General features: G+C 44.1%; 3 protein-coding genes and 1 long non-coding RNA gene across 4 annotated transcripts; 3 read left to right on the top strand and 1 right to left on the bottom strand.

The window, feature by feature from the left end:
* Positions 1 to 38,239: 38,239 nt before the first annotated feature.
* Positions 38,240 to 182,231, bottom strand: LOC124406910. Its single transcript, XR_006929268.1, has 3 exons — positions 182,070 to 182,231; positions 172,007 to 172,062; positions 38,240 to 38,320 (listed from the first exon to the last, which is right to left on the bottom strand). It is a non-coding gene; the product is annotated as an uncharacterized LOC124406910 (long non-coding RNA).
* On the top strand, positions 181,334 to 183,614 carry LOC124406909 (RB-associated KRAB zinc finger protein-like). Its single transcript, XM_046882588.1, has 3 exons — positions 181,334 to 181,560; positions 181,688 to 181,816; positions 182,414 to 183,614. Exons 2-3 carry the CDS (start codon positions 181,694 to 181,696, stop codon positions 183,179 to 183,181), a joined length of 891 nt encoding a protein of 296 aa, XP_046738544.1. The 5' UTR covers positions 181,334 to 181,560; positions 181,688 to 181,693; the 3' UTR covers positions 183,182 to 183,614.
* A 13,231-nt stretch (positions 183,615 to 196,845) lies between these two features.
* LOC124406512 (kinesin-like protein KIF20B) lies at positions 196,846 to 202,676 on the top strand. The gene is made up of 7 exons (XM_046881950.1): positions 196,846 to 196,853; positions 196,925 to 197,012; positions 197,152 to 200,391; positions 200,455 to 201,392; positions 201,720 to 201,834; positions 201,886 to 201,966; positions 202,482 to 202,676. The coding sequence occupies exons 1-7, from the start codon at positions 196,846 to 196,848 to the stop codon at positions 202,674 to 202,676; spliced, it is 4,665 nt and encodes a 1,554-aa protein (XP_046737906.1).
* A 3,618-nt stretch (positions 202,677 to 206,294) lies between these two features.
* LOC124406511 lies at positions 206,295 to 210,562 on the top strand. The gene is made up of 2 exons (XM_046881949.1): positions 206,295 to 209,192; positions 210,497 to 210,562. The coding sequence occupies exons 1-2, from the start codon at positions 206,295 to 206,297 to the stop codon at positions 210,560 to 210,562; spliced, it is 2,964 nt and encodes a 987-aa protein (XP_046737905.1).
* Positions 210,563 to 234,971: the final 24,409 nt, after the last annotated feature.

Genomic DNA, 234,971 nt, shown 5'->3' with positions numbered 1-234,971 from the left:
ACTCGTTTCAGTTTCCCCCAAACCCCCGTCCTCATCCACGACACCGTGGGGACAAACGCGTGACTTCAGCCTGCAGGGTCGTTAGGGAATCGTCTAAAATCTAAATGGTAGAGAAAAGCACGACTCGTGTGACACTCGGTGAAACGAGGCGGTGCCTAAGATTGCCTAAAAATAATCGTCTGTTGAACTCTATTGACATTTGTGACAAATTTTCCGCGGCTATAATTTTAGGACGGGGAAAAAGTTTTACTGGTATAAGTGAATGCGATTCAAGACTGAGGATCAGTGTTTCGTTCCCATTGAAAAACTGGCGCCGATTGTAGCTGATGTGAGATAGAAATAGAAACGATTTGAAAAACTATCACAGAGAAACGGCAAATAGAATTCAGCAGGTCATTAAAACCAGTCGTGATTGAAACTGTATTTCAGTCTTCCAATTTCGTCGGTGATCGTTACATGCCAAGATTGAATATTGATCCAAGAAACAAGTGTTTTATACGATGATAAAAAAAACGAACAGCAAAAAGCAATGATTGAATATAAGGAGATTTATGGAAGCCGCGAAGCTGGTTAGGAATTATGTATAGTTTTCGTGACTTCTCGTTTTTATTTCTCAAATTCCAAAGAGAAAAATACAAGGATTTACGAGTTCAAGACAGGAGGTTATCGATACGATAAATATTCGTATAACATACCTGGTTCGTAGGTAGGTAGGATACTGCAGCAGTCGACGTTCCTTTCTAAAAGTAATAAATAGTGAAGAATAAGAGAGCGATATATACGTATCGAACACGACACGTCGCGACGTCATTCCAAAGTCGATATCATTTTAATATACGAACTTGTACGTTTTATACGTATTATATATCGAATATATCATGTGTCGGATATTGAATCCGTCTGACACGAATCGTGCATGTTTTACTGTACTCAAATCTCGCCCGGTAAATCATCGAAACGAGCAAAAATCCTCATTATAGGTGGCTATAATGCGTCCTTCGACCCAGCGTCAGGTTCACGTTATACTCAACGAGTAATTTTCCGAATTCAATCTCGGCTATTGTCGAATTTGATTAGTCGCGAGTTGGCGAGGGAATGCTTTGATTTCAATCTCAGACGAAGGTGGTTTCTCGGATAGGTCACGAAATGTTATAAAAGCGCGTACCTACAGCAGGGAGAAGAAAAAAATGCGACAAAAACCAAGCTCATTCCGAAATTCGTTAATCGACAGAAACAGGCGGAAGGTTGCGATTCGTTGATTTCAGGACAGCTCATAAAACAAAAACTGAAGCAAACCTTGCACAAGTTATTAATTTAGGAAATTTATTGGAGGAAATTCAGTTGCCATTCGGGACGTTATAACCAATCATTTCCGCTGTCCTAAATCACCGGTAGAGTTGGCAGCAAACTTCGTTGCTTCAAGATAGACAAGAAATAACCGTCTGTGATATTCTGCCGAATGATGTATCGCCTGGGGAACAATGGCGTATACCTTGTAGATTCTGTCCGAGAGGACACAAATTTGACAAGAAATATCTCGCTCGAATTTCTGGTTAGATAACAATATTTCGACGACGAGGAGTGAGTAAAATCTATTCAACATTCAGAGTAAATTTGCTAATTAGATGATTTGGATTTTGTGACCGGTTGGAATAAATGCGCACAACTTTGGTTCGCTCTGTTGGCGAAAAACCTTTTTGCACTATATACACCCAACATATTATACATTTGTCTCTGATGCAGTAACGTGGCAAAAATATTATTACGCCAATGCACAAGTTTTTGGCAAGAACAGTAGAAACTCTGACGAGATATCATGGCAAAAAGTTTTCCGGCGTATACGCCAACGTCGAGTTTGAAGAAAGACAGTTGCAAACGGTAAGCGGAAGTCATTCGTTACATCGATGCAAGATCATTACTTCAGCCATCCACAATCGCTGTTGCTTCGGGCAGAAGTTATCCCATTCCGATGTAGACCAAACCGGAAAAGAGCGACAGACGTCAACTGGAACTCGCCGAGGGGTTACAGTGTTTCTGCAACCATAAGGGAACGATCCGCATTTACAGAGAAGACCAAAGATGAGTGATTTCCTGCTTCCATTTTTACCTCTGAACCAGAAAGTGCAGGTTTAATTATCGGGCTAATAATCACAACGATTATTTGACTTAATTCATTCATTGCGTGCGCGATGAGAGGACGGCAGATGTTTGACGCGAGGATGCTTGATGAACCGAACATCTGACACTTTGATATTAAACACTCACCCCGCAAGGATTTCGTACCTACACGATAAAATGATCAGCTGGTTAGACACGCGATGGTTCTCGGCAACGTGGTGATAAATTTAGTTCGCAAGAAAGCCGACAGCGACATACAATGCACCGAATGATAATCCCTTTTCTCGGAAAATCTATTCGCTCCGAAGCATCGCAAAGTAAGTCAGATGCCCGTGTATTAGCATACTTGCAGAATGTATAGTCAAATATCGTGAATAATGTGTAATCGTGCGGAAATCTGTGCAAGAAACGACGTCATTATGCAAGGGTATTCAATTTACCGCTGCCTGTAGAGCTAATGACGGGTAATCAATGAGCGGCAATTCTTATCGCTGAATCGAGAATATTTTAAGAACCAATTACCAGGAGAAATGATCGTTCTCATTCCCGTCATGCGGCGCGAGTAAGCCGCGAGTATTTCTTTCAAAACTCGCTGAGAGTTAGCCGGCGTTCCTTATTGATGAAATTTCTATTTCGAGCCATAGACACGCAGCCGTGGCGATAATAACGCAAAGGCGATCAAGGCTCGAGCTGTAATCACGCCTCCGCCTTTCACGACTTATGCACGAAACGGCAAAACTGTCACCGATGGCGCGCGGCCACAACGCAACGTTGTGTCCTCGACGTTAGTCCTGCAGGGGAGGTTTATCGCCATCGTCTTCCGCTTCCGGCAGCCCGATGAAAGGGTTTGATTATCGCCTGAAACTTAAAAAAAATTCAGGCCACCCAACCTCGATCGGATTGCAGTCGACGGCTCAATTCGTCCAGGTAAAATAAAACGGCGGAGACTTATAATTCCGTCAATCAAGGAAACCGAATCATTAACCGCACTTGTTCGATCGCTCGCGGGGTCAGATTAACAGAGGAAGCCGAGAGTGCGATGCTCCGGATCCGATAAGGACTCGGAATTATTAATCACAGGTATCGCCTAACCATCACTCTCCTCCTTATCTCCGCAGGGGGCATAAAACCGAGGAGTGATGTATGTAAGGTGCTCTCGACAGACGCCGCATCGCGTCGTGCAATAGCCAGTTGCCTATATCAGTGCAATACTTCACCGAGATAACAAGTAATAATCAATAGCGGTAACCAGTCCCTCTGCATGCACCGAGTGTTGTGCAGCAAGAAGGCTTGGGTCAAAGGTCGCCGGTTAACTAGCCGACGAATCGTCTCATGATACGGAGTTTCAGTATCGACTGAGCAATTTCCTACCACCTGCTTTCGGTTTAACGGTGTGTGGGCGTTGGGCCGGTTAAGTTTTACGATTTTTATCAACAATCTTGTTCCGCCTAAATTACGTTCCGCACTATATCCACCCTCCCTTGCTGAAGGATTCATTCGAACGTATTTGAGGAAAGGATTCAGGGACTTTCGAGCCCGGAGTGCACCGTGCAAGAGCTTATTTTACACACCTTTATCGATTTTCCTCGAATCCAACGCCGGACAAGTGATTCTTCAATTTCACCCTCGCATTTTTTGTCCCATAATCTCGACGGTTATATCGTTGCTGACGATATCTGATTTCGGCGCAACAACACGCTATATACTTCCTTCAACATTCGCTGTATAAACACAAACATAATTATCGTCATTATCACTTTTATGGATAGCCGAAAGACCGATCAGATCCTTCCATCGTTAACTAGACTTTCCAGATCGGACGATAGTGGTGAAAACAATCCATATCCTTTCACCCGAATCAGCAAGCAGCATTTGGATATCCTCTTTTCTTTCAGCTTTTCTCGAATATGCCATACGAAAATCCAAAAGTGATCAGGCTCTCTTTTCCGCTGTATAACAAGTGAGTATTACATGTTATACGCGTGAATAAGAGAAGCAGGTACAAACCAATACGGTTTTTGATCCTTATGGGTCGCGTGTGTACCCCATTCAGGATCCCCAGATGGTGTAAGGTGCGGGTTGTGTAAAACCGGTAAAGTGTAGAAGAGAATTCGTATCGTCGGTGCGGTGAGCCTGGGGGACGATGATCGAACGATATACAGTGCCTAAACAAAATAGGATAGGTCTGTGAGGGGAGGGGGGGTGAAATAATGTATTACAATCGAACGCACGCAATTACTCCTATCGCCGTCTGTTGATCGGCTATAAAATGTAAAATTTAAAAGAATAATTATCACGTGCCGTGTATCTAGGCGACCCTCGCCCTTCTCGTCTGAGGCCGTAGGCTGCCGACACCCGGTTCAATAATTAATATATCGACTACCGTATTGTTGCTAAGCAATTATCCAGTATAAACAAATGCCCTATCGTTCACTTCGGCCGCGATGCCAACATTGTAACACCCGCTCGATCTCACGTGCTCGTTGAATTTACATGCGTAATATTACACGATGTCAAGTCCCGCTTCCACCCCTTCGATATTCAATTTTTTATACAAGTTTTCCCGCAGACTAACGCGATTTCATTGTATACCTTGTCGGAAATCGGTGCTGCGCTACGTTTAGCTTCGGATCACACGTCGGAATCCAGGAATCGAATGATGACGAAACGCGGAGACGTTCTGGATCGATGTACCTGCATGACGGAACACACCGGTGGCGGATGTTATGAGATTTCTTATTTCGAGTGAGCGTATATTGCTGTACAGTCGTCGAATGTCGTTGAATGACTTGCATTCCAGCGAGATGAGCAGTATGGCGGGGAGGGGGGTGGAGAGGGAAATTCCAATAATGTACCTGAGCTGCGGTTCGTTGTTACGTTAGCGTAGAATCTGAAGTCCAACATTACAATATTATTCAATTTAGCATGTGCAGATCCAGCAACGCCGAGAGTCTGCACGTATATAGGGAGGGGGTTGTTTGCGGATGCGATGTTTGTGTATCTCTCATATCACATCGCAGTCTTTGTCGTGCCGCCGATGGAATGTCACCGTCGTTTCAATATTCGTTCATATCTCGAATTCCTCACGCACTACCCGAATTCTACATTTTGAGAATTACTAAATTCATGGTATATCGTATATTTGAACCAACGACGTTTGCTCTGCGTTCAATATTCCTCGCATGGAACAAAGAAACAGGTTGGCAAGAGGGAAAACTCACAATCCAACGCGGGCAAATCTGATTTTTTTTTTTTTTTTTTGTCCTTTTTTTCTCCACGGTGTAAAGTGACGAAAGTCACGATCTACACATGAGAATGGAAAATAAGTTTAATACGCGCTCTATTCTATTTTAAATAATGGCAAATGCTAATCTTGGCCATTTTTCAATAACCACAACGTTCGCGATCGCGTATAACACCTATTTGAACAACTTTCATTATTCTATATATTGACGATCGCATGGCAAGATGTCTCGCCTGGATAAGCTCTGTGGCTCCCACCCGCATTACCAAAGCACATTATCTCAACGATCACGGTGTGCCTAGATGCGCGTTGGTAATCGATACACTACAGCCGGTAACTTTAGGACGAGAAATCGACCCGAGTGTCCGGAGTATGAAACCTCATCTGGTTACTTCTGCGCGAGAGTTATAGCCAATCATTTAGCGTGTCGATACAAGCCGAATGGCCAAGATACAATTCGGAGATTCAAAATTTGATTTCAAAACGAAAAAAAAAAAAAAAAAAAATCTTCAGGTTCTCGCGCCAAAATTCAACCTCTGGTAATTTTCTGTTCGCCAACAGCTCCAACCTTCTTCGTACAACGTAACGACTGGAGATGAGAAGTAATTAAGATCTCATTATCTCCGTGATAGCTGGATTAGACTGTCTGTTTAATTTCATGGTAGAAAAGGCGATGATCGCCGTGTGTGTCGTCGTATAGAGCGAAGGGCGGGTGCCCCGAGGGAAAGTCATCGAAGTTTGAGGAAAGCAATCAATCGATCTCTCTTTCCCCCAGGGGGGCAAGGGGGAAGGGGGAGTATAGCAGAGTGGCGGGGATACGGGTGGAAGGTACATGTATAGTATATCCCTGCACAGCGGGTACCTGGAAGCCCGTATTTGATTGTTTAATTAGTAAGATGACCTCCCCATCCCCGATCCCTGGGGGCCATCGGCGAAGCAGGAGCTGCGACCGCTCGCCCATCTCCGCGTCGTCCAGGGGAGAGGGACTGACTATCTCCTCTCCTCGGAAGGATAGACTCCAACTTCGAAGACCAGCTCCTGCAGATTCCGCGCGTATAGGGGTATTAATCCACGCCCTCAATTACCCTTTGTCTTGGGCTCGGCGTCGTCCACTTGTTAAGATACCGCTACTGTTTGTCTTGAAACGAAGGGGAACGGGCTGTTTCGGGTGTTTCGGGTGTTTGGCCTGTTTCGGTGGCCGCTTTGCATACGTACGTTCGCCCGTTTGCAGTCGCCGAGACGAACTGCTCCAGGTTTGCTACTGATTGCCGCGGTTTCAGTTCCGGATTTCCAACACGCCAAACTACGGATCCCGCAGCTCGCGATTTCCTGCCCTGATTTTTTTTTTCGCTCTTGTGTTACGTTCGAGTTAATTAAGAATCAAGGATCAGGATCTTTGGTAACCTCATGAGTCGTTCTCAAAATTAGCGATATTGTAAAAATATGTTGTACCTATATATATATACACCGACAAGTGAAGTTAACTCACGAGTTATCGCTGCGAATTATAGCGTTTCGAACGAATAAATGGTCTTCCGCGTTTTATGTACATGTGCCAAAGACGCGGATTAAAACGGCGGGCACGGCGAGTCAAAGTTGGAACATGTATATGGAGAAGGAATATTGCTTATTTGCGTGCCGCCAAAAGTTTTCAGGCCACGTTGCATGTTCCCCGATTAATAATTGCTTTACAACTGATTTTATTTTATTTTCCACCAGTCGTTCGGGGAGGAGGAGAGACTCTCGGCACTTTTTAGGTACGGGAAAGAGGGGTAAAAGCTGTATGACCCAGGCCAGAACTGCCTTATTACCACCACCGGCAGACTTATTAGCATAATTAACCCACCGTGCCGATAAATCCCAACTTCTGATTATCTTTTTTCAACGGCATTTCACCTTCCGAAACTGCAGTCGTGTCGATGCCCGTTAGAGTCGGTTGTTAATAACGTTGAAAAGTTATTCGATATTATCCTCGTAGCGGGTTTTCAAACGATCCTGGTGTAAATCGTCGGCGAAAGTTTCGTTTATCGAGGCGGCTTAAATATCCCGTTTTTTTAAATATGTTACAAAGTAGTTCGTATAAAAAAATGAACCGTCAATTACCCCGGGCTTTCGGAATTCCACGGTGAAAATATACACGAAAGAACGACGTGAAAATATTTTTGACAAGTGAGAATTTGACATCGTCAAGTTGTATCAATTATCTCCTGGCAATATTTTCGGCAAACCCCGAGGCGCCGGGGAAGGCGGCAGCGGGTGAAACTTTTGGAAACTGTAACAACTCCTCGGAGAGTGCGAAGACGGCACCGCTACTCCTCACCTCAGCCGACCCTCGCGGAATGATAATACAAAACGCCGTAACTATCGCCCTAATCATACTTTATTTTAACGCGGCCCTTATAACGAGGTCGCGAAGTCCTTTGTGTCGACTCCGCGCTGCGTGCGGATAAGCGGGGGATGAATCTAAATTCTAAATTACAAAATACAAGTACGCGGTCCCGTCCCATCCCACCCCCTCCTCCTCCTCCTCCTCCTTACTCACACTCACTCCACCGTCCCCCACTCGCTCACTCGTAAAACTAACGAGACACCCTAGGAAACCACCAGCCTAGACCACCGAGACGATAAGAACTTGTACCAAGGCTTGCCAAGCGAAGCTGCGATCACTGGCCCAACTTTCGTTCACCATTTTCAGCTGCGGTAGGCAAAGGATATTGTATATACATATATTTATATGTAGGTATATATGATTACTGAGATTCAGGATAAACGCGATACGCAGAATCGAGGTATTGGCAAAATAACATATTTCCATGCATAAATTGCTCCGCGATTATTATTGGCGTCAGCAGCAACCCCGTCAGAACTCTTCTTCGTGGAGCAGACGGGGTGGTTCGATTCCTACGTCTGGCGATATTAAGAAGACGTCAAGGGAATTCGAATGTAGCGCGAGGTGCACCGCTGCAGATGATATATTTATCGCCTTATTAAACTAGCAGGCGAGCTCGCCTCTCACCTCGCACCTCGCCGTATACCTCGTGCGAGTCTGGCTCGATCCTGGATGGTATAGAAACTCGACTAAAGAGACTTCTGAATTGGAAAGAACTTTTTGAGGACACGTTTCCTGACCGGTTTTTCATTGTCTCAAGTTTCCCTTGAGCAGCTATATAAGTATAATAAAGGGGGGTAATCTCGCAGACCAAGAGGAAGGGAGCGAAACACCGATGGGGTTGGAAATTTTTGATCGCCGGATTGTTACCACGGATTCGGAAGAATCGAAACAAGAGAGAATAACGGGATGAGGTATATACAGCTACTTTGCGAATTACCACACCCGGGGGTAAAGTATTTCTTGGCTCTTCGTTCGTATTTGTTCGATACCGGTGAGGGGTGAAATCCGTTTCTTTGCACAGGGAAGAATATCAATTGTTAGAAATACAAAGGGTGAGTGCCAAAGGGGCGGCTGAGAAGAAGGGGGTGAGGAAGGTGAGGGAGGAGGGGGGAGACTCGAGGTAAGAGATTGAAAGGAGAGGCACCCCCGGCGCAAACCAAATTCTTAAGAGAATTTAGCCGTTTGAATAGCTCGCGAAATCCATTGCAAATGTTTACACGAGATTTATACAATATCCCTCAGGTATTCCTTATCCGAGCCTTGGGGATATTACACGGACCGATCGACTCCTTCTCAGGTCAACCCTGACGCCTCGGCGTTAATAACGCGTCTAAACGACTGCGAGACTTCATCGTTTGACGGTGGCTGTTCGGATTCGATCAATTTCACTCGGCCTTACCTTCCACCGCAATTGCAAATATTGCAATATCGGGGGCAAGATTCACCTGCGTGCAAAATGAAAGTTATCCTGCCGCTAAGAAGCCCGGCAATTTATAGAGAGCTCCTCGCGCTGTGGCGAACACTTGGCATCCGAAGGTGCTCCGCGCACCGCGAAGGGGTTAGCACCCCTTAGATATGGGGTTTATGCGTTTGTGGTCTAACCTCCGACATATTACTCTCCTGGCGGATCGTCGTCAATCTTATCCCGTAGCATCGGGACGTTAGCGTAACCGAGTAGGTACGCAGATATGTACGCGGTTCTGCCCCTGATTCACCCTGCAGCTGCAGGAACAGCAATTCACTTCTAGACTCGGCTTCTCGATTTATCTCCGCGTGTACCTTTCTCTCCCTCTCTCTCTCTCTCTCTCTCTCTCTTTTTGGTAATGTTACGAGGTAATTTTCGCCCTGGCTATGATTTTATTCACCTATTTATCTATTTTTAATCATTATAATTTTTTTTCTTGTTGTTCTTTTTGAGTTGTTATGCTCAAATACTTGCTATTTGTCCTAGTGTTCTACGTTTTTTGTATTAGTTTTTCTATTTTATCATACGTGAACGGCTCATGTATTAGCTTTTTTATTCATACTCATTTTTACCTATTTATTTATTTATTTATTTATATTTTAATCTTTATTTATTGACCATTTTTGCTCTATTTATTTTCATATATTTTGTCTTTCCTCTTTTATTATTCTTTTCCAATTTTAATTTCAAATTTTCTTGATGGTTTTATTGTATTTTCTACCCTCACACATTTTATGTTTATATATGTATATATATGTATGTTCTATATATCGTCTGAGGGGTCTTGTCCCAGGGCGAATGAACGCTTCTCTCTCGCTCTCTCTCTCTCTTTTTCTCTCTCTCTATCTCTCTCCGCAAAATTTTGCACCTTTCGTTACAGTGGGTAAAGCTTCTCGCCACATTAGGCGAGAAAGTTTCGTGAAAGATTGATCCGCGTCGTGGTGAATGTGTTTTTTTAATACTTTTTCACAAACTCACGGGCTATAATCGATATTAACAACAGTCGTGAAGAAAGTATAGTGATTTTAACCCGGGCACCGAGAAGTTTATAGCCCTACCTCGTCGCGGCGGGCGCGGGTTGCGTGTCGGTTTATGAAGCAGCCGTACTATTAACGACACACAATCAATGATCTTGAGATATAATACCCCGTTGGATAGGTGAGTCGGTGTATACAATATCCGGTGCGCGGAGAAAACCTTCGCAGTTCAGTACCGACGACTTCTCGACGCTTTGTCCATGCAAGGATATTCCTCTCTGATCGTACAATACGAGTCAACGAATGATGATCCTTTCAATCTTCAATCCCAATAAGATGTCTGTACGATATTCCGAATTAACTTGTCGTTAATTATTTATTTTTGAATCTGCCGAATATCAGGATCAGAGGATTATCTACGAGGAATTAATCCCACTTGGGGAGATTTATCACGTGTAGGTATGGATTTCTATTCATCCGTGGGGGAGGATACCTACTTTCGTATCGCGTGGTTGATTGATTCCTTGGATTAAGGGTGAGAAGGAGCGAGGTACTTCTATGACGCTGATGGGCATCACGTGAGGATATAGAAACTGACTGAAAGTGACGGTGTGAACGAATCGAGTATTACAGGTAGGAACACGCCCGAGGGGAGCGAGGCGGGGAGGGAAGCGGTAATCGAGGGTCGAGAGGGGAGCAGGGAACAGCCGGAAGTAGAATAAATCACGTATTTTTTTGTTGTTGCTCGAGTATTGCCGAATATCGTGACCTGCCAATCACGCTTTAATCTGATGATGTAATCACCCCCTTCGTAGGCTGCGTTCGTTCGTTCGTTCGTTCCCTCGAATTCACCCTCCTCCCATGACTGAGGCCGCGTTGCGGTGCTGGGGGGTTGAAATACGCGGGGGTGGTGGAATCGGATCACGCTATCCGAGGATCAGCGTTCAAAAATCGCCGATATCTTTCATTGGAGCCTGATACCGGGCCCTTCACTCACCCCTTGAACCACCGTAGCCATGTAATTCCCTCATTCTGCCCATAATCCGCGTTGCTCGGAAAAGAATCCATGCATAGCGGATACGTGCCGGTTTTTGTTTGACTCGCTGGGCACCGATCCATTAGCGGGATCCGGTCGGACTTCTTAGCTGGATGATCGTCGTCGCTGCTGAAGCAGCACGCAAGTCGCCGATAACGCTTACGTCGGTATCATCCATGCCTGACAATAATAGGTTATCACAACACCTCCCATCCTGCAATCAATCCGTTTTATCCATCCATCCCCGCACCTATATTTGCCGTAGCTATTCCGACGCTGAATTAGATTCACTTTGGAAAATAAAGCAGAAACGCCGACAAGGAGCAGCCAGATGAATGCCGTGACTGGTGGCCGGGGAACCTTGATCCGGAAACTGAACCAGCATCGATCTGACGAAATGATTGAATGGCATGCGGATAATTGACGCGGCACCGTCGGCCTATGGCGAAAGTGATCGAACGATTCTCTCGACGGAAATGAAGACGGAATTAATGATATTCTAGAATCGGTGAGTGGCTGCGTAGGCGCGTGTGCATCATGGTCAGCATCACGTCCACGTGTCCTCGCGTGTTATGACTGATATATCGGAGCGCTTCCTACTCGTGGGTGAGGAAATCGACGTAACTCGAGCACTTCATACCCGCGGAAGATGAATGATTCAGAATTTTGCACTGCGAGGTGTACCTGTGTTCGAAATAACGGTTTCAGTAGCGATTGCGAGCTTTCTTCAATTCCCATTTTCTAAAATTTCAACAAATTAAGCCTCTTTATTCCACCGGATCAGTCATTCATTCATCAAAATAAAAAAATAAAACTGAAAAATTTAAATCCTGAAGCATCAATCGTATTTAGAAAATTCTTCTCGGAATGCAGAACAACAGATTGTTCAGCCTCCACTAGTTGAACAGTAAAACACCGTGTTTTACATTTCGTTGAAAAAATGTACTCATAAACGATCGTTTTGCAGGTAAGTACGGGATAATTACAACTCTGTGGATTCGTTGAGAACTGTAGAACAATACGGAATGCATTAAAGTAGGCGTGCATATCACGATGTGCAATTATAATCGACATAAAGTTCTATTACCGCTGTGCAGATAGTTGGCAGATTATTTTACACCGGTTCAAATCAGTAAACATCAGTAAAATGGTTGTAAAATCTTTAGTCATTTTATTCCACTGCAATGATTCGCCTGCATTATAGTTACATCAAATTGCATTAAGATCTTCAAGATAAATTTTCACATGATTCAGACGTGCAAAAATTATCAAGTATTTTCGACTGTCTTAATCGATGATCGAAATCGACAATCTTCTGACGTGAGTCTGAAGAATTGAGTGATCAAATATTTTGTTCACGGTATCTAAGTTACAACAAAAATGATCAGTGATTGACCCTAGCTAAAGTGAATTCGTCGCGTTGCATCGCGTATTCGAGACCTGCATACTTGTATGATAAATAAATACCTATGGGGATAATAATAATAATAATAACAACAACAGTACCATGGCGATAAAGCTCAACGGAGAGCCATTCGGTCAAGTGCGTCTTTAATCGAGCGTATACAGCGATGAGAATGGTGCGAGCTTTCAGCGTTTAAGCTCGTCGGTGGAAAACGCATTCGCAGTGAATATAAAATTGAAGCCTATGTTGTAGTGGCAAAATGAAAAGTGAAGAGAGAAAAAAAAAGAAAAACGTTCGCTGATGGGATATTTTTGCTTGGAATAAAGGTGTAGCGGGAAGAAGAAACGCGCTCGCCTTTACCGTACGGTGGCGTCGCGACGCGGCGAAATCGCGAGGCTCCTCAGGGGTTGCGACGAGGTGTTCCGGGGGTGGGAAAAGCGGTGGCGGGAAAAGAGGGCTGCAGGAGGGACGGCGCGACGCGACGCTACGGCAGAACGCTCCAGCACTTTGCGATACGTCGAATGACTAATACGCTGAAACAATAGACTGTCGTTAGCCGGGGGATGGGGGATGCCAATGCCACCACTTAACCATTTCTGTATTCGTCCTGCCTTCGAATGCGAATCTGCATGCTGCGCGCACGTGTGTATGTGTGTGTCTGTGTCTGTGTCTGTGTGCGTTACTTTATAATGCCGAACAATACACACCTACGTGTGCTAAGCTTTTATTGAGCCGGCTATAGCGTTATACAGTGGCGATATTAAATTATGAATTATTACCCGTTGCATTGAGCGTTAAATCTATATAATAATTATATTTTAGCCCGGGCTTCGGTTTCGCGGAATTCATTTCTGCGCCGCCTGCAAACTTCGTTAAAATAATATATATCCTGAAAATAACCATCGCAAAGATAAGGTTTTAACGATTGGCTACACAGCCTTTGAATTTCAGAAAAAGTGTGTTGATTTTCTAATATTCAGAAGCTGTTTCAGACGGTGACTTGGGACATTTGGTATTTCAGATTGGGATGCAAGAAAATACATTGCGGTGGTAGTTGGAACATCCGATACACAAGTTTCTGCTGCAATTAATGTTGAATTGAACCATAACTGCAGGATTAACATTTATTTCTTATTCTTTGAATTCGTTCAAAGTCTGGATAGATTTGACAATTACTGTCACGAACAAGTATCGCAAAAATATTGAGTACCTAGTTACAAGGATCCGAAAAAGTTGAAAAGGATAAGTAAATTTGATCGCCATTCAATTATTCACAAGCCCGAATTAAAAAAAATTAGATGGGTCCGTTTTAGGATTATTTCTTCGACGACGTATGCATAACGACGTCTTTTACAAAACACAGATTATATAGGTGGTGAAACAAGTTGAATGTCCGCGGTAAGTTTTCGCCGGGCAGTGAAAGAGCCGGGTGGAGGACGGACAACCCTGCAGCACGATGGCGAGCACCGTCGTTGATTGCGATTTCCCCTCACAGCCTTAAAATTGACGTGATATTCGTTATCCTTTCAGCCCTTCTTCCGTCGTCTCGTTTGCCGCACCGGACCTCAGCGGCGGCCAGGCAGAAGCCACCCCCTACGGGGTTGAATATCTCTTTCTCTATGCATATGAGGCTCCTTCCCCTCGTCTCCCGAGGGGGCGGGGGGCCACACCCTGTCCCTATTTGCGCATACGTGCACCCCACCATCGGCCACGGATCTCCGTTCTCGGTTCGCGCTGACCACTTTGCCTAAGACAGCCTCTGCGCGTGTAGAAATTTAATTTCGGATTTCCCCCACTCGCCATGCTTAGATCTGGCTTCATTCCACCTCAGCGATGTTCCGCACCTGGATCTACGAAACCCCTGATACTCTTTGAGGAGAGAATCGGACCGCGGATTGATCCCGCACTCCCTCCACGGGATCAAGAATACCTACCCTGAATCACGTGGCGCGTACGGAGATCCGGGGAAGAATGACACCGCGGGGACTTAGCCGGCTCTGTTGTGGTCAATTCTTGATCGTGGGCATCGTTGATACGGCGGCTCTGAGGGGGCCGGTTTTGGGGGGAGGCAGGGTGTGGGATCCCCTCCTTGCCGCGGCGAACCGCCCTCCGAAAGAGCTTCTATCCCGGGAGAGAGCTTCCATTACTAATCCATGCAAAAACCGGAATATCTTTATCCCTCCACGTGCTGGAGACGTATTTCCGGAATAAACTCTGTAATTTACTGCTCCTATACCCTCTACTCTGCACCCCGTATAACTCGCGCTCTGGGGCTTGCGGCCAATAGTTGCTCGGCTTTGCTTTCCCGAGTACATTTTTTCTGATGGCATAGCCCAATTTCCGCCGCGGGTGTCGAATTTCAGGGGGGGAGGGGGCACACACTCAAAATCAGCTGTCACTTTTGTCAGCAGAAAAATCAGAGGTAAACAGATACCGACGCAAGAGAATAAAGATTGCGAAGTTTCCGGACATGGAATATGGAAGACAGTCTGAACCGATGAAAAGCAAACGAGCAGCTAGGGGTGAGTTTGTTTTGGAAATGCGTGCATCGTCCGAGCCGCAGTGGGTACGAGATGACGGTGAAGTGGCGAGGGGAGGAACACCCTCAGGTGGGGAAGTAGAATACGAATATGAGAATTAGAGCCGACGAAGGAATTAAAGCGTACAGCCGTGCAGGCGCGGATCTCCGAGTTCTGTCTGTCTGTCTGTCTGTCTGTGCGAATGCTTATACACAGCGCGGATATTGAGGTTCAGATCCGCGATTCCTCCTCCCGCCGATCCCCAGCTCGCCCTTCATTCTAGCCGTAGGTCCGAGGCTTTAACCCCCCAAAGAGAGCCCACGGCTTTTCATATTTTATTAAGGCGGTAGACGGCCGTTTGTATTTGCATGCAAAATATCCGAGGAACCAATGACTTTCTACTCCACTCCATTCGTATCGTTCACATTCAGTTTGTTCCCTGTTATGCGGATTTTTACAAATTCGCAGGTGATGTTAGTATGCGGTCAAATGAAAAATTCTCTCCGAAAACATGTACCTACTTACAGGGTACAAAAGTGAATATTGATAATGTATAAATAAATTATTAAATATAGGATACAGGAAATACTTCGTCAAATTGACGAAGAACCGGTTCTCGAACAATTGGCTGCGCTTTTTTTCATACTTCATGGAAATTGAAAAGATATCTTTGTTTTTTGCAGGACTTTTGGGGAGAGTAAATTTGGTGGCACACGCGTGCATCGGTGCATCGCCGCTGGCCTGCGGACGTCAGCAGCAACGGTAGGAAAGGCCAACTCTGGCATAGCGCGTCTCTATATCAATCACAGCTTTGGACAACTCTGGTTTCAGTTTTGGTATCCGCAACTCTACCGGAGCCGGGTTTTCACCCTTGGCTTAGCGTGTCCCCCAGGCCCGTTCCGCCGCGGTCGCAACTGTCTGTGCGTCAGGTCGCGAGAATTGCTGAACGCCAACGGATGTTTAGATTTATAATTTATGAACGTTAATTATTTCGATATAGCCTAGGTACATCCCGCTACGAAATTGGTCTGCAATCACCGGCAGACACGGCCCGAAACTTGCGCAACAGCGTAATATGTGTGTAAACTAAGGTGGGCCTTAAGAACGTCATTTTAGAATTTCGATCAGCACGTCCCCAAATCGGTTCCAGATTATTCAAAAATAATTCTCCAATTTTTTCAGATTTTTATCTCTACTGTAACCTGTGCCCCAAAGAGGGTGGATTTTCAGATCAAATCTACTTAACAGACTGAGATGAAATTTGGTATCGGGGGTTGTTTTGGATCATGGATTACGAATCTGAACTCAAAATTTGGAAATTCTAAGTGACGGATCCAATATGGTGATCCAAAATCCCAAAAATCACGTGATATGGCCATATCGGATCTACTATTTTGAATTTTGTAATTTCGAGTTCAGATTCGTAATCAGCGGTCTAGAAAGCCTCCGATTTCACTCCACCATATTGGATCTGCCATTTTGAATTTTCAAATTTTGAGTTCAGATTTCAAGTCAGTGACCCAAGAAACCCCCTTACACCAAATTTAATCTAAAATCGTTCGACATCGACGTGCCCCGTAAAGGGTCGAATGGAGTCCACTCTCTTTGCGGCACGGGTTAGAGTTGAGACGAAAATATGAAAACAATGATGGAATTATTTTTGTATTATCTGGAACCGATTTCAGGGGCGCTCCGGTTGAAGTTCAAAATCGACCTTTTTAAGGACCACCCTAGACTATATATGTAGATATACATATAGGTAGATATAGTTGCGAGGAAGCAAAATTTTGCGATGTATCCGTAGACCAAGGGCGTGATTTAATTGAACGGATTATTTAAAATATTAATTGTAAGATTTATTCGATCCGCCGGCTGCACGACGGCGGCGGTGCATTCAGTTATAGGAAATGGGCTTGCGTCATTAAGCCAAGCATTGTTCGACGCGAGATGATTGTCTTGGTTTCTCGCTCCAGTCGTAGTCAGAGACAATTGTTCAATATTCCCATTGATTTGTGAGGCGTTAACCCTCGAGGCGTTGCCTTCGCGGTCCTTTTGTCAATATCTCTATTTTAATGATATGAAACCCTTTGTCAGACGTCAAGCTCAGGTGTTATTATATTCTTGGTGTATTTTGAAAAAATAACACCGCGCGAACTCGGTGCCTCGTCGTACCGACGCGAAGAGATTATACTTCCGCTGCGAAAACTCCAATGGGGCCAGTGCGAGACTCGCGAACGTCACGGATCATTATTTCTTTCCAACATTTTGCAAAAAAAAGAGAGATAGAGAAAAAAGACAGAAGAACAAATATCCACGTACATACAGGTACGTATGTAAATTGTATGTATCAAACAACGATAAAGCAAGTCAACATGTAGATCATACGCGACGTTGGACGAATTTCCTCTTTTTCGTTTGCTTCAAATCATCGAGTCTTTTGAGTTGATCGAGACTTTGATCACTCGCGTAATTATTAAACCGAAACCGAATGTAAAATTTTTTTCGATAGTTGGAAAAATTCTGTACCTTGACTTTATCTTGATTCAGAAGAATAGAAAGAAAAAAATTATATATCTTTTCGTCGGAGAGTTGAACGGAAGAAAAAATTTCGATGAATCAAACTTGAGTCTTACTTTCCGACGTATTATAATCGAAGGAGAAGGGAAATTATAAGGGTATGCCAAGAGTCGATACCATAGTCTGAACTTTCTTATCCTCGGCGGCGATGACATTGGCAGATAGTCTGCTTCATAGAGATCAATAATTTATGTAAATGTGTACACGACGAGGGCGCAACCGTGTGCCGGTGAGTTAGAGGAGTGAAACGACGGCTGAGGCGGATGTGGGGCTGGAAGAGGAGTGGGAAGATCACGACACCAAGGGCCGGGTTTGATGTCCAACCCTCAACCCTTTCATCGATTCTATTTCGGCTCCCTTTTATCCCTCTCCCTCTTTTTCTCCCCGCCTGCCTTAAAATCTCCGGCACCGCGGTGGGTATACACGTGGGTACTTCAGCATTGACTAATGCCTGATAATTTTCCTCATTTGTTTTAGGATATTCGTTAATTCTAAAAGGTCGGCTTATAGCGCGGCCCGTCGCCCGACTAATGCATCGACGCTTCGCTTCGCTTCGAGTCGGATATACCATAGATAATCTTATTTTATTGGATATCCCGGTTCAGAATTTACGAAAGGGTGCGGTTCTGATTTATCTAATGTTTGTACGGTCCTTTACCCGGCAAGTGCCGCGTTATTCTAGAATTAATTTCAGACATCTCGAATGGTTAGGACAAAGTTTACACGAGGGAAAGGTAAAAAAAGAGCAATCGCGATGCATGAAACAGCCACGAAGAGATAAAGCTGGCTCGGTGGGATCCGTCGGAATAATGCTTCCAGTGTATGTCAACTAGACATTAGAAACTTCGATCCCAGAGTTTAATTGAAGCACGAAACGATTTGTATGGCGGTGCAATCGATAAATCGATACAACCATAGTTCAAACTATTTCACTAGAGTTGTATATTTTCTAAACTAGGGCAAGCAGAATTGGTAAATTACTTTTCTCTTATCGACAGAAGACGTGCGTTTCCGCGATGAACGGGCTGAGTTCCATTTCCATGAACTAATTACAGCTGGCTAGGTAATTGTCCGTCTCATTTGCAGGATTCCATATCGCATTTATATTATTTAGCAGGCCAACGCAGCGGTTGGTCAAATATTTACTAAGGTTCGAAGATTTTCGTCTGAAGGTTCTAACAGCGCTTACAATATATAGTTTCGGGATCGTCGAGCGAAGAAGGGAATATTTTAGGTGATTGGCATCCTCGAGTAAGGCTCCGCCGCACCAGATACCCAACAGTCGCGAGGGTTTCCGTTGTATTCAAATGGGGTGGCCATTAGAGTTATGTTAGAATATATTGATTATTGGGGGGATCAAAGGGTAGGGGATGACGCCACCACGAACGAGAGGGAGAAAATATGGAGGAAATATGGAGGGTTGAACAGCCGATATCTCATTCTATCATCCCGTCGTGTTTCACCGCCACCTCAGACCGAAAACTCTCTCTCTCTCTCTCTCTCTCTCTCTCTCCCTTGTTTTTAGCGAGCACACCGAGCTTGAAAGCTTCCCCGAATTACAATCCCATCGAGGGAATGAAAATTCCAGTGAAAATCGCGTAAAATCATCTTCAAACGACGTATGTGACGTGGGTACAATCAAAGGCAGACTTCGACGAAATAAAAACACTAAAAAAGGATCTTCCATGTGTGTAAAAATTATCGAACTGATTCAGAATTCCGGTTAAACATCTCACCACGGATGGATGTCGTCGTAAAGCCGGTAATTCGAAAGAGGATATGAGAGGCCGAGTGGTTGAGAGGATCTACGCTCGGAGTGGCTGGATCAAGACGTCTAAAGTGAATGTCTAATCCGGTGGGTAATGCGTTGATTCAGTTATTGTACTGCAGGTTGAACGAATATACTCGCATGTTTTCCTTCAGTGCGAAACTTGCAGGTCACTTTCGATGTGGCGACGCTTATTCAGTCGTCGGGAAATGATTTGTCGTAACGAACAGTAAATTAACGAATGAATTAGTTTATTTTATGCGATGAATCTTATCTCACAATTAGTCAGCGTATTGAATAATCACGAAACAACCGCGAAACCGTCGACGTACAAGCTACGTCTCTTCGTGACGACGCGACGCCGCGACGCGGCGAGGCGAACAGATCACATCGACGATACCGTCACGCTATCGTAACTGATTGTCCGTTGAAAGCTAAGGTGACGCGGTCACCCGCGAACGATATCGTAAGAAGTGAACGCACCCAAGTTTGATTGATTCGTCGTGTTAGTTTGTATGGAAAACTTTTCCACGTTTTTATTTCAACCGCCGATTGCTATCAATTAGATGGACAGATTTTTTTTCTAGGTTAATAACAGCATGTCAATTCTACTGGAAATTAATCGTCTCGTTGTCATCATAGATTTGTGCATGATTCTCTTATTCTACATATTCTGACTATTTTTTTCTACCAATTCTTGTGATCGCTAAAATAAGCTGAGAAACAGTATCAAATCAGGTATTTAACGTGACATTCGTGTCTTTTTTCGATATATACGTACCTATTCAAGATGTGGATATTTTTGAAAAAGTCAATGTATCGGCTGGGTTTTATCAAATGGCTGTAATTAGCATAGTAAAAATTGATAATAGAGTGATCCACCGTATCGCGAAGGATATTTTTCTCCACGTATACCTTGCAACTTTTCATACACGACGGTGTTTCAATTCCGTGAACAATTTAGCCGAAGGACGTCTGAAAAATTGCTCCGCCTCTTATCTACCCGTCGAGTAAAAGTCTGGAGTGGGTGGATACAAGGTTGGAATAAAACTTGAATGAGGCTATCCCGTGCCGCCCTCTCGATAAGTGTTCAACTTCCAGGTCCGAGGCGCGTACTGAGCATTGATGGATTAATATGCGATCCATTGACAGGCAAATCCCCCCCTCCTCTCCCCTTTCATCCCCTTCTCGGAGAGTAATAGCTCTGCGGTATAACTCCGCGCGACATACAGGCATACACATTATCGACAGCATTAGCGGCACGGTAAAGGGTGTATTGAGTGTTCGCGAGGGTTTCGACCGGGGTGCGGGGGTTTTATCGGCTGCAGAGTATTGGTGCGATTAATGTATTTTCACGTCTACACGTTACCCTCGCTTTCATCCCCCCCGGCGCGGTTCTCTTAGGTGAGGAAAAGCCAGCAACTAAAAGGGTGAAACCCGCTCAGCAACTGCAGCCCCGAGTTTCAGAGCTACCTGAGACTGAGACTGCACCTATGAAATACTTTCTCAAGCGGAATTTTCGCATTTCTGTTTCTGAAGGACTTTCCGTAAAGAATTTCGAATTTTAGCCTGTAACCGAGATTCTTCCAAACAAGGAATTTGATGCGCTAATTTTGATAGTTGAGATTCCAATTCTTCACTTTCGGAGTAGGTATAAACCATTAATGAATTATTTTCTTGCCATCGAATTAATGTGCAAAACGGCGCGGGGCGAATCGGATGAGCCCTTGAGGCTGGAAAGGCTGGAAAAGCCAAGTGAAGCGATGAGAGAATATCGAATGTCTCGGGTGAAAGTAGGTATGGAATACTCGTTCGAAACACGGGTGGATGTGAACTGCTTTAGGCGAGTGGGTAGGTGGGTAGGAACTAGGCGCCTATATAATACCGAGGGCTAATAAATCAATTTCTCGTTGCGGGATGAGTTAGGAGGGTAACGCGCGCGGAGCGATTCGGTTCTCCAGGTTGGTTTTTGGTTTCGAGTGCATTCAATCCGAAAATAAGGATTTACATATTCATGCAAGGATCTCACCAGAGAATCGGAGCGGATGTGGTGGTGGTACTCATCGCGGGAAGAGAACATGATGGGGTGTAGGGAAAAGACAATGCTGTACCAAGAGAACTGGGGCCCTCGAATAATCCAAACAACTCCACTTCAAGGAAACTGGCTGCAACCCGAAAACAAGATTCGTGGAACCACGTCTAGATTATTTTGCTTACTCTTATCCTGTCATCGTTATCTCATGCATCGATATGTGATAATCTTTATACGAGCTGAGATCGTATACTTTTTTTATTCAACGAAATGTTTAAAAAACGAGACCGAACTGACATTCATGTGATCGGTGACTAGATGAATGCATACACAGAACTGAAACTTTTTCGGGAATTTTTTGGTTCAACCTGCATCGTTACGTCACTGGTGTAGGGGTGACGGGGTCTGATACTTGTAATAGGATTTTATCCCGGTACCAAGTCGAAGTAATATATTGGTGCATTTATATCGGTCGAGGATATATATGTATACTCGAAGTAGTGTATTGGATTAAGAACTTTTCATTCCCCTTATCTGAGAACGGTCGGTGTGAGGTGAAATTCACAGCCGCGTTTCCTCCCCCCGCCACAATTTGACGTTGAGGAAATTGAGAGTTACTACTATTATGATTATTATCAGAGACGTTATTGTATGGAAATTTGTTGCGAAACTTTCCGCATTTGTAATAAGCTCTGTAAAAGTCGGTAAATTTAAATGGATTCTCCCGCTGATATTCGCGGGTGACAGACAATTCATCGTGAAATGCAGGGCAGGTACTCAACCGAGGGAGAAGACTGCGAAGCTGCAGAAGACGCGAAGAAAAAGTCAAACGTGCTTCAAGTTTATTTTGTACCGATTCGATTGCAGAACACTTGCCATATAGCAGATCAAACCATGGTTCATGAAGTACGACAATTGTGTTTGCTGATTTTTCGTAATAGATTGAAAACAAAAAGGCCCAATAATAAGAAGGTGAAAACGTCCATTCTTAGTGGAATTCAGGAGTTGACCCAGTGTACCACACGAAAAGTGTCGGAAAAATTATTTTTCTGCGGTACGGTGTTGCGACGTCTTGATCGCGAAGAACCACTTTAACGTCAGAAACTCACAATTAGATGTCGCGGAGTCTAGGGTGTCTCCGAGAATAGAAGTACGGAAAGAGAGGAAGGAGACTGAGAGGATAGTGCCGAAGAAATGAGGGAACACTACACATGCACACACAGACACACACACGAAAGCAAGAAAGCTCGGAAAGCGTTCGTGGCTCGTACGAAAGCCGATCCCCAGTCGAGCCACGTACAATTTATTTAAAGTTTTCTTTTATTGTGGCGCTCGCGATTACCTATACTCTTTGGTAACTCCTCGAGCGGTTGGTATACGTGTGGAATCCCATTCCATCTCGTTCGTCTCCGCACCGTTGTCGTGGCAGCCAATAGCAGCAGGGTTGTAAGCTTTCCTATATCTATATCGGAGACGTTGTAAAAAGAATGACAATTCCAGAAGTGGCGGTGGCGGCTGTGGGACCGGAATGAAAAGGACCAAAAGATACGGATGACGACTGTGAGACACGGGATTGAAGGGGGAGGGGAAGAGGGTCGAAAAAGAGGTTCCACTCGTTATTCGGTGATGCAAGTGTATAAAGCAATAATCGAGATACCGGGGGCTTCGTTTATAACAAACTAATAAAATGGTGTACAGTGTACACTCATATTTGTCGGGGATGAAAGCAGCAATCGCAGGGACCGATAACACGTGATTAAAAAATGACAGTAATCCCGTCTCACGTGACTAATTACGAAATGGTTTCCTAGCTACTCTGTAAAGAATCTCCTCCCGCGGTGTAGTTTTAAGTGGGTTGTACAAAACCGAAGCAGCACTACCCAGCTTCCCTTCTTCGCTTCGCCGCCGTACCGCCACCCCAACATGGTTATCCGGTAATATATCGATGCGGAGCAGAGAGCGATTCCCACGTCGGATCTACGGAGCCAATCTTTCGGAAACTAACCCCAAGTCCGAGGAGGCAGCCGATATTTATAGGGCGGATTTAAAGTATAAAGGACTTGGTTGACGAGGACGAGGGTGTGTTGTTGTATTCCGAAGACAATAAGACCGCGGCTACAAATTTCACGGACAAACAATATCACTCGACAGTTTATGGCGTCGATTATTCCTTGATTCTTGATTTGAATGATTCTTCAGAAACGACATCGACACCCTGCAATAAAGTACCTCCGCGCGATTCACATGGGTAGTATAGTTTCAATTTCATCGGTAATCCATAACCAAAAGTTCTTGTATCCCGCGGCTGCCGGGGCAGAAGTAGGACGCGAAGCATCCCAAAACCAAGTTGGCAGCAATCGAAGATAGAATGCTAAGCAGTTGAAGGGTTGAACACCGAACACTGTCGTCGACTCGGCCGCGCAGAGCTTGCGACGTAGCGCCACCCTTCAGTACTCACCCCTTTTCTCCTCGTTCCATTCCCGCCCATCCATCCCCGACCACCATACCAAGGGCTGCGCGCATTTAGATAAGTTGAACTATAAATTAGACGGATCACTGGTACCCACTCGAGGAAATGTTGTCACCGCCTGAATATGCATGATTTATACGACCTGACTAGTTCACCGATGTAATTCCTGCCAAGGTGCCCATGTGCCGGCCGCCTGCTTCCTGTTTGCAGCCTCGACGTATCCGAGGGGTCGAGGAACAGGTGTCTCGGTTTGGGATGGCGGAGGCATCTTCACGAGACTGATAAAACCTGCAGAGACAGATTAGATCCAAGAGTTTCACGTGTCGATAGTATGAATACGTTTAGAGTGGTCCAGGGAAATTGATACGAGATAATATTAAGATGCACTTGCCGCAGAGATGAGGGAAAAGCAAGGTGCACGCGGTTTCGGGGTACTCCGGTAAATAAATTGGAAGTGGGATCGGTAGGAGTGAAACAAGCAGCACTCAGGGCCGAAAGGGGGAGGAAGGCAGGCAGGCAGGCAAAGACACGCGAGTTGGTTTAGGATTTGGAGTTGCGATTGAGCGAGCGAATGCTCGAACGGAATACTAATCAAAGATACACAAATTCAGAGGCTAATACTTGAATCCCCTTCAGTCAGAATCCCGAAATTAAATTATTGGATTAGATGGCAGCGTCGCCTGTGCAACCCTTCTATATACTTGTGGAACTCGACTCGGCGTACGAAATAGATAGTCTGCATTTAGACCGAGGATCATCGCCTTACAACTTGCCTTTCTATCAACTAAACTCTACAACATTTTATAGCTAAATTAAGGGTGAGACTTGAGCTTGGCTTTGAATTGATCTTCCTCCGAGCTCCTTGCATGTCACGACTCCCTGTCCCTTATATACATACCTATATCCGTGCAGCCTAATTCTATATCAAGTTTCCAAAACTGCTGTTCGTGCTTTCCCCACCCTCTGCACGAATTGTCGGTTTGACATTTGTGTCGACGTCGTGTCATCGATTATTATTTGTCGAAATTCGTTATTCCGACGGCTCAGCCGGTTGACTGAAAACTTTTTCCCGTCTTCGGATTGAACTTTGCAGCACCGTGTGGGGAATGCGGTGAAGGGGGGAGGGGAGGGGGGCGCAGGAAATAAGAATATTTTGTTAACTCGACTATAGTAAATCCATGAATAAGGTGACTTTATAAAGTTGACAAGCGGGAAAAAAGTAGAAGACATTTGGCGGTGGTGGGGGTGGGGGTGGGTCGAGATCGCGAAACAAAAGAAGACCGTTTTGGCGTATCCTCGGGAAAACCCGGGATCCCAGAGCAGCCATGGTACGATATACCTAACCAGTATTTCTACCTCTCGGCGAGCTCTATATTTTCATATCAATGGTTTTATGAGCGCATCGCGCTCCCCTCGTCGCGGGCAACCCGAGGAAATCTATATTTTATTGCGCGTGAAATTTTTGCTATTTATTCGCGTATAAGAATTTAAATGTTTCCAAAATATACGCATCCGACAAGCCCCCCCCTCCGCCCATCGGTAATCCTTATATGATTTAGGGACGGGGGTTGTTTAGAGTAAGGACAGAGAGCCGGGGCCGGGCTGGAGTTTTAAAAAGGGGGGAAAAGCGGGGGGGAGGGGGGGGTTGGGACAAAGCACCGCGTAGATTAAGTTCGATTCCCCGGCATATTCTTGGTGCGCTACCGGCGCAAAAATATGATCGCGGTATTTTAAAATAACGACGCCATTAGCGAAACTCGTACAAGATGAATGAAGTAATGCCTCATTTTTGTATAGCCAGCGGCAGCTTAAAAAGGGAAATTTGTTTTTGATATTATACTTACGTTGTTTCCATTACGCTTTCTTATTCTTCATTAAATTTTACAGATTTATCTTTAATTTGGCTATTCCAAACATTCCATGCCTCCACTTAAAAATTCAATTACGAATTTGTCCCTCACCTCCTCCCTTGTTATTCAACCAGACAAATCTCCGCCAGTCCATCATCTACAGCATTTTTACAACTGATACGTGATGCATACTTCAATATATTAACCACCTCGATTGCTTTTATCAGTTAGAAATTTCAAAAATATTGTTATCGTCCGTCAGCCATAATCTCACCAATTTTTTTTTTCTGTCAAATACAATTAGCCTTAACATTTTTTTCAAAATGACACTATTATGCAACCAAGGCCTGCAAAGCTGTGGTACTAAATTGTTCACATACAACGGCGGTCTGATGTGGGTCAGAAGACGAGGCTCGGTGCAGCCACCCTTCGAGAGATGGCGCCACGGAGTCAGTGCCGGGGGTGCAATTCACCCTCCAGTGACACCAATAATGGCTCGCTCCACCTCCCCCTGCCCCGCTGGGTGGGTGACTACTACTCGTGCCCACGTGTACACGAGCCATACCCTGAGGCTATAAACTTTGAGTTTACAGCGCGAAATGGAGTGGAAAGCAAAAAAATAAAAAAACATTCCGCGAGGATGAACTTTAATTGGAATATGGATTCGTTCCAGTGTGCTCTGATTCAGCAATAAATTACGATATTTCCCACCGCGCAAACTTTCTGAATAGATTACAATGGAAGTACACATATATTTTTATCGGACAATCAATTACTCTCGGTGCATCGGTTTTACACAATTCCTGACATCAAGTAACGAACTTCTTCCTTTTTCCTATGAACTCTTCGAAAAATAGTGAAGTCAAGGTGTGGAATTGTGGAACGACGTTTGGCACAGGCTTGGTAAATTCTTTCAAATCATGGAAGGTAGCTACGAAGTGATGCCATCGTACTCAAAGACTGCTGGATCCACTTGCCACTAAGATGTTTCAGATGCTGATCTAAGTAAAAAGCATCATGGCGCACTCAATATCAAAGTGGATTTGCATTTTGTTTATGAAAATTCTATAGTTTATGGGGCTATTTGTATGTATTATCGTATATTAGCATATTTCAGAATACAGCAATCTCAATATTGGATACGCCGCGATTCCGTTCCCCGCTGGTTTTTCTTTTTCCATTTCTCTTTTACCGCATTCTACATGCTTGTGTCATTCCCCCATTTTCGTTTGCTCTCCATTCCCTTGCAAGCTCAGAGACCTGGTCGCCACAGCCGTGGGAAGAAAAATGACGCATAATGGTCTGCATCTAGAAATCCAGGACATCGACGCGTTTGAGGAAAGAGAAAGTAAGTGAGAAAGTAAGAAGTAGCGAGCATGAAAAAAAAACCATGTAAACAAACGGAAAAAGCCGTAGCTAATGGAATTACTCGCACCAGTGCAGCCATAAACGAATTCCCTCGGCCGATCGCCATTTTTTTTCGGTCAAGCGGTGAACTTCTGGCCTGCAAGCCAGAGAGGCATTCGTTCAAAGACAAATCGCGCAATAACGCACGATATTTTATAGTTCGCCAAGATTCAAACTACCACGATTTTCTCCTCGAAATCACATTGACTAAAAGAAACGAATGAATGAATTTCAAATGAAAAAAAAAACACATCTAAATAAATAAATTTAAAAATTAGAAAAAATGAAGAAATAACACGAAATATGGAATAAATTATCAAGGCAGCGGAAATTGAGGGAGAGGTCGTCCTGAAATCCCGAGTCGGGGCTCGCTGGGGTGGCACGGCAGCTACGGACCCGAGCCTTTGGAGAGAAATGCCGGACGTTAGCCTTCGGATGGTGGGCAATGACGGAAGTTGATACGCGCCGATGCGCAGGGAGTCCCTGGCCGCCCGAGTTGTGATCTATAGTGGGTGTGCACGGAGACTGTCCGGGGGAGGGTATCCCCAGAGGATCTCCTTGACGTATGTGGCTATCTGACGAGAGAAAACAATCTTCGGAAATATATCGCTTTTACCTGCCGCGAGAGACGCCTTCGTCTCTGAGGACGACGACGAACGCCACGCGGAGAAATTGAAATAGGAATAGGAATAACAATTGGAATGGGAGTGGAATAGAATCGGGTCTTTTCTATCATCAGTTCTTTAGTCCGTCGGTGCTATTTGCACCCTGGTTTATTCCTGTGTTCTATGTCAAGTGCTTGTGTCCGGGAATTGATTAGTTGCTTTTCCACACGAAGCACGTATTCTTCCAAGAACCTACGATTTCAACCACTTTTCCATAACCCTCGAAAACTATCAATTTTTATATGTTTTCCCTTCGTCACACTTTCGAAGCCTTTACGACTGCCCGGTCCTCGCATCGGTCGCGATTTTGCTCGTCAGTTGCTAGCAAATCCGAACAGTTTTTTCTGCCGTGGAAATGAACGAAAACAAATTTGATCAATTGTAAAACTTGTGGCGAGAGCGAGTTCGAAAAACGGTAATATTTTCCGCTTCGCAATCTCTCTTCAATGGTTGAAGTGAAAGATTTTGAATTTGATGTGGTTACGGGAACGGGATGCTGGCTGGTGTTGTGGGGGATAATCGAGGTGGCAGACACGGAGTGATTGGGGGTGGCTGTGGCGGAGGTGAATCAGTATGAGGAGAAGGGGAAGTGTTATACCGCAACTATGCCGTATGAAAGCCCCGCGGCTGATGTTATCGAGTTAGCGGATTGAAAGACGGTATTTACATATCGTCGAAAACGTGCTTCTGCGATCGGCACTCGAGCCACAGCAAAGAGAACGCGCGCTGGAAACGTGGCGCAGACACCACGTATCTAACTAAAAGCAACACATGCACGGTGATGTTTCCTTGGAAGATGAATCGCAGGCTTTGCGAAGAGAGATTTTTGAAAAGAAAAAAAAATATTAAAATTCCAATGAAAGAGAGTAATTGATGTGAGCGTGATTGTAGAGATTAAAAAGTAGACGAAATATAGGGGGTAAAACAGAGTAAAGCGTGAAGAAACGGCGGTTTTCTCATAGCATTGGTAACGCGGTGAAGGGTAAAGCATTGACCGAAATTTTCCACCACGTCGGAAATATACGAAGGCATCCTCAGCTCAGTGTTTTATTTACGTGAGAAATGATCCTCACCCCTGATACACCGAAGTATGAAAGCGGACGTGTGTGTTGCCAAGCAACGCACGTCGGGGGACTCATCTCGTCCGTAAAGTCCGCAGGGGTTTCGGCTACTTTACTCATTTAACTAATTATTCATCGTCGAAGAATGATAGGAAATCAATAGCCACTGAGAGAACGGAGCGCGAAACCTCTTCCAGTATTGTACCTCTGTTCGTCTAAACAAGACTCTGAGTTCCTCAAGAATTCATTTCCGTTTAAAAAATCCGAGATTGGATTCTCGCGTGTCTTGAACGTGTTGAACAAAAATTTGTCCAATTTCGCAATCAACGATCTAGGCGATCTGCTCGGAGAATTATATACGCAACATCTAAGCCAGGTTCTGATACACTGCGAAGCATTTGATACGGACAAGTTGCTAACGACCTGACCAACACACTATACATTCCCGATAAGCAACAACTCGAAACAAGAAACATTCCCCAATACCGTAGAGGGTGCAGAGCGCCATGCCGGTGTCGCCCTGGCGTTAGAAAGCGTCGGGGTTGACTCGAGGAACGTGTACGTACAGGGAGCCCGATGCCCGGGCCGAAAGCCGGTGTGGGTGGCATTAGCTGAACTCTATCTCTAAGCGTTGCCCGTCCCGTAAACAGGGTGGTATTCTCCAGTCGATGATTTTCGGATACGATAGTTTTGGGAAGTGCGATTCGCGAGCGCCGGAGCAAACGGGGTCCAGGAAGGCAGAACTGAGTGGAGACTTGCGATTCAATTCAAAGTTGCAGAGACGAGTCTGGCGCATGCGCTGATTTCGACATTAAATCGTCCGTGATTAATACGAGTTATTAGTTCGCCGTTCGGCCCAATAATTAGAAGCAATTGCACGGAAAGTCAGTGCAGCGTAGAAATTGTGCCGCGATGTTTATCAAGAAACGGTTATCAGCCGTTTCATTGAACCCTGCAGGATCGTGGAAAACCTGGCGCACGTAGGTATTTATGCGACGTAAAAAGCAGACGTCGTTTGTCAATCCCGTCCTACGACTTATTCGTGCTCCGGTGTGGCTCACCCCCTGCTTGCGTTGCAGGATATATCGTATCGGTCCTGCGAAAAAAAACTTCTCAATTTCACGTATGGGATTCACCGGGTTAACCGCAGCTTGGGGGCAAGCGAGCTGCCGCCGTACTGATAGCGTGTCTTTTCACCGTTTCGTAATTATGACCATAACACGTCCCATCAGTCAGACGTCGTAATTGTCCGAGAAGAATCTCCGGCACTTTGTCAGCTCGAAGGGTATGGAAAGTATTTGAAATTTTTGGGCAGCCAAAGCCGTTGTGAAGCGGTCGTCTTTCACCCCCCGTGTGCCACAAACAACCTGCAAAAGAGTGCAAACGTTGTACCGTAGTAAAGGCGAAGGCACGCGTGCACAGTTTGCGAGGAACTGACTTTGTTAACTTTAGCCACTGTATTGAACCGGGGATGTCGTAAGATATTAATAATAATAACAACAGTACACATCCAAGGGGTGAGTTTGAGAACGAGAGGGAGAAGCCCACTTTGCATAGACATGCCGAGTCGACATATGATTTGTGGTAGCTGAATGTCATTCCGAGATACTGGGAGCATTTTTTTCTCCCGGAATTTTATATGTATCATATACAACGCCGCCCGCACAGCACAAAGACCAGCCTTAGTCGAGAGACGGTATCAAGAATATCGCGTTTGCGCGCCCAGCTCCCTCTCATCTCGTATCACCGATTCTCGCGAGCATTATTTTTTATTTCACCAAACAGAGAAGTGGACACGTTCAGAATACCGTGCCACCGAACGCAGAGACGTGAAAACGATTATTAACGAGGATCTCGGATTCTCGAGGAAAAAAAAGAGAGGCAAAAACGGGAAAGAACACGAGGAAGATAATCTCGGCTCGAAAGTTCGTTTTTTTTTTTTCTACAGCAACATTTCTAGCGAAGAACGTTGATGCAGTTTCGAATATTTGTAATAACTCTTCGAATCAGTGACGTGCACGTGAAAGACGAAAATAAATACACATACTTGTGAAATAAACGATCATTGGCAATCGCTTCTCGTGATATACGGAATACAGCTGAGGATAGATTTGGGACAAGGAGTGACAAACGACGTTATATTTCGTCGATATTGAGACGAAGCCGATTTAACGGGCATATCTGACATATTTTCTTTCCGATGTGGCGTGTCTCTGATCTTGACTTCGGTACGGTAGTACCAGCTCTCTTCCATTCACCCTAGCTGCTTTATGTCAGCGTCTGCTTATAATTCAGATAATACATTTTTTTTATAGGAATTCTTTGCTTGCTTACAACGCTCGGCTTATCTCCGCAGCGAGTCTTGATTGCTCCATGCTTTTATGACGAGAATCATTAGTCGTTACGTTAGCGTCGTTGGCCGATCCCATTGTGCAGCTTTTATTTAGGCCTTTCCCCGTTATTCTATACGCGTAAAGAAATCAACATTTCAGGAATGATCCAGGCGTGAGCTTCGAAGTCTGCGACGAAGAGAGTGTCTAATTATTATTTGTACAGAACTGCTTTTTTCGTCGTATTTCGAGCGTTGTAAAACCTCAACGACAATCCTCGACTTGGTTATAATATTTCTCGCATCGATGGGACAATACGCAGCATTAAATATCGTAGGAAAATCGATAGGTTATACGAGGCTGACGTCTACACCCTGCACATCGATGGATGGGCGCATAGCACTCTGTAACCCCACACCGCCAAAGCGAGTTCAGAAGCTCACTCAGTCTTATTACAATGGCGGTTTGATGAATACCGATAAATCAGACTGCGATATGAATAACACCGCGAGAGAGGTATAGGGATAACGGAGGGAGAAAGAGAGAGAGAGTGAAAGAGAGTGCGAGGAGCGAAGGAGGAGACGAGGAGAGGCTAGAAACATCCCCTGAGAACCGAACCCCAGAGCCAAATGGCTCTCTCACCCCGACTCATTAAATACCATACCCTTATGTAGACGAGGCGAGGCGAAGGGGATGGAGGTAGTATATGCAGATACGTATTTTAAAACATCAATATCGCCTATATGCTGACGCTTTGTTATGCGTGCCGTATATTGTATTACTTCGAAGCTCACAATGGCCGCCTTTATTACCGCAGAGATTCGCGTGATTCAACCCCTCCTCCTCCCCCCGCCGATGAAAGCAATGAATCACTCGAATGTTGTAATCAATAACGAAGTGCGATCTCAAAAGCGATACGGACTAGGTGTAGTGGTTCTAGTTTTCATATTCCGCAATTCTACTGCAGGAACAAATTACTGGGTATTATGCATTTACGACAAGGACGGTGATCACCCCCCTCAACCCCGTTTCTATCTCCGCGTGTAAGCTACTCGAGTCTCGCGATAACAATATTGCGCTTCCCGGCGCGTTTCAACTTTTCGAGCATGAAGCCGGAGTCCTTGTTGCGCTAATAATTTCCGTGCGGGCGTACAAACGCTACTCGGGACTTCTGTGAATTTCGTTCAGTTCGTTTCTACGGATAATCGTGTAAAATGAGGCGAACCCAGAGACCCGAGTTGTATCTCCCCTTTGACCTCACAACTCTCAACGAGAGTTCATCCCTTCCTTCGCGTGTGTGTATACGCGCCGCATTTATTATGCACTTCCGCACGAAACATATTCAAATAAGCAATAACGCATTATGATTTATTTACCGATACTTTATGCCGGGTCCTTGGCTCTCTCACGTGGGCTGTGTGCGTGGATGCGTGCTTCATGGCGTATGAATATTAACGCGTAACCCACCCCACATCCCCCGCAGCCGTGCCGTTTCAAAATGCGTACACGCATGCAAATATCAAGCTAAGTGTATTGCAGTTTGGAATACTCCGTGAGGCTTCGGTTAGAATTTCCCGCGACTCGCGTCCGACGCAGCCGCACGCAAATCGAGCCAATACTCCGAATACGTAATACGCAGTTTTGTTTTCCCCAGAGGGTTGAGGACGTTGTTTTCGAGTATTGGCGAAGCGGGATGATCACCCTGAAAAATAAATTATCTACCCCACGTACTTTCTCGTGATAATTCAACTTGAGGTATTGGAAGTGGTTACTTCTTTGGAATGAAGTTCATATTCAGGCTGCACAGGACCACGACAAACGGAGCAGACATCACATATCCGTAAAAATAAAAAGAGATAAATCAGAAATCGTCCGGAATTAGAGGTAGAATCGTGTAAACTATGACCTTTGGCAGCTTTTTGAAGAGCTTGCGAATGAAAGCTGGCTTCGAAACATTCAGAAAAACCTTTTTTGACCTACACAAAACAGTAGCAATAAGGAATCACAAGATAACGCGTCGACATTCTTCAAGAAAAAATAAAGGGGACGTCACTTACCTGAATAAACTAATAATAGAACCTCATGCTATTCTTGTTATTTGCAAAAATTAAGGTATCCTATTTTTACTGTCTCAGGTATTTTAACGAAATCGGTCTCTCAGTTTTGGTATCTCCGTCAAATACCAAATTTGCCATAAAAAAAATACACACGTGCAAAGATTCTTCCATAAATAATCGAAAACAGTTTTTAAATTTTTCAAAACGTGACTATACGCGATAGAAGCTGCATGTTTTTTTTTTTTGAACGAATACAATAACCACCCCTCCTCTCTACCTGAAGTTGAGAAATATATTTCGCACAGCATAATACTCATTGTGTTGAATAATTTTCTCCCTGAAGTACAACGAAGGTACCGAACTTTTATTCGACGAGAAATTGTGTTCTAACCGAAGTGAACGTGTTTCGGGTGTTTCCACGGCAACGTAAGAAATGTTGTGCTTTACGAAGAGATGCCGTGACGGAGGCGGGGGGGGGGGGGGGGGGAGGATTTGGGGAGCGGATTGAGTGGGTGTTGGCCGCGATATAGCCGGGGTGGGCAGCGCGAGAGGTGAAAATGTAAGAGATAAAGCCAATCCATCCATAAAAGGGTTAACTCGCTTCCAGCCCAGGAATCCTCCAGACCATCCTCAACCCCCCGCTTAAGTCGTTGGAGGATAAGCCGGGAGTCATTTCATTTGCATCGATAATTTTGAAGGAAATTTCTGAACAGCGCCGGTCGGTTTCTTTTTCCCATTGTTCGGCACTCAGCTGCAGAGAGGAATAATGAAATCCGAACTGGCGTTTGAAAAATAAAGGTGTTTTTTTTTTTTCTAAATCACATCCCTTTTGCTGTGTATGAATTTTCTATCTTCCACTCTTCCGACGCATGAATCTGATGAAGCTCCTCTTAATCTACCCTACTTTCGCACGTACATACGCTATTCATGTATGCCAGCCGGTATGAACCATCAGGCGAGAAGTTTACATCGGTCAACGAGTCGCCATCGAGCAGGTTTGTATTAATGACGCTGAACTGCTTAGAAATGCAATTCAAGTGTAATAGAATTTTTAATTGAAACCGGCCCTGCCATTAACGCGATTCGCAACAATCGTCGAGGCGGTGGCCGAAGTCGGCGGTTACACGTGAAAAATAATCCTTTCGCTTTCCCTTCTGCCGGTAGAATTTTTGAACAGCTCACAGGCTTCTTTATTTTTCTCCTCTAACCAGCCGCCTCCGTCCGTTCGTTCGGGTTCCTCCTCACTGACTGCGAGAGACGAAGTGAGATGAGACCGGAGAACGGTGGTGAAAGTGGAAATGGGACACGCAGAGAGTTATTATTTATACCCTTTCTGACCAGCTCTGAGTCCCGGGTCTGGAGAACTGAGTCCCGAGCCACCGGGCGACGGCCAGATTACATTTATGTCACACACGGGCATATTTTTTGCCCCGTCAAAGCGCTCTCCCGTCTCAAAGTATAATTATTTTAGTTGAATTAAAAATGTATCTCGGCTCTCTCTAAGGTCACTAGACACGGTCACCGTTGGGTATCCAAAAGGGAATCGAGGAAATTATACGCCGACCGAGTCACGTGCCCTGCAGCAGGATTCGAAATTCAGGTGACGCGATTCTTCCGTTAATGTAAAAGTTCGGAACAGAGTTTACGGATTCAGCGACGTATGCCGATAAGATTAATCTTTGTTCAGAGAAATTTCATCGCTAGGATATTCGCGTCGGAAAGGAGCCATCTGCCAATCTTGAAGGTACAGACGCGATACCGTGGAGTGGGTGTGGGAGGACGGAGTGTGGAGGGAGGAGGGGGGGGGGATGCCAGAGGATGGAAACTTGATCAAGTGGAGGCACGGAGTAGACTTCGTAAACAATAAATTAAATGCCGGGGATCAAACTAATTCTGCCTCAGACCGAGTCTCGAGGAATCTGCGAATAAATTATTCGTTCTCTGTGACGAGGATCGCCCGATGAGCCGGGGAAGAGGGCCCGGGTAAAATAGAGGGAAGTGGGGAAAGTGCGGGAGGGGGAGGGGGGAGGAGAAAATCAGGAGATGACGTCGAACGTCAGAAACCGGAGACGTCGGGCATCGTATTAGAATCCAAATGATCACATTACGAAAACAACAATAAAACTAACAAAGATAAAGGAAGAAGCAGTATTCACTGGAGGAGTATCAAGAAAGTTGGAATTAAAGGGGGCGAGAATCCAAGCGAAAAGTAGAAACCAGAGAGTGTTGATGGCGTAAGAAAGACCTCCGCCTTTCATCAATTCCGGAGTCTCCTTTCGTTTCAACATAACTTCATGGATTTGTTATTTATTCGAAGTAATGGAAAAAGAAAGAACGCACGTATTATCTACTGGTCAGCGAACCATAGATTTTTATTCTCAATCTTATTCCGAACGGAAGTTCCATTATCAAAGTTAAAGTCTCACTTGCGTGGTGAAATTTAACCAAAGTAATAGAAAATTATTGCCACTTCTTGACCCCAAGAGCAGCGTACTCCCTAATGATGTGTGGGATAATTAAAAAATTAACTTTGTACTTAGAGGAGCTAGCAGTTAACAGAAAGTTGAAGTGAAAATTCATGTTTTTGAGGTCGTCGGAAGTGGATTATTACGTGGTGCTATCCTCGTACGACTCGAGCACAAAGCTGATGAGGTGGCAAAAAGGTCTAAATGCCCTTTCGTACGCCAGGGTCTCGTTCTCAGGCAGACACGGTGGAGAATGAGATTTTCTACGTTTCGCCCGCCTACCTACTTTACCCACACCGCAATGTCCTTCGTTAAGCAAGCTTTTCCGATGTAATAGCACCGCGTCTACTTACCCTCCGGATGTGAATCAACCGGGCTTTTTTGTACCTGGACATCCGAGATGCGAGTATCTATATCTGTTATTTGGTTGAAAAAAATTCATTCATAAATAAACGAATTGCGACAATAACGATACCGGAGTACCACCAGTGGGTGACTATTTACATCACAGGAATGAGGTGAACTCAATAATGCTTTTATGAAATTCAAAGTTCGTACTTTCGAAACCCAAACTACTATTTGAGTTCGTTTCGAAGTATTCAGATCTACTACCCCTGTAATATGATGCCCGTTGTTCCATTCCCAACAAATCGGATCATGCAACTCTTGCAGAAAGACTTTCGAACGACGATCGATCAGATATTTTTGCACACAGATAGATTTGAAATTGAAAAGCTGTATATGCAATTAGGTACGGTATTTCGGTTACTTTAGACCCAAGACGAGGCCATTAGTAAGTAGCCGGTGGCATTTATTTTTGATGGTGTTGAAAAGTGATGTTGATTCTTAAGAGTTCTCCGAGACTTGGTGTGATTCTCTGTAAACGTATAATTTGCGAGGAGCGAAACGGCGGGACTAGCTGAACCACTTGAAGTCGGTGGTGGACGAGAAAGCCAGCGCGCCTCACTCGAGGAACACCATGAGGAGGAGCAAGTACCGAGCCGACGGTGGACGTCGCGACGACTTGTAATATTTGTTTAAATTAGAGAGTGGGTGGCCTGCGGTGTGGCGCGTCACCCTTTCATAACGTTGTTTCATGTTTACGTCAGCGTGCTCGTCGTCTGTACACCTCAACCTCCACCCTGAAGTAGGTGCCCCTTATCCGTACCACGGACTCGAATGTGAAGGTAGCGCAGAGTAGGCAGCGCACGTGTCGTAGTCAACGACAAAGTGGTGTGGTAGGAGGAATCAGAAGAGGAGACGAGAGACCGAGATAGAGAGTCGGTCTCTATGTGCCACTGACAGCGGCCGGGTTCTGCACCGGAGGCAAAAAGGAGGTGCGTTAAATGCGAGCATTTAGACGACCACATGACGGCTTGTACGCGTAGCGGAGAATGAGGTAGCTGAGGTTGGGGGCATCGCCGAGGGGACAACGGGCACGGGGGTGAGATTTCGTGGGATGTTTGCGGGATTGAATGCGGAGGAGAGACACGTCGCATTACCTCCAAAAGCGTTTATGCACCGTGTGCTTACCTGCCTGCCAGCCTACCACCTTTCGTCGTACCCTGATTATGTGCAGCGGATGGTCCAAAGGATGCTGCGCGATGCAGGGCGTGTTGGTGGCATCCGGCGTCCCTGTGGTAGCTCGACTCTGTAATTAAATACGGTCTTCACACCGAACGAGTCAAGTGACACGCAGTGATGTGATCGACGGAACGGTGATAACACCAAGTTGGCAAGACGTTACCGCGTGTACACTGAAGACGAGATATCAGCGGGAGTTGGCTTCTCGGGGAGAATGGATAACCCCGCACGTTTCTTTGGCGACTGGCGTAAATCTTGAGGCACCGGTTTGAGGCGTGGGAGATGACGAGATACGAGACGGGGGCAGGTGTCGCGGTAAACTCCGTTAATTAGACAAGAACCAACCACCACCACCCACCCTCAGGCTTGTTAATAACGCTTAATTACCATTATACGTAGCGATACACTCTTCCAACACACCGAGCAAACCCAACCCAACCCTATAAGATAAGATGACACCTTATTATACGCGTGCTCCAACGCCTGATATCGTAAACATACGAAACTCGGAAACTGGATTCTTGCGGATACCAGAGACCATTCTGAAGAGGATACCGCTAGGCACCACGGCCCATGTTATGAATTAGAACAATGCCGTTATGCTCAACGTTCCTCCCAAAGAAATTTCACCAACGAAATCGCCAGCGGAGGGAGGATTCTCCTCAAATGAAAACCATCTTATCACTGTTTATGTATATATACGTCTACTGAACCCAACCTCTGAGTCATTAATAAATCAATCAATACCAGAAAGAGCTGTTCTCCCTTCCCATTCTCTGAAGCATTAGATAAAAATAATAGTGGCAACTGAAATTCACTCACGAATTGGTGTCAAGATCTTCGGTATGTCGCATGCATTTGGGACGGACTCGATGATAACTGCTGTAAGGAGTGGTATCTGCAAAGTAATATAAACACGAGTTAATTAGGTGAGTAGAATTTTAGGTCTGCGTATCGTATATAATTTTCATGATGAATCGTGGAAGGTGCAGCTTGATTTGTTACGTTCACGGTCAGCGGGGTGTTTTTGCGAATAGTTGGAGTTTCCAATTCAGGTAAGAGAAGCTTGCAAACCATGCATACGTACTTATACGCAGTTATGCTACGTTACAACATCGAGTAGCTGCATAGAGTTTGAAATGCCCGAAAGAGTTTTGTGTTTTCGTCTCAAGTTTAGCGCCCTGGCACTTCTATACGTACTAACAGCTGCTCTCCAGTTTCCCGACCCATGAAAGACCATAGAACGTGCATAACGTTACTTACCTTATATGCCTATACTATCTACGTGTAACGCTTGCACGTGTAGTCAGGCACGCGGAATGTAAAACGTGGTTGAGTTGAGAATAGAGACAGAGGGGGTTGAAAACTAAATTACGAACGAAAAACCTTTCTTTTCAATAGTCTTCCTTGCCTTTGGCCTCTTCGTGTGCGGTACTTCAGAAAACTCAAATGAGTGGTAAAGTGCAAATGCATATCTTTGTGAATATTTGCTTGAAAGGCTTGCGAGGGAAATGAAAATGAGATGACGGTAGTCCAGTAGTTCCGGCGAACTTGTAAGTGCTGCCGAGAACATCGATGTAGATACCTAATCCAACGCCAAACACGCGGAAATCTTTCTTTCAGCGCTACAGTAGATTCTCTCAATAAGGCCTCTCGTAATAGGGCCGGCAAGAAAAGTAAAATGTTGGAAGAAAATTGCGTAGCTGTTATGGACTTCGAGCGGCCTTAATGCGAGAGTCTCAGTTCAAAACACTATAAGTGCACATCGAGCTCGTTGATGGGGGTGCGTAATTCTTAAAAATAATCCCCCCTACACCCCCATGACCAGCCCTATTGAGAGTGTCGACTGTACTTGTCTAGGACCGACGTATAGCTGCGGTTTGTAATATCACAATTATCACGAAATGAAAATGAACGGCCGGACGAGACTCGCCATATTTTAATTTTTCAGACAACTCGCAGTTCCCGGTCCCGGTTACCTCATCTTCCCCCGCCGCGCCTCTGCGACCAACCCCTTCACCACGCTTCCCACCGCTAGCCACCCTCGTCCATGGCCCTTCTCGCGTTCCTCTTCCTTCCGTTGTTCGTCCTCAGCGTCGCGTTGACATTATAGCGCATAATATTTAATAATTATTTTGATTAAAGTTGTAATAAAGTTTAAAATGCTTTATTAATTTATAGAGGAAGGAACAAGTTAAAGGGTAGCTCACCACCGCATCGTGACTACTGCAAGGATTTACCGTTTCTACCTGGGTCATTTATTGTTACACATTACACCATTGGATCAAAAATATCCTTACTGCACAGTAATCCTTTTGGATTTGCACTACCGAATGGAAATAAGAATTAATTTTTGCTTCACTTTTACTTCTTACTTCACAAGCTATAGGTACTCGGAATAACTATTGTCCAATCGTTTCACAAAATTCTCAACGAACAACAATCATTCGAGAATTAACAAATTGTCGGATGACAGCCGATATTTATTGCTTCGTTTTTACCGGACTTTTCTCCTACTCCGAGGATGGGTATATTCATTATTTACGGATGAATGGAGTCGCGGGTCGAGCCGGGCGTCGCGGGTCGTCAGGACGCTAACTTAATTATGGCACAATGAAAGAATGGTCGGGGAAATGTAAAATAAAGAGGTCCGTGTGTTTTTTACCCTTCCCCGCCGCCTGCCGTCGCCTGTCACCCCTAACCACTTCGCGTTTCCTCGTTCCTCGAGTTCTCGTTTCTCGTCGTCTGCTCCTTTTCCACCTCCTATGCCCCAACCCCGAGGACCACCCAGCCATTGTCAGTCTCAAAGGGCAACCGCGACCCTCTTGAAAAAAGGGTTAACTTTCCACAATTAATAGTGACTAATGTTCATTAAAAACTAATTCTTTTATTTATACGACGGTCCGACCCTTTGAATCCTCTCTTGTCTCCGATCCGGCCTCTTTCCGGCCCCCCTTTCCTCCGCGAAACGGAGCTTTTTATTTACTTTCTCCCACGACGCTTTGCTCTGTAACGAAACAGAAGTTTTTGCACGGTTCAAATGATGGATTAAAATTGGAAAAGTTTTTGTGCCTACAATATTTTCAGCCACAAAATAATGAAGATTCGAAGGAGGTGGACGTGCCTACAACGGCTTTGCATTCTTGTTAGTGTTGAAAATAATCCTCCTCCGCGCTGGAATAAACCTACAGTTGGAAATTAGGGTCAAGTTGGTTATTTTAACTTCGTCATGTATGTGTTAACACAGGCCCGAGAATTTATATCAATTCATCGATCACGTTGATGATATGACACGACTCATTTACGGTCTACTACAAAGACGGTTATTACAATCTATTACTACAATAGTACCTACGTCACTAAAGGTAAAAAACAATTCCATGTTATGAAGTTTCAAATCCAGTCAGTTATCGGATCCGTGTAAGCATACCAAGAAACCGAGCCATTAGAGACGGTGAAGGGTAAGACTTTACACGACTTCACCTTATATTACAATTAGGTTCGTTATAATAACGCATGGCGGCATGTATCTAATTAGTCGGATTCCAAGGTACAGAAAGTTTTGATGCTACGGTGAAGTAAGACACGGGATAGGGTGAGAAAATCAAAAACATACTGGAGCACGATCTCTGCAGTAATGGGTGCAAGGCTTTCACCATCGCTTATGTTTAGGCGTTGAAAAAGTTGTCACAGCTGATCAGAATTGTGTGCGATTTATATAATTTCCATTCTTCCTAATGAAAATCATGCAAGATTCTACGCGTTGTTATGGAGCCCAGCCACCGGCTGAGAAAATTACTTTTCGTCGTACCTGCGTCGGTTACTGAAAATTGTTTAATGTGTAAGTTACACGCAATCAGCGAACCAAATGGCGATATACATAGTCACCTATACGTGTCTTCAGATGTCAAACGGCATTTGGCTCGGAAACGGCAAAGCAGAGTTTATCGGGCCCCGTAGAATTAATTAAACAAGGATTGTTTGACGTGTAAGCAGTACAACAAACCCCCGACCCTCTAAAATTCCCTTTCCCAACCTTTCCTCCTTCTGTCTTACGTGAAGTCACAGATAGGTAAGTATGCAGAGATCCAAGTGACAGAAGCGAGCTACTCGCGAAGTCGTTTCCTTGATCGTCTCGCGGAAACTGTAGTGTACATCCTTGGAAAGAAATTATCAGATAAACTGCGAGCGTGTAAACGAAGAATGATCGACGGCTTCTAAAACAAGAGTATCCGCGGAATACACTCGATGCCTCAGCCTGTTCCTGGCAAAAACTTACGCAATCGATCGTTTTAATCAGAATCTCTTATAACACGGGTTCGTACTCATCGCTACGTAAAGTCGAGCTCGAAGTCGTGCGTTCCCAGTACGAAGGGATGTGTGGGTTCGGTGGATGTGTAGTAGTTATAACGAGAAGCAAGTAATTTAACCCTTCTTAGAGTCACGCCTTGTCTTCGCTGCCCCCCTTCGCCTACCCGCCACCTTATCGCCACCACCGCCACCCTCTGTAGGCTAAAATCTGCGACCCCCATCGTTCAACGTTGGTTTATTTAGACGCTGCCGTGGTGATCCCTTGATTAAATACTTCTGCCTCATCGCACAACTTTCCTGGGTACCTTAACTTGGCGTAGTCTCCGTCGTTCCTGCCGCGCCGTCAGCCTCCGCCGTTTCCGTCGACGTTTGCCCTTTCATTTCATGCAGCTAAGCAGCCCCGCTTAGGTCTGTCACGTTGTTGCGTTTTTGACGGGCTTCTGTCTATTCGGAGCTGGAGGTCTAAGCGCCTAATTATTCCGTTTATTTGAAACGCTGAAACTTGAGCTATAGTTATTCGCCAAGTCAGTCAGGAGTGTGCGAGTAATTTTAATACGATTATTAATTTCCTTTGATGAATAAAACGTTGCTGGGCTAACACGCCCGGCTCTTATCCGAAAAGATTAGCCATTTTTCGAAGCATCGTGTTGTCGCTTGCTTTATACAAAAGAAACAAAACTGGCTATACCTTTTAATCACGTTTCCTCGAAGCTTGTACGTCGGCGGAGATTTTTATGCCACAAGTTCATCCAAACAGACGTAAAGTATAACTGACTGAGGACCCGGGGGTCGGTCGGCGGTCGTTGGGGGAGGTGGAGAGGTAATGCAATGCCGGAATATGTCACAAATTAAGCAGGAGAGACCGAAGTGCTCTCTGGGCGTCGTCGCTTTTATTAGAATTATCTTTGTCACTTTCCCAAGTTTATATTTACCACTCCTGTGAACCTCTTAAAGCCTCCCTCCCGCCCCTCTCTCGCCTCCTACCCTCTTCCTCCTCCCCGCCTGCTGCCCGTATAGCGTGGCAGGAGCAGCCACCACTTGCTTATTATCTTTACGACTGGGAAGATGGAATTAAACTGAGTGTGCCCGAAATGTAATAATATTCATTACTATGCTAATGTCTCTCGGCTTGCGCGTTCCCTGGTTATGGTGCAAACTTGCTTCATATTTTTCTTATCTGGGACACCTGAGGCCTACTCAGATCATCCAGAACCGTGGATTTCGTGATTTGACTTACTCGCTCGCTCACGCGTTCACTTAAAATTTCGTCTGGTAATCCGAACCCACCTCAGCTTTAAAAAACTTGTCGCCAAAAACGAATCTGTTCACCATCGAGTGGATAACTTGTACAGTTCTTAGTATATCTCTTCGATGAGTTTTAAAATTTTGGCGATCCTTCAGCCGGCTGGATGCACGTTTTTCTGATAACCATACTCTGGTTTGGTACTGTTTTTTTGTTTTGCAGAGTCAAAGGCCGGTGTCATTTTCTTGGGGGAAATCATATCCCGGCAAATCATGCTTCCTAGTCTAGTGATACCGGCTCGAGTGCCTGAGAGCTTGCTTATCTGGGTCGTCAAAATTATAAGCTTCATAGAGAAACTTGCCTTTAGAAACGGGGGAAGCAGGGAGTTGTAAATTTTCTGCTTTTGTCGAGAACAATTACTTAGCATAAACTATACAGCTGAACTTACCATAACTGAAGCTGGCGTCTCTCAAAGATAACGTAAAAATCTTTGAAAGATGGAAGATTGCGATTCCAAGCTCCCTTCTCCAAATCCACCTTCCGTCTCGGGGTTACGTATTACAAGTTCAACTAGAACGAACGAAATTTTACCCAAAATCTCACGTACCACAAGGCTTGGTTTGATATTCGTAATCACTCTCAGTATCACAGTTCCATTCCAGCTACGAGACTTAATGATCACGGAAATACCATGACGTTACGTGGCATTTCGGTGAATAAAATTTTCTGAAAATTCGCACTTCGTTGCATCGATCGGTCGGCGCAGATTCCGCAGGCAAAAAGATGTGTGATAATTTTGCGTTTTTACGAGCAGCCAGAAGTTAAACGTGAATTATAATAACATAGGAATTTCGTAACACATTAAGGTAGGCAGAGCAAAAAAAAAAAAGAAAAATTCATAAAAATGAGAAGTAAAAAAAAATAGAAAGCAGAGATAAAAATGTAGTGGGAGGTATTTTAATTATCGTCATTAACAAGACACCCGTATAACTCAGAATTACGCTTTCGTACATATGCAGCAGGCACACGTAATAATGTACATAATACGTGCCAGCGAATGTGAACCACGCGTGGATTCGCCAAAACATAGCTGTACGTTTAGGTGTGTTTATATCACGCGTGCGTACGACACGCGTAGGAAGAGGCGAAGCCGTGTGTATAGGGAATACACACGTGCACGTACGCACGGATGGATGGATGGATGGACGGACGAGGTAACATTTGCGCCGCGTCGACTGTACCACCGTCAAATGAGATGCGGGGGCTGAATTCCCACCTTACCAATCCTATTATTAACAATTAGCTCTAAACTACTCTTTGCATATGAAATGATCCTCCGCCCGTCTCTCCTCGCCCTGTCCCTTTCCCTCGACTCGTAAAACGGAATGGAAATATACATTCTACATGTCCGTCTGTCTCTCGGCCTCTCCGTCCGTCCATCCGTTAGTTGGAAATGGCTGGAAATATAACGAAGGTCGTTTCACCTATTCCAGAATTCTGAAAATAGGTGTCACCGTTCAATTCGACATGATTTTTTATCGAAATCCTTGCCTCCCGCAAATCAATGTAGGGAATGAATGTCTGACGATTATGACATTTTTAAAAAAATTTCGTTTCGATTTCAGTCAAAGGTGTTTGTTTCTCATAACTTCCATCCTCTTTGAAGATTTATTTTCAATGTGATAGAATTTTTCAGTAAGAAGGGCAATTCCACTCGTGATTGGGTGATATTTAAATCCAGCTTCACGTAGTATAACTTCCACTAGTTTTTATCCGACTTGTAAAGCACGCGGGAATCTATAGGGTGCGATGGGGCATATTGCTCAATGTACCGCTCACTTCGTGCCGTTGGACCCGTAGGATTGTAGTCGAAGTTAATATATTCCGGGGCAGGCCGTTGCCGATACTAATAAACATATTAATTGTTTGATTATTCCGATGAGGCATTATAGATACTGCTGTTTTATGCTTTACGCCTCAACTGGTGCTCATCCCCCAGCCCCGGACCCTCTTCTATATTACTTATACCGCCGAAGTTTATGAACTTATTGTTCACCGCCGCAATGTGGCAAATTCACGTGCGAGGGAGAGGGATCGTCCATATATTTCATTCGTAAGTCCGTCGGATACGCAAGATCGAGAATTATAAAAAAGCTTCGGATGGCCTGCACCAAGCATAAGAAAAATCACGCTGAGTCATGTTCCGTGAAAAGTCAGTGCGTGGCGATTCAGAAAGTGGAATGTTATTCACATTCCTAATACCGTTTGATCGACAAGCCCATTGGGCACCAATTTTCCGGCCACTCAGTCCCTTCGGCGCCCTCCAAGAATCCCCCGGTCGTCCCTATTGCTATATACATATATACATGTTTTCGTTTTTCCGTTTGGCCCAATGCCGATTCACGTTCGTGTTTCCGTTCGGCTCGTATTTATAGGCAAATCACTCCCACGCCACAGCTCTGCTACACAAGGACTCCTCTCGACCGAAGAATAATAAAAAAACACAATGAATCCTCGGGGCATCTCCATATCGCTTTCACTATGCACATCGGCTCTTGGAGCCAGAGAGATATGGAGGAAGGGGACGACATTCAAAGTATCAATAGATAGATATCTTTACGAGGCAAAAGCTACGTCGCTCTCACTCCCGGGGAAAGCATCATAAAGCCATTTGTCACGTATTAAACGATGCAAAAGGCTCGGGAGGCTCGATCCCTCTCGCCGTTTCCTTTCTCTTTTTCTCTTACTTTCCATTTTCTTATTATTTATTCACCCGTCTTCTCTCGTCAAAGAAACTCCTAGGCTCACGCTTAGTGCCGTGCCGGTTTACGCGAGGAATGGAAAAAGTGAGCCGGGCACGTTCACAAAGGTGAACAAATGTTAAGAATATGAGTAGAATACGTGAAAATAGCAAAGTCCGATTTTTTTAATAATCTAAAAAAAAGTTCTCACGGGTGAAGAAGTAAGAAACTTTCTTCCAAACCAAAGGGGTGTGCCTGAGCTTTAATTCATCCCTCAATGGGTTTATTTTATGATGACACCTGAGGTCTCATGAAAAAATTCAAGCTAACCAACTAAATCCATGCTTGGTGGCTAAATTCGTTACTAAAATTATTACACTGATGTTGTGACAAACGTATCATGCCTGACCTTAATCAGTTATGTCGATCGTTTCTTTTTAAACTGGTCATTCCAGAAAGCCGTTATTATTATTTCCGAATGTTTATCCCTCATTATACATATTAGATACACAATCATTTTATATTTTTTTATTCGCCGTTGAGATCAGTATTATATCTGAAATAAAAAGCTTGTTTAATTCACTTTCAAATGTCAAATAATTTGTATCCTTAGATTGCATATCATCATTATTTGTCAGAAGAGTTTTATTCGTAATATATATAAATTTACGGGATTCTGAAACGTATTAACGTATTTGTGCATTTCACTCCCGGTATTTCCCTTTGGTTTTTGGTTTCTTAAATTTGTCAGTTGAAAAATACCGAGAGGTCGTGGCGTGGCTTCGGTGTGTGGATAAATGTGTGTAATTTTCAGATTTGTTTCTGCGAAAGTGTGTAAAATTGGCAGGTCTGTACACCTACACCCTTGCAAGTGGTAGGCGAAGCGAAGACTGTGCACGAAATACATAAATGTATGTAGGTAACGTGAGAATGAATTAAGCCAACGACACCAAAAATTGAAGCTTATTTCGAGGGACAAATAATATTCAAACGGTGGCATACATGAATTTTAAATTGGGCAAACAACGAGGCTATTCAAAAGCGAAACTGACAGCATCGAAACCACGGAAATAAAATCTAAAACCCTTTTATGCGGCAGGAATTGAGACTGTGCCGTCTACCACGCATACATAAAATATTTTTCTATATAAAATCACGATATATGAGGTAAAATCCTTTCCACCTACCGCCCCCACCACCCCTTTTCACCGTACCCCTCGCCCCTTCCGCCCTCCCGGTATTAGCCTATAAAATCTCGAGTTTTGTTCCAGTTTTATCGTCGACGCTCGCGTAAAGGCAAACCTGCCACAGAAGCATCCCTTGCTCGAAGATATTTGTGTGCGCGAGTATAAAAACGCCTGCACATAACCAGGTACCTTATACGCGCCGTGAAAATATTCATGGTTACCTATAGTGCGAAATTTCCATCTCTTTTCAATCCACAATCAGCCCTCCAAAAATCAGCAAAATTCTCCAATACTTAGGGGATGCGAGGAACAGATCGTTTCGATTCAACCAACGAACAGCGACTTCCAGATGAATTAGCTCGATCCGGTTGAGATGAAATCTTTCTCGTTGCGGAGACGCGAGAGGCGCGTGACTCACCGCGAAGGATTGAAACAATCGGTTAAGTGACAGAGCACACAAGAGAGGTTCGTAACTTCGCACCTAGACACCCCTCCAGTCCTTTCTTAGCCCGGTTCATTAAGCATTGTGTACAGTACCCTAAGCCTAACGAGCCTCTTACCCGCGACTAATTTATATTTATATCTGCCGTTATATATAATACATTTTTATAATGTGTCCTCCGGGCGAAGGGCGGTTTTACGACGCGAGGGGCTAGAAGGGTTGTCTTCGCTCGCCCCCGTCACCTCCTGCAGCCTTCCTTTTACCCATTATAACTGTAATTAGATACGTGATGCGTAGACAGAGAGCTCGACAATGTGTTCTAAAGCTTCGCACCACCGTCACCTACACGCACACCCCTTTTCACCCTTATGCCTCTCGCCACGTGACATACTCACAGCCCAGCTGAGGACTCGCGGCGATGCAGAACCCGGTATTTTTCAATTAAACGCGAACCATCGGGTGATAAATCTGTCAGTTTGAAAAGAGTGTGAAATGTCAATTTCTTCCCGGTCAAATTATGACTCATGTCGTTTTTTCGTGAGAAATAAACAGACGGACTCGTAAATATGAAATCCGTGTATAAAAATACGTTCGGATATCGAAAAATGTGCGAGAGTTGAAAAAATCTGCATACACAAAGCAAAATCCTTTTTCTGTTTCCAATTTTCCCTAAATTACCCCGATAAAGCCGCAAATGAAATGTGTAGGTGACAAATTCTTCACAAACGAAAATAAATAAAGGTTATAAGGGTGTTTGATAAAAAAAAATCTATCGGCCACTTGCGTGGGAGAGCAAAGCACAGTTTGAGTAGCCGAAGAGAATGTGGATGTATATAAAGGGGTTCGGGTAGTTTGGGGGTGGAGTGGGAGAATACATCAGGCAAAATATGGCGTCCAATGCGATTCTCCATGGAGCAACTTTACAGCCCTAGCTCCCTTCCATCTCGTGCTTCTCTCGGATGCGACTCATCGGCATGAATATTCATTATTCGATGATATTTCTCAACCTCCTACCAGCACAGCGGCTCCCGGTGGTGGTCCTACGTATTCCGGGTGGCGTTAATTTGTAACTGCGATTGGCAGCCGTGAGCCATGGCTTGGTTGCTGCTGGCGTCGTAACGTCACCGCTCACAGAATGTACAAGTAGGATCCTCGTAAACCTCGAAGATCATTACGATCCGCGGAATAAACCAGTACCACTTCTGCCCAGTGACCGATATCGTACAACACTTTCCAATTCACGTTTATATCGACTGTAAAAGTACCGTCTGTACCGAATATTTACCCGGCTTCTATCCATATCTCGCGTGATTTCGGAATGAAAATTTTTTTATGCTCAACAGAAAAAGCAAAGCAATAAGCGATCAGTGGATGTCGAAACAGCGCAAGAGCATCCGGAAGTAATTTCTTCTCTGGCCGGTTCGTCAATACCCCTTCTGCGTTTGCCTCTGAAAGCACCTCTGGGGAGTGCCGGATTTACGAGGCCGTCGACAAACGGGTTGGTATTAGAAAATTAACAGGGAAATAGCATTTGAAATATGAATCAGCTTATTTATAGTTTGGTCGGCGGTGGTGGGGGGTTAATAGGCAGCGTAAGAAGGGTAGCTTTAATGCGCGGGCACGCTGAAATATTCAAGTCTAAGGCCTTCTCTCTCCCTGCCTCTCCATATCTTTCTCCCTTACCCTCTCCCTCTCGCTCTCTCACTCACTTTCACTTTCTCCCTCCAACTCTCACCCTCTGTACACCCCCGTGTAGAATCTGCGTGTGGTATACAGTACGCATCCGACTATAGTGCCGAGTATATTACAATTTATAATATATACAGCCATGGAGGAGATAGGGTTACCGGATTAATGAAAGTCAATCCACGCGAGGCAACCCTCTCCAAACTAGCTCAACCGACTACACAACGCGCTATAAACAAGCCGCCTCAATCTCGATCAGAAATGTTTCAAGTCTCCGACTGTCGACAGCTGATACTACCGCTCAGACGTGTGTGTAATTCACCTCCTCCTCCTCCTCAAGCCAAGGCAGGGGAAATCGCAACACGAAGTCGAGATTAATCCCATTCAGAACAAATCTCCAATGCATCCTCATAGTATTGTGCAAATTGTCTCAAATTTCCAAGTATTAATTTGATGCTTGATTTGGCGAGAAATAAGATAAAATCTTGGTCAGAAAAAGAAACTTCTTTACTTTGATGTATAAAGAGTGATGAGTAGAGGAGAACTTACGACATGCACTTGTACAGTTGGTGATGCGAAATTTAAGTTTTTTAAGTACACAGAGATCATTAATCCCGTGGTTAAGTAGCCAGAAAATATTCACCCATCGGTTACAAGCTTGGTTATATAGAGAATGGCGAGCGAGGAGTGGAAGGTGACATGAGGGTGGTGGTCTTGGTGCGCAGGCTTTTGCAGTGGTGGAGGAATTTAAATCTCAAAAAAAGGCATCGTTCGCGTTTAGCATATCGTAAAAGTGTGTTGTCGAGTTATATATATATAGCATACATATTCTCCCGTTGTGTATCACACCATAAAGATTACTACTCGCTCTACTTTATTGTCACGTGTTATAAATGACACCGGCGACATATACGCGATGTATTCAAATGATATTTTTATCCAAGACTTCGCTCGCCTGGAAGGAAAATATACTCGGTTGTGCTAATGCTACGATATTGGCGAGACCATTACGCCATCTTCCTACACGAGAAATCACAGTTGACACGAACCAACGACTCGGTATTCTTGACAAAGTTTTCGACGGTATAAATGGAACCGTAACACGCTTAGGTCTCGCCTGGGAAAAGACATGACGCGTGGCTTTGACACCACGGATTTTATTGATTCGTTTTGTAAATCTGTAGGGTTGAAATTGCACCGATAATTATTGCTAGTATCGATAATGATGCAAAAAAGCTCGAATGAATATCCGGAAAAGAAATCTACTTTCTCGACTTATATATCGTATTCGATGTTTAGTGAAATTTTATGTAAAACGGCTTTCGTCAAGGACTTAAGCTCGGTACGATGGGCAAAGCATCCAGTTTACATGGTTTCGTCGTTGATGGGGTACTTTTTCACCCCTAAGACATATCCGCAGTGATACGGAAGTCCGCCGATTTTTCAACGTATTAATGTACTCGCGATCTTTAATAATAATAACACCGAAGACGACTACGATAATGATAACAATAACAACGTCGACGTCGAGGTTGACGATGATGATGATAACAATAACAACAACAATAACAATCACAATCATAATAATAATAATAACACGCAAGGCAGGGACGAGCCGCGAATCCAGATATAAATTACACCTCATTTTTATGCCGTTTTAATATCGCCACGCGACATTAGATATCTCTACCTCCGGCACCCAGAATCTCTCGCGAGGTTGAAGAAATTTGTACCAAACCATATATTAGCCCCTTTTTATTTTTACTTTACAATCTTAGCCGCTTCGTGCGCTCTGTTATGAATCTTGCGCGTTGAATTTACATACATGATTGTGAATCTGGAGAGTACGGAAGTGGCTTTATCGCAGATTATCTCTAATGTCTTGACACAGGTGTTGCCGATCGTGCAACGCAAAGTACTACGAAAAGGGTCAGAACAATATACTAACAATATGGAGGCTGTGTGTAAGATATCAGATATCCAGGGGTGAAAGGTTGAATTACGGATTATAATAAGGGAGATAGCGGGGTGGGGAATGCGTTTGGATGTTTTTAAGAAAAGTCCCGGTTTGGAAAAACAGGAGGAAACGGGGGGTGGGACTTTTTCTATATTATTCTTCGTGAATAACGGAGCCACTCAGTCATTCCTTCCAATTTCAGTGTAACGAGGCGCACCGATACATTTCTTCTTATTCTTTCGCCCGGCCCCCAACTCCGGTTCGCCCCATTCAACCCCCTCCGCGGTCCCGCGCTCTTACCTCAACATAATCCCATACAATCCAGATATTTTTCACCATTACACGAGCGGCTGTGATGGCGGGCAAATAATTAATTTCTCACGGAGCTAACGAGCAGCACTTTTTCAACCAAGCGCCGCTACGGTATGGACAATACACGATGACATCTGAAATATAAAAAAACCCACGAACCGCGGCTATAAGGAAGACGACTGGAATGGCGGGAGCGAGCGAACGAGAGAGCGAGTGGCGGGCCGAACTGAGCCAGAAAAAGGGGACGAGGGGGGGTGAGGGGTGGCCGAAATAGAGGCGCCGAGATAAATAGCGGAGCCACGACTGATGATTATTGCATGTCAAATGTAATCGCGATATTAAAAAATATCACAAAGGACCCCGCCACCCTCTTATTCCCCGAAACGATGGGCGACATGTCACCTATTGTGGTTTTAAGCTCCGATCATTTTCGATGCTCGAATGAACGTTGCATTCCTCGATTTTCAACCATCGTTGTTATTTATTGCCCTTGTTATACCTACATTTACTGCCAAACTTTCGTGCACGGTACCTGTACGTGCTGCATATTGTATAATGGATGAGATTGTATATCGTTCGTAGCGCTGGGTATTACGGTGAAAGGGTATAAGTACCAACAGTAAGCAATTGACGAAGTATAAAGTACCTTGCACTGATCAGGTCGTTACCGGCTAAATGCTGCACAGTTGTACCTGATATACGATCAATGAATCACCGTTTGTCGGTGGAGAATTAATCCACCAGCCAAGCTTTCGCCGAGTAATTGTTAATTATACAATTATATGTGATTTCAAGGATTTATTCCTCTAATAACAGGTTTCAAGGCCACTTTTGCCAAGATGCCTTTTACCAGTTTCAATATAAAGGGTGGAGAAACGGTGAAACAACGCTCAGAGTGTAAGGGAAAAAGTGACCCACTTGAAGAGAAAAGCTCTGAAGACCAGCTCGTACCTCATCTCGTTGCAGCTGAAGCAGTTCTTCCGTACCGAGGTTATCCGGGCTGAATCCACCGAAAGTTTCCAAGCAATTCTAAGGCCATTTGAAACCCATCAACATAGTTGAATCTTGGCAAAGTGAAGAACGGTTGTAGCAGTCGAGTCAACCGGCGACCAGCGATGGAGCACGATGGTCAGAGTGTATAGGCGGGGTTCGTTGGGTGATAGTTGAGCGATCTATGACCAGAGTTACCCAAGAGTGAGAGAGCGAGGGCAACAGGAAGAGGTCAGGGAGAGAGAGAGAGCTGAAGCAGGTCGGAGAGACGGGTCTCCAAGCCAGCCAAGTAGGCGGAGGGCGTGAGGAGGGGATTAAGGATTTACTAGTCACCCCCGCGTTCACACCACACAAATCCAAGTGACCGTCTCTCCTCATCCCCTCGGTTTCACCCAGCGGCCGACGATCCCCACGCGGTCTCGCGCCAGCCGGGTGAACTTACGACGTTCAAACTATTTCCCTATCAGAGACAACGCTGGTTCCTTAGCTGAGGCATTAATGGCTGCCCCTCTGACGACGCTGTACCGGATGCCACGTCGCATCTCAGGACGACGCGACGTTGTTCCCGCTGGAAGGAAAGATTGATCGAACTTTGCGCGAGAAGACGAGTTGTCCGGGTATTATATGTATAACGGGGGACGTTTTGTCACTCTGTTTGAAAAAAGTAATACAGAACAAAAAAATTGTCACTTTCACTGCGTTCGCCTACTTCCTTTTCGCTCCGAAATACCGGGGCCCCTGAGCTTCCTCGTTGGCGAGTTTTGTAAAAAGTAAAGTTATCGCTTACCATGCAGTAAATGCTGGAGTTATGAATACGTTAGACGCAGCAGCGGAAAGAGGAGGCAGCTCACCGTCCAAGCTATCATCTTAAAGTCACGTACCTATACATACGACTTATGCGAAGAGAATTAGCATAACTTTAAATACAATACGGGCATAAAAGTGTATACACGTTACTTGGCAATAAAATTGGCCCTCGTGATATCACCGAAGCTCACGGAATAGAGACCGTATGGGTACACATTTTTACGATCGGGACGAGCGTCTGTGCTTGCGTGAAATTAGCCACATTTTCGTCAATCCACCTAAAATTCAACGATGATATAACCAATAGCTTTTGCGGTGTCTCCAGTTTATATTACATTTGGAAAGAAATTGCTTCGCAACGTGGACATCTTATCAATCGATACAAATATCGTAAAGGATCACGTTTTTCCGACGTGGAATCCTGTAGCGAAACATTCAAATTCATCCCACCGAGCCTGTTTCCGAACCTTAGTCCGGGAGTTTGCTCGTCTATCGACTGTATAGTGGAAGCGGAGAGTAGCTTGATAGGTTTATGTACGGGACGGAGGCTGTGGGGAACGGGAATGGTGGTCAGGGGATGCTTGATCTCTTCTATCCAATTACCCCCAACCTCTTCAGCCCCGGCGGGAACTTCCGGCGACAATACTCTTGCCTTGGCTTGACCCACTGCCTGCCTCTTTCGCGAAATATCACGCCAAGTGGTTCTCATCGTCAGCCGACATTTAAACTGTCGGAAAAATAGCTGTATGGTATATATTTTCATTTTGAAAATTTTTCGACAGATTCATTATTCTGTAGATAGAGCTACAAAATGGACTAGGACTCGAGGCTGTTCTACGTCTTTATCGCAAATGTAGACGTTGATGACGATTGAAGAAAATCCTCTAAAGACAAAAAAATAATGTCAAGCTATCGACGGATCGTATTCTTTGACAGGGATTGTGCATTTGTAAACAGGGCAAGGATATTCGACGGGCCAAGTGAGGATCACTGATCCGTAGGGCAGGCGAGTGGACGGCCGCAAGAATTTCGGCGGTCAGGGCTGGTTTATCAATCCACCGCGCCCCTCCGAGGGACCGGTCAGGGTAGCGAGCTTAAGCTTAAGGGTGGTCGGCACTTGATCTTACAGGCGACCACCGCTGTGGGCAGCTCGAACTCCACAACCCCCGGCGGTTTCAGTTGTGTATAAGGGACGTCCGCCAACGAGAGGGCTAAATGCCGTTTAATAGATGACGTAGCGTCATGTCGTAATTCGTGACAATCGGGAGAAACGGAATTACGGTCTTTACCTCGACAACGGCCTGGATTTTCTTTCGCTCCTTTCCGATTTCGGAACAGCGTCAAACTCCTAGAGCTGCGCAGCCGAGAATTGGATATTAACGAATGGCTGCGAGGCTCTTCAACGCTCGGCCGCATGCTCACCGCGATCTTCGCGACTAGACGTCGAGGTGAGACGATGCAGGGCACGAGATGGCTCCCTGGGGCTCCGAGTTCGAATCCCATTACCGGACGCGCACCCGTTAAATAGGTCTCGCATCGTCAACCAGAAAATATACACCCCCTTCCGGTGCCGCCCCCGCCGCTGCCCTCCTTGGCACATGTGTCGCGCCCTGCTCCACCCTGTTTCCTACCTAATGTATATCGATGTCTTCCATTAAGATGCACGGATTGCAATGTTGCTACGGGATTACCTTCTGGCTTTATAGGTGTCTATGAGTAGTGCCGGCGTACGCAAGAGTCGTCACGTCGTTGAACACCAGCTTCTGCCGAGGCAGAATAATGCAGCAGTGATAGCTAAATTTTGCGGTTGAAGAGTAGATTTGGAAAATCGTCGAAAAACTCGGCATTCTAAGTATTAGAAAGTGATCTTCAGCAGCAATTGAACTCTTGCGACTTCCGGAGCAATAAAATATATATACGTTATATAGAACCTGGTATAAGGTAACTGAAATTTCGTTGTGCTAATTAATTTGCGTTTAGCAATAACTTTGCGGTCGAGGGAAGGTCCAATTCTAAATTGGCTAATGATTGTTACCGGTGTAAAACGGTCGCCGTTAACTAGCAAGTGGGTGTATATAATATTTACTGTAATTCCGATAACGCGAATACAAGAGGTGTAGCACGTGCCTATAATGTCCTGAAGTATAATTTGAATAATCTAACCAAAGAGCAAAGTCGGGCTAATTCGGCGTCGGGAAGAAAATTTATTTGGCTTAGGCGAGAAAACTTCACGCAGCGTTCTCGTTTCGCGTAATGTCGGTGACTTGATTCGTTATAAGGAAGAATATCACAGTCGATTAGATACGCGAGTGCAGAACATTATGCAAATTTGATAGAGAAGCTGCATAATTTATAATCCACGAGGCAAGCCGTACGTACATATGCATGTATTGTATACCGAAACTCATCTTTTTTTGTCAGCTTCTGTCAACACGCAAAATAATTGAAATTTTCGCAAGCCATTCGCGAAATGGAGAATTAGTTTCCATCCATAGGATAGTACCATTGCGGTCGGAAGGTAGACTAATGCCGGAGCTGTGGTTTTATAAGATACACAAAACAATATCTAGCGTTCAAATATGGACGTTGACTCGTTCAAAGGGTTCGGGTCTTTGGTTTGCGGTCGTTTAGCAGAGGAAAAGGAGGCCATCCTGGCTTTTCTACGTGACCATTGAGGTTGTAGCCAAGGTACAATGTCGCCGAGTGTCCCGCACATCGTAGGAAGCTGCAAGCACTTGCGCCACGTCACATTCAGTCGTGTAAATCGAGAGGCGCTTCTTCCTCGAAGCCGCGTCGCTGCTTGTTTGGAACAATTTGAAAAATTGATACCTCTTTCATTCGGCATTGGGACAAAGACAAGGGAGGAAAACGTTACTGCTCGCTGACCCGGGTGATCCGGGATTTAAAACGACGCCCGGACGCTTCGCGTCGGCGTCCTCTTCTCTCGCTTCGCTGAGATTGGCAGAGGCATCTCGTGATTGCGAGAAAAAAAAAAAAAAAAAAAAAAAACAAGACAAGGGAGGAAAAACAGAGTAAAATATTAATAATAACAATAATGAATAACTTCCCCCTGTTACTGTTTCGCCCACAGCTGTATACCCTCAGTATCCTTTCGTTGTACTCGTACACACTTTGAGAGCATTGCTGCAGGTCAACCCGTTGCGAACCCATCGTTGAGCCCTCAACCCCCTCGTTCACTCAAGGCGTCTTCCTCTGTGTCGCGCTTCACTCTTTTTCCGCCTTGCCGTTATGGTACGCGTTTTCTTCGGCAAACGAGTTGAAGCGAGACGAGACGAGACGAAACGAAACGAAAGAAACGTAAAATGTAAGTGGAAATTTATCGCCCTCGGCGATAGGAGACGTTTCCGTACTTTTAAATATTTTATAAACTTTTCTCCCTGCCCGCCTTGAAAGACCCTGGCCAATTCTTCCTGCGGGAACTGCGAGTCTTTCGTCTCTTACTCCGCAGTCTTCTGTCGATTTTTTCCCTTTGAGATATATTGTAACGTTATTAAAACTTCTAAATGGCCATAGATTGCTCCCCGAGTTACAACCTTATACCAACTCTTCCACGGTATTTGTTCACTCTTGCGCCTGCGCTATGGCAATAAGAAATGCTTCGGAGGATCGACTAAGGCTGAACGTAAGGAGATCGTCGGCTCAGAAAATACGTGATGCTGTTCCTGGAATTTTGTTACACTCTCTATAATATATGATTCAAGAAATTTTTATCATTGGCGGTTACCGGGAAATCTGCATATCACATACCTCAGCCACATTGCCAGCCAGTTTAGTGTTTTCCCAGAGAATATCCATCCCCCAGAAACTTGCATGCGGTGCAGAAGGTTTGACGATCAATTGAATAAATAATGCATGCGACCTGTTGTAAGCGAAGTCAAGAATCAATTATTGGTATACATGTACAAAAGCCGCGCCTATAATACGTGGTAACATCCCCGTACAACGTCGGCTCGATCACCCACGATAACCTGGTAACACGCGACAGTGGTTCGTGTACCGGGTGGAAAAGATACTGCTAACTCTGAAAGTGAGAAAAATTGGTTCACTCTTCACTTCTCACGCTTTGAATCGGATTGAAAATGAAAGAAGAATGATAATCAATTAATTAAAAAGAATTCGTAGTAACGATCTCGCGAACAAAATTCTTCGGTTGCAATGATTAATCGATTAAACGGGAAACAGCGAAAGTCCTCGAGGACCAAGGGTGATAAATTATTTCACGACTCGAATCAGTATCTTACAATTGGACAGGTTGTAGAAGGGAAAGAAAAGTGCAGTTATTAGCGTGGTTCGTCTGATTCCCTTTTCACCACCCGTTACCCAAAGTACAATGTTGTATAATAGAGGCGGGTGGATCGCCTGTTGAAAGTCGTGAATACTTGATGCCAGGCTATCAGCACCTTTCAATATGGTCGGCTCGATATTGACAGCAGCCTCCTCTTTCACGACGAGACGGGACGAGAGAACCCCAAAGAATATACCTTTGGGCTGAATGGCCTAGAGCGGGAGGGAAAGTAATAAGTTTTTTATCGCTCTTCCAAACTAATAAGGCGCCGCAGGCAAACCGCTGAATTATTTATTATATCGGGGCAAGCTATTGCGGCTATCACACGACTTCCGGTCCTACGCCATCCGTCCAGTTTTCTTATCTGCAAAGGATGGCCGAAGAAGGTACGATTTTTTTGCAAAAATATCTGGCCGACGGCTGATTAAATGAATAAAAAACTGCTCGCCTCGCCATCAGTTTTGCACATTTTCACCAATCGAGGAAGACTATACAGTGCCTGAGACTATCGCTGCATGACCAGCGTCGTAGCTCGAGGGTGGTGGGTACAAATTCCCATAGCCAAAACTAATGTAGTGATAATAGACTATAAATGGGGGTCGCGGGCCGAGGTCAGCTGTCTTACGCCCCAAAACCGTCGCGTTTCCGCCACCTTCGCCCTCGCCGAGGACCGGCCAGGACCTAACCGTACCGGCCGGGACCTCAAACTCATATCGGACTCGACCAATTAAAACGGATCTGCGGTGTACAGTAATTCCAGGCCACAGATATCCGGACCGAGAAATGACAACGCGATTCACAGTTTCTCCGATACCTTTGGGGTAATACAAAGGATCTACGTCTTCGTCTCAAATAAGTACAATCGTGTCTCGTTACCCATTGATCTCAAAATCCGAAAGAATTTTTTTGCAATAGTAATTACATGTCTTGCGTTTCTTAAGAGTTATTCTTGATTTTCAATGAAAAGCTTGTCTTCGGTCGGTTCGTTCGAGCCATCGGTTACTTATAAGCAGAATTAGACTTTTTCGTAATGTGGCGTCTTACCCTACGATATTTGTAGATTTTCATACTAAATGAATAAATATCGACTGTATTTATACCCCATAGGTGTGAAAAAATAGCTATTCGTACATCTTAATTATCACAGCTTCGTTATTTTTTAACTATACACGTGATATTTTCGATCGTATTAATTTTGGGACTTTTACATCCGTCTCAGATTGCATTCTACAATATCACCGACTCTTGCCCGCTTGCTGTCTCCAAGAGATTTCCTGTCATCTCTGGCACTGTAACTGCCTGTAGTAATATTTAATTACAGTTATCTCGTTCCTTGCGTTGAAATATTACATATCTCGCGGTTGGAGTTCGCTCCGGAATCAGAAGCCGATGTAAATTACTGGGCGCAGCCGCCAACCCGTGAAACTTCAAGCTTTATCTTTTTTTATCTTCAAATATTTTAGCGGTTATTTTTTCCGGTTTCGCCCATTCCCCTCACCACCTCGCCTGTCGCACCGGAGAACCGCCTCGAGGCGATGCAGAAACGAAATTAACTACTTTAAACGAGAAAAATTTTAATTATTTCTTATCGAAAAGTAATCTTCTCCAGTTCGAGGAGGGGGGGATGATATCTAATCCAACCGGAGGTCGTACCCGATTTACAATTCACGTTACATTTATGCCTCCTGTACTCAAGTAAGTATTTCGTTCTTCGTTAACGGAATATGAAGTATTATTAACAAAAAAAAAAAAAAAAAAATTCACCATAACACCAAACAAAAACAAACTTTAATCTTTAGGGACTTGATGTTTCGATAACTTGAACCTAATCTCCAGAATTCACGAACAAATTTCATGCAGGATCTCCAAAATTTGTTCATCGGATGTAAGTGCGTTTGTAATAATTTTAATTTTGTGGAGAATCCATTATATCCAATATTGAATTACATTTCACGTCGTGCAGACATCTTCCCAGAGTTCAACAAGAATTCATATGAAACAGGGAAGCTGGATGCAGCTGCCATCGCGTGGTGGTTGCTGGAACTACACCAGCGAGACGAAACTTTTCCGGCATCAGTACAATTTTGTTCGGTTGCGTACATGGTTATTTAATGATAATGAGACGAAACGATTTCAATTTGCAAAATTTTTCATTTTTGAATACTTACATTTTTTTCAAATATTCTGATCATCCGCGTTATAGCGGTTCAATTCATAATCTGCGAAGGAAAAATAATCCAGAAACAGAGAAGAACTGTAAAATGATGTGTCAGAGTTTGTATGAAAATCTAAAATGACGTCAGACTATCATTCGTTGTATGAAAAGCTTTCGAAAGTATAGTAAAATTCACAAGAAGGTGTGTGTACTGATCGTGAGGCGGTAAAAAAAATTCGCTGAACTAGCAAAATTCTTGCTGACTAACGCAGAGACATTCAGCTGTCTATAGATCGAAACTTTGTTGCTGGTGTTGCATATTAGTTGAGCAACCGGGAAAAAGGGGTTTGCCTTTCAATATCGAATCCCACATCTTACATGAGAGGCTGTGTTCACCTCAGCGTCACTAGTCGTGTACATCTTGGTCGAAGTAACAAGAGCAAAATCAAATAACTGTATTGTAATATCTGTAACGCCGTTAGTTATATTATATTATGTTCATATATGTATATAACTAACGGCGTTATACATATTATAATATATATATAGTATATATATATATATATATATATATATATATATATATATATAGTATAGCAATGTATATATCTAACGGCGTTATACATATTATAATATATATAGTATGTATATATATATATATATAGTATAGCAATGTATATATGGTAACAGCGAGTTGAGACGACAGAAGAGAATTGAATAGGCCTAGTCGAGTACCGGGGTAGGCATGGTCAGCGTAGGGTGGCAGCCCGTCAACCGTATCTTTGAGTGGTCAACGGGCAGTGGGCAGTGACTGGCGGTCACTGCTACTCTATACTCGGTACTCGGTATAACGCTTTTCGCTCCATATAACTGCAAGCAAACGAGAAATAGCGAAGGGGGTACGATACGTCTATTGTCCCGAGACTTTGAAACAACTTTGTGCGAAAGGGTGACCGCGTAACTTTCCGCCCATTGTTTCGAACGGCTTTCCAAGCTCGAGTACTGAAATTCCTGAATTTTGATTCCGATTACTTCTCACCGTCTCACTGGGTTAGTTTATTTACTCGCCAAGCCTCGTCGGCACTTGTCGTAAAACGAATACGAATCCGCCAACCATCAAGGGTCCTTGATCGATAACGCCACGATCGAGTTATCGTGTACCCACATCACCGGTCAAAAAAGTAACGATATTTTTCGGGAGCTGCGGCGGGGCTTTAAAGCGCCGAGTCACCCTGTTGGGAAAGGTTAATCACCCGGAAGGGGGCGCTCCTTGTTTAGCTCGAAGAAAGGATTAACAGGGTTGCAGTCGTGAGACGAGTAGGTTCGATTCGATGCGGCCTGCTTTCTTTCACGACTGCTGTTCCCGCGGCATTAGGCTCCTTATTTATGGGCTTTCATTAAGATAAAGGCAAGGGTTGCGACGCTCGGCGTCGCCAACGGAAAGCCAATTATTTCTGTTTGCGTCCGTTCACGGCGTCGATCCGTGGTCCACGACGATGCGACGCGAGTCTCGAAGCCAACCGATGCAAATAAAACGTCAAATAAATTTTGATACCGATCTTTCGCTACCCCAAAGAAAGGGGTGCGACCCTCTTTTTTTGCTTCATTGAACAAGTTTTTCACTACGTAGATCGAGGACTCTCGTATTAGATATGTTTCGTCTGGATGTACGGAAGGAATTGCGAGTTTCATAGAATTCTTCTTACGTCTCTTCTGCCGATACATTGGCTTGGTTTGCTGTGTAATTGGCACACTTGGAGAATCGCCAGGGAATATGATCGATACCGATGCGTGCTTGGATATGCAGTAAATGAACTGGGGTTTATATTCAAACTTACAAGTGAACCGAGTTCGAGAATGAATTCCGATTGGATTCGATTTGTCACCTCAAAAAGTGGCTGCGGAAGAGAAAGTGAGACAGAGAGAAAAACACGGAGAGAGAGAGAGAGAGAGAGAGAGAGGGGAAACTGGTTGTGGTAAAAAAAACTTGCGCCCCTCGTACTCTAAAGTTTGTAAAAGAGTTTGAGTCTCGGGGGAGCGTCACGTGGGGCGAATGAAGGAGGAACAAAAGAAGAAGAATACGAAAAAAAATAGGGGTGGGTAGAGAAGGGAACTAGGAGGGTTGAAGTATAATAAAAGGGTTGCGGCTACATCTGTAAAAATACGCCAATAACTCATTGACAAGAATCTCATCAGGTGGCTATAATGGGACCCATTTTCTCCAAGGAACCAGTGCAGGGAAGAGTCCCCCTTTGATTAAGAATCCAGTTTAAAAAATAATTATTTTTAATTTGTGGCCGTGATAAGGATTTTATTGTCTTCGGTGAGCAGGGCTGAGATGCGAAATGAAGTGGCGTAGCTATCATATTTCATGCTAATTTTATTGAGGGTTCTTTCGTATTCTTTATCTTTAATAATTAGTATTTTAATTGTATTTTGCTCTCCTGTTTAGTTTTAATTACCATTTGCGAGCAATGTTATGAATTTGCTCTTCGGTATCACAATAGCTTCTCTGCTACGCCTATATCCATAAACATCTTGTCAGGTTTACAAGTGAAAATGATGTAAAATTATTTTTAACTTTATTTTGTTCATTTTTTACTTTCAATGAGTAATTTCTCCATCAAATAACGTAAACTCAATCCTAACACTGAAGTAATAGGTGAATGATAAAAATAATTGTTTCAAAATTCATGTCACAAGTGTTATAAATCTGAGAAAAGAAACGCAGTTATTTTTTTTTTTTTGTTTTTAAACATCGTATCTGCTCATTCAGGTGTCTCAAAAATATTTAATCTTTTCAATATTTCACCGTTGCCGAGATGAAGCCTTCTGCCATTTGGTATTCAAAAACCATGAAGACGAAGCTAAAGTTCCGATTAATAAACGAACCGTGACGATTAAATGGACATAACAACAACTGGGCACCGAAGAGCGCGATGTATGCCCATCGGGAGTGTAGCTAATACCATCAAGGAGCACTTTGCCATAGCACCCCAGCAGTGCGACTACTCGCCCTTGTCCAGGAGGCAGTATAAATCCCCATTAATTTTTTTTAAGTACCGTGCAGCATGCATAAATATTTGAAGGGATCGTAATTCACGAAGGCGAACGAGGTGGGTGATTTTTTTCACCATATATTTTTTTTTTTTTTCTCAGCTGGGAATTATGTTCCTACTCTTTCCTTTTTCGTATTGTGTCGTAATGAAATTTATTTTATTTCTCGTGGGCGCGGCCCGGTCGTGATTGGGTCGCCGGATTGTTTCAAATTTAAGAGTGGCAGAAGCACGTGCCCCGCGGAGTTCCGTCCTTAACTTTCGAGCAAAAGACTAAGGAAGACGACGGGGTGACGAGCCATCTTTGCCCGGATCCGGAACCCATTTTACTCGTCAACAGCGGCGAGTAAAGCGCGAGTATTCGCCGGAAGCTTTGTCCACAGATGTATCCGTGTATGTATAGTGTATACCTCGCGAAGTTTAAGAGTTTCTTTGCTCCTGGAGAATGCATGTCGTACCGTGGGTTTCTCACCGTGCGGGGCTAATTAAATCGGGAGAGGAGGGTTACGCCTTTGAATGTTTCATCGGAGAGTTGCAAGCGTGTGACGTATATACATTGAAGTGGTCAGCTTGCTCGGTTCGGTTCGTTTCCGAAGTTCACACATACATTTACCACACACGCGTTATACATACATACACACACGCACATCGTACCAAGGTATCCCTACACACGAGGCAAACCCTGAATGGCTACCGGGCGGCACTTGCCCCCGAGCGACGCCTGACGTTATCGCTATTGAAACAGCAAGTGAAATGCACGAAATAAATCTTGCAAGACCCCATTCACCGGAGACAATGCCGCGTCCAGTCGGACTCCGGTCGAGTCCAGTCGAGCTCCCAGCCCGGAGTCTATGGAGGCGATGTCGGGGGTTGGCGGTGCCCCGGCATTGTGTCCACGAGAGGCGCGGGGACTCCCCGAGACTTCGGCTGTGTTGGTAAATAGAAGACGGGCGTATTTGTGCCGGTGCGATCTTTGCATGGGGGTGGCTGCAAAGAATGGTCGCATTCACAGTCCGCCACCCTTCTCTCACAGGCCGAGGCGACCACAGTGCAAAGTTTCTGAACCGAGGCAAGCCCGCGATATAATACCGCCGCTCCAGGAGCCGACCGGGACCGTGAACGCGACCTCACCGGCCGCCCCTGCCGCCCCCACCACCCCTGAAAAGGGGGAGGAACGGGTCAGGTGTACGACGTTCGTATGCTATCAATTGATTTGCGCCGGGGTTACCCGGGGGTCGTCGACTAATACTGACCAGTCGTAAACAGATCAGATGTGGACCGAATCCGTGCTCAAATTGTTACTAATTCCCATCTTAATAACGCGTCCCGTCAGGAACGTCATCGTATCTCAGAACCTGGCAAATTAGCCGGTGACAAATGACAGTTGGGGAACACGTGTGGCATGGACCTGGCTCATCCTCCAGCGCCGTATGCGGATTGGGTTCGTCTGCGTGCAGCCCGTGGGTATGTGTCCGGTTCTCTATGCAGGAGGCCGAATCTACGTGTGCAGGGTACTGGAATCGAGGATTCACCGCAGCATACCGCAGCACGTCGGCTACCGGGCGAAGAGCCGATCCGTGCAGCTGTCTATTCAACATGTGCAACCGTCATCGGTACCAGATACTATCAATCAAATCGATTAATTATTCAATTGTCCAATCGCGTTCGCAACACGTAGGAAATTCCAATGCGAATTATCCACCATCACCACTGACGTGCCCCTATTCTCGATTTCGCCAGATACCGGTACTAAAGTCGAGCCGGTTTGTCGAACAGAAGTTAATCGGATATCAGATTTCCCGTTTCAAGAAATGATAGGAAAGGGCTGATTTCTGGATTTCTTCTATGTTCCGTGGGGTCAGCTTATTCCGATCAAACTTTACTGGTAAGTGCCGCACCGCGAACAAGAGGACGCGTGATTGTATTCGGGATGAAGCGGATAACTAGGAGAAGGTTCTCGAATATGCGCCCTTCTGATCTTACCGCAATGAGATGTGGTCAAAGCTCGCGATGGTACGACGGAATCTGTGAGTGACGTTCAATATGACGTTGCCGATGGCGGCGAAGCGTGCGGGTGGTCGCAACGCTGCATCAGAGATACAGTTGGAAATCTCGATAATTGTACCTGTCTTCTGTGGCAATCCATTCATCAAGCCACCATGTTGAGCACATGTTACGGTTCACCGCGCTTCAGAGCTCAGCTGCAGTGATCGCGTTGGTGCGAAACAGCCGATAAATTCGATCCGCAGTAAAGAGGAAACATTTCATATGCAGCTATCGGACAACCAAACATTAAATTGTTACCCATGAATTTCGGAAGATAGTGCGGTGAATCGGCATCATGATACTCGATAAAATTGCAGTTACAAATTCATGAAATTCCATAGTAGCTACTGGTTCAATAGAAGCTTACTGGTTGAAATTTTCATCCTCATTCTTGTAGGTCCGGACAATTTCACCCGATCGGAAAAAGGAAAAATCATCTTTGCAGGGTGCAGATACTCGCACAGCTGTGAATTACCCGGTATTACGACAGCGTCCTTATCAAAACGGCTATCCGCAACGTTACTCGCGGCACCAGACGACGCAGGGTTGAAAGCTATCTATGCAGATGTGTCGTCTGTGCCGGGTATCGCGGGGCATTGTGTGACGTCATAATTTGCATACGACGCACTGGCGTGACCTCCGAACCTTGCCGTACCTACTACGGCGCTACGAACCCGAGTCCAGGGTTTCCGCAGGGGGTCAGGGGCCCCGCACCACCACCACCACCACCATCACCACCACAAGCATTCGCTTCCCTCGACTCCCACACCCGTCCAACCCGAGCCGGACACCGGCCACCGTATCTGTCTAATTATTGCCACGACGCGAGGCCATCCTCCACGGCTATGGTGATATACCGCATGCTAATATGCGACTAAAGACCGGATGCCGCCCATAAATCTCGCCGAATAATCCTACTTTACCTACAGACAAAGCGGGTAATTGATCTTCGATTCGAACGACTCGATCACCCCTGTAGTTGCCGTTGGTAGAATCGGCGTATCGTTTTGCAGAGATCAACCGAGACTGATGGCAACGTTGTGACGATTTATTCCCTCTCTTCTTCGTGCCGACTTCATATAGCTAATTCACCCCTCTAGTTCCAATGCAGAGTACCGAATGGTTGTACTCTATCCCCTGCACAAGCTGCAACACTGACCACGCATCAATTCGGTCCAAATGGACATCAATACCCGGTAATTAATACATCGCGCAATCCTCTCGCTTCCTGTCACGCCACATTCCTCTCGGCTATTCCATGTCCTCGTTGAACTGCTTTTCACGAACAGATTTGCAAGTAAACGGTACGCAGGTACGTGTGCTATTACCGATTGGATAGGCAAATTTTTCGTTTGAAAGACGGTTTGATTTTCCCCTTGGGAAATGCAGTGAAAGAAAACCTATCACGAAAAGAAAAATACTGTAGATTTTGCATCTCCTGTGATGAATGTATGGACAGCACTTTTTTGGAGTTGAATTTACAGCAATTGTCGCAACATTTGAAAATCTGATACTAAAAGTCACAAAACCAATATTAAGAATTAAAATATACTTATTTAAATCTGCCACGATTGATGTAGTTTTGACTAAAAAAAAAGTGCTGTCCATATATTCATCAGGAGAGACGTAAAGTCTATATTGCATTTTCTTTGATGAACAAGGATTTTCTTGTACAGATGCAGGTTGGAGTGGTTGAAGTGGAACATGTTTGGATGGAAATATGAGAGTCGGATCCGGAGGTATTTTCTGGGGGAATGACAACAGCGTTGGGCGGGTAGGTAAGACCGTAAAAATTCAATTTCCGTAAAATTGCCTGCCGGCTTGTCTGCAGCGTGTTGCCGAGAATTTTCACGAATTAGAAACGTATTTATCGCATCAACCGGAAGCATTCTGCGCCCCCGTTCGCGCGAGAGGAACTCGGAGCAATCAGCAGAGTTCTCTCCTCCGATACGCGGAGCAAATTGGCATACAGAACAATCCCATTTCTATATGGGAGAAAAATTGTAAAAATCCCGGCAATGCAATTTATCTGAATGTGATTTAACGCGTCTGAAGGGGAAGCTTATGGGTTCCGGGCGAGGTGGAGCAAGCAGGTGTATACACGCTCGAGATACGTGGCGATAAATAAAAATATATCAACTGCAACCTTTTCCACCGCGGATTGGCGCGCGCTCTGTGCAACGTACGGAACATGTATCTAACGGGTGATTTCAACGAATGCAAAATTCGGTGAATTCGTTGATCAGCTATCGGCTAAACGTTGTGAAGAATCCAGTGTCAATCGAAGAGTACTCGGGAGTATTCGAGAATACGGAAGCAGCTGTGCCCGATTAATTTAACGACGGAGAGAAAAAGAACTTAATGGTAAAAAAAAAATGTCAATTCACGAAGTATCCACACTTCGTGTTAAATCCGTTTCGCGAGCACACCCAGTTAAACGACCAGCCACTCAATTAAAACACGTGTCTACGGGATGAACGGGCCTGGTGAAAGGGACGTGGGGAAGGGCGTAAAACGTGAAAAAATTGGAAAAACCACCCCGTACGAGGACTTGAGCTGGGGTGTGTTAACGGGGGATGAATCGGGGAAAGTGCGATGCACAAATTGGTTATCAAAGGGCATCGCGGCGTGCCGTGCCACCGATATTCACTCGATTTGACGCGTTGACGCTATTCCACTTCAACCGAAGAGGAAGAGAAAACATTTGCGGACACCTCGCACTTTCGTTTTATCGGTTTTTTTCACCGCTTTTTTCCAATTTGACACCTTGCATATCTGTCTTTTCACTTAGCACAGTTGTTTTTTAGGTTTATGTTGGTTTTTTTTTTGCGGATAATTGATTCCAAATATTCTTGTGTTCATTTGATCAATGTACCGTAGTTTTTCGCGGAAATCACGAAAAGTATTTCGAAATTTTCATCTGTGCTTACGATTGTACCTACAACTGTTGCGTATTGGTACAATTGTACTACGACTTGCGTGAATGTGATCTACCAAATTCTCGATCTAAACCACACGGCGGGCTATGCGATGGGCTAATAATCAATGATCATACTAATTGAGTGGGATTGATTACATCGATAACGTATCGTAATAGGTAACACTCCCAAGGGACTCGTCCTGTGCATTAGCAGAGGATGGTGACAAATGATTGTTGAGGGGTTGGAGGTCAGTCTTCGGAAGCAGCACCATCTCAGCTGGGTAGGATCAATACAGATGTCTGCGTCAACGAATTGGTAATGATTAGGTAACATCGAAGAAACAAGGCGAGGTTCACAAGTCAATTTGAAATCGGAAACTGCAGAGATCGGGAATTCAACTCAGAATATAATCTGACACCGTGCTCTGGAGAGAAAATTTCGCATCGCCTGGCAAGCTATCCGATGGAATCGATGACGAGCGATCGACTGTGGCGAGGATGGGCATGGATATTTCCTGCAGGTAGAACTGAGCCAGGTGCAACAGTATACACAGGATGTGGGATAAAGTCGCGAAAGAGCGGGGAGTTCAGTAATGTAATAAGATTTACAACACCTCCAGCCGCGGAGGCCGCTCTGGCGAAAGAACGAGAAGGTGAGGGAGATCGGTTACCGGTTTCTTCTGCAAACCGTCTGTCATGCAGTATAATTTTACTTTCGATTGTTTCATTAGTATAAAACTCGTTGCCACCAATCCGCTTTGTCAGTTGGGTGCGAAGGCTCGCCTTTCGTTTTATCGTAAACTACAACGAAGGCACTGCGGTGGCAATGTGCGTAGATACATACAGTACCGACTTAAATAACACTTCCGTTTTGCCTTTGCATCCTTCGTTCGAGGCTTGGGTTTCAGAGCCTGCATCTGTTGTTCTCTCGATTGCATTTTTACTCCAGGGTTCCTGCGTCGTCGTGACATTAAAGGCTTCGCATTTTGGGTAAAAAAGGCTTCTAACCACGGATTACCAAACAGTTAAACGTGATTTAGATCCACCGAGGATTGCAACATTTCGTGCATATCGTATGGTCCCATTGTGCCCGGCATCACGTGACGTCTCTAATTATAATTAAACTGGCGGTGAGACACACGGGCCCAGCCGTGGTGTCGAGAACGTTAACAATAATGGTTATTGCAACGCGATTCATAGCCAGCAGGGATATGGCGAAGCGAGAATTGTAGATTGATCATTAGTGGAAATGGTCCTTCTGGGACGTGGAATTTTTTTCTCAGTTTAAAAACACATACGAACTTGGCGAGGACCCGACGCAAGCAGAGTAATACATTGTTCGAGCAACTCGTTTATTCAATTTCATCCAGTGTTGTATCACCTCCGGTTATTCTCTCTCGGTCACCACTCGGTTAATCGATCATTCGGACCTCGGATGAGCTTGCTGCAAACATTAATTGCTTACCGTGCAGGTCAAGCCTTCAATTTCGTGATGCAACACGCGACGGATCAGTATTTCGGCGAATGATGGTTTCCCGTTTCGGCGAAACAGTCACCCGCGGGTGTTCCAATTGATGACTGGCGTCACCGGTCACCACGCTGGATAAATGTTCGGGTCAGCAGCGACCGAGATTCAACCAATCATCATGAAAAGGCAATCCATCATCCGGCATCGACTGTCACGATAGTTGATGACTTCTGTCTTGTTCATCGTGATTTAACGGTTCGTTCGCTTGTCAGGAGTAGGCATGGCACTTAGTGCTGACGAAGAATCAGATCTTTATTATTTCAAAACCTCTGCCAAGTCTTGGAGTACGTAGTGACAGAAACTTGATCAGTCAATTAACGCCATTGCGAAGACGCGGGTGATCATAATTTCAGAATATCACGGGGAGGTTATTAGCGGCATATCCATGTGCATATTCGGGGTGCTGATTTATCGCCATCTTCATTATTAGGAACGCAGGCGTTACCTAGCCATTATACAGAGTCCGTCTGTGAACCAGATCTCAACAATACGCAGCGACTACCCGGACAATAGAATGCCGAGCATCCTGCTATGGGAAGGGGCCCCATACGGGTGCTGGCATTGAGACACGCGCCACCTCTGTCGTCCACGGATATGGGTATAGATACGCAATTAGCTACGTCACCGTCTATAATTCTCCCAGATTAGTGGCCAGCATCCTGGAGGAATATCTCGTGTGTTCCAGTAGCCAGATGCAACCAAAATCGTGAAATCCCTGCAGCTCAAGGACCATATCGCACCGTGCACTGTGATCCCGCATCAATAATTCCCTCGCATTACCCGCCACCGATTGACGGATTGCCACGATGCCCGACTCGCACGGTTTGAAAGTGTCTTCGGGCTGCGGGCAAAGGGTCGAAAGAGTCCCGAGGGTGTTTAAACGGCAACTATACACCCGCGGCGATGTAGTGAATTCCAAAATCCATGCACACCCCACCGATAAAATGGACCTTAACGTCCATAAAACATATTTTCTTCTAACAAGAGGCATTCGACTGCCACTCCGCTCGATCCCACCCCGGTAGCCAGTGGCGCTGATAGCCACCGAAGGTTTTTTTTTATCGACTCAATGGGATTCCGTTGCAGGAGGGCAATTCACTTTTATTGAGGCAAACTCGGTTCCTTCCATTATAACATATATCTGGCTCTACTAGGTACACGTGCAGAGAAATATCAATGTGATAATTTGATTTTTCCGTTAACCTCTCGCTTCTCAAGTCCGTGAATTTCACTTGATGAACTCATTTCGTATCGACTATTCTCAGATTTTAGTTATCAATAACCGATCGTGCCAGCCATCGGTTACACTGACATCAGACGTCCCGTCCCGTACCGCGGTTCGGCCGAAGCGACGGGAGGGCCGAGTAAAAACAAGCAAAATAGAGTAGTGTCGAGCCCAGATTTATTCCCGTGAGTCTTCCACAGCACGGACCCCATATCCCGGTATGCTGCAGGCAGTATTGACCCTTTGTACATCTATTTGTTATGCCGTGGCCCCTTATACGCTATGAATGCCGTCTCCCCAGGCCGTATTTGACCAGTATTATAAAAATCAACCGACCGATTTCCTTCGTAAAATATTGCCTCAAAGCTCCCCAACTGAATATTTTACTAGAGTCCACCGTTCTCATCCTCGGGGTAGTTTCTTATTGAATAAGGGAACAGGGAGGATCAATGGCCCTTCGGAGACTGCAGATTCAGTGCTGTAAAATCGGACTTGATTCTTACGCCCGGTGTAACGATTTCTCGATTACGAGCTCCACAGCCATGTTCAGAATATCCATCATGGCAGAAAAGGGTTAGCAGAGGGTTGGAATAGGACCACGAAGTATACACGGGCTAGTCGTGAAGGGTACAGGTGACGAGAAACCGCGATGGCACGTGAAAAATTCGAGCGATGCGTCACCATTAATAAAGCCATCATAATATTTCAGGCAATTTGAAAAGCAATATGCAATAATATTAAAATGAATGGCAGGACCTTGGTAAAAAAAAAAAATTAAAAAAAAAAAAACGAAAACAAAAATGAAATGAAAAAAATATTATCAACACCCCGGGAGTCGAGGGTCGCTAGTGTAACGGGCGTGCGTGTGCGACAGTGGGACGTGTCACAGGCACGCGAATAGTACCTGTTGTGTTCACGGTCAGTTAATGTACGTTGGTTTGCGACGGAAACGGACTCACGGACTACAAACGGACAGGTGGACGGATGTGGTATAGAGTGGCACAGAAACGCGGAATGCCCGCGGGACGGGCCACACGCGCCCGTAATAATCTCCACTAATTTAGCTTCTGGAATGCCGTAACGGTATCGTTAATATTCTGAAGCAAGTGAATAATAGATGTTGATGTCCCATTCGAGCCGATGAGATTTTAGGGAGCTTCGAGCTCGAAGAGAACCGTCCGGTGTGTGGCACCGACTACCAGTCGGCAAAACGGGGTGCAGGGCGGGGGGAGGACGAGGGATGAGGGTGAGCTGTAACAATCGTTTATAAATATTAGATTGATCCAGATCGTTCTCGACTGGCCGGTAGATTTGAAGAGCAAAGCTCTTCGCTGAAAATGTGTGCCCTCTTCAAGAGTGCCGAACATTGTCTACAGCGTCTGATATCGTGCCCTTCGGTCTGAGAAAGGGTGGAACTAGAATATATAACCGTGCAGACCACGACACGCGTCGAGCTCTACTCGCACTATTTCAGGGCTGGTCTTTAATTCCGTATCAAAATTCATCACTATACTTCAGCCTTGTTTTATTTATTATTCAATCAGTTGAATCCTGCGCACGGTGTTCATAGTCCGTCCGGGAGAAGCAGACTACGTAATCGAGTACGTAGTTCGCGCAGATCTCTGTTTTAATTAATTTTCAGTATTCTCTAGTGCGCCTGGCCTGATATCGCGCATAACTAACCCACTTCGCTCAGGGAAAGGTAGACCCCCTATTCCAGACAGGTAAAACCCTCGGGACCCCAGAATCTACCGGGAGAAATATTTTGTCTGCATAAAGGGACCAATACCTCACTTGCCTCCCTCTGTCTCTCGCAACTTTTGCGATGCAAGTTCACGGGCGTGTAGGTACATTTTTTGTCCGTATCCAGCTGCGGTACCAAGCAATGCCATTTCAAAGTTTATCAGTCGGTAGTAGGATGGCTTGGTTAATTTGAAAACATTGGGAAGTGAACTTGGAACGTGTTCCGATTGCGTCTGATATGAACGAGTCAAGTCCCAAGCGATTTCGTGGATGCAGTCTAGCTGGCCGTTTCTCGTGTCAAATCAGGCTTGGCAGGTCTGATTTTCATCAATTCTTTCTCGGTGTTTTTTCTCCGTAAAATCTACCGCGGTGGCGTAAAGCGGCTTCAACCCTCCGACGGCAGGAGGAGCAACGGTGGTGGCCGAATGATTCGATTAGCGGAAGCGCTTTGACTGGAGTACCTCTTTTTCGAATGTTTTACCGTGGGATTTGAATTGACTTTGACGCGTATCAAGTGAAGCGTTAAAAAAGGCATACATGGAGATGTGCCCCTTGAGCAGCTGCCATGGGGAATTCGGAGAAAAAAGTGTCTCGATTATCTTGAGAATAGCGGGCTTTCGTAGCCCGCCGCATGTACCGGCGAGCAGAAAGGGTTTCAGTAAATTTTGGATCACATTAATACGGCGCGGAAATAATACCGTCGGAAATTCGACGCGTACTAATTAACTTGGGAAATGAAAACACAATGCAATTTTAATAAACCAAATACCTAGTTGATTCGTAGAGCGGAGAAACTGGCTATTCAATAATAAAACACATACGGGCGCTGGACCTGGCGCTCGAACCAAGAGAATTAATTTCTGGAGAGCCTTTATGTAGACCGACTGACCAAACAGAGCAACGCACACCTACACGCACCCTTGCACGCAGATACCCGAAGAGAACGAGCTCGCGCTCGCGGGTAGACGTTACAACGCGTGAAAATTCAAAATACACTTATGGCAAGTGTGTATCTGGGGAGCAATATAACACAATGATCAAACAGGACCCCACCGCCCAAGTAAGGTTTGTATTCTCGTAAGCTGCAAATTTCCGTTTGAAAATTCGTACCTTGTTTCAAGGCGCCCCCGGCGGTTATATCCATTCTACTAAATCCACAGGGTTATTATGCCAAGGAATCATATTCCTCACTTCAGCGATCACGCGCTAGTGCATTCTAAATTTGTTAAAACAATTCAGGACTTGAAAGATTTTCTATCTTGACAAATATTCATCGATTGTCACAAGAACCGTTAAATCTCTGTATCCTTCAGAAGTGATAATCGTCGAAACTAACTTTGGTAAATTTCCTGGTTTCAAACAGTTCTGTCTCACTGTTAGTATTGGTTTATATTATATTTATTTATATATTAGTTTTATTTATATTTCTATATATGTAGGTATAGAAAAAATGATGATTGAATTGCTTTTCGAAATGCTATCAGTTCGAAATATAGGAATGAAAATGTTTGAAAATGTCATATGATATCGACAAATCTGAAATCAACCCTGAAATATCAGACTTATACTTGTCAAAGAATTTTACCGTTAATTGTTCTCGTAATGTCTGGAAAACTAACGAGGTTGGAAATTAGGAAATGAAAACTCATTGACCACGTAATACCCACGTTTGTACGATTCAGTGCAGGCAGAGAAGTGCGCACACAGTTTCTATATCCGCGGTAAAGCAAAGACCTACGGCCGATGGAATCACCCGAGCGTGCCGCAGCGTTTTCCCTTGGAAATGGTGAAATTGTAATATTAATTAAGAGGACCGACAAATAATGAATTTTTCTAATCATTCTTGCTGCGTTGTTATTTCCCTTACCGCTCCCAGAGGGGCGTAGTAATTTCATAGGGGTGGTCGGAGACCCGTAGCTACGTTTGCGAAAATACATTCCCTTCTCTTCCTCGGCCGTTCCACCCACCACCACCCTCTACCTCTGACCACGCTTGACCGCAACAAAAGCCCCCGAGCGATGCTTAAGCCCCTGGTGTCGCTAGTCTTGTTTATAAACTAGGTTTGGCCGATCAAAAGCCAGACTTTACCGAAGCTACAGCTATGCTAGTGCAGATGATGCAAAAACCGAAACCAAGATACAAATATAATCCGCTTTCTCCGGTTTTCTGCTTCTGTGATTTTTTCACTCGTTGTTTACTTGTTTTCAATGCATTAAGTGGCTGAGCGAAACACTGGATCGCTATAATAATTATTTTCCACCGTACCAGCTGTTTGGGCATGGATGAGTTTGACGTTACTTTGGCAGTCAATAGTATCGGTGCCTATACAGCAAGGCAAATAGGTAACGAGAAACGTTAGTCGAACCTTATCCCAATGGCACTTCAGCTTCTGGATTACGTTGATCAAAGCGAATTGATGAAATTTTGAAACATATCGGAGTTGGCGTCGTGTCGATACATTTGGTACAAATTGACCCTGTCGCAGACGAGCAGTGCCCGCTTAGGTATAAGCAATAGCTTAACCCTGCTCGCATGTATGGTGGGTGATTCATTTCACGGGCAAGTGAGCAGGGTGCTGCAGGTATGAGTATCGGCTTGATTGATTCCTCTCGGTGACGGTGCTATTAAAGCGTCCATCAAAACAACCCTGCCTTGGTATTCAACACCGGATTTACGACTACAAAGATTGACTTTTATACATTATAAAGCCATCAATCTTAACCCTCCCCGGGAAAATAACCTCGACCTTTCAATCAGTGCCGAGGTTCGAAAATGCCTGTATCCCAATCACTTTCACTTATTTTCTTGTCAAAACAAGTAATACTCACCGGTACATCAATATCCGTAAAGTGATGAGAGATTGATCTATATTATCCAATGAAAAAAATTTCAACAGATACTGTACTCTCATATATGGTTCGACAGAATGCGGATATAAAGCAATATCTGCACTGCGCCATATCGCGGATTAATATATTGCATCCAATACTCCTCACTTCCTGGAATGAAAACATGCGATACTGGTATCTAGCATTACCAATCAAAGGACATATTGAAAATGCTTTCATCCGTTATGTTTAGAAGCCCGGAATCAATTTAAACGTGATTGTAATTAATTAAAGGCTTAGCAGGGCCAGCGATTAAATTTATTCTACTGATTTCAAGTTCCATGCTCTATGTATCTTTTTAAAAGTGTCAACTATTTGACACATTAGGACTTTTGGTATCGTCTAAAGTGGGTCGTTAATATTGATCGCAAACGAAATGGACTTGAATTTTGTTCACGCTTCAATCGTATTAAGAATACTTGCAATGGTTTTTCTCTAGCAGCGAGGCTGATCGTATAATTGCAAACGAGAGAAGAGTTTGTCCAGAGACCCTTACTGAATTCGGTGAGTAGGCAAGAGGACAGCGCCGAGGTTTTTGTCAGTCGCTTATTGCCAAGAATTTTCCATCCATTCCCCGCGAATCATGCACTCCAATAAATTCAAATTGAATTCAAATAAGAAATCTATAAAGGAAGCATCCTTTGCTAAGGGAGGCTTTGATCGCTGACGCATGGCGGATGCCTCCGTCTTTTTAGCAGCATCAAAGTTCAATCAGAAAAGCACATCTTGAACGCGACCTTAGGCCTGAAATCGCTCTACACTAATCAACGACTTTGTCGTGGTCCCGATTGCTCTTCCCTCAAGTGTCAAGGACTGACTCGAGACTGCCGCAGCAGACTCTGCCAGTAAAATTAGAAATCTTGGCGGCAAGATAGAGGGCAACGATTGGCGAGTTTGACGGCAACAAAGCGGCCGATAACATTTAACCAGCTCGAAGCCCTCATCCCAGCTTCGGAAATGTCGATTGATGGCTGAAGACCGGGTGGAGTGGGTGCCGGCATAAGGTTAGGTGAAAGGTTGAACCGTCTCTGGGAGGAAAAGGAAGGAGGAAGGTGAAAATGAATGGGGGAGGGTGAGGGGGTGGCGATCGAGTTTACCGTCGTGGCGCAAAACAGATTTCACGGCTCATTTCGCAGGCCATCCTCGCCGGGTTGCCTCACAAGGTGCCGTCGAACCCGGTGCGCCGCTTTGTGCATTTCGCACACTCCTCGATTCATCTCATACCCACTCAACACTCGGGGCTATTTGCGAGGCTAATCTAGACCACCCGGGCACACCGCGAGCCGTTGTCTGAAAACCGATAAAGAATGTCCGAAAAAAATAACCAAGATTCCTGAAACGAGAGGGGCTTGATAAATTAGCCCGATTTCGGTCTTTTACCTTTACTTTCCTTCCTCCCGCGTTTTTTTTTTTCCGAGTAAACAAATGTCAGATCGTGTCAAGCAGATTACGGGAAGAGGACTCCTCTTTGATCCCGAATCAAAGCCCGACGTATGTACTTCACCTGCCCGCATACACAAGAAAGGCTGAGTTTTGTCCACCTCTTCGACCCGTCAACGGTTGACGATCCTAAAAATTCGGCGGGATCGTTACCGCGAAATCCCGATCTCCCTCGCAGGGAAGAAGCTGGTCGTGTGGCCAGTGTCAATGCTCGGAATGGTGGTGGCAATTCGAGTGTTTGAGTTGTTTGGTCCGTTTGATTCCCTGCGATATACTAGAGTCCGGCCTCAATTGATATAAAAGAGTACCCTCGATGGGGCAACCCGGAGCCCCTGCAGCCCGGTAAATCACCCATGCGATGGCTCGCGAGCCCGGAGATTTGTGCCCTTGTAAAAGGAGCCCCGGATCCATAGCGAACGATTGGGCGGGATAAAAGGAAAACCGAAGAGATTTGCGGCGGTCCCGTTTCTATCTGCCAGAGCTCGCCGGCGATGGATAACTCAAACTCTGGACCTTTTGATGGAAGCGAACTGTTGTTTTTTTTTATCCACCCTTCTGAATTCTCCTCCTTGAAAAACTTCTCATTCTTATCGTCTGTGTATCGCACTGCCGCCGGCTGTATATCAAGTTAATTGAGCAGTTAGATTAATTGAGTTTTGAATACCAAGCATTTCGACAACGACATCGATGATTTACAACATCGCTTGGTTATCCTATGGAATCGGGTCACTTCTCCTATCCAATTCTGTCCTCGGATGAAATTTAATATGCGAAGGGTGGCGGCTTCGCGCTGTATGACAATGCTTATATACGTCCATGCTTCGCGACGTATTGCGATGAAATACGGAAATTGGAAACGCATGCGTGTGGTAGATGGAGGGAGTGAGCGAGAGAGGTGAAACAAGCCAACTATCCATTACTGTAACTCTGGCCGAGGGTATTCGTGATATAGGAGCGACTTCTCGTGACAACTTTGGAATAGGCTTTACGATACAGTTCTGCCAACGGGCATAGGTTAGAAATTTATACAAAATTGACGACTCTCTGCATCGTTAAGATTAGAATCGCCCTGGAATTTTTCAGCCATAGATGCGAAGACACGCACAAACTCCCGTACCTACACTCATGATAGATGCAGGCGGGAGAGTTTCCGAGGTCAACCTCTGCGCCGGGACAAGCGGATGATATATTGATGCGAGTCAATGCCTCGAACGAGGCGTCGAGAGGAAAAATGTTGGCAATAAATGTAACGACCGCAATGATTGAGGTATTATGTCAGATTGGATTCCGCCAGATGCGCCTCTTGACCTCCCGGGACTTTCTGATATGCCATTTCGACCGCTGGTCATCTTAGTAAGTGGGTTTTCTTCTTTCGTAAATAAATATTAATACTCTTGGTACCACCGGGCAAGTGTTGTCCCAACCGTAATATTCTTGATTTACACTAAATGCGTTTTCCAATTTTCACTTCGCTTCAGTTTCTAACGGCATAAGCCTAAATTCCAATGGTTTGTACTGAGGGTTTTTCTTTCAGCGAATGATTTCACAAATCTCAGTCTAACCGCAATATGGGGAGAAAAGGAAGAGCGAGAGAGAGAGAGAGAGAAAGAGAGAGGAAGAGAGAGGGGGACGTTACACCGAACCCCGCCAAAAATTCCACCTCTGCGGCGTCCTTTATATGGATGTGATCCCTTGGACACGGTATTATATATCGCACAATGGTGACGGTTATATTTTGTCCGTAGAGACAGTCTGGGTAACGAAGGAATATTGGCAATATCTGTTCCACCGGTTTAGCCTTCGCCAAACGCGACATATAAACATCAATTCAATATATGAAATATATATACGAGACACGTCAAAAGGAGCCTCGCGACCCGGTAGCAGGGTGTCATTTTTCTTTTCGTATATCTCACGTGATCTCCCTATAAAATATCGTTGGTACGTTATTGCACGTTCGTCGGTCATTATCCGAATGCGTCGTGACGCGTGTCTCTCGCTCGTACGCTTTGTTTCAAATTCTCCTTCACCTCAGCTGCCCTGCAGACGTACAAGGACAGGTACTCATGATACTCGAAATTTTACTCGACGCACCGAACGCTTCTGATTGGTGGAACGGAATATGCTAGGTGTTTGAGTACACTTTCCAAGATTTTCACACTTCCGTACAACAATATATGCACCGGCCGCTGTTTGTTTTCTATAACTTCGTTGGTGGCACCTTCTATATGTATATTAGTATTAGTACCACCATTCTGCGCTTTGGTCCAGACCACCATATTCTATTAGCACCTTATACTTCATGAGCTTCTTCCTGCGGCTGGATCTTGTGGGAGCCACCAATATTAATATGGCAAACAGGTTATCTCGAATGCGGTGTATGTACGTTGATTCTCTAGTTAGGGTGTATCGACAAATAGCCGCCAAAATAACTTTTCGACATTCAATATTTCTACTAAGAATTCCCCATCTTTTCTTCCTGTTGAGAAGATACGTACATATCAATTGAAATGATCCCGTTTGAGAGTAAAAAGTCGAGCAATAAAATTTCGGACAGAGCTTTCCGACAATCACAAAAGGGAGTTATTCATAGGCAATAAAAATTGCAAATTTTCTTCAACGACGTGGCGTCAGAATTTTTATATCATAAATTATAATTTTTTGCACATTATAGAAGACAATTTTTGAGGATCCTCACGCTTTGGAGACTTTGGAATAAAAATTTTATATATCAGTCGTCATCTTGATAAAAATTGAGATTTTTTTCGCAACTTTTTTTATCATCTGTACAGTTTTCGCAGCGAAGCATGTCGCACTGTCTAACAATGAGCGTGAGCCACGGTGCGTATCTTTGGAATGGAATCTGTTGCATGTTCAAGCAAATGCGCGCGCTTGCATTAAATACACACACGCATCTGTCACACGTGAAGTGACAATAAGATTGGTAGAGACGTTTTATTTAACTGCATATTTTCTTGCTCATATTTCTTAGCGCGATGACTTTTTTCTACGGAAACCAGCAGATAGCAATTATAGCTAATTAATTATAATTACCAACGACTATCGCTATCGCAGTAGCGAAGGTACGTCTACACCGTTCTACCTTAGCAATACCGCCGCGGGTTCTCTTCACGTGTTACGTTTGAGTCGCGTTCATTAGGGCAGTTTCCGGTCTGCATTCAATGTCCCAGGGTAATCAACGCGTCTACCCAAGCCTTGGCTATCTGTCCGTCCGTCCGTCCGTTTGTCGCACCTTGATGGGAAATCTTCGTTGCGGAAAATAATTAATTTTAGATAGGAATTAACTGTTGTAGTGTGGCTAACGAGTCAAAGTACACGGATACTTGCACAGATTCTTCATACTTGCACGTACCGAATTGTCACGTGACAGGATTCAAGCTGCTTATATACTTGGTTTTGTTGTGGTATTCTTACTTCTTCTATGGACCGTTGAATTGCTTTTCTCTGATTATTAAATTAAGTTTTCCGTCGGCATTATTCGTCATTTACAGCGGGAGTTGAGCATATGGCAGCTTAACGTTATAATAATCATTAAAGAACTGTGAAATTTCATGGATTTCAACGGTGTTACGGAGTGTGTGGCAGTTGTCGTCGTCTAGCGGTCTTCGTGTTGAAGTAGGTACCCACTTAAAGGTTGTGATATAATTAGTACAATGCACGGACATTAACCACATAGCCGTATAAATCATGCTCGGTTGTAATGATTCTTGAAATAAAAACGAGTCACGTTAATTGTTTATAACACACTCAAAGAGCGCGGTTACACTAGACTTGTCTTATCAGAATCTAACGTGTTTCCGGTAGTAAACTAACGACCACTCAGAAATCGGTTCTGCAGCTTCAGTGTGAAACGGTGGGAGTGTATCGCGTGATCAGATGTAACGAATTTTGAATAAATTTTGCAGATTTCAAGCTCCTGTGTATTATGCAAAGAATAGAAGAATCGCGCTTCTGGTTGAGACTTCCGGTTTGAACCACTAGCAACGGAAATTGCGACACTCTTATCTACATCAGCGTCTGCGGTATAAATATAATTCCAGCCACCGCGTGAACTTGACCATTTTTAGACCCCAACTGTCGTCTAGCTTACCTACCGCAGTCTCGTTCATTGGTTGTGTAAATACGCACCATCATTCGTGAACGTATAATAGTATACACATGAAACACATGTGCAGTCCGAGGTTTGAAAAGTGCAATCTTTTGCCGGCTGCTGTCGTCGTGCATCGAGGTAATCCCATTGTAACTAGTGAGTCGCGACCATCAACCTGCAGGCGAGTTTACCCTTGATGAAAAAGAAGAAGCACGCGCGCAATCATATCGGGCATCGGTCATTAAGTTGGCGGTTCGACTGACGTATTTTATAGTATTTTTATAGCCGTTCAGGAGCAATAACCACTTAACACATCAGTAAAATCAATTAGAGCTGCCGTTCTAACTAACATGGTGAAAGAACATCGCGACTCGAGCTTGGCGTCCTTCGGTCCGCTTTATTACCCCCCGTCCACCACCACCGTCACCGCATCCCTTGCCTGCCATCGCATCGCTCCGGTTCTTCGCCCCTCGAACACTACCTGATTGCGATTTATAGATCGGTTTATTGCTTGGGAATATATAATACGACCGAACGACGTCTATGCTAAGAGAGTGTTACACGTACACGTGGACGTACCCCTCGATTCTCGAGGCTCGGGTAGATATTACACGTGTACGTTGCAGTCTCGAGTTTTTACACTGCTCTTTGAATAATTAAACTTGACGTTGAAACAAAAGACGTACGCTAGTCAAAATTACTCTTCGTGGGGTTAATACGGGGTACGAAACTAGACTCCGCTTCGTCTCGTACTATTTATGCGTCTAGCTGTAGGTACTTACATATTACATTCCACCTGTGTATTAGCTATGCAAATAATTTCGCCCTTCAAAATGGAACTCGTGTTTCAGCGCTCGCTGATTACACTAGGAAAGTTTTACCTCGTCAAGAAAATTTTACCAACCGACTGCGTATCTGCACCGTTCCCTGAACGTAGGTGGATGTATACTTACTTTCTTCACTTTCCTGACCCTGGTTGAATCTCGATTCGTTTTAATCAAGTTCCAATTTCCAGTTTATCACTAAGCACGATTCACCTCGTTCGTATCTATCACAAATAAAAGCGCAATGAAGTTCGTCAGAAATTGATTAGATATCTATCACCGGAAATACAATGTTTGACTTTCGCGGACGGTCGGAGATGTTTGGAGAATTTTACAACTTCCAGATATTGACAAGTGTATTGTAATGTAAAGAAATATTTGTTTGGGGTTCTTGTAACTTCGAGAATTCGATCCTATAGATTCTGACATTCCAGGAATTCCCCATGCGACGTGGGTGGACTGAGTCAGTGAGTAATGATTACTTTGGATAAGTACCAGCTTTGAAGTAGACCGTGTGTAATGATACTTTCTATTACAGGTTTTTTATATTATTACAATGAAAGCTTTGCGTCAGCGCATTGTACGAACATTATCATCGAATGGCAACAGCGACATTCCCATGAATCAAACTTGGACAAATCTTGGAACGGCGCAGGCTTTTACGTATAGACGAGATACGTACACGAGCATTCGTTCAATTATAATAAAAAATTTGACGCGCTGAAGGGACAGGTGTACCCGGCTACCCACTCGAGTCAGCTCACTTGAATACCATCCAAAGCCACATACGTTCGAAGAGCCATAAACCATCCGGCTACATGGGTTATAGGCATGATTTCTTTAAAATCGTGCCTGTGGGAATTTTGTGGTGTTTGATCAGCGTTCAGCGAGGGGACGGCCAAACATTCGAGTAGAAGAACGGAAAAGAGAACAGAACGGAGGAGCGAAACAGTGAAGCAGACGAAGGACCAAACAGGTGCAGAGATGGTCGGGTTCCTCAAGCGGGCCACCCCAACCCGAAAGTGTTTGCTTAGGGCCGTTATGATATTAATATTGTGTGAAAACATTCCTTCGAGCGGGCAGTACCTCGCGATAACTGGCCTTAATTATATAAAATATTTCAACCGCTTACACGTGTTAATTAAAAGGGTTCGAAGAATCATTTGGGCTGCTCCCCGGTCGGCGGAAACAAAGTATACAGAGTGTGGGTGTAGCGATAATTTCAGTTGCGAGCAAAAGCATGACAATTGCGAGCCAGGGTACGAATTAAGGTACGCGTGTATAACGCACTCGTTCACTTTGTGTAACCCCGCGTATTAACGAGCGGAGAAGAATGGAGGTGAGGAATGGCATTTCATTGAGTAGAAATTTGTGTCTCGTCGACAATAAAGCGGTTTGTGGTGGGCACAATGAAGCTCACTCGCTGTGTAAGCTGAAACGGAGGTTACACTCGATGGGATGGCGTTTCAGTAAAAGCAAACATAATGTTGTTATTGGTGGCTCCCAAACAGTGAATCCTATCTCCAGGACGTCCGACACCCGCAGCGAGGAGCACCCGCCATCTTAAAATTTATCGGTCGGATCCGTATCTGGTTGATCTGTCCTCCGAATAAATTGCTCATAATTTTTAATTTTATAGTTTCGGGAACAATGGCGTATGGGCATTGTCGTGACATTTGACTATGACCACTTTGCGGGATGGGCTGGCCCTAAAGAATTGAATGGATTGATTTGCATGAGAGTGTGGCGCCGTCGCTGTTTGTCCGTCTGTTATATCTCAGGATGATTTCGGCCGAGGGACAACCTCCGATTCTCTCTTTCACCTACACACTCGCGCAGAGACATCGATCGCCCTTCTTCGTCTCTGAGCTGGAGGCTCGCGCTTGACAAATTTGGAATATTCGTTGTCATCGGAAAAACTTTCATTCAACCGCGTACCTTCCACCATGCGGCTTCGTATGATCGCCGATTTTTCCGCTGGGTAGAAGTAATCGAGGACCCAGCCTCCTTGAGGAGAGATTTCATGCCTCTTCCAGGACAAGCAGTGGTGGGCATAGATGGGTTCGGGGTGATTACACTTCAATCAGAAGTCACTTGTTACGAACTCTTATTTCATCCGAGGACAGAGACATGGAGAAAGGTCGTCGATTGGCGGCGGGGGTTCCTCGCGGGTCTGTCTGTAGGCTCCCGTCAGCTACTGTATATCTATCAGTCTGTCTCAACCCGTACTTAGAGCTCGCATAAGTCCGCTGTTACTCTTTGGCTTCGCTATCCCCCAATCTCGCCTCTCTTTCTCTGAACCTGAATGATCTCTGATACACTATTCATTGCTCAGTCTTTGAAGAGTCCACGTGGATGTCTGATAAAGGAAAATCAACATCTCAGACTTCCCAGTAAGGAGAATAAGCGTAATATCTATCTACGTAACGATATGAGGGACCCTAAATCATCTGATTGCCCACTTATTGTTAGTCAAATTGATGTCTCTGGAATATCGACGTGAATTTGGCTTCTGGCTCCTCTTTCTCTCTCTCCCTCTGCAACGTGAGAAATTTCATAGATTTCTTGCGCAGTAATCACCGGCGTAACGGATGATGAGATGGTTTGAATTAGTTTATTATCTTCAGATAATTTCTCGGTTACAAACATCTCGCCGCGTGGCAATTTTGGGGAGTCGATTCTCGCAGCGTCTTATTAGGAGATTGCTTAGGAAAATAATTAAATTAATACCTAATAAGAAGGGTCGCGATTTATGTAGTGTTAAATATGTGGCCAGCAATACGCCGACCCTCATATACGATCTTTGCTTAATTGGGGAACCTCGGGTTTCCGAACAGTTAAACTAGCCTGCGTAGCTATCGCCCCAGCATCGCAATACAGCTTTCCTCTCCAAAAGGGCAGTGGCTAACATCGCAAACTTTCTTCTAGTAAACACAGCCTCAAGAGGGCTTGAGAAAATACCTACTGATGGTAGGTCTTAGGGCACATTGATTCGATCTGAAAGGGATGTCGATAATATTCACAATTGAGGCGATCGATCGATTCATCCATCGGAATTCGTTTTTCAAGTGGCAGCTCGACCTTTCCATCGCAATGAAAGCTGATGACATATGTGCCGTAAGTATAGTTCAGAATTTGACATAGTTTACAAAGTCCACGTAAGAAGAAATGTGATTTGTCATAACCAAAATAATCGTGAACAGAATTTTAGAGAGAAGTCGGAAGTGCGAGTAGACCGAGCTCTGGAATTTGAGAACCGCTATGAGAATAGAAATGGGCTGGTCATCTAGGGGCAGTAAATGTCCCAAAGGTTGTATTAGGATGCGCGGAACGATATCCGGGTAACTGAACGATACGAACCTATTGGCCCGGGATCTCTATTAGCTGTTACCACTAGATTGGCCGATTGGCTCCGTCGAGCTCACCCGGTCAGTCGAACTCGTGTTAATTCTACCCGGCGAAACACGTGGTAGTGCAGAAGTCGAATCGCCGTTTGCGAATAACGTCAGGGATCCACACCGGTTGTTGAAAACTGTTACAAAGGATCGTCATCCTTTGCTCGGATAACAATCGACCTGCAAAAGTTCGAAGAGCGGTTGACCTGAGCGGCTGGGCAGGAATTAACCGAAAATAAAAAAACCACTAGATGTGCGCGGGGAGGAAAATAATCGACTAGGCAAAGAAACCATAAAAGTAAGTGGTATGGATTTGTTGCTGCGCGGATGGGCACCGAGGCCGTTAGGACCGTTGCGTTCAATTAACGCAGTGCGTGGGCCCAGCTTCTTCTTCGTCCGAAAGCATGGGGTAGTTAATGCTTGAAGTACACGTACGCTGCAGCCCTGCATGGCCAGTTTCTTTTATGGTCACCCCGCGGTAGCTCGTTCCTGGCTAATTGGTATCGAACTATTATTTTCCCTCATCGACAACGGCTGAGAAAGCTGAAACAAGTGCCCATAACGAAACGGTTCCTTGGAGTGCCACTAAAGCTCTGACTCACTGAAAAGGTAATCCCACGTCAGGAAAAGCTGCCGGAAAATGCTGTTTTGATTTTGACTTCGTAAACGTTTCAGGTGTGGGTTTAACTCACGCGGTTTTTGCTTTTGACTTGAGATGAGGTGATGACGGGAAGGTTTGTAGAACCGGCATCGGAGTGAGTAAATAAAGTTTCCGTTCCATCGAAATTGCTGTATAAGTTCGTGCCCAGAGACACGAAGTGAGCCTTTTGGCAGAATCTACGGCTCCATAAAGCCTCTGCTACCGCGTGAAATTGATGGGGTGGCGAAAAATATATAAGTTCGATGGAGAAATGGGAAAAGATATACTGTAGAAAAATGCGAAAATTATTGATATTGCCGAGGTCACATATCATTGTCCCGCGATATAGACATCGCCTTCACCTCTCACACCCCATATAACTCTCTGGTTTCACCCAACCTGCACCTACACCAACCACCACGCAGTAACTCCGTGCGGAGCTTCAACGAGCCAGTGAGCATAGGCGAGGGCGCGTCGACGGGTCTGATATATTCTTGCAATATTTTTCGATCATCGCGTGCCTAGAAGATTTATGCAGACGAACGCAAGGCTAGGTGAGGCGGGAAGGCACCTGATCACGTGTGCTGTACCGTATAACTCACGCGTTACCATTCGTGCAATCTATAACGTTACAAAGAATAGAAGTGAAGTCGTCGATCGAGTCGGGGTCAAGCTGCAATGCATCCCGAGAAATTTATTGGAGGTATCCTGGTTATAAATTGAACCTCAGACTCGCTCGATCAGGGATTCGAAATTAACAGATTAATTAGGGGGCTCGTAAATATAGTACGGTTACATCATATTTAGACCAATTGCGATCCTGATAGTTATGTTGTCCAACTGAACCGCGTTCAATTAAAAACTGAACAAATTCGAAGAACCTCGGTCACTTTCAGGAGGAAGTATCGACACAAAAGTTCAATAAAGTTAACGTATAATTTTTGCTGATATATAAAATTGAAGGTTTATCCTCGTACTGTCAATTTCACCGCATCCGCAAACAGAAAAATAAAATTAGAGATTAAAAGAGAAGAAAAAAAAAAAAAAAAACGATGATCACGATTAGCCACCGCGTTACAAGAGGCCCTCCATTTGAGTAAGGGTTACGTAAGTGGCGAACGAATACAGTGGGATCTGTTTAATTTGGCCCCTCTGTATAAATACAGAGTAGGCAGATACAACCAGATTGCGTTGGTTTTTGTTGGCAGTAAATACGGTAGCATGCTTACCTATAACTGTGTACCAAGTCAAGGGAAAATAAGGCGAAGTTGGGTCGAACTAGTAGACGAGGTCAGCGGCGGTTACGATGGGTTGGATTGAACGTACTAGGAGAAATGCCACGGGGGATCTGTGCAGGTAGGTATGTCCCGGCGTTATTAGCGCGTTGCGGCAACTCGGTTCGTGTAATTTTCGGATAAAATGTTTTATTGCACCTATACATAGCTCGCTGCTCGGTTTCTCAGTGCTGATATCTTCCCCGTTCTCTGCCCGCAGGGGAAAGGGATGCTGCAATTGACCGCCTGTATTTCCTGCCCCCTGTAATATCGGGACATTGACATTTTATACCACGTTTCTTTCTTGACAGTGGTTCTCAAATGACGACGAGACAACTTCATCCTATTGCCAATCTACGAGACTGCGAATCGCAGATGAAGAATAGTGAGAAAAACCAGGGATGAATGGACGAATGTTTCTAACCTACCTCCGTTTTACGTCCGCCTGAAAAAAGGCGAGGTTCTTAGTTAAAGTACTCTTGATATTCTCAAAGGATTTGAATAAAGTTTGGTTTGCTATTAAAATTGGCATGACTGCGGCGATTTAAAGAAAAAAAAAAAAATTACAGTTTTATGGGAAATTTTTTACAACATACTGTCAGAATTTGAAGCCATACGAAAGCGGTACGTTGTGCGAAAGCGTCACGTCCAAACGAGTGTTAAATTAATTAAATTAATTCGATATTCAGCACGACTTTGGGCTTTGTTCGAAATACTCGACCCTTGAACGACGCTTGGAAAAGATGTGGCAATTATGGTCGGCAATTATCCACAGGAGAGTTAATTGAATTAGAATTTAGCCCGGGTTCTAGCGGTTCTCCCAGTTCAGTAGGTATATGGAACCGTACGGCGCGGAGCGAAACGCAGGCAAAACGGACAAAACGGTGGAGAGGAGCGGGTAGTTTCGCCGATTATAAAATCAACTAAAGCCATACGTGACAAAAAGGAGAATGGTACGGGGCCAAAAAGGTGGGCGGTGCCACCAGCCTCTCGGAATTAATTTAATCAGAATAAAACAGAGGCCAACCCGTATTACCGCTAGCCAGCTTCGCGGGTCCTCGTGTTGGTGTAACGTGCATTCGTACATACGTGTATAGACGTCTACCTATAGATAGAGACGATATACATGCTCGCCTTATACGTGATCCTCGCTTAGGTATTAACCTGGCATGAGAAGGAGGGAGGACGATGGGAAAAAGGGGATGTCCGGGCATCCGTATCATGCTACGACAAAGTAACATCGTCGTTTCGTCCAAGTACTCGGAATAACACAAAGGCGAAAGAGGTGGTACCAGATGGCCCAATGACCTCGCGGCCAAGTTAAAACCTTCCCCGCGACGCCTGCAGCCGCCCTTCTAACGCTCACGAAAAAGCACCACAAATTGGCCATCCAGGTGACCCGCCATCCTCATCGAGGCTCATTCACGCAACGGAGTAAAATTCGAAATCTACGTGTATTTTTATCAAATCATTATTCATAAGTGACGATCATGGTCCGGAAAGTACCATGAGGCATCACGATTCCAATTTATCAATATAGTGTCACTTGAATTGGAAGAATACATTATGATTAAGATATTTTTTTAAATCCTTGCCGGTAATTGTAAACGTTAATAAAAATGTTACTATATTCTGTTCATTGCAATGTCTACACATGATGCTTCCTTCGTACCTTCTTATTTTTACATAGCTGAGAAAAAATAAAATAAAATAGAATAAATAACGCAGCTGTTTCTTTCCGATCAACGTCATGGAAGCGTTTAAACGTTGCGGTATAATTTGAATCTCTTCACATCAATTATCGATACGTCTTTGGTGCTATTTGTCTGATCTTCTCTATATGTCCGGCATGTCCGCGATGTCGCGTCCCACACACGGCAATAAGTCGACTTCGTGTCGGGACTCAATTCCCCTGGTTCTTACCTATAAATCTTTTCGCCGGTATAAATCAATATACGTCGCCAGCGAGTGCCGCAGTGACGTAGTTGAGGATGCTTTGATACACGGACTCTTCGATTTCACTTACGTCGTCGCCGCATCCCGCAGGATATGGGTCCGGGGTAAGATCTTGTCCCGGAGGAAATATTTGCGACTGCATATGGATACTTACAAACAGAGGCTCTTGCAATACACACCCATAGCGACGGATATTTCATCTTTTATTATACAGGTACTTTTTTTTATCTCGACCAAATGGAGACATAGGAGTCTGAGCGTCGAAGCTGAAACAGTATCAGCTATGAGCGCAAGCACAACTTTTCGATTTGAAAACGAAAGGATCGGTCAGAATATTTAAAAACTCAAAAATCATTTAATTCGAGAATTTTCCGTCACAAAAATGAGGGAAAAATTGTTTTCGATCAGGTTGCGCGATACGAGGATGGATATATTCTTTTTTCGCACTGTTTGGTTCTCTGCATCGAGGCCGAGGGGTCGAAATAGCTAAAGATAAAAAAGAGGAACCCTCTCCAGGCGAGAAAAGCGAAGGCTGGTCTATTGCGAGAGATCCTTTTCTTCGTTTGCCCGGGTCGCGGCGCGTTTCGTTCGCGAAGAGGCAGACCACTCGATGTTATTTACGGCGACTGATTTATCGGATGAAAGGAACTACCAGCTTAGCGGGCTGTCCAATCCCCAGCGACAATAAGAAATATCTTTCTCTTCAGCCTCCCCCTGCCCCCTTGGCGGAGTGCGGCTCTCCCGAATGTCGTACGCCGGCGATAATGATATATCGCTTCACGGCAAGCCGAGGCACCCTTCGGAGGTGTGCATCGGTAGCTATAGCACACCAAGTGGGGGTGAATTCTTGGGGAACTTATTTCGGCGAGATCGTGTCAACGAATGCACCGCAGCTCGCGCAGACGTTCGCGCTGAAATCTGAGAAGCATCAGGATTATTAAGTGAGAGTTAATGCCGGTAATTAAGCTGCTCAGCTGTCCGTGTCCCTATCTATTAGGGTCGGCAACTTTTGCCGAGGACTGCTGCACAGGACGGATGTAGCTGGAGTAGCTGAGCAAACGCGTACACGCGTGTGTACGTAAAGTAATTCTTAGGTGGTGCTGTTGACACTGGCGAACCACGGTCACACGGCAATCGTAAAAAGATATATGCGTCGTCGACTGCGGATGTAAAATTGAGTTGAATGTTTGATAAAATTCTGGTGAAAAAAGTTCCACTTCGCGATAAATGCACGTGGTTTGGTTAGCACACACGTGGGTCTCTACTATGCCGACGTAACGACGGATTCGTATCTTTGTTAAAAAAATTGTATTGGCCTACCTAATGGCAAGCGAGAGCTGACGGCAGAACGTGGCCGTAGATGGCGAGTTCTCGAGGAATGAAGAGAGGCCGCCGGGCTTGATATCGGTGCAGTTCTTTGTCGGCGGGAAGTTAAAATAATTTAAAAACCACAGGCACTGATATACGACTGAAAGTAGTATGAAAAAAGAGACGAAAAAGGGTAGAAAAAATAACAGCAACAGAATAAGAGTCGTAAACCTCGCCATGCCTTCATTGGAGATGAAGAGAAGGAGAGACGGAGGAGTGGAATGAAAGAGAGAAACGGACACATGTATACCCCGTGATGGAGAAAATTCAACTCGGTCCTGAATCGCGGTTACGTAGTACATCATTGACCACTCGACCACGGTTCTTAGATCAAGAAAAGAGAATTGTCGTACGAATACAGTTGTACGTACGTACGTACATACGTAGAAATACTTATGGTACCGGAGTCAATTGTTTGTCTCTAAAGACTCGAGATAGAAAGAAACTGGGGACAATTTCGAAAGGATCAGCATTGGACCCGTCGGGTTTATGGGGGACGATAACTTTGCGAGATGAAATTTTACAGTTACCGCGAAAAACAAACTATGCCAGAAATAACTTGCACGACCGTCGAGAAAGATGGGCTCTGATTTATTTTTAAATCATGTAAATCATGCTTGTAAGCGATGTGCCATATTCTGGTGAAATTTTCAGATTTGACAACCAACATTCGGTATCATGAGTAATTTTATGATTCTCATACTATTTCACTAAACGCCGCGTCGTTGGAACCAAAAATATTCTAGTTCTTCTGACGAAAAAGTTTCTACCATAATCCAGAAGCTTTTGTTGCGATTCGAAAACCAGATCTACGAGTGATAGGATTTCTCGAGTGATAGGAGATTGTAATCGACCTTCAATGATCACCGTCACCAAGATTATTTCACGAAAATACAGCTAAAAACAAGACGTTCTTCACATTTCGCAATCAGTCAAGATCTTGGCCCGTGAAAAAATGTTCAAGTAACCTGCAGTAAAGACCGTGAAAATAACCCGTAATTTCCAAATATCTTGTTTTATATCCAAGCGAAAAGAAAATATGTTGGTTTTCGAACCATGCAACGTTCTTCTTCGTCACCGTAAATCCACCGCAGCCCACAAGACCGGTAAAGTCTTCAGCATGGTCACGTGATTAACCGAGGCCTTGACTCAAGCAATCAGCGAGCGCAGATCGCAGAAGATCGCGGTGTAGAACAGGTAGAACCGTAGTAGTTAGTTGGGTATAAGGTTCGTACCCGAAGAATTGTGGAACCCTGGATCCGTGGAACCGTATAGGTAGAAGCGGGTGAAGTGAGGCCATGGGAAGAGTGAGATGAGGGCTGCGGGGAGTGAAGGAGAGAGAAAAGACCCGTGTATCGTATTTGTTCTTCGGGGTTATCACCGCTCATCTCTGTACGTGACGGGGGATATAATAACGATACCACAGCGACTTCATAACTGGTTTCTATGTCCCTGCGAAAATCATTCAAGTGGCGGAGTCACCTGAAAGTTTGAATCTAAGCAGAAAATCTTTTTTATCTCAACCGCCGGAGATGTGTCCAATTAATTACAGTGATGTATGAGGATAACAGGCAGGCGTCCCAGAGAAATCTGAATTAATCAGAGGCAAATGTCAAAGTAAAATGCCTGAGTGTAACAAGAATATAATTATCGTTGATCCTGCTGCAGGTGAGGGTATGCAGATAATGCAGATTGATTTTCAGAGATAAGTCTTCCACCTTGGGTATTTCGGAAAGCGTGTTTGAGTAAATATTCACGCACGTAGCAGCTGCTACCGTTGGTGTTGGCCTCAGAAAATCATATACCAGCCGTCGACAAATGACAAACTTATAATAAACGGACAATTTTAGCCAACTGCGCGTTCACTGCTGCTGATTTTGGCACGTACTCGTGACTGAGGTCTAAGAATAAATAAATAGAAAACAATGCGTCGACTGTTGGTATTTGCAGTTAAAGCATATGGTGTACCTATGCCCCGTCTCGTTGATAAAAGATCATAGATATCTGCTCATTACAAATCATTTCTTAGACCTGTTCAAGAGGATGTTTCATTTAATGGCGTCGATAAGTGCAGGAACCTCGAACCTATGTCGGAATCACTCATTTCTCGATAAGAGGGTTATTAACACCATCGTGACAAATCGTACGTCGTTACTTACGATCCACTCCCGGCCCAAGACTTTATCCCAAATATTGTGCGCCTATTAGTCACGCAAGTAAGCACCAGGCTTCTCTTGTCTCGCGACAAATTAACTGATAAGTTCATCGTTAACGGCATTTCTAACGTCCCCGTATCAACCAGTCGGCAAGGTATCGACACTCGAAAGTGTTGCATTTGTCAAACGTCAAAGACCGAAACGAGGCGAGAGATTTAAATGCCTCCTCTCTACAAGGGTAGAAAAAGTCCTCATCCAATGATAAAAAGCTACAAAATGCCACAGCGCATTTTTCGAGTTTACTTTCCAGGATCACGTTCGAATATCGTGAATAGCAACCAATTACTTCGAGCAATACTTTCGCCACTCCGCACCCTCGAGGTCTTCATTAAATCCTGAACGGGTTGAATTAATACATGTACCTCCGTAGTTCGCAATTAAGTATGACCAAGTTGGTTTAACACGCCTGATACAAATGTCCGGCAAGCGAGAACATATATTCTCACCGCAATTGGCTGCGTTGCAGCTCGGTACAGTCCAAAGCGAAGAAGAAAATTTTCAACCGACTTCGATGTCCCTATTTGCTGCTTGTCTTCCGCTGCAATCACTAGCTCGCCTGCCTCCACTACCCAGATAACAGGTGGAATTTTTACGACCAACGACATTTTGTGTTCTTGATTCGATTGTTCTCAAGATAAAAAGTATCGAGATATGACGAGGCAGGTTAAGCTTGGGATAAATTGGAAAGTGAAATACAATGTAGGCAAGGACTCGAACAGGTACTGATAGAAACCGAGTGTTATTCCTTAACTGAATACAGGGGAACGAGCTAGCGAGCAAGCGAAGAGCGATGGAGTCCCCCGATCCCATTAATATTAGCGGTCAGCATAGGCAGGATCTTTATCGCCTTCAGCTCGTTCAATTCGCATAATAAACAATTCTCGGCGTGGCCGTGGCAAAGAAACCGGAACATATCTTCGCGACTCGGGAAGGCGACAAATAAACCATTATCGCCGTGGACAAGTCCCCTCGCACCGAAACAGGCAGACTTACACAAACGCGTTACCCGTGGCTACGACGAAGTCACATGCATCAGACGCCAAGAATCAAACGCGAACACATCCGAGAATACCAACAAACGTACGAACATAGCAATGCTTAATGGTGGTCCCGAGCTGAACCTGATTTATAAGTGCATTACTATGCCTCGGAGAGCAACAGCGCACCTTCGTATCTATATCCTATTGGCCAGGGACAGCTCGTCTTGCCATCTCAGAATATAAAGGGCAGGTGTGAACGAGCAGTGGTCTTCGTGCACTTTTGTCCTACGGTAAAGTGAAAGGAAATAAGTGATTTTTGCAAGTACACATAGATTCATCGATTTTTTTTTACCAGTTGGATTATTCTTTGGAAATTGACTTTGAGGTCAAAGAGCCGGGTTAACAGTGAAAAGAAATTTTCTTTCAAATGAGGGGACGAGGGACTTGAGCTGAAACGGTTCGGAGGTACGATTCCGAGGTTCCTGTATACAGGTATAAATGTGGATCTGGTATCAGTCGTATTATCGCGCCCGACATTACAGGCCTTTGACTAATGCCCTCGAATGAATGGGTACGCATCGCCGATTTATTATACCGGCAAACGAGATGCGGACAAACACCATGCGCATATATTTCAGATTATAGCTAAGCTACGTCGAACCACAAGCACTCGTACGGAATTCGCTTCATTTCGCGAAGTACCTACCAGGGTGGCATTAAACGAATGAATCCGGCGGGGGTCACGTCCTTTCGTATCCACCATCGTACTCCTCGCCACCAACGGACACAACACCTTCGCGATATCCTCGATACGCTTCTGCTCGATTTTGAATCCCTCGGAGTTACGTATACACTCAATTTGATCACTCGCCAGCGGTAGCAGCTTGATATTAACACACCGACTAACGAAAACTAAGGAAAAACGAGAACTTGAGGAATTTAACGAGATAAAAATCCAGCCACTCAGACACGAGTAGTTGTGCCAAACCTGTTGTTTAGTATTGCAAATTTTTGCATTCAAGGTCAATCTTATTAGGACACATATGAGCTTTCGATACTTCGACAGTAAAAGTTTTAGTCTCAACAAGCACTTCGAGACAAGGCAATAAAGAATGGTAATCGACTACAGTTAAATTTTGGTATATTGAAATAAATTGCTGCACGATTTTTTTTCCAAAGGCATGTTTCATCATGAATAAATAAATGGATTTGACGGTTGATTCACGTAGTACTGAGAAATAAAAAATACTCAAACAAGTGGTAAGATTTGGTGAACTTCAAACTTACGTATCTACGACTTGACTAAAATTGCTGCGCATCATAGACGAGTGAAATTCAACCTGTTAGAATGATAATCCATGAGTACAACAGTCCTCCAAATTAGTTATACATGCAAAACCAGGTTTATTTTTTCTTTTTCCTAGAACTAAAATTTATTTTCCCCAAAGGTACGCTCATCCGTCTACGAGCGTGAGCATTTATAAGCCCACGTGTGTACAAGCATTGTAGTTATAACGCGAGTGTATAAATTGCAGATACATATACCTGCCGTGCTAACGCGTAGATTCATCCGCGGATAGGAACTGGGTCACGTGGCATCGTATGTCGAGCTCACATCTCGCAAACTAACGTTTCCCGTCATCCCGTGAATTCGTAAAATAAAGATCCCGAAGGAAGCGGAAGGCGCGCGGGGGTGGAAGCAGGGGAAAAAGGGAGAGACCGGGAGGTGAGGGTGGGGGTGGGATGTGTCCCAAACGACGTATGCAAGCCGAGCCACGTAAACGATATTTCAGGGGGTTAGCCGCTGGGGACGAACCGACCTGGGCTATCTTTCTTGCACACATATGTGTGATATTCACATGCCCGGACGTGATACACCCTGGTATAGAGATGTGCCGTCGGATACACAGCCGCACGACTCCTGTGAGCTGTAAATGTATTAACGTTTGATGACCGTGGAGGGACCCCGGGCCCCACTCCCCCCCAACCTCCCCACCTGCTTTCATCCTCCCCCGCGACCCGAGGTTACGGAGAGGGTGAAAAGACCCGGCGTCGGTATCCGCGACACCATGCTTATTTCATTCCCGAGACAGGAGGAGACGGTTCAACCTCTCAGCTAAGCTCGGAGGATCGAAAGATCGGCGAAGATCTCTGGTGACCTCCGGAACGGGAGTTTTATTCGTTTCGAACGGCTTCGCGTGTTTCGAAAAATTCTGCATCACGACGGAACCGCACGCTCCGAGACTCACTCGATCCTCCCTCATCCATCCCTCCCTATTTTCTTCCCTTCGTCATCAGCAGTTGTGGCACGCGATCGGTTGATATGTATCATACCTTGTACTCTTCGTGGCGAGTTTTCTTAGGGCCGCTGTACTCGAAAGCGTATATCCGTCCGAGGTCTAGTCGTCCAAGGAGACGGAGACTGGCGGAATCGAGAACCGCAAACGGTGCAGGAGTCGAAAGCACGTTTGTACGTGTATCTTAAGAACGAGGTATGGTATGTAGTAGGTATCGTAGGGAAGAGTTATCGTCGGTAATAAGAATGCCTGCAACGGTGCTCCTAAAATTTGTAAAACATCGCCGCAAAACTGGAATAAGCTAAGATATATATACGAGAGGGCTAGGCGTGTACTGTTATGTATGCAATTTATCAACACAGATATTATTATGGCACACGTACGGCCACAAAAGAGGCGAACACTTTTGCATGTGTGCCGGAGCGCATTCGCGTTCACATTCGCGTATAGGTATAGGTATACATGCGCGTTACATCGTACACACATAATGTGTATACCACAACGATATAACACGAGGACGTAATAATACAAACGCGGACGGGCATGGCGGAGTGCGCCCTCCCACCCCTTCGTCGTCTCTGTAGCGCGAAGGGTAGTAAGATGCAAATACACCATCTGTCCTTAGCCGATGAAACAAGCAGATTTGCCTTCCCTTATCGCCGTGTGGGTTGACGATTCTCCTACGGGAAGAGGAGAGGCAAATTAATTTTTTGCTAATCGCGGCACCTGCACCAAGGTGTCGAGGCTGAAGGGTGTAGCGCAGGTCCTGCGATCCCCGCTGCACGTAGATTTACGATTTGAAACACCGTCCGTGTGCCATTCGGTCGTAATAGTAACGGAATATGAAAACGGGCGAGCGGAGAAGCGCGACAAACTCACACAGAGACCGAGGAGGCTGTGATAAATAGGAAAAGATTTGCAAAATATATCGCGGCGGTAATGCGCGAGTTCTTGGTTCCCGCCCCCGTCGTCTCCGCCCGCCGGTGGAGATGGTCCCACGCACACCAGACCCTGCGTCTGCATACCTAACAAATCGCACATATGACGATATTCCACCCGTTCCTTGTTTCCTCCTTCATGGTGTTTATACTAGCTGCTATATACCCACCTACGTAGGTAGAAATACTCTTGAGATATGGCGGAAACACGTGACCAAAATTATTTCCATAGCTTGCCCTGTCTCCGCTGAAAACGTTTCGTTTTCTTGCTGCCAGATTCGCTATCAGAAAAAGCGCATCGAGAGAACACTCCGAGTAATACATCCTCGCAATATCAGATGCATTCAGCGACTAGATTACGTGCAGGCGGGCGTCATTCAGAGGGTGAGTTTATTGACGATAAATCGGTCAAAAGCTCGATTTGAATCGTTAAAGGTGGTTTGATGATCTCACATGTTGCTAAAATCACGACTAATAGTTTATACAGTCTGATGAGCTTGAAAAAATTTAATTCTTCGTCAAACACCGACCCAAAGATGCATTTATAACTTGAAAAAGTTTTCTAGTATTTGTATGGTATCATTTGTATTTTAACTCGTCTGATCGGGAGATTTTTGGCCAGTATATGCGACGTGTTTCGAGGATTAAAAAGCTCGTAAATAACGAAATGTCAGCCGATGTATCACGGCAAGGTTTCGGTCACATTATTATTCATCTCAGGTCTTCTCCGGCCCGTACGGCATGTTGTCTTATCCCTTGCGGTGTGGGACTCCGGAGCTCCAGGCCTTCGATTAATATTAGGAAGTACGCTTAAGCGACAATCAACAACCATCCATTCGTCAAAGTCCTTTATTTTTCCGCACGTAGACATTGTCACGGTAATTTCATTCAAACGCTCAAATCAATCTTCCGAGCTCGTATACGAGAATATACTATTAAACTGTGGAAATGCACTCAGATGCAAGGAGACGCTTACGCCATGTTTGTATAATTAAATGTCGTGACGCAATGATGTGACTCGTTGCTCCCACGGGTAAGAAGAGAAAATATGCTGGTTCAAAAGACGGAGAAATCGACGTCTACGCGCTTGAAATTGATGCTCTAGAGCGACCCCTTGGCATCCGACAATACGACAATTTATATAGATTTGGAGAATCTTCCCCTGTCTCTTCGAATCCAGTCCCAAGTTTTACCTTCCATTGCTTTCAATAGCCCCGCTTCTGGACTGTGAAGGTTTATCCCGTATTCAGTGGAGCTGGCTGCACCCCTCCCACCCTCATATGGATGGATCGGGAATCCTCTTTACTCATCCTCGTCCACCTCCGCCTCCTCATCCTCATCCTCATCCTCATCCTCATCCTCTTCCTCTTCATCCTCATTCAATGGCAGATTACGTCGCGGCGATGTGTGATCTGTATGAGTTATGAGTCGGTACGATTTATGGAGTCGGGAGTTGGGCGCGCGGCTGAAAGGGATTGGAAAATAATTACGAACAATTGTCAGATTTTGGCAGTCCCAAGCTTCCGTCAAATCGTGAAATAAAGTTCTTCCCGATATCTGCTCCAGCAGCTCGAGTTGCGGATTACCCAAGGATTAAACACGTTCATCAACCGTAAAAACATTCCGTACACCAAACGCGCAGCGAACCAAAATTCGGCTCAACGGTACTGTATCCGAAATTAAATTGCCGGAGGTGAAGGCAATCCGCGATCGACTCCTGATCCTCGTCCGTGAGGCGCTCGTCTCTTTTTGGGCTCATTTCTCGACGGCCAGGCAGAAAATTCGCAGCTTCGATACGGGGAGACGGTGCAGACCGGGAGGCTTTGAAAACGAATGAAATATGCCGTGCGAAGCCGTTCCTGAAGTTCAACTCCGAATCTTCCCCGCCTCCACCGAATGCCGCAGGTCCCGGCCACCCCCGCCACCCCCTCAGCCCCCCGGATCCTCGGCCGCAGAGTCAAAATACTCCACGAGGCGCGAGAGGTACCCGATAAATTATTATCTTCTGAAGATTAGCCCCGATGTCGCGACCCTCATAAATATCGGTATATTTTCGTCGCTAAGCCGATTTTCTTTCTGCCAATGCCTCCGAGATATGCCAACTGCCAAACCTTACCGCCTTCCCCGCTCGTACAACTTTGCAGATTTTTATAGACCCGGAGATTAAACGGAGTTTCGATGTTTTTGTTCTCACTTCAAACATGTGTATACTCACATACGCAAGAACCGAGACTCCTTGATACAATCGCTTCACACGTTGTTCTTCTGATCATAATTAACCACGTGATACCAAAACGAATCGATAATTTATTGCCAGATTAATCCGAAGGCTATTCAAGTATCAAAAGTCTGGCAAGAGTTCAACACATTGTCAGCCCGAGTGTAGGAAGTCATCGATAGTGGGATACAATTATCGATCGCGCCCACGCGGAAGTCGTTAATAATTTGTATTTTAAGATCGCGATCAATTATTACGTCGTCGCGTTATTATATACACGGAGGATCTCCGAGACTAGTCTTCCGGTTATTTAAAACGTATTTTATTTCGCGATAGATGCTCGTTACAAAACCCAGAAGTGCACTTTTCCAGTCTGTAACGATTTTGTAAACTGCTATTCTATGCTAATATTGATAAGATAGATAGATACTGCGGGGAATACGAGTGTCTGGGGACTTCTGGAAGGTATCGAAAAACGTTTTTTATCCTCACAGGATGCGCTCAACTTTTGACCGATGCGATGGATTTAGTGAACTCAAGCGGCACTGACACTCCTATGACGTAACATCTTTGCACAGGTCAACAAATTCGCATCAATAGCTTGTGAAAAAGGTTTGCAAACATTGTTTGCGTGAATCAACGTCGAGATGATTTGTTGATTATAACGCATGATGCCTGGGTTGAGAACCTTTCCTGCGGCACTTCAGCCTCCGACGTTTGGCGAGAGATGGTGCTACTCGTACGTGTAGCGGTTTCGAGATAAACTTAGCCGAGGACGCGAGATTTTACGACGGAAATGCCCGTTCGATGCAGCGAGAAATGAAGCATCGTTTTGTCGGAAAAGAAGTGGGATAAAAAAAATATGCCACTTAATAAATTCATTCACCAATGATTTTTCTTCATCTTATTTGGAAATGCAGAGGCTTAAAGATTGACGTAATAATCATCGAAAATGCGTAATAATCACTTATCGCTTACATTAAGGGAGACAAAAATTTATAAAAACGAAAGGTAACAGCCGGATTTGCAGAATACGTACGTATTTCAGTGCCGTTTCCCGAACGATCGTACACCGTCCTACGTTTATTTAGTAGCATCGTATGTATATGCTCGAGGGTTGAATGGGGTCGTAGCTGGCAGCTAACAAGAGGATGCGTTCAGACGGGATCCGGCCGCAGGAAATGACCAGTGAAATGTTTCCAGCCACAGCGGTCTACTCCGGCATCCACCCTTCTAAGATAAAACAACACAGACCCCCAGCCAACCCTTCAATCTCGTGCAGAGTTAAAAAGTTAGATTGATCAACCAAAGCCTAGATCTGGCCTCTCGATTCTGTCTCGCAAATCATTGATCATGCACAAACCTTGACTGATTTTTCATCTGCCAACGCTTCTGGATTACTGTTCAGTCAATTATGAATTTCTGTCCAAGTTGATATAAATATAAAAAAAAAAAAAAGCTTTATCGATCTAGGAAATCAAATGCTATGTACGGATGTGTCGTATTTAAAATTCTAACTTATCTCTAGCTATAGAAACTCCAGATATCCTAGATCGAATTATGCATTTCTAGATTTATGTAAGTATCAAGCAAAAAAAATAGCAGCGTAACGCAGGTGACAATTTATCAGTTGGCGGCAGTAATGCCAACCCAAGTTCACTAGGCAGTCGTTGTAATATTTCAGGATGCACGGGATACAATCATGAGCTGAGATCGGCAGTAACTTGTGGGTCCGATATTTATGATATTTATTGTCGCCGTAGAACAATGGATTGATATTATTTTCTGATTGTGATGGCATTGTACGTTAGGCGCGCTTTATGTTACTCTCAAGTTCCTCTGAGAGACCGTGCAGCGTACTTGTGCAGCAGGCAACCTACATATATAATATGCGTAACATACGCTCAAGGAGCTGCATGTTCATGCGTACAAGCATAAATAATATTTAATACGACAACGACTAGCCTACAGTAGCAGCGGTGCACTTTGTGATATTATATTTGGCGGAGAAACGTCACCGATACGTGCATCTCATTCACCTGCACCGCTACATCCGGTGCATCGAGCCCTTTGCGAACTCTGAGACCTGCAAACCAACGAAGCCCGCAAGTTGATCCAATGCGCGGTGATAATATCAGGGTGTCAACGAAGGATTAAACACTACCAGAAAGCGGTGCAGCAGAAGATTTGTCGGAGATGACGAGACCCGATTTGATGAACCGGGAGCGGTCGATTGCTGCTCCTTTGTCCTTGCTATTCGTGCAGGAGAAGGGGTTCCCTCAATTTGTCAGGAAGATCTTCTCCTCGCAGAAGCTGTCGTCGTAGAAGCGTGCGGTGTCCTCGCGGTTTTCTCACCGGGCAGATCAGCTCGGCGGCGAGCGATTTGGATCGGGTATTGAAAAATTGCCAGAGAACAAAAGATCTTCCATGCATTTGAATATCAAATTGATACCGACTGGATTGTCCAGCGGTTATCCATAATCGTATTTAAATGAAGATCGCATAAGGTATGGGGGTTTAACTGGGGTTATGCGGTCTTCGATGCGCCTGTGTACCCCGTGCCGAACAATAACGATAAACATAAACCATATAATGGTTCGCCGTAGCGACAAATATACGCCGCCCGTTTCGTATATGCATACAATTGATACAGATATACTATCGTCGGCTCCGCATTATGCCCGGTTAACATCGAGGATTGCGTATGCGTCTCATCTATGAAAGGTACGGTCCATCTAGTTGCAGAGGTATAAGTACGGTACAGGGGATGCAGCGCAGCAGCAACAGCAACAACAGCAGCAGCAGCAGCAGCAACATCGGGTCAACCCGCAACTGGACGGAAGGCACCGGCTTATATGGCGCCTCCGCAACAAACTAGGCTCAACAAAGGCTTGTAGACATCTGTTCTTGTCATAACGAGGATTTACCGCTGACCAAACTATACCCGCAATTTATACGCTCTCGTTTCCCTGGACCTATTACCTACCTACCTACCTACCTACCTACCTACCTATCTGCCGTCGCTTCTTCGATCCGAATATATTACACCACGTGTTTCGGGCACAATACGTGTATCAGAGAATATCTTCTCAGATGAAACCGATTCCGGCTGTGGACTTGGACAGGAGTCGTTAATACGATCGATTCTTCCGTCGGTGGGATGAATAACCAGCGTTTGTTCGTAAGAGGAAAACGGTTCGGTTCTCACCGCAGCGGAGTGGCAATGGATGCATCCTAACGTGTTCTGGTTTTCTCGGTTAAACGTTCGCATTTGACTCAGAATTCGTAGGTCGAACGAAAACTGGTTCTTGTGGCCGTATAACTCAGGCGTCAAGTCTGTTCCGACTTCTGACTCATGCCTTCGCGGCTCCCAGCCAGCCGGGCGAAGCTGCGGTATAACTGAACTTTCATCCGTATAGGTTACAGGTATAATATACCTAGCCGGGTTCGAGCGTGTTAAAACTTAAAATCACCGTGAAAACTTGATCGTCAGCGTAGTGTAGCAGCTGCCGGCAGTTTCCGAGATTTGTGGTTAGTCCCGGTTGATCCTGGTGAGATAATAGGTGGCAATGGGCTCGTTTGTGTACCACCTAGCAGTGGTGAGTTGAAGAGTCTCGGGTCGTCGAGCGTTGGCTCGCCGTCATCTCCAGCCGCGGAAACGTCATTCCGGTTGGCGACGTCGTCATCGGGGGTCAGCCACGCGTTCTTACACTCGGGTAGGCATCTAATCGCTTCGCTCGCTCGTGAGAAATACTCGGAGAAACAGCTTGTTTCACATTCTTCTTTAATTTTAATTCTTCTCGTGTGCTTGCATTTCGCGTTTGTGTGAGCGTGAGGTGAGCCGAACGGTCACATTTCCGTCGCGATGACTCAGCTCGATCCTGGCCCCCTTACCTTGACTCCGAATGTCTCGCGCGAGTTACGACGCACGCCCCGATTCTGGCTACTGTGATTCTTTTTTTCCTGCACGTTAATTATCCCAGTCAAAAATCAGTCAGCGGGTGTTGGATTGATTTGTGAATAGAGACTGTGACCAATCAGCTAGTCAATAACGAGTTCGTGGCTTATTTGTAAGCCAAATGTCGATACCAATGCTGTCTCAGACTTTAATTTCAGTCTCCAGTATATTATTGTCAAACATATTTCTAGTTTTCAAATCTAAAAGTAAAAAAAAAAGCGCAGCCAGCTGAAACTGACCTCAAAAAAACATCGATATCATCCAATGATAGCACGTGTTAATGAATCACGAATTTTTTGGAAGCCTAAATTGAAACGTCGTATCTCAATAAAATATCCAGCCTTCTTACCGAGGAACCAGCTTGATGATGTTGATTTCTTATTTGTCCAAGCATGCCCTTCGAACTTGACGTCTGTAATACATGCGGTGCTAAAGGTGCGCGTTCGTTGTCTGTATATATAGACCTGTATTCAGTTTCAGTTCTGAGCAGTGGCCAGCATGTATCAGTGTCTCGAATGACGTGCGTTGGCGAGAGGAGCTGCGAGTCGTATACCGAGACGGAGAGAAGAAGAGAGGAGAGGAGAGGAGAGGAGAAGAGAGGAGAGAGAAGAGAAGAGAGTGAATGGTGCGGTGCGGGGGGAGGGAGGGAGAGGTCGATGCATTGTTGCAGGTCCATTGTTGGGGCCGAAGGTAGGCCTGGCTTCGCAGGCACCGCCTCCTGCACTGACCCTGGGCGAGGATGACCGGAGAACTTTCCGTCCCACCGGGGAAACCGGGGAACCGAGGAACCAGAGATCGACAAGACCCGAGGCTGACGCTGTCAGCCTCTCAGATCGACGGACCATACGTTTAACGCCAGCCATCTTCGTATAACATTCGACTCCCGTACCTTGTAATCAAAGTAGTCGAAACTCAATGCGCTGCACCTGATTATAAGCTTTTGGGGCGGCTACTTGAGAGTCAAAATGTTCGGGTCTTCAGATTGGCGAGATTTTGTTATTCCATTACTGAGCATGAAAATAAAGCCAGACGTCTGAGGAACGAGGAACGCCACAAGTCTGTTGTGGTCTGGAGTTTGGAGCTGAACTTGGATTGATAGGTACTCAAAGCGTCCTCGATGTACTGATATTTTTTTATCCAAGGTGTGGCTTCGTCGACAGAAGTAAGTAAGCACAGATCACGATCGTGTGGGTCCCTGTGAGCTTGTTTTATTTGGGGAAACTAATTGGCATCGCATTGTCGAGCCACGGGTTTGAGACATGTAGCGCTAATTAGTGTGACGGTATTATAGGTGACCATTGGATTTGATCTCTGACTCTTCAATTCAAAGAAAACGAAAGAAGCCGAGTGAGTTCAACTATCGCGGGGAATAGAAGGGAATGGAATTGTGGAAGCAAGACACGTCGTTGACCCGGCGAGATGGAAAAGTCCGAAGACTATAACCGCAGGTGGACACGACGGCATATCTGTCCAGCATGGATCTCGTGCGCTCACGGAAATATCAAACCGGGAATCAGCGCGCTTTCGAAGAGGTAGCCAAGCATTCGCGGTAAAAAAAAAAAAAAAAAAAAACAAGATGCGATGGAAGGCTCCTGCACTGCTGGCGTGGAGCATTATATCTGCGCAGGTCGACGCGAGGAGAAGGCCAAGGTCGCCGTCATTCCGATTCATGCTCTCTGACAAGATTTCACGTTTTAATGAAGAAAAGTCAGAACTCGGATCAGTTACGCTTGAGGCAAAAAACGGCGAATTACGTCGGGAATTTGACGAGCTGGAATTGCTCGTGATCGAGAGACAATTTCCATTTGCAAGCGCAGATATAAGGCGTTGAGAATCGCGACGAGAACGGAACGGTAAGACGATCGGATTCGAGATTCTTAAACCACTGCAACAATGGCTAACGAAAAAGACATATTAGAGATATCATAATGCCAGAGCAAAGTTGTGTTCTAATTTATAACGGGCTGATATCGCGATAGGGTTTCAGGTTCGTGCCTTTGTACTCACATCAGTGTAGTTCGTTCCGTTTGTTACGGCAAGATCGACTCCTTGGGTGGGGTTCTGACTCCTTGGTGGCCGGCAAGGATATCCTTTTGATATCCTGTTAACTAATGCACGCTATTTGTTACAATGCGCCTGAATATATACGCCCATTCATATTATAGGTATAATATTATATGCCTTAGATATGTATGTATGTATTCCCCTATTCGTTGCTCGCTTGGAGAGTCCTTGAAAAGTTTACTCGAAAAACTCGTCATATCTAATTCTGCAGGGCGATACGACTTTATCGTCGTTATATCCAAGGCTACTCACTATCACTAGCACTCGTTATCTAAGAATTTGACCACCACAATTACTCTTTCTCCAGTTTATATAATATTCCACCATGAAAAAAATAACACGTGTCGCAGCATTTATAACGAACGAGTCAATCAACGTAGAATTTCGACAAGAAGATAAATAGGTGAAAGACTACGTGTTACCTGACTTTCGGAAATAAATCGATCTTTGTATAAATCAAAAAAAAAAAGAGAAAAAATACCAGCGTGATTCTTGTTTGGAAGATGATATTGCGGTTTGCCCGGAAAAATAATTTCCGAGGAAAATCAGCGACGGAATTATTCAAAATCCGGGCTTACGACTGTCCGAAATAAATAACTACCAGCAGCTCCCCTTGTCCCTCTTGTGTGGGTGAGCTCGAGTTCTTGTCCCCCGGTTCACCCCCGTCTCCCCATCCCCCCTCATCCTCGTCCGAGTCCCTCTTTCTCTCTTGCTCGACTACACTCCATCGCCGGGATGTTTAACATAACACTGGCAATCATTTATCCGTGGCGAGCCGGCCGGCGACCCCATCGTTTAAAGTAGTGGGCAGAACTGGCAGAACTAGCCCTTATGTTCTCGTATACGGGGTGTATACCAATGTCTTGGAAGTTTCGTGTTTGAGATACTTTCCCTCTTACAGGGAGGTCGGAATTCAATTCAGTCTTCTCTCGAGCTTTGTGGCTTTCCTTCCGTTCCCTCGAGTCGTCTACTAACTTTTGCCATCTTCACCTCTGCAGGTATCGTCACACTGTGGAATTCTTGTTGCAGCCTCATTACAGCTCAACAAACCTTTTGTAGTACCTTCATGATTTCTGCGGTTCACCGATCTAGTTCTGTACTTTAATCAATTTGAGCCAACTTTTAAAGATTTGCAATTTCTCGAGGGTCACATTTTTTCTCTTGTTCAAGCAGAAGTTGATCATTTCGCAAGAAAGATGATTACCGTATAGAATATGGCCGACTGATTGAGGTCGGTCTATCATTCATTTGCTCTGCAGCTTTTTCTGGGTTTCCCCAAGGTCGCGAATCCTTAGGTAGGTATAGAAAAAATAACGCACCGTCAGAGTTATCGAGATGCTGGGTAATCCTCGATTTTATTTCGAGTCACGGAGTATATCGAGGGTGCATACGTACGTATGGCTTCAGTCAGAGACCCCCCAGAGTGGTATAAAGGTGGCCCAAGCGACGGTAGCCATGTACGTATGGGTTAAACAATGCGGGGCACATTAATACACTTCATATTAGCCCGCTTTAATGCCGGTTTAACGCATGTTCGCCGGCCATTGTGAATGAGCGACACTGTTTATCACCAGCCCCCCTGCCCAACCTCAGCATCAGCTCCTTGGAAGCCGGAGCATTCGTCTTGAGACTAGCGATTGTGGGGATAAGACCCACGGAGCGTTTATTCTCATTGCTCGGGACTAGAATTTATCAATAAGCGCATATTAGAATAAAGACGAGGTACCCCGGGAGGTGGTACCACGTAGCGACGAATCGACTTACCACTGTCCGCGTCAAGAGTCTTTCACTTGCCTGTGACGAATTGTTTCGAATTAATAATTGTGTGAAAAGCCTGAAGGTCGGGTTACCGGAATAACTTAAAAAAAAACTGGGCAGTCCTCTGCAGCCAGAAAGAATTTTTTCGGTTTACAACTTTTTTTTCTTCGTCTTCTATGTACAGGGGTGACAAAAATTTTATGCCCGTTAACCGCGGGTCGGTTTCGTTTTAAAGAGAGAAAGTTCAACTCGATGTCGAGTATAAAAATAGCGAGGGCAATGCAAAACTCTTCCGAAGCTGTTCCCAGGTCTCGACTTATATTACAGCCGATGAATCAGAACGAACGGTAGAGCGATTGTCAAGACTACCGCTGGCAGCGGTAAATATAGTAGTTGGCTGATGATGTTAAAACTTAGAACTCCACCCGCTCTTACTAATATTATTTCTGGCATTGACTCCGCTAAGTGTACAAAACGACATGTGATCCCATGACTCACATTCCTCGAAATATTCATCTGCCTCCGATACCCGATTAACATGCCTAATTCCAACTGTCTCTCTATTTGCAAGTATATTCCATGACTGTCAGTAAGATTTCATTCTGAACAGCTGTGTCAATGAAGAATGCTTTTTAGTACGTGCAAAGAGGCACCCATTGAATGTTAATTAATCGGAAGGATACTGAAAATATCGTACGACATTTTTTCACAAGATTTTTCCTAAAACTTTTTTCAAGTATTTGTTGCATAAATTCTTTTGCGAATACTTTGTGAATGAATTAACGAAAAATTGTGAACAACTGATTCTAATATCAATCAAATTATCGCGGAGTCGATATAGGAATCTTTATTTTTGTCTTTATGGTGAAGATAAAATTGTATGGGCTTTTTGAAATGTTGGCAAGCCTTCAGCGATAAAACAATAAAATAATATTTCCTGTATGTTAACGATGTAGTTGAGAAGGACCAGAAGTATAACAGGCAGAGAGCATCGTGCGGCATTTCAAGTTGTCTCATTCGTTTTAGCAGCGCGTAGGAAAAGCGGTCGTAAATAATTTTCGGAACGGGGAAGAGTTAGTGGAGTTGATTAATACCGAACGTCGTCAGTGGAACAAATTTGTATTTTGAAAACAACGTCGTTAAAAATTGAAGGGTAAAGTAATCGACGAGTGAAAATATTGCCAAAAATCGCGCAACATTCCCTGGCGCGTGCTCCCATTGTCTGCACGGATGAGTGATAAAATATTTATCCGAACCTGCCGACAAGAGTTAGGAAAGTATTTCGCAAGGTATTTCAAAGAAAGAATGAGTAAGTCCCCCGGTGAACATTAATACGAACAACGACAAATTCGAGGGAAAGTATGCGCGTACGGTTATAACGAAAACCGGTGAAATCTAGTAACTTTATTGGCTCAACCTACAGAGAAATTCAGGTTAAGTGGCTGTGACATACGAAGCGTCGTTTCGTCCCTTTAGCCACGATGCTTTGTTTCGTGTGCGTGACACGATGAAGTAACGCGACAAGTTCGATACTGTGGACGCAATAATCACTGTCATTCTCAACTAGAATACGCCTCGATCTAGAAAGGATCATTTAAATTTCTTGACGCTTCGTCGTGACTGTACCGTGGCTTTGGTTGTTCATGGGGGATTTGAGAGTACCGGACGTGGTTGGGGGGGATCGACTGTCAGAAACCTGAAAGAGAACTCACGTACCTCCAATCGTGGAACTCGGAGTTTAATCGTATAATATTGTATACGATAATAAAAATTTCAAGGAAAAATTTGCAAGACAAAGGCAAACCGACGAGCGTGTAGTAAAACGTGGCCAGAATATGAATATGTTGTTTAACCGTAAATAAATTGCCATCGCTACGTCTGTCACCGAGCCAATCTCTCGTTGTTTGTATTTCGCAATATCTACATCCACTGTGGATATTTATCGGCACAGCAACGTCACGTAGATTAACTCGATGGCCGCCTGCTCTAGTTATACGTTTCATTTCTGACTCGCGTCAAAATTTCTGAATTATTAACTTGCTCGTATCACATCGACGTTGAACCCGGATATACTCGCTCTCGAGTTGCCCGGAGATTTCGTTCGTCCTCGATCATTTTAAAGTTTGAAAAGGATGCGGATTCTCAAAATCAACCCACGTCAAGTATAGTCGTCTACAACAAGTTGCCTGCAAAAACACAAGTGGACGCACAAGTCACAACATCAGTTCCGAATAAGCTCAGCCATTGCATCTTTGGTTAATTTCATTTTCAAAGGAGTTCATATTTCGTCTGGCTGTCGCGATTTCTTGTACGGCGGAGTCCCGGCAAACCTACGCAGACAGATCTCGATATGGGATCACGGTATTCTTATTTGCGCGCATATCTCTGCTCCGCGAGTATCACAATGCCTGAGAAGAAGCGGCTTTACTTACACTTTGTTGTCGACATAAATAGACGGCGTAACGAGCCGCGGTATGAGAGTATATGAATACCCTGTCAGTGAGTGGTTCACGGTCTAACGTATTCGCAATATCCAAATACAAAACCGTCTCGCAATGTCACAACAGCGGAGAATTTTTTTCTCATGCATCAATTTTATGTATAATGCTCCACATCGTCGGCTGGAAGCAATAAATAAGCCCCATCTCAGAATCTGGTTCAACGAAACTTCATCTCGGATTTTTGTTCAACAAAACCGCATCTCAGAATTTCGTTCAAAAACGTCATATGTTCTCGGAGATCACTTTGTATATACTATATAGTATATCACTTTGTTGAACCAAAATCTGAGATGGGTTGTTGTTGCTTTTAGTCAACGACGCAATCATCTTTGCTTCGATGAAAACGCATGAATTTATTTACCGGCATATCAGTATCGATTCACACGGTCTCATCTGGTATCTACATATGAAAAAGTTTTGCAGGTACTCGGCCCGCGAAGTATTATTCAATTTATGATAGAGGGAAAATCCCTTATCTGAAAATAGCTGTGGATAATTTGGCAGTGTATACAGGGCAAATATCTATACAAGAGATCAGAATAAGGGTTGGAAAGGGGTTCGGTATACCCAAGGACTGTGAGGACTATGTGGGTTATAGGGCGCGGAATCACTAATACAGGAGATGTTTGCGGACCTGTTAATAATGCCGGGTTTGCTCGCCGGGTTATTAGCGATGGCAAACACTTAAATTGTTCTGACATGGATTATAATACGCAGCTGCAAAATTCCCTTAGAGTTCTACGTTCTAGCATCTATGAACGATAGCCTAGCCTAAATTACCCCTTCACTGGTGGTGCAAGGGCCATGCTGCACAAAAACAAAGGTGAAAAAGTGCGTTGAACAGCAGTCACGAATTGCAGTTCAAAATGACAAACCAAATCTTGCATAAGACACAATCGAAGACCTGGGATTTGTGTTAAATTACACCTACAAGTTGACGATGATACAAAATTCACTCCAGCGTCGCAACTCGAAGGCACGTACGAGGGAAGTGCCATTGAAATTGACAGGGCTGCTCGTGAAATTCTTTGGGATTTAGGCTTGTTTGCAGAGGGAAAGATACGATCTGAGTTGAGAACACCCAACAAGAAGTCTGCCGAGGAACACCCTCTATTATATCCCGTAGGATATTCCGTGAACATATCTGGTGAAAACTTAACTGCTTTAGCTTTAAGCACGTTAGAACCCCTTTAATAGCTTATAGGTAAACAATATTAACATATCTTAACAGCGTTAAGAATTTCCCGTCCCTACTGCCTTCCCGGCTAAAGCATAAGTTGGTTAAGTAGCGTTGAGCGGAAACCCGAGCTATCTGGTACGTACGAGTTACCCGGACCCCTGGAGAGGAGTTCTCATTTTTGCCCAGCAACCTTCGCTATCGGATCTGATCTCTACGTGTGTTCGGTACACGTATGGATCTGCCCTGCAGAAGGGATCGAGCATGAATATTTGATCGAAAGAATGGCGTCCGATTGTTTTAATGCCGGTCGAAGACTGCACTCCTGTTTGTAAAAGGGGGGTTTGGTAGGCTCGATGCAGACCGGATATGTGCACAAAAGTTGAGGGTTATTGGGTGACAATTAAAGGGATGAAGCTGAAGAACCAGCCAGTTTGGATATGCCTGTGTGAGAATCTTAGCGACAACGTACGAATAAAGAAATCAGGGAGTCGTGGTAGTTCCTCGATTTCGGCTACCAGATCGTCCTAAATCACTACGATAGAATCTACAAGTCGTCAAAAAGGGCTCTCTTTCGGAATAGGAAAAAGATCGAGAATTCCGAGATGGAAGGGATGGAGTAAAGCGAAGGATGTCGGACACAGGAGTGGAAATAACGGATGGAATAAAAAATAATAGGATACGGAGGACGCGTAACATAATTTTGACAAGTTAAATTTGGACAGGTTTCGCCAGAATAACACGAGATGAATAACCAAGTAGATCGGATCTTCTGGCTCCTGGCCTCCTGGCCTCCTCACAGCCCAGAACGTGGGGTTGCCCACCGTCGAGAACCTCCGTCCGCCACTTGGGTCACCAGATACAAAGCTCCCCCGCTGAGTTAGCCCATTTTATCCCACTATTGCCAGTCTCTCGAAACTATAAAATCCAACTTTACCGACTATTCGCTCGAACAGCCATGGGAAGGAATACTAATTTCCTTATTTTTACGCAGTCGCGGATACCGAATGTTATACGTGTATTTATGCCGGATGCCTCGCTTCACTCCCTTCGCTTAACCGAAGCATTCCACCAGCTTCCAACTGCAGAAGAAGTAGAAAAATACGGGAAAACGAATAAAAGTCTGCGATATGAAATTTCCGACCAATTTAGCGATCTGACAAAAATCCAGACTCCGCAGTTGTAGAGTGTCGAAGAGTGTGACGAGAATCGGTCGGATCTGTTAAGTATCGGTGAAATATTTGGCTGATACTGAACTATACTGAATTCCGTAGAGCCAGCTTCTAGCAGGGAGTTTCGAGATGGGTCAAGTTATTGCGCCGGTGACTTGAGCAAGTGAATTATTCAAGAGCCAGTGCAGCTGCTTAAGACCGACTGATATTGGCGAAGTGGTCACGAGAAGGTAGAATTCGACGTTTCGCGGGAGAGAAATCGACGAGCGGTGTACGGTGTAAGGTCGAGGAGACACGTTTATCGTTTAGGGAAACGTAAGATTCTAGAAGTTACCTCCTGGCAAGAATTCTGCCGTCTGGAGTCAGGACGAAGAATGTCTGATTTACATATTTATTCCACGAATGAGATCTTTCCGGATAGACGCGAGACGTCGTGACACTCTATCGGGTCTTCGAGCAGGTAGACGATTCCCCGAGGACCTTTATTACAATCATGTAGGAAGCTGTACAACTATAAGCGGCCATAGAACGTATTTTATCTGGTTTCGGTAATCGATGTATCTAACCTCTGGGGAGACACTGAGAATCCAGAATTTCCGCGAAACGAGTAACCCGATACAGCGAGGCTATTCAAATCTGATTCCGAGTCTTCTTTTGACTGATGTAAGTCTTTCCTCGCTGTAAATTTTCCATCTCGACTCGATTCTCCTCTTACCGTTTTTCTAATCAACGACGAATCTAGAACAGATAAAACCCTGAGATTTTCCTTGACGCACGATTAAATTTTAAGGTAATTAGAATTAGACAGCGAGCCAAAGCCATGTCGGTTTTCTGAATTTCGTATCGCTTATCCCTTTCGAGATACGTTAATAACACGTTGACTGGGCGTAGCTGTCTAGCTGATGTCAGAAGCCATGTATAATACCGGGTATCGACTAATCACTGGCGCAAAATGGACAGCCTTTAGCTCACAGCATCCTCAGAAGCAGCTGACCCTTGATTGGCGGTTTGATTTTGCGGTGGTTTCGCGTACTGGTCTTGCCTACCGTTTTAATATACCGCAATCGTTAGACCAAAGTTCTGAGTCTCAATTTCGAGCTGTATGTCTTGAATACAATTTTGTTAGGCGCGAGCGTTCGGTAAGTTCTCGACACATTGATTATAGCTCTCACCGGGCGTTCAGGTGGTCCCCAATTTCCGGTGGCGACTATCGATGTATCGTTTTCGAAAAACTTGGATCATAGACAGGTGGCCTAACGCAGAAGAATGAAACGCAGCGACCCAGCTTCAAAGTCGAACCTGTCAAACTGACAACCAAGTTGACGTGTTCCGCCTCCATAGCGCCAGTGAATCTCAACTTATCGTTACGACGTGCATCCGGATGATTAGATTTTTTCAGGAGCTGTGAGGATAATTGCGGGTTTCATTTACGGAATAAGGCGTATTGGAGGGAGAGAACGAAACGTCGGCAAGATGTAATTGAATATCTAATATTCCTTCGCCTCAGGCGAGACGTATGAAGCACGCGACATCTGTAAGATACAGCGGATTACGAAAGTCAGATGGTATTTCTCACGGCTTTCAGTTATCGTGGAATGGATTGAGCGTTGCTGACTTATGGCAGTAGGTATCATAAACACTTTGAGAACAACGAGATGACGTCGCGGTTCAAGCGTACCACATTATACCGCTGTCAGCTAAGATTTCATATGAAACCCTAATCCCACCGTCTAGCTGATAATTACAGACTCTATGATGAGAAATTGTATCAAGAGAAGAAAGAGGGGAAATTAAAATAACAGATGCAGTTCCTATATACGGGAGTATAAATGATCGAATAAAGTTTCAAAACATACAAACGTTCATCTAAAAATAAGCTTGAGCTTACAAAGAATTCGCAGCGTTAAATTGATGTCAAAGAGTTAATATTTGCTTTTTGATAATGCCAGTGACGCGTCATAAACACGAGTATGGTAATTTTGGTGAATCAAATTTCTCGCAATCGGGTGAAACCGTGTGAATCCTTACTGAAATACAACTCGTGGTGATTGCAGGTATAAATTTATTGAGACTCTGGCCGGTGTGCGAGCGTACCTACAACACGGTTGAGTCTCGAGTGTAATAAATCGAGTCGTGAGACTTATGAAATTGATTCTGCGTTCATTCCAGGAATCATTCAACATTTCTGGCCTGAGATTTGCTAATTAGTCGTTTATCTTTGAAACGCTTAAAAGCCGCCTTATTATACAAACTGCGATGGAATATTTGACGGTTTTTTTTTTTTCTCAAGCCATTCGGTATAATATACGAGCTCTGCTGGTAGCTCGTTGGTTAATCGTGTAAGACTCATACCCGCGTTTACATGAATAAATAAAATAGAAATTAGTTTGCGTCGCGAAAGAACCGATGAATATAAATTAAGCCTGATCCGAAAATGCTACCAAGCCACTAAATCAAGGCCCGTGCCTCGTACTGTAACGACGAAGGCAGGTGCTCGTTAACTAATTCAGAGATAACGTGAAAACAAATGACGTTCGGTGAGATAACTCGGATAGTTCTTCTCTTGGCTATAAAAGCCGAGAGTAGTAGGTATGTAATTACGCATCGTTCAACACCTTGGGATGAAGTTAGTTTATACTGAGAACACGGCACGCGGTACACGCGCGACACGTAACAACACAGAGGCAAACGAAACGAACCAGCATAATCTCGGCACGACGACCTCCGTGAGATCAGGCGAACGCACACACACACACACACACACACATATACACACATACTCCCCCCCTAAGCATTGAATGCATATGGGTTGTACATAGCATACCTGCATCGCGGCAGACGTATCTTCTTACTGCTTATTTACGGGTCTAATGACTAGCTATTGCCGCGTCAGTTGCAACTGTTGCACGTGAAAAAAGTAGAGAGGCAAGATCCGTAATCCAGATAATTAGAAGCACCGAGATCAGGGAGTCAGACCCGTTCGGGATTCAGAAATCGACACGAACCCCGCAGGTGCCGGAAAGCTCGGCAGACACGGCAAGAGAACTGAAACGAGATGAATTTATTCGAGTTTCGATTATCTCCCGTACCTATAATATAATATGCATCCTTGACGAGGACCACCTAGTGGGTTCCTGCCGTAACTTACCCCGAAGAGGTTGAAGACAGGGAGAGGGTGAGCTGGGAGAAAGGGCGGGAGAGAGAGAGAGAGAAGAAGGGAGAGTTAAGGGTGGCCCCGTAGTGATGACCAAACATTCGAAATTCTAGAATTCTTCGACGCCACACCCCTTTCCATACCTATTTTATTGCACTCCTTACCGACGGACTGAAGTCCGTGCCGTGGAGAGGGAATAAATTGCGATTTTTCGACGACGAGCCTCACAGGGACGACTGGAAAGCCGCAGGACTCCCGAGGCGGGAGTCTAGACTCTTTCGTCGAAGAAAGGCGTTATCTATATTATCTGTTCGGGTCTTTGGGTCGATCGTAAAATCTAATGACGACATAAAACGAAGGATACATGGAAAAAGCTTCGTTATAGAAAACGTCTGCGGTTGTATTATTAATACTTTATGTTAATTACCGTTTCCTTTCTTTTTCGTTTCTCTCGTACGCCTCCTTCTATACTTGTTTCCACAAGAGCGTCCCACGTCCGTGGAGTGGTCCACCTTCAAATCGAGCCGTTAAATACCCACCCCCGATCGTAAATAAATACAACCTACCAGGATTCGATTAAAATCTGTTTTATGTCGCTAATATTTTACCAGGCCGATGCGATGTGCCGATGAGCGAGCATTTTTCTTCCAAACTTATGGAATAAATAATTCTATCTAATCAAGATTACATCGGACCCACTCGCCTTGCCTACCTATTAATAATCTACGAAAATGTCCGAGCATATTACGGATCTTCTCACTCTTTCTCCCATCGCCATCGTCATTTGACTCTTCTCACCAACGTCATAAGATGATGTTCAAAATAACGCTCTTTCAATAGCGTATTAAGCATACGTGAGAATTATAAATTGCTTTAACGATTGGTGCTTCACAGATTCCGAATGCAAACGTCTAACCCAAATTCGTGAAGTGAATCACTTAAGCCTTCAGTTTTTAGAATTTAAATAGCCTTGATTTCGTGAACTCTATGGGAAAAATGTGTTTCATGTATCCCCCTCAGGTAGTCGTCTCATTCGTATACATGCAAAAAACCAATTCATTACAAGCTACCGACTTAAAATCGAGTATTCTCATTTTTCTGTGACCAATCTGTAAGAGATTAGTGGCGCTAGGGGGGTTCTCAGCAATCGACGAAGAGGGTTGAGGGTAGCGTTTGAGTCGAACGGAGATTTTAAAAACATTAATCTCGATTTAAAGGCTTTCTCTGCTTCGATGATGACTACCCAATACCGTAGTCCGTAGAAATCATTTCTGAAATATGAGACCGGACTCAAAAGAGGGTATCTATAAAAATATGTTAAACAAAGCCTATGAATATTTATGTTGAACATTTTTAATCTCTTTCACAGCTTTCATGGGCATCGAATTGCAAATGGTTTCAATGTCCACTTATCAACTTGTCTGTTTCAGTAAAATTTAGTCTTTGTTCATCTGAAATAAGATCTATCAAAGATCTATCTTCGAACATACGACAGTTGACATGAAAAGAAGCTTGCAGTGTGTGACGTCAATAGACTAGTTCTCGAACTATTCGCAAATGGAACGGAAATCATGGACTAGCGATTGAGCATCACGGGCGTCAAGTTGGCGAGGATAATTTCACAGTCAATTAGGTTGCTGGAGAGCTGCCGAACCCGCGATAATATCGACTGGTAAGCATTATTTTGTTGAATTCGGTTTGTCCCGCTCGATCTCGGGCAACGGCGCATGTGCTTTCTCCTTTTACCCGTTGAAGCTCCGTAATTGTTTGATTACTCAGCACTGAGCGCCGGGTGCTGAGCTACCGCTAAACTCCAACTAAGGCCAAAGATCGAGCTAGTAGGAAGGTAACGCGCACTAAAGCAACCATAGCGCACAGCATAGCAGGGAGCGCGCCCCAGGCTAATTAGTGATTAGTTAGTTAATTGATTGCGTTCCCTCAATAATCGCTCTGTCACTGACTGCAGCTTTCCAAAAGCTCGCTACACGATGTTTCGCCACCGAATATCACAGGCGAGCATTACATGCTGAACATGGGGGCAGTCGACACTGCCAATGTATGAATGTGCCGGACGATCACGCGGATGACGCCGATAATGAATTGAGGCTCAAGCACATTCTGTGTTCCACAAATCGTGCCACTACCTGTCATGCTTCCCCTCGTGACATTATGAGCTCAAGACTTAAAATGCAGAGGTACCTGGAATATTATCCATCCTTCTGTTTTCAATCTCATTTTTTAAGGGCTCGAGGTAGCATTCTTTAACATTGGACAAACACACGCAATCAAAACGACGGGAAAAAATTCTTGTAAGTTAGCTATGTAATTTAGATCCAAGAACGTTGGAAGTAAATATGCAGTAAGAGTCTTTTGGAAACGTCCCAATAACGATAAAAAATCTTGATAAAAGAGAAAGAAATAAATTGCGAATGGATTCACGTACGGGAATTACAGCTGTCCTGTATACGCGATTATGGTGCCTGATTTTCTCACGCCACTACAGCATCGTATTTGCCATTTACTCGCATTTGTTCGGCTCCTTTGATAGTACCAAGATAAATTGAAATAGGTATCCAACGCAGTACGAATTCGTGACTGCCGACTGCAATTCGTATATGTGTGTATGCCTTGCCGTAATGGACTAGTGGTGGTAGGCCGACTGTGTATCGAGTCGGTGGCTTCCGGCTGTATAGTTTTTGCGAGACATCAATATGCCGGATTGTAGTATTGGTAAGCGCGAGTTGTAATGACACAGCATCAGCTCGTTGAGTAATCGAGGACATACTAATGGTGATGATAATGATAATAGCAATTTGAAACTTTTACAATCGGTGCAGACCTTATAGGTATTTCTATACATACGCTGCACGTATTTATCATCCGTGTGTATGATCCGCAACGACGCAGCATTCAGGCACAATGTGTTGTACTATATAATGGCGCAAAAATCCGTCAAAACGTCAGAGAGTAGAACGTAGTCAAAAGGATAAAAATCAATTGAAATCAAAGAAATAAAATCGAGCGACACCGTATGAAAAACACTGCAGGGTAGAACTCTCACGGGGGAGGAAATAAAAAGTCTGCAAAAAGGAGGGAGAGGACACTGGAAGTTGGCAACAAAGCGATGCCTCGCCGTTGCGCCCACGACAAGACAGCTGTGATATTCCGGGGGACCTCCTATCTATCAGAGATCGTTCGGTGGAAGATTATTTCTCCAGAAGACTCTTATTGTCGATCCGTCCTTTCAGAAGGGGCTTAGCCAAGATCGAGGGACTCAGGATTGGTGGAAATCGTATATTACGCACTTGACGTCGTTTTTGCCCGTGGCTTTGGCCAGGGGGAACCTTGATTTTATTTCGCTGGGCTTTGATGCCACACTACCGTTCGCGTATTGTAAGGTTACGTTTCTTGTCATTCGAAATTTGCGCAATAATTGAGAACTGTATAAATAATAATTCAAAAGTACGGATGAAAATAATGAAGTGAAATAATAATACACGAATAATCCGACCACAAAGAGTGAAGCTAAGATGTGGAACGAGGCCGTCGTTCCCAGGTCGGTGAAAATGAGGTTTATACTTTTCAATTTATTGAACCGGTAGGCTATAGAATTCCGAGACAAATTTTAATATTTCATATACCGGGACTGAATGCTCCGCCGTCGAGATCACCTGTCGACGTGGCCAGCCGAGCCACTCAAGTCGATAAGACGGGCTGCATTGTCGGGACGTCCGGCCGTATATTGGACCTTTTGTCAGAAACTTATATTTATTCATTAACAATTATGAGCATGAGATGGAGTTGAACATTTTTTGGATGATTCGAGATAGCGGCTGATATAAACACTGCGACACGTCCCGGTAGCGTTTCTGCGTTATGTAGAATCAAATCAACTCCCTAATCACTCGAGATGAAGCTCAGTATTTATCAATGGTAAAGTCCAGGGTGATGTTGAAAGTGAGAAATTTCACCCTCTCAAAAATCGAAGAATGCCATGGCTGATGCGGAATTTTCTTACATTCACAGGGCGTGGGTAAGAAAACTTGGGTAGTATCAAAAATCGCTCAAGTCAGTTTCGGCCGAATAGGTTGAAGAGGTTTAAAAGGCGCCTCACGCGGTGCGAATCGTTTACAGGAGGATATAAAGTCGGTCAAGTAAATCAAGATCGTTGAATATTTGTACAAAAAGTTCTTTCCGCCCGAAGTGCCCGGAATGAAATATTCACAATGGTCCTTGCGTGCAGAACGGACGGCCGCATAAGATGCTTATCGTAAAAAAACGGGTTCGATATTTCGCGTGGGAGATCAAGCTGCATATGGTGGACCTGCAGGGAGCAGAATGTGACAATCGACAATGCCGTGACGAAGTCGTGACAAAACCGTGCGAGTCGTTTTTTGCCCGTGTGTCAACGCGCAGTGACCGTGGCTCGATGGATCGTCGAGGGGCTTACTGGGGACAGGATCTATCTGACGTGTGTCTACCTGGGCCGCACGGACACCGACAGGTAAGCCTGGAAGAACGGACAATGGCTGGTGCAGCAGGATTAGAGATGACGATATTTTTCCCGGTGGTTGCATTGTCGCGTGTATTGTGAGAGAGACCGAGAAGGCGTTTCGTGTGCGCAGAGTTTTATGTTGTCGTGCAGGAAGAGCAAAGAACAAGCAAATTATACCTCTTCATCAATTTCCGTTCCATCGGCAGGATCCCCACTCTTTATTTGATAGGATTTCACGGTTTTTTTTCCACCGTTTACCACAGTTGTTATCTCGTGCGTTGATTATTTCGCGATCAGGATAGACGAGCAAAAGAAAAAAAAACACGCTCCGCGAGAAACGTACCACAGGAATTAATAACAAGAATGAAAAAAAAGTCCATTGTGATCCTTCTCACCTGTTGAAAATGCAAATTGAACGGCGGAGCAGCTGGACTGGGATCCTCGACCGAATACCCAGGGTTGAGAAAATCATTCGTAATCTAGTTCGGGTGGTTTGTTTGTAGAGCAGCTCTTGCATCTGGTTCCTATTCCCTATCCCAAACCACGTACTCACTAAATCGAGCATTGCTTCATCACCGCAAGTCAAAATATTGGGCCATCGGTCCTCAGTTGCATCGTATTCCCTCCCTCTTTTGCGTTCGAGATCCACGTCCAACGTCCAACGCTCAGCGGCGAACCCTCCCACAGCCCAAGGCTCATAGACATTAATACGAGGTGGATTCCTAACTGACGCACGTATAATTAGTACATCCACATCTTATAACGGGTGGACACATCACTCCACCTGCCTCCTCACCTCAACCCATGATAAAATTTCAAATGACCTGTCCGAGTAGCAATCGCTGAGGTGAAGCGAACGGACGTTCGAATAATTCCGATTCAGCTTCCCTGAATAAAATGCCGGGAACGAATTGATCGTCGACTCTATCAGCGAAAAGGGCTAAAGTAGAACGCGAACGGAGCCAGTACCCACCAACTACAAAGAATCGTATTTCGATCGGCCATCGAAACGGCCCGTCAAACCGGTCAATGCATCATCCGCGGGTCTCTAATCATGCTTTTATTTTTTGGTCGAAGCAACGGATCGGGGCAGTGATTGGTCAAGGCAGCGGGGGGCCTGAGGCCTCGACGGACAGGGCCCATCCTACCAGGACGGGCGATGCGCGATGCTTCGCCTTTACCTTTGCCTTTGACGATCCAACAAGAAAAAGTCTAAAATCAGCTTCATAACAGACACCGAAGTCTATCAGATGGTAATTATATGTATAGCTGATACGACCAGAAACACCTACTCGGATTTTATATACAGGGTGCTTTCCGAGCAACGGGGATCCTTCTGGTTCGTCCGGCATAATCAATTTCAAATTGCAGTTTGTCTCCAAACACTATGTTCGGCTGAAACGACCTTATACCTGTCCACTGTTCTAATTCTTTCCGCAGGGTTATTCCGAGATATATTATATTCTTTCAGACAATGAGATTAGTCCGTTAGTTATCCGTGAAACTCAATAGAAAATGCTGACTCGGAAATTTGAATCTGAATGTTTCCATTGTTCGTGATGTATGGTGTGAATATGAAACTGGGTTCGACGGTGAGTATCCCCTGGGTGGGTAGCAAATGCGAGTTGATTTTGTTCACCCGTTAGGTGAAATACGTTCGAGACGCCATGTTAGCAACTGGCACCATGAGTGACGTAGGGTACGGAGGATATAGAAGATATGAAGGACAAGGATGACGAGGGGAGGAAGAGGTCGACCAGTCTATAATGTATAATAAAAATGCATCTACCACTATAACTCGATGAGTTGATTGTCTGCTTGTCGGAATGCCAAAAGATCTCGAGTCAGTGGATCGTATTAACATACACTCGCACGTAAGGGCGATAGGTACACACCGTCACACACAACGGTCTCGATGGTCTTGTTGCGCGTATAATGCGCACAGGCATGTGCACTAGTGCAATCAACAAATTAATTGAATTCTATGAATAATTGCTGGCTACTTGAATACACGAGTTTCACACTCAGGATGATGATAATTAATGTAATAATTGAAAGACTGATTGTAAGCAGGAAGTGTGGAAGCGATCAGTATCGCAAACCACTCTGTGATCACAATAATTACTGTTATAGATTGGTTGGAATATCTTCTATCATAAGCATCGTTATTTCTCAAGTAGGTACGCCAACCGTTGAGTTTCTGTAAGGGATGGTTATTCGCAGAGGTAAAGTGGTCGTTCTCACACAAATAAAACGGCACTTAGTTGAAGTACTTAGCTCCATAACAAACAGACAATGTGAATACGACATGTGCATACGTGCGGAGTAGGCGCAGAGCGCAGACTTGTATGTAAATTTGCTTTAGCATGCACTCCATGAGTCTTTGATATGACATCGTGCAGAAACTTGGAGCAACGTCAGGTTTTCGTTAATCTCTGCTTCTATGGGTATAGAGCGGGCATTCTACAAGCGCATTTCAACAGAATCATGGAGCCGAAATTCACCAACGGAAATTGAAACTGCAGGCAGCATCGATTCGGCTGCATGGCAGGCGATTATTTACGTAGGAAGCGCGTGGAGACGGATACGTTAGGAGCAAAAGGTAGACTGCTCGTTCAGAGGTGAGTTCACGTAAGACGAAAGGGTGAATTAGGCTGAGCAATCGAGCCCGCTGGGGCAAGAGAGCCCGAAATTGTCCAAACTCGAATGAGCCCAGCTGGCAGAGGTGCATCTGCCACAAGATGAAACGCTTGCATGCTAAGATGGCTAGGGTTTAGTAGAGGGTGTATTTGTGTAATATTCCGTTTGTCTTGTCTTCAGAGGCTCTGCTAATGTACACAACACCAACTGAACGCGACGCTGGTAGCTTCTAGCTACTAGGATTGTTATTGTACAATTTGCTAAGACTAAGACGTGTACTGTTGAGTGTGGGAAGCACCTTTGGACATCAGTCGAGTATCACGCAGGAAGGTCTCAAACGGGAACGAAGATATATTGCCCCGCATAATTTACCCTTGGTCGACGTTTCGGGTTCCAATTAATGCTACCGCGTTTTAAATGCTTTTTCTAACCAAGGGCACCTGCCATTCACCGGACTAGATCCGCGTCAAATCCTATTTTCCCAGTATGACCGATGGGTATGCGGTAAGCGGACGAGATCCTTGGTCAGAAATTCTACTGTTGACAGAGATCAAAGGGAGAACGGGCACTCAGAGATGTGCACGGTGTCTCGCTACACGCGACGCGGTATCTTTGTCGTCTGACACGATGATGAAGACAATGAAATTCAATCATTTCTATCACTGCATCTTCCCGAGGGATTCTCGAGGGACACTGACGCCGGGCATTTTCGTCATTCCACAAAACTCGGGAACTGTAAGCATGACACCGAAGATAACTACAATTGTGAAACTAATTCCACAATTACAAATGTGGTGTCTGTTCATAGCTGACAAAGCGGCACAGTTAGTCTAGAAAAAAAAGCGGCACGAATGATTCCGTAAATTTTTTGAAAAAAACTGATTTCATTTTGTATTCTGTTCTCATACCGTCAGGATTTCCTACTTCGAGTCCTTTCTATCCCCGAGTGCTGTTCATTTTCAATACTCCTGTCCGGTGTGATCCACAGATATTATTTTTTGAGATTGTTTTACAGTAAGATAAGTATCGATTGAGAGAATTCGTATTGAAGAACCAAAATGCAGAAACGGGTTAGGAGTCTATAGATTGACACGAGTCAAATACAATGTAAATTTAATTGAGAATAATTACCAGTTGGATTGAAGAAATTGCGAACAAATTTGATAGAATGATCGCGTGGATCCGACAACGACTCGTGCAATTACTTTACGCGGAGATAATCACAGTCAGAAGTTGACGGATGGACGGATGGGTGGACGAGGGGAGGAGATACAAGCGTATATACATGGGTGGGTATTATATTGGTCAGAATACTAAGAAGTGGCGATTACAACGCCATTACGCCGTGCTGCATCTGAACTTGGACTTCGAGGTCCAGCGGCTGGTACCTGATGCCCGGGGCCGAATCGAATCAAAATCTCATTCGCGAGCACCGCTAAAAACTGCCCGCTATTAATATTAATACGGACAAAAAATATTTTAATGACCACTCCAGCGGTTGTCATTCGCTCGATCGAGTATCGAGCATATTCAGATGCCACGCAATCACCTTCACCGAAAGTGAGAGTACACCTTGCGCACTTCAAAGAAATTTGGGTGTCCCATTAATGTGAAGTTTGCAAGCAGCATTCCGAACTCATGGCTCCTTTGTTTGTCCGTAATATTCGAATTGTAATAATTATGTAGTCGTAGTTCAGGGTAGTCTAGTTTGGGATTTTCTAAAACAAATAAATGGGCTGGACGTAGTAGATGAAACAAAAAAATAATATAAGGATTTGATCAAGTAGATACAATGTTTAATTTTTGTTTATTTTATTTATTTTTTTTTTTTGTCCGTGATCCAAGCCAGACTAAAGATCCCACGGGAAACTAATATTATATTATTAAAATGAAATTTCGTGTCGGCGGCAAGCTCTACTATTGAATACATTTAAGATTTAAATTTGGCTTTCGGTGTTCGGCTGTGGCTCGTCGTAATCGACAATAGAGAGAATTTTAGAAGGGAAAGGCTAGTCTGGCCATTGGCCATCCCTCGTAATTTAAGTCACTTATATTCTCATTACTGTAGCAAGAAACGAACCACACTGCATAGCATAAAGCCAGCTCTCTACTTATTATGTATAAATACATTTCTCTGAATTCCGTATATCCCGGACAGACGAGGGATCGCTGCCCAGGGCGTCCCGCGGGACACTGATGCCGGCTGACGAGAAAAATCACCAGAAATAAAAGGACCTCGCGGAGGAACTGCTATTATACGAAGCGTGGTTTGCGCCTTCCTCGCTGCCTCATCGCCGGCCTGTTGTCTTTCGGTCGAGGTATAAATTCCCTTTGACGAGTCACTCGAACGAGGCCTTATCAACTAAGGTTCATTCCTCGATTCTGACTGCAGAGATTGGGTTATTCGCATAAAAATTCGATCTCGAATTTACCTTTCAAATCGACAGACGCCGGATTTTTACGGTGGAATAAGTTAGAGCGAAGTAAAGAAGACGAAAACGATGTATGCTTCTGGGGGCTATTCAAAGATGATAATTTTTTATAAACTCAGGTGAATGTGCGCGTAACGCGTACACGCACTGACTTGCCATTATACTGGACAAGTTGGTTAATGGAAAACGTGATGACAAGATAGACTGACGGAAAAAGAGGCAGAAAAAAATATACAAGAGTTCCCACTTTTCCTGAATATTGAAACATCAATTTATAAACTTTGATCGGGTTTTAATTTGTTTTCGCGACCCCCGAGTAAATCGAATATCAACTCCATCGCGTCGTCTTTCGCCGTCGGAGTCAACTGGAAGCGACTTTGAACCGAGTGCAAATATATTCGCTCTTCTCATCTGCGATGGGTGAAAAAAAAAGTTATAATAAAACTCCGCGAGAAATCCAGGCAAATACGAATGACATACTCGTAACAAAGTCTTCAAATTTTATCATCATTTCTTGAGAAAACGCCCCAAGATCAGCCAATAATTAAGAAGCAAATAACGATAAACGGTGATCAGGTTGAAAGCAGCGATTGTATGAACTAGCATGTGGCAGTACATCGTGATGCACCCGACAAAGCGCGGTATAAGATGACGCAAGTGATTTCGGAAGCTCAAATAGGATTGTCCGCACCATCGGCTAGAAATCCCATCAACCGACGTTCTCCCGGCGAACGTCTATAGCTAGTTAGAGTTTATAATAAGGTTTGACGATGTGTAACGTGCCACGGAGCTCGTCTATCTATTGGGTGAAAATGTCTTCCGCTCAAATCCCCGTGAAATACCTTTGCCCCCTCCCGTGTCAGACACTGCAGTTGATCGTCCAGACCGATCTGGTCTGAAACGATCACCTTCTGCATCGAAAAATTTCATTCTTTGACCCGCCGTATAAATTCATAAATTCAACCCACTCGATTCGCCATAAGACTCTATTATTAGGGTTGGAAAAAAATCCAGGTCTAGGATAAATCTCTACGAGTTGAATCGCTCACGAAGCGATTACCTGCACTGTGTGTACCAGCCATGTACAACAACTACATATATAGTATGCAGCTGTCAACTGATTGGTTCGTACTTAACGCAGGTCCGAGGTTCAAGTGGGATGGCAAATTGACTTTTGTCAAATCCTCTTGGCGCCATACGAAATTATAATGGTTGAAAAATAAGAAAAGTCATGGAAGGTCGAGACCAGGGTTTGGAAGCACAAGTCATGCCGTAGATACGATCGATGCAGTGGAACGATTTAAATAATAACAGTCAACAAAGAGACTCTTAGGAAGCTTGGATCGAATTGACGTTTATCTTGTTGCTTGAACGCAACCATAAGTAGGTGATGGAATTACGATCGGCTGTCTGTCGCGCGTCGGGGATTTTCGATCGATTGATTCAATTTTATAGAAAATAAAAATAGCAAAGTAATGGAATGTGTATAGTGAAAAATGGTAGCACATTTTTCTCTACGTAATAAAAGGCTTATTTATAATACATCAGGTATTATTCCGTAATTTAATTCTAAAACCCACTGAGGAGGTTAAAGGTTCATCCACCTGGAAATTAAAAATGTCGTACAATGAGCACTCAGTGCTCGTGGCATGGAACGCAGTCTCGACTCGAAAGTGCTTTCAACTAAAAGTTCGTAATTTCATAAAACTGATTATTATTATCGTACGCAGGTCGGTGTAAAAAGTATTCCTGCACAGAAACTCCCCTCCCCCGCCAAAAAAAAAAAAAAAATGCAACGAGCGTAATTCTTTGGAATAATTGCACACAAAACCGTGTTTCAAAAAAAGACTATAATAAAATAAATGCAGTACGCATTATTTTTTCTCTTATCACGACCCTAGATTGATTTCAAATAATTCTCGAATACAAATTTCTCTTGACAACAATACCAGTCCCTTCTTTCCAAACATGGCTCGAGAAGCGAACACACTAGTTGACACAATTTAGCACGTCACCACGTCCAGAGGCAGTTTGAATAAGATGTGGTCATTACAAACGGTGACTAGCTGGGAGTAAGTCGGCTGTCCCTTGTGAAAAGCCAACGTTGACCCAACGTATCCGTAATCACCGATAATAACCACTTAGTTTTCGTTTAACCGTTTGCGAGGAATTTCGAGGAGGAAGGTTCCGCACGAGGCTGCATCAGCGTCAGAAGCAACAGACGTACGCTACAGCCGCGGGATCAGACACAATCGGGCTGAAGAAAAAACGTGGATATACTTATAATAAAGATTATTTATAGGTATTAGTTATTCGAGGAGACGGTTTCCCGGGGTGGAAATATTAGACGCGCAACGCTGCGGCGGCAGCCTGCATATACCTATATATACATATGCATGCGTGTGGGTTTAGGTATACCGATTTCGTGCACCCAAACCTACGGCCGACGTCGACTCCCCGAAACGTATCCTCAGTTTTCTCATGCGTCTGACGTTATTATTTATGGGTTCCCATACACCATAACCCTTTGATGAGTATCAGCTACTGCTTGCATTATCCCCGTTCTATTGGTTTGGGCGGTATGGGGACCCGTAAAACATGTGTGCCCATACGTCTTCGGGACTACCGGACACCTGCGAGTCCTGAAAGGGATGTGGGAGGAATGAGGGATGAGAGGGGCAGGGGGGGGGGGGGGTGATATTCAAATAAGACCTTCGTGCCGATCAGCCTTAGATCTGCTCGCATTCAAATCGACGATTCCGTCGAATACTCCCTCCGAATGTTTGTCTGAATACTTCCGACCTGCGATAGACCGGGGGAATTATTGTTCAACGCAGATGATCTGCAGGTATATACTCAGGTGGATTAAACATATACTCACGTGTATGAACAATCACCCCCTCATATTGTGTATTACACAGCATACGAGTACTGACTACTTTTGCATCCACCATGATTTGATTTTTAATTTTTTCAATGGCCAAAAATCGTCTTGTAGAAATTTCGCGTCACTATTTATACTCGTCCTAGTTTTCCAATGTCAATAATACAGAAGTGATTTTCGGAAATTGATGAACTGAATTTTTTAGCTTCATTCTGATACAGTTTTCTCAAAAAAATTGTTGAACAAATTGTTCGGTCTTCATACAATTATTATCGAAAGACTTGTATTTGAGTTTTTTTCCGGTTCAAGACTGTCCAAGATGTTCATGTTTCTTGCAAAGCTCCTTCTACGTGGTTTCGAATTTATTGAAAAAATTGTAATCGGTGGCTCGGAATATAGGCCGAAAATCGGTGGACTTAAAACAAGTTCGATTACGCAGGATTTCCGACCTGTTTCAGGTACATCCCATTCGTATGCCAGAGTAAACGTACGTATGCCGGAGTCTCCAGACATTCGTGATAGATCCATAGATCGTCCGTGTACCCACATAAAAGAAAAGGGAGGAGGAACATTATTTCAAAAGTTCAACGACCACTTTCGGCAGTATGTCGGGAGGCTACCGACAGGGAATACGTAAAGGGTCGGGGCTGTTGGACAGGGTTATGCACCTATACACCCGCTCACCATTTTCGTATTCAAATGTATTTCGTGTATACGGTTGGCTCTCAAGGCCTCCGCCGGCTCATCTTGAATACGCCCACAAATTTATCATTGAGTATTATTCGTTGAAGTGTCAATGGACCATTTGAATATGAAAGGAATGAACCCGAATGAATGCCCATTGAAATAAAAATAAATAACGTGCACCGAGTAGATGGCTGGATTCGATTATTTAATCGATTCAGAATATGCAGACAAGAGATCGGCCTGCGTGAGGGAGGGAGGGAGGGAGGGGATCTAAGTAAAGAGACGACATATCCTTTTTGTTTAACTTCCTGCAGATTTTCAACGTTTTCTTCGGATCTTTACCTGCCTCCGTCTTGCGTAATACGTTGCGACCGGGGCGGCTTGCTTCCTACGAGAAGACATGGGTCACATGAATTGTAAAGTATATACCGATCAATGCTCTGGCTGACGTACGCGTATCCGTGCATTGCGCATACGTGATCCTTTCATTCAACTTATTATATAGCCGTCGTAAAATGACCCCACAGTTGCCGGTTGCTCCTGTCTGCCTGTCTGTTCGTTATTCAATCTTATTTCATTAATTCGTAAAGGCACAGGCATACGTGTTCAACGGAAAGAGCGTACTAATGCATCAACGCTTCAAACGAGACTTAAATTTGTTAAATAATCACTTAGTTGTTGATGGATTTGACTAAAAAAAAATCCAATTTCATTGGGGACTATTGCAATTCATCGTGGAAATGCCTGATACAGAAATACGTTATGACAGAGATTATTTAGCTTGATTCAAGATTTATTTTTCATGCGTTGTAAAATTTAAACTGCGAATTTGTTATCGATGGATGATAATCGCAATCTGTGACTTCCGGTTGTTTTACCCACGAATTTTAACCCACATTGGGTAGAAATGTACACTCATTGGCGGACCTTTTACATTAAATGCTTATTTAATGAGTAAATAAGAAGGTTACAACATGAAAGGAGGATTTTCAACGGCAGTTAATTAACTTTTGGTTTTAAAAGACGAATTGACCACGAGGTGACCAAAGATGTCAGGATGCTCACTCCACGTCATCATTCTGCTGAAAGGTTTTAGCTTTATCACAGTATTAATCTCAGCGGAAGTTCGATAACGTTGTCTTTTCACGGTTTACCAAAGCATACCTTGTAATGGCGATTCAAATTCTGATGTGAACTTGAATCATCTTTTAAATATTTGAAAATATATCTGGTACGAAATATCAAAAGAAACGTTCAGAATTAGACATCAAACAGATGATTACACGTGAAAGATTGTTGCAAAATACCCACTTCATAAAAAGATTGAAGTTGCGTTACTCGTTTTACTTCCAGGTCGTACCATGTTCCATATTATCCTGTGCATGTTACATCATTTTGAAGAAGCGAAACGATCCGTTTCTCACGTTACAATTTTTATGCATCACATTTGAGAAATACTTGAGACAATCATCCATACCGCGAACAGCTATATTCTATTCTCAGTACTAGGTCATCAGAGATTATGTTTCGTACGTCTTCGCCGCGTGTTTTACACCTTGTTCGGAAATTGCTGATGGACAAGAATGCTGCTGCTAATGACGAACAAATAAGTTGTTTGGGTATAATTGATGGTAGAATTATCATTGAGCCCGCGTTTGGCTATGTACACAACGTTATCACGCATGAGTTGTTCAACTTTCCGGTAGGTAATTGGATGACGGTGTAAGGAAGACGCGATATTTCAAGGCGAAAATTAGATTTCCGATTGACGTATGTGGAGTTGAGAGAGAGGATTAACGTGTGGGTAGGATGATATAACCCAGAGCAATATTGACTAGCAGGCGACATACAACGTTCGAAGGGCTTGTACGTGTAGTGTGTAGGACAGTAATTACCTTCACCCCTAATTATCTATCCAATTAGCCTCGGGCTATTATGATTAAGCCTACACTGACAAGTTTGTAACAACAATTGGTTAATATCGGCTGCCTGGTGGCGGACAAATTTTGAAATTGCAAAACCCGACCCAGTACATGCCGAAGTCCTAGCCTTACATCCGAAATTTATTAACCAACCATCCACTCGAGATCGTTATCTTTGCACATTTGCACGTGATATTCAAAGAATACACGACACGGCTTCAAAAGCACACAACTTGGAAAATTCGGTCAAATTATATAATCGGCACGTTCAATTTAGCCGCATCCACCAAAATACCCAAATCACTGCTGGGCAGCTGATAGTTGAATACGGTAATGTGACGTTCCGGGGTGTGCGACCCACTGCACAAAGTGGGAATCACTGGCGAGAGTATCCCATGACGTAGTTCCGTGGCCATAATATCACGCTATGCACCCTCAGGTAACTAAACACCGCTAACTCGATGAATCTGCAATTAATGTTATCAGCGGTATCCCCCCTCCATCCCCCCTGCGCCAACCCGCCGTGCATCGTGATTGTCTTCTATTTCGCAGTAATGGCATAACAGATGCCGCAGCAATTCGATGCTCTGGCATCGCAGTATATTATACATACGGCTAATTTAATCCGTATGAATCAAGTTCTGCACCTGTGCTTCGATTTCGCTGAAGGCAACCTCTCCCGCTAGCTTCAATCTGCATTTACTCAAGCTGATTCTTTATTTTGTTAAATCCACATTACAAACCGCCACTTGCATTTTCATCTGAATGAAACTGAGGCGGTAATATTCTCTCAATATCTAGCAGAAGACTTTCTTTTCCGGCGCAACACGTGACTGTAGAAGTGAGAGGAGAGTAAAGGATAGACTTCTAGGTGGAGGGGGTGTTGATAATGATGGTTATTGTTACAGCGTAATGGCCCGAGCAATCGTTAGATTCACATTAGTTCGAGTCAAAGTTGAGCCGGAGTTTCTATTGCGTTTGCTTTTACGCAGCTTGTGACGTATGGCTGAAGCGGCTGCAGAGGTTGTATCTGTCACAGGCTCTTTAAGGCACCATTGGAAACGCGACACATATAATGAGGATCTATTACTCCGCTAATAATAGGTTTGCCATTCGCATGATCATTTTTCTTCTACTTTCTTCACGGCCACGACGTACGATCGAGAGAAAATCTTTTATTTTATTTTTTTTAACGAGACGTCGTGAAACGGTATTTAACAATGTAATTAAGAGAAAATTACACACAAAGAATGGACAAAGGAAACTTTCAAACATGGACAAAATATTTCAGCGTTATTATCTTCTACCCATTCGAAACATATAATAATACTGCATTCGACTACAGATATAACGCTGGTTGAAGGAAAAAGTGGGGGGAATTATACACCGTGTGATTAACCGAAAGTTTTTGCCGCGACGTCAGCGCCATCTGCCCATAGAATGTGTCGTCGTATCATTAACTTAGAACATGAAGCGAGAAGCCGCTACACAACATGTGTAATAGAAATTGAATGAATTTATTCTTTGCATTGTAGGATGTCTCACCGCCGACCTTTGTTCGGTCTGAATATTGTCTCTTTGGTAATTATTGCGAGATGTCTTCCGTTATGGAAGACATAAATATCAGGCATGACTAACAGCTGGACGGACGTGGTGTGATTAATTTCACTGGATCGAAAAATTTACCCACAGTCAGTTGCGTGCATGTGCAGTACAGGCAAAAATAATTGTTACTTGAGGAAAGGTCTTAGCGTGTTCTTTGAGTTTTTGACTTCTAATATTTGCAGCATACCTATTATTGGTAGACATTTTGCTAGTGTCCGCGCTCGAAAAAAAAAACGGAGAATTTGAAGTAAAATTATTTTGCTTCGGGATACACGATATTTTAATGCTCTTAAGTCTTGTACGAATCACTGGGCCAAAAAATTGTATCTCAATTTTTACTGTTACCAGCTTGTAACGACAAGGAATTAGAAGGTGCGTTTAATGTTGTGAGGTAATTGAACAACTTCATCGCGCGAACAAAGTTGGTATAGTTTCTACGGTTAAGGGTATTCATTCTTGTAAAATAAACCCTGCCCGTCTGTGACTCATTCCATCACCTGAAGTATTAATTACACAAAAAGGTAGTAAATACCTTTACTAAATACCTTAATAAGAAGTCTCAGAATAATATAGTTAGTTGAAAACTTTTCATCCAGATGTACGAGAAAGTTATTAACCAACTTATACTTTTTTTTTCATAATTATGCTAGCCCCAAAATGGAAATCCATTTACCTTCAACTGATTTGTATAATTGGTCGAAAACGCGTTCTTCGCGTTCATTCACGCACCCTGATTCATCCTCTTATTCCTTGAACTTTCGCTGTACAATTGCAAACAAAGTTGAAAGAAAGACCACCTCCATCTATGGATTCGCTGCGGTAGGCGTGTAAAGAAGTCGATGAATTAGCCGCGATTCACGAAAGAATAAACATGCCAATTTCTCAGACTTTGAAATAGCAAAGTATTCAATGAAAATTGGGCAGCATACCGACTGAAAAAGATACAAGGTGAAGAGACCCGTGCAATCACTGCCATTCACTCGAGGTCGAAACGAAGCAGGCAAGAACAGGGAGGTGAGAAAACCAGAAATTAGACAGTGGGAGTGGGAGGGGGAGGGGGAGAAGGAAATTCGCAATTATCCATCTATCCATCCACGCAGCCACGCCACACGGAGAATCAATTGAATTCAACTCGGTAATTGAAATTGTACACACAGACACGAATTTTGTCAAGACTTATTGTCACAAGGTCAATACATTGATCCGTGTCTTCCTGTATGGTAGGTGTAACAGAGTGATAAAACTGTTGTGAGTAACTTACCGGGATCGCCTTTGAAGAGTTTTCTCCAGCTGTAATCCACGTCTCCTTGATGAGGAAGGGTTAAAAACACCACAAATGCACTGACACACTTCACCACCACGAGATACGAGGCATCTTGTCACACTTCGAACTGAAATCACAAACCGATAATAAACATGATTTCTATCGTCGGGCAATGAGACAGCTCCTCACGAGGTGTTTGGACCGAATAAACATGTTTCGCATAACTTCGGCTCTGTTCGGTGCTCTCCGGTTTTCGAACATGCGACAATTGGTTACGGTATCAAGTATAATACAGCTCCAAATTTGGAATGTTTCCCTCTCTGTCGCTTCATTAGCGTAGGGTTTTCGTGATAAATTCTTGGTCAAATAATATTGCAGCCTGCATTGTATTTTGAATGAATACCTATACATATATATTTTTCCAACAAACACTTGGAACGATAGATTCTTGATGCCTGTAGAGCGTGCGTAAAGTGTCCCGTTTCTGAACAGTGCGGTGAAACGACGCTAGTGCATGTGCTTATTATTAATTGTAATTGTTAATTTCATACGCTAGAGATTTCTCTGCGCATATGCACTTTCCGATAACGTAATTTTATGCAACCCCACTGACGTCATTCGGTTGAATTTAACCTGAAGTTTGCACGCTTACGATAGGTTTCAAGAAACCGGGCCTTTGCATCTAGATCTTTTAATTGCCCTTGATCTACTTGTCACTCAATATTATACTATTTGTGAATTAAAAACGATTAGCCTCGTTCCAACTATGTTTAATCAGAGTCTCTGGGAACAACACTCGAATGAACCACCACCGATCATACAACAATACGACAAATGTATCAAAATTCTTGTGTTTTACATCCTTTGTTAGGATTACAAATTTCAAAACAATTAATCACGTTTAATTTGTGGCCTTAATCACCGTACTTTAATTACATGGTTTGGTTAACGGATGAAAATTCATCAAATCAGATTGACCTGGTTTTGTATTTTTCTGGAAATAATAGAAGTAATGAATTTAATCAAATTATCTTGTATAATAGCTATAGTTAAGATATAATAGATGTATAGGTATTCATTTGTGAGAACAATGATCTGCGTTATCTGCACCTACTTTACGCTACTCAAAGCTGGTTCTTAATGTCTCTTAAAAATGATTTTCATTAAGTCTAACCATATTTCGGGAACTTCAATAACTTAACATAATTTTTGTGAAAATAAGTAAAATTTATCACACAAAGGGAATGATTTTTTCCGCTCTCTTTGTCCCTTACTGTCGGGCTATTTCGAAGCTTCGCCGCGCCGCAGCCCGTGGGGTTTATTCCCGTTTGTTTCACTCGGTTTTTTCCGGCCTTTACCTCGGTGTTCTGTGCTGTCAATTTTGAATTACAAAAGCGTTTAACCGATTCCTCGCAGACAGGCTAAGACAAAGCAGACAGCCCGTCTCCGGGTCTCTTGTTCCGAGCACTGGCTGGCACTGCTTGTTTGTATTTACTTGCTCTTACCCAGGGGTTCTCATACACAAATCAACATCCTAAACCCTCGAACGAGTATTTCTCTAGATACCAACGACTGTTTATTTTCTGAGTGGCTTAGCAGTTGGTAGAAATTTGACTGAAGCGAGGCAAGAGAATCGCTCTCTTTTGCACATTCCAGTTCATTGAATCCTTGCCAAATATCCTTCCTACGTAAAATATGCAGACGCTGGATTGACAGTTGCTGTTTCATTATAATGACACTGCGGTACAGCAATAGCCTTTTAGTTCGCGGTAGCGGTTGAGTGTAGTTGGAGTTTAATAGCGTGTATTATAGATTATAATATTGCATGATCGGTACAATCACGTCACGCGGTATCCATCAATGCATCGCATGCAATATTCTCTGTCGCCACAAACTTTCCGGACGTGCAGGTATGAGCTTTGTACCTAGCTTTTGCCTATACATTATGACGTTCTACGATATTGTGTATGCATCGATAGTATCTTCCGGATGTAACGTGGAGTTGGAATGAGTATTTTTTAGAAACATAAAAGAATGAGCGCTCTGCCATCTTGCATCGGTTACTTTTCGAAACTCCAATTCGATAAGGTTATTAAGTTTACAATTATCGAAGATTTTGCTTCACTTCAGCTTCGGGAAGTTTTGAGATCGGGATTAACCTGATTTTTTATAACAACAAGATACAACGTATAAATATAAGTCTTGTACGGATTTGAATATAAATTTTAAACACGTAAAATTTTGAAAAAAAATCAAAACGATGCAGGCAAGCTAGTGAAGGAGTATTCGGTTCCGCCTTTATTTGCAAGTTGCATACGTAATAGAATGAGCTACAAATTTTCTATTTTTGCTACAGTACGTATTAATGTATACGTCTATGTTGGAAATAATTGAGACAAGATAATTATTCCGAATTTCGTAAAAATAAAGAAACTACGATTTTGAAAATGAATTACAAAATCTCGCCATCAATATTCAAACATAACCAAAAATCCGCTGAGATAACCTTCCCACGGAACATGGGGTAAAAATTTCGAGACATTCGACCGAAAACGAACTCGTTTGAAGCTTTCTATTAGGAAATATTAAGCGGGAGACGATTTTTGCACTGGCTGCACTCTAGAGACGTTGGCGTGGTATAAAAATCGTTGGAAGTATTGTTTTCCTCTTGAAATCTGTCGGCAACTAAAAGGACGGTAGGTAGGCACGCTGGAGCCCCTCAATACCAATGAGAGAACATAAAAAGCTTTAGCGCGAAGCATTCGTCGGTATCGCGCTCCGGTTCCACTAATGGGCGCCCAAGCGTCATACTCGGCATATACGAGCGCGTAGAAAAGACAGAGAAGGACACAGAGGAAAAACTACAAAGGGTTTCGAAGTCCCTTCCTTTATATCGGCGCGCTTTTGCAACCATCGTCGAAAGAGCATCAGCATCAGCATCAGCATCAGCATCAGCATCAGCATCAGCGCCGATGTAAGAGGAGAAGAGACGCATCGCATCGCAACGCAACGCCATAAGTCTCTGTCCTGCTCGCCGTGTCGTTTCTGTTTTCCTTCTCTTTCACCCGTGGTAAGTATATACAGCTCCGTTCGAAACAACGGATCAGAACCATTATTTATCACTCGGAGGTTCTCGCATCCGAGTTTCGCGAGAGCAGCAGGGGATCCGCGCAGTACGTGACAACTGCCAAAGATATTCGGCCGCGAAAGAGTAGATATAAGCTTAATCCTACGACGACAGCGGCAGAAATATGGGACCATATTGTCTCCATATATCATCCGGTTTTCTTTGATATATTTCTTTACTCACAGCGTCTTATATACCCTCTATCGGCAAAGAATTGTCCCCCTCCCTTCCCGCCGTGTCCCGGGGCCGCGATTTCCAGACCTCGATGTAATTGTACGTGCATCCACGCTCGCGGCGTGCTTTTCGATCCCCGAGGGTCGAGGGTGCAAGGTAGCAGAGGAAACAATACGAGCCGTGGAATCCGCCGGCATTTACATTTCCTTCCGAGTTGACGACGAGGTCAGGACAAAGGAGGTAAGGTCGGCGATATTGTTCAGGGTTAGCGTTTTGATTCGCGAACGAAATGAAATATCGCGAGAACCACTGACTCCTAACGATGTCCCGCAACAGGGCGAAAGTACCGCGGACGAAGTTAAACGACGCGACGCGATGTGACGTCGTCGGGTAAATTATGTTTGCATTGCTTATTACCCTGTTTACATTGAATGAATCTTAATTATTTGCAATTTTACGGAACGGTAGAATGCAATTATAATATGGCAAAGGTTTTAGCGCCGTAGGGTTGCGTGACGATGATGGTGCTGGTGGTGGTGGTGGTGGTGGAACCAGCACCCATGCTCCCCCTGCGAACCCGGCGTCGCGTCGCTACCCCCGCGCTGCTTGCCACGAGCATTTCATCAGAAGCGCCGCCGAGTTCCACAGACCACTTAACTCATAAATGAGGGATTATTTCATGATGTAATCGTGTATGGACCAAAAAGCATTACAATTAACGCTAACCAACTCGGCTGCGACTCGAGCGATGTAAATGAAAACGCCTCGAGCCTGTCGTCGAGCATTGCTGCGCAGCTTGCGTCGCCGAGCTCTTGCTCTGCTCTGTTTTCTTCTTTTATTTTTCACGAGCGTATTGCCCGGAATTTTTCTCGCGGAAACTGGTTCACAAATTCAGGACTTATACGTAACGCTCGGATTTGAGAGCTTGCGATGAAGTGGGAAGACGCGTGAGGCCCGACGATGCAGGGTTACGCCGGGCGGAGGATTAAAATCAGCGAACTGCAGCCATGGGGTGGGCACATAGTCGATGTTTTGGAAATGGCTCAGTTAATTTGTTGTCAAAGGGACGGCGAGGGCGTCTGGCAAACATGGTTAGATTAATGTAGGCTGGTTCCTCAAGGGGCAGGTTCCCCATCAGTGGTAGGTAGCTCTCGCCGAGATTTGCATACCATCACACCCTCGGGACCGCCGAGCTGCCGACTGCGTTGCTATTTTTACAATCTGTACGTCCAAGATAAAGGGTTACGAAAACATCCCCTGGACGATGGAAGAATAATAAGATCACTACGATGACGATTTTGTATTTGAATAATTTCAATCCCTCCCGTTTCCATGATGCCAGCCAAGATCGCACTCGGTGCCATGAATAATCGACGCAGAGATATTATACGTACCTCGTGGTCAGAAGTAATCGGAGTATACTTGCGGAATAACCAACCCGAGCAATAACGAATTCTGCGCTTACTCAGCGAGCTCGCTGCAGCTATCGGAACAAGCCTTACGATACCACGACTGTTTAGCATTGCACCCACGTATGCATGTGGCGGGTAAACGCAGGTAAGCAAGAAATGCTGCAGTAGGTAGGTACTCGGTTAATGTTAAAAGTTTTAACGAGTTTGAGTGATCGCAGTCGATGGAACCGCAACAATAATAACTCTGCTCACGGTACCGCCTCAAAGCACGACTTTCGAACAAGATATAATATTGCAATATGAAATCCGGAGAAGTTGGGTACCTGCGGTACTGAAACGGTAACGGCGGAGTGTGAATACCAGCAACGACGAAAGGAAGGTGAAAAAATCGAACCACGCATAGCTCTGCGGGCTTATTCGAAGAACGCAACGCCTGCAGACAAACGACCAAGATTCATCGCCGAGCTGAGTCCCACGTGATTGATATAAAGTGGCGATAATATTCTTCCCTTGTTGCAATCAATCTCAACCCTTTCTCTCTTCCGAAGCAATAAACCTTGGCGAAGTTAATATCGTGCAAGGAACGTCGGCGTCGACGGTGGACGCCGGGCGTCGAACGGCAGAACCGATACATCACCTCCCACCCCGTTTATCCGTCCGTCCATCCGTTCAGCAGACCCGCCAAAACAGCAATTACCTCCCAGGAATCAAATGAAATAAAATTGCATTATCTGGCATGCCAAGACGCGATCAATCATACGCGGAGGTAGCTGCTGTTAGCAGTTCGTTGCGGCTGGTAGCTTCTGCTTTTGCTTCTGCAGCGACTAACTCATTGTAAAGGGTATAGGAACGCTCGCGGGCACATATAGGAATTCACCGATGGTCCAACACCACCGCAGGTAACGATAGCTTGAGAAACGAGATACCAGTCAACGGATTATTTCCTTCAACAGGAATTCCCAGGCTACCATCGGTCACTGAGTGCTGACGTCCGGAAGCGACGAGCATTCCCAAAGCTATTTGATTAATTCTTTTGTCTCGAAATGTATAGCTTGGAATCAGACTAACCAGCGCAGAATCACTTCCACGATATTAGATTGACGCTAACGAACGAGCATTACCATCGTTTTGGATTTTGTCTCTTCTGCACACTTTCGCAATTGGACTGAACTGTGAGAAAAAAATATGTGTGTTGGTTCAAATTTGGATATTTAAGTCGTATTAGGTGATATAATTCAACCCCCCGGGTACGTTTTTAAAATATGTTGAACTGCGAAACTTTTATGAAAATTAAAAGAAAGACGATGATGCTTGCACGAATGAACTTCAAGAGTTTTCTGATTTTTCGTAATACCATCTATTTTTGATACGAGTCCTGGTTATTGGTATACTAAAATAAAGGGGGATCCTGAAGGTGTTTTACCTTTAAGAAAATTAATTGCAACGCCTGCGCGTACGTGCCATATTGCATTGACTGCAACTGCAGCAGTGGTGAAAAAAAAGGGTTGAGGAAGGGGTGTGCTAGCCTAGAATATAAAATATAGAGTTAGCAGCGGTTGGCGTGCAACAGCTAGAAAATATCTACGAATACGAAATTAATCACACCACCTCCGCCAGCTCGAGGAAGAGAATATATACCAAAGTAAAAAGAAACGGTGAAATAAAAATAGACGTGAAGAGCTAAAAAGAAATTGTAGCGAGAGAAAGGAAGAGAGGAAAGAGCGAGAACGAAGGTGAGAAGGACGGAGGAATCGCGTTGCGAGTGAGAAGAACGAAGAGCAGAGACCAAAGTGCGCGGAATGTATGGAGATGGGAGTCATGCGATTCAACTATAAAACTCGGAGAATTTTGCAGCTGGCGAGGCGTCGTTCCCCCTACCTCCACCCCCAACGTCTCTCCTTTCCGCCATTCTCCAGTTATTTACGGTTTGATTCACCTTATCTGTACCCCCAACCCCCTCGACGCGAGCCCCAAACCGTCCAGAGATAGCTACTGAACGTTGAACGTTGAATGCTGAAAACTTGGTTCCGAACAAACCCACCGAGCCGCTCTTTATTCTTTACTTTATACCAGCATGTTTCCGGCAGCCCAACACATCGCTCTTTTTGATTATGGATATCAGATCGGCTGATTTATGACTTCAATTACGACCACTCGGGGTGACCATTCGGAAACAACGCTCTCGGGTATCCGTTGATTTTTCTGAATGGTCGCTCATTCTTTTTCGCAACATGCACGACTATCGAAAGGTGAAACGAGTGCATCAGCTGTGGCCGCATTGGCCTCGTACGACGTTGCACTCGAGGGTGTGAATACCAAGGCCTCTTATTATGCTAATGCGATGCATGCAGATTTTAACCTAATATACTCTTCTACTCAAGCCTCAAGACACACAGCATGAATGTTGAGCGTCAAACTTGACGAAATAGTATTTTCGTGCGATACCTACATCTGAATTCCTGCGCGAGCCCCAGATCTCAACTGTAAATAGTCGCGTCTCGTTAAAATAACAGTACCTAAATATTCTCTTTGCTACTATGTATTGACGAGCATCGCATTTTGGAAGAAAGTCTTGCGTTGTGAAGGGAAGAGACGAAACAACTTGAAAGATCGGTTTCCTACCACTTTTGACAGCTTCAGCTTCTGCCAATGAATTATTTGTGAAGGCATTCCAGACGGATCTCGAATAATTGGCAATCTGAGACATGTCTGCTGCTGCTGGGTTTTGCGATTAGCAGTGACTGGACCATCCGACCCGTTGCTTGTCGATGAATGGCTAGATGACCCGCATATGTCCTCGGGCTATTGAAGACATATCTTTAGAGTCCTCAGGTCTTCGGTCGCGAGATCTTGACAGGACTAGTTTAATCTTGTAGGAACGTCACAAGTAGATGGTCTTTGAAATTGATAATAATACTCGGTCGGGCTGCCAGAAGCATTGCAGGTCAAAATAGATGGCGCAGAAATCCAAGTCCGCAGACGGAACCCAACCCGACCCGACAAAACGTCGAAACCATGCCGTATGCTGAGCTATTGAACAGCTAGAGATATTCTCGACATGGGACTATACCAGTATACCTACTTTAAAGTGAAAAAATATAAGCAAAGCAAGTAGATCGCGTGGTGACACAAACGAGAATGGAATTTTGTCGGTTTTAGAACTGTTTTCTGGGAGGACAATCGGCGTGATTTCCAGCACGAGATAATACAGGCAGGATCGTGGAGTAAGGGATGGTTCGGAACTCGGAAGCACTCCTTTGCGCGTTGTCTTGCCAATGTTATAGAGGACATTAGAGAGGAATACGTCGGGCGACATCTATTCTGTAAATCTTGGTCCTTGGATCTGTAATTCGGGTGAGCGTGTGCGCGATATGTAGTATATAGACGGCTAGCTCTCGTTGGGTGAAGGCAGCGTCGAGAGTAGTGCGGGGTAAGACACACTCCATGCTCGGCAGTGGCGGAGGATCTCTCATTCAATACGGGCGTATTGTTCAGGTCTTATCATAATATCTCGTAATTAATATCTCCGCATTGTGGTATGGATGGATAGGCAGCCCCGCTGCCACAGCCACTGATAGCAAAGATGGTACCGCTCTGTCTAATACCGAGTGTATGGGTGCTATCCCTTCTCTCGTTCTGTTTAAACATCTTTGCTTCCCGCCAGCTTAAGACGATTTCAACTTTTGATCGCACAGTGATTCTCTCCCTTCCATCCTCGTTTGGCGCAAGTCGCTCGCTCGCGCCTTCATAAGTCGCTATCGGAATCTCATGATATTTTCCTACTTCCACTGCCGTGAAACGGGGCGTATTCTAAATTCTCTGCAAGATGCCTAATCACTATTTTTACGAAGAATTGACGCGATTAAATATCCCCGACTGACGTTGATCCAATCAAATCCACGTCCTTGCCGTCGTCTCCATACTTCAGCCTTCCTTCGACGGTGCTGTGCCACCTCAGTACTCCATCCATCCTCCATTCTATGGCTCATTCTGAACGCAGATTGCTGAATTTCGGAAGGGAAAGCCGCGGAGAGAACGCGTATGAAGGACGTGGAGGGTGGGTGGGTAGAGGAGAGGGGGGAGGATGAAAGGTGGTACAGTGATGATGGAAGAAAGAGATAGCGTTCACTTCAGTTCTGTTCAGTCGTTTTAACCTATGTGTATCTCCTTTCATTTCGTCTTCACCCACTTGTGCCCTTAACAGACTATATGAATTGTTCGATCGTGTCTACGGGTGTCTAGGGTCTGTGTCTAGTTCATAGGTTTATAATTAGCAATCACATGATTCTACATTCCAGTTCAGTCAGAAGCGAATTTTGCGTCATATGCGAGGGTGGAAGAACCCGAGCCCTTCAAGAGATCGGGGAGTAGGTAGTGCATGTATTTCCTACTAGTTAGATGTGAGGAATCGCCTAAGACAATATGAATATTGAAAACCACACTATCGGAGTTAGAATTCATTACAGGGGTTTGTTTATTAATTACATATGATTTCACGGGGACAACTTGTGCTTGTATCCAGAACTGACACCCATAAGCCAATCTCACTTGAATACAAACTTGTCATTTGTCTCGGATCTGGTAGTCAGCCAATACACACTGAAGATTGAAAGTTTCTCAGTTTGTATTTACGTTAGAGAAATTGATATACACTTACATTCCTTCAACTCATCGTTAGTCGAGGTTTTTCATTTTTCTTCAAACTCTCTTGGGTATCCTCAGCACGCAATTTCGACGAATGAATCAATTTGTAATTTGCTTAGCGTTTGTAGTCGAACACCCAGGTGACTCCAGGGGCGAATCCATCAATTTCCAGCCCCTCCGTTCGTCAAAATCCTTTGTGTCGTGTAGACTAAGACAACGTTTCGTGCTGCCCATCCTCCCTCACTTCAGGGAGCTGCCGTGACTATCGCTCTCCCCGAGAAGACCCGTCACGTCAATCTCTAATAACCCACCAAGGGGATCACGTGCTATCGATGAATTTAATTAACAAGTCTCTACCATCGCCCCTCGAATATATAACACCGCCACCTTCGCCATCACCCAGTAGTTGCATTGCGTCATGTCTTTGAACTCCAAGGATAGAATAACGACCTTAGAGATTGAATTTCAGATTGTCTGTGAAAACCGATTTTGGCGGTATGGTTGGAAAGCTATCCAAAGATGCGACTTGCCTTGATTTTACTGGCTTTCTAGACGATATTGCGAAGAACACGCCACTGAGGAATTCTAGACATCGAGAATCGGTTAGAAAGAAAATCATTACTCACAATTTTTGTTGGTGTCGAGAAGACGGGTGGCTATTGGACCCGAGTCAAACAAGTATTTCAATAGTGTCCAGCAGGAATCTGAACGGTGGTCAGGAGAATTTGAATTTTCCAGTGAAATAACGCAACACGCTTTCAGGTTCGCTTGCCTTGAATTCCACAATGGAAGTTGGCACGGGTAAGCTTTTGGCATAAGGAACTGCGGAGAGATGTCTTCGGAATTTCCCCATTCCCTGGTCTTGGGAAAATAGAATTCGATTGAGAACGACAAGACAAGGACCGCTATCAAGCCCCTTCGTCCGGCATCCACTGCCCTCAACCCTTCAGGAATCTCAGGCATCCGAAGGAAAGCAAATCCTGAGCCTGATCTTCTTCGAATTCAATTCCGGGAAACACAATTCGTGATTTCGATCATTTTGATTATTCAACGAGAAGGCCTGTCCCACAATTGCTCACTATCAAATTGAAACGAAAACTGAAGGAATGTTGTACATTTGCAAATGCTCAATATTTCTTAACATAATCGTTTCTCTACATCCACACTCATCTTGGTCTAATTGGAAAACGAGGAAAAACGAGTCGCTATTGTAGACTGTAATAGAAAAACAGTTGCAAGTTTGCTGAATTGCAATAACGAAAAATTCAACGTTAAATTGGTTTGCTAATAGTAATTGTCTAAAATGGTCAAATGACGAGATTCGTTTGAACAATTAATTATTGAACCGCAGTGCTGGGTTGTAATTACCGCAAATTATAATCTGTAGTACAGTATATTCTCTCTATTCTGTTGATGCGTATGCAGTTACATCGGGAAACAAATGAGTGGCGTCTGCCGCCATTGTTTCCTGTTAAATCAAAAGCAGTCAAATCCGCTATTGTTATTCCACACATCGTATGTACATTGTGATAACGTGCATAGGCGAAACACGTACATATCGCGTAGGTAACTCTCTGGGACATATCGGTACAACATGTAGAGAAATGCAAACTGACAGACCTAGGCAGACAATAGATGTTTGATTGCGGAAGATTTAGTACTGGTTTATGGCCACCGAATTTTCAAATATATACCAACAATATGCGCGGATACTTTGCCGAGATTCACAGACGACGAAATAAATCTGTGCCATGAAATCATGCCGTGATGTTAATGTTGCTATTAGTTCTCGATGAAAATCGAATTGACCCTATTCGTCCTTCCTGCAATTGCTCAAAGAGTTCAGTTACGCGTCTCTAATTGAGGAGCCTGGAAGCTGTTGTAGGTACATTAAATCTACGCGTGCCAAAATTGTCTGAATTACTGTTTTCATTTGCCCTGTAATGACGAGGTGAAACGACAACCCGTGTATATAACCTTATGAAACAAATCTAATCCTTTCTCAAATCTAATCTAAAACAGATTGTACATAAAAGCTGCGTGATTCGAATATGGCTGCCGCTACTCCTGCAGCGTTGTTAGGTGGGTACCAACAGGAATAATGACGAAGGAGGAGAGGCAACGGGCAAAAGGGAAAATGGAACGAACAAGAAGTAACTCAAGAAGGATTTAGCCATGCGGGAAACAGCAATCTTTGGATCCAACCCACCCAGCCTTTCTTTATGCCAACCTCTACGATAAATGTAGCGTGTGTTTCGTTGCGAATTACGTCTGGTAATGACAACTCGTCTCCGTTGCCGTCTTCGTCTCCTTTTCAATTTACTCTCACGCGTTCTTTCTTGCTTTCTCATTTTATTATTTCTGTGTTACCTTCTTTCCATATTGGCGGCACACTATTGTAAAATAAATTGGATACTCAGATGCAAGAATTACCCGAGTGAGCTGATGTGTAATCAGCATAAAAACTGTAAACTGAAAATAATAAGAAATTGATAAAACCTGAATCGCCTTGCTGAACTTATACACTCAAAGTGAAATTTTGAGAACTGAGAGTTCACCTTTTTTTCCCCTAGTATAAATCTCATCGAAATAAGCTAACACTCCACAAACCTAATGCTTCTTACGAATTTCAGCAGGAGAATTTCTTCCAGGCGCTGATGCGCTGCCTGCCAAAAACTCTTGACCATTCTTCCAGCGGCCTTTTTAGGCTCTTCCTGCCCCGTGTCGTACAAGAGTTGAAGTGACCTTGATCAATTATTTTTAATCGTAGGTCAAATTGTCCTCAATTACACCCCTTTAACTTCAATTACTTAGTTCTGTTTTGTCCTCTACCGTACGCACACTGCGGCATGGTCAAAGAGGAGGCTGGACTTTACAAAGTTCAGGGATCGATTGAAATCGTCTATAATAAAACATCAAACCAATCGATGGCTGGGAGCACGTAGTGCTTTGGCGTGCACGTTTATGGCGCTATTCGCGGCGCTCGACGTCCGCAGCAAGTCTAACATAAGACACACGCGTTGTAAATTACGCCCGTTGGATCGGTATATCAAGTAGTAGGTACACAAGTCTATAACCACCTATTCCAACTTCTACCCGGTCGTACATCACCTGGTCTGTTTCGTTGTTTATTGGATTAGTAGGCTGCTGTTCATCGGTTGGCAGGTTTGCATGCCTCAGAAACAGCAGTTATTGGTTTTATATCGTTGCTACTGTGTAACGATCACTGTCAGTTCTGACGTTAACCACAGAAATATCCTACACGCCAATGCGTTTGACCTAAGCATGAAAAATAACGACTCTTAATGCCGATAAAATCAGGTATAACAAAAGTTGAAGAGTCCTTCGAATCGTCGAGGACACAGGTACACCATGAATTATGCGCAACTTGGAATCCAATTTTCTGTGAAAATAAAGCTTTTGATTTAATACCGTAAACTGATTCCTGTTTTTGGGGAATAAGTTGTTTACCTGCTCGTTAGCTGCGAATGGTAAATCAATCGTTTGATCAGGGTTAGCAAAAGCGGGTGCTCAACGGATCGTAAATATTATCGCACCGCGATTTCTGCATGATGCTTATTATATGTACGGATATATTATATGCCGAATGTAGAAATTCTCGCCTTGGGAGAGGCGTGATTTATTCACATGTGACTTACTTCACAAAAGCATATCAGCAATTATGAAGTGAAGTTAATAGGAGAAATTATTCAGCGTCAAAGCAACCTTGCGGCTCGCGTCACTGAGCACCAATTACACAACCCCTCCGCTCCCCCGCATCCCTCTCACGTCGCCCCCCGGCCTTAAAGGGGCCCGGGAAAAAGGGGAAGGAACGGGAGAGGAATAAGGGAGCTGTAACCACCTCCGCGAACGCCGCCGCCACCGCCATTACCGAGCAATTTAGAATCATCCGCGACATCAGAAGAACCGAAAATATACTTAGCCAAGTATGAATAAACATAATCAGGCGGACTGAACCACTTGAAAATATCACTGAATTCGTCCATCCTTGCGTAAACAGCTCAGCTGAACTCGGCTGCTGTGCCGGGCAAAGAAGACGAAGATCGCGACACCAAAAGTCGGAGTGGCAAGGCCCGTTTACTCCCTGGAAGAATGTCCGGGGATGTGGGACGAGTGAGTGAGAGACGCCGAAGGCATGCCGGATGCGAGTGCTCCTGCATCCCGGCGATTGCTACAAGGTACTTTTTGAACCGACCCACGGACGATTAGTTATTCCGTTTTAGGAGGCGCGGACCAGCGGGAGCTGTAAAGAACGAAGGGAAAGGTCCACGGGTCAAGTGACAATCGGGCGAGAGGATGAAGGGCTCGAGGCGAGCGGGGCGCGGGGGTCGAGGGGGGCGAACGAGGAAAGAAAGGTTATAATTGGTAATGAAAAATTGGCAGCAGCTCTCTCTCTCTGGCTCCCGTCGAAGAGACGGAGCCGCGGTTATCGGGGGTCGGCGACAAAAGCGCGGCACGTAAGGCCCCCACGGCCATTCGGGGGGTTGGTGCGAGGAGGGGTCTGAGCATCCGGTTATACGGAAAAGCAGCAGCGCCGTTACGGCCGGAGCCTGGTACGCGGGCTGCGAGCATAAAGGAACACTAGTAGGCATTAATATTTAGCATCCCTGAGCTACGAAGCTCGCATTGAAGTTACGTCGGATTCCCTTTAACCCACGCTACTCTTCTTTTACCGTAAAATATGTAAATCTAACCAATATTTCTAAAGATACAGCAGCACCAGCAGCAGAAGCAGAAGCAGAAGCAGCCTCGCACACACGCGGGGACTCTTTTATGACGGGGCACAGCACCGCGAGACCATCGCGTCGGCTTGGATCGGCCGGGTTTCGTTTGGTTCCGCATTCCCGCCTCCGCCGCCCCCGGACTGTCGGCGCTCCTCTGACGTCAGGGTGTGTATTTGAATGGGGCTGAATATTATCCATGAATATTTTGCAACTTCCTATTTAAAAGAACGCCCGGCATGCGGTAAGATATGATACCGCCGAGTGCGGGTTCCCGTCTCACCCCCTAACCACCCCCTCCGACCCCGCTCATACCGGGGTGCCGGTGAAAGCCGGAGATCGATAATAAGCTCGCGGGAAATGCCAAGGCCTTTCGAGGAATCTCAGGTACGATGGAGGGTGCAGGTTCAGGTACTCACCCCACGTTCGTTTTGCTTCGACGATGCATTCGCCGGCACCCTGCACACAGGTAGCGACGATGACGTGAACGAGCAAAGCGACACGGTGTCAAATAACGCTGGTGGAGTGACGTAACGTACCTCGAATCAGCAGCCGTGTCCTTTATTCTCGCTCTTTCCATCCTTCGGTTCTGTTTTTGTTTTCATCTCCGTCTCTTTTTTTTTTACTTTTAAAAACTCATTTCTCGAGTTCTCACAATTTGCGGAGAAAGTATGTGTGTATAACACAGTCACCCACAGCCTGAACCCTTTTTTTGAATCATTATTTTACCGCACGAGATATTCCTTTGAGAATTTACTTTATACATATACATTTACCTTTATTGTCGAGGGAAAACGATCAAAAGTAATTATACGCGAAAGGAATAAGTATTTTTCTACCGACCATTTTACCCGTCGAGATTGCGAAAGTACAATTTAGTGCAATATATAGTATTTCTCACGATTGTCCAAGTCAAAGACGCAATACCCGAATTCCCAAACTAGCACAAATCTTGCAGATCGCGGGAATCGGTCGTACGCAAATGATTTAGATTAGGCGCAAGGAACGTGCTCCGAGCACGTGTCTTTGCACCAAGAATATAACCACGTCAACTCGCATGCATTTCTTGCAAGGTTGATTGCACCGTGCTGGCGCAGTGCTAGCTGGCACCATATCTCTGATATGCAATAATACCTAGGTTTCCTTACTACGGGAACAGACGTGCGTGCCAATTTGCATAGACCACATGCAGTGGCGGCACTGCAGATCCTTGACAACTGATAATAGTCGATATGTTCAACTTGGCCTGTGGCTTCAATTATGAAATCGTTGTTTCAACGTGATCCAAGTATTTTTCGAAGCTGCTCGTGGCTGGAATGTTTTTTCACTTTTTTTCCATTGTGAAAGAAAGAGGGTCATCATAACTTTCTCCTCGTGAAAAAACACAGCAAATAAAGTTTCATCATACCGCCTGTGGCGAATGAAAAAAAGTTTTTAAAAAATTAATTCGAAACCGAATAATCAACTGACAAATTAGATAATCAGGAAATTCAAATTTACTTCCACAAATCAAGAAATAGAATTACCAAGCATTTACTACTATATTTATAATAAATCCAAACGCTAAATCTTCATCTTGAAGGTACTAACAATCATCTTGAAATTTTCAACAATAGGAAGTCAGGATCAGTCCTTAAAGCATGGTTGATTTTTATTGTTATATTGTTCCCCGTCGAGGATTTGAAGGAAATGACCCTGTACGCAACAAATATTGCGGTACATTTCTTCGATAATAATTATGCCTGGCATAATGATTGCTGGAAGTCAAAGCCGAGTTTCAGGTCCAATGGACGGACTTTTCAAATTGATCGGTGATGTTGAAATTTTTTTCTCCAGTCGGCCCGTTAATCAGTCGGTTTCTTCGTTTGACTGTACTGGATTGCTGTTGCAACCGGCGAGCCACCCCCAAAGAGAAGACCGTGTCGAGCGGCGGCACCGCGATTCAATTAATAAAATTCATTCGAATGCTTCCATTAATTTTTTTCTCCTCGCTTGGTGAAGGGTTTGAAGTCACTCCTGCCGTTTAGGGGGATGATGGCGAGGCGGTTCGGGGCAGGGTGTAAATAAGGTCGGTCTCGAGCCAAGTGCTCAGACCCCGAGTCGTCGGTGTATAAATAAAAAACGAACGAATAAATATCCAACAAGGAGCGAGAAGTCGAGTAGACCAACGGCGGTGCGATGCCGGCTGCCTGAAGGAGAGCGAGAGAGAGAGAGAGAGAGAGAGAGAGCGAGAGAGAGAGTTAGGGAGGGAGAGGGGAAAAGCAGAAGTAGCAAGAGCGCACGACGGAGAAAGGGCGCTACCGCAAAAGAACATTTTAATTAATATTATTCACTTCTTAACTAACAATCGAAGTCCGCTTGTGCGTCGAGTCCGCGCGAATGCAGCTCAAGATTGACGGATGAAAACTGGTAGAAGGAAGGATCGTTGGTGGGACCGGAAAAATACAGCCAAGTGTTTCGACCCCTTGAGGGAACGATCCGAAATTTAAATACAAACGGACCGAGTGAACGTAATTGTTTCAGAGTTAAGCGACAATAATCTTTACTGGATACAAGCTGGCTGGGTAAAGATGAGGAGAAAAGAATAATTTCATCTGAAAATTTATATTAGTTACACGTTCATCAGGGACAGTCTCTATTGACCTTAATTAAATGTTAGCCGGTTATTTTTGTCTTGTTTTAGTTCATTTTCTTTTCAAGAACGAAATTTTGTGGTTTGAGTTTGAACGTCGTCTAACTTTGTTCAGATCTTTTATTACATTGAATTCTCCGGAAAGGTTTGTCGCAAATACCGCGTGGAACCCGAAAGTACGCTTCAATCTCTTTTAATTTAACTTCATTAAGTGCAAGTCAATAACAACGATCTTTATTGCCTGTCGATAATAAATTACTTTCTTATTGCTGTTTAACTCAGGGTCTTCGTTTGATTTTCAAAGTTTTTTCGTGCTGGGTAAACTTTCTAACGTTTAATAAAAGTCGGATGTCGGATATCAGATACTGGCTTGCAAATTCAAGATTTCATTTAGTTCCTCAATTCTATCGAATACGAGTGTGCACCGCCAAATGTAATTTAAAAAATGTATGATCCAGTCGTAACTCGTCAATTGATGTATAAAAAATGGGTAGCCTCTCGGGCACGACTGTAAATAAGCTAAAATAAGGTGTACCTACATTAATTTTCGCGCCCTTTTAAGGAACGTACCGTGAACGCTGATAACTTTCACGAAATCTCTTTTCTTCCCGAGGTTCGCCATCCATCGCGTACGGAAGGGGTCGGTTGATCAGCCAGATCTCATTTCTTTATCTTAATTATTCAGAAAAGTTAATTAGTTTTTTACTCCCGGCACGGAGTTCCTTTGAATGTACCAGGATCTGACGTGGTTTGTGTTAAAAGAGATCCCTGCGTGAAAATATCATCCAATCAGACCTCGATGCGATAGGACCGTTCCATAATGGGCGTGATGTATTCTCATTTATTTATCTCCTCCTGCATTACGAAGTGGATTTAATTTCGGACGAGAACCAAAGCATTTTTCTTTTCGCCTGATTTCCTCGGGATGTCCGAGAACTGTGAGACAAATAGTTCGAAGAAGATCGTACAAAATGGCCGCCGGAATATTCTCGTCCATTTTTACTGGGCAAGAGAGCGAGAGAGCTTTGTCTCTTCCGTATCTGATTCTTTCATTTTACTGCCCTGCTTCTCTCGGAGCGTATGATTATTTTCTTTTTGTTTTCATTTAATTACAGATGTCAAGGGGTTGTGCCCGACCGCCACCATCCAGGCCTTGCTCTCTATTATTTCTTTATTTATTTCAATTATCTACACGACGTGAATTTGTCATTGCTCTTAATTTTTCTTCCCTTTGAATCGGGGTGAATTTCTTTGAATGCCGTCCTGAAGGCTGCTCTTTTCATAAACGAAGACTCGAGGCAAATGAGTGCCTTGTATAATAAATACCCCACGTATACCTCCATAGGCTCATATTCTTGATCGCGAAAAAGGTGGGCAAAAGTCACGGCTCGCATGAATTTTACATCCCTAATTCGTATCGTTGCTGAATAAAACAAAAACTTCAATTTCAAATCGAAATTTCAAAATGTAAAAGTATATATACCTATATCTATCATAGACAAAAACCTGACATTGCTCATTAATTTGCACGAAAAATCATCAGTGATAAAAGAAAAAGGTTCAAGGAAAGCCGCGTGCCTGCACCGTATCTCGACAAGTCTCCCTGAAAAAGTCGAATATTCAAAGCGGCGTACAAGAGCGTTTCTTCGGTATTGGCAATTCCCATTTGCGGAATTGCGTCTCGCGGAGTGTTCGCGGGATTGTTCCGAGTTCGGGGAGGGTTTTTTCCTGCACACAGCCGCTAACCTCTTTTATCGTCGAGAGCTACACATTCGGCGGTTGCGAGTCGAGGGCGTCGGTGTCAGCATTGATATGCATATCCACTAATACAAAAAACCGCTATTGGTGTCGGCCTGCTGCGGAGAAAAGGGAAGAGAACGGGGAATCGGGGACGCCTCCTCCATTTACAGATATTGAAAATATTGATTTGTTCTAAGACTTTAAGTAATGGAAATATAAGCCGCGATGTCACTACACAATGACTGCACTCCCCCCCCCCCCCCCCCCCCCCACACGAAACCCTGTCTCCGTTGTCGCCCTCTGCTGCTCCTCCAACATCTGTGACACTGCGGCGATTCCACCTCAGAGGTGCTTTACTTTTGTTTCATAGACTTTTTACAGGTATTTACAGATTTTTTCTCTGTATTTAATAGAGGTCTGATATCCACGTAGGTACTGACGTATTGATAATCATGTTTTTTCAATTTTTATTCTCGTCTCGAAGCGTGAAAAGATCGAAATCTAATGCGAATAAATTTGTTTATAATAATTGGTTCGAGATCATTACTGATTGATGAAATGAAACCTCAGACGAAATTTTTAATCTGACTAAACAAGAAATACCTCATTACTCTAATATGAATAATGCTGTTTCCAACCTGTTTTTGAAAATCGAAAAAAAGAAAAAAAACTTCTTTTATAGCTAAATATTCGAAGTATCATATCAACGAGAAGCCATCAGTTGAGCACCATTTTTCAAGATACGCGATTGTCAATGCCAATATCTGTAATGGATATTGTGCTTCTGTCTCTTAACCAACACACTTCTGCGGATTTTCTCTTGCGCCCTCTCATCTGCGACAAGAATAAGCCCGCGAATTCAAAAAATACATCTCTATCCATGTATACATACTATAGATATCTGTGGAGCTTAATACGGCGTAGGTGAAAGTGTACGTGAAAGCACGGATGTGTATCTCACGGGTAGGTATAGGTATATGAAGGTGTCCACATAGACATACGCACAGCTTAGTTACCAGAGGCAAAAAGTGTCGTGGCTGCAGCGCACGGGTCGCGTTGAAAGAAACTGTAATTAAGCCAGAACAATGCCAAAGCATATCGTTCACCAGCTAGCTGGCTGGGTGGCCGGGCGGCGTTCGGTTCGTTGGAACTCGAGGAAGATGGTAAGTAAGGGGACGCCGTCACGTGGCGTCAAAAAGTAACGGGGTAGCTGGTAGCGCAACGTATCCGTCGGTTTTAAAATAATGAAAAATTAATAGCGATAATGGCGATACTACGCATAATGAGAGTGCCGGGCCACGCGCCGCACTCTCAGTTTCGGCTTCAACTCCGCCGCGGCGGCAGCTTCAGTTTCACTCATCCACGCTCGCACGCCTTTTTCCAACGCGCAACGTGACGACAAAGGGTCTCTTTACAATATTGATATCGACGCCTGTGTCATCGTCGGCTTTGAGCACAACCACGTTAAATTTTTCTCTCTTTATCTCCGCGGTTTCAAGTTTTATAACCTCACCAGTAAGCTTCTGCGTTCCCCGACCATCCAGATTTCCGCAGATTTACTAACAATTTTTTCAACCATCAAGATAATACCAAGAACGCATCGATGGAAACCACGTTGTTGATGACAAACCCACTGATCCAATATCGTGAAATAAGATATCCATGGATAAGAAGTAACCAAGAGTGCATGAAATCCGAAAAATCTCTTTCCAAAATGTACTTTCGTCACTGATTCAGTTGGTGAAGTATTTACTGATTCGGGTTCACACAGAGTACCTACACTTCGGGGCCTGAGTCCACATCATCGACGGAACAAGGCAGATAGGAGACAGAGCAAATTCAAAGAGTTTTTCAGCGATAATATGACATTCACGTGCAGGCAAAGTGTTCGAGGGCATTATCTTCTTACATAATGCACCGCATACAGAGGCTCCCTCCTCTCAGGGATGACGGATCCTGAGCCCTCGCAAGTATTTCGCGTTATTTTATTGTACCGGGACTCAATAGTAGCTCTCCCTCTTCCCGGCCTGGTTGTGTTGGCCGGGTTACATATGCCCGTACGCCACTCTTGTACACCCGATTCAACGCGCGTGTGTACTCGCCAACGGGAGGAAAGAGGAAGGGGAGGTGTATGCAGATACAGCGAGTACTTAGCATTAAGTATTCAACACAAGGGGATCACGTATTATCGCTGGCTCCCTGCTCATCGCACGTATATTTATTGCTCCCCAGTATAGGTATTTAGTATTTAGTACGGCGCTTCGCATGCCCGGAACAAAATGTATGTAACGATCCAGATTTTTCAGCGTGAAAGACGTGGCCGCATTTTCTCAGTTTTCGTTCTCCAGCTTTTTTAATTACAACGTAATGAAATAATTGATGAACCGAGAATCCAGTCTTAGAGAAGAGTTCGTTTTTTGATGTACGTTGAGGATTCCTGATAACGTACTATATAGTCTTCGTGATCAGGAACAGGAAAGATCATATTATTCGCATTGCGACAGATTTTTCATTTAAAAAAATATCCGATAATCTGGAAATTAAGTTAAATCTTGGCGGTTGTGATTCGCAATTTGGGTAGATAGAGTTAGGCGAGTATTGAGTAGAATTTTGTTGCTGCAATAGTCAGCGCAAAGTCGAAAGTAGGAATCGCAAAAAGCTTTCCTATCGCGCAATAACCAGACCCCCGGTATACCGGTTGGATATAAATCCGTTGACGTGCTCAACACTTTCATCACGAAGTACGGGTGCCTACATATAACAGGCAAAGGAGTCTAAAGCGAGCCGATATAGACAGCCTAACCTGAATTCTGAATAAAAACCCAGGGCTGCATAAAAGATCAGGGCGTGATGAAAAACAAACAGCAGTTTAGGTTGCCGTTTGATCTTTGGACCGCCATTCACAACTCCAGTCGGAGGTAGTATCTATTGACTGCGTATCACGCGCATAATACCTTGGGCTTCTTTCCTTTCAGGCGTAAGGGATGGTCGTGGCATTTGGGAATAGCTTTCGAGCTCGCACTCTGCTTCCACCTTTCATCTCCCGTTATACTTATGGTGATAAAACTGCACCTATATGCGCACTCGAAACGTGAGCAGTGCATTTCTGCATAGCGTACGTACCTACGTTGCATGTATCGTCTGCAGAACGACGCGCGCTTATGGATCCGTGAGCAAGTCACCCACCCTGCAGACGTGAGATTTGTTAAGGAAAATCAAACGAATGATGGCTTCGAACGAATCGGCGCATAACGCACGAGGAAATATGGACAACCACGCACCTTCGTGTCTCGCCGGGATGAAACCGAGGGCGTAACGAGGAGCGCGGTGTAATTATTTCAACTTGACTCATCTGAAGAACCACAGGACGAAAGAGGGATGAAGGAGAAAGAAGAGGGAGATCTCTGCGGGAAGTGGAGGACCGACATCGATGCTCTTCACGAACTCCTCGAGTGCCACGCATGACTTCGCAAGCGGCTGTCTTTTTACGAACATACCTACTCTCAAATCTCCTCATCTCTACTACCCTGCTTCTTTGTCACTCTTCCAGCCGATACTTGGAGGGAATCGACAGCGTGCGATATCCGTGGTTAATTCAATCCATGCTTCGCGACGTAATCGAGTCGCTGGAAGACTCATCTTCAATTAGTTCCCTCCACGTCTGCGCGATGAAAGAACAGATACAACAACAGATATAAGCACCGGCAATATGATTTCTCGAATCTGATTTTGATCGGCAGCGAATCTCCGTGAATACGATCACTTGAATCGGGTATCCACGAAGGCGGAGGAGGCAGTTCCTTTCATAAAGGTTCAACTGATTTTCCACTCGTGGGATATTCAATAAGGCAACATTGAAAGGAAGGATAAAGGAGCCTGTAGCCAGGATGGGCGGGGGTGCCGAGGAGGGAAACGGATGGAAGGGGTGCGGCAAGTGGGAAGTGTATACATCGAGAAGGAAACCAGAAATCAGCGTCGTGTATCCATCGACCCCCCCCCCCCCCCCCGCCTCCCCCATCCATCCGCCCGTCCATCCATCCATCCATCCCCTATCGAGTGAAGGAGTCGGTGTGTTCGTGGCTCCCGGCGATTCAGGGGGAGCCCACGGGCACTTGCGAGCGACAGGGGCCGAGCATCGCGATAGTCTTGTCCAAAGGGAACAGGTGTCTCATTCGTGAATCTTTTGACGTAGCCGCAAATTTTTACCACATTTGCCGTTGCGAATTTCCCAGCTTCGCAATCAATCCGATACTCGAGCGTACGAGACGTTGAGTCTCGTTTAGAGAAACGGGAAGAGGCGGAGAGACGAATCCTTGGAGGGAAGGTTGAGTCAATAGTTATGCGTCAAATTACTCCGCATTGCCCCAATATCGCGACATCTTTTCACGTTTCCGTCCCGTCGAGTGGATCGATGCTCTCTTATATCCCCATATCCCCGTGTTGAAGGAAAAAAGAAGACAACTTCTGCCGGCAGATGACTGCGGGATCAAGTACTCGTGCAAGTTTTATAATTACCGATGTATATGATATCGTTTGGATGCGTGTATGTAGCCTCGTTGTGAATTGACGACTGGAGCCAAGCAATCAAGGATCAGCCGTCGTAATTGTGTCACTCAAATTGCACACTACGACAATTCACATTTCGTTTAGCCAATAGGCGTAGATACGTTTGTGATAATAATAATAAATTGCGGTTTAATTATACCTCCTGTTATATTCTATCGCATTCTACGAGCACGTCAAATTCGCATTATGTTAATCCAACAAAGTGAATAATTACAGAAATATTAATTCTCTAGAATGCGAACTTCCTCTCTTCACAGCGCGCAATGTTGAATAAAAAGTCACCGTGAGTGACTGTGTCACAAATTTAGGGAGGATGTTAGACACGATGTTTCCCTCCTCTCTTCTCGAAGTGGGGAAGAAAAAAGTCGTTGCCGTTCTTTTTGTCGTGTCGAGTATTATCAGCGAATTTCGAAATACAATAACAACAGGAAAAACTTGCGATTCGCATCTAACGGCGGTTGGCAGATTGAGAGGGGGGATCGAAGGAGGGTGCAGTCAGGGAATACGACACAATACGGATCGCGGATCGCGGCATCTCTTCGGGGCCGTGGCAGCAGCAGCCCAGTCTATTTACTCGGATAACGATGCTCTGGATGACAGTGAATCGACTCCCTCAGGGTCCCCGACGCTCCGCGGCTACCGTAGGTATTGTTCGACGATAAAAATGTCAGACCGTGAATCTATAGTTGGATATATACGTACGTGGATAAAGAGCACAATCCAAGATACAATGCAAAGACAACTGGATCGCTAGGTTGAGCCACTCCGTTGTCGTGCTTCAATGAATCCGTTGAATTTGTTGTTCATGTAGTAACGATGCATTGTTACGATAATTATCAGCACGTTTTGTTTTAGCCATGATGAGTGCCGAATGAATTCTGTACTTGTCGTGTCTTCTCAGCAGCTGATAGGAATTGAAGTACAAACATCCTTATAGGTACGTACCACGCCTTTCAATGTCATCAACGAAGCCAAAAATTTTCTCGAACGGAACAACACGCGTGGAATAAAGATTTTCTCATTTTTTATTTAACGTCGTCGTTACGCAAGCGAAGTTCGAAATCTCGCCAAGCTTTCAGTGTACCTGAAGACAATCAATCTCGAGTAGAAATCCGTGAAGTGAGCCCTGGGTATGACGAAGTAATCCCTAGCCGGTGAATTTGTCGGTCGCGAAAGATGTCATTAAGGTTCAGCAGCGCATTCGTCCTCGTTATTACAACGACGCACCCACGCCGCGTGTAGACGCAGTCTGGTAATGATTATTTACACTTCATACATTTTCTATTTACCTGCAACGCTTCGTCGCTGGCTGCAGGGCTCTCGCCGGTTCCTCTCTGTATGAACCTCTCTGGCATCGTCGCGTTGGCCTCCCCAGGTATCCGAGTTCCTGGATATATACCGGGATAACTTTATCATGATCTCGTCATTACTGCTTTGCCTGGCTGATGCCATGCGCTGCTCGTCGTTTAGACGTATTCGAATAATTTCTCTATTTATCGGAAGCCTCGCAAATACCACCTTTGGCACGACCGGGTTCGGTGTAGATACCTGCCTCACACTGTTGCGGCTCAGCGTTCGATGAATTCTCATGGAAGTCGCAGTTTGGTGGACAACATTCTGACTAAAATCATTATTTTATTCCCTCTCATTGCTCAACGGATCGAAAGTGCGGGAACCCATTCATGACATTTTCACCCACACCTCGAGCTCTCGATGTTATAATGCTGTTCTAAGGAGGACACTGGAGCAGCCAAGCGACAGGTGATAAATTGAGGGTAAACGGATGCCTGTGGTGATTTCAAAGCTTTGAGGTTCACTTGTTATCTACAATTTCCCAATAACCGTTTTGTATTCCCGACGGCATGGGATCCTAGATGTTATCGAGCAAATGTGAAACAAGCAATTTCCAAAGTGCCTGAAATTTATTCCAAGCGACACCGTGCAAAGAAACTCGCAACGCCGCAATTTACACAAGATGGTGTCTATTTGATAAATGATTGAATTTTCTTATATAAAGAGATCCGAGGTATAACAGCGATAGGGTGGATAGAGCAGGGGAACCCCGATGTTTCTCCTTCCCTTCGCGCTGCCAGTAAGCCTCCCTTCGAAGAAACTCTCACAAAATCCCTCGTGTTACACCTACACGAAAGAGGCTCCGCACGCATTTGAATATATTTATGCGATATCGCGAGCGTTTCATATTCGAGGCGATATTAGTGACGCTGGTAATGGAAAGCGACACGTGATCTATGGAGACGTCAAATTTTATACCTATTGTGTTTCGCACAGCGTCTCCCGCTTTGACGAATACGTACCCCCTTTGCTACGTTTCAAATGACACGTAAAAATCTCCCGGCGACGAATCTTCCCGTTTGGATGATCTTATCGCTAATGTGCGTTTTGCCCAACGCAAGTAAAGTAGAAAAATTTACTAAAAAAAATCAGGCTAAACAGATACCATACGATTATTTTCGATTTGCTTTTAGCTGATAACTTGGTTAATTTCGAGAGTAAAAAAAAAAAAAAATCGAATGGCATTTCCATACGTCAAACAGTATGATATCAATAGGAATCCTAATTCCAACCTAACAACTTGTGACAAATGGCATCACCATGGAAATGGCTACTAAATCTGGCATCCTGCCTTAGAATGTGATTTAAAGTAAATTCACAAAACAGAAGAAATGTAGGAAAAGTTTGCTTCGTAAGCCTTGAAAATCGTGCTGTATGAAGTTCATGATCAATAAAACGGAAGCACGAAAAGGATGAAACAAAAGTTAACTTTACTTTGATTTTAATGGATAGATATTTAAGCTGTTGTTTATCCATATTCGATCACTGTACTCGTTGATTTATAAGCGCTTGGAGACTAATGCTGTAAAAATCGTATTCATGTAAAATGCGTAGAATGAGTAGAGTAAATCCGAAGATAACATGACTCGTTAAGTTGAAAAATTGGGTGTTACCGATATTCAGTAGTACCTAATCAAAAAGCCAATCACTGGGATTGATTGAAGATGGCGCGATGGTGAGAATGGATGTTTCTCCAGGATGTAGAGGAGTGAATAGAGATTGCGCATCAATACGAAATAAAGCAAGCAAGTTTTTAATCAAGACGTTCAGCGAAACTTTGTTTTATTTTCTACTTTTTGCTTTGATTTTATTTTTTTTTTTTTTAAATTTTGATTTCTCTTAGTTGATATTATCTTTTCAACTCTTCGCACGCAATGAGTTCAGGTTTTAAACTTCCGAGTGTCAGGCGTCAGGCGTCTAATTAACCACCAAATTTTCTTCCTTCTCCACATTTACGTGGAATTACTAGCATGAGCCTTGCATTTAGCAGGTTTTAATTGACACGACGTTTTATGAATTTACCGCAATACGCTGGGTGACAAGGAGAGAGGGAACGAGAGAGAGAGATGGAGAGACTAAACTCGAGCGTAAAACTGCTCGTTAATGACCAGCTATTCCTATTAATTTACAAAATACCTTAAGCGTAATTATTTCTCGGCATTCGCTCGAATTATCACCTTAGCTACGGTGCGGCGTGCTGCTGCAGTTTGTATAACCTGGGACAGTAAAACGGTAAAATTCACAGTCACGAACGGGTGGTGCTTTGATTTACTAATTGGAGGTGTCACCTTGTTCAACCGTATCGAAGGAACAATAAAGATCAAAATGCGAGTATCCGTCCACAGCGCAATTTAGAAATCATGATTACGAAACGCCTCTTTGCACTAACTGTAGCAAAATTAGAACCAATTAAAGAATTGAAGCATATCTAAAAATTTAGGATCATGAAAGTATAGATCAGAGTTAAAAATGATTCGTGTCAAGCTTCTCTTTCCATGTTTTTTTTTTCTCTCGAATCTATAAACACTCGCACCAAAGGTTCACAAGTTCGTGCACGCATTGAGAAAATTTTATAAATTTATGAATCCCACTAAAATTACAGTATGTGAGTACAGTGGATAAAATTACAATAGACAAGTGTAGGCTCCCGCGATACGTTCGAACCCGACTGGCAATTTTTTATCATCTCACCTATTTCCCCGCGAGCGCATCTCTCATTAAAAACGAAGGGTCGATTGCTCGCAACTCGCGTTATTGTAGGAAGCAACGAGAGAGCAAACGCGCGATTCGTATAACCAGCCAAGTGCCGAGAAGGATAGAGAGAGAGAGAGAGAAAGAGAGAGATTCAGATTCAGGTTCAGATTCGCATTTATCCCTATGAGAGAGTTATGAGAGAAAGAGAGCAGGGGTTAGAGAGTTTGGCGGGAGTCGTTGCGAGGTGTGACAACGTGGCATATTCGTTTGTATCTCCCTCGGTACTTGTCTGCCGTTATAGCTCCTCGCAATGCATTCGGGGGCTGCGTACCCGTCGGCCTCATTGAAGGGCAGAGTCCACGAATAATCGAGGCTGCACTGGATGAGATCCCGCTCGTTTCCCGTGTTCGTCCCGGATTCGTATTCGACAGATATGCAGCCGTGCATCCGCGGCGTAACACCGACTTATTATATTCACGTTATGCACTAGCTTCAGGTGGTGCCACATGTGTCAGTTGATTATTCCGCCTGCACTGCGCCGTTTGAACTTGTAGAGAATGATCTTCCTTTTACTAAAACCATGAATTAACGAGCTCGAATTGATTATGACCAGGCACTACACATCCTGAACCCCAAAAGTGTAGGGTTTACACTGTTACAGAGGCGAGTTCGTCGTTTGGTGGTTTGTAAAAGTTGGCCGGCAAGAAAGAAATTTCACTTAACTATATCGATTTCGAAATCAATTTGATTTTGCGGTGTGAAATAATCGTAGAAACTTCAGGGATATTCAAACGTGATTTTGCTCGAGCAGCTGGCCTACGTCGTCGTCTTCCCATCGATTCACAATTGGATATTCAGTCTAGTCATGAACAGTAATTGGGACACTGGGTGAGACGATAAAAACCCATAGACTGCATCTCTACGTCGCGGGAACGGCTACGTGACGGCACATTGCATCCGCATCTTTGGCGAGATGATCATGACGGTGGTGAAGGTGAGGGTTACGGGTACTGCTGTAACGGACCCAGCGGCGACGAGGACCACGTCTAAGCTGGATTACGGTTTGAATATATGAATACCATTGGATGTGCCAACAAGTCACACATATTGAATGCCTGATACACACCAGTGCCGAAGCACCGTCACAGGTACTCAACACCGCGTCGACTTACGTCAGCAGTGCTGATTGCGGACATCGGCAATTTCGTTAAGAAAATCAAGCATGCAGTCTGCCTCGACGGTAGTTGCTGCCAGTTTGATGCGACGTCGTGATTTGAATTGATCATATGCGCCAACCGTCGGTCCACCGAGTCCCGTAGTGGTCCACAATAATTAACTTTTTATCAATCTTGAAAACACATGAAAAAATGAAGGAGAATCGCACACAGGGAAAACAGATTCCTCTCAGAGAATTCACAGCCTTGCAGCCTCCTGGACGCGAGCGATGAAGAAGGTTATGGAGAGAAACGGGGAGGAAACTCAGGAAATAACTCAAACCCTCGAAGACGGGTATCGAGCAACAGATACAAATGGTTCGGAACGGAATTACCGAGAGGAAAAAAAGTTTATCCTCCGCGGGTGGAGTAGCGCCGAGGTTGGAAGGGCGAGACGCGGGGCGCGTGTTGGGTAACGTAACGACGACCGATTCGATAAGTATCTCACTCTCTATCGGGGATCAGCGTGGTCGCAAAAACGAAGGGAAACTGCCAGAACATATGCGTTGGCCACTTCCATAGCCATGCCCGGCTCCGCCCTTCGCTAACCAGACTCCAGGAGTTCGCGATGATAGATGGCAGCTGGTAGTTTCGGAAGATAGTAGTGATATAATGATCGGCTCCTTGTTTCTCTCGCCGCGTTGCATTATTTACTGCCGCTCCATGGCGTCTATGTGATATCCGATTGCCGACGATGGGACGGGGGGATAATCGCGTAAACCATCAGCTCCGCAAATTTCTTGAGGAAACAGAGAATCGTTGAATGCAGAGCGAGCGAGTAATTTTGTGTAGAGACAAGGTGTATGCTCGTGTATGCTCGTGTATGCTTGTTTTGTAACAGAGATCGTGAAGGGAATGCTTGGATTTTTTTATTTTCGCGTGTTTTTCATCTGGCGAGGTTACGTCACGACGGAGAAACGGAACAAGTTGCGATTAGAAGCGATTCTTTAGCGGAGACACGCTCCGGTAAGCCGAAAGCCGAGCTTTCTAGAGAGCTTCGGCTGTTTCGCAAACAGTTAGGAAACAGCTAGTGCCAAGGATAAAGTAGTATCGGAACGAAGCGATCGTCGAACAGATGCGAGGCCATAAAACAACCGCTTCCTCTTTTCCAACAACCCTCCTTATTGCCACCCCACCGGGTTGGCGGAGAGAAGAGGAAAGAGGGATGGAAAGAAGGGAAAGAGGCAGAAGCAAGCCAACTAGCATTCCTCCTAATGGCCCAAGACAAACTGCGCGGAGTTTAGTGTTTAGTGTTTCGGGCTTGGAGTCACTCGAACAACTTCCCAACCCCCAATAGCTATTCTCTGTTACTCCCGAAACCTGTAACCATCTTTTCGCCACCAAAGCGAGTAATTTGTGTCAGGGAAGTACGTGAATTTTTTCAGAGACTCTTCATCCTTCCGGTTTTCTCACATTGCAGAAAAACTTGACGATTGCTATTTAAAAATACCTGGAATAATATCGATCAGAGTTTTTAATCCTTCCACGTCCAGTATATTCACGTTACAGTAACTGTGCCGATGTTCAGTCGTATCATGATCGCGTTTCCACGAGGGATGAATGAAATACGATACACGGATTTTCCGACGCGGTTAAAAAACGGTTGCGAATTGAGAGCCTCTGGATTCATCCCCCATACATAGCTATTATCTCGCATCCCTTCCGCCATCGGAAAGCAATAGCAAAGACATCACAAAGCGATCTGCGAAGAAGGTACGAGCGACGGGAGCAATATGCCATCAAATGGTAGTAACCATCAATATCTCAACTCCGAGGCGGATAAAACGGCGGCATTTTGAAGCCCGCTGAAATGTTTTACATTGAAAAATCAATGGGAGACCCGGCAGCCCTCGCATTTCCACTAAATCACACAATTATTGAAAACGCATTTTGATAGCCGAGGCCACAGTGACGACCAGGATTCCGCAAGGACACAGGGTCCACGGTTCGAATCCTGCAGGATATCACCTCCTTCAATCGGAAGAGGGGACCGCGTTAAAAGTCGTTACATTTGTCAGGCGGCGTCTCGACGGCCTAAGCTGGTCTCGCCGAAAACGAAGCGCGACCATGACGCGAATGGTAATCGCCGCTCCGAGAAGCTGGTAGGAACTTCCCAACGTCATTGTGCGGGAGAAGCGGCGTTTCACCCCTCGCAGTAGAAATCTCTTAAAAATTAATCGGAAAAAACGAGACCCTCGCGATTCCCCGCGTCATTACCGCCGAGTCTTAGTCAATCACAGAACGCAATCAGCTCTTTTTAAACACACCCGACGAACCGGCCGGCGAAGAAATTTGAGAGCACTAATAAAAACTCACTCCGTGGATTGGGTAATAAAGCGCCAATCAACGGCTTAATTATTCGATTACTCCAAGAGGCCTTCGCCGAGCCCCGACGAGTCTCAAGAAATCGAAGATAATTAGAAATAAATAGCGCCGGCCTCACTTGGACTCGGTGATCTTATTGTTTTAATTAAAACGGGTGAGCCTCGGGTGGCAAAGAAATTCGGAAGAATTCTTCCCCTGTCTGATAGGATTGATACTTTGTTCGAGAGTATTAGTTGGAAACGGAACATCGAATTAGGCAGAGCAACATCTGAGAATTGGGACGAATATTCGACTCGCCATTTATCAATTTAGCCCAGCTCTTGTACGTTGTGCTCAAAACTTTATTTCGGTGCGCAGATTAAAGCTTTGTCTCCGAATTTCGCTCTTCACCCCTAAGAAATTGAAAAAACCAAACGTTTCGTTGGAGAATATTCGTGCCAATCTACTTTAGGATTACCAATATTCCAGGTGGACGAAGAACAACGGATTAGATCAAACCCAGTCGGGATAAGCGAGTGAAATATATCCTGCCGCAGGTATTGCGGCTATAGGAATCACCGTATCATTTAATCGGCTGATTACTAACATCGTGAAATATGTATTTCAATAAAGGCTCTTCGCCCGCATCCGACACCCTCATTTACCCTGCGCGTGAAATTTTATGTTGTATTAAAGCGAGCGCCAATATATGTCTCCGAATGTGAGCATAAAAATCGTGGTACATATCAACACGCCTTATACTCCATACCTCCGACCCTCTCACAAAGCTGGGAATAATATGTCACGCGGTTTAATAAAAGTCGTTTGTGAATTCCAATGAAACCATTTTATATGTCTCTGTACGTGTCCACGTGCGCCCTTCGACTCGGCTGAATTGCAATATTTTTTGGCATTTACTTTCTCTCCTTACATGCGAGCGTCGATAAGCGTGCGGTCCAGAGGGATCTTAATACTGCATAAGCGAAAATTTTTTTTCCTCACCAGCATCTGACCGTTTCACTCAATGGATTTGCATCCGTCCGCGGATCCAGACGTGCTTCGCAGTCACTTTGCACAAAGTGAGCGTATAATTGCATGTGGAGGGGATGGTGGATCCTCCCTTCGTCAGAGAAGCGCACCCCCACCCCCCATCCACTGCATCCAGGGACTCAAAATACGTCTCATCGTCGCATATATTCAAACCGGATAAGTCTACTCCGCGAGAGGAAGGCGTAAAGAATGTTTTAATGGATTGTGCACCGTTCAGTGCTGTTCGTGAGACTCGGCGACGACGTCTGATGTCTGCACTAGAATGCAGGGACGCCATTCCGAATCGAATGCATTAGGATAATTAATTATAAAATCTGAGACGAACGTGGTAAAGAGGAGCTCACGACTGGGGAAACATCGGCGTGGCGGCCACGGAGTGAAAATACGAAGGCAAATCGAGCAAACCCACCCCTTGTCGGTCTCCCTCTCTCTCTCTCTCTTTCCCGCTTTGATAGCCCGCTCGTTTCTTCATTTACCCCGAAGCAGGCAGCGGTCCAGCCACGAGCCGCGCGAATCCCGGTGTCATAAATTAGAATTCAAATGTAGATTTTGCAAAATATTTTCTTGAACTGTTCTGCGCGGCGGAGAATGGAGCTGAGAAGAACAGTTGTGAACGCGAGGAATATGGACCGTGACTAAATGTTTGATTTATACCCTGGAAAATATTGAAGTAAATCTTCCGAATTTAATTATTCCCATTGTTCGTGCAGAATCTACCAGAGCTATAGATTGTACTTCCGCACCGGAGTGCAAATTAAGATGTACGAAACTGAGATACGGAAAAACGTAAACACTGCGATATAAGCGCGCTTCAAAATTTTCCTATAATGGCTATGCAATTTCCTGTTATTCTGCATAAATTCGCATGTGATGCGCATGATCAAGATATTTATCAGTTTTATCGTTTCTTCAAAATTCTTCAGTGTATTTTCCTCGTGATCCACGGAACCCGTGTGAATACGCGAAGCCACAATCAGTGACAGAATGACCAACCCCTTTGGATACCTGAGTACTCGCACGTGTGACTAGAACTTTGACTCACTGGTCGGACTTTTAAAGCTGCTGACTGAGCGCAGAAATAGAACAGGGGGAATATGAAATTGACCCGAGATGATGACGTGATCGTGAAACGGTTACAACTGAATTGGTAACGGTATCAGAATATCGACAGAAATAGCGATGATGACTAAGTTCCACAACGCGATACCAATCATTGGGTCATCCGCGTAAATGTCGGGAGAGAATCATGTAGGCAGTCTCTCAGCCTGCGGGAATGCTCCTACCATACGTCAACAAAGTGGGTTGTATTAATAACCGGGCATTGCGAACGGCGCCGGACAGTTATTAATTTATACAACTCAAGACACAGAAGAGAAGCTTAGAACTGATAATAACATATATGAGAGAACTGGAGGCGCCTACGTTGTCAACACAGGGGACTCTTGCTAGCTGCCCCAGACAAGCCAGGCTTCTGTTTATGGCGGTTGACACCAATGCACGCTTAGACTAAATTAGGAATAATTAGGTAATGGAATAATCTAAACAGATGATCGTACGTGCCAGTCCGATAAGCCGGGAAAAACTTTGAATGAACCGAGCGGTCGTGACGTTGATTCGAAATAATTCTTGCGTCGATGAAATTATTTTTTGGAAGTAGAGGAAAAGAAGATAAAAAATCATCACGCGACTCGAGAAAAATTTTAATTAGCATTCGGAAGATGTTTTCAACGAAAGAAAACTTCGGGTATAACGAACAAATGTCGGAGAGGAAAATAAGGTTGTAAATCTACTCGATCGATAGATTTTCGTGGAGGTAATTTTAATTCGCATTTTAATTTCCAATGAATAACAAGGCGTTACTTTTATTAGAGTGTCAATGCGGTCAACGGTCGAAGCTGCAGCGGAGCGGTGACGTAATGTACGAGTCATTCATAAATAGATCTCCAGTCTTGGATGTCTTCCATATAGATTCAGTTGGCGCGTGCCATAATTGACACGGCGTGCGCGAGTAACAACAAAGGCCCTACCGGGTCAATTACTACGGGCAATTATCTCTGGATGTATGCCATTGTTATCATAGGGTTTGGCTGGATCTAGCGTTGTCTCATTGATCGAAACTGTTATTGTACCTAAATATGATTCTTATATGTAGCTACTTGCTTTCGGATAAGATTAGCCGTCATGAAGGAAGGATAATAGAGAAAGAGTGAAAATAAAATTGGCCCGGATGAACGTGGAGATGATGGCCGATGGTTCGCTTTAAAATTGAAGCTGTGCAAAGCTAAACGAGTTGTTAATATCACGTGCCAATCCGTTGACTTTGTATTCTCCTCTTACCACATACGCTAATAAAATATTGATTATGGTTTAATTGTAAATATGTAGGGAGGCAGTCGCTCGGCAGCTTTGTAGGAAGTTTGAAAACTCCCGAGTGGATTAATATCGCGGAGTTCTCGCTACTCGTTGTTGATTTTGTCTGTCTCCTACCCCACTAACCAGCCTGCAACCACCACCATCGGCACCACTGCCATCCCCAGAAGCCAGAACCTTGAATGTCTTTAATGAACCACCTTGTGTGCTTATGTACCCGGTTTCGCTAGTTTTATATATATATATATATATATATAGCTATAGTCGTGATATGCAAATTAATAATGCGATATAAATAATACTCGCTGTTTGCCGACGCACCGAAGAAGAATCTCAACGAAATATTGCATCTACAGACGCATCACGTAGCCAAGTAATAAACTTTCCCGGACAATAGGACGAATATTATTTAATTTGTAAATTGCTGCAGATTTCGTTCAATATTCTCAGTCGACCTGCTGTACAACTTCTCACAGATCGGATATTCAAGTTCATTGTGAACAGCACTCGTGTCAAACGAAAGTCACTTATTCTATGAAACACTAGTCGAAAACGACACGGAGAATACAGATGAGTTACTGATAATAACGAGAATCTAATTCAATAATAAAATGTCTAGCCGTAAATTTACGTGCATTTGAGATGTGAAATTAAGAACTTGTTACCAGATGTCTCGGACGCATGGTTATTGTCGAAAATGGCTTTATGATTCATCCTAGTAGAGTTTAACATCCCATGGGTTGCGCATCGGATTAAATGTTGCATTTGGAGTAAATTATTATTCGTCACAAAGGAAAATTCCTCAGCATGGCCGTTCGTGTCTTTAATATTAAAATCTAATATACAAGCAGGTGGATATATAATATAATATATATATATATATATTATACGACGTAATATCGCTCGGTAAAACCTTTTGTGAGAATACTCCGTGATATTTAAAATTATTATGAAGGACTACTGTCACCACACTATATTGAAGGAGATGCAATAGACTCGTAGAAAACTGCGGTGTGTTACACCAGTCCCTATAATTTTTTCAGGATTTATTAGTTTAATGCAATCTGCAATATCGCGCTGGAACCAGAACTCAACGCATCACTCGGACATTGTCCTCGCCTCTGCAACACGGAGTTGAAAATAAATCGGAATCCAAATGGCATTTCTCCTATCAATTAGGAACCCCTTTGCCAGCGGGAGTTGACCAGCTGATCCAATAAAACAATCGAAATCCTCATCCGGTCAGCTTATCTTCCTAGAGATAGGCTCCTACCTAGCAGTTAACTCGCTACAGCGCGATTCGAGATACTCTGAGATACGAGAGAAAGCAATGCTAACCCGACCCGACACAAATCCTGGTTACATCCCCTAATAATACTCAATTCCGATGTGGATTAATAGTGCTTTATTTCCTTCTCAGTCACGGTAACTACTTTCCGCCCTCCTTTACCTCCGGTTCGCACGAATTTAAGTTCTCCCGGAAGTTGAATTGCCGTTTGCTTTTACCATCGTCCAAAGCAACGAGTTCAAAGGGTTCGAAGTTCGCCTAATGACACACTAACGATGCCTCGTTTAATTTTTCTCTCGACTCTCGTCATTTCTCGATACTGGGAAATTTATTTGTAAATATGGTCAAAGATGTTGTAACTCTTGGGCGTGTAATACAAAAAAGGGAATAGCACTGACGACGTAAACAAAAATCAACGATGGTGCAAGCCTTCGTCGGAGAGCTGAAGGGGGAATAAATTCTATTATTTTACCTTACATGCATATACAAAAACAGAAATGAAAAAAAAAACCATGTACGTCAGGCAGCCGGCAGTACTTAGAGAACTGGGCAACTATTCACCATTGTCAAGCGCAAAAAATGCCGCCTTCTGTTTAATTTAATTTTTAATTTGAGGCTATATTTAATTAAGAAATATCACAGAACCTGGCTGGTACTCATATATACCAGAGCCGGTACTGAGGTAGTACAAGCCAAGTGTAAATTAAAAAACCCACGGCCAATTTGTGCGGGACAATCTCTCTTTGAGGAGGGCGAGGAGCGGAGAGTCAGACCCAGACTTGGAGACTCACGGAGTCAAAGTGAAGGCGCGGATTGGCGGAATAGAGAAATAAAGAAAGAGAAGTAGGAAACGAGGGAGCGAGAGGGAAAGGCGGGCAAAGTTATACGACTCTATTTGGCCCTCCCCACCTCACATCTAATGATGTTAAAATTAGTCGAAGTTCGATGTTGTTTCCAGGTTCTATTTCGGCGAGAAAAAAAGCGACGAGTAATCTAATAGGCAATTATCTTTGACAGTCATCGATGCAAGTATTACAGATAAATAATAATAATAATTCACCGCTGATCTCAGCGAATCAGCTTACCGCAAAAATAGTCTTTTTCGTCTTCTATCTCCGTTTCTTAACATCTGCATCGTGAAGATTATATTATTGAACGCAACGGGCAAACCGGTTCGAGGGATGCGCCGAGATGTTTAATCAGGAGACGGTAAAAACAATGTTTCCGCTGTGGAATGAGTGCAGTTCAACAAATTGTTTTGATAAGTCGTGGAGACAATACGTCGTTAAGACGTCGGTGGGGCTGGCTCGAGGTTTCAGGGGAGGTTTTCGGGTGGTTGCCGGGGTGAAGATGGGCGCTCTTCGAAGTTTAGATTAAACCCGCCGCGAATAAATATTCGTAATGGAGCGCCTGGGTGCCATAAATTAGCATGCGGCCCTCGCCCGCCTTCGCCCGCCTTCGCCCACTTTCCGCCGCCCCTGCCGATGCCCAAAGCTCCGCGTCTCGCGCCACGCCGAGAAGCTATCGTAAGTTACTCGGAAGTTTCATAGCCGAAGACCGTGTTCTCTGTCATCGAGGTCCCCGCAAGACGCCCTTGAAAATCACCCCCGTTTCACCCTCGCTCGCGTTTCGTCCTCGCGACTTGTCTCTCGATTGATTTCACCGTATCCGAACATCCTCGCGTCGGGGATGCAATATTTTTACGTGTCCTCCCTGGTGATCCCGGTGGATCGGTTGTCGATCTCAATACGTCAACTTGACGCCTCTACCTTACATGCGCGGTGCCTCGATTAAACGCACACCAGCCCGATACCCGGGAGAGTTCGTGCCGAAGATTGGAGTGGATTAATTGGTTGAACACTCGCGAGGGTCGGCGCCGAGCTCTACACCCCCAACCCCCGCGCCCCTGCCACTCCAACGTCGTTGAAATTTTCTGATCTTTGCCGCGAACTCACGGCTCCCCTGCAATACCGGCGGCTTGTGAAGGCAATTGATACCGGCGTTATAATCTTCAAAGCGGACAATTTAATAACGTCTAAAAGTCTGGAACTATACTTTGGACTTAGAAATCGGCGAGTTATTGCAAAAAATTATGCCTTTGGATACGGGTAATACATTTTTAAATGACTGTTTTTTAATTTCAGAGCAATCGATGGACGCACTAAGATTTGCAAAAAGGTTTTGATAGTCGGAGCGAATTCAAGTCGAGCAAGGAATAGGAGTAAGAATTACATCCTGCAGGACCGCGAGAGAAAACGAACGATAAAAATTTATACGGGGGTATTCGGTTCAGTCAGATAGTGAATTCAAACAGGCGTGTAATTGGCAGTATCGTAAAAAGAATCAGCGGGTGAGGTGAGGGTAGGGAAAGGAAGAAGAAAGAATCCGAGGGTGAGGAGGCGGAGGAAGGGAATGAGGAAAGGCCGCGCGGTGCTGGGGGGATATCCATAATTTTTTATCGTAAAAACCGCTTCATCCCTTCGAAGAGCGATATTGTTAATATGCAAAAAAGCATCGAGAAATGGGGTGGCAGGAAATAAGGAAGAAACGGCGGTTGTTCGAAGCGGGGCCGAAGGAGAGAGAAGGGTGGAGGCGAAATTGCGGCCTCCTCCGAAGATTATCTTGTCGCGTAAATATATATATATATACACCGAGATAATATAAGTTTCCATGTAAGCCACGGACGCGGTGAACACGCCGATTCGAAAATGGATCGACAATCGACGAATCAAGCGTCGATAGATCGGCCACTTTGATCATCGCGACGCCGAAATCCACGAAGAGTAAACGCGTTACCGGATCCACCTACAATCCCACACCCTTCCGCCCATCAGATTTGACGGAGGATCGTGACGTACCTACGCAATGCACGCGTTAACAACCGATTCTGCAATAGGTAGGTATTATATACCTACGCGAAGGTGCAGAGCCTGCATCCTCGTGTTAATCCACGTGCATCAGTCGAATTGTCAATTACTTGGTAGCGTGAGATGCGAGACACATATGACCCCCACATGGGGTGAAATTCTGGAGCCTCAGTCATCCGCGGGTACTGATCGCTACCGGTTATTCAATTACAACAATCAATCACCGAGTGTCAGCGAGGAGTCTATAATGCAAGATCGATCGCTGTACCAAGCCTTTCGCCTATCCTCTACGCTGGTATGCTCATATGAACCTGATATTAGGTGCGGTATAAAAGAATTACTCAAAGACGCGAAGTAGCGTTGAGGTGTTTGATTTACTGACTGAACAGGAATTCTTGCGAGAGAGCTGATGAGTTTCCGTCACCGTGACATTTCAGACCGAGGTATATATCACTTGGACAAATCGTCGATATCTTCTGATAATTTTTTTCACCTTAATTTCTCTTCGCAAATATTCAATGATTGCCTAATGCGTCGGTTTGTATTCACCCTGTCATCGAAACGACGGTATGGTAATAGGTGCGCGTTTTATGGCAAACCTGGGGGTTCCCTTCGAGTGAAAGAGGGAGGCGACGCCGACTAAGGGGGGTGGGTAAAATTGAAAATGAGCATAAAAAGCATAAAAAGCATAAAAACGAGGCGCGGGCAGATTGCCGTGGAATATTCTTCGGCAAAGGGGCAATTCATTTTCGTATCCTATATCAATTTCTTGCTTCGCCTCTCTTGCTTACGCTCCCCCCGGTGTTCCACCCCCGGCCCCCGCTCGCCTCTCAATCTATAGTCTTTTATCCCGTAAAACCGTTAACTCTGCCAGACATCAAGGGGAATACGAATTAGCCGTCATTTCTGCCGCAGATACCTAATACGTACCTATAGGCTACAATCTACGCGGATGAAAAACTTTCCTCGATTTACGCCGTAAGAAGCTTCCCTCAAAGAAATTATCGAAACGATCGAGTAATTCAATTTCCTAACCGCCTTGAATCGAACCGTTGTTTCATTTTCAGTGAACTACGTCGTCTCCCGTTCGATTTCCTTCTCTTTAAATCAAGGAGTCCTATACGAATGGGCGAACCAGAAAACATACCCAATGCTCATCACGATACGAGGATTGGGCACGCATGCTGTCAATGTTAATCAACAAATGGAAATAGGTGCGTTAACACCGTATGATAGAATCATGCCTCGCTATCGACTTGCTTTACCGAGAAGGACGCGCTTTTCAGGTAATGAAAATGGTTCGAGGTGATAATCACTTCGGTTTTTTCGTCTCCCCCGAACCTATATGCGATTGCCAAATTGGAGTGGGCACATCAAGTGTAGGTACAGTAAAATTGATCAGAATATATTGTTTGGTCGCCCTGAACAATGATTGACTTTAATCAAATGTGTAATGATTTTCTAATTTTTTAATGACAAACAAAGTGGACTCACCATTCCCGATGTTGATCAATTGAAACGAAAAGTCCTCGACAGCGTGCACGTATCGTCTGGAACACACGAATATTTCGTATAAATAAAACAGCTGACTGTGAGTAAAACGTTAAATAAGGATTCGGTGCGGAGAAGGGGATGAGAAAGGAGAGAGATCAGAACGAGGGAAGCTTTTGTGGCGCTGTCACGGTTAGAGGTTGAATGGGAAATGAATTTCAATAATCTATATTAAACCTGGCGTTGTCCAAGCGAGAAGTAAGGGGTACGGAGAGAAGAGGAGGAGGGGGCAGGGGGGGGAGGGTTGAAAGCGCAAAGGAGAGAGAGAACGAGGGCTTATTCTCACTCCTCAACTTTTTAATGAATATTCTTGAGCTAATTTGAATAAATTATAACCGATGGTGTTTGACGGTTTTTATAATCGCGTTGAATCCGCACCAAGCCCGGTAGGGTATTGATAGCTGGAAGGGAGAGGGAGGATAGGGAGGAGGGGCAGGGCAGCGAAGCTTCCATTTATTCTTTTGTCTTTAACCTGGGAGTGATTTTAAGGACTCTTTTTTCCAACAAGTCCATTAAAATATCAATTAAGTCCCCAAGGGCAGTTTTCTAATCAATGCTTTTATTTCCCTCGATTATGAAACGGCACCAATACATATGTATAATACAGCGTGCATTACAGAAATACGATAGGAACGTACATCTAGCAACGAACACCACCGCGACCTCTGCCCATAATCACTTGCGGTAGACCGGAATTCCATTGTTACTGCAGAAAACAAAAGACAATTTAGTATGCCGACCGAACCGCCCTTACTTTAAAAACTCCTGGACCGGGAACAATACTTTTTCACGCTTGGAAAGAACACTTACTTCGCCCTCCTACTGGGGCCGTCGTACTGCAGCGGGGTACGGGGGTGATTTTTGACAAACGGAACAAAATTTGGATCATCCCAGGTGAGGTAGGATCCTTTGTACCTTTGAGCCTGCACTGTCCTGCGCGCCGTTAGGAGAAGGGATATCTGCGAATCCTTGATTGCGAATCGGGCTTAGTGCTTGCAGGACAGCGAGAGAAAGACCAGGGGAATAGGGTTGAAAATATTGGAGGCAACGGCCCTCGTGTGATTCTCAAATCCACGTAATCGTACGTGGCTTATTTGTCGCCTGTAAATGGAACTCGGACCTGAGACTTGGAGAGGATACGGGGCTCGTTCGATCCCAACAAATAACATCGAGACCGCAAGCTGGTGCCTCGCATCCCCTCGAAACGTTTCTACCCTGATCCAACCGCGGTGGCAGTCAACCGTTCAATTCGGCTCGCGCATTTGTGTCGTCAATTTGGGCTTCTTAACTGGACCAGAATATGTATGTAAACTCACTTGTAACGAATGGGGAAAGTATGGATTCAGTGGTGTGATTATTTCCTACGGAGTTTTGTTTTTGAGAAGAACTGCAAGAAGGCAAATCAGCGACGTACGGTTCAGTCTCTGGAATTTCTGAAAATAATTCTAGCTCATTGGAAATGAATAAACTAGACCGTATTTCAGCAGTATGGCTTGGTTTTCGTAATCGAGGGTGAAGAAATCGAGTTTTCCGGAAATGCGTGCCACGTGACCAACTCCGTGTCTCCGTCATTCGTTGAATTTAACTATAACACTGGTCCCAGGTGGACGAGTCGAGCGATTGTATTTCCGAAGAATTCCCTGGGAGGGATTGCACGTGCGGAGAGTCGGAGGCTGCAGCAGGAAAATAATCGGGTACTGTGGGAATGAAAATCTCGACCGTTGCGCGTCCAGTAGATGTAAACTCGTAACGGGCCATTCGTTATGATTTAATACTAACGCGGCGGTAATGTCGTCACAGAGACTCCTCCGCATAAATAATTCGCATGTCCGGGTGCGGGTGGGCCAGAGAGAGATGGGAAGAGAGTTAGAAAGGTAAAAAGAGAAAGAGAGCTGCAGAGTGTGCGGGAGAGGCCGTGGGGACGGGGTCAGGTTTTTAATGCGACATCTCCTGGGGGCGGCGAGGATTACCCGTCGAGGTTAAAAAGGAAGTTTTTAATAATTTTTCATTTTCTCTATATTTATTATTGTACACTTCCTAACCGGAGTGAGGCGCGGGAACAATGACCAGTGGTGACCCACCCTCGGTTCACGCTCCCCGAGAAATTCACCCGATCGTAAGTCGGTACGTGAAATTTTAATTCATGCCTTCTTCCGGTCTCGTTGACAGACGTACGCGGAAAAGGACGAAACGATGGGGTTTTGCGTTGGAGGGGAGGCCTGCTTCCGGTCCAAGCCTCGGTGATTCTTCTAGCCTCAAACTAGGTTGAACGGAGAAGACTCGTGAGAAGAAGAGACCGAGAATGTGGCTCGAGTGAGGCGGGGGTGCGGGGAACCACCGCCGCAACAACAAATCTCGTTCTCTTCGGAATAGATAATTTCATTTTCAAGTTTATGAAAGAATACGCAGCGGCGGCAAGGCAAGGTTATAGCCTGCAACCGGAGTACTAGAAAGCCCGGAATATACGATCACCTGTATTCAGAATTGCAAATTCTTTAATTCTCAGGCAGGGGTGGCTGCTTGGCAGCAAAATACCTTCATCTGACCTATACAAACATCGTCCGCCGAGGAGGATGTGTATTCAAAAATTTGCATAGGTACATTCTGATTAAAACGTCCTAGAAAGTAAATTTAATAGAGGCGTGCACTGAGAGCGGGACGGAAACCTAGAGGACAAGAAGAACCGCGGAAGGAGGAGGAAATGTGGAATCAGAGATTCAGATGGAGCCCGGCGTGATGGGATGTACGAACAAATCTGGATAATAGGATTCCACGTTTTGTCTACTGATTGGATTAATTCATTGTTAATCACCGTCCGGTACCGCGAGGAAACGCGTTTTCGCCTGGATGGTGGAATAACGGTACGAAAATACGCTTTTCCACCTCAAGCATCGTACAATTTTCAGATACATTATTATAATTACTATCCTACAGGCGCGGAAGAGTTAAATTTCGTATCACCGATAATTGTTCAATGAAACTTCCGCTAATTGCCTATCGCCGTATCGTTATTTCATACTAAAAGGAGCACAAAGGATCACCGACAAACGACGGTAGAAAATGGAAAAGGAGACCCAAAAGGAAGAAAACGAAATCAGAGGAAAAAGAAGGATAATCTAAGGGGGGATTGTATCGTCGGCTCCACAGTGTACATGCGAGTGTACATACCCAAGTAATACGTACGTAGGTATACCCTGGTGTAAAAATATACAGGTGCGTCCTTAGAGCAGGACCCTCATCCATCCAAGCCGCCTCCAACCTCGAGGTTCATACGTGTACGTAGGTGGGAAGGTAGGAGGAACGCGGGCAAGCAAGCACAAGGGCTGAATTTTAATTATTTTCTCTTTGGTATAATATTTCAATGCTCGCTAGCTGCTAGCCAGCACCCCGCTTCCCACCCCTGTCAAGTAATGTTATTATAATTATACGTGTGTGCGCTCGGGTGCTCATTTCTTGCGCTCGCGCGTCTATTTCTGTATTCTCCGCCGTTTCCACATTTCTCTATATAATATTCTTCTGTATTTCCTCTGTGCTCACGTATTGTGTAATTAAAATGTCACAATTATATGCACGGAATTCCTCTTGAACGCAACTTCGAGCGATGTTTGAATATTTACACGGTAACTTCAAAGTACGGTGAGGTATTTTTCTTTATGTGGATTATAACTCGGTTTCATCGGAGTTCTGTTCAAAACTCGAAGACTGCTCAGCCACTGCATCACTAGGGCTGCTTTCAGCGAATTTACCCTATTTATGTCATCGAGGCGGAGTTTATACATCGATGAGCTGATATCGGGACGGGTAGCAATATTTCTTGACAAATTAATTCAGGGCACGAATTCGCGCTACGGCATTATCGAGAAATTTCCCCGTCAAATCTAATAAAACATAATATAGACGTATTAATCAGGAGTCGGAGGGGCACAGGGGCGGGGGGGGGGGGGGGGGGGGGGGCGTTGGCATCCTTTATGAGTCCTGAAATATGACGAAGGGGCGAAGACATCAATGTCAATAATAATTCATTGATTACTTAATTCACAGTTTCCATGGTAACCGTCTCACTTTCTCACTGTAACCAGCCAACTCCCAGCTACTCTGTTTTTCTCGCTTCGAAGACGCGAGGCAAATGTCTTAGGCCCTGTTCATACCGAATGAAAGCTGATCCATTACACAGCTGTCACGGTTGAAGATCATTGGATGTTCTAGGTATTTTTAATAGTACAAGACGATTGTAAAACAGGTTCGCTTGTCATTGCGTCAAGTTTGTTCCGCGCTTCATCGCTGCTCGATGACTCGATACTCGTACTGCCAGTTCCAAGTGACGGAGTGTAAACGCGGCTTTAAACCTGCTTACTGAACGCAAGCAGGCAAGGAGAAACGCGAAATGAATATTCAGAAGTTATTAGTCTGTAGTGAAATGTGACGGAGTTCACCCTCCCTCGAAGCATCCGGCCGCTCTTCTCCCTGTCTATACCCCCCCCCCCCCCTCCCGCGCCCCCAGGTTATAGATTTTGCGACAGATTCTGCTGAAAGTCTCGCGAGCAAGTGGGACGACCGATGGAACCAGGAAGGGTGAAGAGAGATTGACTGCGAGGAATCTGCATCGCTGGTTTCTACAGAGCTAGTTTGGAAAGAGCAGTCGTGAGATGCGAGCACATTCCTGAAAAACAACAGATCAAATCTGACAGCAATGAATTCAATTGGAACGTGAAGAAGCACGAGCCTTTGGCGAAAGCAGATAATTAATAAGGCGCGAAGCGATGAGCGTTGAGATAAAAATTGCAGATTTAGCCGATCCAATGCGGAAAAATAAGGTGAAGCTGATGTCCTCGGGGTAGTTGGATAGGCAAATTATCGAGCTTTATTATCACCCTCGTGTCAAGCGGGAGACGCAGCGCGATACTTCTTGCGAGAAAAAGAAGAGAGAATCAGATACGCTATTGAAGCGATTGAGTTAGGCAGATAGTGATCTGTGCGAAGCTGGGAAAGTCATCTCGACGGTACGGCAGTAGCGATATTCAAATGGCATCAATTTCTGTGGAATAGCTTTTTTGTATCTACTATATGCCGAGAATCTAACAGGAAGAAACGTATTGGCAGATAGCTGCGCCATCGTTTTACAACCCCTTATCGGGGCGAGGGTGTGCAGGGAGCGATGCCGTTCGAAGTTGTCTCAAGGGTGTGTCTTCGATTTCCATGGAAATTCGACGAATGCTGGAATGGCTGTAGCTTCAGCTTTCAGTCGCATCAGGGAAATACTCATTAAGGAGTTCACGTTTAGGAATTTGTCTGAGTGCCATGGTTTCTGCTACTTTGATACAGCGCGTCACTCATTTCCAAAGACGTGTTTCTACGACGAATGTCTTTTGCGATACCGGAGTACATTGCACAACAACGTATGCACGGAAAATCGTGACGGACTGTGAGTACCAAAGGTATTATTATGTCATAGCTTGTAAATGGCAATCGTAGGATCAATGAAGATTTACATCGAGACGATGAATATTATCGTCATTCCGCGATAGTTTTTCGCAAGGATTTGCGATCGGTGCTTTTCGTGGGTCATACCTAAATTTTTTGCGACTGGAGGAAATATTTTCCACTACCTATGCCATCGTACTTGCCGAATGCGTATTTTTTATTACTTTTCTTCCGTCGAAACTTATACGATGAATCTAGTCACAGCGATTTCGAATGTGCCGTATCAGCTTGAGAATTTTTAGTGACTCTTACTCAAACGTTTGCTGACCTTCCGGGATTTTTATCTTAACGGTTATACCTCCCACGTTTCACGTTGGCAAACGCGCGCCTCGCGTTGAGCGAAAAGTGGAAAAACAACGCTATTATCAAGAGAAGTATTAATTTTTCTTCCGAAATACGCTTCCCAGTCGCAATAGGAATAACACGAACAGTGTCTGCGAAGGAACGACTGTGAAGTTATTCTTATTGCCGTAGAGGAAATTAGCTTCCCGAGGATCGTAATAAACCAGCGATATGTCATTAACTATGTTTAACTTTCTTCTACAGCAGCCACACGAACTCTCTCGAGAGCCAATTCATTGATTCGGGTTGCTTATCGCTGAAAATTTCTGTATCTTGAAATCACATGTCACGTCACCTTTCGACCTTGAAATACCCTCTAAAATTGTTGCGACATGTTCTTTCGGCCTCCGCTGATCCTGGTTATATTGTATTTACTATATTAGGTGAAAAAGCTGGATATCGAAGCGGCGGCTGATCCTATCTACTCTCATCTCATCTCTGGCTCGCAGCTTTTCCGCCGCAGCCCATCTTCACCCCCGTCAACGCGGCACACGACCATACATCACGCCTTCGTCTTTATTAAACCCATATTTTTCAGGAATCCTCACTTTCATGATCTAAAGCACACCTCCCCGCTCACTCAAAAATCAGCCGGGTGAGGCTTGCGAAGGTTTTCCGGGAGGCTCTTCACGGCCGCAAGACGCATAAAAGTGAAAATGAAAGCGCGGTTTTTCCTTTCCCGACGAATTCCCGAACCGACGCAACACTCGCTCGCTGCCTTCCGTCTGGCGCCTTCGGGTTCAATAAAGACCAGACTTACAGGCTGAAGGATACACCGTAGCACGTGGATATCTCAATGAATATTAAACCAAGTCTAAAATAATGCTCGACGTTTCGTCTAGGTATATGTATTGTATGTATATATGCCTACATTGCCTACGCACCCAGTACGGAGTCGAACTCGTCTCGTAGCTTATATATTAACCTTAGCCGCAATGTTATCCAGAATTTATTTATTAGGTTCATCCAGAAGATAGAGCGCGAGAAAGAAGAAAAGGGAATAAAATGGATGAATAAAAAACAGCGGTGTAGAAAATGTAAAATCGTGTTCTAGCGCTCCGAAATAATATACGGAGGGCCGAAGTGCCGAAGCACCGAAACAACGAAACCCTACAGCCGCGGTGGATATAAAGCATTCCTTCAGTTTATTAGTCAGCCTACGGTAGGCCTCTCTTTATATTAAACATGTGCATTATTAATGCTCAAGTATAACCGTAAAATGCTGATGAAAAAAAGTTAGCAGCCCTCATTTCCCGTGGAAAAAAACGGGGAGTGGAGCAGGAGCCGAGCGAGACTGACTTATTTGACGCCCATAGTCAATATTAATGGCTAATTAAAGCTTAATTGGGCACGGAACTGAAGTTCTCGCGGGAGATCGGGATGAAATATCCCTGGATAAAAAATTCACCCGTAATTTTGGGATCCCTATCAATGCACGCCTCCTTTGCTACTTTGATCATTTCTTCTATCATTCATATCCTCTGCAGTCGAAGGGACACATTTTTGCTAAGAATATTTGACTTTTAGCTAAAATTTGAATATATTGTGATTAGAATGTTAATTTACACTTGAATGAGATGAGATTTCAACTCACCCAAAAATTAATGCTTCTAATAACGAAATATTGGGAATTTGCAATGAAACTGTTGACGCGTTATTTGCTGGTTAAAACTTGCAAATTTCCGTTCGAGGCAACCATATAACATTTATACAAGATTAAGTATAACATTTGTCAGGTTACAGAAGCCTATTATTATAAAAAACCAATCAAAGTGGCCTTAATAATGCGACATCTTATGAATTTCCTACGGACATTATACATGCCTGAAAAGTGAATTAAATACGTGTGATTTGAAAAACATTTGGGTCACACGTAATGGTTAAAAAATTGAGACTGGTATTATTTAAGCAATCCTCGAGCCCCACGTGTGCTCATTTTGGTTAGGTATTGGGCGGAGAGGAGAAAAGTAGCGGCAGTCGGCGTGGCAGTATTTTGTTAGATGAATAAAATAACGTGTTAACCATTCAACTTGTGCCCAAGCAGCGTTAATTATCAACTTCGATAATACGCTTCACATGTGTGTATAATGAATCCGCCGGTTCAAAACGAGTAACGCGAGCCTAAAAATTTAACTAGAAAAACTGACTAAAACAGGCCTCAGTAAGAGTAAAGTGGTAAATTTGAGGGGAAAAATTAAAAGCGACAGAAAAAAGAAAAATAGAATAAAAGCTAAATTATGTCGGGCGATGTTTGAGCGATGTTCCGTGCCCCTCACCTTCCGTTTGTTAATATAATATAAGGAAGAGTCTGCAGGGTTGAGCTGCAGGATGGGAAGGGTAGGAAAGGTTTCTAATTGTAACCCACCCGATATAACCCGACAACCGACATTCGGAGTCACAGTCACAGTCACCAATTTCGTTGACATCGTTGCAGTGTTGGTGGTGGTAGTGCCGGTAGCCGAGTATATTGTCATACCTTTCTTTATTTCCCCAGTGGCTGAATGAGGTTATACATTTTTTCCACTAAGGCAATACCTCCGTCTTCTTATTAGCAAAGCTAATTGGAAATACAAATGGTTATTCACGGTAAGGGAATGGCAGCGGGTTGAGAATCGAGAGCGGGTAGGGGCGGCAAGGACTCCGACACGAGGGGTGGTGAGGGGTACACTTCGGTGTATTAAGGTCGTATTTGCCCCGGATAATTAGGACTTTTTTCCCGGCCAATTTGGATGAATAATTGATTTTGCCCTCCCTTCTGCATCTCGCTCTTGTGCAGGCTCGACCAACTGCTGAATCTCTTCGAATGACAATCGCAACCGGGTCTTACAGCGTCGGGGAACAAGTACCGAACTTTTTGGCGACGATACTGAGAGGAACGGAAAAATTGAAGAAAAAAAAGACAAGACGCTCTTTCGAGAGACTCGTTAATTACCTGTAATACGGGTAAACAAGACGAAGGTTTTAATGGAGCCGTCCTTTTGTTGACATACGATGCAAACTTTTTTTTTTACTCCCACTTTCGAGAATTCTTCAAGTTTCACGTTTCCCTGACTGTTAAAGAGCTTTGATTACACGGTAAAACGACCCTGGAGTTAAAATACAATAATTGAAAACGGCCAAAGTCGTAATTTCGCAATAGCAGAATAAAAAAATTAATGACAATGAATGTTTGAATAAAATATACATACGCTACACGGCTTACAGACGTGTATACATGTATACACGTATACACGGCACTTCGGCACTTGGTCGGTATAAATTCCAGGTCCGCGAATCCCGGTTTCTCTCTAATTTACATCTCTGACGAAATTTACGGTACCACGGACTGATTAGACCGATGCGATAATGCGTCCTTGAGATTTGAAAACTGCTTCTTCGATGCGAGACGTACTCCGTATCGGTCTGTTGTCAAACGACGCTTTTCGGCGACTCCGCTGTTGTCTGTGTTACAGGTTTACAGGTGAGTTACGGGCTTGAAGTGAGGACGAGTCAATATCAATCGGCTTGAGCTACTGGCCCACAATGTTATTGCGTCTGTCATTTCGAGTAAGACATCGCACCGGACAGTCGTGCCTCAAAGGTTGAATAGCAATCCGTGCTTCTCACCGTTTCGTAATCGCGTAATCGTGTGGAGAACTAAGTTATTTAATAGGAGTTGCATCCTGCTTACACTGGTGAGTTAAGTGCCGGTTGCGAACCGATATGCATGTAACGAAGAACGATTATACGTCATCTGTAATGAGTGTTCGATCGTAATTGCAAGTGTCGTAGTAAACACATTATATTCAAATCTATTTGCAGTTCAGAATGCGACTGAAAACCATACCCAGACAAAGAATGACTATAAATCATACGAAAACTATCGCGCAGGACACGAGGCAAGAGTTTCTGGATACTGGAAAACACACTCAAATACACGAAATACGAAAGGTATGCTTCCAAAATATTATTTTAGTGAACTATGCACATCCGTACTCAAATACGAACGTTGAAATTTCGCGAATTTTACATCATTCAGAATAGTGGTGGACGAAATAAAGTAAATCTTGATAGCACATCAAGAATCTACATATAATACACGATATATTTCCGAAACATAAGAAAAATGAGCACATAAAATTGTGTAAAAGACATTAACGACCTTTTTTTCTACAACTGTCAGTGTCTTTTTGTTGAAACTAACCTGATGTAATCTCAGCTGATCTTCGTACTTGGCTAATCTTTTTCCTTGTCAACCAATATCACGTGTAACGTCCCACAAACAGCTGGTTTTCTCACACTATCACAAAACTACGCACTTCTTTGAACAAGCACATTTCACTGTGTGTCTGAATACCTCGTTCATGTACACTGCGATTCGAAACGCCCCGCAGCAATTACCGAGAAAATTTGATAAATATACATTATAAGCAGCGAGCTATCCGTTCGCGCCACCTTGATTCGACCCAAAACATATATAGTACGTCCGAATTTACGCTTGATATCGATGGCTCGTATCTATGTTCAAACACCAACGTATTTTCGCAGAAATCCGAAGCAAGTGTGCGAGAAGGGCCCAAACGCTCCACTGGCAAACACGAATCAAGGGATCTTGACAGCAGCGAACCGTCTTACTTAGAATTAGTCTACCATCTGCCCGGTGTCAAGAATCGCACGAAAGACACTCTTGAAGCCATGAATCTGAGCGTCAAAGACAGCGTCAAGTTTTGCATCGAGGAGGAAAAGCCGAGCGCGTCGTCGGCCTCAGAAACTGCCTACTGCGGAAACAGTAACAGCGACGAATTCGCCGGAAGTATGCTTTATCAGATAATGACCGATCCTACGTTCGTTGAGAATATCCGTCAAAATAAACAGGCGAAGAAGCTGACTTGCCAGTTCTGCAAGGAGAAATTTGGCAGCAGTAAGGAGATGGACGATCATCTCGAATCTCGGGGGATGAACGAGCTCAAGCAGATCACTTGCTGTGCCTGCAAGAAAACCTTTGGGCAAAAAAGATATCTTCGCTACCATCAGAGGTGCCACATCGAAAAGAATAAATACCCGTGTAGCCTCTGCCCAAGAATGTATACCAGAATGGACAATCTGACGCGACACAGGACATTTCACACAAATCCTGACAAGTACCCTTGCAATATCTGCGACAGATCATTTTCCAGAAAAGATTTGATGTCCAAACATCTCAAAACGCACGAGGGAAAAAAGTTCAACTGTAAACTTTGCAAACAATCTTTTTATAATTACGTAGACTTGCAAACGCACAGACTGGTATTGCATATTGAAAATAATCGCAAGTAACTTAAAACTTAGTCCATGGTTGAGTTTGGCTCTTATTCCCGATTGAATTTGTTATCAGTTATTATAAGCAAGAAGAGAATTATTTTATACATTGTTATACTTTATGAGAATTACTTAAAAGTAAAGAAACACCACTCCAATTGTCGAGTAAAATTGACTGAATTGTTTTAGTTCGTTGCTTTCTCTGTAATCGTAATTACACAAACGCATAATCGTGATACATGCGAAAATATATAATTTGTCGATTAATTATCAACGTGGAAATATTATGGTAAATTATTTAGGTATATTCATATGTTTGGACAGGTAGTTAATTACGTTAAACTCTGTATATTATTTTTGTTGCAAAGTGTGGTACACTGATTGATGATATGTATTTAAGAAACCCAATAAATTTATTTTGGCATTATAAAGTATTGTTGTTTCATAACGATTATCCCATATCCATTTTGGAGTTAGATGTTAATCTACGTAACGGGCAAACAAATCGTACTTGTACAAATTTTTTTAGTAGTTAGGAGTGAAATATTTATTTTATGAATGAAGGGATCTTATGACAGGGTTTTAGATTTTGAGGGAATTACCCATGAATCAATTGTAACAAATTTCCAAAAATATAAAAAAACTTCTAACTAGACTATAAAGATAAACAAGAAGGGATTTTTGGTTTTCTGCAATGACAATCGAATAGGAAAATTGAAAACATCTTGAGATAAAAAATAATAAATAAATACAAGTGAATCTTACAAGAACATTTGTAAGTCAAGGCTTGTGTATATAATATTTCAGAAAATGTTTCATCGAGTGTATATTTAAATCCACAGTACGTGAAGTCTTTGTACTCTGACAAAATTGAAACATCTACGTTGGAGTATAAATTCATTCATTGTAAAACATTGCATACATGAATATTCGTGTGGACTTGCTATGTGCTATTTGCTGAGATCAGAAGATTGATTTTTTCATTTCAATGGACTTAAATTTCGCAAACTCTACAATACATAAAATTCATCATCCTAGGTACTATTTTCAATTTTTTAACCATCAGAATCATCGCTCAAATCTTTAAATCCCTTGTATCCAGTGGAATCTCGAACTTTTTTCAAAACCCGGCGTTCATTAGGATGTCTGAATTTTTGGAAGGAGCAGGTAAAATAACATTTGCATCTAAATTCCACTGCACCCATCACAAATGTCGCAATTAGATTCCAGGCTCGTTGATCGAGAAGGTGGAGTTGAGTCAGCAGGTATATTGCAAATACATACTTGTTTCAAAAAATGTCTCCTTTTGTCGAATGGTTTTTGCAAACGGGTTACACATATACAGTGGAGCAGAGATTCCGCGGTCTCTTTGGGAATTGTCGAGTCGAGTTTTCGCAACGCCGTAGGGTCTCACCGATGTCTAAGTACCGCAATGTGTGGGACATGAGAAAAAAAATAATTAAAAAACAAAAATACAAGTTGCGTAAAAAAAATTCAAGTAGAACCTGAGCAGGCCGGGCGCATGTGGATTTACTCGTAAAATAAGGCAGCGAACCGCGACGGGGATTATAATATGCGACGAATGCAAACTCTCAGCAATTTAAAAAAAACCACCGAGGATTTCGCATATTTGTTTAACCGCGTATACAATGTCATTACGTGGCAGAGTCAACCGGCGCGTGCAAAGCGCTACCCCGACAGCGCAGCGTTTCACGTTTTATAGCAGAGATTGGTTTCTCACTATTTTCATGCGACACTTCGAAAGTTTCCTAGCTCCCTTACTTGTGTGAAAAACAGAGGGTAAAAAATCGGCAAAAAATTCACCGTCGCGTTTACTTTGCGTAATTGTTTCTATTACCAGCGTAACAACCTCCGGCTGAGAAATCGATTTTGATTTCTCAATTCGAAACAGGTATTAAACGCACCGGCGAACAATCGTCCCTCGTATCTGGTAAAAAAAAGCGATCACCGCGTATGAAAGTTCCGAAATATTGAGATAATACCGCGGCGGTCTTTCCGGCGAAATTTCAGAAACTCATTTCTGAGGCCGGAGGCGTACGTTAGTAATTATTCACACCGAGCTCACATATCCCAGGCAGCACGAGGAGGCCAGTTTCAATGTGTGCGGCTCGCGATGGCGATACGCCGCGGTGACGGGGATGCCGTCCTGGACCGGAGAAAACCGAGGGTGGTGGGAAAGGGGCAGATACAGGGCCGCAATCCCTTTGATACGGCATTGATATAATATTAATCTAAGCAAGCAGAACTCAAAGGATAACCGACACCCACCCCCGCGCACCCTCCTCGACCCACACGCACGCATTACGCGTGATGTACGACGCACGGCGCACGGGGGCAACGGCCAAGGATGGATCGCTCGAAAGCGTATTAATTTCTTCATTATGCGCCGGGCTGACCATCCGCATGGTTATTGCGTGGACGTCGACGCCGACGTCAACGCCGCCGCGCTTTCGCCCCCGATGGCTGCTGTCGCGTATCCTTATGTCAGTGATTTATTAAAATTCGTCAGGATGATGGTGGAAGGTGCGACGACACATGCGAGGGCGTTTGCAAATTCATTTTATTCTCTCGTCCCACCGAAGAAGTTCGCACGAGATGCTGGCCGCCGGAATTTTTTTACCGGGAAATGAAAAGTTAATTGCAATTGGAGAACAATTTGCAACTATGTTAGCAATTTTAGGAGGGGCATTTATAGATGTATAGCATTGCTCGGAAATTGCCAATAAAGGATATTGCTTCTCGATTGTCTTCTTTTTTTTTTACTTGTGTTATTAACCAACATATTGTCATTTCATTTGTAATACGCTGCAAGAAACGCGTGTGTCTACAAAATGAGAAGGTAATGAAAAATTCCGAAAGAAATGTGAAACATTACTATAACGACTTCAAGTATAATGCATTTGACTTGATAATGATCGTGCCGTTTGAAATGATTATTTCATTCGCAGCTTAGCTGCAGTATCATTCGATACTTCGTTTTTATTTCTAGAATTACTCTCTCTCTCAAGATTGAATAAGATGGGTTTAATTTTTTTTATTTGGAAGTCACTAAAGTTTTTTAGTGAGTTGATAATGACTGACTCCCACGTATTGTCTGATTTTCGAAAATCGAATCAGAGTGATTTAAATTGGTAGCAAAAATTGCAACACTAACAATTGTCGCGTGATATTTAAGGTAATTGAATGAAAATTGGAAGCGACCGAAATACACTCGATCATCAATTTCTAGCGTAACCAGCACAGCTGTAGTTCACGTCCGAACGGCTTTACGAATCGGCTGAATAAATAACGGCGATCTAACATCGATGAATGAGGTTATAAGCAAACATAAAAGATACGAGAACGAGTCGCGGTAGGTACGGTAGCGCTGCCTGGTCAGGTTTAATTAATGTAAAAATCACAAGTCGATAGACGAGCGTCAAGCCGAACCTCGAAAACAGCGTCGAACGTCGAACTCAGCAAATCGGGAAAAGCCACGGGTTGTGCTTCGTTTATCCGGCCGAAGCCCCTTTTCGGTGCGATATCGGGGTGGCAATATTTAATCAAACACTCGGTGTGTAAGTCACGTTGAAACTCGCCGACACCCCTCGCTCCTCACCCCTCACCCTTTCCCCAACAACCAGCTTGGAGCAAGCAAGGCTCGCACGCGGCGGCTTCAATATTTTCGAATTGCCAGGCGAATGATTTTTATCAAACAAAGCATTCTTCACCCGGTCACATTTTAATCAATACGTAACTCTCGTTGCCGAGCTTGTAATTCACCCGTCCTCCGATTTTCGCTTTTCGCTTTTGCTCCGCGTTTGCCGTTGGTGGTTAAAACCTTTACTCCGCGGACTCGACGGAAAAATTAATATCAGAACTCGTGCTTCTTCGTTCAGAAAATATTCGCTCTCGTAGTTTTTCTAGAACGGTAACCAGTTTCCTGCTCGTGGCGCAGTTTTATTGGCGCGATCGATCGATTCCATTAATCATTTTTACGATCATTCCACTTTCTCAGATCTTGCACGCGGTGAATCGACGGAGGTTTTTAACTATACGTGCCTCGACTTGATATTGCCCCAATGATTTCGCGTTACGCACTCGATCAAGCACATATTGTTTGACAATTTTTCACCTCCGAGAACACGAGGCGTTGCACCTACAAGGTACGAGAACGCAGCATATATGTACGCCTCGGAGATTTCCGCACCAGAAATTGAGTCGTAGCCGTGCGTTTAGCACAGGCCGACTGTGACAAAGGTTGAAATTATATGCAATAAAAATGGCACTATGTACACTGTTCAATTTTACAACACTCGTATTTTCCACTTAAAAATGCTCTCTGCCGTCGAATCGAGGGGCGAGAGGCGCTGCGCAGGGCGATATGGGGGCCCGGCCCCTGTTCTTTTTGATCTCGCTAAAGAATTCATTAAGTTTGCGGCTGCGGCAAGGTATTAAAACGGGCCGCGGAATTGCCCGCGAATTTCGTACAGCCTTGCCGCTAGCTTTGATGGCGCGAAAGGGGCTCCTCCTCCTTCTTGCGACACCCCACTGCAGTTACACACACGAACTCGCCACCTTATATTATGCCGCTGGATTATTTTGCTCAATCGATAGCGCCCCCCTCTTCCCTCTTGCCCCCCTCCATCCAGCGCTTTTCTCAGGACTCGAACGCGGCAAAATTTCTACGCTTTCGAAAAAATCGAGGGCCAAGATTTTGTGCTCATTTTCGCTCACGTAATAATAACAAGTGTGATGACCTGAACCGGTTACTTCAAGTTTAATTGGCGGCATAAATTGGTGGGTTTAATTGGCGTATCGATTTCACCCGGATTAAACACGAGCAAAGGGATCGCGGCGGCCTCTCGGTGAAAATGAACATTTCTTGCGGGATAAAAAATCTGTGTAATCAATTATTGAACCTTTTATCTCATATTTTACGGCCAATGAGTTCCAGTCTCCCTCCCCTTTTCTCATACCCCTCACTTTTTAGGTACGCTTCTTTGCCGGGGTTGAACGGCTCGGGGGAGGAAAAGAGGGAAGAGAAGCGGGGAGAGGCTGGCTTTGTTTGTGATATCAAATATTTATCTTCTTAAATAACGGGGGAGCGCATTTTTCCCCTTAATAAATTATCAGCGATTATTGGCTGCGCTCTCCTTGTTTACTCGAGAGTTTTCGTAACTTTCCTTTTTACTTTTCTTTTCTTTCGGTTCTTCCTTTTTTTTCATTTTTATATTCAATTTTTTTTATTCGTTTATTTCATTCTCCAATCTTCGGTTCCGTCTACTTATATTATACTTGTGACAGTAGCGTGCAAGGCTGACCCGACCCCACTGGCAGTTCAAAGAATATCAAATAAGTTCCGAAATTGCATTCCTTGAGCTGCGTTTTAATCTTACCCAATCGATAAGTGGGCACATCGTGGATAAAAAAAAACCCCGACGCCTCAAGGAGCTCGCATTGTGTGCATGATCTACTCTGCCGTGATCTACTAAACGCTGTATGGAAATCCGAATTGCGAATATCGTGATCGATCAGTCGCGTTCTAACCCGCTATAAACTTCGTCTTAGACGATCAGGCGTGTGTCGTTGCGAAGATAACAACCATACAGGCGCCTTCGGTAGTTACCTACCCCGAATTACAGGGGTCTGCGTGTCTTAGGGTGATTGGAAGTTACGAGTCCTAAACCGCGCGAGAACCGCGGAGGGGCAAGAGGGGCGTAAAAGGTAGGGGAAGGGGATTTGACACCGGTCAGATACCGCCTTGTAAAATGTTATGAGAATTGATGTCCCTTTCCCTCGTCCCCCTCCCCCTTGCTCTGTTTTCTCTCCCCCGCCCCGTTTTCACCCCTCGTCTCCCGTTCCGTATACGAACCAACGACCAATCTTGCTGTTACGGTATACCCGCAACCTTTGTGGCTAATGGAAAAGTCGATGCCTGATTGTGGAGGAGCCGCAGGACGTGGACGTTAGACTTGTTCAACGGTTCACCGGCTGGCGAGATTCGACTGACTCTCATCCAACTGTTACTTTACTTTCAAACCGATCTTGGGTTTTGACCAATTTTTTTTTATAGACAGCTTTGGGATCGGTCGAAAGACATTCGTCGTCGGCTGTTGATCGACGGACGGACGCATGGATGCTGGGGTTTGTTCCCGAAGTTAAACCGCGACGGATGGCGGGGGGAAAAAATTATAAAACATTGAACAGGCGCAGCTGCGGCCCGCGTTGATTACCTCGTGACAGATAGCAAGTGGATCGACGTATCACACATATCTGGGTATGAAAGCGATAAGTATATGATTGCGTATGAATATAATACAGTCGTAGGTTCGTGTAACAGCGGTGTGTCTCATAAAGATGCCATACATCGGCAATCACTGGATGAGTGGCTTCTTCCGGCCGCCCACCGTACACGCGCGTTAAAACCTGCAATGTGTGTTGTAGCCGTCAGTTTAGACGATGATTTAGTGTATGCATTGATTGGGTCGATCAGAGGCCACATCATCTCGTTTGCTCCGTTTCATCATCGGCCCTATTTATAGACTCTTACCGAGGATGATCGAATCAATTTGATTTGCTCTTCCTTCTACTCTGCTACGACGACAGACGCTAAGGTGGCAATCATTGAAAGATTGCGGGTGATATTTCACAGTCGTTCGTTCTTTTTGTTTCATCTATTTTTTCTTACATATTCTTTCACATGCTTCCTCTCGCTTTCGGCCAGGTATGCTTTTGCATAAGAACATGCACTTTTCAATGCAAGCCTCGGATGGAGAAAGGAACTGAATCAACTTACATTTTTTACTCACGCTGAAAAAAATCGTTTTTTTTTCACTGTCTCAACGTATTGAATGAATACGAGGAATTTTAGCATCCATCAAATTGCTCGTACTAAAATTGGTTAAAATACACCATAGCACCATTTTCCTGCAACCTATCGCCTCTAACGATTCGCATGTCTTGAATCGAATTTTATATAGTAAACCAGGATTTATCACAATTTCTCTGTCAAGAATTTTGCAATAACTGTTTAAAATATTGTTTCTTTTGGCTTCAACGGACGAACTGATATTGATGATTTACGGTACACGCATATACTGACTTGTACGAACACATGTTTCGTCATACATACTATACACTTTATACGTTACTGACTAATAGAGTGATCAAACCGTTCTGTATGCACCTGCATATGTATATAATTGCTGACTAGCACTCATACAGAAGTTCAATGGATACAAAGGGACAGTTCAGTATAGAGGTATTGCACCCACTGGCTACACGAGGCGTATGCCACCGGTCACGACGAATAATTACAGCGTCAAATGTCTTGGCCATTATTCGCTTTACAGTCAAGAGTTGTAGCCTACAGGTGCAGATAGCCGATGGCGTCATAGCCTCACCCCCATAAACGTTCATCCGTCCTCTTGACTAGAGTAGCAACAATTTGATCGCACTTGAGAACATATTCGTAGTGCAGAACAACATAAAGTATAAGTGCGTGCAGTTGTTATGCGATAATTATGAAATAAAAAGTAGTTTAGATTCAAAAACATTGCTCAGCAGCAATTTTTCTGTCTTTACATCAATGATTCAAAAACATATAACACTCAGGAGTAAAATAAAACCATGAACCGAATTATTTCTTCAGGCATCAATCAAAAAATAATATGGTTGACTAAAACTAAGAGAAATGAGTGCGGGGAAATTGCTGCTGAGGTTGGGGTTCGAGGAAAGGAAAAGGCTGTCCTCATCTTCTCGTATAATTAAGAGGACGGCGATCGAGTGAGGCAACCAGAGACCCAATCAACTGATATCGCGAGTAAAGCCCCTAAGTCCAGCAACTCCTGATACCAGGGCAGTTCGGCTGCGGCGAGGCAGTGGTCGACTTGTGGTTAAGCGGTCTGATCACAAGTTAGTGTTTTTGCGGAATACGACGGGGGGAGGCTGGTGGCTAGAGGGCACCGAAGGAACCGGGAAAGGTACGAAGGGAGGAAGAGGCGGCCGGTTTATGGGTCCGGCTTAAGCCGGTTATAGGTACTGCCGATGTTATTTGATGGGCGAATGCACTTCGCCAACGCCAGGAGCTTCCCTCGACGAACCTAGTTGCTATCGGATCTGTATCCTCCGATTTTATGTCCGGTGCCCAGACGCCCAGCTAAAGTGCAAGCATCTTAGAAAAGAATTTGCCAAAAAATATTTCTCACTTTTTTTCTCTGACCTGTTCGAGTAGAAGACACGAAATGATCCACACTCCGATTCTGTAAAGATTCATTCAACTGACACCAATTTCAGGAACCGATCACTATAAGGGTTCCAGTGAGGCATGCGAAACATTATTGGAAACCCTTCATACGTTGGGAAAGGTTCCAATTAGTTTCGCAAAGTTTTTACAACGCAAGTTTCAGGGTTTCGTACGGTGTATCTGTAACAAAAATTCGACAATTTCGCATTTGGTTCTAATTGGATGCACCTGTGTCCCCGAAACTGTTCTCGTTTTACGACTCAGCGTATTTCTCATCAAGCCTTCTCCGTGCTCTGTGCCGTTGCGGTGATGGCCGAGGATATACCGAGACGAAATGTGCGCAGGATGTGACGTCAGCGATGAGCCGGGGTGCCAATAACTTGCCAATATCGGTATTAGTGCAGCACTGAGCCCAATATAAACGTTTATGGCCCAAATATGTGTACCCGTCCCTATGCGTTACAGGCGAGTCCCAAAGCGGGCTATCAACCGAGATCTTCTCTTCTTTTCCCCATTCTCTCGCCTATATAGTGGTTGTCACTCAGCAATTCTGCGAGAGTCTCGATCTGTAATTGATTCTCGTCACCGAGGAAAAAAATATAGAGATGATAAAGTCCAGAAGAATTTGCACAGCTTTAACTAAGAAATAATTAATATTTACAGCTCTCGTAGTAAAATTCACGTTTACCGAACAAACGTTTACGTTACGTCGAGATCATTTGGGTGGATATTATATCTGAGTTTGATGGATCAAGCGCGATAATTGATCTTCATTGACTCGAGCTTGAGGTTGTTTTCACGAAGATCAACGGATGGACAATAAGACGACGATCCCTCTTATTGTATATCGCACAGATCAACGTGGATGAGAACAACTGGTAGGAAACAGCGTCTGCCAGACATGAAATGAAAGAAGGGCAGCAGCCATCGGTAGCCGATGTGGTTACAGCGCGAATGTCCATGCGTGTCCGTCCGTAGGGAGAGCGAGATGGAGAGGGAGAGGACGAGAAGGCGGGAGCTACTTAATGTTTCTCTATCTATACCCAGCAGGACAGTAACACCGTGGGGATATTGTTATATACGATGTTTCGGGGACGGAGGAGGGTGTTGCGGGAGGGAATAGAATGGAGAAAAGGAGGTGGAGGAAGATGGGGAGATGTCACTGGCCGCCAATTACGAGAGAAAGAGAGAGCAAAAGTTATTGAAAAAGTCCCCGAGGAGGAAAACCTCATCGAACAGAACTTCCATGCAGCTGTGATGTAGCCAATTAACACTGATTACACAGCGTTCGATCCTCGTATCTGTGATTTATAAAATATTTATTACAGATACGTGAGAAACCACCGCCATCACGGACGTTTGTTCATCGTGCGTTATCTTTGAAGTTTGCTGTGAAAGCCTCAGGCTGGCCTTGATGATCAACAAAGTTGGTTTATCGAGACACGTGTGATGCGAAATTAATTCTATACCGTATTCCTCCACCTATGACGATGCCTACGTCTGATCATCCGCCTCGTCTCCAGATTCTCGGTACCGCCGCTGCCTCAGCCCAGCCTCTATCCGATAAACGACATAATTCGCTAACACCTTTAACTTCTGATTTAACGTCGTATTAGTTTTGATGCTCTCACAGCGAAGGCGAGTAGCGAGTCGCGAGCTCAAGACTCTCTTTGCCAATTTTCCTCCTCAAAGCTCCATCGTCTTTGATCAGCTCTGTCGGCGCCCCTATAATGTCTCCACTCCTTCGACGACAACCCCACGCACCACCACCCGTCCTCTCACCTGCTTCGTCGCTACTTTTGTCAGGCATTAGCGGGCACTCGCGATATACTTAAGACAATCAAACATTTCCAGATATTGTCAATAACGATCGATACAGGAAAGCGTCGGGTGAGTCCTCAGAATTTAAAAAATCAGCGGTATTTCCCCAATGAAACTTCTTTCTTGATTGAAGCGTTGAGGGACGATAATATTTCTTTCTAATAACAAATTCGTCGCTGATATAGGATAAATTTTTAGAATTTCTTCTTTCATTTGTGCCAGTTCTTTTTCCGTTATACTGTTAAGACGGGGAGAGATGAGAAACCGAGAGATATTTTAATCTCGAGCCAATCAACGCCTCTACGCCGCTGCGATCCGCATTAATTATTCCCTTTAGATTACGCGTGGCACGAACTGGCGTCCTCTCCTTCCCCATCACCGAACCACCTTCCACCATCAATTTCACCCCCGTTACACTATCTCGAAGGAATCTGCTTTGCCGCTTCATCGATGTTAATGCTTCTTTTTATGATTATCATATTTATAAATACCCCTCCACTGCCTTCCTATCACCGTCTTACTTCATTTGCCGCTTCTTCTCTCTCTCTCTCTCTCTCTCTCTGTCAATTCACTCGGATCTCAGCTGATGAAAGGATCTCGTTAATTGGGAATACTGACGACAGCCCGAAAGCGTATTGGCTCAATCTTACCAGCGCCTTAATGTACCCCATCCCACCTCCTCTTCTTCCCCAGCTTCCCTCGGCTCAGGCCGGCTCGTCAAAGGGATCTTATTTATGAGACTTTTTGCAAACAAATGGATAAATATAATATCTCGATTTTCCTCAGAAGAACCTTTATGCGATATCATCCAACGACGTTCCATCATATTGCCAATTCATGCACTCTCAATATCATACGAGAATCATTACCAGCAAATTAAATCGTCCAAGTCCGAGTCGACGACCAGGAGTTAAGATGGCTAAAATCGAAGAAAAAGAGATCTCCGGGTGAAACTATCGGAAGCCAAAAGAATAGCTTAGTGACTGACTTTCGGGATCCAAGCCACACAGACGATGGTCGGTGCACAGAACTATCGGTGCCCGTTATCCTCTTCAAATCTAGCACGTGGCCGTTGCCCTAACAAACAGCTTAAATGGTTAGTTCAGTGGTTCTCAAGCACCTCAACAGACTGAGTTGGGGCTCAATTTCCCGCGAAAATCTAACCCTCAGATCTCCATCGCAAATAGTTTCAGTATAGCTACTCGTAGGGCTTCGATGCCCGAGGCGTACCTTATCCAGTGAACCAAGCAGTCCCGAATCATCGGAGCTTTGTCGTATCGTGTACCAAGGAGATGCCATAACCAGATAAGGAGTCCAGCGCCGCTTCGTTGATCATAATAACCGTCATTTCATGTATTAATAACACTCGAATTATACCCTCTAATTAAGATACATCGTCAAGAGTAACTCTATAATACATAGCTTTGAACAGACGATCTAAAAGCAATTTCTCCTTTCAGCGACAGCTGGTGTCGTTAACTCTATTGGTCACATGCACTCGTCTATGGTGTGCAGAGAGACTCTTAAACTCAATCTTCAGACTTTAAAAGAGTCGCTGTAACGCAGGCTGACGAGGGGCTGACTGCTGTATAGAGATTTGATCAGTTTTTAATACCATCGGTGGGCGAAATGACGAGTTTCAGTTGGACTTGCTCGTTCGATCGACGTCACCGAAGTCCTCAGACGAGAGATCGCAACGCGCGCTGCGGCTCACCCGCATCCGTTTGGACAATTGAAAATGAGGCCGTGTGGCCGACGTTCACTGTGAGTCGGTATGCTGCACAAGATCCAAACACCTAACGATAAGCGCAGATGATGTCGGCTCGGGTTAGACGCGTGTATTACCACAGCTAAAGGGGCAAGTCGAGCCGATTGCGCGTGGGCCTCAACCGCGGATACGAGTAGGAAATCTATCTAGAGTTGGGATCAGTCTGGCCGGTTCCCCGTTAGTGCCGTTTACAGCTCATCGTTATTATTTGAGTTGATTTGAAACACGCGTGGTACGTGTCTTCGCCTTCGCCTTCGCCTTCGTCCGCCCTTCCTCGCTCCTTCATAACGCCCCTGCACTCTTCGTCGCCCTACGCACTGATGACTAGATATTGGCAGCTGCCGCCGTTGCTCTTGCTGATGCCGCTTCAACTTCTCTCCCAACGTTGAGCGCCCGTTACGCGTTGTACATTTCCGAGACGAAAAATTAACTCGAGAGGAAACATATTTCTTCGATTTTACGACATCCCACGTGTAGGCTTAGGTTTTACAATGACACGTGAGGTGGCTCGTCGTGTATTCATGCGGAATGATTTTCGTGAAAAAAAGGAACAAATTGACGGAACGATTCGCGACTCGTCGTCAAAGACCACCAACGGGGGCATCGTGAGCTTCCCGACGGACGGACGGACGGACAGACAGACAGACAGACAGACGATGAACAACGTGCGGCGCACGTTTCACTGCCGAAAAAGCTCTCGCGGCAAGCTTTACGCGCGCGATGGGGCGATGCGAGCTGCGGCAAAGACCCAAAGGAAAGTCGCGAGCGAAAAAACAAAACGGCACAGGCAAAGGCGGGTCTGTCGATACAAGGAGTCGATTGTGGGGCGAGATGAACACCGAGTAACGGCAAGGGGAATACCCGACCAAAGAGACAAAGCTTGTCTGTGTCCAATAGATTCCGATGCTCAGATACGCAGCATCGCAAATCCCATCTCAAATAGACGCTCAGCTATTAGCTCCAGCTTTGATTGGCCACGCTTAATGGGGCGACCGAGGCGCATATAAATTGCTGTTTGCTTTGAAGATATTTTCAGAATTGCGAGATACCTCAAGGTATGGAACGGAGGTTATACTCTAGTCTCTTACGTTCCTATGCGGGATTGCATTTCGCAAGCAATGAGACAGCTGGTCAAACTCACAATTCTCCTCCGCAGGTGTTGTACTTTCCAGGCTCTCCAGCTCCTCGCGAGCTTTCCAGGATTTGAATAGTATCTTTCCCAGTTTCTTTCACTTTCGCAATGAAATTCATCTAATTTTTCAAATCTTTTCACCTTCCTCGATTCTGAACGGTTAAAGTTTCAGGCCCTGGTTCGCTCGTCTTCAAAACTCTCTCCTCGGCAGCCGTTAAAGAAGCCATAAAAAAAGTGGCTACCGACACGGTGAGGTTAGGGAATTTGTCAGTATTAAATAAATATCCCATAAAGGTCGGCATCAATCCCCGTAGAAACATTAACGCCCGATACAGCAGACTCTGGGCTGTTATTTTTCATACCGTTGCGTCTTACGACTCCAAGGCCGTTCCAGAAGAGAGATACTCTTCGAGCTTTTTATGGTCTATAAGTCAGGTAGCATCGTATATACGAGGCTGCAGTAGATCAAAAGTGATGTCTCCCTTATAACGTAAATACTTAACGACTACGAGACTCCTACGTACAAGTCCATAGCTGTCAACGTGCTTTTCAACGCCATTTCTCAGCTCGAGAATTGAGAGTATAAAAATTGTCCTTCTTGTCCTTCTTGTGAATCGGCCTTCTCTTTGGCAATTGAAGTACACCTTCGTTCGCAATACTGTGTTGGCGCAGAACAAAAAAAATTAAATGAATATAAAAAATTGAACGGCGGAATGTTAGTGTAACGCGAGTGTAGAAGTAAAAATTGAATACCTTTTGGGTGCAGTTAACCTTATTGCTACTATTTGACAGTTTGACGTACAGCACGGTCGCGGAAAAATTCTTTTCCAAGTGGCATGGAATAAATATTGTATTTCCACTCGAAATTCATATACGGACGGTGCGTTAGTTGAGTTAAAAATCGAGCCGCAATTTCCAACACGGTTTGCGATAATCAAAACTATGAGTGCGTAGGAATCGAAAATTGATCGCGAGAGATTAAAAATCTAGAAGTCTCAGTACGTAAATTGTTTCAACAGTTCATTATGGACAACAAGGAAATCATTTCAGCTCTGAATAGCCAAGGTAGCCAAAATGCCCTTGAAGGGCAAGAAACCGTATCCCTTACCTCCCATGAATCCCAATCAAACACAAATTTCGACGAGGAGAAGGTTGAGATGGGACTAAACAAATCTGAAGAGGATTCCATCCTGACGCTTGGATCGGAATCAGTGATCTCGCAGACGATCAAGGTTTACCTTCGATTGAAACCTTTCCCGCCAAAGATCGAGCTCACAAAGGAACAAGAAGACGCTTATACCATCGTCAATGCTACAACGTTGTTAACGAAATTCCCGGGTCTGGACGTGAGCACGAGATCCCTGAAGAACGTCAAGGCGAACGAAAGGGTGTGCAGAACATTTACCTTCACGTCTGCCTTCGGGCCGTCCATCACGCAGACGGAATTGTTCGACGGTGCGATCAAGCCTCAGGTCGAGGATTTCTTAGCCGGACAAAGCTCGACTGTCATGAGTTATGGCACTTCCAATTCAGGAAAGTCTTACACCCTTAACGGGGTCCCTTCGGCGCCCGGGATCATTCCATTGAGTATTAATTTCGTCTTCCGAAACACAAACTCGACGCTGTCAACGCCGTGGTACAAGCCGATTTATCAGAGTCACGTGATTGGTTTGAGCTCGACGGAGCGAGTGCGCGAACTTGAGATAAGAGACAAGCTGCTGTCTTTCCCGTTTCCGGAAAAGACGGAATTTATTAACGCCTACCAAACTATGCGGGAGACGATGAAAGGGGGAGAAAGTGATTCGACGCTGTCTCATAATGAGAACCTTATGTACTCAGTTTGGATTTCCTTCGCCGAGATCTACAACGACGCTATATATGATCTCCTGTCGTCTGACTGTCAGAAGAAAAAAGTACCGTTAAAAATGGTGACGGACAAACAAGGCAGGACATTTATCAAGGACTTAAGAATGGTCTACGTCAACTCTGATGAAGAGGCATATCAGGTTTTACTAGCCGGACAGTACAGGTCGAGGACCGCGGTCACGACGCTGAATTTTCGAAGCTCTCGTTCGCACTGTATATTCACGATTAAACTCCTCAAGTATTACGCGGAGAGCGCAGCCGAGGACGTCGAAGTCAGCGCTTTGTCCTTCTGCGATCTGGCCGGATCGGGACGTTTGAAGATGACGAAAAACGTGGGGGATCGACTCAAGGAGACGCAGAATATAAACACGAGTTTGTTAGTTCTTGGCAGATGTTTGAAATCCATATGGGAAGGACAGTCGGTGAAACAGAAATCGGAGCTCGTCGGTCCGTTCCGCGAATCAAAATTGACGCGGTTATTTCAGAAAGCTTTATCCGGGAAGGAGCAGATCACTCTGATCGTCAATGTGAACCCTCTGCCAAGTATGTACGCCGAGACGCAAAACGTGCTGAATTTTTCTGCCATCGCAAAAAAAATTATCGTAGAACCGGCTAAGGAGGTCAAGAAGAAGATGTTCAGGACAAGATTTTCGCGGGCCGTTTCACAGAGCGTGAAAACTTACACCGATTGGGATCATGCAGTGGTAGAGGATTCTACGCACGAGGTTTATCCGGAAAAGAGCGAAAACTGCGATTACGTTCTTCGCGAGTGTTACGAGGATTTGATAGCGGAACACGAAAAATTACAACAAGAATACGCAGAGCTGAAAAAGTCTATGATAGACAAGGATCTTGAAATTCGCGAAGAAATGGCCAACACTTATACCGGGTTGATAAACGACCTCGAGGCCAGCTGGATGAGTCGTTCAAAGGACGTGGAAGAGCAGCAGGAACATCTTCTTGCCTGGTCGGTGAACCAAGTGGAAAATTTTTACAAAGAAAAGCTGAGCTGTCTGAACAGTAGAAAGCGCAGGCGTTGGGACGACGGCGATGCTGTTGACGACAGGGAAGCCGATATCCGAGAAATGGAGGCTGAGAATGCCGGTTTGACTGCAAAAATTCTCGTCTCTAAAGAGACAATTAAAGAGCTCAGATCAGCCAGGGAAAATGCAATTGCCGAGAAAAATAAAGCTGTCTTCGAGCTGTCACTTCTCAAGGAGGAACTGAGGGGCGTGAAAAAAATGCTGGAAGCAGCTGAAAATGATATTCGACGTAAGGATGACGGAGCGCATTTCACCGAGGAACTAAAGAGGCAACTTAACAGTAGAGAGGAGCGCATTAAAAATCTTAAAGAATTTCTAAACGAGGCTAAGGAGGAGTACATCAGGATAACTTCGGACGCCCGTCGTATGCAGGAAGAATTGATTGAGGTGAATGCGAATCTCATCGAGCATGCCGAGAAAATCGACGACCTAGAAGAGCAACTCGACCAATCGAGCGTGTGCTTGGCCGAACGATCAAAGCGGCTAGACCAGATGACGGAAAAATTAGAGTGCCAAGCCAAGCAGTTGGCCGATGCTGAAGCGCGAGTGATCTACTCAGAGAAAGAGTTGAAGAAATCTGAATCTATTCGGTTAAACCTAATGGGCGCGGTTGAAGATTTGAACAAGTTGTATAGAGTTGGATGTGCTCACGCTCAGAAAAACTCTAATTCTACCGAGCATAATTTCGACCTATTTCCTTATGATGCTGACTGTGAATTAAATGTGACTGGACTTGAAGGCATGAAAATAGATGGAGAAATAACCAGTATCGAAACAGAAAATTCACCTACTCGAGATGATTTTGTAACAACGAAACGGTTCGAAAACGTCAGAGAGCGAACTATGAGTTTGGATTCACTAAACGAGGGGATCTTTCAAAGGCAAGAGGCCAGTAGCACTGATAACACTGACGGATCAGTTTATAACAAAAATCAAAGCTCTTTCAAATTCAGTACTGCCAGTGGTATAGATGATTCTGGAATTGCAGTGACCATGAGCAGTAAAAATCAAACGATGGAACAAATTAATGACCTAGTAGATACAGATTTGGAAACCGATGGCAAAAATTGTAGGCTGAGCATTGCTGAGTTGCATATTAAAAATTCAGTGGATGAACTATTAGATAGGTTGCAGTTAAAATTTGGTGAGTTGGGGAACAGAACTCAAATTCCCCAGAGGCCAGAAAGTGCCCAGCAGATAATAAAAACCGTCGAAGCTAGTTTTGACAGTAACGAAATTCCACTAACAGATACAAGCTACTTAAAATCAACGGAGAGGGAACCGCAATCACTCAGTTTTAACGACTTGGAAAAGGACGCACGAGTGTCGGACATTTTTGTAAAATTGGAAGTAAAAATAGTGAATTGCGAGGAAAAAATGGAAGCGCTTGAAAAAGATTTCAAACTTCGACAGGACGAGAAAAAGTGTTACTTAGACTCCTTGTACGACAAAGTATCAAAGCTTGAAAAACAGCTTTCACAAACGAACATGCAATCCGAAAAAACTGCCACAGTATACTTCAATGAGCATGAGATGAGAATCGATGAGTTACAGAAAGAAATCTCTGATTTGAAGCAACGGGACCTCGTCAAGATGCCACCAACGGAAACAAGTATGGATGTCACGTCGAGGAATAGCATCCTCATGTTGAGCGAGTTAGAGCAAAGAGTCAAAACATTTGAAGACACCTTAGCCAAGTGTCAGTTGCATGCAGACAATCAGCATAAACAATTGCTTGCGAACATGGAAAGACTGTCGTCCGTCGAAAGCAAAATACAAAGCTGGCTGCTCCAAGAATTGAAACATAGCAGCATAAGTCCCACTTCGAATGATGAATCAAACACTGATTCGCAACTAGTCAAGGATGAAGAAGGCTACCTTATTGTCGAAAAAAATTTGCAGCGAGTAGAAAGAGTAGATGTTGAACACATTCGTGAAAACATGAAAGAAATTGCCTCCGAAGCGAAAGAGACTATCGGAAAAGACGGAAAGCTGCTTCGAGAGCAACAAATCGAGGAAGATCAAGAAAATAATGATGAGACATTGTCAAAAAATTGTGAATCTGAACCTTCGGTCTACAGCAAAGTGCCGATGTATCCAGCGATCGATAATCTGTCAGATGATCGCAAATTTAGCAACGTTTCTTTGGGTTACGGAGCATCTCCAATCGAAGTAGACTTTCTTGCAGCGTCAACGCCAACGCGGCGGAGTGAGGCTGACCAATTTGATGCCAAGGAATCGCCGATCGAATGTCAAAGTGAAACTGCAACCCCAGTCCGACCTGTTGTAGAATCATCTCTAATGGTCAGAGATACGTTGATCATCCGATCAAGCATAAACGACATAGGCTCGTGTGTGGAGCCACCTGAGGTACAGACTGTATTGCGTTCCCAGGATATTATGATTATAATATTTATTATTATCGTTCATTTGTTAGAATTGATTTGATAGTGCTCGATTGACGTGAGACGTCAGGATGGATGTACCTTAGATATTTGATTGTGAGAAATTGAATAAACTGATTTTATGTTTGATTACCACATTACGAACCATCTCACAATTGCTATAATAATTCCTTAGATTTTGAACGTGTGTAAAAGCTGAAACGTTACGGTGATTGCGAGACCGTTAAGATATTCCGAAAGAAGTGAGAAAGGATGCAATTCGTTATTCACAAGAGCCTACAAATCTGTTATTTGCCAAGTCTTACGCGCCTCCATAAATGCTATTGACGGGCGTGACGAAAAGACAAGACAATTGATCGGAAAAAGTGCAGCGGGCCAACAAACTGTGGTAGCTTTCTTATTTTAGTCTTATTTTGTAAACCATTCAACAAATTCTCAGAATTCCACGCTGTGCATTTCTACTTTGGAATGTAGAAGTTTCCCCCTAATTTCGCATAGTGAGCGGAAACCAATCACTAAAGTATTTTTACTTAATCCATTACTCTGAATCTATAAGTTCTCTTTAATTATAAGACTCTCGGATTGAATAGACATTAGAGTTGAAAAATGTGTTACGTTATGCTATTTCCGTTCTTTTGACTTTCATCGTACGTTAATAATATTGTAACACCGATCTTACGAGTGGATATAACAATAAGAGTAATTGAATCATGGAACGCCTATGAATAGCTAAAATAAACAGAATTTCAAAAAAGGTGTCATTGTCAAGTAAATTACATTGTACAACAGTCTGTCCTAATCCTTATACCGTTGTTACGAGTTTGGCTTGCTTGCATCAATTGCATTCGAGGCCAATACACATATAGCAGATAGCTGGCCATAATTTCCAATCAGAGACCCATAAAGACAGCCCGTACACTCGTGGGCAAAAGATCACGTAGAGCCATCCTGATGTAATGAGTCTAAGAGCGTCGGCGACGTCTAATATCAGAAATGATAGCATATTGCCAATAAAATCTGATCACCCCTGGCCAGCCCCTGCAGAAAGTAGTCATCCAGTTAGCTGGGGTGCTACGAGATGTTATTGTAACAAACATCGGAACCACATTCGGTGATGTAGCGATGATCGGCAGCAGAGGGGTGGACACAAAACCAATAATATCAGTGATCGATAAGAAAGAAACTGTTTGTTATTGGCTTAGAACGAGCAAACTAACCACTGCACAGTAAAGTCGGAAGAGGGAGAATTCCGACTCAAATTTCTGAAAATTTACGTAAAGAAAATGGTGATACGGAAAGTAAAAACGATTCACGCCAGAACAGGAATGTTGAGAACGATAGTGACAGTGTTTCGAGGATTCCTTTCAACGCAATCAGCTCTGGCAATGTATAAGACACGCCGACTCGTTGTAATTTCGTTAGTTTGTTTTTCCTTGCCATTCAATTGAGCAGCGCCACATGCTCATTATTGGGGCATGGTAGCTAGTGGCCAGCGGTTTTCTTAGGGGTGGATCTTGAAGGCCATTTTCACCGACTCACCTCTGGAGGCTGGTAATTCCACGCGGCAAATGTACCGCGAAGTTTCCTCTTTCAATTGGCAATAAGATTTGATCGTTGCGGGAAATATCATCCAATTTCCTTGCCTCCCTTCTCGACTTGAGCATTGCCTGGGCTGACTGGGCGGCTGTTTTACCTCCCGGTAGTCCGTTGATGCCAGAAACCCATCCTCGCCCAGACCTTCGACCTCTCGACTCGGCAGCGCGGAAATTTATCCGCAAGACTCAACCGACGAACCGTTTCTTGCATCACGTTCGCAATCTGATGTACGGCACCGTCCTTATTTTCAAGCATATGCTGAACCGTAAGTCGATTATTACGGCGAATCTTAAATAGCGTGAGCGATGTAGGATCTGTTGAAAGAAAAAAAGGGATGATTTAACGAATACGCGACAGAGTTGTAATTTGACAACCACTGCGGAGGGGATAACTAATGGAGAAAGACGTCAAAGAGATATTCCGTTTCCCGGGCTATTCTATTAAGAGCGATTCATCCCTAGCTTTCATAAGTGTGCTCGAGGTTTGAAGAGAAGCCGTAAGAGACGAGAATCAGGCAGGAAGGCAGTAAGGATGGAAGGGGTTCCATTCGGCAAAGTTTGCGCGAGACATTAGTTTATAATTCGGCAATCCTGGATCAGTATTTGTCACGATTAGCTGCTCCTCCAGCGACAATGGTGGAATCTAGGAAGGGAGGCCTTCAGCCTTCAGTTCTCTCCGGCTTTCATTAATTCCTCCAATTCGACCGAACTATTGTCATAGTTACGCACAATTTGAACGCGACAAAGACGGGGGTCCGTGGGATTGACGTAGACAGAGAGAGCGTAAGGAGTTATATTATCAGAATAAAGGGGTCCAAGGTACGTTCAGGAGTTGGGTGAAGCTATGGATTATATTTCGCGTGTCATTTACCCCCTGATTTAGACCAGCGGCATTTCTTGAATCTTACCATGGAATTTTCCCCGTCAAATATATTCTAGCCTCGTCTCTCCTGGATCCTATTAGGTTTGTTGCCAACTCAACCAGGTATCGGTGTGAACCCTCTTTCCGCATCAACGCCATCTTTGAAACAATTTGTCGCGGAATTTTCTCCCTTGAAAACAACGCATTTCACTGTGCAAAATAGATGAAACTATTCAAGCAGCAAGTGTTGAATCAAGCGTTACTAATACCAACGTGTAAAAAAATCAAAAACTTACCAGCCTTGTGCAGTCTCGAAGTCTTCGCGTTTTGTCGTAGATCGTATCAGGGTGGCACATAACTATCAACCAACGATCTTTCTATCGAGCAATGAAACCCATATCAGTGCAATCCAGTACACATTTAACTCCAATTTGCATAGGTGTAAAAATCGATACCCGTTACAGAACCAAGTCAAATAAATCTGGCGTAAATTCTGGCGAAAATAACCGTAGTGAGCCAATCTTTGTACACACGCGAGAAAACGTACAGAAGAGTAATAACTCGGGGGTTAAAGAACAATTATTACTTCCAAGAGGGGCGTATTATGACGAAACGGATGATTTTTCGTTATGTAACAATGACGGTTCAAAAAGTTTTGAACCCCTTCTTTCAATTTGACCATCACTGGGTAAATAGATGCAAGAATTAACGAATAAGTTACATCCTGTGACTCGAGGATGCGCGGTGGTAAAAGTTGACGGTAGGATCCGGGCGACTAGCGACTGCCGAACAATAAGCAATAATACGTAATGTGATTCAAACGGAAATGTTGGCAGTATTCGCCACGGAAAGGGGTGAGTTTGAGAAAGGCAGAAAGGTCTCGCAACGATACGGAAAAGTCTGGGACTGCGGTATTTCTTGTCGGCAGAGAAACGGAGGCCATCACAAAAAGCAGATAGCTTTTGGTCCCTTGCTTATTTCGTTCATTTCTGTACGTTGCAGCGTTGCAGCGTCGATGTTGACGTAATTCAATGTAACGAGGAACCGTGTAAGCTGTATGCTATTATTCAGCAAGTTGTACATAATTTTAATTCAAAAATTATATTCTCGCTGCAGATTTATTGGCAAAGCACTGCACTAGTCGAATCTTCCCGGTGAGATACTTCGGTTGGTATACATGCATCTTTTCCAGCTCGGCGACATCTCGAGAACGGATCAACCGATTTCAATGATGTTGCTGTGCATTTACGCGACTCTTCGTAGTTTAGAACTTATTAGAATTTGGATGTAATTGGTTTTGTCGTCTTCTAGTTGTTTCGATACCAAAATTTAAAAAAAAAGGTCAGATCATTAAATCACAAAAGTGAATCTATGCACCTATTCGGGAAGCTAGTAGGCTGGCCCATAAAATTCAACCAGATTAATTAGTTGTTTTCAACATTTTTCCTATCCGTTTAAAATTGTTTTATCGAACAGCTTTTAATTGTGGTACAAGTGATTTACAAAGAAAATGATGGAGCAGAAATTTAAAACAACACCTCTAGCCTACCCAACTTTTTTGGCACATGGTTTACTTTTGCATATTGTTGCTTATAAATATCGAACACCTGTGTACCAGAAATAGTGGAGCGTACAAATAAGCGCAAGTGGAGTGTGTTGGGCAATTCCATGTGAGATGATTAGTGATGCAATGCGAAGCCTAATTCTTCTGCAAACAGTTATCGCGAATGACAACACAAACTTTGTGACAAGTGCAAGATATTAGTTTGAACAGATGTACGTTCTAATTTGAGTAAGTGCTTAAAAAGGTAAAAAAAAATACACGTGCCGTCCAAGTTGTGGGTAGTCGGTGACAGACTACCTTCTTCCTCGGGTATAGATTTTTTTTATCTCGTCGAAATCTTCATTCACTGTCGTAAATATATTATAAACATTGCAACAAATTCCCAATGTCATAATATGGAATTGACGCGCGTTTACCGCTGCCGGTATCGTACGGCAAAATGATGGTAATATAACGAAAGTTATTACAGAAGAGTAAACTCCATAGGAAAATTATATTCACAGTCAGATTGATTTGAAAAAAAAAATTAACCAATAACTTTTATTTTTTTTGTGTTCGTATATTTACAGCCTGCAAATATGCCTTAAGTGTAGATTAAACTGGGTTACGCAACGAGTCCCACATCAATAGGTTACGTTCACATAATGATCATAAAAAACTACCTAAACTAGATATGCAATTGCAACACTATCGAATATTGACCTACTTTTGTACAAAATTTGACGATGAGTTAAATACCAATTCTATCTATTAGGAAGTAATTTAATTGAGAACACAGAGCTGTATATAAGCAAGGTTCAGCATTAGAGTGGCAGATTCCGAACAAAATGGAAAACCAACGCACCTTTTTAGTGATGCTCGTAATGGCAACACAGTGCTGTCTTGGAGTGCTATCGTCACCTGGACAATTGACTGACTCGTGTGTACTTCAAAAATACCAGGAAGAAACACAAAAAGGATTTGCCATCGCCACCGAAGGAGCTTTCAATTTCGTGGAGACTAAAATGACTGAACGTAGTGAAGGAAATAAGAAGGTTTGCCAATATAACAGTTATGAATTAATGCGGGTCAAGGACATAATGATTGGTGGAAATAAGAGGGGATTGTATAGTGTTCTCGATGCACTTGCCAGTAAAGAACCTTCTCCGACGGATGGAATAAGCAGAAACATCATAAAATCTGCGGTGACTGAAGTCGTTGATGGTTTTATCGAAACATGGATGGAAATATTAAATGCCTACTGCAAAGACCAATACAGTAAGAATAATTCCCAAATTCTGGATAACATAAAAAAAAGACGGGATACCGTTCCTTCCGGAAGCACTACTGTGGTCAAGAGCCTTTTCATGACAAGACGAAATTACCAAGCACTCCAACCTGGAATGGAAATTGTTTTCAATAATACCGAAACTAAAGCAATTGCAATCTGCACGAGAGCGCTTGATCAAATTTATGTTGGAAGTTTGATGATGTTCAAGACCTTTTTTGGATCTGATTCTGATAGTGAAGATTGTTTCTGCACGTTGTACGAAGCACTGAAGATTTCACTCAAGTCATTTGCAAGTGAAACAAATACTTTGTACGAATTAGTTAGATTTTACGCTTCTATCATTTCCGAGAAACGTGATAGCTTAGTTGATGTATTCTCTGTTATACAAATGAGCCAAGACCTGATGCTGAATAGAGTACAAGCTGGTCTTAAAACGCAGTTCGATGCAATGGATTTAAAGCTGAAATTAATTTATGGAATACTCAACAATAATACTGGATGTGAATCCTGCAAATTCGACATGGCCGAAGAGAAAACAAAATCTTACTTCAAGGCAGCATTAGAGGCGTTTCTACATGTAGTCTCATTAATCAGCAGGGAAACTGAATCGACTGCTATGGCTACCCGGTTTTCGGTATACGATTCAATGAATAAAGTATGCAGCTCCATTTTCGATGTACTGAGATTCAGCAAATCTACAAGTGATTCTAAAGTACAAAATGTGTATAATTTCAACAGAAATTTATCTTTGTCGCAAATCAAAAATCTGCATGAGATTTTAGGCATGGCAATTAAAAATGGACAAACGTACCCAGATTATATGCAAGCTCTCTTAAACAAATACAAGATCAGTGCAGCTACGGGAATACAGAGCGGGATGATTCATGTTTACCATGGACTTGAGATCGTGATGGACGCTGTGCAAGGATCCGGAAATGGATATAATGATAGTCAGGCTCTGATCGATCGGTGCCATATGGATGCATACTTAGAATTAGAAGCCCAGTGTGAATGCCTGTTCAATGAACTGCGATTAATTGCTGTATATACTTCGACCGAGGATCGTCCAAGCGTAATGAATATTTCTCAGATTCAAATGACCGAACAACCAACTTATTCAAATATATCCACGGGTATCGACATTATTTTCAACGAAATTCTCACCGCCTTGAACAACATTAATTCTGGTAATTATTCGTCGTCGAATCATTCCATGGCAGCTTCAACGGATGCCTTCCATAAAACAGTAAACGAACTTATAAAGGCAGCAGACATTACTTTGACCTTATTTTCAACTATGAATTCTGGAGCTTCATGGACAGTCGAACCCACACGGAAAGAAATGACGGTTTTGTTGAGGGAGTCGATTGAGGCTATTTTCGAGGCTTGCCAATTAGTGCAATGCCAAAATTGTGAAGGACTTCAGGCTAAAATTGAAGAGCTGGAAAAACAAGCAACTTCGAATTACACAACTGCAATTGGAATCATATTCAAAGTGATTATGCACGAGCAAATGAACGGTACTCGAGTGAACGTGATTATAGAACAATATATGAAAAAAGCATTGGAAAAATGTCAATATTCGTACAAGAATGTATTCGATGCCATCAGAATTCTCGCTGGGCAGATTTTCCCAGAGAGCAGAATTGCAAGCAACACAAGTGTAATTCTTGTCAATAACATCCGAAGTACTTGCAAGACCAATGTGGAAGATCGAGTTTCTTTGACGTGCCAGGCTATGCAATTCCGCATCGCAAGCAATCTCATTGGACCGAGAATTTCCGATGGTTTCTCTGTAATAGAAACGCAACGTCAGAAAGCTCACGCTGGTTTCAACGACGGATTTAATGCTTTTTACGACGCGATCCACAGCAATACCTGCAGCCCAAATTGCAGTGAAACCGCTACGATCGATCGTACTGAAAATATGACGCACATGTCTTTCAAAATAATGAGTGAATCTGCATTTTCCCTAATGAAAACAGTCCTGTTTGGAACATCTTCGACTGTAGCGACCGTTCAGGGCTCAACGTACGCCGCGCTAAGAACAATGGTTTCGAGTATGTTTTCTATAATTAGATCAATCTATCGGAATGAACGTTCCGAAATCTTGGCGGAAATTGATATCATGCAAGCTATGGCAGTCTGTTCAGCTCAAGCTGTGATTAAAAGTTGGTATGTACCGTTCACTGGAATATCATACCACCAGGACAATGCTGAAATGAGAAACGATCTTAATAATACGATATTCACATCACTCAATATATGCGAAAATGTATTTGCAACTACGTTCAATGAAATTAGGCATTATTTGAGTATGATCTCTCCCGACACGTGTTCTGAATCTGCGTGCAATTCAATTACAATAGAAGACCAAAAGACAACCACAAAACACCAATTCAAACCTGTTATTGACTCTGTGTTCGATAATATTCTAATGACGTTTGTTACTCAAGTAATGAATAATGCGAAAATTACAGACCAATCGTGTTAGAGCGTGCAATCCACTTGCAACGCAGTGTTTCAAACAATCAACACACCTGCATTAGATGTGGATATTTAAATTCGATTCAAAACGAAAAGTTCAATCCCGTAATCAAACATTCAATGCATGTAGTTTTTTTTTAATTATTCTTTAACTGATCTCGAAACTTTTGAATGTGATGCGTTTGTTCCGATAAAAATTATGGTCATACTAGTATTTTCTAAATTAAAGGGTAAAGCTTATTTGACAAGATGTCCAAATCTTAGGCCTTTTTATGACATTCACTTCAAATGAAATTGGGAATAGTGTAGACACCTTTGGTATAATTTTACTTTCAAGTTTCAGTTTCAACACAAATTTTTTCACCAAAGTTACTGTGGAAAGCATGTTGGCTGAATTATGAACAGTAGGTATAACAATCACCCGTGACTGCAATTAGTATAACTTCGTGGTCAAGTACGATGCGAAGAGTGTAACTGATACATGAATCAGCTGGCATGCTGCAAAAGACGTTTAAAAAAATTATAAGTCCATTACATGTAAAACTATGTATTACTTTAATTTTAAATCAATAATTTTATTCGAATAAAAATTACACGTATTAATTATATATATACTAGTGAACTCCGATGGATACACGTGACTTTTTTTCATATCGATTTTCTCGCAATGTAATAACTAATATATGGTAATACGTAAAAGTCTATTAGTGCGTTCTTGTTCGAAATAGCATATGGAATTTCGCTGTAATGCCCGTAATAGGGAATTCACAAAGTGTCTCATTTAATACGGTGAATGGCGAAATATTCTCCATGATATGTATTGATTTAAATAATATTAGTACATAATTGTGAAGGTTATTGCTAAGCTGAATGCAATTAATGATGGATGTATCACAAAAACTTACTGCTCGCATTCAGAGAATGAAAATAAGTATACGAATAAGCACATAGAAAATTTCGTATATAATATAGGAATGTGAATGACATTAACGTCATTATGATTTAGTGTAATTATTCGAAAATTAATCATTCAGATTGTATTGGCTCTTATATAGGCAGCAAGTTTCTCCAGTCAGACACAATATATGGAAAATTGTCGTATTTATAATTTTCACTGTGTATACAAAAATATCCAACGTTTTCGGTGACCTCTCTTCCCCATTTGGTACGCTATATTGACTTACCTTGGTCATCTAATCTATCGTCCCTTTCGATCATAAAAATCAGAAGCTTGTGAAATAAAAATCTTACAAGACAAACAATTGGTTGTAGAATGTCAAAGTATTGCCTGGCAAAATGATAATTATAGATACAATGAACGTTATTACAGACGATTGAGCTTCATTGGAAAATTGTATTGACCGTTAGATCAATTGAAAAAAAATGCAGCAGTAATTTTCGGTTTCTTTGTTGTGGCCGTACATTTAGAGCGAGCAAATATGCCCTGAATGAAGAATTAACTGGGTTACGCGACGAGTGCCGCATCGATAGGTTAGGTTTACATAATAATTATTAAAATATCCGAAGTGGATGTGCTGGTATTTTCAACATAATCGAATACCGACCTATTTTTGTACATAATTTGCCTACAAGTTACGTACCATCTGTATCAATATGAAGTAATTCAAATTGAGAACACAGAGCTGTTTATAAGCAAGGTTTGGCAACTAAGAGTCAGATTCCGAAAAAATGGAAAACCAACGTATTTTTTTAGTGACGCTCGTAATGACAGTACAGTGCTATCTCGGAGTGTTATCGTCGTCTGGACAATTGACTGACTCGTGTGCACTTTTAAAATACCAGAAACGAACGAATCATGGATTTCGCGATGCCACCGAAGGAGCTTTCAATTTCATGGAGGCTAAAATGACTGAACGTATTGAGGGAAATACGGAGGTTTGTCAATATAACAGCTGTGAATTAATGCGAGTCAAAGACATACTGATTGGTGGAAATGTGAAGGGATTGTATAGTGTTCTCGATGCACTTGCCAGTATAGAACCTTCCCCGACAGATGGAATGAGCAGAAATATCATAAAATCTGCGGTGACTGAAGTCATTGATGGTTTTATCGAAACATGGGTGGAAATATTAAATGCCTACTGCAAAGACCGATACAGTAAGAATAATTCCCAAATTCTGGATAACATCAAAAAAAGACGGGATACCATTCCTTCCGGAAGCACCACTGTCGTCAAGAGCCTTTTCATGACAAAACCAAAGTACCAAACACTCCAACCTGGAATGGAAACTGTTTTCAATAATACCGAAACTGAAGCAATTGCAATCTGTACGAGAGCCCTTGATCAAATTTATGTTGGAAGTTTAATGATGTTCGACGTCTTTTTAGGAACCGCTCCTGAAAGTGAGGATTGTTTTTGCACGTTGTACGAAGCACTAAATATTTCACTCGAGTCATTTGAAAGTGAAACGAATACTTTGTACGAATTAGTTAGATCTTACGCTTATTCTATCATTTCCGAGAAACGTACTGATAGCTCACATTAGTAGATGTGTTTTCTCTTACACAGATGCACCAAGACATGACGCTGAATAACGTACAATCAGGTCTTGAAACAGAGTTCAATGCATTGAATTTAAAACTAAAATTAGTTTATGAAATACTCAACAACAGTACTAAATATGAATGCTTTTTTTAACATCCTAGTCAGCGAATAAAATGAGCAGCTACATTTTTGATGCTATGAGATTCAGCAAATCCATAGGTGATTTCGAAGGGCAGAATGTATATGATTCTTACAGAAATCCAGTTAATTCCATAAATCATCTTCAATCAAAGTTTGTTCTACTTCACCAATATTTTCATTGTGCAACCTCTCTATTAAATGAATGAAAAACAAGAAATTGAAATAATCAAATCTTGGATTATTATATTGCTCACATTTTTTGTAAATTAATACTTCTCACAAAGGACAGGTATTTCCTTTATTTTTGACGAATGATTATTCAGTAATCACTGTTAACTGTCAACCATTTTCAAATGAAAATTAGACGAAAGCAATTCTCAAGAGATGTAGAAAGTCATCTTTTGTTATTTCTAGAATTATTCTAATATGAAAATCACGCGACAAGCTGTTTGAACTTCAATAATACATCCGTAATCGCGGACAGATATATCTAGTTTTCATGGATTGATGTATGTATGTAATAAAACTTTTTTTCGATTGAACTCCGAGAACTAAGGAGCATATCTATATAACGTATGTATTCCATACTCATAAGGTATTTATGAATATCGATACAATGAAACTCATTTAAATTGTACATTCACCTGAATGTTAAAATGAAAATCTGATTTTATCTTCCGTTAAGAGTGTGCAGGTTTTTTCGTGATCTTACGTTGATCCTGGCAGGTTCCCATAAAAATCAATGTAAGCTCACAAAATATTACAAGCCAAATAATTCCGATATGGTTCAGACAATTGCTTTCAAATTTTACACAGTTGTTCAGAATAAAAAAAATAACAATTTCGATCCACTCGCCTGTACATCCTTAAAGTATAGCGCATTACGGACTTGCAACATTTCCATCATCTGAAACAGACCTGCAGTACTTCTAATGTCCAATCGATTAGACTTTAGCGAAATCGTGATACTTCATAAATTGTAAGTAAGAAATTTGTTTTGTAAAATAAAAATAGCTGACTACGGTTAACTCACAAAGTTAATTCCACACGCTTGAGAGATGCTCGAAGCATCGGAGTATTTTAAAACAAATATCACCTGTATGCTCCCTACGTATGACGATTGTTATGTAAGGTATAAAAATTACAAATGTGTAAATTGTTCGTCAACATTGAATATCATGCGCGGCTCACCAACAATAAATCCTATTCCAACACCCTAAACTTTTTTTTAGAGTACTTGAGGCATTCAACCGAATTAGCTCCAATTGCGAACCAGCTAAAAAGGTCTATGTAGTTTGAGTTGAAGAAAAAATTAAACTCAAAGAAAAATCAAAAAAAAAAAGACCAAATATCAAATGAGTCTACTGGAAATGGTAATTTGTATATTTTTGTATTACTAATGCCAATTCCTGAGAACCGATGGGTAAATTTAAAAAAATTTCACAAAAACTTGACCTTCATTGACGCTGTACCGAGATAATTTCGTCAAACCAGAACTCAGGCGAACCTGATAAAAGATTCGTTTAGCACAACTGTCCACGCGCTTGATCCACGGAGAAAAGGTTTTATTTGCTGTTAAAGAATGTATATTCGGATATGACGAAATAAATTTTTAGTTATTATAATCAAATTTTAGTTGAGGCAAATATGATTTGTTAACTATAAACAAATTTCCATCGATCATTATTTGACTCATCTAAAATTTGATAATAATAAGAAAAAATTTATTTCACCATATCCAAATATACATTTGTTAACAGTAGATAATTTGTTTTCTCAGTGGATCGAGCGCGTATTAAATCGGAAGATTCGAAGCAGAGGATAGCGAAGAAGGAGAGTCGATGGTGCCGGGAATGGGGGAGGAATTGTGGTCAATAAAGCGCGCCGGAAGGAAGGCCGCTCGAGGCTACTTGTTTCGCATATCAGTGGCATACGTGAAATCCCCGTAGTTGATATTCCCACACGGGAGGAGCGGGAGCCGGCCGACACCTCAAGGCAAAACAGTCATATAAAAAGGTAAAATATCGCGGTTATTTTCTTATCGCGTTCCGGGCCATATGTAAAAACGAATAAAACCGTAGTAAGTTGCGTCGAGGGAACTCGCGTCGCTCGCCTCCGGCCACTTTGCGGCCATACAATACGCACGCCTTGTACGCCTCCCTCTGGGTCCTCGACTTCAGAACGGTGACCGATAGAGGATACAAAATCGACTCACCCAAAACCACAGGGATCTCCCTTACGAGGTCTGCGGATCCTCGAACGTGTCTTTCGTTTTCCTGGAAAATGAAACACTGCGCCGTTGATCGATAAGATCCGTAGAAACCGTAAACCCTGGGGTATGAGAATCGTGAAAATTATGGAGCGGAAATGCAGCCGTCAAAACCATCCGTAGGTGTGTGCATATGGAATCGTACAAGAAGAGGCGGCCGAGAACGAAATGCGGTCTGTAACCTTCTCTCGTTTGTAAATTGGGATCAGTGACGTCACGCTGACAAGGGGCGGTTCGTAATTTTATAGGATTCTATAACAACGGAGCATCGAGGATATCGGGCTGCTGGAGTGGAGTCGTCTTGTTAAAAGTGGCCCGCCTCATTGCCTCCAATATCTCTGCTCCGCACGCCGCCCGCTTCAGGGCTCGAAATCTCAATAGCCACTCACAGAGCAGCCACTTCGACATCGTGTGTCTTGTTATGCACATGCCTTCCGCTATACTCGTCGTAGTGATCCACCTTGCGATCAAAAAGTACCATAAGAAAAGGCACGCATTATGATCTTTACCCGAACGGATGTAACCAGGAGACAAGACCAAGCTCAGCGTTGACTTGCTGAAAAGTTTCTTTCGTGAATTTCATGTGAGTTAGAAAACGTATGAGAAATTTACTCGGCCACTGACTTCTATTTTCTGTAAATCAGCGCAACCGTTAAAATATAACCATAAGCTGTGGTGTCGATGTACTGCTTCGTTCGGAATGCATGCGTATACGAGAGCTGAGAAATGGCAGTGAATCCGCGTGACTAATTATTCATTTCCCACTCCCTCAGCTCCGTAAACTCGTCTTCGGTTGGTTTACAGCAGTGTATCTCAGTCGTCGGTTGCATCAATTGCAGTTCTTCGGAGTTAACCGCCTACTAAGAAGAAAAAGCGAAGACGAAGGAACAAAAGAACGAAAAGAATCAAAAAGAACCGCAAGTGATCTTACGATTGTGGGCACAAAGCGCCGACAGGCTCGTAATAGGTTCCAAGATCAGTGAAGCGACGACGTTGGATATGAGAAAGAAAATTCTGAATATTTCGACGCGAGCAAAAATCTTCGACCGGTTATTAAGGCTAAACTGTTCGCTTACACTTCTGTTAAATTGTGTCGATAAGTCGGTACTCAGTGCAGATGCTCTATTTTCATTCTTCTCGGTTTACTGGACTGCTTCTGAACAAAGGGAAAAATCCATGTTGGTATATTATATCTTCAAGGATATGCATTCCGAGCGAGTAATACACACCTAGTCGTTACAATAACGGGCATAAATAATTTTATATCGTTGCTTTCAGCAAAAACTATTGCACACCGAATACTAAGATATACTTGCAATTGCCACTCCAATACAACTAACTACTGTTTAAACCAAATAAACTATAGCTTTACGTATGGTATAGGGATTTTCCAAGTTCGCGCGACTAGGATCGTTTAGATATTCCCATCAACGCGAGAACACAACAGGCGTCAATGTACGGATCGAGGTATAATGACACAAGGCGAAGGCACGAAGAGCTATCCTGATCATGTCTCCGAGTTGATTGCATCTTTCTCGAATGAAGATACGATTAACTACCGTGTGGCCGTGGACGCTGAACACGCGATCCAACGCACCAGTCCGGAAATGAAAAGTATAGAGTACAGCGACAGAGACAGAGCGCGAGGAATAAACGGCGGGTGAAGAATGTAAAGAAGGACGAGATATGGAGAAGAAGGAGACCGAATTAGTGACGGGACGAATCCGTCGGGCGGTATAAACGCGGCTGAAAATACGTCGATCGTCGCGTCGCGTAGGAGGTAGGTATAAGGCTGCAGCGGTTCGTTATGGCTGAGAATTTCAGGTCAATTGTTAAATTGATCAATGATTTTCATTCCTGGAATTGAAATCTTTATCTCCACCGCGCGGTCGTTGCCCGAAGAATGCCCGACGGCGCGAGACGACCTCGTAAAAACTGCAATTATTATTATCTGCCATTTTATTGCAACTATAATACACGTTCATTCATTAGCTGTACTTTAGATCGAAATCTCCAAGATATTTGCCGCGTCTCTGAGACCGTGTACTAACTCCCCTCATTATCTCACCGCTCAGGTACCACAAATTGCGTGCGTGTGTGTGTGCGTGTCTGTGTGTTTGTTTGTTTGTTTGTTTGTTTGTTTGTTTGTATGCGTGTAAGAACGAAGATGATCAATCTGGCTCACCCAATTCTGGAGAAGCGATTTCAGAGCTGCTACGAAACGAAGCGACCAATCGGAGCCTCGGGATACCCAAATCACGACTCGGTGTGTCAGCGCAAGCAATACGGTGATGGCACAAGAGTGGGTGGGTGGGTGGTTTGATAGGCACGGGGTGGCGTAGGCACAGTGGCAAATTAGAGGGTGTTCGAGACACGGAAGGAAGAGTGGCAGGATGGCACGATGGCAAGAGGGCAAGAGGCGAGCGAGAAGGGAGGGAAATTCGAGGGATGAACAAATGAAATGAAACTCTGTTGCCGTTGAGAGAGAGATTGTTTGTCGTTACGCCCTTCCTGCACCCCATTTTCCATTCTCGCGAAGCATCCTTTCCGTTTCTATTCCGTTAGGCTGGTTATTTGCCTAATTGCGAGCAGCGCCTGATAAATTTCAACAAATCGTCGATTCAAACGCGGGCTTGCTTCGTTTTGGAAATACCACCTACAATTTCTTCGCCAGATTTAGACGTTCCAGCTATATTCCGGAGTTGCTGAGAATCTAAATTCGAAATCGGCAGTTGCGAAAGGCGCGAATCACGTCTAATCCTCATTTGAAACGTATCGATACAATACTTCGAAATTTGGCAAACGAATGAGAATTTTTTTGCCTCACCTGTAACGACACAGTGCTCAACAATGCACGGAAATTTGTTTGGTGTCATTTGCCAGCTTGCGGGCTTTTCGAGTGCCTTCATCGGCGTCTCTTTCTGCCACAGCCCACGATCATCGCGTAGTCTCTCTTCCTCTCTCTCACTCTCTCTCTTTCTCTTTCACTCGTTCGTTTTCCGCACGCTGGTTTGCAATGTTCAAATTTACTCGAAGTATTGTGATACACTAAACACAATGTTATCAGCAAGTTGCACCAGGTGGTTGGTAGTTTCATAGCTCGAAAGATCTCATCTCCATTTATTTTTTGTTTTTTATTTAATTTCTGTTTATTCATGTCGATGAATGCTTATCAATCTCCAACTTCTTCGGTACAACAATTCATTGATCAAGTCAATTTACTTCTACGGTGAGCCATTGAAAATAAATCTTGTACGTTCGGTTTTCAATGCTCCGAACGGGGAAAACCATTAACTGACAATAATTGTACTCACATTTGGAACTTTCCACGCAGTTGTGTACGTCATTGCAGCATCACGGATGCTGAAAAGAAAAAAGGGTAATATGTAAAAGAGAAGTTCAAATGAAATCAAAACATGAAACGAGGACAATAAATTATGATAAGGTTGGCGCGTTTGCTCATTTCCAGTGCAGCGTCAACGGTTCGGTTGATCTTGGTCATAAAATGATAATTCCATAGCACAGGTCAACCGCGAGGACGAACGGGTAATATGGACACACGTGATGACAACATTGGCACTTATAATGCAAATTACGTGGTGACACTCGAAACGCAGTAACAGAGCAACGTAATGTGGGAATAAATAGCAACAACTGGTCGGTGCCGGACTGTCAAACCCGCCCCAAAATATCATAAAGCATCGTTGGGAATCGTGGGCGTGACCGGGAACGAGTCCTAGGTAGGTATGCTTTTGATGGAAATATCGACTATCACGCATGTGTATCACTGAATTGTCCGCATAAATATGCCAAAATTGCGTACCGTCCACTTTATACTTTTGATTTATCTGTCACGTCACCGAAAGCTCGCTCTCTGATACTAAAAAATTTGAATAAAACAAAAACAGTTATTCCTACCCGCATTATACATACGCGTATATAGGTAAACGAATACGAGGATTAACGATTTTTAGACAAAGTCAACTCCCGAATCACCATCAAAATATGTTTTATTCAATTCGAACGATGCGTGATACGGAGCTAGCGATGCGTGAAGATGCTAGTTTTTCATCTTTGTTAAATTCCTTCTTTTTTTTGTTGTTTTTGTATTCGTTTATTTCTTTTCTTTCAATTCACTGCAACAGAAAATGCAATCAGCTATTATTGAAGTATACGCGAAACATTTTCTCTATTGAAACATGGTTTTATTATGCGCACAGTGAACGCGCCAACGCTCGAGCACATAAAGTAAATTTTAATGAACTGCATCGCGCATATACTGCACACAGAGAGGAGGATGGGAAGAAAGAGAACTCAAAACGGTAAATACGTCATTAGTCAGGACGGTCGGTGGCAGCAATCTGTTTTGTGTTTATTAATTCAGGGATAGGATTGAACGAATCATTTATGTGGCTTGTGAATCGGTAATACGCTCGCGACTCACCGGCTCAGGGTAGATATGCAGGCACTCGGGATCCGATACTCGGATGCTTTTTACATGGGGCGTCGCGACGTCCGTGAGATAGTGGCACCGCTTTACAACAGTCAGCAGGGAGTGTCGAGTGACTAACTGCATGATTGTCAGAAGTGCCTACCTGGGAGCTAACGCCAATGTGTCATCGCGCTTAAACCGTCAAATGCAATTAAAAGGGGACTTCAGAATCTTGACTAATTGGAAACAGATTAATTCCCCACACGATTTACCCACGAATGAAAATACTCCATCCTCCGTCTCTGGCTTCATCGCTTTTTGCAACTTGCAGATTTTAATCCACCACCTTATCTATTTGAAAAATGAGCACAGTTGTAATGATAGGTAAAAGGAATATAATTATGAACAATAGTTAGTGTACACAATCGAAGGAAAATACCACAAGCTTTGTTTCACCTCTAGCAAATCATTAGATACAAATTCTGTAAGGATAATACAGCCCACCCTACAATTCAGGTATAATTCATTGTCAGCCAATTCTAAAAAACAACGAACAGAGCATAATGGTAATTTATGTCCCTCGATCGCGGTGTTGCGAATTGTATCGATAATGCAGATATTGCAGAGAAGTAAGCGAGGGAGGCCAATTCCGCAGACTGGTGACACGTGCTACGCGATCAATTACGCTATGCCAAGTGCCATTGAGATATGTCCGATAATCGCAGCTGTCAAAATTACCGTTAATGATTTCTGGTATTACCAGAATGTTCCCGTACATATCGCATAATAAAACAAATATTGAACGAAGTTATACAATCCTCAAATAATTTGCACTCAAGTAGTTATGAAAAATTTGGAATTTCATATCTATGTTTCCATTTCATTCGGGTTCAACAGATTGATAAAAACTTTTCACGCGTAGGTATATGTACAACATAAAAAATGATTTTACGCGTCAAGTTGGCCAAGTTTCTCTTGACTATAATTAAACTGCCGGAAAAGGCTCTTCGTGAAAAGTGTAGATACCGAAACCCTTGAGTCTTAGGTGAAGGAGCGCAGTGATCGGAAGACTCAAACGCGACCAGATCTCAATGGGCCGAATGCAGAGGCCACGAGCGTAAACGGAACACAATGGGAAAGAATGGGCACTGCTCGCGGTGCGTGCAGAGCCTACCCCAACCGGGTCTGGATTCGTACGCTAGTTTTATCCAGCGGTGAGTTGGAGTGCAGCTTGGCCGAGAGTGGTCCAGTGGCCTACTGTCCCCGCCGCGGCGCCCCAAACCCAATTTCCCGTGGCAACCAGACTGGCGCCCAGACGCCTCTCCGGCCTTCCCTTTCGTCTCTCTGCTCTCTGTGGGACGCCCAAGTTGAGGCGGGTGCCGTGCACTACACACTTCGTAGTTCGAATGCCTGCAACGGCGCTCTCTCCAGCAGAGAAACAACTACAAGTACACAACGGCGGGCCCCGAAGTCCTCGAAGATTAGTGACAATGAGTCTATTGACGAGTCCCGAGTCGACCAAGCTTTTTGGTCTGGTTTATTTTCTTTCGTCGTTCTGTTGTACGGCAGGCCAGTGGAAGGGAGGAAATTTGGGAAATGACTTTCTAGTTCGTAATGGCCTCGCACCTTGTTGCCGAAGATCTTGCCAGTTAGGAGGAATGATCGATAGAAGAACACTTTCGTTCAAATATCCATTTGAAAAGCATCGAATGTTAACATTTCGGATACGAGTTCAGAGTACGTATGATAAAGAAATTCTTCCGTTGAAAAATTGGTGGTATTGAAAGCGCAGCGTTTTGTAAAAGTTCAAAATGTAATCAGAAGTGCATCATCCATGGTGACATCGAGACTTCTTTTATGCTTTTTGCCGCAAGTATCACTTCAATATACCTTTTATGATGAAAGGTAGGTACGAAATTTTCCGGGTTAAGGCGTGATTCTGCATTGTACGTAATGCGTACGGTGAGGATATCCAGGACTTAGAGAAGGGATGTAAGCCCGGCGAAAGGACCGAAGTATACATGCAGTGACTAATTTACAAGGTAGCGCGTAAACACTCCCCTCGTCAACTACCGACCAACTTGACTCGCGAGTTTAACGAGTTTAAACAAATCCTGTATAATTTGTCGTCCGTATCGCCGTCGCTGGTGCAGGCGCACACAACGATTGCTGACAATGCGTAAACATGCGGGGAGACGGGCCACTTGAAACCTGAAGAGGCAACCGTCCAGCAGCACTCGGTACGACAGACAGTTTCTCGAGATATTTTACGTTTGAAAGCCCGAACTTGTTCGCTTGAGTCAGGTTAGGGCCCCACTTGACATTGATTTATCCTGCGCCGCGCACTGATCTTGGCTGCACAGTTTCCCGTCTAGACGCCGTCTTCTTCTCTCACGCACTCGTTCCTAGGGACTCATGGCTGAGAAAGTGGTCCCCAGTCTAGCTGTAACACCACCAAACTCAATCCCATTGCTCGAGTTTTCATGGAGCTGACGCGATTATCATTGATTCGATGTTCGGAAAGTATTCCGGATCAAAAATGTTCACATGCAATACTCCTGAAAATCTCTAAAGGTTAATTGATCTGGTTACCTGAAATAACTGATATCGGATGGTTGCTACAATAAAAAACTCGACCCTTCAACGAAACGAGAAACCAGATATTCGAGAAAATCATGGAGACGTCGTTTTTCATAGATGCAGAAAGTGAACACTCGTAGATCGGAGGAAAAACAATATCCTGTACACGTTATTCACCAAAAGTGTTACTACCAGGACGCCCGTTTGCCGCGCGTATTAGCTGCGCTGCACCGACGCCGGACGTCGCTCCTGTTAAAAAATTCTGGATAATAAACTAAGTACAGCATCGGAAATGGTACCGCGTATTATTTATATGTTATGAGGTTGACGGTGGCAGTGGCAGAAAGCCGCATAGCTCGTTTTCGCGTTCGCGCTTAAACAACGTAATAACATTATTAGGTGCCCAACATCCGGTACATAAATTTCAGCAAGCATTCCTGTTTCGTGTTTAACACGGTATCTGCGGTGCACGCAGATTCCGTTACAGAGCGTGTGTCTGCAGCTGGGTTCACCTCATCAGAAACGTCTAATTTTTCCACGCGTTTAGCTCTTCCTTGCTTAACTTGAACTTGGATTAAATGTAAGATAAACTGCGAGCGACAAGTCGGCCTGGCTTGCGTCGAGTCGTCGTAGCTTGTAACTCCGCAATTACGTGATCCGAATGCAACACACGTGTGTCATGGTAATTACAGATGATTTTGTCAGTCATTACGGAGTTGCATTATAGTTAATTAAATTACCGTTGGAACGAGACGCGTGTGCATTCCGAGCGGTTGATTCAGGCTCACCAATTATGCGGGATCGTGAAATTCTTGAATTAGCGAAATCCGCACCGGTCGGTCTGGACAACATATTGCCTGCAGTGCAAATACAATAGCAGTCAATAACGCGTGTGATTTGTGCAATATACGGTGTCCTAACGCACCCGGCGCCAGGCATTCGACGCGTCGAATCGTCCACCGACACCTAGACCAACCCGCCCACCTTTGCAGACCGCACGCATATAAAGACATCCTGCACCGACACCCACGCAGCAGCGTCGTGCCAAGTGTTGCAGATTGCAACGATAAAATGTCTACCTCGTGTTCTTGTCATTCTCAATTGTTTCATGCGCTTCGCCCGGTCCAAACACCGACGCGGATTCGCTGCAGCAACTGCAGCTGCATCTTTTCGGGCGACGATTTAGAGGCGGATATATAAATATTCAACATTTGGAATTAGTAGGAAGGTTCTCCAGCTAAATGGCTTCCCAATTAATCAATAATTCGTATCACTTACAGGGAAGGTGGAAAACCAATGGCATTTCGGACTAATTATGTGCTATCCTCGATTGAGACAATCTCGTATAATCATCGTTGCTGCATAACTTTCTTACGAGGTTGCAGGTTGCATTGGTCAGTTACGAGATAAACTCAAGCACGTCGCTTTTGTTATCCGATCACAAGACAGTGTCATTTAAACGTCTCGGGTGTCGACTTGAAGCGACGACGATTCTTCACCGTCCGCGGAACGAATCGTGATCATCGAAAGAAAGGAGAACACGAAGAGCGAGTGTTGAGGAGTCCGTTTCCTTCGTATTCTGAGCTGCGCATGCAACTCCTGTAGAACTTTTCACACACGGAGTTTTAAGCTTACATCACAATAAGCGAAGCAGAGTTTTGACTTGCATAAAAAATGAATTTCCAGCGTTTAGAACTGATGACAGGTGGAAATTGCAGACAGCAGATCCTTGATTTCCAGTCAGGAATAGCTCCGTGATTGAAACCAAATCAGCTGCATCGCTGACATAGAGCGATCAGCGTGGTGTAAATTTCGCAATCAGAACAGTGATGCTGGACTGGGTGATTTGCCAATGGTTTGGCATACAGCCGGTTTGCAGTCGGAAGTTGGGGGCGCTGTCGAGATCCGCCCAGGAGACAGAACGCGCCGTGAACAACAATAACGCTGCAACGTTCCGCAACGCACACGTGCCGGGAAGTAGTCACGCACGGAGTGTCCCGCGGCCATGTGTGCATGTGATTGTACGTGCGAACCGTTGCGTAGAATCGGTCGGTCGCCACCGGCGGCGGCGCTACGCGATACGACGTCGAGGACAGGCCTGGACACCCGGAGGGTGGTTGCGGGGTGGAGGGGTGGAAGGGGGTGGGGGATGGAATAGGACAGGGCGAGATGGGATACATATAATTACCAGAGACAGAACCCTGCTCCATTTCACATATCGTGCACCGTGTGATCGCGTCACACGGCCGACGCCTCGCTACCACCGGCTCGATCGCAACCCCTGCTTCGGTTTACTACTACTACCACTACCACCACCACCACCACCAGCACCAACAAAACTCATCGGTGATACGGTAGTAAACCGTTGAAGAACGTGTTGGCGTGTACGTGTATAGTTTCCACATGCGTTAGCGGATATTCGTGCATACCGGGCGAATCACCCAGAAATGCACTGAGCTTAGAATGAGAAAATTGTTTTTTCGAGCTTCGAAAATCTTCTCGCAGAGCCGGTTATCTCCTGAAGAATTTGCAATCGCTAGGATTTTTTAATCAAACTGATTCGAGGTGTAATTTCAAGGGTTCATCGGCAGCGCCGGAACTGAGCATATGCAGAAGAAACTTGTCAACTTGTAATTGGCTTCATGTTTTAGGCATTGTTATAAATAATGAAAGATGTAGGTAATCTGGATCCGAATGACACGAGATATGGAGTCTGGATCATAAAAGTAATTATGTCTGGCTACATTCAAAACATTGAGTATGTTGTATCCTTTCAAATCTAAAACAATTTAAAAAAAAACTATCCCAATCGAATTACAGGACCCAACGTAAACGTCTATCACGAAAAGGCTCATATACATGTATCAGTTACAGCTACAGTTACACAAAAAGACAACTTCTCATCTCGAGATACAGTGTATAACAAGTCTGCACACTCGCCTACTTCTATTTATAGCTGTTTGTACATAGTTAAAGCTATTTTTAAACTTAGATTGAGTTCTCGGCCGAGTTCTTACCTCTCCATTATGCTCATCTACCTCAACGTTTTTTTAAACACGTCATTCTACGCTCTTCACGGTTTGTAGAAGTGGATCGGAGGAGTGACGGGATCCTTTGAATCGGAGTGAATCGCTGGGTAGACGATACAAATCGCGAGTAATACATGACTGTGCATAGAGCGTACAATAGGCTTCGACATATTGACGTCGGCGCGAGGGACGACGCGACGCGGCAGATTCAACGCGTATAGGCATCCGCCTGCGTCGTGGTATACAGCGGGTATATGGCGAAGCAATTGAACGGCGAATGATTCAATTTATCAGACCAATGAGTTTGTCAGGTGCCACTCCATACACACCCCGCCAGTATGAATGCGAATTGAATTTGATTTAATGTTGCACGTATTTCCGCGCATTACACACTAGAAATACAACGGATCGCTTTCACGCGGGGTTTGCGATTACTTTCTCGGTTGAAAATCATTCCGAATGAACTGAACTTCCCAGCCACGTATACACGGTGTATTAGGCAGCACCACAACGCGTACCATATTTTTCATAATCATCCAGCATTCGTAGCATCCTTGGACTCTAAGAGCTCGAGTACCAATTAGAGACTTTTAATTAACGCTCATATCCTGCGGTGACTGGCGTGATACGTTTCGATAATTGGAGCACGCGTTTCACTTTCAAGCTATCGCGGTGCCTGCTTACCCTAACCAATAGATGAACAGTCGCATAAAGTTCGAATACATGAAAGAGATATGATAAATCAAACTTAAATGAAACATATTTTTCAGCCGCATATATTATGATCATTAGTCCACTGAGTTGAATGCAGAAAAGAGATGTCAGACGCATGCCCCTAATATTCTTGAAGTGATATCAAATCTCGGACACCAATTTCTTAACAGCACGTGATGTTCAACTTCGAGTCGTTCTCGAGTACAAATTAACGTGCTCGTAACTTTCTAGGTAAGAGGCAGCGCCAGTCTCACTTTTTCTCTCTTTCTTTTTTTTACCCCCTCGCCGATGTCGGGGTCGGGGGTAAGGAAGTGGCGGTTTGGCGTTTGCGGGGAAGGAAGGGTGGTTGGAACACATGGCCAGTGCTGTGCTATCTTTGACATTTTGATCCTTTGACGAGCCGCCGACAATTCGCCGTTACTGAACCCTCTCGACAGGCATCCATGCATCCTGCATTGCAGTTTACATTTCTTATCGTATGGACGTAGCTGATCCTTCCTGCCCGCCCGACTCCTTCTCGGCCCCCAGCGTCGACGACGTCTTCTTCCTGCCGTCCTTCCATGGGAACCTCGCCCCGGTTTGACAAATATTTACGACTAATGAGTCCGGACGAGGCTGGAGTTATCATCAACTTGTCCACGCATTGTCGTAAAGCGTGATTTCTAGACCCGGTGTGGAGGAGGAAGCTGAAAACCTTGGTTAGATGGCGGCGATAAGTGGACATTTTGGAGCCCCTCTCTCGTGTGGTGCGGTTTTTCTCTACAACCCGACATAAATAATGATCGTCGCTAATTTGGCCTGTAGCCCTTGGCCAGCGGGAAAAAGAGCCACGCAATTATAATACGCGGTACCCATATTAAAATTTATGCCTGCCTCACGGCGGCACCCTTTTTCTAAAGCTTATATTCTTAATCCCCCCCCGTAGAATTTATCTTTCTCGGTAGCTGTAAGTCTCTGCATACGTAGGTACATCCGCGGGGGTAAGGGTCTGGGATTTTCCACTAACACGTAATTTCCCTCGTTGACTTATGTACACGTTACGTACGATAGTATGCACGTACGTTACAATGGCCCAGAGACGTATTACGAGTGATTAATGCCCGGCGCCTGGTCATTCGGAACGTACCGCACACACGAGCTACGTCTTATCGGGATCCTGATGGGCTCCCAAGAAGATATTAAAAATATTTCAAGTGAGCCGATCGGCAGAGCTGGGCAAGTTTTTTTTCTACGCTGCACGCTTAGGGGATGTTTAACATAACCCTAAAATTAAAAACACGTGTCACCCTCCGCGTGGTCCTGGTACGGTGATACGGGGCAGGCCTCGGGCCGAAAGAGAGAAGGATCCTTGGCCCAGGATTCGAGAGGAAGGGAGACGCCGAGCCAGAAGGATGTGAACGTCATAACAGAGGGTAGCCTGTGCCCACCCGTACTGCCAGCCCGCTCTCTTAAGCCCACTATCTGCACGTTATGATTTCCATCAGATCCCCCATACAAGCCGGAGATGAAAGAATTAGTATTGGTGAGGGAAGGGTTTGTTTAATTAGAGAGCATCTATTCTCGAATATGCCCGCAAGATAGACAGACAGACTCTGAAGAACAGCTGACGTTGGTAAATCGATCCAACGGAAAATATATCCCTCCTTTTTTTTTTGTCGTAGACATTTGGAGTACCCCCTAAGGTATTTTTGAGCTGGATTCTCACGATCGATATCTAGCGATCGAAAATCATACCGAATGAAAATGGAATGCGGTGAAATCGAACGAGATCTTGGGTTAGTTACATGGGACAATTTTTACGGTGCAAACTTGACGTGATAGGTTTATGGTTTGCTTGTTTAAACTCAACGTGATATAGAGCTAATAAAGTGAGGGTCTTAAGGCTGGAAGAAAGTTTTATTAAAATTCAAAGTCTAAGATGCAGGTTATTATACGCATATATATGCATATATACACTAAATTAAATGCACCCATCAGAGTTTTTATCAAACGATGCGATAAGAAGAAACGGTTCTCATATATACCTATATGCATTTCTAATAGGAGTACCATAATTCACAAAACACCATGACGCTCTGTCTGCATTTTTATAACTTACTTTATGGTGTAATACAAACAACTCTGGCGGTTGATAGTAGCTATCTGCTGTGTTAAACATATTATGCTAACCTGTTACTGACATGTCTACACTAAAATACAGATAAGCAACGGAATCTCCGGGACTCGTACGACCCTTCGGACCAACTCCCTGATGTATTTTTTCTTTTATTTCTTTTCACACCGAGTGTAATCAGCGTTCCTTCTGATCACCGGAGGATCGGTTCGAGCCGCTTTTCATCTCGCAAGAAAAAGGAAAGTAAAGACTTCGAACGTAAATGATATTAACTGATCAGCACTCAACTATCTCTCAGCTTCAGATAGGGAGTCAAAATAAATAAGGGATGTGTAGACACACAGTAGCCACGCATTGCTTACTATAAACCAAAAGCCCTTGACTCAATGTTAATATAAATAGGGATATACCGTATATATACAGTCTATGACACTGTTTAGTCTGGCATAGATGATTCCAGGCTACCTAACCAGGTTTATTCTCAAAAACATGAAAAAAAAAAAAAAAAAAATGAAACCCCAAACCGGAAGATTTGAATCACGCTTCTGTTATATCGCCTCGCGCAGAGACTCGCTGCACAGCTTGATGAATTAATTGCTGAATAAACTTTGAAGCGTTCGTATAATCAGATTCACTTTCCTTGAGTCACGTGGCACTGGAGACTTGTGATTCATTATAATTCCGTGGGAATTGATGAAACCGGCGAGAAAATCTGTTTCCCAGATTTATTAGAAAGAAAATAATGCGATGAAGCAGCTGCATCGTCGTACGTCTCACATTAGGAATATTCACAAGACTTTTGAGATTTTTTTCACAAGATGGTCCGAACGAATCCGTTCCTTGTCAAGTTTGGAAGAGAGTTACCTTTTTTAATTGGATATAACGTAGACAAACAAATCCCACTCGAGAATTCGGATGCGGTGAATGCACCAGACGTTCTACTCGACCCGTCTAATACATTCCTAATGGAGGTCTGGCGTGTGAAGCATTAGACGCAGAATTAGTAAAAAAAAAAGAAAAAAAAAGAACTGAGCCAACGTCGCTGCGGTGAAGAATCACTTGGACACGTTTAAATTAGAAACATTGCCGGACGTTTATCTGCTCGGGAATTGAACTGAAGACGTAAATTCTTCATATACAACTTACGTCGAGGGATTTTGGGATGACGAATGGAAGATGAATTGTCAAACGCATCGTGTCACGGAGAGAACCAAATTAAGCAATGCTGTAAATCTTCGAAGAGGAGAATTATTTCTTCTAGACAAAAATCTGTCCTAAATAAATATACGAAAGTATTGTAATAGGTATCAGAACTGGAGTTGTTATGACAATCGTGTGCAGAGTGAAAATAAACGTTTAATTTAATTCCAGTTATTGCCTGCATCGGAAATGATTGCGAATCCGAGAACCGCACAGGGTTGGAACTGTAATGACGCGTGGAGTCTGAAACTCCGAAGACGGTATATCAAGAAAATAGCCGATGAACTCTCCTTATGGCCGGCAAATATAATATAATAAAGTAGGGTTCATATTTCCAGGCTTATAGGTAGTGGCGAAGGCACGAACGAATGAAGGAGAAGCTGCAAGCAGTAAGAAAAACTGAGCAGCCCCGTTCATGTGGGAAGGGAAGGAAAAGATGTGGAAGATGCAGGAAGGGGAGACAACGGAAAGAAAGGGAAGCCGGCAGGCCGTGCCGTCATATTTTCTGATTTTCCGCCAATAAACTCCATTACTATTTATCAGACTAATGCGTTCTTATAACGTCCATTAACAACGATCTATACGCTATAACATATCAGGCACTGGAAGCCCCATGCCACAGGCGATTTTATTATTGGATATAAACGTCGTAACTTCGATTATACACGAGACGCATTCAGCGACGCGCGATGCATCACATTTGCATAGATTAACGAAATATATAATTACGTATTATGAATACGCGACGCACTTGATTAAGTATCGTGAGACACTCGTGGTTACTTTGTAACCTGTCCTTATCAACAAACGGAATCACAAGATTTTATGCTTGTAGACACATTCAGACAGGTTGTACAGATTTGTGTATTCAATGTTCTGATATCTTATCGAGTAGCCGGACGCTTATCAAACGAAATCTGTAACCGAGGTAAATATTAAAAGTTGCCAGATAGTGCAGCCGGCGGTTAAGTCACAATATTATCTTCGTTTCTGGCTGCTGCCATAAAGTTTTACAGTCGGGGATGTTTGGAGTTTACTATTTGGGGCAGAGCTCGCACCCCTTTCGACGCGGAGCTGTTTTCCCTGAAGGAAAGCGATGCTCTGCCCTTGAAACTGTAAAACGTACGCTGTAGGGCGGGTATACATACCAAAGAAACGCTGAATATAAACACAACGGGAAACTTACGACATTTGAATAATTTTACCGAGAACTCGGGGAAGTTAAGGGAACTTCATAGCTATTCACGTGTTTCATAAATTTTGCTCTGCGTCTGTCTCTTAGCTAGGTACTCGTCTTTTCACCTACAAGCTTAGAATTACATCTTGACCGAATTTCCTCTTAATTGTAATGTAGAAAAAATCACCGTTTCGATCAAATGAATGATTACCAGAATGGTTTTTCACATTTCTTGAAAATACGAGTGAAAAAAACGTGAATCAAAGTGTCTGCAAGCGGGACCAGCTGGCGTATGTCGTTTCATGGGTACGGCAGGAAATCCGCAGAGAAATAAAACTATTTCCAAAACTAACATATAAGAAGGCCAAGAGCCAAGTGGTCGAGCTTCTATAACGGCTGTCGCGCAGTGCAATATAAGTGTAATAAAACAGGAACAGGTGAATCACATAATTTTGCGAACATAGCAAGATGGAATTGCAGGTCCCTCTCAGCTCCTCCTCTCTCCCGTTGATGCATACACAATATCACAAGGCAGAACATGTTTTAGCGCGGTAAAATTGCGAAACAAGAACATTGCTCCCCGCGAATGAAAGATGCAAAATTTTTCCCTAGTCGATTGACACCGCGATGTTCCCGGTGACGTGAACATCCAGCAGGTGGAGCGTCGCATCGGGCAACCTGTCCATTAGCGACCGTCTGCGAAATTATTTGTGACAGAGGGACAATAGGCCAACACGTACGCCGTGCGAACAAACAAGTTAGCCGGTTGCTGATTTAGCGGAGTGGCAGCCTGGTAATTGTTACGGCACAGCCCGCAGATAATCGCGTCTAAAGTTTCAGACGTTCCGTGGAGTTAGTTAACGGGTCGGGGTAGCTAAGAGCCATTTAGCCCGTATTGTCGCGTGAGCGGGACGTATAGATACTTGAATTCGCACAGGTTACGCCGGTGTCTCGCACCCGGGTTAACCACCCCCCGAGAATTTCCGGCTCCGATTTGTTCCGTGAGTTTGTTTAACCGCACGCTTTTCGTTTTCATTTCTTCCATCGTTTTTTTTTCTTTTTCTTTTAATTTTTTCTTCCTGTTTTTGCTCAATCCGGCGCAATCAAACGGCGGAACTGCATGTCACCCTTTCGGTCCCGGCTTCAGGGGCTGGAGGAGAAATAGGCAGAAATTAACGCTCGCACGAGATGGCCTTGCGTGCGAACGACAATTCTTGAGCGCTGTCTACCGCAGAGAAACGCTGGCGCTCCGGCATCCCCTTGCAACCCCTTGCAGCCCCTTGCCCAGCCGCAACAACCACGTTAAACGTTGGTAATGTTAACGTAAATAGATTATAACACTCTGTTAAACAGGGCGCTTTCTGGTTCGCGAGCGAGTACGCGTTACTCACGCGTCGGGGGGCACGACCCTCCCCCCTTCACCCTGTTCACCCTCACCCTGCCAGCCTGGCAACCCTCTCCCCGCCTATTTCGCTTGTCCCCACGTCCTGCCAACCGCCGCTTTTGGCGCTCTGTCCTCTGTCCTGTGCGCTCTCCTCTTTACTCTGACCCTCTGACGAGCGAACGGCGAGAGATTCCGCGATCCAATGCACACCCGGTGTCAGCAGCGAATTGTTCTTGCTGAAATTGTTTCGAGCAATTACTTATTGCGCTTTGTTAACGGGAAAGCAAACGGAATTGAAATCAGCCTTGGTATGCGAGCGTTTGTGTTCGAGCGAAAAGCGCAAAGTCAGAGCTCGTCTTAGTTGTTATTGTATTATTACTTGTACATGCGCGAGTTTTTTTTCACGAGAATTGAAAAAGTTACTTGATCAGAAGTTGATCAGTTCTCAATGTTTACAGTCGGTGACAAGATATGCAGATATCTTATTGTAAAAAGAATATTTTAAAGCAAGTAATTTTTTGAACGGGCGAAAAGTTGAAGTGCCTCGAAGCGAATCAATGAAATAGATCGAAAAATTTCGATTAAATTTCGTCGAAAGTTGTAGAACACAAGGCACGCAATACGAAAGGTTGCATATAACGATGCAGTATAATAATCACGGCGCCGATGATATTCCCATTATACAATGGCTGCATTCACCGGATGAAATGTTGACTCTGCGCCGAGTTCTCGCATGCTTTTAGCGACTCTGCGTTATATGGCATCGTCGAAAGGAGGTGCGGAAATCCATCGTAAAATCTTATCTCTAGCGAAAGGCTGCAGCGACAACAACCGATTTCCTGTTCTGAACAGGCGGCCAAATTTCCGAATAAAACATTGACGAGATTTTTCTCGATGCCGTGAGACAAAGTCCACTCCGAAACACCGTTTCCCCCGTTACTTGTTCTTGCACCCAAAATTTTCCCCACCCCACGAAGTGACCGTCGATCCCAAATCCTGAACATGTGCGCGTCTTATCTCCTCATTTTACCACTTTACCGAAACCTACCTTGCAACAAAAAAGCACTTTCGCGTCTGTAGTGAGCGGAGTGCGCCCATATAGCCGGATGTAGGTACAGATGCTGTACACGCGGTGCGTACTGAGCTCTAGGTATACCTGCGTACGCAATAAGCCTCTCGTAACAATTTTACGATCGAACCAGAGTTGGATATGAACTTCTTACTTCGGTGCTATCGGAGTCTGCGCGTCCAGCAGAGGCGTCAAAAATTGTTTGCTCGTCGAGATCACATTGAAGGGATGAAAAACTGCTCGAAACTCAAGGGTTGACCGCGAGAACTAAAAACGATGGCAATCAATCTTGACACTGAAAGAGATCCCGGAGTCCATTGCGAAGTTTAGGTGCGAAGAAAGTTTATCGGCGCAATAGGCGAACAGGGATGGAAAGGTATTTCTCTTCTTGCGCCGAACCTGGAGCCTAGTTTTACTGCTTTCCTGAGCGTGGGGGCCAGGGTTCCCTTTCACCGGTAAAGTAGTGGCCACAAAAACCCCTCCCCCAACTATTTTATAGTTCCTTAAAAGCGGGCACATTTGCAGACGTGCCTTCGACCTGATGCTGTGCTACTTACGTAGACGTAGATGTAGGCGAGAGAGCCATCGGGGGACTCGGTGAACGAGTATCTACGTATCTCAAGACGTCCTGGTCTGTGTCGAGGTGTTGGTACGGACTGAATAGATACACACATCTCGTCGCGACGTATACGATCCTGAGGCTAATGCATTTTTACGGGGGTTAAAATCATTTATAAGCTATAAATGAGGATTATTGAGTCGTCAGGGTCGCGATGGCCCCCTTACGTCCCAATAAAAGTACACTTTGTCGCCGCTAGACAGCGCCACCTAGTATCTACCCCTGCTCGCCGCCTATTCTTCCTTTTATCTCTTATTTACAACACTTTTATTCGCCGATTCCATTTCAATCAGACTCGGTAAATGGGTCGCCTAGAATGCCGAAAGGCAGTTTTAGCTGCCAGATCACGCGGGCAGACGGTATCAGTGTCCGGCATTAACGTCGATCTTCTTTACCATTTCGGCGAACGATTCTTCCTTCCCATGCACACTTTACGTGCCATTCAATACTCCGAGCTGAAGAATGATTTTCAGCTTTTGTGTTATTCCTCGGTCAGTCGAGGAGTCTGTGAGCATTCGGGGGCTGCCACACCTCGTCAGTTACGTGACAGTGTGCAGCCACCGCAAAGGAAGTAAGGTCCTCGAGCTCTTAAGGATAAATGGGAACGAAGTGGCTCTGCTAGAAAGAGCCTTGCAGCCCTGCCGCGAATGAAAATAGAGCTGGAAGTTGGTAATCGCAACTTTCCCTAAATGGGTTTTCCCTATTTGTAAAGGCTATTTGGCTTTTAACTGTAATTGGTGATAATTGAATGGGACGAGTGAGAGGATTACGGTGCAAATTCAAACGCAGCCGCACAAGAAGCCACCGATTAAGATGATGCCTTTATGACAGGAAGTCTTTATCAGATCGCCGCGGGAGACCCATCGCTCTGCAGTTTTTCATTCAAGCCACATTTTCGCTCCACACACAGTTCGGCCTTCAGGCCCCTCGCTCTGTCAGCAGCTGACAATAAGCGAGCCATTAGTCAACGAATCTCCATCCGAAGGGAAACCTGCGTGTCTCTTTATTTCGACAAAATTCTACCCACGCATGATCAGTTATTTAGTTTATTATTTTTCTTGCTTTTCTGTAGGTGATTATCGTTAACAGTATCGCTTTGTTTTGGAAAGTGTTCAGTGCACTTAGGAAAAGTCAAGACCACGCTGTTGTTTTACAGAAGACAATTGGACGGATGATAAGTGTGTGGTACACTGATAATGAACATTCACATCTAGCCTAGCTGCGTCATGAAAGTTGACGCGATTCTCGTATTATGCGAACAAGTCCAAGAGATGAGCGAAATAACTTTAATTACATCATCTCTTATTTGCACGAGGTAAATAATCTCCCGTCGCAAATACATCCTTTGCTCGGGGGTTTCAGATGTAAATGTCAATCGCAGTAACTATTAGAGCCTGCAGCAATATAACCATGGCAATATTCAAATTCATCTTGTGACGGAGCAATGTCTGCTCGGTATAGATTGCTCGCCTCAGGGGCTTCGAGCTGGGAATCACAATAATTCCTACACTGCCCCCCATTCCCGTTCGTGTTTCCAGCGATCAGTCTGTATTGCTTGTCTACGGTGCTACCAAATGCCAGAGTATAGTGAGGTATTACAGCTGCTTCGAGTGAGATTTGAATTTTTTTTTTCTTCGTCATATTCTCGGATCGATATAATGACTATTGCAAAGGTACCGTAATCGACAGGCTTAATTTTTCATTGTCGTCGTCGTAAATTAAGAATCGACAGAATCCTTGAGAAAACAACGAGCAGAAGCGAGAATTCAGTTATTAGCAATTTCGATGTGAGCAGGGGTAGATTAAAAAAAAAAAAAAAAAAAAAAAAAAAACTAACGTCGAAGATTACAAGAAGTTTTAGAGGCGAGCGTCGCATTGAGGGCTATCATTGTTCGACACAATAATATTTGTCACCGAAAATAACGTTCAAAAACGAGGACGGAATAGAGAGGTGGATGACGGCGGGGTATGCCCATTCAAACGCAGACAATGCGAGAGATTCATCTGGCTGCCCATTTCCATCCCATCCGTTCCGTCCCGTCCCATCCCATTCCATCTCGTCTTCCATTCGCGTGACACGCGCTAAATTAAAAACTCGGTTTCTTCTTCGCTGTGCTCCTCTCTCCCCATTGGAGCCACGATCAAAAAGTATCAGATCTGGGTATATTCTCTTCAATCCGATCGTCCATGCAACGAATGATCGTCGAACTGACGCTTGTAGATACGTAAATTCTCAGCAGCGCTGAGTCGCTTTACAGTGAGAAATAATTGTACACCTTTTAGCAGTATACCGAGACGTGATTGCGGTATCGAGATGTGCCGAAGGACGAGCGGCGTGCGTTCGATCGTCGAGTGGATGATCCAAGAGTCGACTTTCCATTCGGAGGGAACAATTCCATCGGCAACGCCAGCTGCGGTGAGTTCGGTTCGGTTTGGCAGCGAGCCCCGCGGGCACGTCGCGCCATTTCACCCGCAGTCTGCCGATATCACCCCCGCCCCCGTAATACCCCAGC

Source organism: Diprion similis, chromosome 6 (genome assembly GCF_021155765.1).
Source record: "Diprion similis isolate iyDipSimi1 chromosome 6, iyDipSimi1.1, whole genome shotgun sequence".
Lineage (NCBI taxonomy): Eukaryota > Metazoa > Arthropoda > Insecta > Hymenoptera > Diprionidae > Diprion > Diprion similis.
The sequence above is the reverse complement of the archived record's forward strand: the minus strand, read 5'-3'. Positions and strand labels throughout refer to the sequence as shown.

Coding starts and splice junctions, on each gene's coding strand:
- LOC124406909 (XM_046882588.1), top strand. CDS start 181,694: ATGCGACTGAAAACCATACCCAGACAAAGAATGACTATAAATCATACG. Junction 181,817..182,413: donor AAATACACGAAATACGAAAG/GTATGCTTCCAA, acceptor GTATTTTCGCAG/AAATCCGAAGCAAGTGTGCG.
- LOC124406512 (XM_046881950.1), top strand. Junction 201,835..201,885: donor CAGCGGGCCAACAAACTGTG/GTAGCTTTCTTA, acceptor ACAAATTCTCAG/AATTCCACGCTGTGCATTTC. Junction 201,967..202,481: donor AGCGGAAACCAATCACTAAA/GTATTTTTACTT, acceptor ACCCCTGGCCAG/CCCCTGCAGAAAGTAGTCAT.
- LOC124406511 (XM_046881949.1), top strand. CDS start 206,295: ATGGAAAACCAACGCACCTTTTTAGTGATGCTCGTAATGGCAACACAG. Junction 209,193..210,496: donor TAATGACGTTTGTTACTCAA/GTAATGAATAAT, acceptor AATTGGTTGTAG/AATGTCAAAGTATTGCCTGG.